Source organism: Colias eurytheme, chromosome 1 (genome assembly GCF_061535395.1).
Source record: "Colias eurytheme isolate Ceu_HAF_F1 chromosome 1, ilColEury1 Martin Lab GWU primary, whole genome shotgun sequence".
Taxonomy (NCBI): Eukaryota; Metazoa; Arthropoda; class Insecta; order Lepidoptera; family Pieridae; genus Colias; species Colias eurytheme.
Genome location: NC_142980.1, coordinates 11,985,695 through 12,242,413, shown reverse-complemented (window position 1 = coordinate 12,242,413; position 256,719 = coordinate 11,985,695). Strand labels below are relative to the sequence as shown.

The 256,719-nt window shown below is 34.2% G+C and overlaps 13 protein-coding genes and 2 long non-coding RNA genes across 21 annotated transcripts; 7 read left to right on the top strand and 8 right to left on the bottom strand.

Annotated features, from left to right (window-relative positions):
• Positions 1-9,731: 9,731 nt before the first annotated feature.
• Positions 9,732-11,146, bottom strand: LOC149911296 (uncharacterized). Its single transcript, XM_090115064.1, has one exon. The coding sequence runs from the start codon at positions 10,935-10,937 to the stop codon at positions 9,774-9,776; it is 1,164 nt and encodes a 387-aa protein (XP_089971190.1). The 5' UTR covers positions 10,938-11,146; the 3' UTR covers positions 9,732-9,773.
• Positions 11,147-38,120: 26,974 nt separating this feature from the next.
• LOC149911295 (uncharacterized) lies at positions 38,121-51,685 on the bottom strand. Its single transcript, XM_090114953.1, has 7 exons — positions 47,325-51,685; positions 47,090-47,249; positions 46,820-46,998; positions 46,288-46,479; positions 45,394-45,515; positions 44,927-45,068; positions 38,121-38,297 (listed from the first exon to the last, which is right to left on the bottom strand). Exons 1-7 carry the CDS (start codon positions 51,680-51,682, stop codon positions 38,123-38,125), a joined length of 5,328 nt encoding a protein of 1,775 aa, XP_089971079.1. The 5' UTR covers positions 51,683-51,685; the 3' UTR covers positions 38,121-38,122.
• A 1,018-nt stretch (positions 51,686-52,703) lies between these two features.
• LOC149911294 (lysophospholipase-like protein 1) lies at positions 52,704-54,308 on the bottom strand. Its single transcript, XM_090114845.1, has 4 exons — positions 54,047-54,308; positions 53,531-53,797; positions 53,102-53,239; positions 52,704-52,977 (listed from the first exon to the last, which is right to left on the bottom strand). Exons 1-4 carry the CDS (start codon positions 54,129-54,131, stop codon positions 52,781-52,783), a joined length of 687 nt encoding a protein of 228 aa, XP_089970971.1. The 5' UTR covers positions 54,132-54,308; the 3' UTR covers positions 52,704-52,780.
• Positions 54,309-56,007: 1,699 nt separating this feature from the next.
• On the bottom strand, positions 56,008-57,771 carry LOC149911293 (uncharacterized). Its single transcript, XM_090119772.1, has one exon. The coding sequence runs from the start codon at positions 57,769-57,771 to the stop codon at positions 56,008-56,010; it is 1,764 nt and encodes a 587-aa protein (XP_089975898.1).
• A 458-nt stretch (positions 57,772-58,229) lies between these two features.
• On the top strand, positions 58,230-118,767 carry S1P (membrane-bound transcription factor site-1 protease). Its single transcript, XM_090104946.1, has 20 exons — positions 58,230-58,655; positions 59,095-59,274; positions 60,060-60,152; positions 60,336-60,432; positions 60,817-61,037; positions 61,587-61,727; positions 61,954-62,112; positions 63,361-63,448; positions 65,178-65,359; positions 65,739-65,903; positions 66,366-66,515; positions 66,826-66,908; positions 68,712-68,917; positions 69,413-69,611; positions 69,684-69,747; positions 69,832-69,972; positions 112,768-112,902; positions 113,243-113,417; positions 115,058-115,243; positions 115,578-118,767. Exons 1-20 carry the CDS (start codon positions 58,422-58,424, stop codon positions 115,793-115,795), a joined length of 3,117 nt encoding a protein of 1,038 aa, XP_089961072.1. The 5' UTR covers positions 58,230-58,421; the 3' UTR covers positions 115,796-118,767.
• LOC149911292 (uncharacterized) lies at positions 77,083-94,644 on the top strand. Its single transcript, XR_016457035.1, has 3 exons — positions 77,083-77,185; positions 93,137-93,992; positions 94,380-94,644. It is a non-coding gene; the product is annotated as an uncharacterized LOC149911292 (long non-coding RNA).
• Positions 118,768-121,393: 2,626 nt separating the features above from the next.
• AcCoAS (acetyl coenzyme A synthase) lies at positions 121,394-141,176 on the top strand. The gene is made up of 9 exons (XM_090104928.1): positions 121,394-121,777; positions 127,516-127,711; positions 132,568-132,804; positions 133,055-133,170; positions 134,009-134,201; positions 136,650-136,783; positions 137,927-138,116; positions 138,366-138,555; positions 138,746-141,176. Exons 1-9 carry the CDS (start codon positions 121,476-121,478, stop codon positions 139,180-139,182), a joined length of 1,995 nt encoding a protein of 664 aa, XP_089961054.1. The 5' UTR covers positions 121,394-121,475; the 3' UTR covers positions 139,183-141,176.
• LOC149911289 (uncharacterized) lies at positions 141,108-148,583 on the bottom strand. Its single transcript, XM_090104938.1, has 8 exons — positions 148,448-148,583; positions 147,035-147,158; positions 146,717-146,887; positions 146,014-146,311; positions 144,775-144,975; positions 143,880-144,045; positions 142,659-142,786; positions 141,108-142,045 (listed from the first exon to the last, which is right to left on the bottom strand). Exons 1-8 carry the CDS (start codon positions 148,451-148,453, stop codon positions 141,910-141,912), a joined length of 1,230 nt encoding a protein of 409 aa, XP_089961064.1. The 5' UTR covers positions 148,454-148,583; the 3' UTR covers positions 141,108-141,909.
• A 929-nt stretch (positions 148,584-149,512) lies between these two features.
• On the top strand, positions 149,513-151,337 carry Surf1 (surfeit locus protein 1). Its single transcript, XM_090114765.1, has 5 exons — positions 149,513-149,832; positions 149,931-150,052; positions 150,145-150,342; positions 150,581-150,754; positions 151,053-151,337. Exons 1-5 carry the CDS (start codon positions 149,662-149,664, stop codon positions 151,267-151,269), a joined length of 882 nt encoding a protein of 293 aa, XP_089970891.1. The 5' UTR covers positions 149,513-149,661; the 3' UTR covers positions 151,270-151,337.
• A 196-nt stretch (positions 151,338-151,533) lies between these two features.
• Positions 151,534-171,649, bottom strand: LOC149911287 (uncharacterized). Of its 6 annotated transcripts, XM_090104868.1 has the most exons (17): positions 171,476-171,649; positions 171,208-171,364; positions 170,978-171,133; positions 169,607-169,864; positions 162,161-162,343; positions 161,521-161,704; positions 160,704-160,839; positions 160,188-160,398; positions 158,750-158,898; positions 157,945-158,085; positions 157,540-157,582; positions 156,858-156,926; positions 155,155-155,324; positions 154,827-155,011; positions 154,435-154,543; positions 153,881-154,042; positions 151,534-153,147 (listed from the first exon to the last, which is right to left on the bottom strand). In XM_090104868.1, the coding sequence occupies exons 2-17, from the start codon at positions 171,341-171,343 to the stop codon at positions 152,974-152,976; spliced, it is 2,466 nt and encodes an 821-aa protein (XP_089960994.1). In that variant the 5' UTR covers positions 171,344-171,364; positions 171,476-171,649; the 3' UTR covers positions 151,534-152,973. The 6 variants fall into 6 exon arrangements, with proteins under 6 accessions (XP_089960994.1, XP_089961001.1, XP_089961010.1 ...); XM_090104875.1 differs by lacking the exon at positions 156,858-156,926 and having other exon boundaries at positions 157,522-157,582; positions 171,476-171,648; XM_090104884.1 differs by lacking the exon at positions 156,858-156,926 and having other exon boundaries at positions 171,476-171,648.
• A 278-nt stretch (positions 171,650-171,927) lies between these two features.
• Positions 171,928-175,249, top strand: Su(P) (prostaglandin E synthase Su(P)). Its single transcript, XM_090104856.1, has 5 exons — positions 171,928-172,453; positions 172,557-172,766; positions 172,913-173,112; positions 173,376-173,588; positions 174,035-175,249. The coding sequence occupies exons 1-5, from the start codon at positions 172,178-172,180 to the stop codon at positions 174,300-174,302; spliced, it is 1,167 nt and encodes a 388-aa protein (XP_089960982.1). The 5' UTR covers positions 171,928-172,177; the 3' UTR covers positions 174,303-175,249.
• Positions 175,250-176,445: 1,196 nt separating this feature from the next.
• LOC149911285 (uncharacterized) lies at positions 176,446-179,836 on the bottom strand. The gene is made up of 7 exons (XM_090104846.1): positions 179,638-179,836; positions 179,238-179,390; positions 178,685-178,815; positions 178,121-178,376; positions 177,793-177,977; positions 177,259-177,460; positions 176,446-176,865 (listed from the first exon to the last, which is right to left on the bottom strand). The coding sequence occupies exons 1-7, from the start codon at positions 179,765-179,767 to the stop codon at positions 176,744-176,746; spliced, it is 1,179 nt and encodes a 392-aa protein (XP_089960972.1). The 5' UTR covers positions 179,768-179,836; the 3' UTR covers positions 176,446-176,743.
• A 1,133-nt stretch (positions 179,837-180,969) lies between these two features.
• LOC149911282 (uncharacterized) lies at positions 180,970-241,874 on the bottom strand. 2 transcript variants are annotated; one of them, XM_090104828.1, is made up of 8 exons: positions 241,688-241,874; positions 237,369-237,440; positions 187,563-188,003; positions 186,947-187,042; positions 185,982-186,141; positions 185,699-185,758; positions 185,240-185,478; positions 180,970-184,792 (listed from the first exon to the last, which is right to left on the bottom strand). In XM_090104828.1, the coding sequence occupies exons 1-7, from the start codon at positions 241,733-241,735 to the stop codon at positions 185,288-185,290; spliced, it is 1,068 nt and encodes a 355-aa protein (XP_089960954.1). In that variant the 5' UTR covers positions 241,736-241,874; the 3' UTR covers positions 180,970-184,792; positions 185,240-185,287. The 2 variants fall into 2 exon arrangements, with proteins under 2 accessions (XP_089960954.1, XP_089960962.1); XM_090104836.1 differs by having other exon boundaries at positions 241,555-241,695.
• Positions 217,945-219,708, top strand: LOC149911284 (sodium- and chloride-dependent glycine transporter 1-like). The gene has a single exon (XM_090106569.1). The coding sequence runs from the start codon at positions 217,945-217,947 to the stop codon at positions 219,706-219,708; it is 1,764 nt and encodes a 587-aa protein (XP_089962695.1).
• Positions 226,696-228,215, top strand: LOC149911283 (uncharacterized). The gene is made up of 3 exons (XR_016457019.1): positions 226,696-227,275; positions 227,402-227,463; positions 227,538-228,215. It is a non-coding gene; the product is annotated as an uncharacterized LOC149911283 (long non-coding RNA).
• Positions 241,875-256,719: the final 14,845 nt, after the last annotated feature.

Genomic DNA, 256,719 nt, shown 5'->3' with positions numbered 1-256,719 from the left:
ACAATGTACCTACCTACTTACATTTGACCACGCACAGCTACCTGTTAAAGGGACAAAAGAAAGTAATAAATTTAACACTATTTTATAATATTAAGTATGTATACCTACTGACTTTCCAGGTAAAAGGTAAATGTATTATTATGTAGTAACTAGTAAACTACCTTCGTCTATTTTTTTATAGAATAAAACGCATGTGTGAGAGGGAGAGGTACAAATGGCCCGGTGGTTAGACGCCATTTTAAATTTTTTGCTTCCGGCTGAAACCACTACCCTACCCTTTGAAATGACTTACGCTGTAGGGGTAAAATACAAATTAAACATAAATGGATGTAGGTACAATCTATTTCTCATCCATAATATTAGAATATGATTAAAAATATATTTATAGTTACTTTTATATGTATATGTATTTATGATTATTTTTTATTATCAAAATTAATAATAATATGTCATTTTGATACGAAATTTCGATAGGAGAAATATTTCTTTATAATTATTTTATTTTTGGCTATAGCGCCACCTATAATTTACACTAAGAACTGCATACTGTATTATCTAAATTGGTTGACGCCGCGACTGTTTCATCGTTCGACAGAATTAACCGAGTTTCAGACAGTAATTTGACAGAAGATGGCGCTATTTTAAATTATTAATACGAAACTTTTTTACGCTTACGTTGCATAGCACTGTTTTTAAGACCATTGCAGTAAAGTTTGTTTGTTTAAAAATTATCATAGCCATTGTCATTAGAATCGAAAAAAAATCAAATCTCATATTTTTTAATAAACAGGGTGTCCCACTATTGGTATATTATGCGCGAAGACACTTGCAGTTTAAGCATTAGCATACACTGATCACGTAAAAAATACTTAAGTATACATACAACAAAATTACGTCAAAAAATTTTTGCTTAATTTTTCCTGAAAATCCATGTTTTCTTCTCTAGCTTCGCGCAGCCGGCGTATACCTACCGCTTCGCTAATGTGAGTATTTTGTCTATGAAAAGATAATCCACGTGCTGCCTGCTGGTGGTAAAGTTGGGCGGGTTGCTTGTTATGGGTGTACACTGTACACATAGTTTTTTAAGAATTCATATATTTGAAAAAAAAAATGCGTTTGGAATTTTATAAGCATTTTTTACGAACTCAGCGTATGCAAAACTGTAACCTCCTTTGAGCTTAGTATACCAACAGTGGGACACCTGTATAGGAAGGTAACTAACCATACAATATGAATACTTACATATTTTTAATTAAATAGGTCATACGTAGATATTCATCTATTTGGGATTAGTGATTTCTTATAAAAATTACAATATTTAAATGCCTGATTTATTGGAATTATCTTGTTATCCTGAGGCACCACCTTCGTTCGCATCTCCCCAAGAAGATCGATAACATTTAATATTATGAGGGTGGGTGTCGGATTGCTTGTATCTGTATATTTGTGACCAAGTGTTAAAAGATAGCTTTACTTATAATTTAAAAAATATGTTAAAACTGTGTGTTTAAACTAAGTTAATGATTATGTAGTAAAATTTTCCGTTGACACCTAACCTAAAAAAAAGTGAAGACAAAAATGGGGTTATGGCCCACCATTTCTTTTTTTTATTTAGTATTCCTCTCACAATTACATAAACCACAAATCCCCAACATAAATCCATTTAGCTATTGTCGCTACTCGCTAGGGAGCCTACCAAACTTGACATCAGTACCTACTTATAGCAGGGATTATTAAAATATAGTTCTAAGTCCTATAGCACGCTACCTATAGGTACTTAGACAGTATAATAAATGTGAATGCAATTACATTCGTTTTGAGTATCCTCACTCAGACTTAAACCCTTTTGAGAAAATCCGACATACAGTAAAACACTGTGGTAAAACCCAGACTTAACAATTACAATAAGATGATTGTATTACCCGCTAAGTGCAGCCATTACGTGCTTAGATACCCTAGGCAGGTCGCACACATTTGCATACACATATACAGCATTGTAATTAGTCATTAAGGTGCAAAGGGACTAGGGCTAAAGGGGAAGGGAAGTCTAGGGCTAATTTGACGTAGGGGGAGTCCGGGAGACTTGCCCAGGTGGGAGAGTTGAACCATTTTGAATAACTTTTTAAATTAGGCGCCAAATTACGCCGAGTTGCAAACAAATGAATGCGCGTAACCCGCCAATCACAAGCAACTCGAAATTTTGAGTGATAACAGATGCGTTCGACCGTGAGTTACGAAAATGTGTTTTTATCGTCGCGGAGTGATTTTTTTTGGATTTGTTATTTTAATTGCTATGCACGCATTTATGAAGGTATGTATCAAATACCTACGTTATTGCATTACTAGATTATCATATTTTGTCGTACGTTTAGTGTTGTTCCTCAGTTGATAGTGGATTTGTTGGAAAAAATCATGATACGGCCTCGAGTCGGGTGTGGGAGAGTTGAACCAGTCTACAGTCGGGAGACTTGAACACTGTTCAAGTCTCCCTTTACAGTTTGTATCAGGTACTATTTATGTTAGTTTTTGTTTTGTTTCAGAAAGAAAATGTAATTTCAGTATAAGTCTAAGGAAGGTAATCGTCGCAGGAAACCATTTACTAAGTCTGAGATTGAAAGTGCAGTCAGAGAAATAAAGAGTGGCAAATCTATTCGTCTAATTGCAATCAAATATGGGATAGACAGAACCATTTTACGGTATTATCTGTTAGGTGAACAAAAGTTAACACCTTTGCAAGACAAATGCTCCTAGATTTTTAGTGTAAATGAACAGAAATGACTCGTTCTTTACTTATTGATCTGCAGTAAAATTCACTATGGTTTAACCAGAAAACAAGCAATGCAACTAGCTTTCGACTAAGCCAAATTCCTCCAAAGTGAAAGGATCATCCAAGAGGCAAATATTGAAGAAAATAACATATCAGAAGTCTGAGAGGAATCAGAAGAAGAAATCTTTAATTACCAAAAAATTTCTATTGACGAAGATTGGGAAAAAATAGGGATGAGTCGTGGTTTTGCTTCGTTTGTCAGTCTGATGAGATATTGGATATACGTTTTTGTGTTTCTTGTTGTAGGAGCGTCCATGAGATATGTCAGCCTCACAAAAATTACGTTGAGAATATTTGTCGCGATTGCACTAAAATGTAAAGAGTAACAAATTGAATTAAAGTTCCACTTATTAAACCTATTGTGATTATGCATGTGCCTCATTTTAATCTTTGAGACTGATAGAGCTAGTCTTAGTTAATAGTAAAAATGTCTTTAAATTAGTTTTGTAGATTTATGTAGCAGAAGATACCTCAAAACGAGTATTTAATAATAAAAAGAAGCGAATGTTATGTTAAGGAGTTTCTCTGAAAACATATGTTTAATTATTTTCACTAAATTGTTTAGAAGGTGATTATGAATATTCTAGTTATTGTTAAATATGTCTAAATAATACATAACTAATGTATAATATGCTTTATTTGCTTCATTTCCCCTCTCTAAAAGGTATGGGCAAGTGTCCTGCACCTTATGAGCAAGTGTCCCGCCGGTTGGGGAGACTTGAATCAAAACTCATTTTTCATTAAAACTTAATTTACTATCTTCTCCTTACAATTTTTATATCCAGAATAGTATAAAATCTTAGCCAGATAATAAGGCTTCCATACGGTGTAGATATTAAAGCTCTCAAGGTCACTGATCAGATTTTATAGAGCTTTTAGTAAAAAGCGGTTCAAGTCTCCCGGACTCCCCCTAATCACTGTGATTAGGAATCACAAATCACAGGAGGTTTGAAGTAAAGAGGTTTGAAGAAATCGTTTATGGGGGTTGTGAAATTGTCACAGCTGCCTACCTATATTATATGCATTTAGAACTGTATAAGAAAGAACAAATGAACGAAATACCACCAAAATACAAGAAAACCATGTTTACCAAGTCTAAAATTATAATAAATACCTAATTATAGAAATAAAGCACTGTCCAAAACTTTTTCAATTAATTGAAACGTAATGGGAAAAATTGTTGTGATAAGTTATGCAAGCAGAAGAGGAAGTTTAAGCAAAGTTTTAGCGCCTTCTTTTATAATTCGCGCATTTTCTGCAAAAGTGGCATTTTATTTCTATAGAACATTTTTCATTTTTCACAGAGATAGTTTCTTACCTGAAACTGTTTAATCATTTTCAGATGCATTGCTTTTATGACGCACTTCGTCTTGGCGTAGTTGAGGGCTGTTTTGCGATCTTAAGAATGTTGTCCTTCCAAATATGAGTAGGTACTAGGTAGTGGGTATTACTATGGTAAACACTCGATATTTCGCTTCTACAACTTCTATAAGGTACCTACCTACAACCTATCTAGCCATATCGAGGCTTTTTACGAAGTCCTACCAGAAAGAAACTCTCTCCCATATCGTTTATAAAAAGCTAAGAAAATAAGCTAATTTTTAAACTTATTATAGTAAATCCCGCAAGACAAATCTTGTGAATGATTCACAATGCTGTAACTTTATTTTGGCGTCTGGATCGCACCTGACCTATTGTCTCTTTATTTTTTGCATATATATTATATTATATATTATATTTTTTGCCCCTACATAAAGAATTATAAAGATGCTTGCATCAGAATAGCCTTTGTTGGGTAAACAATAGAAACAGAAATATCAATTAAAATTACCACCAATTCGTTGGTATCTCTTTTACGGCTAAGGTATCATGTAACGACTCATAACCAGAAATAAAAACAAGTTAAGTTTATCGAATAACCCATTCCTCCACCATAATTTTTGGATACCTTTGTTCGCTATCTTATCTTTAATAGGTTGAATGTGAAGTGATTTTGCAATTACTGCATTTCAAAAACGGTCTCCAAAGATCTGGAGAAACAGCTTAGAACTGTATCTAGGGGGAGCTTTTCGTGAATTAGGGTGCGTAATGCGTATCCCAGGCACAGAGATTAGGGCGGCACCAATTCATTATATTGTGTGGAGTAGACGCGAGACATAACCTTACCTATAGATAACAAATAACAATCCTATACATAGGATGTTTCCCTTAAAAAGGATCAGAAAAAATTGTCTGGGTTTTAAAAAAATCATGTATCTGTAGCAGTAAAATCTTCATTTCAATCACGAGAAAGAAGCTTTAGTAAAACCAAAATGAAGACAGGACGATTCACAAGTCGTGTAGAAAAGAAATAACCTTTTAATAAAACGGTCGATCATAAGCTTCTTGAATCATTTAAATTGAAGTGTGGGTGAGGCCAGGTAATTGCTTAGTTATATTGTGGCCTTTATAAAAGCTTTTGAGATATTGAGAAGATGGATCATAGAATTTATAGGAAAAATACTCTATTTCATCAGATATAGGTACCTATACCTACCTTCTAAATGTGTTTTTTACATAAATAGATAATATCTCTAACGAGTTTGGTATTGGTATAATAACTTATGGACTATACATATCTACTTAATAATTACCTACTTATAATTAAAAATTTTGGTCACATTTCCCGGATTCGTACAAATACTTCTTTCATGTCCATTTACGTTCTGTCTCTTTTCATCTTGCGTATAGCCCATGCACTTAGGTTTTCACCTATCTCGCTCATCGCGTGGGTGTAAGTCCATCGGCCGATGAACCCCACAGCTGTAGCTGAACGTCATATTGCATTGTTATTAAAAAAAAACTACTTAAAGAAATTGTAGACAAGACACTATTTAAACCTTCTATAAACGATACTTTTGTGCGCTAATTAGAAAGGGCAACTAGTAATAAATATACCCAAAATATATTGTTATGAATATAATTGATTTATAATTATTGTTGTTGTATATTTGTAATTTCTTTTTATCTAGCTCAAATAACTTTCAAGTCTAAAGGATATTTCATATTTCTTTACAAGTGGATTTGTAATGTAGGTAAGTAGGTACCTATTTCATTATTTTACATAAACATTTAAAAACTTTTAACACTTATCTATGTGTACAAGATGTGGAACTTAGTTCCTACATAGTTTCAACTTAACGAAATAAGCATCTTTTGGTAGTTTGGTACATAAGTACCTGTTAAATCTGCTTAAAGATCTGATAAAAAAATATCAGCTTGGTATTTTTTCTTAGCTACTAACAATACGAGCGCGATGCAATTATAACTACTTCAGCATCTATATCGGTTATTCTAAACCTAACATGTTAAATTAATGTATTTCTTCATAAAAATAATCTTTAGCTTGAGCGACCCATCGATATTTCAACTAATTATTAAACCTCGCACCCGCTTCCGGAATAACGTAGAAGAAAACACCTACTTATTACACATGAATCATTATTACTGCGTTTTTCTCAATCACTTGCGGATGGCACCAATTAATATGGCTGGCTATAGCTATGTCGGGTCCACAGTCTCCCCAGCTAGGGCTGCATCGATCGCAGGGACGCGACCCTCGCACGACGCACCCCCTACGTAAATCTGAGTTACGCTCGTAATAAAATGACGTAAAGGGACATTGACCGACATCACACGACTTTGAAAGTTTCCTTGTCTTCTGTTCAACCTGTTACTTGATCTTTGATGACACGTGATAAACCCTTTATGAACGCGTTTGGTGCCTTTTTCTATTATTTAGTCCTAATTTTTGTTCTGGAATCAACATCTAGGTAACTACATATATTCTAATCGGTATAGAAGCTAAATTATTACAATATCACTTTTCAAGAATAGATTGTCGAAAAGATTAAAATTAAAGTGCTCGATAACGCTAAATAATAAATAAATAAATAAATATTTCAGGACAATTTTCACACACGGCACGATCTGATCCCATACTAAGCTTTCGCTTGTATTATGGAAATCAGATGGCTGATAAACATCCATACTATATAATTTTAAATAAATACTTATAACGTAACGGCACCAGTTTTGTACAGATTAAGGAAAAAATTGAAGTTTTTTGCAAATTTCTCGTAGGTTTTTTAACTTTATTGGATATTGTTAAGTTATACCTTTAGTTCAATGTTAGTTTAACGTAACCAATGTTAGAAAAAAGATTACAATGCATAAATAATGAAGTTATTTATAAATTAAAAAACCACTTTTTTGCACCAGTGATGGACAGTGAAAATCTAATGATGGACACCCAGTTTTCGACAACATCCAGTTATGAACACCCATTTATGGACTGTACCTAATGTTTTTTTTCCAGTTATTTACACTTGGAGAAGACTTATAGTTATCAATAGAATCTTGAAAATGATGATTGGAATATAATAAATCGGGGATGTATTTATAAAAAATAGTACTTATTAATTATTTTGCATAGTTATAATATTAATATTAAATAAAACAGTCTTAATTTCCATTTTCTAGGCAAAGATTGGACAAATGCATCGTTAAATACGAGTTATGTCCGTTAAGAAACACCAATATGGTTTTTTTTTCTCAATAAGTCAGGGATGAAAAATATAACTAAAAAAAGTACTGCCATTCCATCCATTTTGGGACTTCTTCTTCTTCGTCATATCACTCTCGTCAGAGCGAACGTGGTCAACATGAGGTTTGGGGGGATAGATGTTACCCGCTTCACGATATTCCGCCATATCTCTCTGTTTCCTGGCATTCCGCTACACTCGTGAAGTGAATCGCCAATCTGAATCCGCCAACAGCCTTAATCTGATCGGTCCATCGATATGGATTCAAAATTGTAGCACGAGGCAAAAAGCTTTTTTTAAACTGTTGTCAAGATGGTGTGGATGAAATTTAAGCGTGTATGTGCTATATGGTGGTGGAATTTAGCAGCAGACAGCGATCCAAACAGTTCATCAGAGAACTCTCTATGATAGATGCGTTACAATACGCATAAGTATGCGACTTCTCTACGCAGTAATACAGAATGAAGCCGAGAACGAGTCGCACAGCACATAATGACCCATTGTTCTAAAATATATTCTTCATGGGTAGATAGATATTATGTTGTTGGACCCATTAGTGTAATTTTAACAAAAAATGTCAATGTCCATTATAGGAACCAAAGCAAATCCAGTCATGGACAATTGTTGTACAATATTGGAACCCTTTGTTTGAAATGGTCGTGATAGGTATATTATTAATCAGAATGAAAAGACAATACAGAAAAGGGCATGTAATTAATACCTTTAAAAAAAGTTTATTTTCGACATATGTCCATAAATGGATATATCCATAGAATTAAATCCAGTTATGGACACTGAAGAATTTTATTTAAACAACTTAACCTATCATGATACTAAATCGTGTAATATTTCGTACAATTAACTACTATAAATAAAAGTAATATCAAATTTTGCTAACATTTATACAAAAATTCTTATAACCAAAATTGTGTCTTCACTTCCTTAAGGATTTCCTTAGTAAAAACGGATTTCTTCGAAACGAGTCGCAGCAACTAAACATAACGTTCTGCCATCTTCAAACGTTTTGGCCGAATAAGATGAAGTGTCGTATTTTGATAGCTTATGAACCAAACTTTTATTTTAAGTATTGCCAAATTATATAACGTTAATTTTGGTCTTAATATTTAAATTTTATATTTATTTTGTCCATTACTGGATGCTTGTCCACCACTGGTGCCGTTACCTTATATATTACTAGCGGTCCGCCCCGGCTTCGCCCGTGGTACATATGAAAAATAGATGTTGGCCGATTCTCAGACTTACCCGATATGCACAGAAAATTTCATGAGAATCGGTCCACCCGTTTCGGAGGAGTATGCAGACTAACATTGTGACACGAGAATTTTATATATATATATATTATATAGGGATGTAACAATACATGATTTTGCCGATACGATACCGATACCGATATTTGTAATCAAATATCGGCGATACCGATACCGATATCGATGGCTTGGTAGAAAAATAAATAGTGAATAATTATACATTTAACAGAGACTCAACCTGAGCCTATAGTGCGATAGGTAGGTAAATCGTATCCTTTTCATTATAACAATGCCTAATCAAAAAAACAAGAAAACCATTTATTTTAGTATTATTATTTTGCAAAGTCAGTTAAACTTTAAGTTATACACATACAATCAGCTCCTAATAAAAGTTTACTATTGGTAGAGTTTTTTCAAAAAACAAAGTGCGCACGCGTGGGCAGCCTCCCGCATCGTTCATTGGGCGCGGTTCATTTAAGTGTTTGATGTCGGTATCGGTTGTTCTATAATCGGCGATACCGATATATCGGCTTGCCGATTATATCGGCCGATATATCGGTATCGGTATCAGTATCGTTACATCCCTACTTATATAGATACTAGTGGTCCGCCCCGGCTTCGCCCGTGGTACGTACATGTTTAAACTATCCTATCTCTCAAGTTGGATAGAACTGCACATGGTGTGCGAATTTTATTATAATCGGTTAAGTGGTTTAGGAGTCCATTGAGGACAAACATTGTGACACAAGATTTATATTTATTAAGATAGTAACCATATCATTTCTGAGCATATTAAAACTTGTTAAAGGTGCTTTTGTATATCTCATTCATATTGCTTCCAGTACGGGAATAAAAGCGATAGAAGCAAGAAACAAATAAAATTACCTAATTGAATAAAGCAACTCCAAGGAATGGGTTAACTAGTGTTATAAACATAAATATAAATTTATATGTATATAAATATAATTTCATAAATATAGTGTTATAAACAGGTAAATATAAAAAAAACACTTTGGGTAAGTTTTTTATTTATTATCATATGACATTAATGAAAAATGTTTAAAGTTTAAGTTAAGTTAAGTAATGAAAGTTAAATTAATATTGTGATATAACAACAACATGAGGTTCTGAATCATTGCCAAGTTTTTTAAATGTTACATAAAATTCATTTCCAAGCCGTAAAAGTTTATAACATTCAGAATCCCAAATTTGACTTTCAATGGCACAACAATATATGGCTATCGGGGGATATAGAAGACTCTCTGATGTGATTCGCTTCATATTCAGAATTGGCAAATTCATTGATTTTCCTAAATCAACAAAGTCAACTAGTGCCTTTTTTTCAGGATCGGTCACTTTCTTGATTAATCCTCGCTCAAAATTCACATGGTCTGGTGCTGCTAGAACCGGCATATTTTCTTTTAACTCTTCACTTGTTAAAGCATTTGAGTGCTTAGCAATTCTTGAGATTTCTTGTTTTTCTTTTAAATATTTTGCATAATCATTCTTTTCAGCAACAAAAAATTCTTGTAAAGTTTTCCCAGATTGAACTCTTACATGAAGTTTATCATCGACCTTCAGACTCCTTTGGGAATAATATATCTTCTTTGGTATAGGATTTGTTAGCCTGCTTGTAGATGGTCCCACATATCCAAATGTGGAATAGCCAGTTATTGCGAGCATTGTTGATATATCATCAGGGCATGAATTAATCAGTTCTACGGTCAGCTTATTGTTACTTTTTCCTTTTATTATAATCTTTGCTTTTTCGTTACCTACAAGATATTTCATTGCTTCAATAGTTTCGGTTTTCCATGTAGTGCTTTTGCATGGTTCACAGAGTTCCAACTTACAGCAAATCGATAATGGTGGGACTTGCAAGCAAGGGTTACTACTTATCCATATATTTTCGGATGTAATGTTACTGTCCGTGAAACCATAGTCTACTGCAAATATGCTGTATAAACAAGTACCTTCTTGTTCGACTATAGCAATTATTGTACCCCTTAAATAATGTTCACTTTGCCTCTTAGTATCCTTGTATACAACTAAATCTCCCGGGCTTATTTTATCAGGCTTCTTTAGTTCTCCGGCTAGATTAGTGCATATCTTCTCAGTCAAAAATTCACTTAGACGCATCAATCGTACGTAAAAGTTATGCGGGTCGATTATATGGGTTACATGAACCCAATGCATTGATCCTATACGAAAATTTGTAGGAGATAATTGACGAAAAACATCACTTAAGACTTCATCCATATTTCACTACAAAAATTAAGCAATTACTATCCTAATCTTAAAGTGATGAATGAATAAAACGTGTGCGTCCTGGGACAGAAGTGATATGTAGGTAACTTAGACAATCTAAAACAGAACAATTACACTAAGGGGAGATCTATATTAAAACCTTATGCAGTTAGGCGCGTGGAACGACGTCAAACTGATTACTGACTGAAACTCGGACTGAAAATTGATTGAGGAAAATTGAAATCAGAAATGTCCGCTGTCGCCACTCGCCTGTCATCGAAATTTTCATGTATTTGCAACTATTTGCAATTCGAATACTTGTCTATTGGCCACTTGAAGTCCAAAGGTAATAAAATTTCACTGTACATAATCTTCTTATATATAAAAATGAATCGCAAAATGTGTTGGTAAGCGCATAACTCGAGAACGGCTGAACCGATTTCGATAATTCTTTTTTTATTATATTCCTTGAAGTACGAGGATGGTTTTTATGTAGAGAAAACGTAAACATGTACCACGGGCGAAGCCGGGGCGGACCGCTAGTATATTATATTATTATATTAATAAGCAAATACTCCCGTTTTAATAATTTGAAGAAATACTTAGGTACTTTGATATAATTGACTCGGTGTCCCAGCAAAGGTTTTTCTGCCTTACTATTATTATTGGTCCGGGAGCCCTCTTACAATAAGAATACCTTACTTGTGACTCTTCAACCGTGTGAATATTGAAAATATTCTTATTATTATTCCACATAGATACATTTAAAATTAATCAACATACAAGAAGAAATTATAATTTAACCGCATTAGATCGATAGATTGCTGTAATGTATCTTACTTATTTTTTAATTTCTAATTAAAATATTGTTTGATGAAGGTAGTAAGTAACTAAAGTAATATAAATATTATGAATTATGTTTCTTAATAAATCCATTTATTATGGAATTCGATTTTTATCGGTTTTGTGGTTCGCCCAATAAAGTAGATCGTGTACCTATAGAGCACAGTATTACAATATAGGTAGGAAATATTGTAATATTGTGCTATAGAGCGTGTATACGTAAACCCGGATTATGATAAGTACAGATTCTTGACTCAATAGTTTCCTACTACACCTGATTACTATTTACCTGCTTATGTTAATAAGATGTACTTATGCAAATAAAAATTCTAGTTCTAGTTCTAATCAAGTTTATTGTTTTGAAATTTGCAGTGGCAGAGCTAAGTTTGGAACTAGATAGCATTTTTGTCTCGAAATCGGTACTTATCTATATATCGTCAAGGATAATGACAGAAGATATATATTACTTATAATAATAAAACTAGCGGTCCGCCCCGGCTTCGCCCGTGGCACCTACATGTTTAAAGTTTAAACTATCCTATCTCTCAAGTTGGATCGAGCTGCACATGGTGTGCGAATTTTATTATAATCGGTTAAGTCGTTTAGGAGTCCATTGAGGACAAACATTGTGACACAAGATTTATATATATTAAGATATATATATATATATATACATATATATATATATATATATATGTATATAGATAGATAGATATGTGACATGTATAAATACTTATATAAATATATTATAATTTATGTCTTCTTGAATACACGGGTTCCTTTGATGCGATATTTTAAATATTAAAGGAAAAGCGCCGCTGCTAAGGAAAGCATTCCACAAATTCCAATATTGTATGAATTCTTCTAGGACCTAGGTAAACAAATTGCGCAAATACTTAGAAAGCCCCGTCCTTATGAGTTATGAGTTTAAATTCTTCATGAGAATTCATTCATTTCATTCTTCATTTTTTGTTTGCTACATGCCAGCTATTATTACCTACTAGAGGTTCGCCCCGGCTTCGCCCGTGGTACATATTTCGCAATAAAAGGTAGCCTATGTCCTTTCTCGGGTATCAAAATATCTCCATACCAAATTTCATGCAAATTGGTTCAGTAGTTTAGGCGTGATTGAGTAACAGACAGACAGACAGAGTTACTTTCGCATTTATAATATAAGTATGGATATTAACATTTAACATGGCAGAATTAGCTATTTATGACTAAATCATGCTGAAAGCACTTACTCTTCACTTAGGAAGTTACGTACATTTAGCACTATGCTTTATTTATTTTCTTAGTTTTGCATGCAAATGAAAGGTTTGAGCTCGATTCACCTTAATTGTTTAAAAATGCACCTGTATATTTCTAAATTCTATTAAACACCTACACAGATATCAGCATATTATAAATGAAAAAATATCGAACTTGTAAGTTTAATTATCACATAAGTATTTGACGACTTTTTCTTATGTCAAGATGTTAATGAGGCGCAAAATCCTGAGAACGCGGAACTTCCTGGACATCTGGTTACCCTAATTAAAAACGTCTCTTTATTTCCTACTTGTTTATTTGTGACGTCACATATGTACCTACGTATGATGTACCTATAACCTAACTACCTACATACCTGCCTCAACATTCTTTAAAATGTTTTCGGCGAAAAAAAAATCGGCGATTTGTCGCAATTCAAGACTAGAAAGATTGGTAGTCGTTTTTTAACAATTTAACTCAAAAACATTCACGACATATTTTAAGCAGAGAAAGTAAAAGTTTTCCCGTATGACAGAGGCTAAAGGCCCAAGGCACGGTCCAAGGGCTAAACATTTCTCTCACAACTTAGTTGAATCATTATGATGAAGAATTTCTGGTGGTCATTATGTTGCCAACTGTGGTTGCAGAGCTGATAGTGCATAGTGAAAAGGAGGAAAAATAAAAAAGTAACATTGTTGATCAATTATTGTTGTTGAACAAATGTTTATCATGAATACGAATTATATTAAAACAAACCACAATACCGAATAAAGATTAAAAAATAACTCCATTGAAATACCGAGAACAATCCCATTAAAACAAGCGCTTTGCACAAAAAGGGAAAATTAGTTCAGAATAATAATAACATTGTAAAGAAATTCCACGGAAAGTAAAAGTTGTTTCAAATGAGTTCGCACGTAACAATTATTTTAACTGTTTCAACAAAGCTCACAAGGTTTGCAGCTCGTTTGACGGGTCTAAAGGCTAAAGCTATAAAGGAAGCGCCGCGCGCGACACTGCACCGCCAGCGACATGCTTGAGCGCTTCACTGCACAGCGCTCTCATGAGCTGACGAGTGACGTTATGTGACAATTTTATTCTCTGAGATATTATTTTTCAAATGAGCAACTCAGCATGGTGAGAAATTTTACCTTTAGTTCTTACTAAAGGATTGGATTGGATGAGTGATTGGCAATTTACCCTCGCAGTACCTACTTATTGATTTTGAATTTAATATCGAAACAATCTAGGTACATGTGTATCTAATTTGCCTTGTGAATTAGTAGGTAGTTACTCTAAATTACGCACTCGCAATGAATTTCTCAAAAGGCTGTCTCTCTCAAATAAAAGAATCGTCAAATTGAGCAATAAGTGAGGAAGTTCAGATATTGCCCTTTTTATAATCGCTAAATGTTATCTAGATCTTTACTCCCGTTTGTGTTTGAAAAGCACACGCAACAAATTTTTAGTTAAAACGATTTATGGGTCATTCACTTTAATTATTGCCGGCTCTTTTATTTTCTGGTGCTAAAAGGCTACTACAAATACGCTACGTCCACTAATATGCACAGCTAAATATGAAGCACTAATCCCCTTTGACAAACGGATATAAAGCAACAAAAGGAAACCTAAATGCCCCTTACATTCAGCGCCAGCTTTAATAACGACAGTTAGTGGTTAACCCTTGAATAATTAGTCAATGAGGCCAACTGACTGACCTGCTGTCTGAACCGAATCGTAATAACAATCTGACCAAAACTAAACGTAAACTTTGTCTTACGTAACACCGGTAAACTCAAACTATTTAACCTGGTTTTATTGAATGATAAATTGAAATGGAGTCGGTGTGAACTGAACGGTCGGTATACAGAAACCGTTTTGAGTTCGGCTAATGAATTAGTTATTAGACGAAGGGTTAATACGACTCATATTACGGCAATTTAAATTTGTCACTTTTAGGAATAGATATTAGATATACTGTTTGTTTTATTATTTTAATAGATTTCCGCCCGCGGCTTCGCCCGCGTTTTCAAAGGAAAACCCGCATAGTGCCCGTTCCCGTGGGATTACCGGGATAAAACCTATCCTATGTGTTAATCCAAGTTACCCTCTATATGTGTGCTAAATTTCATTGTAATCGGTTCAGTAGTTTTTACGTGAAAGAGTAACAAACATCCATACATCCATTCATCCCTACAAACTTTCGCCTTTATAATAATATATATTAGATTATTTACCGTTCTTTTAGATTTATTTGTTTCTTTACTTGTATACGTAACTAGTATATTATTATTAGTCTGTGCCAATATCAATTATCACCAGAAATCACCATATTGAAGAATTATTGAAGATTTGACATGATATCACACATTATGTCAGCTTTAATTTGGCTTTAATTTATAATTCTTCAAAGATAAGGTAACAATAAAAACATTTTTTGACCAGTTACAAAAACTAGACAGAGACAAGAAGAAAACTAAAAGCATGCATTGAAAAATGTTAGGAATTGAATTGGAAATTTCTCAAGCTATTTACAATATAATGATAAGACGGTTGTTATGTATGCCCGATTACATTCAGGATCAGACGTACTTACGTTGTGGGTAATTGGCATGCTGTAGTCTAAACGGCTGGATAGATTTTTAAGCTTGAGAGATCTTCGTCTCATATTATTGAAATAAGAGCCGAAGGCTTTATACTACTGTTACGGTTTTATTATATTTGATATTAACTGTTCTTTTAGGTTTATTTGTTTGTCTACTAATATCAAAATATCACGATCTGGTTTTTTTTTTGTGTGGTGTCTCTCAATGTTAGCCAGAAGGGCTTCTACATTTTAACGCGGACGCGGGGGTGAACTGAAGGTTCACCCTGGTAGCGACATGCACAAGGGCGTCCCCCCTTGACGGGGACCACGAACCTCGGCTTGAGCTGTCGCTTGAGTGGAGGAGGCCAGAGGGGCCCTAATCGGACGGGGCGATCTGGTTGAATGTGAAGTCCCGTGTCCCCTAGTGGGGTAAGGGGCAGATGCATTATTCATACATCTGTTTCACTGATCGATTTTCTTTAGGGACAAGTAGGTGATCAGCCTTCTGTGTCCTGCCAGACCGAGACATTTTTTTTCTTCTCCACCGGGAATCGAACCCAGGACCCCTGAATCTTAAATTTTTATTGTTTTCAATGCTCGGCTCGACTCCAGGATGGTTTTTCTGAGATAGAATAAAAAAAGTAGAATAATTATTAGTAAAATTATGTTGTCCAAGAAATTATTGAAACGGTGTAGAATTTGTTTAATTGACTCGCAACAAATATTTATCATAATATTAGATACACATGATTTATTATATTTCATCAAATAGAAAATGATAAGGGTGATTCATGTATGGGTCAATGGAATTTACCCAATAACTATATGCCCAATAACAGATATTAATTAATGTCTAATATAACAACTCCTTTTACGATTTCAATTGAAAACAAACACTTAAAAAATTAAAAGTGTATATTATTTGTATACGTAGTATATTATTATTAGTCTGTGATATTATGTTATAGAAAATTATGCAACAAATACAAAACAAAACACAATAAATCTCGTTATATTAATATCGCTTCAATAAAAGGTCCACTCGATATGAAGAGCAGAAATAATCTTGATCCTAAGTATAATAGATTAGATTGAGAATAAACCTTGTTCCACTAAAGCCTTACTGAGAATAGACGAGAAAACTGCATTTTCGTTGAAAAGCAATTCTTTTAAGATCTACAAAAAATGTTCCTTGCCTTTACGAACCGTTCTGTGTGTTTCCAAAGGAACTTTAGAGAGCTTGATTTAATAAATTATATTGATATTGAATTGAAAGCTTGGCTCTCTGGGAACACGCAAATGTAATTTTGATCTGTAATTGATAAATCTTATTAAAATGTTATTACTTTTATCAACGTTTAACCCGTTTAAATAATTTTACCAGTTAAACGATTCTTACTGATTCGTTCTTGAAGATTTAAAAAAAGGTTCCTATAGCATACTAGCTAATCAGGGATTTAGCATAAGGTGCTTACCATAAAAAGTGAAGTCCCATGTCCCCTAGTGGGGTAAGGGGCAGATGCATTATACATCTGTTTCACTGATCGATTTTCTTTAGGGACAAGTAGGTGATCAGCCTTCTGTGTCCTACAAGACCGAGATATTTTTTTTTCTTCGTCTCCACCGGGAATCGAACCCAGGACCCCTTGGTGTTAGGCTCACGCGTCAACCACTGTACCAAGGAGGCGGTCAACCCCGGAGGAAGGTCTTACCCACAGGTCTTACCATACCTTCTACATAATATACTTCTTCTCTATAAATTGATTTATCTACAAAATGTTTACCTACAGTGTTGCTGTAACTATTGCTATTATCGATATATCTATAACGTCAATAAAATATTTGTTTAAGTTTTATTTCAGAAGTAAGTTAGTAAGAGCTTTTATGAAAGTTTCCTTTATTACTTTAAAGTAGGAAACTCTTTTCATTTTATTATTAGTTAGGTACAATATCAATCCTTATTAATCGACAGACGACCTTTACTATAAATTATAGTAATTCAGAGATTTACTTTAATTAAATAGGTAATTGTTTTGTAGTAGGTTGACCGTAGGTACCAAAGTCCAAATATTTTTTCATTATTTATCGCATTAGCTGACCCATGCGCCCATCATTGGACTACAATTGTATAGATACGCAAAGAGGTGTAAATTACGTCAATCATTTCTTACAGGCTGAAAACACCTGATACCTTCTTACAATCAGCAGTTTTTTTTTATTTCTTCAAACTATACCCAGAATAGATTGCTGAAAAACAAATGTTACATACTTGGTGATACTTGTTAGGTCACTACTACTCAATCCACGAACGGAGCTGTTTCTGACAGAACCTATCAACCTAACCATGCTTAATGATACACCTGTCTGAACCATTGCACGAGTTATTAGCTCGGAAGATATTGATCATGAAATGTATTGCTGTCTCGGGAACTAATTGCATTATTTCTCATTATAACATAATATAATATATCACACCCACTAAACAGTCTCTCTGTCCCTATGTCCCTACTTCCCTGTGTATGCTTAAATATATAAAACTACGCAAGATTTTGATGCGAATTTTTTTAATAGATAGAGTGATTCAAGTGGAACGTTTTATTTATTATGTTTTAGACAAAGCGGGCGAAGCCACTGGCGGAAAGTTAATTATTAATAAAGCGTCCGAGAGGCTGCACTGAAGACAGTGAAGTATCTTGGATTTTAAAAGGAGATGCGGGGCTATAAATCTGACAGGAGTCAACTTATAAGAGGAAAAAAGATCCAACACAAATTGGGAGCTCAGATTACTACACAGATCACGGAGCACAAAATGATGAAGACAACTTATAACTACCGACACTCAAATTGAAATCCCAGGCTTTTTGCAGAGTACTGAGTCGTAGCTTCTGTAAATGGTCCGTCTACTTTAGGACTATTCTCAACTTGGAAAGCACCCCTTGCAATAAGCGAAACTTCTTCAAACGAAGAAGATGGCGTTCTATAAGCCGAATTTGTCCGCAACAGGCACACGAGTAAGGGGGAGCCGAAAAAGAAGAAAACCTGATTACTTTCAAATGATTTTATTAATGGGTAGTTACATACTTTCTATTTAAAACAAAAGTAGATTAACCTCGAAAGCCTGTCCCATATGAATACTGTCCACTTCATATTGTTAACAGATTTTCATGAAAAAGCCGAAACGATATCAAATTTTTTAAATCATATCAACGTCGCTTTTACGCGTGTGACATTCATGTCGATTTTTAGCGCTTTTACTTATCGGTGTTGGATTTTTTAAAGTCACAACGCGTTTTATTTTGTCACTTTTTATTAAGGAATATGGCACAACAGTAAGAGCTTTGGGCTGCATTTTTTATGATTATTATCTACATGTAACTAATTTGCATAAATATGTCATAACAGATAACTTCAAACAAAAATATTCTCTAACTAACTACCTAACTAACGGTTCATATTTAACTTCACATGTACAGATCGACGAGGACGATATTACGAATCTAAGGGATATAACCAAAACTCTGGCACTATTACCAGTGAATAGCAAAGTTAACAGAAATATGTGTCAGCTGTATCACCTCTATATATTCAAATAAACGTACCGATATAGGTACATTCAAAAAATCGATTCGCTGAGTGAGTCATCTCACCATACGAAACACAAACAGAGCGTTTTTAAAGGAAACTGGCACGAGTTGAAACAATGAGGTAAAAGAAAACTGATTCATTTGTAAATTTGTTTATCTCATGTTTTGGCGATAACAACCGCTTGAACGCTGATTTTATTCCAGAAAATGATCTGGATCCCTTTGTTCCCTTGACATAGATATCCTATTGAGTTTAACTTTTCTACAATATTTTTTTAAGTTTTCTATAAATTATTATCAATACATAGAAGTATTCCATCAATGATCAAGCAAGATCTTGAAGGCAACATAAGCATTGTCCACTGTCCAATAGGACTGCTCGTAGTGATATTTATTATTCTAAAGCGTTATATTATGTTAGATATCTAATATCACATTACCGTGACTTCACTCTTTATTCTTTCCGAGCTAAAAAATAAACGTCTGGGCGCTATTTTAGCTATGTATGTATCACAAAATTTTACTTTTTGCATCATGATGTGTTTATATTTTATAATTTTGCATAATCTTTTTGTACACCCTAATTTAATTATTTCAAATTGAAGATATTTTAAAGAAACGCTATAGCGTATTAAATAGGAATACCTATTTAATATTGATTTAACACTTTACATGTACCAATCCAATTATAACGGGTAGGTATTATCACAATTTGTAGATGTCTTGTTATGAAATATAATCATTTTGGTATCTAGGCATAACCCTTCGATGGAGGACATAAAAAAGATTCAGTAAAATTTTTAGTTATTTATTTTTGTTTGTCACTTATTTAGAAAATAGAAATATATATTCGTTTTAGCTTGTAGAAATTAGAGCAGAAAATATACCGTAGTCTTGTGTTTTTGTCACATTTCCGGTTTCTGTTAACTTGTGTTTAACTGATAATTATTACGATGATTTTCCTACGTAGGTTTAAACCTTAAAAATTGAATAATATTACAAAAACTTCTGAACATTAAAAAAAACAGTGTCCCGTGTACGAAATAACTAAAACTCATCAAAAACATCAAGACTGTTAAAGCTTTTAATTAACTAAATACTTGTAACTGAACGCTCGTACGTCAATTTTGGAGTGCTGAGACATTTAAAGTGTCCTTAATATTTTAAACTCTTTCTCTGGTAGTTTTTGTTCCTGGTCAATTAATAAAAATCAGACCATTTATAAGCTATTTTGTGGCCCTCAAAATACTTTAAAGTACTTTCAACTCTTTGCTCAACATCTTTATCGTTCTCGCGGATAAAAATGTCAAAACAGGAATTACCCATATTAAATTATACTATTCTAACTGTTTTTCAATTATAATTGTTTGTAGGTTTTCGTTTACACCCCTTTGTAATTGTTTAGGACCTCCTGATTTTTTTGATTTGATCTTGAAGATAGGTACCATTTCATCAGACATTAAAATTTAAAAATAGGTAGTCAAAGAGAATTAATTATTATGATATACTAGCGGTCCGCCCCGGCTTCGCCCGTGGTACATATTTACGTTTTCTCTACATAAAAACCATCCTCGTACTTCAAGGAATATAATAAAAAAAGAATTATCGAAATCGGTTCAGCCGTTCTCGAGTTATGCGCTTACCAACACATTTTGCGATTCATTTTTATATATAAGAAGATTTTAAAACTATCAAGTTATTCGTTAGAATACTCAATCATACTCTTTCCCATTTTGTATAAGATCTCCCATTAGCCATTTCTACTTGCAAATCTTAGATTTCTGGCTTTTGAAATCTATTAACTATTTAATGTATAGTTAGATAGTTAGTTACTTTTCATCGGCTTTTATTACTTATGTTGAACATATTCATAGAATATGCTATATTTCCCCCAGAAATTCGTAAATTGCTACAAATTGCTTCTTGTCTAGAATGTATGCTTTGATATGACTTTGAATTCAGGTCACATGTCATCTTGAGTGTAATAAACCAAGATTTAATGATGGAAATAAGTAATAAGTTAAATACGCACTTATTGCTTAGATTAGTTCAATGGTTTTATTTTTTTAATTTTAATACATTGTTCGAGCAGGAACTTACAAACATGATTATAATATTATGCGTATAGGAATGCAGAGCGAATCATTAACTATGAAGTATTAGTTAATTAATCCTCATCAAAGAATTAGGTATATTTTAACATCCTATTCTATAGCTGTATGATAATAATTAATTTCACACGGAAGTTAATAAATCACTAAGATACTAGTTTCTCAGAATCAATATTCTTAGCATGGTATGCATAATGAAATGAAACAAGCTCGTCTTACAAACTGACAAAAGAACTGACCGCATTTTTCTAAGAAGAGACAATGATAAACAACCCTCTTTAATATTTCGAAGAAATAAAAATAGATAACGCAAAATAAGTAGATACTGATTTAGTACCCAAGTACCTACTACCGATTTAAATAATTTTATTTATAAAAACTTTGATATCAATCAAAGTTTTCATATATTAGATGATTCTTCATCATTGCCATAATATGTAGTTGGTAATTAATAAAGATGTACACCTGGGAGAAAGGTGTAAGCTATTCAAGTGAAACCTTACGTAATTTGGCTGTATTTTACAAGCGTTCCATCTTTATAAAACCCATAAGCATTTAAAAATTATGATAAAATCTTAGCTTCTATGTTCATTTACATCTGGCAACAACGACAAAGGTTCTCAAGATTCCAAAAAATCTTTAAAATGTTGACAAAACTAAGGTTCAAACAGGATTAGTATGGACGAATCATTACAGACATAGCACGACTTTAGAGAGTTTAGTTGCCCAGGCGCGTATTTCGAACATATTTGGGTGTAACAAAAGAAGAGCAGGTAAAGGACCCATCCAATAAAAAACCCATATCTAGCCACTCACAAATTTCGGTAGTGTTCTACGATTTGGCAACGTCGCTATCACTTGTGGTCGGGGGAGATGAACGGCAACGTCGCCTGGGTCGGAATTCATCAAAGCTAGCCGGTTGCAATGTAATAATTTTTGTCGATAACGTACTGTGTAAATGGTTATGGCATAAGCATAAGGACGTTCAGTCCGGTTTTGTAGACTATACAGTAGGTAGGTGTCCCGTGTCAGTCATTCGCACGGTGTGATCGCAACTTCAACGCGTGTGTGTTTGTCCAGTAAATTTTTAAAATAAAGTTCTTTGGTTTAATTTTTTATGCTTTACACCAGGCCGCTGCCTTACGATAAGTGTTTGTGTAAATAAGAGTGCCGTGTTTTTTGTGCTTTAGTTATTCGTGTTGAGCAACACCTTCCTATTTAAAGTGACACAGTGTACTCAATAGTTTTAACTTCGGATAATGAATTTTAAACAATGGAAAAATCGTATTAAGTTTATCAGGCTCTCCTATTTCCCATAGTTTTAAAAATGACAGTTCCTAATTATTTCACATTCCCTTTTTAAATTTGATTTTTTGCATTAAGTAGGTACCTACATCTGTATCCCTATTTATCCAATTTTAGTTAATGTCTAGGACCTTGGTATCGTTATTATACTCGTGATTTTATTCTTTTAATCTAGTTTAGTTTTTTGGTTACCTACATCAGGTTTTGTATTTATATTTTAACTAATAAACTGTATTAAATTCTTCTTTCATTTTTCATTTATCCTTAGTTACACCTTTTTAACATAAAATTGTAAAAAGTAGAACACGTTTACTCAAATAATAATGGACACTGCCATTGTTTATAAAGTTTCCATTGAAGCTTTTCCGTGATACGGTGTGGTTTTCACTTTTAGTGAAATTTAAGAGCGCTTTTATATTTTAATTTTTAATGGAGGTTTACCTATCTGCCTGTCTACTATATTCTGCATTTGGTGAGTCCGTAATTGGCGGTTGTATTAAATTTCAGTAACGGATAATTAAATTAATAAAAACATAAACTGTATCTACGGATCTATTTTTAACATATTTATTGTATTAGTAATAATTAGTATTCCTCTTCGTTGCCTCTTGCCTCTAACCACGCCTCTACCCACCCTCTACCCAAATGTTGACAGCGGTCATCTGTCATAGATAACAAAATAGGTATATAATTAAAAATAGTTAAGCTTCTAATTTCAAATAAAGCTTGTTTATCTGTGACGTGTTCATAATTCTTTATGCCGTCGGATACCTTCCTATAAGACGCACGAGGTACCTACAGGATATTTATTGCTTGCTATTTCCAAGTTCCAACTAGGCTACATTTTTTTCTTCAGATAAAGAAGAATAACATTGTTATTTATCCATACTAATATTATAAATGCGAAAGTAACTCTGTCTGTCTGTCTGTTACTCAATCACGCCTAAACTACTAACCAATTTGCATAAAATTTGGTATGGAGATATGTATTTTGATACCCGAGAAAGGACATAGGCTACCTTTTATTGCGAAATATGTACCACGGGCGAAGCCGGGGCGGACCTCTAGTACTATATATAACTTGTATGATTGTTAATCATTAGGTAGACAGGTATTGACTTCGTACCAGCAACCTACCTATCCACCGTAAAATGGTAAAATGTAAGTTTTTGCTGAGATTATTTTATGAGAGATAAAAAATGATAAAATAAGTGGTCCTTTTGCTCCATCACATGTAATTGATAGAGCAAATCGAGAGCATTTTTTTGGAAAAATGTTTTTTATGAAAAGTGAATATTTTTAATTCTATAGGGAAATCAAGTTTTCAATATTTGATTTTTTTTTAATTAATTATAAATAAACTAATAATTATAGAAGTGGGGCAACTACTGATTCTGATGGAGCATTTAAGGAGCAATTTTTTGAGATATTAATAATTAAAAAAAAAAACTTTCCGCGCTAACTTCCTTCCGGTCTTATAATTCTAATTCGATTTTAATAAATATACCTAACTACATATTATAACAATAAGATATTTTGCTTTGTATAATATACAGTTACAATTTTAATGTGTTTTGTACTATATAGAATAGAATTCTTTTGAAATAGAATTCCTGCTCGTATTAAATTACCTGATACCTATTAACTAGTTCTCACCATCACTTAATTAATAATACAACTTTTTGTTGAGATCAAAGACAATTCACACATGCATGTGATGATGTGATGCAGGGTTAGTAGGTAGGTATACTAAAAACGAATTTTATTTTTTAAAGTTTAAACCATAACTCATCTGACTATGACGTAGACTCGTTATAGGAGTAACACTATTGTTACCGACCTACAAATATTTTGTGTGCACAATTTTTATAACACACTTTGATTTTATTCAGCCTAATAAGTAATACGTGTTATTAGTCGGTATTTTTCGAATTTTAACTCTTTCACTTGAAAACGGAAAACTGTAAAACCGAGAACTGCAATCAAACTTTTAACAGCTTATCTTCAAAGATCGAAGTGTTCTAAAATACAAACAATTTTTGTGCATCCAATATTTATCCAACCGTAGGTGTAGATACGTTTTATCTGTGCGGTTCCGACTATACATATTATAGTATAGTCTGTGGCGTGGTAACACCCGTGGCTAAAATCAATAAGCGGTCTCCATGCGCCCCTCATCTCTCATGCTGCTATGTGAGGCTGAGACACTTGGTTTCGAAGCATTGTGACCCTTGGCGACTTGGCAAAAATCAATAGAAACAAGAAGAATGTATGAATTAAAGAAATCATTCGAACTCGAATAGTCAGGTAAAGAGAAATTGGTACTCGTTAGTGTGCGACCTTACCTTTGCTTGAATTGTAAAAGGTTTGTAGTTATAATTACATAAGTATGTATTATGAAATGTAATTTTATTGTAAAGCTCTCATAGTCATAGTATCGATACCTAATTCAAACTGAGCAGTTAGACCGTAAAGTTACTAGATACTATTATTATATAGTGTTAAAATAAATATTTTGTTTATTTTTTATTAATTCACAACTTAGGTACCTACCTAGGTATTATGACTATAATATGATAGGTAGGACTTGTGTCAATTATCATCTTTTTCCACACATACCTACTTAAAGGAGGTGCCTAAACGTAGGCTTTCTTTTGTTATGTTTTCACTAGTCCTAATATGTAAGATTTGTAGAATTTTTGTCTAATAGGTAGATCGTCTGGCGTCTACCTTCTTATTCGTGACGGAAAAATATTATTATTCTTAGAAATGATAACTGTACTAAACAGGACAGGTGCTAAAAATTAAAGCAAAATTAAATTTTGACAAAAACTCAATTCATCCGACCCTCTTTTGTGAACCCTTTTTAAATCTCAGATCTCTCCTGTTGTAAGGGATGATAAAATAGAAAGGGCAAAATCGATGCTGTCGAACACCATATTTGAAGGTTTAATATTACACTAAGACTAGACTTAAATGCATGACCTTTTTTAGTAAGTTTTATAATGAGGAGAGGGTTAAGTAAGTAGTCATCGACCTAACAAACCTTACGTCTATGGTCTTTCTTTACGTCTATGGGATGGAAGACGTATATAACTACGAAAGTATATGATAATTTATGTACTTCGAAAACAATTTGTATTCAGAATCAGAAAAGGTATTTTATTCATGACGTACCCGACGACGTTGCAATTGATCTGTTCTTTAATGCCTCATCCAGGTTAAACCATGTTTTTAGTGTAAAAAGTGGTTGGAATGGCCTATTTTATACATGGCTTTGAATTATAATGAAGACTTATAAGAAAGCTGTATCGGAAAAACATTTTACCACGATAGTACAACACAGTATGTTAAATGTTTCCTTGAGTTGATTTAATTACGTCCGCGTCGCTCTTAAAGTCAAGCCCTCGACTCTTCACCATTGCCAAAAAGAAGTGATCAACCGGTGTATAAATGAATAGGCCCATTTTACCAATTACGAGACACAAAGGAGGCATGGAGGTCAGCTTGTCGCCATACGCGAGGAATTCGCGGATCGTATGACAAAAGTGCTAAATGAAGTCTAAATATAGTCCATGTGTGGGTGCTATTCAGTGCTATCAGTGCATGTGTGGGTAAGGCGCGATGATTCACGATTATTTTCTCGGCTTTACTTGTTAGCCCAGCACAGGACCTACACAGATCAATATTTATCTATTACAAAAAGTGCTTTATCATTGGTCTAGTGTGCCCAAGTAATTTGTAGCACGGCGTTACAGTATTAAGACGATGTTGTTGTCTATATTTAATAGTCCTTTATTATATTTTATTATTGGTTATTCTGCCCTCACTTCTTGGCTTTCGTGATGCTTATGGTATTTATGTTGAGTTGTACACAAAACGGTTTCGTAGAAATGGCATTGTGTATTCTAACATCACCTCCACTATTGGATTGATATTGTTAAACACAATTGTGTATACCTAAATCATATTTGTAAATATATAAATATTAGCGGTCCGCCCCGGCTTCGCCCGTGGTACCTACATGTTTAAACTAGGTATCCTATCTCTCAAGTTGGATCGAACTGCACATGGTGTGCAAATTTTATTATAATCGGTTAACTAAGTGGTTTAGGAGTCCATTGAGGACAAACATTGTGACACGAGATTTATATACATATATTGAGATGTTACCTAATATTGTAATTACAATTCAGGGAAAGGTTTATTTAACGTATTTATAGGTATTTATTTATTTGTCTTTGCCATCAGTTTGGGAATATGAACATACCTAGCTGCAGTAAGTAAAATGTTCAGTGATACTTGATAATATAGTACCTACTTTTAATCTTAATACAAAATAGATTATTTTACTAATTTATAATACCTAGGTTTAACTATATTTTTTATAAAACATACAAGCCTATATAAAATTGCCTGTCTTATTTTATACCTACTTATAATATACAGGGTGTCCCACTATTGGTATACTAAGCGCGAAGGAACTTGTAGTTTTACATACACTGATCACGTAAAAAATACTTTAACAACAAAATTACGTCAAAATTTTTTTTCTAAATTTCTCCTGAAAATCCATGTTTTCTTCTCTATCTTCGCGCAGCCGGCATATACCGCTTCTCTAATATGAGCACTTTGTCTGTGAAAACATAATCTTAAACGATAGCTCACTTGCTGGTGGCATAGTTGGGCGGGTTGCTTGTTATGGGTGTACACATAGAGTTTTAAGAATTCATCTATTTGAAAAAAAAATGCGTCTGGAATTTTATAAGTATTTTTTACGTACCCAGCGTATGCAAACCTATAACCTCCTTTGAGCTTAGTATACCAACAGTGGGACACCCTGTATACCTACATAAATGCATCATGCAACATCATCAATTCATCAGTATTCTTTCTTACAAACTAAACTGGCTTACAGAAATTATTTAATTTTGGATGGACAGATTTTTAGAGATTTTATTTGTATTACGGTTCATATTTAAAAGTGATTTAAAAATTTCTAATAAGTAAAGAAGTTTTGTTTAAAATGTAAAAATATTTACAGTAGAATCATATTATGTACATATTATGAAAATACCAATATTAAGGTTCACACCAAGAAATGTAACAAAGTTATAACTTATATATGTATGTATACGTCCAACTTCCAAGCAATATTTCAGGAGAATAAAATATTTTTTTAATTCGGCCATTCTGTTCATAATAAAAAAAAGAATATAGCCATTTAACACTTTCACGCGTAAAAGCTTCACACTTTTAATCGCAGCACGCAACGGCCATCAAGTGACGTAATATTTTTTATCATTTTTTTTTATCCGGGACCAAAATAATTGTAGGCGATGCCGGAGCCCGGAGCGAGCCGTTAGTCATATAAGTTTACTTTTACTTACTTATGTGTTTTAATTTTTTTAAAGTGTTTAAGTATGTATGTTTTGTTATCGCTAAATTTATATGTTTTTATAAGAGTTTAACTTTAAAGTTATTGCAGGTTAGTTTATTGGTTATGTATCTGACTTAATTATTATTATGTGTAAGTGTTCGATTTTTAGACTTACCTGATTTAATTTTAACGAAGGTATTCTACCCTCTATCAAAAATTATTGCATCGTTAAACTATTAACTCGTATTATTAAAGATAGGTTACCTACCTTTTGATTGTTATAGTGGGTACACACGTAGGCACATGCTCGATAAACTTGCTCGATCTCGAGCAAGTACGAACGTGTGTACCATGCAAGTCTCAAGACAAATGCTCGAAGCCAACCATTTCAATCCAACAACTTCGATTCGAGCAAGATTCAAACCTCCATAATTTTTGCTCGATGTTCGAAGCAATCTTGTTTGTACGCCTGCTGCGACTTCGAGCATGTCAGTCATGAGCGAGTGATTAATCGAAAAGGTTGTGCGTACGCAGCTGAAATGTCGGACTTTCAAGCGTTTACTCGTGATTTTGTGGAACAATTTATAAACATGTATCGAGAAGAAGAGTGTTATTGTAAATAGTTACGAAATAGTTACGAAATCCGTAAATAGTTACGAAACTCTTCAGGTTCTAGCTCTTTTATCAAATTAACATGATTGTGCCGTTCTCTTCTTTGTAACATTGGCCTTACCCAACGTCAACGCCTTTTTCGCGTCGGTTTTCCCCGAGAGTAAATGTAGCAGGCGATTCCCACCAAACACAACAACGTATCGTCCATTGCTCGAAGAGTTTCAACGCACACTGAACATGATCTTCGCGCAAGCTTTTACGTGTAGACGCGAGTTCAAGCATGTCTGTGCTATAGCTTTGTTCGAAGAGACTTGCTCGACTAGCAAGTACGTACGTGTGTACCCACCATTATCGATCACTGTGGGAGCAGCAATACAAGTAAACTAAATTATGAATGAACGATTGCGTTTATCGCCATGGCTTATGGCTAATAATATTTTCTTTTTTTAAAATGACTATCTCGGTAAATATAGGATTATTTGAGACATAACACGGTAAATTTAGCTTGACGAAACTCGGATACTACCTACTTACTTATTTCTTTCCAGATTATTTGGTAATAGGTACCTACCAGGTAACTTATTATCAGGATAAAGTAGTATTTTCAAGACTTCTATAGGTATATTCATTCCGAATAACTTTTGAAACGCCCATGGGAAAAGTGGGGAATTTTGAATTTTTATTTTTTATGATAATATGATAAAATAAAAATAATGATCTTCACCAAAAAGCTCTGTCAGAATTTTCGTTCTTTCAAAACTCTTTTTTAGGTCTAATTTGACTGGATTATAATTAGAACTAGCGACCCGCCCCGGCTTCGCACGGGTGCAATGCTGATACTAAATACACTACAGAAAAATTGTGAACGTTGTATAGGTATAAAAATATAGCGGCCCGCTCCGGCCTCCGGCATCGCACGGGTATAAAATACATAGCCGGGCGGCCGCAAACGCTACGTCCTGCAATTTTTAAATCTGTAATATCTTCGAAAATATTCACTTAAATCATACGGTGTAAAGGGCCATATAGGTCTATATTAAATGAACAATGGATGCCTTCAAAAAAAGAGCCTACGCGTCTCTCAAAGGCCGGCAAAACAATCGCAAAGTTACCTAACGTTGCAATTGTTCATGGGCGGCGGTGATTATTTCCATCAGTACACCGCCTGCTCCTTTGTCGGTAGTTGTATAAAAAAAAAAAAAAAAAAAATCCATGGTATTTAATTGGTTAAGGATTAATGCTGTATTGGTTAAAATCGCTTCGAAAATTAGCCATTATTTGTCGTAAAAAGTAAATGACAAAAAAAAGTTATTGTGGGTTATCCATAAGAGATAGACATATACCATCGCGGACTTTTCTGTAGACCTTTTCAATGTGTATAATACTTAGTACATTATTTTGATAAAACTCGTAGGGTTCAGCCTGCGTTTGCAATGTAAGCGGAATAAATGTAATTTTTTACGACATCACATTAGAAACCTCAAAAATAACAGTACTTCTCCACTACTTAATGGATCTTATTATACATATAAACCTTCCTCTTGAATCACTCTATCTATTAAAAAAAAACGCATCAAAATCCGTTGCGTAGTTTCAAAGATTTAAGCGTACAAAGGGACATAGGGACATAGGGACAGGGAAAGCGACTTTGTTTTATACTATGTAGTGATAGTGATAGTGATAATCACTCACAGATCACTCACTACTTAATTTAATAAAGGTTCCTACTGCCTTCTTATTTTCAATTTGCCAACAATAAAATATAAACGATGCAATAATTTTTGATAGAGGGTAGAATACCTTCGTATTATTAAAGGAATAGCGGACCTACGCTTTTATCGCGGCCGCGGGACAATAGTGATTCAAGTTTGGAATGTTATTCGCATTCGCGATGACCTATACAAACGTAATTCTATTGAAAAAGGCATACCTACCAATTCTAGCGTCTAGGTCTATGCTTAGTTCTAATTGGGAATTTGAAGGATATTCTTATTTAGTTTTAACTTTTAAGTGTAATAGAAGCGTTAGCTTTCCTACTAGGTTTTCGGACTTCGGATGTTACTAGGTACCTACCAGCAGTAAACAATAAATAAAAGGACCGATGAATGTTAAAGTGTTTTCGGCTTTAACTTTAAATTTCAGAATAAATGAAATGCAAATATTATTAAACCTATGGTTTTAATTGCCGCGTTGCCGCCACTAAAAACACAGTGAATTTTATTCGGTGGTCAACTGCTATTTGCCTTGTAGTGGGAGTCTGATAAAGGCCAGGACCCTAGTCTTTTAGGAAGCGAAGAAAAGGCAAAAAGAGTATGACAATTGACACAATCAACGGGGTTGGAATCAGATTGGCGTTCCTAAAGGAACTTACAAGAAGTCTCCATACAAAACGTATTGTAGGAAAATTTTATGTCCTTATAATATTTTTTTTTCTAACAAATTGCAATGCCTTTCCTTAAGTAATTATATTACAGACAGTAAACGAGAAGTTATCAAATATTAAAAAAGCCCAAGAAAAACGTTCCCATTGTTGTCCATATTATCATATTAACGTCATATCTATACCATCGATCGGTATCGGCTCACAAATCACAATCATTGAAATACCAATGAGCCAAAACTTCCATAACAGCGAAAACTATATCTAAAGGTAAAGTAACTACATGTGTATCTACCACGAAACCCAGAATACCTATGTGACATTTATGGAAAGACTTTTCTTTCTTTATTTTTGTCTGCCAATTAGAAACCCACAGATTACATGAAATTTAATAGGTACATTTATTTATTATTTGTTTGAATTTACACCTATAGCTATGGTATGATGGTATGGCGCACCGCGCAGAATCGATCCCATTGTTAGTTGAATGGCGAACTAACGGCGGTGATAGTACCTATCTACCTAATAGGCGGGTAATTTATGACAAAATCGTTTCTTAGTTAGCTGCAGGCCTTCTAACAAGAAATAATCATTATTTAGGAACCTAATCTGATTGTTAGCAAACACACTTTCGTATATATTTTTAGTAAGTATTACGGTAGGTCGTCGTCGTTTCAGCCGTGGGACGTCCACTGCTGGACAAAGGCCTCCCTCAGGGTTTTCCACCACGACCGGTCACCGGCGGCCTGCATCCAGCGGCTCCCTGCCATTACGGTAAATTAATTAATTACGGTAGGTATTACTAAAAAAAATAAAGAAGGTAAGTATAAGGAAATGGGAAAAATATTGAAATAAAGCAAGTCAATGCAACAACAAAACTAAATGCAAGACGTGATGATTTCATTCAGTCAATACATTGTGTTAGGTTCATAGGTCTCACCGGTTTTGTAAACATTCAAGACTATTAAATATTTATCATTAATGTATACGCATAAATGCATAATATTTCCTTGTTTCTGGTGTTTATAAATTTTATTGGGGTTGAAATTCTACAGATAATCTATTTATTTGATCTACAGATCTAATAAATTTTTACCATAGGTATATGTCATAGGTATATTATGTAGTAAAATAAATATATTAATATGGTCTTCAATAGATACTACCACAGACTAATAATAATATACTACGATACTACTATTGTCGCTATAATTAAATAATTAAGTATATGCCTGCAAAGTGAAAACTGCAAACATTCTGGAAACGTGACGAGTAGATGCATATACCTACTATTTCTTTTTTCTTTGACTGCCTATAACAGGCTGCAATAAATAATAATGTTACTTGTTTTAAATGCTTAAATACCTACTAAACCCCACAGAACATATAAAAGAGGTTTTTATATGTTCTGTGCTAAACCATCGTATAAGTGTGCTTTTAAAATTCAATAGCAAAATTTAGAATCAGTAATATCAATTTATGATACTAGTTAATTAAATATATAAATTTAAAAAGTAGCATTACTAGGGCAAGATTAGATATTCCAGGATATTCCGAAATCTGATAAGAATTTCCGAGTGATGTTATTAGGTATTTTGTAATACATAAATGCAAAGAATGCATATATATACGTTGATGATAATTTTTTACCTAGGTAACTAGGTATGTATATCTATAAAATAAAAAAAATTGAGTCTATTCTGCAATGAATATTATACCTATTTCTAAAGTCGGAAATAGGTACTACCTTAGGTACTACCTACTGAGGTTATGTTGAATTAATTTTTTTATGTAGATATATTTTAAGGATTGCAATGAAAGTGAGGAGCGCATGGACTGCAGCTGGTGGTTTGTAATAAATCATTATTTTATAATTGTGTCTAGGAATAATTACCAACATGCGATGTGGTAGATATATTTATTATATTCTCTCTTCAAATATTTTATTATACCTACTATTAGGTATTATAATTCAAAGGTGAGAGGGTAAATTAGGGAGGAGAGTAGGGACAAAGACTAGGGAAAGGAGAAAAAGGCTCTCAAGTAGGTATTTAAATAATTTTCAAAAGGAACAAATGGTCGAACATCAATGATTGGATCATGATTCTAAGAATAGGGTAAATACATCATGCAGGTCAAAAATAATAATTATTAAAATGTGCAAAGATTATAATAACGGCTTATTATAGGTACAATGTGAAAAAATAATTTGGAAAATCCAAAAGTGCACGCCTCATAATTTTTTTTTAATAAATATTTATTAATTATTATTTTTGTCTATTTAATAACAATTAAACCACATCGAATCAGACCCTGAAAAATGAAAGGGTTCTATTCCTGAGCATACTCAAGCGTAAGAGAAAAAAAAAGACTCGATTAGTAAAGTATTTCGGTCGCTATCGTGTTAACAAGAAAAAGGATCCGCACATACAGACACACGGACGTCCAAGACAGAACTTTTTAAAACTGTTTTTTAACTAGTTTAAATAACAAAAATGACATCAAAAATATCATGAACGTTAAAAATAGTGTTTTTTCTTAATATGTGTGTGTATGTATTATCTTACAAGTGCAATGTATGATACATAAAGACATTTAAAGTTTGAAAAATCAGATGTTTTGCGCGAAGTGACAGTAGTACCCACCTCAACGCTTCGCTTATGAGGCGTGCAAAAAGCTTATCAGTTATTTTATAAATAACTAAAAAGTTACCTTATTCTAATCCAAGCATATATTGAAATTGTGCGGGTGTTTCTAATTCACTTGTGCTTCAACTACCAACTTGTACCGTCAATGAAAAATTAGTCAAGGATACAAATGTAAAATAGCATCCTTGATATGAAACACGTGCTATATTTAGCCACGGTATCTTGCAATTCAAATGTTATCGCGTAAACACAAACTCACACATTTGACACACTGGATTCAATACGGTCAACGTAATGAAATTATAATTCATGAGCTGTCGTATGTAAGTGGTGGCCTGGCCGCTTGGGTGACCGCATCGAAACCAAATCTTTGTAGTTATATTGTAATGAGCGAGTTACATTGTTGTTCTAATAAGAGTCAGTATTGTAGGAAGGGTTTGGTTACAATAATTATACCTAAATAGAATAAATATGAGACTTATAAGAAAATTGTCGCTTGTTAAATAATGCTAATGAGAAAATCGTTTATAACATAGGTATTAATATTAATATTAGAATTTCAGACTTCGTAATTGTTAGATACTCAATTAAGTTGTTTTAAATATGTAGATTGTAGGTAGTATTAATTATATTGTAAACTTAAGCGTGGCATGGTTTTCATGCATGTCATTTAGTTAGTAAACATTTATTGTTGAAGCTTGAACGCAATTATACCAATGAGTGGAATAATAACAGCTTTTGTTTACCAACGATTTAATAAACAACACTGCATGCACATTGATAAAGGTCGCCCTCGCCACACACAGTGATCGCGTAATACCTCAAGTTCAATGACACCATTGACCGACTTGTAGGAAGGTATAACTAACGCCATCTCTTATCTCTGTATGAAAATGTTAATTACATTACGAGTTAGCTACTCACGTGAAATGACGTCCACCTGTCTAACTGACATTCGTGATATCCAAATAAATTGCACATGCACACACTACGATTATAGACTGTTGTTGACAAACAAACGACGACTCATGCAAATCGCGTCCACGACACAATCCTAAGCAAGGGCCCGGGCTGGACTGCCCGGGTATCGGAGCGGTCCTTTTCGTTCTTAGGGCCGATGCACGGCGCGCTCAGACATTGGTTGCTGCATGCGCCAATCGCGAGCCTCGCTCCGCTTCCTCGCCACTGGCTTAGCATCGCCGTGCGAAAAGCGGTGGGGAAATACGACTCACTAATTCGCCTTCATTTGCTAATAATATCTTCATGACAATAAAAAAACACTAAACGACAGAAATTTAGACATTTAATGGAAATTATATATTTGGATTCTGAATGTAACGCTGAATGTAAATATGTATCAAAATCAAGTTGCATAAATATATGAGTTGCGACCTTTTATAACGGAGCGTGAACGCTGCTCCCGCCATTCATTTCACACATAAATTGGCGTACGAGGCCACACCGCTCGAGGTAGACACCAATCGGCTTCAACCAATTTAATGCCTGATGATGTGATTTCTTCATAAAATGATGGAACTTTTATATTATTATTAAAAATGTTTCAAAAATTTATTTATTATTTATTTTTCTCTAAGATTTTTCTCATATTGATTTCATTTTGTATCAAATATTATTAGATGGTATATTTTAGTGTGCCCTTTTCTACGAGTACCGATCAATACGAGGTTACTTTTATCATTTCTAATTAGCTAGGTAAATAGTTAGATATAACCACACAAACAAACAAGCAAAAGCACTAAGTACCTAGGTATATCCCGCTATTCCAGGCCCTAATTGAAACTATGGGTACCTTAGGTTAAATATGTACTTATACTAAGTATAACTAGTAACTACTTACTCAATAAAGACACAAATATAGACCTTCCTACATATATTAGACAAAAAATTAATAACAAAATAAAGTTGTCTGACTTTGGTGCATTTACCCTATCTTTTAGCGATAATAATAATTTAATACCTAGGGGAGATGGGCCCAAAGGGGGCACCTTACGGGAAAATTAAAAAAAATGAAGTTTGAAAAGAAGTTAATCCATTTATTTTTTAGCCAAAAGTTCCATTAATAAATACTTTTGAATGCTAAGTGGTTAAATTTGTCAAAAGTTAAAGTATATAATAATTATTAACAGATTACTAAAAGCCTACGATTGCCCGCTTTGCCCGAAGGGGAGGCCTAAAGCGGGCTTTCGTTTAGGGCAAAACGGGCAGTAGTTGGGTAAAGCGGGCATGCCTGGATTTAAACAGTAGATTTCAAAATATACAGCCACAAATAATATATACAATAATAAATAGAGTAAAAGACACAAAAATATTTTATAAGTTATGTATTTCAAACAGTCATACAATTATTTTTAAATGAATATATGAAACAAACGAACTTCTTAGGAGCTTTAAACTTTTAGGTACAATATTTCCAGATATATCTGAAATAATATTTAAAAAAATAACGCCCTGTTTACAGTCTATCATTATTAAGTCTCTAATAAGCGATACAATTATTTCATATATATTTTTTTTTATAAATCCTAAAATAATGTAATAGGTAGGTATACAAGTTCCAAAAATTCTTGTTTAGACAGCCCGTAAAATAAAGAGTCCATGTGGAATACGTATTCCAAAAGCTCCATTTCTTGTTCCGTAGAAAAGACAGTAAGTAGTAAACCTACCAAGCTTTACATTACACGAACCCAATTTAAGATGTCTGCAATGTCGTTCTTTGAATCCCATATTTAGTTGTTACTTTTTTGACAGGTTTTCCTAACTCTTGCACTTCTCGTTTTGTTTGCTGCATAGTTGAGCGTTGCCATTAGGCTTGTGAAGTTTTACGCTTATATTTACGCCGGTCATAAGCGGTCATCTGAAAGGAAAAAGCAAATTAACAAAAGAATGTAACATTTTAGCGCACGGGGCAAAGCGGGCGCGTGCCCGCTTTACCCTGCCCGCTTTGCCTTTTTCGACATTTGAAAGGTTCAGACGAAATTCTACCTCAAAATTTTTAGACACGTGGATTTTTATGGAACCAAAATATGGCCAGATAGGCACTTGATAACTAACAAATTTTGGTTAAAGGATTGTAAACACCAAAATAAAAAGAACACATAATACATACCTTGCAATATTTTTCAAAAATCGTCGAAAAACATTTATTTGTTGCAGCTTGTAAATGCGTGCTCGCAAGCGAATCCAACGACTACCGCGAGGTGGGAGGGGTGTGGGGATCGTGCTCACGAGTCGCGCGCGCGCCATTATTTAAAATTCCGATACTATACTGAGTGCCCTCTTTAGGCTCTGTGCCCACTTTAGGCCCCTTTCCCCTAACTACTTCATTGATGATATTACGGGGTCGCCCAAAATAAAGGATAGGCTCATGGGGCTCTCTTATTGGTTTTAATTTAATTAGAAGTAGGTACAAACAGAAACCGACTTAATAAAATGGATAATATCGTTTATTTTGATGTTTGAGAGTTCCTTGAAGTCTGCAGACTACCCCATTCGAATTAAAAATGTTTAGCTGATATTAAAATGTTAATAGCTGATTCAATAGGATCTTTTGTTCTGCTCTCATTTCCAATGAAATTTTACTCATAATGCTGAGATCATATTAACTTTGTTGAGCGATATTTAAAACCATACTTAGTTTCACAACTAACCCATTGAACTGCTAATGAACTTTCATGCAGCGACGCAATTATGACTTCTTGCGGTATGAATGTGTACCTAATATATGTCGAGTAGGTACAAATATATTGATATACCTACCTACAGCTACATCATGTATCTATAGACATTGCACTAAGCTTATTGATAACCTACCCTAAAATACTACGAGCAACTTCAGAAGCAAATAAAATAAGTACCTACCTACCTACGGCCTACCTAATGAGCGTTAAATCGTTGAAATTGGTTGTAGTGTTTTGAATATTCCTTGTTATCTTACATACCTACCTACCAAAAGCCTACCAATTTCATAAGGTTACAGTACATTTTACAAATATAATCTTATATTGGGTCAAATTTTAAATTATTTCTCATAAACATTTAGGTAACTACTTAGTTACTGTTACTTATTTTTTCTTTGTTATTATAAATATCTAGGCTTGCAGAATGGTGCCTCCATGGTTACAGAAGAAAAATATGGGAAGAATAGGCTAATAATGCCATCAAATCACTTTTCTTCTACATAAATATCTAAGTAAGTACTTAAAGGTACTCCGGCTACTTATTAACACATATCTATCTGCATTGTAAGGTTACACTAAGATGATACTGATATGATTTAAAAGAGCATTTAAGGAGTTTCTTGCCGGTTCTTCTCCATAGATACTGCTTTCCGAATCGGTGGTAAATGTAAAAATATGTATTGACGTTTCAAAAGTGTTTCTCGAAGTCTAATTGAATAAAATGTTTGAGTTTGAGTTTGAGTTTAAGAAACTGATAAATGAAACAACAAAACACAATTTCACATTTATTCCCGTATTCTACATGTATGGCGTCGCTTCAGTAGCCACTTCTTCAGCAGGACAGGCGCATTTCATCTTCCTCCTCTCCGCCGTGGTGGCCGCTTCGCCAGCCGCATTGTTCATGTCCCACCAGATCGCACCGCCCAGAACGTTGCGAAAGTAAGGTGGTACACTGCCTTCGCGGAGCAGATACCTGTATACAAACATCAGTTATTCAGTCAATCTATTCTTATTACTTAATATGTATTATATAGTTGTAAAAGTTTGTTTGAACACTCTAATCTCAGGAACTACTGGTCCCATCTGAAAAATTCTTTCGGTGTTAGATAGCCCATTCAAGGAAGGCTATAGGCTATATAATAACATCATGCTAAGACCAACAGGAGCGAAGCCACGCGGTTGAAACCGCGGAGCGCAGCTAGTATTAAACATATTCACAAAAAGCCAGGGAAACTAGCTGGGTTTCGGAGATAATTTACAACACAGGCCAAGTGCAAAGTGATGTCGTAAAACTTTTCATTCTAAGTTAGGCTAGTTTTGTCAAGATATTTTGCGCAGTAACTAACAGTAATTTGCAGTTTTCCCCCACCACTTGAATATAAACAATAATGTTCAATAACAAAATAAGTATATATTTTTTTATCATTTGAATTCTTTGAATTTAAGGCTGCAGTCTAGCAAAATTGCGTTTTCAACAAGTTATTTGACAATTTTTTCCCGGCTAATGAAATGATAAACTGAATTTTTTTTTCTTGTTTATCAATTAGTGTTATATACGCAATGCGCGTGAATTTTTTCACATTTATAAAGTTACTTTATGTTACCTTAATCAGGCCTTCAAGATAAGTCTCTTTCCCCCAAAATCATTTCGAGCTAAGTTTGTGCACTCACTACGTTGCAACCGATTACAATTTACACAATCTGATCAGCGCATTATTATCCTTATATAGTCGTTATTAAAAACTGCTGAATACAATTGCCGAAAAACTTATGATTTTCTTAATTAGAACGTTATAAATTCATGAAATTTCCCATTTTTTGCCTTACAAAATCTATTGATAAATACTGCTAAAAGTTATTTTTTCCATTAATTTATTCGATTTGGTTGAAGACCAATGAGTATTAATCCTTTAAAAATATTTTTTTATTTTTTGATAATTCTTTAAATATTAAAAAAATATTTTAAAATAATTAGGAAAAATCCTAGCGAATTTCTTTAGTCGCGCTCCTTGGGCCGGAGCGTTCTGACGTGTGCTCTACGCTCGATTTTCCTTCATACCGAAGTGAAAGTTGCTCTACTTCATTAAATTTAATATTTTTGTTAATTGATTATTTTTATCTTAGTTTTGTGCAAATATTCGTATTTTTAAACATTTGATTTCGATATGGAAAATAAACGAAAAAAATACGCGTGTAACTACTAGAAAAAAAATTATCTTCGAACATAAAGTTAATGAAACCAAATAGATTGCAAAGGTGATTGGCAACAATTTCTTTATTTTACGGGGTGTCAGTAAAGGGATGTATATTTCTTTAAAACTAAAGTAAGCTCATAAATTTTCTTATAATATAATTTTTTTGAAGTTCCAAAAATGTTTATTTTTCATTTGAGAAATACGAAATATAATATAAACTTGTATTGAGAACTTGAACTTCCCAAGTTCATCCGGGAAAAATGATTTGTTTACTCCAAAATTGATCCGAGGTGTTTTAATTTTTTCTTCTAGTCATTTTCAACGTAGCGGCATGTTGTTTGATTATTAATTTTGTAACATAAATGCAGGATGTTGGTTTTATATTCTGATCTTACAGACGCGCTGACAAATTTAGTCCGCCATTTCTAGTTTAGTCTACCAACTCTAAGTACCAATATTAAAACGAATGGATTATCATCACATCATCAAAACTCAGATGTAATGGAAGATCACAATAACATAGAAAATTCAGTGGGTGTTGAGAACTAAACAAACAGAAGTAACAGAGACGCGAAGAATAAAAAAAGAGGACGAAAACGATAATTCGTTGATGCTTTCCCTTTTCGACATATTGTAAGGGTACATCATCAATCTGCAAAAAACAAAACTGATGATTCCCAATTGCTGATTAAAAATGAAAAACAAATAATTGACAACAGTGGTGAAAATTTGCTGATCACAATGAAACATCCTTCAGTGGTAGCAGATTTACTCATTTCAAATGTATCGGTGAACAGCGTAAAGGAGAGGAGGACAGGAAAACATTATGAATGTGGATGGTGGATTGTATACAGGGTGTAATCGATAAGTATGTGCAGGCGATTATGACGTTATTATTGCAGGTATCAAAAAACTTAAAACTGATATCGAAATTACTTTACCTAATGAGCAAAATGACAATAATAACTTTTTAAAAGTATAACGAGAAATATCTAAAAAATTTACTTTATACACTCCCATATCAAAAAGGGAAAATGGGACTAGTAGAAGTTAAATGTCTAATTCCGGCAAAAGACATGAATGCGGAAGATGCGGTTAAAAAAAAATTAATATTTGAAATACAATGCAAAAAATAACACTTTTGTCATAGATAAGAATCATGACTATTTTTTCTAAATTCAGGGACAACTAAACGTTGCAGAAGCAGAAGTCTGCTTATTTGCTGTTTGGACTGGAGTGAATAATTCGTTAAAAATAGAATATATAAAAAATTGTTGTCCTTGGTGACTTTAATGCTCATCATGCTGAATTTCTCAAGTCACGAACAACCGACCACGCAGGTAGATCTGTACACGACTTCGCTCTTGCCTATAACCTCACTCAATTGGTATCATCGCCCACGCGAATTCCCGATATTGAGGACCATACGCCTTCTTTGTTGGACCTTCTGCTGACTTCCCATCCGGAGGGCTACCAGGTAAATGTCGATGCTCCTATAGGCTCTTCCGACCACTGCCTAGTCCGGAGTTCAGTGCCAATCTTGCGCCTACCTCGGCCTCCACGTGCAGGCCACCGTCGCGTTTGGCACTATAAGTCTGCAGATTGGGATGGGATGCGTACTTTCTTCTCATCATATCCCTGGAGTCGAGTTTGTTTCTCCGCGAATGATCCTAGTGCGTGTGCTGACTCTGTCGCCGATGTGGTGCTTCAGGGAATGGAGCTCTTTGTTCCAAACTCCGTTGTTCCCGTGGGCGGCAAGTCCCAGCCTTGGTTTGGTCGCTCTTGCAAATCGGCATCTCGCCGTAAACAAGATTGCTACCAGGCCTGGGCCAATGCACTCGCATCTAGTGATCCAAACGCCCGTACATTGAAAAGAGAATTAACCTCGGCCTCTAGGTCCTTCAAGAAGGCTATTGCAAGAGCGAAGGCAGAGCACATTGCTAAGCTTGGCGAAAAACTTGCCCTACTTCCTTCGGGAACTCGAGCCTTTTGGGCCCTCGCTAAAGCTGTGCAAGGGAATTTTTGTCAGCCGTCCTTACCATCTCTGCGCATGGAGAATGACTCGTTAGCCCACACAGCAAAAGAGAAAGCCGACCTTCTTGGCTCTCTCTTCGTTGCTAATTCGACGTTGGACGACACAGGGTACTTACCACCTACCATTCCACGATGTGATGCATCTATGCCCGACATTCGTTTCAGTCAGAGAGCAGTGCGTAAAGCACTCCTTTCCCTGGACGTCCATAAGTCAAGTGGCCCTGACGGTATTCCTCCCATAGTGCTTAAGATGTGCGCACCTGAATTGGCTCCGGTTCTCACGCGACTTTTCCGGCACTCCTACTCTACTGGCGTTGTCCCGAACTCATGGAAGACAGCTTTAGTGCATCCTATCCCGAAAAAGGGCGATCGCTCAGACCCGTCCAATTATCGACCCATAGCTATCACTTCTTTGCTCTCCAAGATAATGGAATCCATTATCAATCGCCAGTTGCTCAAGTATCTGGAGGAGCACCAGCTGATCTGTGACCGTCAGTATGGATTCCGTCACGGACGATCGGCTGGTGATCTTCTAGTATATTTAACACATCGTTGGGCGGAGGCGATTGAGAGCAAGGGTGAAGCGTTGGCGGTCAGCTTGGACATAGCGAAAGCCTTTGATCGGGTCTGGCACAAAGCGCTTCTTTCGAAGCTTTCTTCCTGTGGGCTTCCCGAGAAATTTTGCCGATGGGTCACCAGTTTTCTCACTGAGCGTAGTATGACAGTCGTGGTCGACGGTTCATGCTCCGAACCTAAGCTCGTGAATGCTGGTGTACCTCAGGGCTGCGTTCTGTCTCCCACACTGTTTCTTCTGCATATCAATGATTTGCTGCGCGTTAGCAGCATTCATTGCTATGCAGACGACAGTACGTGTGATGCAGTTTATGCCGGCTGCAGCAATATTTCTCGGGATCGCGTCATTGAGTGCCGGAACGATCTTGTGTCCGTAATCGAAACTTCCTTAGATGAAGTCTCGAATTGGGGTCGAATTAACCTGGTCCAATTTAACCCCAATAAGACACAAGTCTGCGCATTTACCGCTAAGAAGAATCCCTTTATCGCGACTCCCGTTTTTCAAAGTACTCCTCTAAAAGCCACAGCCAGTATCGGAATTCTTGGACTCGAAATCTCGAGTGATGTGCAGTTCTCTTGTCATCTGGAAGGTAAAGCTAAGTTAGCTTCGCAGAAACTAGGTGTACTCTGTAGAGCGGGGCAGTATTTCACTCCGAGCCATCGCCTTAACCTTTATAAGGCGCAAGTCAGGCCGCATATGGAATACTGCTCCCATCTCTGGGCCGGTGCACCTCAACAGTATCTCCTTCCATTTGACCGAATTCAACGGAGAGCTGTGCGACTCGTTGGCGAGCCAAGTCTAACCGATCGGCTTGATTCTTTGGCATTGCGTAGAGAAGTCGCTTCCTTATGCGTCTTCTACCGCATTTATCATGGGGAGTGCTCTGAAGAACTGTTTGGTGCACTGCCTGCTGCTGAATTCCACCATCGTACGGCACGTCATAAGCTGAAATTCCACCCATACCATCTGGACAGCTGGCGATCAACAACTGTTCGCTTTAGAAGAAGTTTTTCTCCTCGTGCTACCGAAATTTGGAATCAGCTCCCGCGGGCAGTGTTTCCAATGAGTTACGATTTGGGGACCTTTAAGAAAAGAGCGTACACCTACCTTAAAGGCCGGCAACACACTCGCCATACCCCTGGTATTGTGGGTGCAAGTGGGCGACGATGATCATTTACCATCAGATGACTCGTCTGCTCGTTTGCCTGCTCTTCACATAAAAAAAAAAAAAAAAAAAAAAAAAAAAAGTATGTAACGTTTAGGCAAAATAAAATGATGGACCATTATCAAGATTTTACATAAATTGCCTACTGTCAGAATTGATTGATTCGAGACTTCAGCATTCGATGCCCATCAAGGACCCATCCTATATCATTCAAGCGATTGAAAAAAAAGAGATAAATCCAGTGCAACCGATAAAGCATCAGAATGCTAGCAAAAGATTTATTAGGTTTATCAATATAAATCTATATATTACACATAATATAATAAATCTGTAGAAGACGCGAAGACTGACATCCGCGCGGACGGAGTCGCGGGCGGAAGCTAGTCAGAAATAAATATTTTTTGTTTTCATTTAACACAAACATTACATTTTTTTTATTATATACAAAATTTGTTTATCCGTTTTATTAGTTAAACTGAACAACTTTCACTAAGAAACTTAGGTCGAAAAAAATGTATAGAGTTCTGCATTTTGTATGGAAAGCTTATTTTTTTTTATATTTCGTCCAAATTTCTTTGTAAAAGTTGATCAGTTATATAAACATGAAGTTGAAGATATCAATAGAAAGTATTCGCAAATTTTGTGTACTGATAAAAAAAATCACCCGGTGTAATTTTCACGAAAATTGTTTCAAATTGTCATTTTTGGTACTTATTACGAATATTAAATTATGCATACGAATGATTTAATTTTTAAAAATTAAGTGGAGCAACTTTCCCTTAGTACATTTGTATTATTTACATATAGGATGACAGGATGCATTTGTTTGCACTACTAGACCAAGCCCTTAATCACGACAAAAATATCGTCTAATAAACGTCTGCAGCGGTTTACAAATTTTTATGAGCAGGTATATTATATAAAATGGCCTGTACGTGCCATTGCTTTTTTATTGGTATTATTTATTACCTACTAGAGGTCCGCCCCGGCTTCGCCCGTGGTACATATTTCGCAATAAAAGGTAGCCTATGTCCTTTCTCGGGTATCAAAATATCTCCATACCAAATTTCATGCAAATTGGTTCAGTAGTTTAGGCGTGATTGAGTAACAGACAGACAGACTACTTTCGCATTTATAATATTAGTATGGTTTAGTCTCTGAGCCCAGGCACTTAGTAGTAGGTCTTACCTAGGTATTATTATATAGGTAGGTATTTAGTAGCGTTTGAACTGGAAGCTTAACTCGCATACCTTGATATTAATCCGGACTATAACAATCTGCTTTCAGTGAAATCGGTTGCATAGTTACTGGTTACTAGCAAGGTTAGTTACTACTACCATAGAGTTAGTTTCTGTGATCTGTGGTACCTACCTAGGTAATCGCCTTTTACGTGTAGGTACCTATTTAAATAATTGGATTTAATATTACAAGGTTATATGAATGGGTTATTAAACTAATTGACTACACGTACCTAGTACCTACCTATCTACTAAATAAATCCTATCTGATGGTAGTCGTAACCCGTAAATGTCACTTCTATTTCTCCAATCTTTTCATGAGTAAACAAATTCATTTTCTCTTAAGTTTCAGCATTTCTATTGCCCTTATGCCAAAGAAGCAGTGAATTTACTAACTTATAAAACTGTTCCTCCTTAAATTCCTCCCCTCGTCTCCGCCAGTACCTCTTCAAATTCGGACTCATCTCCTCGACAGCATTCACTTCTTGTAGCACACTTGACTCTTCACCGGTCGACGTTTTCAATTCTTCTGTTTCCTCTTTAAGATTATAAGTAATGTAAGGTATAATAAAATGCACTGTATCATGCCTTCTACCTTCATACCTAGTTAGTGCATAGAAATGTTCACTTAGTGTTTCTAGACTTAGATTAGCCGATTGAGTACCTACTTTTAGTAACGGCATCGCGGGTATTTTTTAAGATACATCTGCTACAAGTTTCTACCTACTGATATAAAATAAAGTAGAAGAACTATACCTACATTATTTTAATTCCCTTTACAACACTATCTACCAACGTCTTATTTACTAAAGTTCAACTTTTTATGCCCTAAATTTGTCGAAATTAAAATACGTGTATCTTACCATCCTCGATCTCCCCTTCAATAGAGATCTCATCAGGCAGTGGCACCGGCTTCGTGGTGATCGTGGCCTTTGCTCTGGATTGAACATCTTCAACCAATCTCATTTTCAAGTCTTCGTATGTCCTAATGATTTGATTTCTTTTGACTAACACGAAACACTTCACCTAGTTTTATTATTACCTATCTAAATGTCTAGGACGATACTCACAAGTCACAAGACGCAAGGCTAATAAATTTTCAAAACTTTGGAATCGTAGTCCATTGAATGAGTCCCTCCAAGGGGGGTCTAGAGTGCGTGAGTTAGTAACGTAAGATGTTTCTTCGGAAACATGTCAAGAGTCCCTAGGTAATAAACATACTAAAACCCCGGGACACTAGGAGGAGCTCCGGAGTGGGGGGAGGGGGGAAATGGGTCCATTTTTTCATTTTTCGCTTAAATCTCAAAAAAGGTACATGTTAGAGAAAAACTTTCAAGGAAAAGTTGAAAGGCCATAAAATTATCTACAAGTTGTACCTAAATCATTTTTTCCTCTATCCTACCGTTTCTGAGTTATACGCAGTAAAAAATGATTTTGGCTCAAACAATTTCCCCATACTACACATCAATCGATCAAAAAATATTTATTTCTTCCAAAAAACTCAAATGTGCAACTTGTGACCGGTACTGATAGTAGTCTTTAATTGGTAAAAATTCCTTAGTTTTTGCGGTGCGACTTACTACTTACTCATATTATTATGTAAATTTTAGAACTATTTAGGTAGGTAGGTAGGCAGATCTTAAAGTTTATTTATTATTATTAGTTTCAATTAATTCAGCAGGTTGGAAGTGATATTTTACCAATAAAAAGTTAAACCTTCTTCCTTTACTATGCAGCTAGAAATACGAAAATCTAACCTATGAGCGATAGCCTGTATTATACTATCCGTGCGTCTCTCGTCTTCCGGCCTCAAATCCATGATAGGAATATTGAGAATGGTTTCACTATCGCTTTCAATGACTTGACGATATCGAAGAATTGCACGCAAGAGCTCTTTACCACCTTTTAATTGTTCTCTTGTATTTTCGTTCCATTGCTGTTCTAATACTCTGAAAAACATTACTTTAGTATTATGAAAAGCTGAAGTTTCTTAATAAAACCGACAAGCAATGTAATTATGTAATATAAAAATAACTAAATCATATCTTTATAAATGTAGATGCACCGAATACTTCAATAATCTTTAGTAATCAATATACATATTAATATAAAACCCAAATAGGATTGGCATTCAGACGAAGTGAATAGAAAATGGATGCTGGATTCTTTAGCTTATTGCGCAAGACCCAAAAATATAATACCTACAATCTTTTGTTTTAATAATCTTCGTGACTTTATTATATATGCCTATCCTTCGTCCTCTAATTAATCGTGGTAAAAATAATTTACCTGAATATGTAAGCTCGTGGTAACCTATCGGGCAGGACATTATCAGGTTTCTTTGGTTTCGGTTCAAATCTGCCATACGGTCTCATCCAGTGATAAAAACCTTTGCCGGTATCTTTTTTCAGATCCTTATAAGTCAGAAACTTTGGCTTGTCCGCTAGTTTAGATTCCATTAGCCATTTCTATACGAGTTATAATAGTTTAAATTAAATTCAAATGGATATAATTTTCAACTTATCCAGGCAAATTTTTTCTACAACACGTATAAGGTACCTCGGCCTCCGTCCGATGTACAGGTGACAAAATTGATACAATACTTCGACTGTCTCCGAAAGTGTTATAACGGTTAATTGAACACCATGGTTGCCATCGGCACGCTTGCTTGTACTCTTCTATAATTGATCGGTGGACTAATTCTGAACACGTCAAATCACTAAAAAGAAAATTAGATTTAAACAAATTTTCTGACTGCTTAGTGCTTAGTACTTCAAAATTGTTTTTAACTAACCGTTTCAGGATGAAAAACCTCATATTTTTTGTTTCATACATCTGCTTACACTTCCCATGAGATAACATTGAGCTTTCTGATTTAATCGGGGGAATCTTCGTCTCAATATTATTAGCAGAACCTACGAGCTGACTCGTTTCTTCGCCAGGAATTATTTCTTCAGATGAAGTGTCATTGCAAATATTGATATTACCTTCATCATTTACGACAATTTTCTTGCAAAACGAATCTTCCATTTTTAACCAATTGCGATGAATTTGACTAACACTACACATATCTTCTGATTTAATCTTTACAGTGCAAGTAGTTTTACACTGACAATCTACACAAGCTTCATAGTTTATATTTAAATATTCACCATTAAAATCAGCGCTTGTTACATTATCTAGTAAGAATTCGCAATTGTTGTTTTTACATAAACTAATGCTAGTATTATTAGGAGAATCAATGGTTACTTTCCCATTCGATTTGTTGATTGTAATTGTTGTAAAATTTGGATGCTCTATAGTAAACATAAGTTGAATAGAAACATATCCGTCTGAACGTTCCTTTTTATCTCTTTTCTCCTCTTCTTCAATTTTCTTGGACATTCCACTTACATAGCTACTGCTACCTTCTTGTTCAACATTATAACTTTTCAGTGAATCAGAAGCTTTAGATTTTAAAGTATCTATTTCGGCAGTATCAGAATCTATCATTGCAAAATATTCCAATTCTTCTTCGTTCCACTCTGGGTAAACTTCGTCTTCAATGAAACACTCTGTAACAATGCGAGTATTGTTTGGAAAAGTAACAATTTGTACACCATCTTTATTTAACAAAACGTTTGTTCCATCCATTCTTCTTGAAAACACTTCTCCGAGGCAATAGTCTGTTGCTGTTCTTATAAGGAGTTTTTCTATAAATAATGATTTATCATTAATCCATTTTTCTTTTACACCATTTGTATCAATTGTTTCAAATTCTTCAATAATCAATTCGTACTCTAGGGGTTTCATATCCATGTGATCATCGTCAATTATAACGTTTTTAGATGACTTAGAAGATGCTTTACTAGGCTTTCCCTTCTCTTTGCTTTTATCTTTACCTTTCTTGGTTTTTTCAGAGCTGGTTTCACTTAAAAATTCGTCTAAATCGGTACAGACGGGTTGTTTTACACATTTTGTTATATTGATATAGGATCCATCCGGACGTAATACCTCTATATTACCACAAGCATTAAAGACAACTACTTCGCCATTTAAACTTACGCATCGGTTTTCTTCATTTAAATACGGTAATGGAGTAAGATAATGCTGCTTAATATGTGATATCTCATGAGAATTATTTTCGTGAACTGTTTCCGTAATCTGGCCATTAGGCCATGTCACAATAAGGGAATAAAAAGATTTCGTTTCAAAAAACTGAGGAACCGTCGCGCTTAATTTTGAAGACATATTTGGTGATTTAACTGTACTTTCCCTTGGTTTATGTGTTTCTATTGTAGAAACAGCTACCGTGGGAAGGGGCAGTTCATAATGCTGTTTTTTAACATAAATAATAACGTTATCTTTGCTGACAATTCTAAAAGATTCACAATCGTCAATAACATCGGAACTTATTAAATCCCCCAGCATTTTGTGCATCCAGAATTCATTGCACCCATTACCAGGAACTATTTTTAAACTTATATTTTCCACGTTTTTTGGTATAATCAAGGAATATGACGTAGATACCCGTGTACCGTCTTTTGAGAAAAATATTGAATCTTTACCAAATACCTCCACTCTTCTGTCACCTAAGTCGTAACCAGAGAAAGGCTTTTTTGGCATATCTTTAAGTAAAGCAGATTCTGTATGGAAGCTTTTTCTTGCATTCTTAGGAGTTGATGCAGCGGGTGATTTAGTTTTCTTACTACTTTTAGATTCTATATCACTCTCCGACGGCGTCTTTGCAGCTTTTTTCGAGACAGAGGTCTGGACAACACTTTCCTCGGGTGTAGCTTCTTCAGCTTCTAATAAATCTTTATGTTTAAGAGATCCTTCCATCAGAAGCTCCAATTGAACCTCAGAATTATCAACACAAGATTGTATTGCCATATCTCCATTTGATACTTTTAATTCTGACTGTGACTTTAACGCCATTCGTTCATCATAGATTTGTTCTTCCTTCTTAATCCATTCATATTGTTCTTCAAGCACAAAATCGAAAAAATCTTGTAGACATAATGGCGTAGGTAAGTGACATCGCCATTCGTCACGCGAAATACCATCTGGATCATGACTATTAAAGAACATCATGATAAAACAGTCTGTTACCTCACAATACTTGTAATCTACGCAATTAAACTTATTGAATGCATCGGACATCATTTGAAATGCGCATGTCCCAGAAAAATCTTCAAAATATTCAAAATCATCTAGTATATGATTTATGGGTTTCTGATTAGCTATTTCAGCAGCTGAAACTAATTCACTTATATCTGGACATTCAAATAGAAATTTAATACGATATATTTCATCATCGCTAATTTTCGTTTTCAGATTGCTCTCCGTGCTTTTAACCATGGATGGAAATGATGGACTCGTTGAGCTACATTCACGGTTAAAAGAAGGACACGTTAACAATGGTTCAGCAAGTATACTCCGCTTAAGGTACACCTTTTTAAATTCTGATATTGTACTAAGTGGTATATGCATCTTCTTTAAGGAACTTCTGTTGTTAAATAATTTACGACAAGCTAAAATATGCAAAAGTCTGTTCAACTCTGCGGTCTCCACGTCATTTCTTTCGAAACATGATAAGAGAACGTTAACATGAAATTGTATCTTAGCTTCTAATTCACCACTCGGATAATCGTGATATTGCCACAGTCTATTAGTAGGCAATCCGTATAACATACATCGAACTAAATTATCTAAATTGATATTTCCTAAATGAAATGTGTTATACTTAACGATGTCTCCAAAATTAATTACTACAGGATTTTTATGCGTTTCATACTCTTCTCCGTAAGTTATGCGATACGATTTATTCTTAGCATCGCTGTTACAAAGAACTTTAAAGACGTCGCTTACAAAATTTTCGGCACGTTTTACTTTAGTATCCTCTTTTGAATTATCATGAGGTTGATTCAAAGTTAAAGCAGTTGATAATGATGTTTGACTTGTGTTTTCATCAAAGTGTTCGCTTCTACAAACTGTTTTTAAAACATTATCTAATGTCGTGTAGATAGTGGTGCTCTCAAGAGGTATATCGTCGATTTGTTGAAAGTAATTATTTTCGAATCTTTTATCTTTATCATCATTAGGAACATTAATAATATCTATGTTATCCAAATAATGCAGATGTTGTCTCGTCAAATCTTGAATATCATACATAAGGAAGCACAATTCATCGTATATTTTTTCTGGTTCTCCTGATAAACTTTCGGCATCCCAGTAGGGAGGCGAGTATATTAGAAATGCTGTAGATTTAAAATAATTTCCTGATTCAGACTGTATTCTTAACTGTTGCAAATCGTCCCAAAATTTTAAAGACTTTTCTATTAAAACTTCGGTTTGACTTTGCCCTCGTTTTGTTGCTCGAAATAAGCTCGATGGTACTTTAACTGCAGTTGGATTAATTCTTATTTGGACTATAGCTCTCAGGGGTATTCCAATTTTTATAAGGCTTTCTGCAAGGTATGGTTCTGCAAAACCAGTCACTGCAACGTAAATATTTGGACCATCAGTAGGATAGTCATCAACATAAACTTTATCTCTCCATTCCTCTCCCCTTACCCGAAGTAATGTATTATATTTCTTTCCCTCGTCCAGTTCAGGTAGTTCAGGAACCTCTGGTTCTCCCTTTTTACCTTTTCCCTTTGCAGGCTCTGGAGGTGGCTCAGCAGGTTCTGGAGGTTTGACAATGACCGTGCCTCTTACTTCAGCCCTATTTATCATCGTCGTAGATTCTCTTTTCATTCCCTCTCTTACTTCTAATCTCTGACGTTTGATAAAAAGATACTCATCCTTCATTTTAAGAATAAGTTTCTTTATTATAAGCGCTAAAATGTCAGGTGGGATGTCTCTTTTTTCTTTTAGATAAGCTTGACCTTCTTCGAAGACTCGAAGGTTTTCATCTTTAACTTTTTTCTCGCCTCCAAGTTGGTTAACCATGAAAATAGTCTCAGTTTTACAAATGTTTTTGATAACAAACCTTCGTTCTTCAGCGGCAAAGACTTCAAACTTGTTTAAGTACAGTCGATCTTGATCACTACCTGCTGCTTCCATTATTATGACTTTTACTTTCCAATTATCGTCATCCAGTGGTGCTTCTTCAATTAAAGTTCTCCAATAGTTTTCATCATTGGTATCCTTACCTTTTTTAGGACCCATGCTTAAAAGTAGCTATACGAAGAATCACTCCTTTATTTGTCTTTCTCACACAATCTGAAATGTTGTATTTCAGATTTTGACATCTCACATTGGAATTGTTTAAAAAATTATAAAAGATGTTGTTTATGGCGCGTTTAATCGTACAAAAGAAGGATTTAGTTACAAGGCAATTAAAGTATATTCTTATATATAAAATTCTCGTGTCACAATGTTAGTCTGCATACTCCTCCGAAACGGGTGGACCGATTCTCATGAAATTTTCTGTGCATATCGGGTAAGTCTGAGAATCGGCCAACATCTATTTTTCATATGTACCACGGGCGAAGCCGGGGCGGACCGCTAGTTCTTATATATAAAATTCTCGTGTCACAATGTTAGTCTGCATACTCCTCCGAAACGGGTGGACCGATTCTCATGAAATTTTCTGTGCATATCGGGTAAGTCTGAGAATCGGCCAACATCTATTTTTCATATGTACCACGGGCGAAGCCGGGGCGGACCGCTAGTCTTATATATAAAATTCTCGTGTCACAATGTTAGTCTGCATACTCCTCCGAAACGGGTGGACCGATTCTCATGAAATTTTCTGTGCATATCGGGTAAGTCTGAGAATCGGCCAACATCTATTTTTCATATGTACCACGGGCGAAGCCGGGGCGGGCCGCTAGTACATATATATATACCAACCTTTTATAAAATTACCTATATAAAAAATTCACCATGCATGCTGAATGATTTTCATTACACTTAAACATAAGCAAAATTTCGCTAAACATTTGCTATGCATATTCGCTTAAGTCGAAATTGTAAATTCGCGCTTGGCTATATATGATGAATAATAATGCCAAATAAGCCATATTGATTGAATTATGAAAATATGTAATTACATAACATTTTGTTTTATAATTGAAACGATTCTTCTGTAAACTTCAGTTCTTTTCATAAACATAAATAGTACCTGAACAAGTTAAATAATCAATGTATAACAGTAATTAATATTGGGTATAATTAAAACAAAACATCCTGCTAACAACTATAAATCCATATTTATTATCATTGGCCTCAAACAAGTTTACAAGCACCATATCACTTATATTATTATATTTCAGGTAAATGTTTTTCTATCCATGATTTTATTATATTTAAGCCTCTTGAATTTAGAGAATGTCCCAATCTATCCATAATATGGAATTCTCCTTGAACACCGAGAGCTTTTAACTGATTAAATGTTGTTTGGCCCCATGACAAATCTACTAAGTCATCTACATTCCCATGTATTTGAAGAAGAGGTGGCACTGAAAACAAAATGGTGAAAAACATCCATTAAAATTGGTATAAATATAGTTTGGACTAATCAAAAATAATATTGTATCCAATAAAAATAGTAAATAAATACTGATTCATAGTAGCGACTATTACCTTTATCACTCTTTTTAATTTCTTGGTAAACAGCTGAGTTCTCATTGAGAAATGAGCTGAAAGCAAAGGCGCCTGCAACATTAGGTTCCCATCTGTATGCAGTGTGCAGAGCTAATGCACCACCCATTGAAAATCCACCTGAACATAATCAAAATTTCACTTTTTAAATGATGTTTTTCATAAATTTTTAATATAAGTACAATGCTTGAAAAATATGTATTATAACTAGAAATTTTCCATTTCACTATTGTTAAATTTTATTTCAATCATTCTAGACACAATTACTTCACTTATATAAAATAAAAGTTGAGATAAATATGTTACAATTATAGGTACAATTGTTCCTGTAATTTATCTAGTTAATGATTTCCAATGTAATTATATTAAGTGTTAGCAATAGATAGTAAAGAGCACATTCATTGTTATTACCTACAATAATTCTGTTAACAGGTATTCCAGATTCTGTTTCCTTCTTTATGAGATTCCGTACTTCTACTTCTATTTGTGCCAAAGAATTATCTACTTCGGGAACATTTGGGCTAATGTCCATCCGATCAAACCATACATTGCTCTTTTGACCACCAGCTGGCGTGTATGGTTGTAAAGGAGCAGTTGGGTATAGGATTTTTATTTGTGGAAATGAAAAATTTTTAGACAGTATTTGAACCCATTCCTTTATATGATCTCCCGTTGCACCTGAAAAGTTAAATTTAACATTGCACAACATCTGTAATATTCAGCGAATTAAGTAATTTTTTTTATAAGAATACATTTTAAAAATATGTTTCAATAATGCTCAATTTCATTTTGTCAATGTTTAAAGTATTTCATACAAGATGAAGCTGGAATCTGTTTAGATTACTGTTATCAAAAATATATTAAACGATTTTTCCATGTTAAGATAACCCCAATGCAAATGTACCCAAAAATAAGAGTGTACTTTACCTGATCCATGGAAAAATATGACAGTGCCAGTATGTTTGGTTCCAGAATTTTTTGTTAAATGGAGCGCTCCTAACCTAGACATCATTGAATGTGCTTTATTTCTGTTAGACTATTTACGAAAATATATCCAATTGTGAATAGTATGCAGTATAATAATTTGGTCAATGTATTTTTATGAATAATTAGAACGCTTGTTATAAGTTTTTTAAAAACTTAAGACAATAGTTTTTATTTTTTATCGCTAACACTACCACTACTACAGTCAGTTGTCAAAAATCAAAATATGTCAAATTTGTCAATGTCAATTGTTATTGACAGTTTGTTTATGATCATTCCTGCAAAACAATATTTCTTATCTGTTGAATACCCTGTGTGAATACTCCTGTGAGAACATACTATTGATGATTTTATTTCAACGTGATTTCAACATTATTATTCATTATTTATCGAAAATATATTATTACGTATTCTTTGGTAATTAGAAGTTACAAAATTATTAGGCGGTTTCCATATATTATGACAACAACACGAGATGCAGACGTGTGAGTATCTGAATGATATTTAGGGTGCTTATCCACGAGAGATGTGCTATGCAGTATAAGTTACGAAAATTTAATATAGATATGCTATGAAACTATTTCTATACTTATTATGACCGTTTCCACCAATGCTAAGCTATGTAGCGGTGCTAGTACGATGTACTATAAAGATGCGCAGCTAGCACGCATCCCCAGGTCGCATTCATAGAACATATATTAACCATAGCACGGATCCGAAGCACACAACCATAACACGCTAACCATGTTTTTAAGGAAGGATCCTTAAAAAAAATATTAACTTAAGACGTCGCATTGTTAACTCAAAACTTTAATTTTCACGAGTAAATATTTATTTTAACTGAGAAAACTTTTTGTCGTTTTGTTGCAGTTTCTATTGTTAATATGTCGTAGCTTATTTAAGCATTTTACCATATTTACTTGTAGCTTAGCCAGGCCGTAAATTAAATGGCGCCCTTTATCAAAGCTCTTGTAAGATAATGAAACACGGTTATTACATATTTTATAAACTGATAATAAACATAGTTTATTGACAAATGTTGCCTAATGAATACAAGGCTTAAAATGACTGATTATGCTAAACTTGGCTGTGACTTGTGAGATCCATTATAAGCTGTTATTCCGGTTTTTTATATATAATATTTTACGAAATTTAAATAATTTTCAATACTAAGTACATATTACCTACTACAATAACAATACAAAAGTAATAAATACTAAAGTCCGGTCGCGGAGCAGAAAGAATTTCGTACAATGACCTCTTTACCTACTGACAGTGGTCACAAACATTTTTGAATGAAGTGCAGTTTACATGAAATATTTGGAGGAGAAAATGTTTTTTACTAATTTATTAAATAATTATTCATTTACAATACTTATTAGTTAGTTACATTTTAACTTTTTCAATAACAACGATATACATATTATATAAAAAAAGTGTGCGTGTACACACATAAGAAGTGAAACTTCTTTATGACCTTATTTTTCAAAAAATAATTTACTATGTACAATATTACAGAAATACGTTAGTCTAACACGCGATTTCGACTTAGGCGGATTTTGATTGGACATAAAGAGTTTGAGGTTTATTCTTATAAATTTTGAATTCACAAAATCATAATTGAACACCTGACACCAATCAAGCAAACACAAATCTTACGCTCTCAGGTTAAAGGTTTACAATCCCTAAGGACGGCGGTCATTGCACCTGTGCGAGCAAGACACATTATTTTTACAAGGGAGTGACAGTGACAGGTAATAACAGGTTAATGTACGAAATTCTTCCTGCTCCGCGACCGGACTTTAGTTACATATTGAAATTCAAATCATTATAGCTGAGTTTCTTTAATATTTCTTGTCCCGAGAATTTATAAGACGTGAAGAATAATTATTATTATTAATAGCTTAACCCTCACCAAAACAACGTAGTGTCTTCTTATTTTCATGACCGAGGTGTTTTGCGTGAACATAGTTAGAACTTTTGCTGTCTGTTACATCAATAGTATTAAGCAGTGCTATCGATTCCCGCAATAAAACTTTTTCTTTCTCTTCGTTATTTAATGGTCTGGGTTTGCGAGTTGGTTGCCAATGAAATTTGTGTTTCTTCTCTAAATTTTCTTTTAGGTGTTGATTATGAGTATGTAAAATATTTTCAATTCCAATTACAACTTTATACTCATTTGGCGCTGGACTTTGTTGATAGTGGCTACGAAATCTTGGCGATCTAAATAACGGGCCACGGCTAACAGCTGGGTAACATTCAGGTGGAGTTAAATTATAATAAGCGGGTCCTGGAGTTTTCTCTTTCGCATGTATCGGAATCCAGTTATACCACGGAAGAAAACGGCCTTCAGAAGAGAAAAATGGAGCAGCTCTCTGTAGCTTCATAAACCTTTTTATTCTTATGTTTGGCGAAATTGTATTTACGGACTTAAGGCCAGCTTTTGTCAATGGTTTCATTCTTGGGACAACTGATTTGAATTGCCATGTGGGTGTTGGCTTTGGTTCTTGTTTTTTGTTTTTATCAATCAAAGATTCATTATCAATTACAACTTCATCATCAATATCTTCAGGTTCTTTTTCTTTAAATCTTTCTGTTGATATCAGAAATGGTGCTTTTGTGCAACGAATGAACTGACATGGTTTATAAACAGGATTGTAGGATGCAGGACTTGGACCTTCTTCTTTACGTGGTTTTAATCGAACGGCCTTAACACCAAAGGGTGCTGGAGCTGGCAAAATGGCTTGACATATTTTTTTAGGAGCTTCAGGTTTATCAAAGTCTCGCTTGACCCAATATTGAGCTGGTCCCGGACATATGTTAAACTGCGATGTCATAAACCGAGCAGCCTTTGGTCCAAGGAAACTTAAATCAGTACCTTTTGGTAGTGTTGGACTATAAGAACTCGGTCCTGGTAAATTTTCTAGTATATTTCTTCGCTGTACCATTTCTATAAAACGCAACTGCTTTGTAGTTTTTCGTTTAAATGCTCGTACTCTCTCAGCGCAGATTTCATTAAAGGAAGGTTCATGTTCTAATATGTAATGTGCAGGACCGGGTGTTGTGTCCGTACAGGTTTTAGATATTTTGGATGTCCAACGACTCCATTTGCATCCTCTATAAAAGGCTGTAGATTCATTTATATTAGTGTCATAAAAAGGAGGACATTCTTTATCGGGCATAATAAAAATTCGTTTTTTGGAACCATCCGGAAGGACGGCATAGCCAAGATCTCTCTTAGATGGAGCCGAAATACCATTTCCTAGCTGAGATCTAGGTGGGGCGCCTTTAAAAAGGACTCTTGGTTTTTTTGATTGACATAATACTTCTGGAGCATTTTTTTCTTCCTCTTCACATTCACATACATTTGGATCTTTACATTCACACAAAAGATCTTCTAACATGCTTGAATTGCTTTTTTCATAGGAAAATCTTGGAATTTTTGACATCATTGCAGTGCAATTGGGAATTTTAGGTTTTATATCACTAGAATATATAGCGTGGGTCCATATAACTGATCCAGATTTTATTTTCCTTTGGGAATTTGCTAGAAAAGGTGCTTTATTAGGTTTGATCATTGGTCTATTCATATTTTGATATGCCCCAGGATCAAGCAGTCTATAATATTGTGGTGCATCCGAAAATCTTTCTTTTGTATTGTAAGCCATTTTTGAGTATGTTTATAATGTATCAAAATAATAAAAAATAATAGAAATATAGGTATACTGTTAAACTTAACAAAACTTTGAAATATAACGAAAAATGACGGGATTTTGACGTGGCACATTGATTTTTTATCAAGTGGATAAAAAATCCACAATCCCTATTGTGCCACGTGAAAATGACCGTTGCAAGTTGTATGAAAGCATCATGAAAGTATCAGGTAATTAAGTTTTTTCAATATTCTATAAAAAATACATTATTGTATTGCTAATTTTTAAATGAGCTTTGTTAATCGGTGATATTTCGGTGCTTGATTTCTATAATCACACATTTTATTGCACACAACCACCACACAACAAAGCTAATACTAGTCTATGGTTATGTCAAGCATGTCAGTCGACACTCGACACTGTCGACTGTCGAGTCGACAGCTGACAGTGACAGTTACAACAATAATTTTATGTCTTCAGACTTCAGACTTCTATCTTTCGACGGCTTACGTCCGCTTTTTGCGATTTTTGTGCTAAGCTTCCATTGTAATAATGAGAAATGTGTTACTGTAAAATGCTTTTCACAAACAAAAATACAAAAAACGTCCCATAAATTTCATAGTTTTTACCAATGAGCAATGTGTTATGGTTAGAAGTTATTAGACATGGGTTTGACCCATTTTATGTATTTGTTTTTAGTAGGATGGATTACTTCAACATTATTTATCAAAGCAGAAAAACACGATGGAAATGTTTTATGTAATTCAACTACCGCGGAACGTGTGGAATATGAGTTTTCAACGGATGTAGTTCGGAGTGAGCACATAATAACTTTCAATGGATATTACACAAAAACATCGCGGGAAAACTACGTAGCTGCGGCATTAAGAAATGCTGGGGTAAGTACATGGTACAATGTGTGTCAACAACTTGTATTATTTTAGTCATTGTATTGTTGGCGGCTGATGTATCCATAGATATTTATATATATGACAAAATCATGTATATACACTTGCGAGAACATTGATTCGTGCTTCTGTAATTGGTTGCCAATGCTAAGTAAAAACATACACACACAACAACAATATTTTTTGAGCAAAGCGAAAGCAGGATATGAGTTACAAAGTCTTATGTAGATAGTATATTATATCTGTAACAAAAGTAGCTGTTTAGCAAAATGTATGTAAAAGTAAGAGCACTGCAATTTCTTTATTGAATACAGCTATCTGCGAATTATCATAAATTTTCATATAAATGACATTGATTCAACAATGTTTGATATAAGCATATTCTAAATTATAATTGTAGAGAGTATTTTTTTTATTAAATTTGTTTTAGATAACAAATTGGACAGTACAGCAACGTGAAAATGCAGCTAAGGAATATCCTAGTGACTTTGAGGTGGTTGTACTAAATGACCATGGAAGGGTTGCTCTTGATGCCCTCAAGGACCACCCTGCTGTTCGGAGAGTAACAGCTCAACGACAAGTGCAGCGCACTATAAAATATATTAAAGAGGTAAAATATACATAAAATAAATTATATTCAAAGAGTCATGAACACATGTTTTTTTGTACTTAATGATGAGATTTTTTGAAAATTAATGATTCATGCATATTTTATCATTGTTAATTTAGTCTAAAATTAAGTTTTACTGTGTTATCTTTATTGAAGGATATATTGGGATAAGAGTTAGTAATATTTGCATATTATCTATATGATGTTATATTTACCGGTCCAGGATGCTGTTATCTTTATTTTGTTTGCTTCATTTTATGATGAATTTTATTAAATTTGACTTGTGTGCTCCTAAATGAGTAAAATAAAAATAATTTTATTATATTTCATTTTTAAACACCCAGTACTGGAAGTATTTTATTAATAAACATTTACTTATTTCCATAAAGGTTATATGTTACAAAGTGTTGAAAGTTTTATTATTTTAAATTAAGTGCGCCTGCCTGGTCACAACTGCAAACTAATCCAGGGGCTAAAGCAACTTAGTTTTCCATCAGGCGAGATTGCGGTCAAGCGCTTCCCTATCTTAAGTAAAAAAAAAAAAAAAAAACTACTATCACAATTAAACCAATTACAATATAAGCAGAAAGATATTCAAAGACTATAAGCTCTCTGAGATTGGCATGTTCAAATGTATCTAATTAGCCAGATTTTACTTCATTTGTCACAGTAATTTCATGTCATCTTACTTTGATGTCTAATTGTGTGTGTTATTGTGCCGTTCTTGAACAAATGTTTGGTCAAATGTTGTGTTTGTAACCAATCTATCTTTATTATATTTGTAGGATGACTGTGACAATCCTGGTTGTCTGTATGGCGGCTGGAGGAATCACCGGCATCGCTCGCGCTCTTTACATTCCTCTAGAAAAACTAAAGATGTAAGGATAATGTTGACATTCCTTTTTTATAGCTTGCTGAATTAATTCTAATTCTATTACTGTAATATGTTAAGATTAGTATCTAACTAGTACAGGATAAGCAAAATGCAATTGATTATAGAAAAAAGTAACTTCTTTGTACCTATTAAATAAAGAAAATTAAAATTATAATGTATGTTTTAGAGTGATGGATATTCATCTCGCAAGCTGTTAAGGACTGTACCTCGTCAAATCACATCAGTTCTCAAAGCTGATGTACTATGGTCCCTTGGAGTTACAGGTATTGTGGATGTTATAACATTATTTAATATTTTAATTTACTATATTACTCTGTTTATCAATATATGTTCACGTTCATTTTATAAATTAATATGTTCACGCTTTTCAATATTACTTCATTGTTTTCTGAGGAAAATAACATAAGTAGGTATTTATATGTATTGTTTACATTGTGGCGCTGCCAACTATTCATGTACAAATAGATTGTAAATGTAACGGTCAAAAATCATTATTAAATATTATTTGTTTATTTGATATGGGATATTAAACTATTAAAGCCGATTGAATCAAAATTTTTAACACAACATACATGATAATTATTCTCTGTTTTTTTTTATTTATGATTTTATAGGGGATGTTTTATCAAAATATTTCTGTTTTCTAGGCGAAGGTATAAAAGTGGCGGTCTTCGACACGGGTCTGTCGCGCAACCACCCGCACTTTGGCCGTATCCGGGAACGGACGGATTGGACCGGTGAAAAGACGTTGGACGACGCGCTTGGACACGGGACATTTGTGGCCGGCGTGATTGCGTCCAAGGCGGACTGTTTGGGCTTTGCGCCGGACGCTGAACTACATATATTTAGGGTGTTTACTGATAATCAGGTGAGTTTAAAGGAATAAGAGTCGTGGAGTTGTTAAGATTGTAAGGAGATGCTGGACGACGCGCTCGGACACTAGACATTTGTGGCCGGTGTGATTGCGTCCAAGGCGGCCTGCTTGGGCTTCGCGCCGGACGCTGATCTGCATATATTTACAGTTTTTAAGGATAATCAGGTGCATTTTTAGCGATAAGTGTTCTGTGTATAAAGATATGTATACACTTTTATGCGGATAATGCGGTGGGTTTTATATGGGTAAGTGTTGCGAAGCTTGGTTCAGGGAGAGACTAAGATATACATTGACATTTAAATATTATATTCATAAGAAACTAGAGGTCCGCCCCGGCTTCGCCCGTGTTACATATTACGCAATAAAAGGTAGCCTGTGTCCTTTCTCGGGTATCAAAATATCTCCATACCAAATTTCATGCAAATTGGTTCTGAGGCGTGATTAAGTAACAGACGGACAGACAGAGTTACTTTCGCATTTATAATATTAGTATGGATTGGACTGAAGACTTGACGAAAATATTTATTTAATGCATATTTTCAGGTGTCATACACATCGTGGTTTTTGGACGCGTTCAACTACGCTATAATGAAAAAGATAGATGTACTTAATTTGAGCATCGGAGGACCTGACTTTATGGACCATCCGTTTGTAGATAAAGTGTGGGAACTTACTGCTAATAAGGTAAAGTATTTTTCTTCTAAAAGTGCAGTTGAATACATACTAATATCCAGTAGCTTATTTCCCTAATTGAAATGAAGTAATTCTTAAAGTTCTGCATTTTATAAGCCCAAATTTAGAGCTTCAAGCTTTATAGTTTTATTTATTTATCTCTTTATTTTCGAGGTTTTCCCAGTTTTGTCTGCATAAACGCAAAGTGAGTTTTCCACAATTATATTCATTTATTCAGGTGATAATGGTATCAGCCATTGGTAACGACGGTCCCCTCTACGGGACGCTCAACAACCCAGCGGACCAAATGGACGTCATCGGAGTAGGAGGTATCGGGTTCGATGATCGGATCGCGAAGTTCTCTTCTAGGGGCATGACTACCTGGGAACTGCCTCATGTGAGTTAAGGAATTTTGTAATTTATAGTATACGGTTATGAATGTACTTCATGTATATGAGAATGTACTTCGATGATCGGATAGTGAAGTCTAATATTTAAATAATGTTTGTATATAATATTATATCAGTAAAACTATTAGACGTAGGCATATCAATCGTAACATGCATTGACGACGCAGTTGGCGCAGTGGTAAAGTAACTGCCTACTGAGCCGACGGTCCCGGGTTCGATCCCCGATCAGGGAAAATATTTGTGTGATGAACTAAATTATTTGTTCTTGGGTCTGGGTGTTATTATCTATATATGTATTTATTAAATATTATATTTATAGTACCCACAACACAAGCCTTCATTGAGCTTACTGTGGGACTAGGTCGATTTGTGTAATAATGTCCTATAATATTTATTTAATATTTATTTATTTATTAATGATTAATTGTTATTATTTGATATCAAAGATTTGATTGTACTATATAATCTTGATAAAGAAAAATTGTTTGTAATGATTAAACTGATACTTACGGATTTTGAAAATTCTTTTACAAATAGAAAGTTGCAGGTGTTTACAATAAGTGCCTTAAAATGATTAGTTGTTCTACTTCTAAGCATAACAGCTAGGTACTCGCCTTTCGGGTATGTTTTTGTCATAAACCATTCACTAATTATATTTTAAGCTATACGACAGCCTTCATTAAGGATCTATATTATCTGTATCTACAAACATCTTTGTAATTCTACATTCTGCAAATAAAGCAATTTGAATTTGAATTCATACTGTGATTGACGCGTGAGCGTAGAACCGGGGGGTCCTGGTTTCGATTCCCGGTGTAGATGAAGAAAAAAAATATCTCGGTCTGGCAGGACACAGAAGGCTGATCTGATACATATGTTTACCGGTACTAGTACCTTTTTTTATTTTTTATAATGGGGGAATCTTCCAAAGATTCCCACGGCCCCCGGGAAGGAGCCGTAGGTTATGTCGGATTCTTACCGACTAAAACCCCACTGTGTTCCGTCGAGCCGCTTTAATGACGGGGCCGCGGGTATTGGTTAGAATTCTTCCGCGACCACTGTACTTGTACCTACTTTTCCTTAAATCATCAATATTTCGATCAGTGAAACAGATGTATAATGCATCTGCCCCTTACCCCGCTAGGGGACATAAGACTTAACAAAAAAAGCTAATAGGAGCGGCTAATCAGTTCTATAATATTTGAAATTGAAGATACATTGCTATTTATTTCCAGGGTTATGGGCGAATGAAGCCGGACATAGTAACGTATGGGAGTGGAGTAAGGGGCTCCAGTGTGAACGGCGGTTGTCGATCTCTAAGTGGTATGATTGTCATTTATATATGTTATTTATTCATTGCTTATCAACTTATCAACTATTAATAGAATTTTGTTTTTTGTCACTATTCGGCCTTTTATATTTGTCTTGTAATTCCCCTTTTCAAGTATCCTTATCGTACAGACCGTCATTAAAATGACAACATACATGGCCATGTTAAAAACTATCCAAGATTATCGTATTTCTTATGTGGTCTCAAGTCGGTAAAGCAAGCTTGACATGCATTTATGTGAATTTTCATGCTGCATGAGTGGCTAAAAAAATCAATTCGTATTTCGTTCGTTTTTATATCGCGTCTGGGCTGATTATAGTGCATGAATACACTAAGCTCTTGCATGAAAGCAACCGTTATCATTCTTCATGTCAGTTTTTGAAGTCCCGTACATTGGAGTAAGGGGTAGATGCAGCATACATAAGCATAAAGAAAGAAAGAAAAAATATTTATTGCCACATGTTAACTTAACAACTACTTATATTACGTCTTAAAAAAATATAATAATTTACATGGCAATCGGGTCAGACCCGGCCATGCTGTCGGGCTTTAATACCTGCACAGCGCTGATTTTCAGTCTGCCCGTAAGTAGGTATAGCCTTCTGTTGAAATTGTGAGAAAATATAAAAGTTCATCAATTAGCTACAAGCACTTAGTTTGCATGTCATTCATTTTAGGGCCGATTTTTCAATGCTTGGATAAAACTTATCCGTCCAATAAAGTATTACACGATAATATTAAAATGTCACGTATACTGTCAAATACGGGCAATTAGAATAGGTTTTTAAAATGGTAGTTTTATACATTATTCGACGAATAAGATTTATCCACGCATTGAAAAATCGGCCCTAAATCATTTAATTAAACCATCATTCTTGCATGACGCCACGTAACGCATGTCATGCTGCATTACCGTGTAGGGACGACTTTATAAACTGATATCTTTTTAAAATCTTCCAACATTATCTTATCAATCTCTTACATTAATAGATTACGACGTTTACAAGATTTTACAGGCGATGATTTTTATAGGCGACAAGCAATGAATCATAGCTATTTTTAATTAAGGTTAACAAAACACAATAATGGATGATATCACGTTTTTTATATAATCACTTTTTAAATCATGCTATTTTGAAACCAAAAAATATTTTAATTGTGCGTAAAACACAACAATAAAAAAGTAAGGACAAACTAAACTGAAAATTTTTTTAAATATGAAATTTCTTTATTGTAGTTTTAAGACATAATTCATCTTAATCACTTTCAATTAATCTCATTCTAAATAGAAAACAACTTTTTACACACAATATTTTAATATGATAAATGTTATCTTATTCCACACACCATAAAGCAATTTACAATTGTTTGAGTTTAGAACAATTAACATTTGAATAACTTAAAATAACTTGAATTTTAATATACGCCATCTTATGACTTATGGTACAAAGTATGTACACTTTTAGGGATGAAAAAATATATTTTCATTAACTATTTCCCTTACTAACACACTTATATTATACATGTATTTTGTTTATAATATTCGTATTTATAACGGACTCCTTTAGAATCATTTTGGCCCATTTCAAACGGTCGGATTTATTTCAAACTTTGTACATTTATCAAGTATCGGTCAATACAATAATTTTATGACTTTATCCTATTTTAAAGTGTGTTATTAACTATTCCCTAGTAAACTATAAGTATATATTTATTTGCCAGGCACATCAGTAGCCTCTCCTGTAGTGGCCGGTGCTATAGCGTTGCTAGCTAGTGGTGTCCCGCGGCAGAACTTGACACCCGCGTCTGTGAAACAGGCGCTCTGTATAACGGCCAGACGGTTGCAAGGGCCGAACATGTTCGAGCAGGGACACGGGAAATTGGACCTTATTAGCGCTTATCAGGTACGGCGTATGGAGAAATTGGCGTGTGTTTTGGACACTATCGGTTTCAATACAATCAAATTTTTGAATGACATAGATCTGACTGACAAGGCACTTCCCACAAAATAAAATAATATTCGTAAATCCCCACAAGTTTAAATTATCCCAAGAGTACTTCTTATTTCAGTTTAAAAAAATTCTTTAATTCTTGTTGAGTCTACACACTTCATATAAAAACGTTAAAATTTTTATTTTCTTTAATTTCTGTATATAAACCGTACTAACTCGTCATAATTAATATTTCTCTCTGTTGATTTGAACTACTTTACAATTTGGTTTTGTTACATTTTTCAATTTTATTGGAATCTTCGTTCGTAGTTACACTATCTTTTATTTCCAGTTCCTAAGGGAATACGTGCCACAAGCAAGTCTAAGCCCACCTTACATAGATCTCACAGAATGCCAATACATGTGGCCATATTGTACACAACCGTTGTACTATAGCGCTCAACCAACCATCGCTAACGTTACGATAATAAACGGACTCGGAGTAGCAGGGGATGTGGTATGTGGCATATAGTAATAGATAGCACATCCATATTTTGGTACCTCTTTGGATGAATCAGTTCATAAAATTTCTGCTGAGGCTATTTATGACAGAGCAATTTTAAAAAGAAATATAATTATAGTTAAGCAAGTATATATTTTGTTAATAAATTATACTATGAAAGGTCGATTTCACCATTACCACATAGCATATTTGACACTTTTGGGCATGTTTTATGCATTATTTGTCAATCTAACTACTACAAGCTAAGGCTGAATCCTACCCAAAATATAATTATTTAATTAAAACATTTAATTAAAACATATTTTATAGACTTATTATCGTATCTAATATATTGAATTTTAACACGAAAGTTCAGAAATTAGGTTGTAAATTCGTTTTTTTACCCTTAAGTTACTTGCAGAACAAGATTTATAGGGACACCTGTTAATAATCAATATAATTATGTACTTTTTTCAGACACAAGTAAGCTGGCATCCCCATTTGCCAAATGGACCAATGCTGTCAGTATCTGTGGACTATATTGATATAATATGGCCATACTCTGGCTGGTTGGCTCTGAGATTCAATGTGCTGGAGAGCGGCGCCGATTTTGATGGTGTTGTTGAGGTTGGTTGTAAAACTTGTAATTGTAAGAAATAAGAGGATAATAGACTGTTGGATGTAGGTACTATATTTGTATATAAGAAAACTATGAATTATACCAATATGAAATACCAAAAATACTTAAAGTATTCTACATGATACACAATACTAAAAGGATAGTTCCAATACCATAGTGCGCGTCCTAAATTAGTGTTGATGGTGATAATAGTCTTGAAATACAAAAAATATATGAAATAAGAATAATATTTCTGTATTTATTTGTAAGTTCGGAAATTTTGGTAAAAAAAGTAGCATAATTATTTTCTTTTTAAAGGGGCATGTCAACATAACTGTTGAGAGTTTCGACGAGACGTTCCGCCAAAAGACGAGGAACACAACACTAATGCTGCCTATACGGTATGTAAATAATCTATACTAATATTATAAAGCTGAAAAGATTGTTTGTTTGAACGCGCTAATCTCAGAAACTACTGGTCCGATTTGAAAAATTCTTTCGTTGTTAGATAGCCCATTTATCGAGGAAGGCTATGTATATTATTACGCTAAGACCAACAGGAGCAAAGCCATACGGGTGAAACCGCGAAGCGCAGCTAGTATATCGTATAATCATTTAAATGAGACGCTTCATACGTATGAGGAAGTGATCTTACTTTAAACAAGTAAAACTGTCACATCGACGAAAAATATTACAATTAATATTTAGCGGTCCGCCCCGGCTTCGCTCGTGGTACATGATTACGTTTACTCTCCATAAAGACCATACTCGTACTTCAAAAAATATTATAAAAAGTAATTTACGAAATCGGTTCAGCTGTTCTCAAAATTTGCGCTTAGCAACACATTTGGGTTCAGCTGTTCTCAAAATATGCGCTTAGCAACACCATTGGTTATTCATTTTTATTACTAATTATATATATAGACTAGCGGTCCGCCCCGGCTTCGCCCGTGGTACATATGAAAAATAGATGTTGGCCGATTCTCAGACTTACCCGATATGCACAGAAAATTTAATGAGAATCGGTCCACCCGTTTCGGAGGAGTATGCAGGCTAACATTGTGACACGAGAATTTTATATATAAGATTTATCAGGACATGCGATATCGACTACTATTTGTTTACATGACAGCACATCATCTCTACTATTTCACAATCTTTATCATTATATTCATCTTATGATAATAAGATCTTGTCTTTACATCTTCTGATAAGGAGATGTAAAAATCGGGTTTTCCCCATATCGAAATGTAAACCCTATCACTTATAATTTTGGCTTTGGCATAGCATTTGTCCCATGTCTAGATTAGTTATCAATCATGAAACTGTTATATTATCAACATATTAAGAATAGTTTGGCACATCCAAAAGCGCACGTGTCAAAGCGGTTATTGAATTTTGTTGTGAAATATTTATAGGCGCACGTAAAACTGATTTATGGCGTGTCGTAGCGACGTATCGCCACGCTATATTATGATGGTATATGTATACATAGTATACATGCAGTAGTGTTTTCAGTAATTCGTCGTACAAACTAATGGGAATAAATATTATGACCACCAGATAATACTAAGCTCTTATACCAAAAATACACACATCAATAAAGTCTCGGGATATTTGGTATTGCATCAAACATCTTAAAATCTATGGATTTTGTGATATTGTAAATGGAATAATTAAAGGTCATTTTAAGGTCTTTAAGTAATAAAAAATAAAACATTTCATGATTTTTTTTTAATCATCAAGGTGGAAACTTGAATAAGAAGGATCTTCGTTTATTGTCAGTAAACTATAAATTTGGCTAAAATTGGCCATTTTTTTGCTGTCAGCATTCACATTGTTTTACCGACAATGTCGGTAATTTTTACTTAACATTGAATTCGGATGTCTTATTGCGGCATGAGGTGCTGTGTTCTTTGGAAGTTTAAAAAAAAAGACTTGAATCTACCTAGAAAAGTACCATTTTAGCTAGTTATTAAAAAGCGAGTTCCAAATTATCACTATATAGTACATATAATACTATGTCCCTTTGTATGCTTAAATCTTTGAAACTACGCAACGGATTATGATGCGGTTTTTTAATAGATAGAGTGATTCAAGAGGAAGGTTTTAGTATATAATTTATTAGGTTTTAGTCAAAGCGGGCGAAGCCTCGGGTGGAAAGCTAGTTATTTATAATAGAAAATATATCGATATACCCACAGAGCCCGCATTATCCCCGTCCCGGTACGATCTCGCCGTCTACTCTGGGACCAGTTCCACAGCCTGCGCTACCCGGGAGGGTATTTCCCGCGCGACGATCTTCGCGCCAAGCACGACCCGCTCGACTGGCATGCGGACCACATACACACAAACTTCCGCGACATGTACCGACGGTTGCGAGAACACGGATATTATGTGGAAGTTATGGGTGAGTGGTTCTTGTATAGCTCTAGTAAGTGGAAAGTTTTGGGAGCTCGGGTAGGTAGTAGGTAGGAGGTCGGGTAGGAGCAGGGTAGTGGAGATTGTGGGTGGGTGTGTGATGTGGAAAGTCTAGAACGGCTACGGAAGATCGGGTACGAAGTGCAGGAGAGCGATCTTTGGAAATTATATTGCTTTTAGTCATCATGGTGGGCCCCACGGTCAGCTAAGGGAGTTCGGGTAATATGCTAATGCTAAGCTAAATACATGACGCAAACTAAATACGATAAGTCAATACGATAGGTAACTTGGTCCAATACAGAGATCGATCGATCCAGGTATATCTATCTGATCTAATCATAAAGAAAAGAAAAATACCTCTCGATTCAGTAAGGTGAGTAGGTAAATCTGCAGTTGAAAATGCAATTTTTAGTAAAAACTCCCGATATTATTTCAGTTTAACATATATATAATTAAGATCATTTTTTTCTTTGCCATTTCTCAGGTTCACCTTTAACTTGCATCAACACATCACTGTACGGCGCTCTCTTACTAGTTGATCCAGAAGACGAGTATTTCCCTGAAGAAATGGCCGCTCTGAAAAAGGCTGTGGATACGGGACTGTCTCTTATCGTTTTTGCTGATTGGTACAATGCGTCTTTACTGCGACACGTGAAGTTTTATGATGAGAACACGCGGCAATGGTGAGCAAACTTTTTTTTTCTTTATTTAAAATAATAGTCTGTTAGATGAAGTACATGTATTTTTTTTGTTAGGTGGATTCCTGAAACTGGTGGATCAAATGTACCAGCTTTGAACGACTTACTGAGCATTTTCCAGGTAATTATTTGTAGACCTTGAACTCTTCTAATTTAAAAGTACTTACATCATAGATCTTACTAATTCTTTGTTTATTCCAATCAGGTGGCACTAGGCGATCGCGTGTTTGAAGGCACGTTTAAACTAGGCGGGCATGCAATGTACTACGCGAGTGGCACGCATATACATAGCTTCCCTGAACATGGCGTTTTGGTGAACGCCAGGCTCGTGGACCAGGGGCAACAGGTGAGCAGTGGTGATGAGGATGATGATGATTGATGATGATGTAGAGAATTATGTTTGGGAAAGGTTTTGATAGGTTGAATAGAACAAACTGGGTGAGCATGCGAAGAACTACGCGTTTACACGCATTGTGTATATTCGAACTTTACCGAAGTCATGAGCCATAATAGTAATTATGATGTTGTGATGGTAATTATGATGTTGATGGTAATTGTTTCAGTAAATGGATTTATTTAAATTTTTAGGAGATAGTGTTGGAATGTAATTCCACCTTCAAAACCAAAAGGGAAAAGTGTATTATGTTGATTTTGGTCCACCAATCGTTCTCTATTATTATAATATATAAAGCTACACTACCACTCACTGACTGACTGATTGACATCGCTTTTCTCGGAAACTACGGGGAAAGTGGGGGGGATAACGACGTGATTGTGTAGAGGTGCGCCGAGTGACCAGAGGAAAAATATAGCGATCTCGATCATCTTCGAAAACCGAGTGGACCCCTGGAGGTGCGCAAAAACGGTGGTACCTGGAGGGGGGGTGTCTGAACAAAAAATGCTCGGAACTGGTGGCGATTACCAGGGGTGGTGGAAAAATGGGGATTTTCGCGAAAACAAGATGGCCGCCGTACTTTGCTAAAATCGCCGTTTATGAATCCTTACGTCTCAAATTTGGCACACGTGCTCTGCTCGAGCCGGGGAATCGATCGGTGCCCCGTTCGAGTGGCTCCGGGCCCCCGTTTCCAACTTCCATACAACGTAAAATCCAACGGCCCGCGGAAACGGTGCGAGTTGGGTGGGGGGTCCCGGAACTAAAAATGATCACCACCCTGGGACGCTACCAGGGAGCCGTAGTGGGACGCTCGATTTTGGAATTTTTCCATTTTTGGCGCAAACATAAAAACGTAAATTTAGACGAGGTGGCGCAACGGAGAAACACACCAATGATGCATTCATACTCGCCTAGCTCCCAGGATATCCAGAAAAATCCGAAATTTTGAACTTTCTCACAGCCCGCGGAGACGGTCAACGGCCCGCGCAAACGGTAGCAGCTGCATCTGGGGTGCTCGAACCAAACTTGGAGTAGACCTCGAGCAATTACCACAGATAGTGAAAAAAATTCAAAATGGCGGAAAAAATGGCCGCCGCCATACAAATGCTAAAATGGCCATCGCTGGTCTGATCGCGCTGAAACTTGGCACAGGGGCTTTAATCGAGCCGCACATTAAGTTGGCATACTCATAATCGAGTTTTCACCGCTGGTTTCCGAGTTTCATACAACGCGAAATTCGACGGCTCTCCGAAACGGCGCCAGATAGGTGGGGGGTGTAGAACTAAAAAATGATCAGGAAGATGGGGCGCTACCAGGGCAATGGAGAAATTTCAAATTGGACGCAATTTTTTTTTCAAAAATGGCCAATTTTTCAAAGCAAGATGGTGGCGCCGGTTACTTTACGATCAGTCTGAAAATTGACTTCTATGCTCTAATCGGCCAGATTTACAAAACTACATACTCAGAATTCCTCTCCAACCCCCGGTTTCCATTTTCCATACATCACGAAATTCAATGGTTCTCTGAACTGGTGGCAGGTAGGTCGGGGTCGCCGAAGTAAAAAATGCTTCAAAACCTGGTCCGCTTCCAGGCACATATTTTTTTTTGTTAAAAAGCGAAATTTTTTTTTTCGAAAATTTTGTATGGAAATTTCCATAGTAGGAAGGGAAATTGAATAGCAACGGCAAAAGACGGCGCCGCGGGCTGCTTGCTGCCCTCGCATCGCGCACCCTCGAAGGTCGACAGCCTCTCAGAGTAGAAAATATTTGAATAAGTAATTTTTAGGCAGTTCAAACTGACTGTGGAATCGCTGATGGCAGATCATAACAAATGGACAGGGAATTGTAATACATTTTCAAATGACTGAAGATTACTGCCCTGGGACGCGCCGTGGGCTGCTTGCTGCCCGCGCACCACGCATATTCGGTGGAAGACGACCTCCCGGAGTAGAAAAAAACTTGAATAGGGAATTTATAAGCATTCCAATTTCCGACTGACTATAGAATCGCTGTCAGCAGATAGTAACAAATGGACAGGAAATTCGAATACATTTTTTAAATGACTGAAGATTGCTGTCCTGGGACGCGCCGCGGGCTACTTGCTGCCCGCGCACCATGCAACCTCAAAGATGGAAAGCCTCTTGGAGTAGAAAAAATAGTAGAATGAGGAATTTATAGGCAGGATTTAATGGACAGGGAATTCTAATGCATTTTCAAATGACTGAAGATTTCTACCCTGGGTTGGGCCGAGGCCTGGGTCCTCACGTAGGGACCATGCTTCATATAAGCTTTTAATTTAATGTATGAATTTTAAAATAATATTGGAGAAAAAGACGCCAATAAGTAGGTAGTTAGATATCTACAAAGGCTATCTACAAATTCAATGCGACACAGAAACAATTCCAAATTTTGAACCAATTCGACCAAGGTAAGTTATAAACGGACTTCCTAAAAAAATTTAGCCTATTAGGTAAATTCTTTAAAGTTAATTTTTAGGCGTTACGTAAAGTACAAAATTTTACATAATTTTATCAATACATATATGTTCTAAACTTTTGCGCCTTACAATTTTTTAAAAACAAATTTCATGTTCTCCCGACCAAAATTTTACTAGCACAATCCCTCCTTTTGCCTATACTTGACTACGCCGATGTGAGTTTTGTCAATCTCTCCGTAGACCAGTTAAACAAGCTTGAACGTTTACAAAACCTCTGTATACGATTCATATTTGGTCTACGGAAATATGACCATGTATCTGAGTTTCGGTCTCAACTCAAATGGCTACCGATCCGATTTCGCCGGGATGCTCATGTGCTACATCTTCTTTATCAGGTACTGTTTTTCCCGAAAATGCCGAAATATCTCAAAGAAAAATTTGTGTTTAGAGGTAACAATGGTGAACCTGTTCGGTCAACTGAAATGCTAAGATTAATAATGCCACAACACAACACCAGCTTCTATGACACTTCATTTACCGTTCAGGCAATCAAATTGTGGAATGCTTTACCTGTACATATAAAAAATGCACAATCCTTATCAAGTTTTAAAGCATTGGTGCGTGATTATCATTTCTCTCGCTGTACTTAATATAATTTATTTATATTATATGTATGAATATTATACTATTGTTATGTAACATACTCTTATTTGTTTGTGAATATATATTGTATCTATTATAATATATTATATGGATATATCTTTACGCAGGTAATTTGTTTAGTCTTATATTTATTTGTTTTATTTCTTTTATAAATATATATTTATGCTCTACCCTTCACCTTTCCTCTAATTTAATTTCTCTCCGTACGTCCGGTTGTCTGGAAGAAATCGCTGCATAGCGATAAGACCGCCAATTGTTGTAATGTGTTCTTAGATTAAGTATTATTGTAATGATTCAGAGCAATAAAGTATTAATAAATAAATAAATAAATGTTCAGCATGTTTGATACATTTTCTGTAAGGTTTTTTTTCTTAATTAAAGACGTGTCGACCTAACCTGTGCTCTTCATTATAATTCCCAAATATACCTAAATACTCCTCTAAACCCGCTACAACATATATACACAATACAGACCTGCCTAACTACCTAAATTTTTACTTACATCAAAAGTTTTAATGAACCTTTAAAACACTTGAATGTGATTCGTGAATAGGTATATATTTTTTTACTAGCTTTCCGCACGCCAGCGGCTTCGCGAGCATAGTTGAAGAACCCGCATAGTTTTGAATAAAATAATAACATATGTAATGAACCGAGATGTAATTTCTATACTTAACTGATGTTATTAAAACAAGTGGTAAAAAATCGAGGTTAAACCATTTGACACAGTTAAACAGGACAAATAAATACTGACCATTGCTATGGGGTCTATAAAACCATCGTATATTTGCATAATAATTGTTCTTTTTCAAAAATATTTAATGTGTCGAAATGGACTGTTAACTTTTTTATTAAATAATATGTAAGTGGGTAAGGAGGTACATAGATTTAAATAGTAAAAATGATTCAAGTCCGAGTTGGACTCACAACACTAAAGTTTCCGTACAAGTATGAAACTTTAATAAAAGACCTTGCCAAGATTGCTTATCTACGGTTTTTATTATTTTTGTTGTCGAAGCGACATCGACATCATGATCTCTGAAATTTTCAAATGTATCACAGTTCATGAGATACAGCCTGGTTGCAGATGAACAGACATATAGCCAGTCAGTAATAGGGTCCCCTTTTTACCCTTTGAGTATAGATTCTTAAAAACAGAACATTTTCATTATTTATAAATTTTTAAATCATTAATATTCAAGATCTGTAGAACAAGTGTAGAACCTATACTATCCCATTAAATGTATAAAAGTGAAGTCCCGTGTCCCCGTAGTGGGGTAGGGGGCAGATGCATTATTCCTACATCTGTTTCACTGATCGATTTTTCTTTAGGGACAAGTAGGTGATCAGCCTTCTGTGTCCTGCCAGACCAAGACATTTTTTTTTTTCGTCTCCACCGGGAATCGAACCCAGGACCCCTCGGTTCTACGCTCACGCGTCAACCACTGTACCGAGGAGGCGGTCTAACTAAATCATTAAATGTATAGTAATAAGTATTTATCTATTAGTAATAAGTATTTATAATTTATCTATTAATAATAATTTATAATGATTTTTTATTTCATTTAGCTTTTACCAATGTTGTAATAGAAATTAAGTGTCAATAAAATGTACCTACCCACCCTCTTCAAATATTTAAGTATATGATTTCAAATCAAATTGGAATAATAAAATTTAATAATCAACAAGCATTCAATGAGAATTTTATAAATCAATAGTTACTTGCTTTAACATAATATGCTATATGCAAAGTTATCTAACATTAAAATATACTGAGAAAATATATTTTAAAAAATTGTATGAAAGCAATTTAAATTATTTGTATAGCAATATTAATCATTTATTTCTACTTTATGAATATTATTACTAAGAGACACTAGATTAATAAGAAAATGAAACACACTAAAAAGTTTCCATTATAATATATTTACACTGAAAACATAATATCCAAACCATGATATGTATTTATTTAATTTAATTATTATATAACTTGTTGTAGACTGTAGGTATAGGTACCATGTTTAAATCAATATTTTAATGATACAGTATGTACTTTTATTTCATATTTTTGTCAAGACTTTTGCAGATATCCCAAGTTATGTTGTTCTTGAAAGATATTTTTTGGATAGATATATTAAATTTATTATGTTTGGTGAATTAAAATTTATAAAAAGTACGGCCACATTTCTATCTATACTCGGTTCCTTTTTTTCTTATAGCAAACAATGTTGTTTAAAATGTAGACGGCTTTTACGTAGTTGGTATTTCCTTTAGGTATTTTATTATTAGTATACTAAGAAGTATAAAATATACAGTAACAATAGCTACCTATCAAGTTTTCAGAGATATCATGGTTATTCAAATTGAAATTTATACACTATTTTTTCATCTATATAATACCATCAATGGGTCAATCAGTCTGTGTTATTCTATATTAATAATACAATTAATTTTTTCTGGAATCTTCAATAAATGTAAAATGTGAACATCTGTAAATCATAAAACATTTCCTATATTGTTTGGTAAATTCAACTTTTGTTTTTCTTCATTTTCATACTCTCTGATCTTATTAGATTTCACTTGTTTTACACTTGGCATTGTAGTCTTCTTTCATCACAAAAATATATTATGTTTTAATTCATCCATTGTTCGATTTTTATTCAATGACATGAAAACTTCTTATCCACTTCTTTTGAAATGATAAATTGGCAAAACATATTTTTGTTATGCATAAATAACACATAATATTTTACATTATACACAAGAAGCCGTTTTCTTATTTGTTTTCGGAAAGTTGTTTGTTGACATAAAATTATTCATTTGACGTTTCAATGATCATTTAAAATTTGACATTAGTATCAATAGTAAAAAAGTGCATTAACAATTGAAAGACTTTAATTCATTAAATCTTTAAAAGAAATATAATGACGTAAAAATAAAACAGATTTAATGAAATAAAAAATTACGAGCACGTATAACTTTTTTCCAAGTGCATTTAAATTAAAACATTGCTATTATGACTAAAAAATATATAATGTTGGCAGCATTGGATATATTTTTCTCAAATCAGAATAAACTTGAATAAAATTTAATAACTTGCAATTTAATTATGACGATACGTTTTTTGTTTACTTTAAAATAATTTCATAAATATTTTAGTTGTATTTAATAATTATGAAAATATTGATTTCTTAGTTATGTTTATAAAAAGCATAATTTGACTTTTATATTTGAATTTTGAAAACAATAATACGTAATATTCAAGGTATTCATAGACACAGTCTTCTATAATTATTGTGTAATAATAAAAATAAATTAAACATTACATAGTTAGTTGTTATTATTATTAAAAAAATATATTTGTGTTTAATATATTCTATATATCATATTTTCGAAAAATAATTAAATATGAAAATAATAAAACATAATTACTAACAGTTGGATATTAATTTAATACTTACATATTATTATGTTTCTAAATTATTTTATCGTTATATCAATATATTTTTTAGATTAGATTACGTATTTTAAATATCGCTTATTAATTAAAATATATTTTAATTAAGAAAAAAAATAAAACTGTGAAATTGTCTATTCCCACTTTTTTCGTAATGTTTGCAATTATTTCAACTTCCGGTGGGAAAGAAACGCCCCGCGCCCGCGCCAATTCTCTTCCATTAACATTTCGTCTGTTCGCAGGGTAAGTCGATTTACATATTTTATTATTAAGTATTGGTCTCATATTGTACTTGGAGTGATAATGATTTGAGTTTTATTGTTGTCTTTATACATTTTTCTTACTAACAATTAAATTTATTACTTTAGGTAATTATAAAATATAAAAAGACTTCATTTCAATTTATGACGATTTATTCTTTTGTTTTTTTTCAATGGTTTAAGTAATAAAAACAAGTGATGTCTGATGTTTAAAGCTTTGTTTTTTTTAATATTCATTTATCGTTTTCAGTAACTTCGAGATTCTACGTGACTTCGTCCCTCAACATGTTCCAAGCATCATCTAGCAACAATGGCGGTAACGCAGCGGCAATGGCGTGCATCGCTACCGGTAAGCTTTATTCAATTTATTAGGTTTAAAGTCAATTAATATACCTACTTATATTTTCATAAGGCTCTGTTAGGTAGGTAATCAATCACTTTTATCTTTTTTTTGTGCAAATTGAAATGTTCTGAATAAGTTGATACCTACTTTTAATAACAAAGATTTTTTTTTTATAAAATTGGTATCTAATGTTTAACATCTTAATACCTACGTAATTACCGTTGTTGTCATGTGTGTCTTGTACCTTATAGGTTACAGAATAAAGTCATTTTCTTTAACATAAAAAAGAATAGAAGATAATATTTTAAATATAATAATATGTATAAATGGAGTAGGTAATAAGTCGGTAATATATTTTTAATTTTTTCCTAATTTGTTGTACCTACTTAAATCGAAATGCGCATTGCGCGGGAATCGCGAATAAACACGCGCGACGAGCGGGCGCGCCGCGCGCCGCGGGCGGCGTCGGTCGCCATTTTGTGTGATAGATATATATTTATTATAAAAATAAATTAGATATTAGGTAATTTATTTAAAATTTTAAATTTCCTTAAATAGTAAAAATATTAATTATTATAAATCATGAAATTGTCTCTGATCATTCAAACACATGTTAGGTAAATCAATGTTCTGTATTTTAACGTATGTTATAAGGATACATACCTACCTATTTTCTTTTCAATGAAAGCTTTCTGCCAGTGAGTAGTTAAAATAATTGATCGCTTAAAAGACGCTTTGAAAATTTGTATGTAATTGAACGTATATTATATATTTTATTTTATATTTATTTATTTTTAACTTATCTGTGGGTATAGATAAAGTATTGATATTTTCGGTTTAATTTCAATTAATTATTCACATTCTTCACATTATGTAGCGAAGTTAATTTACACTATTATATTAGAAAACTAGCGACCCCGGCCTACCGCCCGGGTACCGCCGCAAACGCTATGTCCCGCAATTTTTAAATCTGTAATATTTTCGAAAATATTCACTTAAATCATACGGTGTAAAGGGCCATATTAAATACCTTGAATATTATCAATGTATTCAAGGTATTTAATTGGTTAAGGATTAATGCTGTATTAGTTAAAATCGCTTCGAAAATTAACCATTATTTGTCGTAAAAAGTAAATGACAGAAAAAAGTTATTGTGGGTTATCCATAAGAGATAGACATATACATATTATATATAACCATCACGGACTTTTCTATAGACCTTTTCAATGTTTACAATACATACTTAGTATATTATATTGATAAAACTCGTAGGGTTCAGCCTGCGTTTGCAATGTAAGCGGAAAAAATGCGTTTGAAAAAATTATTTGCGACATCACATTAGAAACCTCAAAAATAACAGTACTTCTCCACTATTTAATGGATGTTATAATACATATAAACCTTCCTCTTGAATCACTCTTATCTACCTATTAAAAAAAACCGCATCAAAGTCCGTTGCGTAGTTTCAAAGATTTAAGCATACAAAGGGACATAAGGAAATAGGGACAGAGAAAGCGACTTTGTTTTATACTATGTAGTGATAGTGATGTAGGTAGGTACTTACTTTCAACATTAAAGCGAGATTTATAAACCAGGTTTTAGAATTACATAGGAGACGGAAGGACGACTAAGTTGTATCATATACCTACTAGAGTCTAGAATTTTACTTGGTAGGTAATGAGATTAATTTTGATATGATATTTGTATATAAGTTATATATGTATACCTACATGATTAATTAATAATTGCCAATAACAGTATGTAAACTATTTCCATAAAATACTAACATTCCATCATATTACGTAAGTACATAGTTTTGATAGGATTAAAATTAACATGATAAATAATTCTAGATATGTTTAATTATACGAGTATAATATTATACTGAAACGTAGATCGTCGCGAATATTTTTTTTATAGATTGCGGGGTAAGGTAGAATGACGCCACATTTTCTATTCGTATTTCGTAGCGAGCTTAGTATTTTTTTTAGAGTAGTTTCGACTCCTTTTTCATCTTGGATCTCATTCTCAACCCATATCTAATCGACTTAATATTTTTGTGTTACGAAATTTTAGAAATGAAGTAGTGATTTCACTAGGGATACTTTCTTTAACATATTTCATACGGATTTGTATTTTATTATCATAGGTACAACGCATTATTCTTTGTTTGGAACATTTCAATTTGCTTAACAAATTATAAATAAATTGTGCGGCATTATATAAATATTATGTTACTTCTAACCTGATAAAATCTCATTCTGTTTTTATTATTATTTTAATCGGTCAAATTATTATTAAAGGGTCAACGCATCAAGCCGATCCCCGGTTTAAGGGTAACAACGCACAATGTGTCGCGATGGCAACATGCGCGGCTGTTTACTCTTCTATTCTAAATAGAGCCGTATTTTCTCAGGAAAATATTGACACTATTTTAGACTTTGGTGACATGTTATACATTCAAGTAAGACCACTTGGGGTTGCGCATAATCATCCTCATTTATATCCCGAAGAATTGCCTTCTGATATACGTGTAGGGACCTATTTGGCTAAAATTAAATCGATGGCAGACAACGATAGTTGGATCGACAACGGACTGTTTCCCACATGTGACAGCGACATAGCCACTTACACTCTACAATTAAAATTAATCCTAAAAAATAAAATATTTCACACTGCACACAACGACTCCACACATAGCTACCTTTTCACCGGCGCTAATAATACGATATCTTTTTGGAGGTCAAATAATATATATTTTATCTTTAATAGCCATAAAGTAGACGCGAATAATAAATACGTCCATAACTCGCATACGGTAGGAGCTGCACGTCTCTTTCAGTGCAACAATTTAGATACTCTTGCAAAGTTTTTGTTTTGGAATCCGGCGTTTGGTAGTCAATATCAAATTCATAAAATTATTTTAGATCATTTTCATAGTGTCAATATTATTAATGAATTAGTTAGTGTAGACAACCAATTAGTTAATGTAGACGACCAATTAGTTATTGTAGACGATCCTAAATTGTCTAATTTAAAACCGATAGTTTTAGTTAATAAAGGTATACCCCCAAAATATGACCCTAAATTAAATTCCCTAAAACCAAAAGTTTTAATTCAAAATATTCGCGACCCTAAATTAACAACACTGACACCCGTTGTCTGCATAACAAAATTACCCGATGTTAGTAATGTAGGTAGGAAACGCGGTAGACCGGTTAAATACAATAAATCTAAAGCACACAAAGAAAACAATATAAACGTAGATTCGGATAGTTCATCAGTAAATTCAGTAGAAGCAGAACGTAAGAGGGGACGACCAGGTAGGCGATCTATAGATGCAAATTCTCATTTAAAAGCGGTCACAAAATATAATAAGAATCATCCCGAGATCCATAGGCAGGCGGTTCAAAAATATAACGAGAGCAATCCCGAGATTCATAGGAAAGCAGTTCAAAAATATAACGAGAGCAATCCCGAGGTTCATAGGCAGGCCAGTCAGAAGTTTAGTCAAAGTAATCCAGAAGTTAATAGGCAAGCCGTTCAAAAGTATAGTCAGTGTAATCCAGAAGTTAATAGGCAAGCAGTAGATAAGTACAATCAAGTTAATCGAAATTTAGACGTTGAATTACGGAATTCAAACAATTTAATAGGTACAAAGAGTGGCGACGGCTTAACTGTCGTCAAATTGTATAGTTTTAAAAACATTTCATTATTAGATAGGGAAGCGTTTTTGTGTAGGCACTGTAATGCTAGATTGTTCTTTGAGGAAAAGAATCGTATCAAGTGGTGCTGTGGGGCTGGCGCTTATAACGTTCAAACTTTCCCGCCTTTAAATGAACCATTTTATAGCTTTCCTTCTTTTTTGCATAAACCTAGGGCTTATAATAATTTATTTGCTTTTAGTGCTTTAGGCGTTTCACACGGATTTCAACATCCGACAACGGGGGTATCATTTTTAAAAATTCAAGGGAGGGTTTATCACAGAGTTTTCGATCTTGCGTACTCAGAAACTACTAATCCGGCTGGACTTTACATCTATGATAACAGTGAGCGAGAGAGCCTCGCTACAAATTTAAATTTAGATTTAACTGTCATTCGATCGATTACAAATTTCTTGCATAATCACAACCCTTATATAGAGTGCTTCAAGCGGCTGAGCCAAGAACCATCCGACCACGCACACCTCATTTTTGAGCACACCACACGACGCACACATGGCAACATTCTCGGTGATATGCCTTTAGGCAACGAGATTGCTGCCATTATAAGCAATGAGCAGGAGCGTTACATTCCTCGCGCCATTGCAATCTGGAAAATTGGAGACAAAAAGCCTCACACAGTAGATATAATGCATCCCCTATATGAAACTTTTCAATATCCATTATTGTATCCGCACGGTAACCCTGGATGGTTTCCTAACAAAACGGACAATAATGGAGCAAAACTAACCCAAAACAAATATGTTAGATGTCTCCTTCTGAGCGAATCCCGTTTCAACGATTTTAATCGTTTGTCCGAAGAGTGGTTAGTTGATATGCAATGTAGGATTTTAGAAGAAAGACTTCGTTACCTGTATAACATCCAAAAAGGTAACACGGATAATGCTCTCCGTTCTGCTCCATTAAGAGAAGTAGAGTCAGTTTTACAGCAGATCAGTGTAGATGAGACTATCCGAGGAGAGGGTGGGGTTGTGCCTGGTAGAGTCTATTTGCCAAGTAGTTACACGGGGGGGCCTAGATATATGAAGCAAAAGTATATGGATGCTATGGCAGTAGTTAACAGATTAGGATTGCCATCTTTTCTTTTAACTTTAACTTGCAATCCCAAATGGCCTGAAATACAAAATTCAACAACAGGTCATCATAATACGCCTTCAATTTGTGCTAGAGTTTTTAACATTAAATTGCAACAACTTTTGAGGGATCTACGCACAGGGGTTTGGTTTGGTAAAATTGTTTATATTTTATATGTAATAGAGTTCCAAAAACGGGGATTACCACACGCTCATATCTGTTTTGCAGTCGAGGGTGGTGGCCCCGTTCACGGTACTGATGTGGATAAATTTATTAGAGCAGATATTCCTGACGCTTCAGAAGTTGATGGAAAATTAAGAAAAGCTGTTTTAGATTACATGGTACATGGTCCATGCGGTCCGCCGCATAGGACAGATTTAAAATGTTGGGATAGTGAAAAAAAAAAATGTACAAGCTATTTCCCAAAACCAGAGACAGAAGTCACATATTGTAATGATAAAGGGTTTATTAACTTAAAGCGTAACAGTAAGAATACAGCCACTATTAAATACAGAGGGAGGGATGTAGAAATTAGTGATTTGTGGATAGTACCATACAACGCTGCACTTCTTCTTAGATATGATTGCCATTTAAATTTAGAATCAGTGTCCACTCGAACAGTCATTAAATATCTCTTTAAATATATGACTAAAGGTCCAGACGAGGCTCGAGTCGCCATTGTTCCAGATGAACTAAAAAATAACGAAATAGAACAGTACGTCACAAAACGATACATCGGTTCTGGTGAGGCTGCTTGGAGAGTTTTTGAGTTTGACGTCACGGGACGTGAGCCTACTGTAAAGATGTTAGACGTGCATTTAGAAAATCATCAATCAATTTTTTTTAAGGCGGGAAATGAAGCGCGTGCAGTTCAGAATTCTGATTCGGATCTCGTCACGTATTTTAATCGTCCCCTCGGTGAAGAATTCGATAGTTTAACATATTTAGATTTTTACGAGAGGTATATCGTTCATTCCAGCCGCCCCTCAACAAAAAATACAACCATTTATAATATGACCAACGGCAAATTTTTGACGAAAAGACAGAGGGGAGAAATAGTGACGCGTTTATTTTGGGTCGCGCCCAACAGAGGTGAACAATTTTATTTAAGATTACTGTTAGCTTTACACCCCTGCCGTAGTTACAGGGATCTTTATAACTTGGGTGGTCCAAATTGTAACACATTCCAGGAGGCCGCTAAAGCCGTTGGTATCGCCAACGATGAAGCCGAATACGAGATAGCTATGCAGGAAGCTTCATGTTTTTTGACCGGACCACGCCTGCGTAACTTTTTCGTATTATTGGCTGTTAACGGGGTAGCAGTAGCGACACTGTGGGAAAAATTTAAAAATGAGCTAGCTGAAGATATACTTAACCGCGTAAATAACGATCCGGATAGAGCGTACACCCAGGCCTTGGTTCAAATTGACCGTCTATTGCGAAAACATGGTTCGTGTTTGTTAGAGCAAGGTTTGCCTGACGCGCACGATGACACCACCGAACTAGGTCGTGAGAAGGCTCTACACGATGCAGACGGGTTACGCGAATTTGTGGATGTTTGGACGCCCAAGCTGTCTCATGACCAGCGGCAAGTGTTCGAATATGTGCAAAATTTGCTCACTGATCACGGTTTTCGCAATAGTAACGAAAGTGCTATTTATATAGACGGTCCGGCAGGCACTGGTAAAACGTTGCTATTAAATACGATAGCAGCGTACGTGAGGGGCGTACTCAACGGTGTAGTTTTATGCACAGCGAGTTCAGGTATTGCCGCGCAGAACTATGACGGCGGTATGACTGCGCACAGTATGTTTAAGTATCCGTTAAGCGCTATTGACGATTTAGGCTATTGGTATGTAACAAACGGAACCCAGAGAGCTGAACTCATACTACACTCCGATTTAATCATTTACGACGAAGCGCCGATGGTACACAAGTACCTCATTCATTTGTTAGATAGGTCTTTGCAAGACTTGACAAAGTCTAATAAAAGTTTCGGGGGAAAGGTTATCATTTTTGCCGGAGATTTTCGTCAGATTCCGCCCGTAGTTACGAACGCCAAGTGTCATTCTGATATATTTAATGCTTCAGTTAAATCATCGCCCTTATGGCAGAGTTTAAAGACGTTTTCACTAACTACACCTCAGAGGTGTAGTGAAGATAGTGTTTTTTCCGATTTTTTACTTAAAATAGGTTCAAATAATTTGCCTTTACATTCGGTAAAGGTCGGTAGATCTTGTCAAAATTTAATAGACCTTTCACTTTTATCATTTACTACTGATTTAAATGAGTTAATTAATTTTGTATTTTCGGATTTCCTTTTAGAAAACGAGCCAGAAGTTTGTATAGGTAGGGCCATTCTTTCGACACACAACTCCAATATTAGAGAAATAAATAGGACTGTATTAGACCGTTTGCCAGGCGACCTTTTACATTTCTATTCAGTAGATAAAACGGCTACGGATGACACTGACGAATTGTATTTAGGCGTTGACGTGTTGAATAGTATGCACCCTAAAGGTATACCAGAACACGATCTCACTTTAAAAGTAGGATGTATTTGTATAATAATTCGTAACCTTAGTTTTTCAGATCATTTAGTTAATGGTACAAAAGTTATAATCGAAGCGACTTCACCTCGATTAATAACAGTTCGCAAACCGGGAATAGCCGAATTGTTTTTTATACCGCGAATCATGTTTAAAGCCCCCATTGATCATAATAGTCCAATAGAAATGTGTCGATTGCAATTTCCCCTTCAGGTGTGTTATGCAATGACCATTCATAAGAGTCAAGGTCAAACTATTAATAGGGTCGGCATAGATTTAAGATCGGACGTATTTAGTCACGGACAGTTGTACGTGGCATTAGGTCGCGTACGGGATAGGAACGATTTAATGCTTCTTGTACATAGGGAAAAATTAATTAACGGTAAACCTTACGTAAATAACGTCGTCATTCCACAGTTACTTTAGGGATTTCCCACCATGCATTACACTATTCACTTTGCTTGGTAGATTGACGAGTTACACTTGCAAGCATTACACACTCGGCTTCCTGGAATGAAATTGTTCACCTCCGTTCTATATCAGAAATCAATTATTAAAATCAAATCATGTTGCCAACGTTTACATTGTGCGTATTTTTTTATGAACTCTTATCATCACGACGCTAACATTAAAAAACGAATTGATTCTACGTTAAAGTTGAAACACTGTGTAACAAATTATTTGTATTAAAGTAAAATGCGAGAGCGAATTTGTATAAGTTTGTTATTGGTTTTAAGGTTGTATGCGCATTGTCGAGTATTTATATGTCAGTGACGGTGACAGTAATTTATAAAATTGACTGAACTTTTCTTATATATAATAATGTTATGGATATGTAAAGTCATAGCAGCTGCTTGGTTCATAGGAATTTAAATGGATTTGAATGGACCTTATCGGCTCGGTGACAGGTGGAAATGCGTGTCGAGAGTCCTCTGCAAGGCGGTAGGTCGTGAGTTCCGGAGCCGGCGGTCGGCCGTGGGACGCGCAGGAGCGACTCTGTCGCAGAGGTGAGTGCGGTGCCCTAAGTCGCTTTGCATTGGCGCTGCGTCGCGCCTGCAGTGATGGCGGTGACTAGATGTAGACAGTGTCGAAACAATAGAATATTACGATTGATAATGCGGGGTTTTTCTCTCAAGTTGTATGTATTAATATTTATATTACATCTCATATAATATGTCATAATTGTGCTAACCTAACCAAAATATTTGCGTATTTGAAAAAAAATGGACAGATCACGGATACACAAAATAAAAACAATTTTATGTTCCTATAAATAATTGTTATTTATTCTAAGTATCAAATTTGATAAATGTTGAGTGAATGTTATCATTATCATGTAAACAAAATTTAAATGGATATGATTATTAATATTATTTTATTAATATACCGAGAAATATTCACAAAACGAAAGATGTCGTTTACTTTAAAAGTCAAAGCAGTATCAGGAAAGGTCGGAAACCTTCAGAGGCTGGGAAATGTTACCCAGGCATTTTTTTTTTCTTTTTCATATAAATCGCATTTTACTTTTCCAAAAAGCTGGTACATCTCAGTAAGATGAGCATTCTTTCGATTTCTTTTGCTGCAAAGATTTCGTAGTGGGATTATGTTGTAGGCAATAAAAAGACAAAAAAAGCAAAACAGAATATCGTTCATTGACTATTAAATAAAAATAATCATACTTTTACATTTAAGTTGTGCTTTAAATTCAGTGATTTAACTTTATTTATGGTTATTTCCGAGATACCAAATTAGGCTTATTTTTCCGAAATTAACCGAATAGAAATAATATTTATTAACTATCAAATTATGTGGTAATATAAAATGTGCTAACCCTAAGCTTCTTTTGATGCTGAGCAATGTTGTAAAATATAGATCGCTACATTATTAGGTAATTTTGCCCATCATTGTAACTTTTGTTTAAAACAACCTTCAGTGGTAGTTATAATATTTCAAACGTTATTTAATGACATATTATGAGTAAAAGAAACCTGTGTTTTCGCCATCATGCACAAACTATCAACTTGAATTTTCACCATTTTTTTTTTTTCCCGCGAAATGACACATGATATTCAATGAGTTACAACAAGTTGCTGATTTAAATTAGCGACACACACAATAGGCAGTGTTGACAGACAAATTAACCAACTATTTTACACCAAATACTTTGAATGTTGCCAAAGTATGAAGGTATTTTAACAATTTAAAAATTTGCATGAAGTGTTCTTCAAAGCAAAGCTGATGACCCATTGTACGCCAATCATCACATTTTCAGTACCCAATCACTTTATTAATTTATCTATGAATATTTTATTCGTATTATTATTTATCAAAATAAAACTCGATGCCATAAAGCATTGGTAGCACATCTCGTCTCTCTTTGCTTGAAGTGTTCTTCAAAGCAAAGCTGATGACCCATTGTACGCCAATCATCACATTTTCAGTACCCAACCACTATATTAATTTACCTATGAATATTTTTTTAGTATTAATTTATTATTTATCAAAATACACTCGATACCATAAAGCATTGGTAGCACATCTTGTCTCTCTTTGCTTGAAGTGTTCTTCAAAGCAAAGCTGATGACCCATTGTACGCCAATCATCACATTTTCAGTACCCAATCACTTTATTAATTTATCTATGAATATTTTATTCGTATTATTATTTATCAAAATACAAACTCGATGCCATAAAGCATTGGTAGCACATCTCGTCTCTCTTTGCTTGAAGTGTTCTTCAAAGCAAAGCTGATGACCCATTGTACGCCAATCATCACATTTTCAGTACCCAACCACTATATTAATTTACCTATGAATATTTTTTTAGTATTAATTTATTATTTATCAAAATACACTCGATACCATAAAGCATTGGTTGCACATCTTGTCTCTCTTTGCTTGAAGTGTTGTTCAAAGCAAAGCTGATGACCCCCTGTACGCCAATCATCACATTTTCAGTACCCAACCACTATATTAATTTATCTATGAATATTTTATTAGTATTAATTTATTATTTATCTACTGAATGAACTATATACTGAAGCCCTATGCTTCTTGAGGAGATAAAGGAACAATCATCAACATTATTTTATTATAAGTATCGAAATATAAACTCAGCACCATAAAACATAAGAGGTACATCTTGTCTCCTCTTTTCTATTCAAAGCAAAGCTTATGATTGGGTATTATAATATACAACATTTTCAGTACTTAAATTGTAAATTATACCCGAATCCTCATAAATTGAAACTTTGATTACAGATTATATATTATAATAATCACACCTGCGCAAAGCATGCATATGCATTTACGAGTATTTTATGTAAAAAATATTGTAACAAGAATATGGTTATTCATCACATCGAATAAATTCAAGCGTTTGTTACTAACGTAAATAATATAAAGGGTGGAATTTTTACTTCTTAGATTATTTCGTATGCCTTTAATTTTCATAAATTAAAATGTATTTTTAATTATTCTATTTAAAACGGCAAATTGTTTAATAGCTACCAAAAAAATATCAGAAAAAATATCAGAAAAAAGAAATATACAAAAAAAAAACACACAAAAAAGAACAAAAACAAAAAAAAAATATCAGAAAAAAAAAATATACAAAAAAAAACACTAAAAAGAACAAAAAAAAATAACAAAAAAAAATAATGATAGAACATCAAGAATATATTTGCCGCATCAACGAAACAAGAAACAAATACTGGAATTACATACGTTATTTAATTAAAATAGCCATTTTACTATTATAATAAACAGTCATAGCCATTTTACTATTATAGAAAGCAATGAAAACATTGGTCAGACGCAATAGCCAAACAAACATGAGTGACATGATGACTTTTTCTCACTCCAAAAATGTCTCGAAGCTGACAAAAGAAATTTTCTGTTCACCAAAGGAAACGTCGTAAGTGGACAAAATCCTTGATAAAAGCCAAAGAAAATTGACTATCACAGTGAAAGTTCACGGTAAATATAATATATGTAATTAAAAAAAATGGCATTATGATCCAGTTGCCGTCGTATGTGAGGTCACAAAGTTTTGGAACTAAACTGAAGTGCAAATTATAACCGAACGAACATGAAACTAAAATCCTAATATTAACGACATCAAATACAACACTGAAGGCTATGCTTTTATGATTGATTTGTATGATAATATTTTCTGAAACGACATCCAAACAAGAACATGAATTCTATCCGGTTGCTGATCGCACTCGCTGGGCTTCCCAAAAGGGTCTCACCCGGTGGGGTTGATCGCACGGATCCTGCAAGCAAGTGGAGTTAATGAATTTTAATTTACCTACATAAAAATACTTGACTGTATTCAGTATTGAAGTATGGTGGAATAGTTCGATATATATGTGAATAGCGTTTATTTAGTAATTCCAGTATTTTGAATCACCTCAATCAGGCAAGATCAAGATTTATTTTATAATTTAGTATAAAAAAATGTATTCGTATAAATTTATTCTTTCATCTCGTTTTAAATGGAACTAAAGTTTAAAACAAATGTTGGTTGTCGATTATTATGTACTTATGAAAAAAAAAAATATTTACATACACGTTACGTTGTCAACAGTTATTTTAAAATAAATTAAAGTTATAATATTGTAATTCGTATTGCAAAAATAAAAACTTTCTTCCTTACTTTTACTCTGCCTTCTCTTCTTCGAGAGAAACTTTATTGAATTAAAGTATCAGGCAACCCTTCTATTTTTTCGCTATACCTTCTTATGTAACTCGCCCTTTTCGTTTCGTGTTATTTAATTACACCACTGTGCCTATTCTTCTTTCTCTTCTTTATATCTTCTCTAAATTCTTCTTAATACGTTATAGTTTATACTATGTGTAATTTAAAAAAAAGTCAACGTTAACCTGTAATATTAAGAACTCATTGTATATAAAGTACATACTATCATTATGTAAAATACATTTTATCTTAATGTACCTAATGTTGGAATACAGCTGGTCGACTGGTTATTTATTTTGTAAATTGAAACATTTCATTGCTTGCTTGCTTAAAATAATTAAAGTGACTATGTAGTAAGTACGGTTATCGTACAAACTCCAAACCTATCGAGAACTGAAGAATTGTTATACTAACTAAGTACAATCAATTGCTTTTTTCACATGCATATAATATATCTATAAAATATAATTTTAGTTTTTATTAGATACATAAGTAGAACATTTATGTTTACGTATCACCTATAAGTTTTTGTTATTTACAATATTTTATTAAGACAATGTAAAATGTATGAAATACTACATCTTTTGTTAGTATGATAACCATATTCTTGAATATTTTCCAACGCAAAAAAAAACTACATTATCAAAAACAATTAATCAATATCATAATTACTTCGAAAATGCATAGTGTCTTATTGTGATTTTTTTACCAAGGATATCTTTGCCCGAAGATCAATTCATAAGTCACTTTTTAAATTGCAAAAATACCTTCATACTTTGGCAACATTCAAAGTATTTGGTGTAAAATAGTTGGTTAATTTGTCTGTCAACACTGCCTATTGTGTGTGTCGCTAATTTAAATCAGCGACTTGTTGTAACTCATTGAATATCATGTGTCATTTCGCGGGAAAAAAAAAATGGTGAAAATTCAAGTTGATAGTTTGTGCATGATGGCGAAAACACAGGTTTCTTTTACTCATAATATGTCATTAAATAACGTTTGAAATATTATAACTACCACTGAAGGTTGTTTTAAACAAAAGTTACAATGATGGGCAAAATTACCTAATAATGTAGCGATCTATATTTTACAACATTGCTCAGCATCAAAAGAAGCTTAGGGTTAGCACATTTTATATTACCACATAATTTGATAGTTAATAAATATTATTTCTATTCGGTTAATTTCGGAAAAATAAGCCTAATTTGGTATCTCGGAAATAACCATAAATAAAGTTAAATCACTGAATTTAAAGCACAACTTAAATGTAAAAGTATGATTATTTTTATTTAATAGTCAATGAACAATAGGTATTCTGTTTTGCTTTTTTTGTCTTTTTATTGCCTACAACATAATCCCACTACGAAATCTTTGCAGCAAAAGAAATCGAAAGAATGCTCATTTTACTGAGATGTACCAGCTTTTTGGAAAAGTAAAATGCGATTTATATGAAAAAGAGAAAAAAAAATGCCTGGGTAACATTTCCCAGCATCTGAAGGTTCCCGACCTTTCATGATACTGCTTTGACTTTTAAAGTAAACGACATCTTTCGTTTTGTGAATATTTCACGGTATATTAATAAAATAATATTAATAAACATGTCCATTTAAATTTTGTTTACATGATAGTGATAACATTCACTCAACAATTACGTTTTACATCTCACTACTACAACATATTGGCTGCATCATATCGATCGCTTGGCTTCATCCTACGGTGCTCCAAAGAATTCAAGGATCCTAAAACAGCGCTTGTACTTTACAACAACTTCGTTCGTAGTCGTCTGGAGTATTGTTGTACAGTCTGGAACCCATCTTATCAAACGCATATAATTCGGATCGAGCGTTTACAAAAATTACTGGTCCGTTGTCTAGCATTCAGAACTGGAATTGGTAAAACCTGCACAAGTTATCTGGACAGACTCAATAACTTCAAGATGTTGAGCTTAAAATCTCGACGTACAATGTTAGATATATTTTTCTTATATAAAATAATTAATAATTGTATTGATTCTTCTGAATTATTGGGCAGAATATGTATTAATGTCCCCGCCAGGATCCCTCGATATCCCTGCGCTATACTCAGAACTCCTCCATTTCGAACAAACTTAAGGAAGCATTCCCCGATAGTTAGACTTACTCATGAGTACAACGTTGTTGCAGCAAAGTCGCGTGAAATTGATATATTTCACAATTCACTTGCGGTATTCAAGCGTATTCTTAATAAACATTTCAATGAAACATGTCGATAAGCACCATACTATTTACAAATAATAGTAGTCAGCATTAGTTTTTTAATTAGTAATTAGTAATATTAGTAAAAACGATATTATTGCAAATTTGTTTTGGATCTACTTTGGTAAATTATTATTTGTTTGTTTGTATTTCCTGCATCAGAAATTGTATTTCATTTTTTCATTAAACTAACATGATATTGCTATCCGTTTAAATATACGATTGTTGTAATTTCCTATAAGTAAAGAAACATATATTGTTATTATACGATAAGCTATTTTAGTATTAATTACGAGTTTATAAATTATGTTTTCTTTGTTGGAAATTCTTAATAAAAATAAAAAAATAAAAACATTTATCAAATTTGATACTTAAAATAAATAACAATTATTTATAGGAACATAAAATTGTTTTTATTTTGTGTATCCGTGATCTGTCCATTTTTTTTTTTCAAATACGCAAATATTTTGGTTAGGTTAGCACAATTATGACATATTATAATATGAGATGTAATATAAATATTAATACATATAACTTGAGAGAAACGCCCCGCATTATCAATCGTAATATTCTATTGTTTCGACACTGTCTACATCTAGCCACCGCCATCACTGCAGGCGCGACGCAGCGCCAATGCAAAGCGACTTAGGGCACCGCACTCGCCTCTGCGACAGAGCCGCTGCTGCGCCCGCCGCGGCGCGCGCCGGCCCGGCCACGTCTCGCCGCCGAGCGAGGCCGCTCGCGCGCAGCTCCGCCCGACACCGGCCCGGTACCGTCCGCGGATCCATTCCTTCCGTTGGACTAAAAGCGCCCGCTATCGTCTTTCATGATCCATCGTTATTCTATATTCGAAGGGCTATCATTTCATTTTTATAAATTGCATCACGTCCGACGTATATTTACAGTACAACGCGCTACATCATTACTTCTAATATCGTACTTTTACATTCGCTGAGCGCATTTTACAGTAATATTTAAATATTTTGTCTCGCTATGCTTCAATTTTCTATGTAGATCAATCAATTTTGTTTTTTAACATAAACTTACATGCACAACACAAACTATATTTTTGTGTACATAAAATCAATTAAGTTTAGTTTATAGGTATATAGACTAGAGTAAACTAGAGTAAATTAATTTAGATCGTGTAAATTATTGATGTAGAATGTAGATATTTTATTCATACATTTTATTTACGTGTATACCTAAGTATGTATTTTTGATAGAATCATGGTTATATTTATTTAATTTTATTTTATTACACGCATAACGCTTTACTTAAACACGTGTCAATCATATACACACTTTACAATTTTTATTTCTTTTATAGTTAAGTATAATAGTAGTAATTAGTGTATATCGAGTACTTAGACGGTAGTTAGGTAACTCCGCCTGTGTTTGAGGGTGAATAGAATAAATTTTATGAGATTATTTTATTCTACCTCATCGCAGCCAGTCCCAAGCCTGGATAAAGGAGGAGGTGGTAGTTTTGCATTAATACAGAAAGTTTCAGATTTAATTTGCTCAGTAAAATGTGAAACACCTCGCTGCCAGTCAAAAAAATTGAAAACAGTGTTCCTTTCTGCGGATATTTGTCATAGGTTTATATTATCTTTTATAATCTTCTTATTATCTTTCTAAATTTATGATACAACTTATATATTTCATATTTTCCAGATCGCAGAAGACGGACAAACAACACAAAATAATAGGTTTAATATGACAACATTAAATCACAAGTTAAGTATATTATATTTGTTTGGCATAATTCCCTGTTTGTCTAAAAAGGAGCATTAAAAAAACATAAAATCTTGATTAAGTTTAGATAACAAAAGTATGGATGCAAAACTCTCAATAAATTTAAAAAAAAGTGTATTAAAACGTTTAAAATTATTGCCAGTGATAAAAAATGAGGATAATCAAATATTTTATAAATGTTTTTTTTTTTTTTTCAGAAACGCCACAATTGATTCCCAGTAGAAATAGGAAAATATAAAAGACCAGTTTCATCCATAGGAAGAAAGATACTACTTATTTTACCAATAAAAGGACTTGAGGGCAAAATATTTTACATTACATATAAAGTTTTGATGAGAAAAAATATCAAGTTAAGTAAATAATATATTTATTGACCTAATTCCTGTTTGTGAAACATTTAAACTGCATAAATGTAATAAATAACACATCATGATTAAATTTACATTTTAATCGACTTCGAAATTGGACTTATTCTCTTTTTCGCGTTGTTACATCATAATTTTTCACTGAGAAAACCGATTTTGAGAATTCTTTTTTTTATTTGAAAGCTGCCTGCAATGTGGTGGTCCCAATTATTTGATTTAGTTTTGACAAATTGAAGGTTTTCATTAAATGTGGATTTTTTTTTCAGAAATGCCATAAATTACTCTATAACATAAAGACAGTTTCATCAGGAGGAGGAATGACACAACCAATAAAAGGAATAATTGAAGTCAAAATATTGTACATATATAAAACAGGCTTTGTATCAGTACAAAATGGAATCACCAGTTAAGTATGTTAATTATATTTTTGGCCTAATTTTTGTTTATGAAACGATCAAACTACATAAAGTATTGATCAAAAATAGTTTCCTCAATGCAACCTCTGTTACTATTAGAACAAAATATATTTTTTTATAAATTTATACTATTAACTATATTTGTTGTAAAATACATTAAAATCTCTATAAAACTCTCGTCACAAACAATAAGTTTTATAATAAACATCGCTGTTAAAAACCAAAGTTGTGACTTTCAAGAATTCATATATATATCTATTCATAAATTGAATTTCAATCTAATCTTTATTATGGACTATTCTTGATTTTTGATTGATACTCATACTCATGCATGTGAAAAAGGATAACAAAAATATGTATTAATATTTTAAACAATTTCAGCCAGACGCGCCAGGTGCTCAAAGCAGCGTCACTAAGAAGAAACACGTGAAAGCACGAAACAGACCACCATCGTGCTCCGTGGAAGATCCGCATTGTTACGCTCCTATTGGTCTTAGCAAGATGTTATATTATATGTTTAGCCTTTAATATGTTGATCCGACCTGTTTTTATAATATTTATTCAAAATTTTAAGTTTATCCATGCACTACTGTTTACGTCTAGCCCGGGGTAGCATATTTTTTGCTTCGATTATTATTTTGTAAATCGCACCCAAAAAATATTCAAGTGTATTTTCCTACGTTTTTTTTATGTATAGATTTTATTTAAGTTGTATGAAAAAATGTACTACTGTTACCATTAGTTGAATAATATAGTCATGTTAATAAAACCATTTTAGTTTCAATTATTGTTGTTTTATTCGCAATTCAAAAATAATTATTATTATTGATTTTATGAAACTAAATTTTGATATAATATGTAAATAATCTATGAAGATAGCTGTTTTATTATTTAAATAATTAAAGTTTTGATTAGATAAATTGCCTATCATCTATATCACACAAGACAATGTTTAGTACTTATTACCTACTTAAAATTAGCTTTTTCTTATGCCATTTACTTAATGATCTAAGTATGCCATAGAAACACATAGAAATGAACTACTAAAATCATTATTCACATGTTCGATTCAATAAACAGTGTATGAAGAACTTAACAAATTAATCATTGCAAACCGACAGATGGAACTGATATAAATAACTATATTTTTTAGGGTTCCGTAGCCAAAATGGCAAAAACGGAACCCTTATAGTTTCGTCATGTCCGTCTGTCCGTCTGTCCGTCTGTCCGTCTGTCACAGCTGATTTACTCGGAAACTATAAGTACTACAGTGATGAAATTTGATGGGAATATGTGTTGTATGAACCGCTACAAAAATATGACACTAAATAGTAAAAAAAAGAATTGGGGGTGGGGCCCCCCATACATGTAACTGAGGGATGAAATTTTTTTTTTCGATGTACATACCCGTGTGGGGTATCAATGGAAAGGTCTTTTAAAATGATATAAAGTTTTCTAAAAAACATTTTTCTTAAAGTGAACGGTTTTTGAGATATCAGCTCTCAAAGTCGTAAAAAGTATGTCCCCCCCCCTCTATTTTTATAACTACGGGGTATAAAATTCTAAAAAAAATAGAGGTGATGCATGCTAATTAACTCTTTCAACGATTTTTGGTTTGATCAAAGTATCTCTTATAGTTTTTGAGATAGGTTGATTTAACTGTAATTTATTATATTTGCTGCTACGGAACCCTTTGTGCGCGAGCCCGACTCGCACTTGGCCGGTTATATTTTTTTATAATAAACTTAGGTATATCTTCCTAACACCTAATTCAGTAGGTACATTAATTAAAAAAGGCACTACGAGGATTATAAAATGATAGAATTAAAAAACACTGATAAATGATAGAACATACAATATAACACTGATGAATGATATTGACAAATGAAAATTTTAAGATTTTTAACTAAGTTATATTAATGGTCCTAACTACTATTTAAAGTATTGGCTTGCAGCTAAATTACTAAAATATCTAAGGGACTAGAAATATTGAGAATACAACTTCAATTAAAAATCAACAAAGTCAATTTAATGTAACTAGATAAGAAAAAATAACGATAAACTATTATTTCGAGGTTTTACATAACGAACTACCTACCTACTTAACATTTAATTTTAATATCAGCTACACTCCACAGGAGTACCTACTTGTTTATATAATTCAGTTTTTTGTTAGTTTTTAAACAAGACAAGAGGTAATCATTATTTGTAGGTATATGAATATGTTCAATGAAATTAAAACACATTATTTAGGTATCTAATTTTGTATTGTATCTTTTAAAAACACGTTCTGCCGAGATCACTTTTTCATTAAATAATTTCAATCTTCTATTTTCATTATTTCAAAACTGAAAGAGAAATTAGTGATGTTTAAATTTTGTATTATAATGTTTAATATATTTAAAGACTAGGCTGCTCGAAAACTGAACATTGATTTATTTATTTTTTCTTATATTTCGCTTTTTTATACTTTTAATTGTATATATATATATATATATATATATATATGTATATGTATATGTATATAACCAAGAAGCGCAACTCAGGGTCCCAAGACACAAGTATTTCACTTAGTTTGGGACCCACTGTCGTACATTAATTGTAAATCATATAATGGACAAATAAATTTATTTCATTATTTTCATTTCAATTAAATAAGAAAAATAGGGTAGTACATAGTACATATATGATTAATGAATATCACAGATGAATATCGATCAAATTATGAAGTATGGTGGTGTAAGATTTTTAAACATTATTTTTTCAATTATTATTCTTCAATATATAATATATCATAATAACAATATTAAAGATTGATGTAACACAGTATAAATATACAGGTATTACATATATTTAAGTTAAAAAATGTGTCAGTTTGCTATTTTCTTTTTAGTTGGTACAACTATAAGTATGTACATACAACAAAAATACACAAATTACATTGCCAATTACATTTTGTTGTTGAAACATGTATAATTGTATAATGATTATAATAGAAAAAACATACAATTTCGGTGTATTTTTTTTACATCAATGATCTCTTAGCGTTTTTTGTCATAATATATTATACCCTATATAGTTATATATTTTTTTTATGATTATGAAACGATGAATTGCGATTAAGTACTTGTTTGTTTAATTGAGTAAGTGTTGTCTTGGACTTTTTTTTCTGACAAAATAAAAATTAGAAATTATATTGCTATAGTCCAAGAGCTGATGATAGCTAGAATAATTATAGATAAAAAAAACAACATCGTTTGTTAAAACTCTTGGAGCACACGGAAGCTCGCGGGCTGCTTGCAGCCCGCGCACAACGCACCAGCTAGTTATAATATATAAAGCTACACTACCACTCACTCACTCACTGACATCGCTTTTCTCGGAAACTACGCGGAAAGTGGGGGGGATAACGACGTGATCGTGTAGAGGTGCGCCGAGCGACCAGAGGAAAAATATAGCGATCTCGATCACCTTCGAAAACCGAGTGGACCCCTGGAGGTGCGCAGAAACGGTGCCACCTGGAGGAGGGGTGTCTGAACAAAAAATGCTCGGAACTGGTGGCGATTACCAGGGGTGGTGGAAAAATGGCGATTTTCGCGAAAACAAGATGGCCGCCGTACTTTGCCAAAATCGCCGTTTATGAATCCTTACGTCTCAAAATTGGCACACGTGCTCTGTTTGAGCCAGCGAATCGATCGGCGCCCCGTTCGAGTGGCTCCGGGCCCCAGTTTCCAACTTTCATACATTGGAAAATCCAACGGCCCGCGGAAACGGTGCGAGTTGGGTGGGGGGTCCCTGAACTAAAAATGATCACCACCCTGGGACGCTACCAGGGAGCCGTAGTAGGACGCTCGATTTTGGAATTTTTCCATTTTTGGCGCAAACATAAAAACGTAAATTTAGACGAGGTGGCGCAACGGAGAAATACACTAATGATGCATTCGTACTCGCCCAGCTCCCAGGATATCCAGAAAAATACGAAATCTTAAACTTTCCCTCATCTCTCGAAGACGGTCAACGGCCCGCGCAAACGGTAGCAGCTACATCTGGGGTGCTCAAACTAAACTTGGAGTAGACCTCGAGCAATTACCACAGATAGTGAAAAAAATTCAAAATGGCGGAAAAAATGGCCGCCGCCATACAAATGCTAAAATGGCCATCGCTGGTCCGATCGCGCTGAAACTTGGCACAGGGGCTTTAATCGAGCCGCACATTAAGTTGGCATACTCATAATCGAGTTTTCACCGCTGGTTTCCGAGTTTCATACAACGCGAAATTCGACGGCTCTCCGAAACGGCGCGAGATAGGTGGGGGGTGTAGAACTAAAAAATGATCAAGGAGATGGGGCGCTACCAAGGCAATCGATAAATTTCAAATTGGACGCCATTTTTTTTTCAAAAATGGCCAATTTTTCAAAGCAAGATGGTGGCGCCGGTTACTTTACGATCGGTCTGAAAATTGACTTCTGTGCTCTCATCGGCCATATTTACAAAACTGCATACTCAGAATTTCTCTCCGACCCCTGGTTTCCATTTTCCATACATCACGAAATTCAACGGCTCTCTGAACCGGTGGCACTTAGGTCGGGGTCGCCGAAGTAAAAAATGCTTCAAAACCTGGTCCGCTTCCAGGCACATAAAAATTTTTGGTAAAAAGCGAATTTTTTTTTTTCGAAAATTTTGTATGGAAATTTCCATAGTAGGAAGGGAAATTGAATAGCAACGGCAAAAGATGGCGCCGCGGGCTGCTTGCTGCCCGCGCACGGCGCAACCGCGAAGGTCGACAGCCTCCCGGAGTAGAAAATATTAATTAACTTTTGAACTACCGCACGAGCCAAGCGAGCGAAGCGAGCGAATCACGGCAGAGGCTGGCGTAAATATTCAAATAGGTAGCGAGGAGCGAAGCGACGAGCGAGTTAGGTAAACTTTTGAACTACCGCACTAGCCAAGCGAGCGAAGCGAGCCAGTCACGTCAGCGGCCGGCGTAAATATTCAAAGAAGTAGCGAGGAGCGAAGCGACGAGCGAATTAGGTTAACTTTTAAACTATTGCACTAGCCAAGCGAGCGAAGCGAGCAAGTCACGTCCGCGGCCGGCGTAAATATTCAAAGAAGTAGCGAGGAGCGAAGCGACGAGCGAGTTAGGTTAACTTTTGAACTACCGCACTAGCCAAGCGAGCGAAGCGAGCCAGTCACGTCATCGGCCGGCGTAAATATTCAAAGAAGTAGCGAGGAGCGAAGCGACGAGCGAGTTAGGTTAACTTTTGAACTACCGCACTAGCCAAGCGAGCGAAGCGAGCCAGTCACGTCATCGGCTGGCGTAAATATTCAAAGAAGTAGCGAGGAGCGAAGCGACGAGCGAGTTAGGTTAACTTTTGAACTACCGCACTAGCCAAGCGAGCGAAGCGAGCCAGTCACGTCATCGGCTGGCGTAAATATTCAAAGAAGTAGCGAGGAGCGAAGCGACGAGCGTGTTAAGTAAACTCTTTAACAGTTTATTATGAAAAGTCACAAAGCCCGCTATCGATTAGACACCTCAAAATGATGAAACAGTTTCGACTGACTGTAGAATCGCTGTTAGCAGATGTAACAAATGGACAGGAAATTCAAATGCATTTTCAAATGACTGAAGATTTCTGCCCTGGGATGAGCCGCGAGCTGCTTGCAGCTCGCGCACCACGCACCCTCGAAGGTAGACAGCCCCCCGGAATAGAAAATATTTGAATGGGAAATTTATAAGCACTTCCGATTGACTGTGGAATCGCTGTTAGCAGATATTAACAAATTGACGGGGAATTTTTATGCATTTTCAACTGACTGAAGATTTCTGCCCTGGGATGCTTCGCGGGCTGCTTGCAGCCCGCGCACCACGCACCCTCGAAGGTGGACAGTCTCCCGGAATAGAAAATATTATAATGGGGAATTTATAAGCACTTCCGATTGACTGTGGAATCGCAGTTAGCAAATTGCAAATTGGCTGGTAATTTTAATGCATTTTCAATTGAGTGAAGATTCTTGTCCCTGGGATGTACCGCGGGCTGCTTGCAGCCCGCGCACCACGCGCCCTCGAAGGTCGACAGCATTTCAGAATAGAAAATATTTGAATGGGGAATTTATAAGCACTTCCGATTGACTGTGGAATCGCGGTTAGCAGAAAATTACAAATGGACTTGGAATTCTAACACATTTTCTAATGACTGCCCTATTGCTTCAACCCAGGGGCAAAAGGGGCTCGCGGGCTGCTTGCAGCCCGCGCACAACGCACCAGCTAGTTATAATATATAAAGCTACACTACCACTCACTCACTCACTGACATCGCTTTTCTCGGAAACTACGCGGAAAGTGGGGGGGATAACGACGTGAACGTGTAGAGGTTCGCCGAGCGACCAGAGGAAAAATATAGCGATCTCGATCATCTTCGAAAACCGAGTGGACCCCTGGAGGTGCGCAGAAACGGTGACACCTGGAGGGGGGGTGTCTGAACAAAAAATGCTCAGAACTGGTGGCGATTACCAGGGGGGGTGGAAAAATGGGGATTTTCGCGAAAACAAGATGGCCGCCGTACTTTGCCAAAATCGCCGTTTATGAATCCTTACGTCTCAAATTTGGCACACGTGCTCTGTTCGAGCCGGCGAATCGATCGGTGCCCCGTTCGAGTGGCTCCGGGCCCCAGTTTCCAACTTTCATACAACGCAAAATCCAACGGCCCGCGGAAACGGTGCGAGTTGGGTGGGGGGTCCCGGAACTAAAAATGATCACCACCCTGGGACGCTACCAGGGAGCCGTAGTGGGTCGCTCGATTTTGGAATTTTTCCATTTTTGGCGCAAACATAAAAACGTAAATTTAGACGAGGTGGCGCAACGGAGAAATACACCAATGATGCATTCGTACTCGCCCAGCTCCCAGGATATCCAGAAAAATACGAAATCTTAAACTTTCCCTCATCTCTCGAAGACGGTCAACGGCCCGCGCAAACGGTAGCAGCTACATCTGGGGTGCTCAAACTAAACTTGTAGTAGACCTCGAGCAATTACCACAGATAGTGAAAAAAATTCAAAATGGCGGAAAAAATGGCCGCCGCCATACAAATGCTAAAACGGCCATTGCTGGGCCGATCGCGCTGAAACTTGGCACAGGGGCTTTAATCAAGCCGCACATTAAAGTGGGATACTCATAATTGAATTCCCACCGCTGGTTTCCGAGTTCCATACAACGCAAAATTCGACGGCTCTCCGAAACGGCGCGAGATAGGTGGGGGGTGTAGAACTATAAAATGATCAGAAAGATGGGGCGCTACCAGGGCAATTGAGAAATTTCAAATTGGACGACATTTTTTTTTCAAAAACGGCCAATTTTTCAAAGCAAGATGGTGGCGCCGGTTACTTTACGATGGGTCTAAAAATTGACTTTTGTGCTTTTATCGGCCATATTTATAAAACTGCATACTCAGAATCTCTTTCCGACCCCTGGTTTCCATTTTCCATATATCACGAAATTCAATGGCTCTCTAAACCGGTGGCACTTAGGTCGGGGTCGCCGAAGTAAAAAATGCTTCAAAACCTGGTCCGCTTCCAGGCATATAAATTTTTTTGTTAAAAAGCGAAATTTTTTTTTTCGAAAATTTTGTATGGAAATTTTCACAGTAGGAAGGGTAATTGAATAGCAACGGCAAAAGACGGCGCCGCGGGCTGCTTGCTGCCCGCGCACCGCGCAACCTCGAAGGTCGACAGCCTCCCGGAGTAGAAAATATTTATTAACTTTTGAACTACCGCACGAGCCAAGCGAGCGAAGCGAGCGAATCACGGCAGCGGCTGGCGTAAATATTCAAATTGGTAGCGAGGAGCGAAGCGACGAGCGAGTTAGGTTAACTTTTGAACTACCGCACTAGCCAAGCGAGCGAAGCGAGCCAGTCACGTCAGCGGCCGGCGTAAATATTCAAAGAAGTAGCGAGGAGCGAAGCGACGAGCGAGTTAGGTTAACTTTTGAACTACCGCACTAGCCAAGCGAGCGAAGCGAGCCAATCACGTCAGCGGCCGGCGTAAATATTCAAAGAAGTAGCGAGGAGCGAAGCGACGAGCGAGTTAGGTTAACTTTTGAACTACCGCACTAGCCAAGCGAGCGAAGCGAGCAATTCACGTCAGCGGCCGGCGTAAATATTCAAATAGGTAGCGAGGAGCGAAGCGACGAGCGTGTTAAGTAAACTCTTGAACAGAAGCGACTTTAGAGCGATTCCCAGTCAAACAAAAAAACTACGTAGGTTAAAAACTATTAAGACTACATTAAAAAAACCGACTTCAAAAACGGAAAAGTAGGTTCTTATTTTTAGTGCCGAAAGCATACTGAATTTGATTTTAAACGAAGCTACTAATGAAGTTTTCAATACGTAATACACATCTTCACACATTTATTGAGTGAATGAGATGATTTATAAGCGTAGGACTTACACCAAGAGTAGTGTAGTTTTTATATCGAAAATAGCCAATGTTGCGAATAATGTAATTGAATTGCAAGTAGGTAGTTCTTGTATCGAAATAATCGTAGTTCTTGTATCAAAAAATAGCGTAGTTTAATAAGTGCTTAGTGATTGGCACCGACTTCAAACCTATATAGTGAATAACACAACTAAATAATATTATGTAGTAATTAATTATTTTTACTTTTCCGTTTTTGAAGTCGGTTTTTCTAAAGTAGTTATTTTTATAGTGTAACGATATCTTATTCGATACACCCTTTTACTGTAGTCCTATGGCCTTGCATTTAGATATTTTTAGTGCCGAAAGCATAATGAATTTGATTTTGAACGACGCTACTAAAAAGACTTGAAGTTTTCAATATGTTTTATACATCTTCACACATTTATTGTCTTGAACAGTTTATTATGAAAAGTCACCGCTATTGATAAGACACCTCAAATAAATGAAATTCGGGATCACGTTTCAAAAATTTAACCAATATTTGAATAAGTAATTTATAAGCAGTTTCGACTGACTGTAGAATCGCTGTTAGCAGATGTAACAAATGGACAGGAAATTCGAATGCATTTTCAAATGACTGAAGATTTCTGCCCTTGGATGAGCCGCGAGCTGCTTGCAGCTCGCGCACCACGTACCCTCGAGGGTGGACAGCCCCCCGGAATAGAAAATATTTGAATAGGAAATTTATAAGCACATTCCTATTGACTGTGGAATCGCTGTTAGCAGATAATAACAAATTGACGGGGAATTTTAATGCATTTTCAAATGACTGAAGATTTCTGCCCTGGGATGCTTCCGCACCACGCTCCCTCGAAGGTGGAAAGCCTCCCGGAGTGGAAAATACTTGAATGGGGAATTTATAAGCATTACCGACTGACTGTAGATTCGCTGTTAGCAGATGTAACAAATGGACAGAAAATTCGAATGCATTTTCAAATGACTGCCCTATTGCTTCAACCCAGGGGCAAAAGGGCTCGCGGGCTGCTTGCAGCCCGCGCACAACGCACCAGCTAGTTATAATATATAAAGCTACACTACCACTCACTCACTCACTGACATCGCTTTTCTCGGAAACTACGCGGAAAGTGGGGGGGATAACGACGTGAACGTGTAGAGGTTCGCCGAGCGACCAGAGGAAAAATATAGCGATCTCGATCATCTTCGAAAACCGAGTGGACCCCTGGAGGTGCGCAGAAACGGTGACACCTGGAGGGGGGGTGTCTGAACAAAAAATGCTCAGAACTGGTGGCGATTACCAGGGGGGGTGGAAAAATGGGGATTTTCGCGAAAACAAGATGGCCGCCGTACTTTGCCAAAATCGCCGTTTATGAATCCTTACGTCTCAAATTTGGCACACGTGCTCTGTTCGAGCCGGCGAATCGATCGGTGCCCCGTTCGAGTGGCTCCGGGCCCCAGTTTCCAACTTTCATACAACGCAAAATCCAACGGCCCGCGGAAACGGTGCGAGTTGGGTGGGGGGTCCCGGAACTAAAAATGATCACCACCCTGGGACGCTACCAGGGAGCCGTAGTGGGTCGCTCGATTTTGGAATTTTTCCATTTTTGGCGCAAACATAAAAACGTAAATTTAGACGAGGTGGCGCAACGGAGAAATACACCAATGATGCATTCGTACTCGCCCAGCTCCCAGGATATCCAGAAAAATACGAAATCTTAAACTTTCCCTCATCTCTCGAAGACGGTCAACGGCCCGCGCAAACGGTAGCAGCTACATCTGGGGTGCTCAAACTAAACTTGTAGTAGACCTCGAGCAATTACCACAGATAGTGAAAAAAATTCAAAATGGCGGAAAAAATGGCCGCCGCCATACAAATGCTAAAACGGCCATTGCTGGGCCGATCGCGCTGAAACTTGGCACAGGGGCTTTAATCAAGCCGCACATTAAAGTGGGATACTCATAATTGAATTCCCACCGCTGGTTTCCGAGTTCCATACAACGCAAAATTCGACGGCTCTCCGAAACGGCGCGAGATAGGTGGGGGGTGTAGAACTATAAAATGATCAGAAAGATGGGGCGCTACCAGGGCAATTGAGAAATTTCAAATTGGACGACATTTTTTTTTCAAAAACGGCCAATTTTTCAAAGCAAGATGGTGGCGCCGGTTACTTTACGATGGGTCTAAAAATTGACTTTTGTGCTTTTATCGGCCATATTTATAAAACTGCATACTCAGAATCTCTTTCCGACCCCTGGTTTCCATTTTCCATATATCACGAAATTCAATGGCTCTCTAAACCGGTGGCACTTAGGTCGGGGTCGCCGAAGTAAAAAATGCTTCAAAACCTGGTCCGCTTCCAGGCATATAAATTTTTTTGTTAAAAAGCGAAATTTTTTTTTTCGAAAATTTTGTATGGAAATTTTCACAGTAGGAAGGGTAATTGAATAGCAACGGCAAAAGACGGCGCCGCGGGCTGCTTGCTGCCCGCGCACCGCGCAACCTCGAAGGTCGACAGCCTCCCGGAGTAGAAAATATTTATTAACTTTTGAACTACCGCACGAGCCAAGCGAGCGAAGCGAGCGAATCACGGCAGCGGCTGGCGTAAATATTCAAATTGGTAGCGAGGAGCGAAGCGACGAGCGAGTTAGGTTAACTTTTGAACTACCGCACTAGCCAAGCGAGCGAAGCGAGCCAGTCACGTCAGCGGCCGGCGTAAATATTCAAAGAAGTAGCGAGGAGCGAAGCGACGAGCGAGTTAGGTTAACTTTTGAACTACCGCACTAGCCAAGCGAGCGAAGCGAGCCAATCACGTCAGCGGCCGGCGTAAATATTCAAAGAAGTAGCGAGGAGCGAAGCGACGAGCGAGTTAGGTTAACTTTTGAACTACCGCACTAGCCAAGCGAGCGAAGCGAGCAATTCACGTCAGCGGCCGGCGTAAATATTCAAATAGGTAGCGAGGAGCGAAGCGACGAGCGTGTTAAGTAAACTCTTGAACAGAAGCGACTTTAGAGCGATTCCCAGTCAAACAAAAAAACTACGTAGGTTAAAAACTATTAAGACTACATTAAAAAAACCGACTTCAAAAACGGAAAAGTAGGTTCTTATTTTTAGTGCCGAAAGCATACTGAATTTGATTTTAAACGAAGCTACTAATGAAGTTTTCAATACGTAATACACATCTTCACACATTTATTGAGTGAATGAGATGATTTATAAGCGTAGGACTTACACCAAGAGTAGTGTAGTTTTTATATCGAAAATAGCCAATGTTGCGAATAATGTAATTGAATTGCAAGTAGGTAGTTCTTGTATCGAAATAATCGTAGTTCTTGTATCAAAAAATAGCGTAGTTTAATAAGTGCTTAGTGATTGGCACCGACTTCAAACCTATATAGTGAATAACACAACTAAATAATATTATGTAGTAATTAATTATTTTTACTTTTCCGTTTTTGAAGTCGGTTTTTCTAAAGTAGTTATTTTTATAGTGTAACGATATCTTATTCGATACACCCTTTTACTGTAGTCCTATGGCCTTGCATTTAGATATTTTTAGTGCCGAAAGCATAATGAATTTGATTTTGAACGACGCTACTAAAAAGACTTGAAGTTTTCAATATGTTTTATACATCTTCACACATTTATTGTCTTGAACAGTTTATTATGAAAAGTCACCGCTATTGATAAGACACCTCAAATAAATGAAATTCGGGATCACGTTTCAAAAATTTAACCAATATTTGAATAAGTAATTTATAAGCAGTTTCGACTGACTGTAGAATCGCTGTTAGCAGATGTAACAAATGGACAGGAAATTCGAATGCATTTTCAAATGACTGAAGATTTCTGCCCTTGGATGAGCCGCGAGCTGCTTGCAGCTCGCGCACCACGTACCCTCGAGGGTGGACAGCCCCCCGGAATAGAAAATATTTGAATAGGAAATTTATAAGCACATTCCTATTGACTGTGGAATCGCTGTTAGCAGATAATAACAAATTGACGGGGAATTTTAATGCATTTTCAAATGACTGAAGATTTCTGCCCTGGGATGCTTCCGCACCACGCTCCCTCGAAGGTGGAAAGCCTCCCGGAGTGGAAAATACTTGAATGGGGAATTTATAAGCATTACCGACTGACTGTAGATTCGCTGTTAGCAGATGTAACAAATGGACAGAAAATTCGAATGCATTTTCAAATGACTGCCCTATTGCTTCAACCCAGGGGCAAAAGGGCTCGCGGGCTGCTTGCAGCCCGCGCACAACGCACCAGCTAGTCATATATATATAAAGCTACACTACCACTGACTCACTGACTGACATCGGTTTTCTCGGAAACTACGGGGAAAGTGGGGGGGATAACGACGTGATCGTGTAGCGGTGCGCCGAGTGACCAGAGGAAAAATATAGCGATCTCGATCACCTTCGAAAACCGAGTGGACCCCTGGAGGTGCGCAAAAACGGTGATACCTGGAGGGGGGATGTCTGAACAAAAAATGCTCGGAACTGGTGGCGATTACCAGGGGAGGTGGAAAAATGGGGATTTTCGCGAAAACAAGATGGCCGCCGTACTTTGCCAAAATCGCCGTTTATGAATCCTTACGTCTCAAATTTGGCACACGTGCTCTGTTTGAGCCGGCGAATCGATCGGTGCCCCGTTCGAGTGGCTCCGGGCTCCCGTTTCCGACTTCCATACAACGTAAAATCCAACGGCCCGCGGAAACGGTGCGAGTTGAGTGGGGGGTCTCGGAACTAAAAATGATCACCACCCTGGGACGCTACCAGGGAGCCATAGTGGGTCGCTCGATTTTGGAATTTTTCCATTTTTGGCGCAAACATAAAAACGTAAATTTAGACGAGTTGGCGCAACGGAGAAATACACCAGTGATGCATTCGTACTCGCCCAGCTCCCAGGATATCCAGAAAAATACGAAATCTTAAACTTTCTCACAGCCCGCGGAGACGGTCAACGGCCCGCGCAAACGGTAGCAGCTACATCTGGGGTGCTCCAACTAAACTTGGAGTAGACTTCGAGCAATTACCACAGATAGTAAAAAAAATTCAAAATGGCGGAAAAAATGGCCGCCGCCATACAAATTCTAAAACGGCCATCGCTGGTCCGATTGCGCTGAAACTTGGCACAGGGGCTTTAATCGAGCCGCACATTAAGGTGGGATACTCATAATTGAATTTCCACCGCTGGTTTCCGAGTTCCATACAACGCGAAATTCGACGGCTCTCCGAAACGGCGCGAGATAGGTGGGGGGTGTAGAACTATAAAATGATCAGGAAGATGGGGCGCTACCAGGGCAATGGAGAAATTTCAAATTGGACGCCATTTTTTTTTCAAAAACGGCTAATTTTTCAAAGCAAGATGGTGGCGCCGGTTACTTTACGATGGGTCTAAAAATTGACTTTTGTGCTCTTATCGGCCATATTTACAAAACTGCATACTCAGAATTTCTCTCCGACCCCCGGTTTCCATTTTCCATACATCACGTAATTCAACGGCTCTCTGAACCGGTGGCAGGTAGGTCGGGGTCGCCGAAGTAAAAAATGCTTCAAAACCTGGTCCGCTTCCAGGCATATAAAAATTTTTGGTAAAAAGCGAAATTTTTTTTTCGAAAATTTTGTATGGAAATTTCCATAGTAGGAAGGGTAATTGAATAGCAACGGCAAAAGACGGCGCCGCGGGCTGCTTGCTGCCCGCGCACCGCGCAACCTCGAAGGTCGACAGCCTCCCGCAGTAGAAAATATTTATTAACTTTTGAACTACCACACGAGCCAAGCGAGCGAAGCGAGCGAATCACGGCAGCGGCTGGCGTAAATATTCAAATAGGTAGCGAGGAGCAAAGCGACGAGCGAGTTAGGTTAACTTTTGAACTACCGCACTAGCCAAGCGAGCGAAGCGAGCAAGTCACGTCAGCGGCCGGCGTAAATACTCAAAGAAGTAGCGAGGAGCAAAGCGACGAGCGAGTTAGGTTACTTTTGAACTACCGCACTAGCCAAGCGAGCGAAGCGAGCAAGTCACGTCAGCGGCCTGCGTAAATATTCAAAGAAGTAGCGAGGAGCGAAGCGACGAGCGAGTTAGGTTAACTTTTGAACTACCGCACTAGCCAAGCGAGCGAAGCGAGCAAGTCACGTCAGCGGCCTGCGTAAATATTCAAAGAAGTAGCGAGGAGCGAAGCGACGAGTGAGTTAGGTTACTTTTGAACTACCGCACTAGCCAAGCGAGCGAAGCGAGCAAGTCACGTCAGCGGCCGGCGTAAATACTCAAAGAAGTAGCGAGGAGCGAAGCGACGAGCGAGTTAGGTTACTTTTGAACTACCGCACTAGCCAAGCGAGCGAAGCGAGCAAGTCACGTCAGTGGCCGGCGTAAATATTCAAATAGGTAGCGAGGAGCGAAGCGACGAGCGTGTTAAGTAAACTCTTTAACAGTTTATTATGAAAAGTCACTGCCCACTATCGATTAGACACCTCAAAATGATGAAATTCGGGGATCACGTTTCAAGAATTTAACCAATATTTGAATAAGTAATTTATAAACAGTTTCGACTGACTGTAGAATCGCTGTTAGCAGATGTAACAAATGGACAGGAAATTCAAATGCATTTTCAAATGACTGAAGATTCCTGCCCTGGGATGAGCCGCGAGCTGCTTGCAGCTCGCGCACCACGCACCCTCGAAGGTATACAGCCCCCCGGAATAGAAAATATTTGAATGGGAAATTTATAAGCACTTCCGATTGACTGTGGAATCGCTGTTAGCAGATATTAACAAATTGACGGGGAATTTTTATGCATTTTCAACTGACTGAAGATTTCTGCCCTGGGATGCTTCGCGGGCTGCTTGCAGCCCGCGCACCACGCACCCTCGAAGGTGGGCAGCCTCCCGAAGTGGAAAATACTTGAATGGAGAATTTATAAGCATTACCGACTGACTGTAGAATCGCTGTTAGCAGATGTAACAAATGGACAGGAAATTCGAATGCATTTTCAAATGACTTTCCTATTGCTTCAACCCAGAGGCAAAAGAGGCTCGCGGGCTGCTTGCAGCCCGCGCACCACCTACCCTCGAAGGTCGACAGCATTTCAAAATAGAAAATATTTGAATTGGGAATTTATAAGCACTTCCGATTGACTGTGGAATCGCTGTTGGCAAATAATAACAAATTGACGGGGGATTTTGATGCATTTTCAAATGACTGCCCTATTGCTTCAACCCAGGGGCAAAAGGGGCTCGCGGGCTGCTTGCAGCCCGCGCACAACGCACCAGCTAGTTATAATATATAAAGCTACACTACCACTCACTCACTGACTGACTGACATCGCTTTTCTCGGAAACTACGCGGAAAGTGGGGGGGATAACGACGTGATCGTGTAGAGGTGCGCTGAGCGACCAGAGGAAAAATATAGCGATCTCGATCATCTTCGAAAACCGAGTGGACCCCTGGAGGTGCGCAAAAACGGTGATACCTGGAGGGGGGGTGTCTGAACAAAAAATGCTCAGAACTGGTGGCGATTACCAGGGGTGGTGGAAAAATGGGGATTTTCGCGAAAACAAGATGGCCGCCGTACTTTGCCAAAATTGCCGTTTATGAATCCTTACGTCTCAAATTTGGCACACGTGCTCTGTTCGAGCCGGCGAATCGATCGGTGCCCCGTTCGAGTGGCTCCGGGCCCCAGTTTCCGACTTCCATACAACGTAAAATCCAACGGCCCGCGGAAACGGTGCGAGTTGGGTGGGGGGTCCCGGAACTAAAAATGATCACCACCCTGGGACGCTACCAGGGAGCCATAGTGGGTCGCCCGATTTTGGAATTTTTCCATTTTTGGCGCAAACATAAAAACGTAAATTTAGACGAGGTGGCGCAACGGAGAAATACACCAATGATGCATTCATACTCGCCCAGCTCCCAGGATATCCAGAAAAATACGAAATCTTAAACTTTCCCTCATCTCTCGAAGACGGTCAACGGCCTGCGCAAACGGTAGCAGCTGCATCTGGGGTGCTCGAACTAAACTTGGAGTAGACCTCGAGCAATTACCACAGATAGTGAAAAAAAATCAAAATGGCGGAAAAAATGGCCGCCGCCATACAAATGCTAAAATGGCCATCGCTGGTCCGATCGCGCTCAAACTTGGCACAGGGGCTTTAATCGAGCCGCACATTAAGTTGGCATACTCATAATCGAGTTTTCACCGCTGGTTTCCGAGTTTCATACAACGTGAAATTCGACGGCTCTCCGAAACGGCGCCAGATAGGTGGGGGGTGTAGAACTAAAAAATGATCAGAAACATGGGGCACTACCAGGGCAATCGAGAAATTTCAAATTGGACGCAATTTTTTTTTCAAAAATGGCCAATTTTTCAAAGCAAGATGGTGGCGCCGGTTACTTTACGATCGGTCTGAAAATTGACTTCTGTGCTCTAATCGGCCAGATTTACAATACTGTATACTCAGAATTTCTCTCCGACCCTCGGTTTCCATTTTCCATACATCACGAAATTCAACGGCTCTCTGAACCAGTGGCAGGTAGGTCGGGGTCGCCGAAGTAAAAAATGTTTCAAAACCTGGTCCGCTTCCAGGCATATAAAAATTTTTGGTAAAAAGCGAAATTTTTTTTTTAGAAAATTTTGTATGGAAATTTCCATAGTAGGAAGGGTAATTGAATAGCAACGGCAAAAGACGGCGCCGCGGGCTGCTTGCTGCCCGCGCACCGCGCAACCACGAAGGTCGACAGCCTCCCGGAGTAGAAAATATTTATTAACTTTTGAACTACCGCACGAGCCAAGCGAGCGAAGCGAGCGAATCACGGCAGCGGCTGGCGTAAATATTCAAAGAAGTAGCGATGAGCGAAGCGACGAGCGAGTTAGGTAAACTTTTGAACTACTGCACTAGCCAAGCGAGCGAAGCGAGCAAGTCACGTCAGCGGCCGGCGTAAATATTCAAAGAAGTAGCGAGGAGCGAAGCGACGAGCGAGTTAGGTTAACTTTTGAACTACCGCACTAGCCAAGCGAGCGAAGCGAGCAAGTCACGTCAGCGGCCTGCGTAAATATTCAAAGAAGTAGCGAGGAGCGAAGCGACGAGCGAGTTAGGTTACTTTTGAACTACCGCACTAGCCAAGCGAGCGAAGCGAGCAAGTCACGTCAGCGGCCGCCGTAAATATTCAAAGAAGTAGCGAGGAGCGAAGCGACGAGCCAGTTAGGTTAACTTTTGAACTACCGCACTAGCCAAGCGAGCGAAGCGAGCAAGTCACGTCAGCGGCCGGCGTAAATACTCAAAGAAGTAGCGAGGAGCGAAGCGACGAGCGAGTTAGGTTACTTTTGAACTACCGCACTAGCCAAGCGAGCGAAGCGAGCAAATCACGTCAGAGGCCAGCGTAAATATTCAAATAGGTAGCGAGGAGCGAAGCGACGAGCGTGTTAAGTAAACTCTTTAACAGTTTATTATGAAAAGTCACTGCCCGCTATCGATTAGACACCTCAAAATGATGAAATTCGGGGATCACGTTTCAAGAATTTAACCAATATTTGAATAAGTAATTTATAAACAGTTTCGATTGACTGTAGAATCGCTGTTAGTAGATGTAACAAATGGACAGGAAATTCAAATGCATTTTCAAATGACTGAAGATTTCTGTCCTGGGATGAGCCGCGAGCTGCAAGCAGCTCGCGCACCACGCACCCTCGAAGGTATACAGCCCCCCGGAATAGAAAATATTTGAATGGGAAATTTATAAGCACTTCCGATTGACTGTGGAATCGCTGTTAGCAGATATTAATAAATTGACGGGGAATTTTTATGCATTTTCAACTGACTGAAGATTTCTTCCCTGGGATGCTTCGCGGGCTGCTTGCAGCCCGCGCACCACGCACCCTCGAAGGTGGACAGCCTCCCGGAGTGGAAAATACTTGAATGGGGAATTTATAAGCATTACCGACTGACTGTAGAATCGCTGTTAGCAGATGTAACAAATGGACAGGAAATTCGAATGCATTTGCAAATGACTGCCCTATTGCTTCAACCCAGGGGCAAAAGGGGCTCGCGGGCTGCTTGCAGCCCGCGCACCACGCACTCTCGAAGGTGGACAGCCTCCCGGAGTGGAAAATACTTGAATGGGGAATTTATAAGCATTACCGACTGACTGTAGAATCGCTGTTAGCAGATGTAACAAATGGACAGGAAATTCGAATGCATTTGCAAATGACTGCCCTATTGCTTCAACCCAGGGGCAAAAGGGGCTCGCGGGCTGCTTGCAGCCCGCGCACAACGCACCAGCTAGTTTGAATTCTATAATTCTTTAACTTAATTTTTTATAGTACATAATTATTTTCCCCAGATAATGTCTGGAGGCAAAGCGAGCGGGCACACGGGGTCTAACGTGCCGACAGTTGATGTGCCGATCCTGGGCCTGTTGCAAACGGACGGTGAAACTAAAGACTACAATAATGACACTATGGATAAAATACCCAAAGTGAGTCACATTAATACTATTCTTAGATTGTTAATGTTTCTATGGAAATATATTTTGGTATAAAGAACGTAGATGTCACCTCTAAACACTTCATAATTTTGTGGGCCAACCAAGTTCAGGATCAATCTTGAAATAAAGATACCTTCATTGTAGAGTTCTAATTGTCCCTTCAAAAAGCTTTCGACAATCGAATCGAATCGAATGCTTTTTGAAGGGACATATAAGAGCTGGGGTGTTTTCAGTTTAATACTGCTTCTCCAATATAAGTGCCACGATCACGAGTCGTGGATATATTTTAACGTTGTATCTTGTACTATTATTAACATTTATTAACCAACAGGCGGGTCGACTAGTAGTATACGGTGACTCCTCTTGCCTCGAGAGCGGGTCAGCCCGACCTTGCCACTGGTTGCTACTAGCGGCCCTACAATACGCCCTCGGAGGGCATATTCCCTCCTCACTGCAAGATGCTGCCGCGTCGAGACAGCATCGAGACGTCCATATTATACCCTCGGGTGAGAATACGATCCGTTTTATCAATGTTTTAATTCATTTTTTCACGAATGTTTCTTGTTTTGTTTATGTTAAAATCTTTCTCCATACTTATTACTTATAATATTATAAATGCGAAAGTAACTCTGTCTGTCTGTCTGTTACTCAATCACGCCTAAACTACTGGACCAATTTTCATGTTATTTGGTATGGAGATATTTTGATACCCGAGAAAGGACATAGGCTACTTTTTATCCCGGGAAAATGACGAAATCCCGGAAATCCCACAGGATCGGGAACTATCTGGGATTTTCTTTGTAAACGTGAGTGAAGCTGCGGTCGGAAATCTATAGTGACAATCGACATCGTCATCACACTAACATTTGACAGTCGACACTAACATGTGTATTATTATTTGGCTGGCCAGTTGGCTTAGTAGGTAGTAATCCTGCCTTCCAAGTCAGAGGCAGAGGCGGCTCGTGACAAAATTTTATGGGTGTTCACTTGAAATAAAACACTGAAAATACATGGTGTAAAGCAGTACATTTATCAAAAAAATTACTTATAAAGGTATTAATACATACGTCTTTATTTTTGGTGTGCAAAAATATCTATAACTTAAAGCGACAAGACATTCGTAAATGTCTGTTGTTGCTTTCATCACAACTACACAACCACGGTGTTTTCACATAATATTGTTCGGATTTAAGCACACGCGTAGGTATATGTTTTCGTTTTTGTCGTACATTTTTGCGTAAGGTCAAGTTCAGGCCGTGGCAGTCCCTTAGCTTTCAATTCAAGCCGAATTTGTAACGTTTTTAATGAACGCCACATTATAATTGTTCATTTTCACACTCACAATACTGATAACTAAAGACTATTTCAACACGTATCTTATGATTTTAATTAGAATATTCCCGAATTTGCATACGCACGCGCATTGAAGTTGACTCGAGAGTTGAGTGTTTGTTTATAATATAGAGAGTGGCAACGTCGCGCGTAATCGCTGTCCTGTGTACGGGCCGGGCGCCCAGGCGCGGGCGCGGCGGTAAAAACGAACCGGCAACGTTTGCGGGAGCGGCGCTCCGAATTTTGCTATTTTTCCATAGAAAATCTTCTGTTTCACGCACGCAGGGCACTGGCAAACCCTCTCTTTCACTCCTATTGGATTTCGTATTAGGAAATGTACTAAATATTTTTTCATTGGAGCGCAATCGTGAGCGCTCCGCTTCGCGCGTTACTGTATAATACAGTATTATTCAGGTGTATGGAATGATGGATATATTCATTGGTATTGACAGTAGTTTTTTATGATTACGATTGATTTTAAATAGTAATAATTAATATTAATAATGAAATTAAGGAGTATGATTTTATTATAATTATTTATGGGAGTTCACTGCACCAGCGCTCCTTAGGGCGAGCCGCCTCTGGTCAGAGGTCGTGGGTTTGATTCCCACCCAGGGCAAATATTTGTGTGATGAACATAGATATTTGCTCTGGGTCTGAGTGTTAATGATCTATATAAGTATTTATTTAAAATCGTATGTGTAATGTGTATCTTTATCAGTTATCTGGTTTCCATAAACCAAGCGAAAGCTTGGTATGCGTTCCGAGCATGCCGCGTGTGAAAATTGTTAAATTTATTTATTTTACTATCCAGAACTCCCACGGCGCTCTGAAGGCGGTCGCCTGCACGCGTACTCGCGCGTGCTGTCCGCGGACGGCGCCGCGCGGCCGCTGCCCGAGTGCGCGGCGCACCCCGCGCTGGCCGCCGCGCCGGTGCACGCGCCGCCCGCCGCGCGCACGCTGGCCCCGCGCCACCACCCCACCGACCCGCGCACTATCGGTACGTATTGTGTGCGCAGTAAGGGCGAGAGTCGCGCGGCCGCTGCCCAACGACGCCAGCACGTTACCCTGAAGGCGGAGTATACGTCGTCATCGGTTATACAGACACTCGTACCGAGATACCATCCAACCGACCTAGGGACTATTTGTATAACTGTGTATAATAATACACAGTTATACCAATATTAATTGGTCCTGGACAACAACGTAGACCTGGCGCTGCACGTGCACTAGTTGCTCACGATGCTGAACCACGCTAATTTACTTCAACATAAGACTTAAAAACTGCTTCTTTCTTTAAATCCTCATTCACAATATATTGTCCAATCCACCAGGTGCCCCAGAGACGGAAGGCACAGAGCCGGCGCCCCGCGCGTGGCGCGGCGCGGGCGTGGCCCCCAAGCCTCCCGGCCCCGACCACGAGGCGCCCACCTTCACCTCCAAGGCCCTCACCCTGCTCGCCATCATCGCCATCATCTACTGCATTGTTGTCTTCTGGAAACGATACGGCCGCAAGATGAAGCGACGCAAACTCATCTCGCTGGCCACATGAAACCGGCTCAAATGGAGACTCTCCATCTTCTACCGCATGAAGTGCAACAAGTATTGGTGATATTTGCGAAAAACCGACTAGCGCCGGTACTATGTGGAACGGTATGCGGAGTGCAAAAAATACAAATGAGTGATGTGGCTGTGCTTTATAAACTGTTCAGTGGGGCTAGACAAGTGGCTTTCTATTAGCGTAAAGTTTGATAGAATAGATTATGAATGTATGAGATTGACGTTTGATTACGACGACGACGACGATTGATTACGTCAATCTCATACATTCATAATCTATTCTATTGAACTTTACGCTAATAGAAAGCCACTTGTCTAGGGGGGCAGTGTATTTGAGGACAATATACGAAGGAAAGAACTTTAGAAAAGTATTTAATTCTCTTGGTACGTTGTTAGAACGTGGTAAATCGGCTGACTGATTCGGGATAAGTGAACGAAACAAACGCATTTTTGTTAAGCTGTTTGAATATTTATTGTGGACATGAACGGTGTATTGTTACTGAGGTAAATGCTAAATGGCGCACATTTATCTGTTGATACTGTATGAAATTTTATTAATTATAGTGTAAGATGTGATGTGCGTTCTTGAGACAATATTAGACGGTCTAATAAATAGTTTAAAATATATTTGTATAACATTGTAATTCGATGTCGTTTATGTAAAACAATGTGTCCAGTATACAGTTTCGTAAATTTTGAAATATATCGATGTTAAATTAATACATTTGTGTAAAACATTAGTATATTTAAGGAAATTACCTTAAGTAGCCAAATTTTTGAATGACAAAATTCGATGTTTACTATTACTAGACATTATTTTAGTAAGCGAATATATTATACACCAAGAATATTTAAAGTGTCTATACTAATAATATAATATTTGTATAAAAAATAAGAAGATACGGATACTACTTTTATTGTACAATCTGTATGGCATGGAAATTATTAAGAAGTTACTAACTACTATGACAACACGCATACAGCTATAGAAGAATGACTTGTTATAAACTTACCTCCAACGCGCGATCAATTTACTGATTCCTATAAAATCTTCCTTAATATAATTTAGTGGTAATGAGACCATTTTAGGGGCAATTCTGGTGGGAACTTAAAAAATTTAGGTCCTACAGATAAAATAAAATACGTAACCCAGTCCGTTAAAAGATTAGCATGTTAATTATTAATTCTGTGAGATAAAGGTCTTCTTATTAAAAGGTCACATGTGAAGATTCGTTAAATTGAAACTTATACGACAGATTACTAAATACTAAATAGTTCCTACGTAACATGTACTTATTTTAGAATCCCCATAAATTTTCTCGTATTCTTAAAAATAATCTTTTCATTTAGTTAATGATTGCTTCCATTATCCGATATTATATCCAATTTTATATTTTTTTACAATAATAAAATCCAGATATCACATAGAAAATACGGCAATTGATTAGTATTCGATATTGCCAATGTTTGAAGACATATTTTAGAAGATAGACTACTTTGGTATCGGAATTGATATGTCGTTATTATAGGTATTGTAGTTTAAATTCTTTGGTGTTTATCTATTTATTACTGTATTGGTACATCGAAGTTTGTATGTTTGTCACTAAATAAATTGGAATAACTACGCGGGGCTATTTATGAGACTGGCAACTTAGAATGATATTGGTGTAGTAGGTCTTATTATTTATATACCTAATATTTATTATTATACATTGTATTATAATAACTAAAATTATGTCAATTAAATATGCATGTGTTTATTGTAAAGACTGTATTAAAATTTTCGAAGATTGTTCTCGATAACAATTTTTCGCGAATTATCGTTAGGACTAATGAATTTCATATCAACACTTATGGAGTCAATGGATTCGTTTCAATAATTTCCAACGAGTATTTTATATTATCATTATGTTGTATACACTTGAATAATAGTGTACTGTTTGATACATAGTAGCTCGCTAAGAAAACAAATTGTTCTTGTATAATAATTTTATCTCTTAAATTATTATGCAAGCATTTTTAGGACATCCTGTTAATGAAGTAATATGTTCGCTTGATTCCTTCTCAGAGGTCTTAACTATTATTTGTGATTAATGTTTTGTTTTATAAACACCCTATTTTACAAGTTGAAAATGCTCAGGAAACGATACATATGAAAGATCATATACAACAATATTATGTTAGTGTAATATGGCTGTTATATCTAAAAATGGGATATAATCTGGAACAATCTCCACCATTATGTAAATATTTTCGCTCAAACGTAACATACGTGTTATTCATCAACGGTTTATATCGAACTATACTCTTCCATTTTTAGAGACATAATCGTTCCTCTTTTTGATATTATACAAAAATAATATGTATATACCTACTACAGATATTCTTTTCTTTTCAATAATTTAATATATCTTAAACCCGTGAAATGGTTCGACTACTGTATTATTAATTAAAAATGCCTTTACGTTTTAATTTGGGAGCGAATTTACGAGTAATACCTACTTCTAATAGAAGACTTGCAGTCGCGTTGTTTCACTAACTATGGTTTTTAAATTCGAACGATATTATGTTATCACTTGAAAATATTTCAGGTTCTCTGTCTTCGATATAATTGATCGTGAACAGAATATTTTTCTGAAATAAGTATTGGATATTTCATGTCGCGATACAGTCGGGGAAAACTACCAGTGCAATACAATGGTATACATATTTACCGATATTACTTGTGTGCATTTGGCGTACAACGGATGCAACACAACTGTTTATTAAAATGATATGCCAATTGTAGCTAATTTGAACTATTGTACATTGTATAGAAATGTTACTATACTGTTGTCGGACGCGGAACTCGTGTTTATATTAAAGACAACCGCGTAACATTGAACTATTCCAAATAAATGTTATAGATGTAAGGATAGGTACCTATATAAAATTAAAAAGAAATAAATCAAATCTATGTAACTATATGCTTGTTTTATTCATATCTATACATGGGCTTCCACGTTACTTGAATTTTTGAATTTAATTTCATGAAAAAGTGGATGATGAAATAACGTATTGCTAGATGTAATGTAAAAAAAGTCAACACAACGTTATCGAATTGTCACGCGGGTTCTTATATAATATTTTTTAAATTATTGCACAACCATTTTTAAGACATACTGTTTCGCTAAAATTTTCCTAGAAGTAAGATGTCTGTTAAGATCAAGCACCAGTAGCTGCGCGCAGCGCGATACATCGACAAAAATATCCACACAATTAAGAAAGGAAAAGGTTCCCCCTGTAGTAAGTAGTTCCTAAAGTATCGACCGTACAAAAAAAAATCTAGAATATAATAGAAAGGAAATTTTATGTAGAATATTTTCCTAGAAGTAACCGTGATGCTATACGCGACGCTTTGTGCAAGTTTTAGACTTATGAACAAAAATAAAAAGGGTCCTTTGAAACCCCCTACACCCTTAGCTCACCCCCGACCTTTGAGGAGTTTCGATATGATCATCTGGACATGTCAAGGAATAACTGTAGCGATTTTCAAAACTAAACGAATTATTTTTGCTGTAATAATTAATGCTCACGAAACACGAAGCTCACTAAACAAAAGCTAAACAAAACACAGAAAGTAGATAATATATTATGAACGATCATATCCAATAATGTATTAGTGCACTATGACTGTTTTATCTAGAAATGGGATGGGATATTAATTAAAACTCACTCAAACATTATGTTCGTGTTATTCATCGAAAATTTCTATCGGACTATTCCCTTCCATTTTTTAGAGACTAATCGTTTCCCTCTTCGATGTTATAACATCATCATCAATCCTATTGTATACAATAGGAAATATACTACAGACTTTTTTTTTCACTAATTTAATAAATTTTAAATCAGTGAAAGGTTCGACTCACAGGTTCGACTACAATATTGTTAACTAGCAAACCCGGCGAACTCTGTTTCGCCACCAGAGACACCTTTTCTTTGCTATAAACCTCACGGAGCCCGAAACCTTTCCAACGAATGCAAAACCGTGGAAATCGGTTCGTGCGTTCTGGAGTTATAGCGTCAGGAAGGAAAACCCGACTTATTTTTATATAAAGTAGATTCAAATTGCCTTGACATTTTAATTAGAAAACGCAGAAACGAGAAATGCCTAAATTTATAATGTTATCTACACTGTCTTCGATATTACAGATCTTATGCCGATGCTGGCTATTTTCTGAAATATTTGATATTTTATCCCGAAATACGGTTCTTCTGCATAGCTACTGCTTTCCGAATCGGTGGTAAATGTTTAAAATGTGTTATGACGATTTAAAAGTGCTTCCAGAAGAAGTCTAATTGAATAAATAATATATAAATATATATATATATATATATATATATATATATATATATATATATATATATATATATAAATAAATGTTTATGTTACCGATTTTATTTGTGTCGAACGCGGATCTCATGTTTTTATCAGACAACCTGAGACAACTATGATAAAACATGAATTATTCCAAATATGTTAGGTGTAATTGAATAGCTAGATATATAAAATAAAAAGAAATGAATTAAATCTCTTACTATAGGTATGCACATAACTGAGCTTGTACTAGTATTTGTTTGTGTAGCTAATTAATCAGAGCTTTTATCACATTTATTTCATTAAAAAGTGGATGGTGTAGGTAGGTAATAACTTAAAAAGATGTTAGTTAAATTATGATGAAATATTTTAAATCTTGAGTTAAAAAATAGTAAACAACCTTATCGAATGGTTACGTTATATTGTTTAATAATTATGTAATATTTTTTAAGTTTTTATTTATGTTTTTCGTTGTTTATTTCAATCAGTAGATTATAATATAAATGTGTATGCTTTGGATGTACCTACGCATATGTATATATGCTTTGAAAGCTCAGGTATTTATCACTTGTAGGTTTACCAATTTATATTTTTAATTAGAAAATTGAAGAGTAAAAAAATTAAACATGATGAGAAAATATAAAGATTTTATCTTTTTGATGATATTAAGTACCTATTATTTATTTCATTTTTAAGTTATCATAAGTTAAACGATTACAAAATTTAAAGCATCCATTAATTAAAATTTAAATTGACAAACAAAATACCATTATTGTTCACATTAGCATCGTTTTGTCACGGGAGGAAGATAGTGACCTCGCTTTGTTATCTCGCTATGCTCAATGTTTAGGCTCTTAAATAATTAAACTGTAATAAGAATGTGTTAGCCTTGTTTTAAACGTTTGTATAGTTACTTAGGATTGGATTTTGTTTAATAGCTTGAATTAAGATATCAAAGAAGTTAACAATCAGTGTTTGCATTATTTCTATCTAGTGGTATGGTACAGTTTGGTCTATCTTTGGTATCGTTCTGTACCGGTTAAAAGAGTAAAGTAAAAAGTAAAGAAATGGCAATGCCGGTTCTCAGTGAAGCAGTGGTTATGAGAGCGCTGTCCAAGGTTCGTCCTACCACGGCTGAATTCAGCACTTATTAACGCGCACGCGCGGTACATGCGTGCGTCATTCTATACGCAATCACCGTTTTTGCATAGACGGCCTAACCTAACGTCAAGCGGGCGACTTCATTCAGTAACCGCGAAGACGCCGTGAGATCAGCACCAGTATCAGTCGTCGCGCGATACACCAGCCAGCCGCAATGTCGCGCGTTTACCAACCTTCGGATCACGTAGTCGAAAAGTCCCGGATACCATCTTTCGACAAATACAAAGAGATGTACCAAAAATCGATCGACCACCCGGAGGAGTTCTGGTCAGAAATAGCCAAAGAATTCCATTGGCAGACGCCGTACCAGCCCGACAGATTCGTCTCGTACAATTTCGATATAACGAAAGGCGACATTTTCGTCAAATGGCTGGAAGGAGCGGTGACCAACATCTCCGTGAACCTGCTGGACAGAAACGTGGAGAAGGGCTACGGGGACAAAATCGCCTATTATTGGTGAGTTATTACATTTTTCCCATTGAAGAATCGATAGACAGCTGAGCGAATGCGGTGCACTGAGACGGCGCGCGACTTATTGATTTTCCGCAAATATATTGACTTTCCTGTTACCAAGGCTTATATAATTAAAATAAATTTTTACTTTGCAATTAACATTGTTACAACTTACAATCATGCTTTTAGCGAATTTATGTTTTTTTGCACATCTGTTTGTATTCTTATTTTACCTTTTTTCACTATTTAATTTTTAATTAGGTACGTCTACCTACTGAAGGATGAAATGGAATAATGAAAAAAAATTGCAACCTTAAATTTATTTTTATTGCTGAATGAACAAAGTCCAATAATAACTTATTTAGAAAATATATAAATTAAAAAACAACCCAAGAATTGGATGATATTTAAAATTCCTTAAATCTTGTGAATTAAAAAAGGTCACGATAACCATGCGTGTTTAATTTTATTCTCATTTAATTAATATTAATTATAGTGACTTGACATGCATGAACTTCTATCGATACAAACATTACAAAAAGCAAAGTACAGGTAAATTAGCTTGGAGAAATTTTTGCGTTTGTAGTAGTGTATGGTCAGCAAATAAAATAAAACAACATTTTATTTTTAGTTTTTATTTTATATATATATAAGGGATTTTAAATTAAACTATATGTGTTTCTCCTCTGAAAAAGATGAGACTTTATTTTAATATTTGCACATTTAACATACGTATAACTTTTACATTAACTAGACCGGGAGATATTGACACAAAATTTCGAGTCATTTGTAACAGGATGGCGGTTCTACAGGGGTCTTAGTACGCAATGACAAAAAGAAAAACGATGGTGTGAACGCTGGTACCGGCGGCTTAGTCACGTAGGCGTTAGTCGAACTCGTCGGAAAAATAGCGAAGTCAAACAATTTGTAACACAAAAATTTTAGAATTTACCGATAGCCCATAAAAAGAAGTAGGCGGTAGTGTCATGCCATACTTTTCCGGTGTGACTTACAGCCCGCCATACCGACGCGAATGTGTTGATTTAAAAAAAAACAATTCAACCATTTGTACCAGGCTAACTTTTGCACAGGTAACCATCGTCGTGCAGCCATTTACGAAAATCGCCATGCCATACTTTTCGGACGATTCCAAATGGTCGCCATACCGCCGAAAATCTGCAAATTTTTTTTTTCGCCGAACCATTTGTACCACCCTAAATTTTTTTTTCAACAACTCCTGAATGATTATAAATAGAAGTGTGATAATGCCATACCTGTGGGAGGTGGCGAATGTGTATAAGATTTTTTTTTATTGTAAGATTTTATTCGTATTTTGAACGATTAGTAACAGTATGGCACTAATTTTTCCTGTAAGTTTGAGGTTCAACGAATATAAATACAAAATTTCAAAGATCTAGGTGGTGGAAATCTTCACTTATATAAATTAATACTAAATTAATTTTTTAAGTATGGCAGCACTTTTTCCCCCTACTAGAAGTATGGTAAATATAATAATGGTCACATTTTATCAAATACTCTCCAAAAATCCAAATGCAATACTGGTACAAAAAGTTTGGCGAAAAAAAAAATTTTTGCAGATTTTCGGCGGTATGGCGACCATTTGGAATCGTCCGAAAAGTATGGCATGGCGATTTTCGTAAATAGCTGCACGACGATGGTTACCTGTGCAAAAGTTAGCCTGGTACAAATGGTTGAATTGTTTTTTTTTTTAATCAACACATTCGCGTCGGTATGGCGGGCTGTAAGTCACACCGGAAAAGTATGGCATGACACTACCGCCTACTTCTTTTTTATGGGCTATCGGTAAATTCTAAAATTTTTGTGTTACAAATCGTTTGACTTTCGCTATTTTTCCGACGAGTTCGACTAACGCCTACGCGACTAAGCCGCCGGTACCAGTGTTCACACCATCGTTTTGCACGCCTCATAAGCGAAGCGTTGAGGTGGGTACTACTGTCACTTCGCGCAAAACATCTGATTTTTCAAACTTAAAATGTCTTTATGTATCATACATTGCACTTGTAAGATAATACATACACACACATATTAAGAAAAAACACTATTTTTAACATTCATGATATTTTTGATGTCATTTTTGTTATTTAAACTAGTTAAAAAACAGTTTAAAAAAGTTCTGTCTTGGACGTCCGTGTGTCTGTATGTGCGGAGGATTTTCTTGTTAACACGATAGCGACCGAAATACTTTACTAATCGAGTCTTTTTTTTTCTCTTACGCTTGAGTATGCTCAGGAATAGAACCCTTTTATTTTTCAGGGTCTGATTCGATGTGGTTTAATTGTTATTAAATAAACAAAAATAATAATTAATAAATAATTATTAAAAAAAAATTATGAGGCGTGCACTTTTGGATTTTCCAAACTATTTCTTTTTGTCATTGCGTACTAAGACCACTGTAGAACCGCCATCCTGTTACAAATGACTCGAAATTTTGTGTCAATATCTCCCGGTCTATACGTAATAATTATAATTTTTGAATGAAATGTGTGCTTTATGTTCACGGTACCAAACGACTGCACGTGGCACCTGCGGACAGCGTAAACTGGTTTATTCTGGTTTTGTGCGTGTTTCCACTTTCCACTATCAAGTGACGATTTATTTATTTGTTTTGTTTCGTAATTATTATGGTCAAATATTAATTATGAAACAAATTATTATGGACACGATATTTTATTGTTTCACGGTAGTCGCCTTGTCGTTTGCTCAAGGACGTGAAATTGAATGATATATTTTTTTTTATAAAGTCAAAACCATTTTCTTTCAAATAAAAACTTGTTTTTATCGAAAACAAAAGTGTTGCTAGGAATAAGTATAAAATTAAATAGTAATGTTAGGATATCGAAACATTTTTGTATAGGCCAGAAGTCAGAACGATATAGTGGAAACGCGCTCTAAGATCTGAGTAATATACACACCACTACATATGCAAAAATTTCTCCAAGCTAATTTACCTGTAGGTATCTTTCACGAATGAATTTGTAAAATGTTTTATTGTTCTTTACATAATATTATCGTCTTTATGCGACCACCATGTTAGACATTAGATAATATTATATTATGTACAATGATATGCCGAGGTATATAATTACAAAACTAAGTAAAATTCATTTCTTCATTACTCAGCTAATTTTTGCTGCTGTAATTAAAGATAATAGTTTTTAATTTCGTATTTAAATAAATTCTAATGTATTCAAATAATTGTCTTGTCCATGTCTTGTCTAATTTTAGTTTAAGTATTTAGGAAAGGTTGTGTGGTAAAAATCTTAATTTACTATGTAATATAAAAATCAGAGGAACGGCAATGTCCAGTGCAATAAGAGAAAAATCAATTCCCTGCATATGTCGCAGTCTCGCAGAAGTTTACGTAAAGAAGATTTAAGTGCTTTAGTTATGTAACATAGTACACTTGGAAAACTGCCAAAAGGCTTTGAGGCCAGCTTTCGGGGTTACGTTCGTTAGTCTCCAGACTCCAGTAGCCACAATTTTTAAAGAGTTAAATGGTAACTTTGCTTAGAAGTTCGCTTACATCTTAGTTTTTTTTCATCTGCCTCTAATTAAAAAGCAAGGTACCTCGTTACTTATTAAAAGCAATTTAATAGAGAAAATATTTGCTATTATAACATTATAGATGTTATTCAGGTGATATTGCTGATATAGGCTGTGTGTATTGCCTTAAAATAATACAGTTTATTCCTTTTTTAACTAATTCTATGAAAATGGAAACAATTCGTGATATTTTATGTTTAGAGTTTAGACTGATTGTTCTAGTTAATGTCCGGTAACATCGGGTCGTTTCCTCTGATACTTCATACTACTTATAAAAGAATACGTACCTAGTTATTACGTCTGATTAATAATTCATGCTGATTGTACTATTAAAGTGAGTTTGATATAAATAGTACAGGTAATAGGTATTTATTAGTCCAGTAAGTACCTACCTACTCAACGAACACTAATTTTTTATGATTAGTATTTATGAGTTTTTAACTCGCTAAAAAACGTTAAAATTCTGTCAATTGTAAAACGTATTTTATACAAATTCATTCGGTGATACGAAACCTTTCAATATTAAAAAAAAATATTTTATGATTTTTTTATCATACAGTGCTATAAAAAAACCTACCTTATAGTTTTAATAGTCACGGCAGCGGAAGTACTTCTGCAGCGTTCGTGAGTGCAATAAAATTAAAAAGTTATTTTGTTCCTGAGCATTATTCATGGCATTCATCATTCACACTTCTGACATTTTAAACTTTTTACGTACTTAAACTTTAGGGTAACAAAATATTTTTCACATCGAATTTAAAGACTTTTGATGCTGTAACTAGTTACTTTATTAATTTTATTTTATAATAAAATAAAATAATTAATTAAAATTATTATAGTTACGAGTTAAATGCATTATAGCAAAAAAAAATATAATTTTTTATAGCTTGACTTTAAAATGACTAATTCATAAGGTCGATACCAACGCAACGTAACTACGATTGTAATGGTAACTGTCCTCTATTGGCCTACACCTTGGGTAAAAGTTATTATAAGACAGTTTGTTTCCCTTGACACAAAAACTTCAACTTGATGTAATATTCGATAAATTTATAAGTAATTGCGATTATAATATTGCTAGTTATTGAATAATATGATTACCTACATGATTTGTATGCAGGTAGGTACTTAATCGTATGGATAATCAAGTACCTTTGAAATAAATGTACCTAACTATTGACTATTTTTGCTGATTTTTTTCCCTTCGTTGATGACATTAATTTATATTTTGAATTTAGTTATCCTATCTTTCTTTCTCATACTTATGCAATGTCATATGTTTCTTTAAACACCAGGTACCTACAACGGCAATGAAATAACGAGAATTATTTACTATCTACTATCCTGCAAAATTCCGACACAATGTCAAGTGCATTTAAAGGCTATATTGGGCGTTAGAGTATTATATTCTATGATATTGGTCTGATTCGATCGTGTAGGTCCATTCGATTATAAAATTTTCATATTATATAGGCAAGTTGGCTTTAAGCTTTGAAAACTTTTTTGTTTAAGCTAACTGCCCATTTTAAACATTACTCAGAATAAAATTAGCTCTTCATATGCTGTTCTTAATTGAAAAATTAAAAAAAAAGTTCATCGTAAATGGTTCTAGATAACAAATCAATTAACTAGCATTGTTCGCGAGTTCACTATCCATCTTTTTTTCTGCAATGACACGCAACATTTACTAAGAGAATCCACGGGAATAATTAAGCGGCTATTTACATCATAGGGTTAAATGTTGCCACATTCATGTATATGCGATTAAATTAACATTTTTACGTTTTGTTTACACTTTTTGATGTAGTATTTAACAGGTAACCAATATTCATTTCAATTCATAAGATATCTATCGCTTTTTTACCACGTATATTGACATTGAGAGCTTACATAAGAGATGGGTCGATGACCAAAGTAAAGAATTTGAACAAAAACTTTAAGCTGGAACGACAAAAAATACTTATCAGCTGAAGGAGAAACTATGTAGCATTTATACAAATTCATGTAGGTAATCAGCTTTTCATGACAAAGTTTTACAATCCATATTCGTGGTAAACATTTGTTGAACTTTGTAGCACCACTGTTGATCAACTGTTGCCCAACAAATAAATGATTAATTTACCATGAACAAGGGCTTAAGTGAGCAATATTTTCAGGGAGGGAAACCACCCAGACGACTACAGCCGTATCACGTACAAGAAGCTGAAAGACCTCGTGTGTCAGTTCGCGAATGGCTTGCGGGACCGCGGCGTGCACAAGGGTGATAGGGTCGCGATCTACATGCCCATGATCTTGGAGACCGTCGTCTGCATGCTTGCCTGCGCGAGGATCGGCGCTATACATTCTGTCGTGGTATGAAGTTATTCTGTTAATTGTGAACGGGATATTTTATTAACTACATAATAATTATTATTAATTATGGTTTGGGCAGAGACAGTTTTCTATTCATTGAAGTGAAATGTTATTTCTTTTACCAAAAAAGTTCGCAGATTACATTTTAAGGTATTAAGTACTTATGTCAGTCTTAAGTAAATGAAGATTTTTAGTAGGTACTTGACAGTAGCACACAGTAGTATTAGAGTTAAGGTTTTGATATAAAATTGCAAAGCCATTTACCAATATCGATCTACTAGTAGTAAGTTCAGGGTCACATTCATATTTACTGGGTAGTTAATTTACTTTATTAATTGAATGTTTCCGTCGTAGCCTCTATCAATAAACTTTTATTGAAAAACAAACAGTTCATAATATATATAGTGCGTCTAGATATGTACTTCCTAATTTATTGCGTGGTCATTGACTCCGATCCAACCGTTTGTACCTAATGACTGATTTTAACAATACTCTCATGAGTCATGAATAAACTGGTACCAGGAGATAGAAACATACTGCTAAATATAGTTATCTATTATCAAACTCTCATCTCGTTTACTTCAACACTGTTATCTTTATAAGATGTAGTCAAAGGAAAAATCTAATCTGTATTGAATTTAGAACTGTTATTGCACAATAAGCGATGATGGAAATATTATCATAGTTATGCAAGTTCTTTATATTCGTAAAGTGTTTGAAATGTTTGTTAGCTAGGGAGGCGAATAGGGGAATACTCGAGCGAGGTATTTATTTATTTATTTATTTAATCATTTATTGTACCACACCATTTAATATTACAATGTACAGTATAATATATATCTGTTTGGATGCGAAGTACAAAAGGTGACCTTATCGCTTAAAAGCGATTTCTTCCAGGCCACCTAAGGTAGAGGATAGATATATAATACATATAATTAGTGGAACGCGGGTGGCTGAAAAAGTAAAAGAGAAAAGAAAAAAAAAATATATATATATTATTATGAGATAAAAATAAAATAGGAAGTAATATAATATATTACATATTATTATTATGTTATAGAGAAACCTGTATTAATCATAATAGAATACAATAAAGTAACTATAATATAAATAAATAAAATATATAATAAATAAATAAAGTATATAAATATAAATAAATAAAATAAATAGTTACAGTTAATATCCAGGAAATGCTATATTTAAAAAATGCTGGTGTAAAAGATTTTTAAAGGACTTAAGAGAGGAAGCCCGTCTTACAGCTAATGGCAAAGAATTCCAAAGTCTGACAGCGGTTACAGCAAAGGAATTTCCGAAGTAATTAGTTTGGTGGGAAGGAAAACTGTCCGTATTTAAGCAAAAAGGAACCACCCAGCAAAAACGCACTTCTGAGATATTAAAGGATTTACAAAAACATTTGCAGCTCTGTCAGATGAAGTAAAATTAAAATTTATTTTATTTAAATTCATTGATAAATTACTTATTTAAGTATGTGTATATAAATTTGCTCTGAATATTCTTAAACTTTCTAGATAATTAAGAAAATGTGCATGTGGTTCCTTTTAACATTTATCAATTGATAGGTTTTCTCTTATACAAAAAGGAACCACATCCCAGGGATTTAATGATATAAATGAAACTATGTATTTATAATATCGTAATTAAAGCTTTAATTAATAAAATATATAAAATAATACTTATATAGGACGTTTATTCGACGTTATCATCAAATTGGATTTCGAAATCCACCGTGTCTAGTCCATCTATGTGGTCTTCTATTGCATCATCACTAATGAGACCGTTATAAAAACTGTGCATCTTGTGGAATGAGATGTAATATGGACTGAATATCGCTAGAAGGTGAAGAAAGCTTCTCCAGAGGCAGCGACGTATAAGGTTCTTCGTTATCTTCTGTAATAAAAAGAAAAAAAGCTTTAAATCAAAACAATAAAGCCGCGTGGCTTTTATACGTAGGTATATGGCGACAGCAAAATATTATTAGTTCTTATAAAGCCGTGTCCCTACTAGACGACTAAGTATGTTGTATGTACATGCGCCATGTACAAAAAACTGGCTAAGTGCTAGTCGGACTCGCGCAACGAAGAGTTCCGTACCATTATCTATAAAAACGGCAAAAAAATCACGGCTTATTGTATGGGAGTTTCTTAAATATTTATTAAGCTATTGCATAGCTTCTATCGCGGGCCTTGAGCGCGGGGACTGAATCGAGAAATTCCGTAACGAAAAAACCTCACTCCGACGGGCTCGGAGGTGTGGCTTGAAGGCATGCTATGCAATAGCTTTACCACGGCAGTCCCCGAGTGCCACACGTCTTTTTTTATTCTTTTTTTTAGTATTTGTTGTTACAGCGGCATCAGAAATACATCTAAACGTATTTTACCAAAATAGTAGGTAGGTACCTAGATCATCGACAGTTATTTTTAAAACAGGGTTTAGACTTTAGTAGTTTCATCTCACAATGACAGATGAATCGTAACAAAATGATCTCTTAATTCGACTCGCCGCGCCTTCGTGAACAACGACATTGTCGTTAAAATACGTAAATCCACAGAGGATTCCTCTTGTACTTACTTAATGAACTATCTTCTTAAAATCACACCACAATCGGGAATGAATCAAAAGTGGATAAAGCGTACCTGCATCTCAGATTCAATAAGTACTTAAATGCATTAAATAAAACTACTTACCCGTTGTATCTTCATTATTATCTTCGGTGTTCGTCTCCAATGCTTTTCTTACCCATTGCTTGCTTATTTATTTATTACTAAACATTTTCACATTTAATTTTAAAGGTAATTAACAAAAACAATAGAACTTACTTCGCGGAGGAAAAAAACACCGTCACGTATTCGAACTACTTCGCTGAATGTCACCTATATTGACAGATGTTCGACGTTTTACTTTAAAAATTGGAGTTTTGCACTTTGAGCTATTTAAGTAATGAAATACGTTGTTTAAAGATGAGAAGCATTGTAACAAGTCAAGGCATTTGGTTCCATATAGCGATGATGGGTTTCAGAATGTTTTACAATATTTATTTATGTATAATAGAACCGAATGCTTGTGGTTTTATTTTGCAATAAAAAATTACAATTAAATTTTGTATTTATTTTACGCATAACCATACCACAGAAACCTGGTTCCATTTTGTGTATTAAAAATAATTGTTATTAATAGAAATATGTGTAATGTATAATGGTACCAAGTAGGTGTGGATCTGTTTTGTATAAAATGACATGATAGTAATATCGTTTATTTGTTTGAACAAAGCAGTCCCGTGGTGCTGTGGTTCGGTTTTGCTTAATATGGTATTATTCGTTGTTGCTGGTGGTTCCTTTCTGCTTTTAGTATACCTTGTTTCCAACGTAAAAATCATGTGGTTCTTGTTTGTATAAGAATTTAGACCCCTTTTGGATGAGTATTCTTCAATAAAAGCAAAAAACGAAATTTGTCGAGTGGTTCCATTTTGCATAAATACGGACAACTAAGGATTAGGTTATCAACAGAGCGAAGGGAGTAACTATCAGAATCAAGGAATTTGAACTGGGATTTTAAATAGGAAGGATATTTGGGATCGAAAAGGATAGAAAAAAGAAGCTTCAACGTATTTGCATTCCGGCGAAGTCTTATAGGAAGCCACTTGAGTTTTTTTCGAAATTGGGAAACGTGGTCGTATTTACGAAGACCGTAAACAAAACGTACACAGAAATTTTGGAGACGCTCAAGTGTATCTAATTGGTCTTCATTTAGATCAGTGGTACAAGCGTCAGCATAATCAAGGAGTGGGAGAAGAAGGGACTTAGCTAGCATAATTTGAGGTAGTTTAAGATATGAGAGATACCTTAGACCTAATAGAACAACCTTGCAAACTATTTATCTCTATATCTACATACTATAGAGCGTCTAGGATAGACGATCAGATTAGTAAAAAAATCGATAGTCTGAAATCAAAAATGACTCGAGCGCGTCAGATTAAGATATTGGGGGTTGATTTTAGTGTTTAAAGACTAAATTCAACTAATCTGACGATAAGTCCTTGACGCCTCTGAGCGACTGGTCTTCCGAATGCGTATGAAAATGTTGTGGTATCGCCGGATATTCTGGGCAACGAGAATGACACTAAGGACAGCAGTATAGCGTCTCGTACGCTTGATTCAGGTAAATTTTTGTACTTCTATAATATTCTCTCAACAAAATTACTACCCAATAACCTTTTTCGGTCACATGAAGAGAACCCACCAACATTTTTGTCAGATTAAGAAAATATGCTTTCAGGATACCGAGATAAACCTCCCCTATTTCAAAAAGACTTTTTTTGCATTTTAAAAAATTCATCGTAACTTATCGTCACGCCGAAATCGTCAGTTTTTTTTAAGGGGGCCTTCCTTGGGGCCTACTTAGCACCCCTTCCGAAAATCTGACGCGCTCGAGAATGCCCAAGTAACTGTTTCCCACCGCTAAAATGGTTTTTACCATACAAACTTTTCTTTTCGTAATTATTTTATCTTTCGATTCTCATAAGTCTCGACGGCGCCGTTGAATTACGCCATTTAGCTACCTCGCCTCCCTAACCATATATGACGCAAATGCTAATAATAGTTCTACCGAAAAATCAATATTGCTACATCGCTATTTGACTTAAATGTTTTCAGACATAAATATTTATGTATTGAATTTAATAGATATACCAAAGTTTAAGAAAAATAGGGATAGGTACTTTTTCGGATGTGCTAAATATTTTTGAAACTGGGCTGCTTTGTGGTAATCGATCACCACTGCCCATGAACCCTTGCAAAGGTACTAGCTGTGAAAGGGATAAAAAGCATTATTTTATACAGTTCGCAGGTTTTTCTTCGGACTCGCTGGCTGAGCGCATGTCGGATTGCAAGGCCAAGGTCCTGGTGACCGCGGACGGCGGGTGGCGCGGGGAGAAACTGCTAATCTTGAAAAATACGTGTGATGAAGCACTGAAGAAAGCTAGAACCAAGCACAACCATAGAGTGGAGATGTGTGTTGTGGTCTCGCACCTGTCTAAGGCCACGCCGTGTGGCAAACTGGACGATCTTCGAAGCATGGTTGGTTTAAATATTGATTCAAAATATATTCGAAATTACTCCATCTATTACCAGAACTGGCATAAGAACGAACTTGACGGTCAAGACTTTTGAGTTGAAATAAATTAGGATACAATTTGGCTCTACCTGTAGGCTGTATGCACACAAAGCCTCAAACAAACACATCGATAATATTTGATTAACTATCAGTTTTCCTTGAGTTTTATTAACTAACCCTAAATCTCTATTTGAATGTGGATCAATATTTCAGTATAAGTGGAACGATGACGTCGACGTCTGGTGGCACGATCTCATCGAAGATCAGTCTGACGTGTGTCCCCCCGAGTGGATGGGGTCAGAGGAGCCCCTCTTTATGCTCTATACGAGGTGTGTATTCATACTTATTTAGGTTGAATTTGATCCTGATGTGATATGACGGTATTCACAGTATAGGTGAACATTTTCGTCGGGTAAATTAAAAAGGTTATTGATCCTGAAAAATATTGAACATTAAAAATATTAAATTACATTTGCTGAAGTTGTTTATAATGTTAAAAGAAACAGTTGTTTGGACCAAATCGTGCGATTCTAGAAGTATATAATATATTAAATAGAAACAAATTATTAAGATTAAGATACCTATAGGATAATGAAGATGTGATAATGACGTTTATCTTTTGGATTTCTGGTTTATAAATAACATTCCCATCCTATCATCCTGTAAATCACTGGCTTTATCAGGAAGCAAGTCTTGACCTTATTGCATTTATGCGATAATAATTTGAGTCTATAAGTTTATAAGTAAATATTTAAAAATACAATTCACCGCTCGAAACTAACTAACTCATCCTAAAAGTTTCAAAGTTTTTTTTAAGTTACTCGTGATTTTTAACCTTCAGAAGGTATAAGTGAACAAGAAGTGATGAAATCCTCGGAACTCCTTTGATATTTTAACATACCCTAAGCGCCTAAGCCGTATGCTAGGTACATGACTTTGAATAGGTACCTAGTCTTTAATAAAACAACTTGTGTGTATCTAACTAAATTATAACAATTAACATCATAGAATATTGATATTATGATCTTTTATCATCTATATTAATAGTTGCTATAGTAAAACGTACTACGTAGGTACGTAACGTAGGTACCTACGGTTCTGTAAGCCTTACAAAACTTACAATAGCTGTTTAATATGTCAATGCTTACCTCCAATTTTCTCGCTTAGCGGATCTACGGGCAAGCCAAAAGGGGTGTTGCATACAACCGGGGGCTACTTACTGTACGCAGCTACAACCTTCCGCTACGTATTCGACTACATTCCGAGCGACATCTATTTCTGCACAGCCGATGTCGGCTGGATCACTGGACACACTTACGTCGTGTATGCGCCTTTGGCTAATTGCGCAACCTCTGTTATGGTTAGTATACTGACTTATGTCATATATAGAGTACATGCGTTTAAGGTATCCGAGGTTAATAAAGAAAGAGAACTTGTAGTTGTGCGAATGTAGTAGCAGATCTATATATTTTTCACAGTAGATGATACCATTTCCAAGTCAGTAGCCCTTCATAGAAGCTGATCCTGTCTCGCCCTTGAAGTACGTAGGCAAACGGAAACATTAGATGATAAACTCGTCGTTTAAAGATATAGAATATAAAAAGTTGCGGGTAATGTTGAAACTTATTGAAACTTTAAAATCATACAAATAATATTATTGGAGTATACTATGCCTGTGTTAGTCAAAAACTGTGTTACAGGCTGTCAAACATATTTATTTCTCAGAAGAAAGGAACACGATCATCTAGATCTTGTGGTACTGGTATCATCATCTTAATCATTCCATATATTGTACGTTCCCATTGCTGGAACACGGGCCACCTATGAGGGCTTGTTATCACTTAATGTTAATCACGTATTAGCCCGTGTAGGTATCACGTAGGTACATATATCAAACATATTGTAATGCCTATGCCTCATAACCTACAAGGGGCACGGAAATGCCTATACTTTGGCTTTTAACCTTTGAAATACGTTACGATAATCATAATCGATTAAGAATTGATAACCTCATTAGTTGGCTGATTTTACACAGACAGTTTAAAGACTTCTCCCGTTTTGCTTCTAAAATATTTTTTTATAGGTACTGGCAACTTTTTATAAGGTCTATTTAGTTAGAAATATATTTACTTAAATTAAATTTGAACGGAAATTAAGTTATCATTATTCAATTGACTATCCGTGATTCTGTGAGGCGAACACCGCGAACTTGATAAAGGTTTTGTTAATCTTGCATTGCCGATATTATTTCACGTGTGTGGCCCTTAACAGCTCTCGAACTTAATCTATCAATATCATCTCTGTGAATATCATACAATTTCTTCACAAATAATGTCATTGGCTGTCCACAAGTTCATCAGATCAAAAATCGTGTCAAGTGTGAATATCTCACAACTACTCGCGACTCCTTATCAGTATATGAATGTTCTTGAATTGATAGTTAGATAACAGACATTAGAAGAGATTTTCTCATGACTATTCTAACATATAAAGAGAATTAAAATAAATCACTTTAATTACATATTAATGAATTACTTACTAACAAAGTTGCCAAATTATTTTCGTCTCTCTAATGGTTAATTCTTGAACTAATTATCGACGAAATAATCTATTTTAGTTTTCAGTTGTAAAATTTTAACAATATTTTATATTACGATTGGTGAGACTCTCAAGAAGTAAAAACACGTAGAAATGAGATATCAAATTATTGTAAATTTAAATTAATGCCTAATCATTAAAACACAAAAATTTTTAAAGACCTTCGTAATGTACCTACTTACTTATCTTAAAATCATCCTAATCTATTTTAAAATAAAAATTCTCGTAGTTTGCGTAAAAACTGGATATCATTGAATATTATAAATTTATAACTTCCCTCATTGTAAATTCTAATTATTATCCGGAAATGATTGTTGTCTATAAAGTGAGTAAAAGACTAAGGTTTATATGTACAAATATCTACTTACATAAAACATTTTTTCGTTTCGTTCGTTTTGTAATTAAGTTTGCTTAATTTGGACTTTAAAATGTATTCGGCCTCAGTTTATTTAAATAAAAAATGTATCTATTTGTGTTTGCCGGAAAAGAACAGCGTGATTTTAAATAACTGTTATTTATAAAACTAGAGTAATTTCAAACTGAGGTTTTACTGTAAATTTTTGTGTGGTGAAATTCCTTTCTCTTCAGTTAGATATTTCGAGAAGCATGTTACTTAGAGCATGTCTTAAATGCTCTTACTTTTATCTTTACGTGTAATACTTTGTTAATGTTTCTGAAATCACAAAGATATAATAATTTGGCTATGTAGGTACCTAAATAAAGGAGTTAGTGGAAAATTTAAATTTCCAAGAGAAAGCTAAATAGAAATCTTATAATAATTACACAAAACAAATACTATAATTTCAACTTAAATTCAAGTAAAGAACTGCAGAGGGTATGAAATAAATTACAGTTTAATTTAATAAATACCTACAATTATTATTCGACTCATCTCAGATCCGGAGTTTCTGAAATCTGAAATTTTCTACAATTAAAAAAATCCGTTCATTCCTTTTTATAGTATCTACCTAGTAAACTATACACCGTAACATATTATAGGTACAGACTTTCGCTAATTATGGGAATCCCAAAATAACCGATCAAAATGTACCTAAGTAGATACTTAGGATATAAGTATGAATTTTACTAACCTCTCATTATCTTTTTGTAACCATTATTATAATTTAATTATTCCCATTTAAAGTCTTTTTAAACGTAAAAACGTATATGTACCTAATCAAGAGTCGTACAAAATTATTTCCTTTTATAGTTCGAAGGCACACCCTTCTATCCAGACAAGGACCGTTACTGGGCGGTGGTAGAGAAGTACAAGGTGACCCAGATGTACACAGCTCCTACTGCCATCAGGTCGCTTATGAAGTTCGGAGAGAACTATGTCACTAAGTAAGTAATTTTCTATATATTCTATGTAAATATAATGATATTCCTTAGAACCTTGAATAATGATTCGAGGTTACATATGGGAGATGAGACTCCTTGGTGCGTTGCGTTAATGCGTTATATCGTGAAATATTAACTTCAGGCTTAGAAGTTAGAAAATAATTGAATAATTAATAGTAATTTCCGGTTTCCCTATAAATTTAATATTTGTTAAGTAACAAAAATATATTAAAGAAATTGATGTGTAAATTAATGTTACTTACAACAATTACAATGTTTTCTTACTGAATTGTAAAGTGGTAATTTTAAACATGAAGGTCACCTAAATTTGAAGAATGTAATTGTTTTGGTTAAAGCATATTTAAATAGATAAGTCATCGACCAATGTTATGATCCAGATTTTGTGTACCATATTTTTATTTATTAACATCTAATTATATTTAAAAGTAAAAAGCATAAAAAATACCTATATAAATAGTATTTTGTAGTGTAGACTTGAAGTAAGTTTTTTGTTAAAAACCAATACGTCCACATAATTTCGACAAGAGAAATAGCTAATTCCTTGAATTATTTTAACTACATATTATAATTTTTTTTAAACATAATGAATGTTGCTTAATTATTTAAATGTGCATTTGAAAGAAGTATTAGTTGAAATGAATAAACATTTACCTTTGTTAATTGACTTCTTTCACCATCAGTTTACCATACGACCTACTGACATAAGTGATAAAACAATAAGGATATCCTAGTTTCGGTCCCTTAATTTAATTCATGATGGACTTGAAACAATTGGTGATAATAATTTAGAAGTATTGAAGCGTACGCGGATTGAAATATTTTAGAGCTAAACTGAATTTATTGTCACCTTACGTTTTCCGCACTGCATATGTTACAACGAAGATTACCTAATCCATAGTATAGGCCATATTAACTACAGAACTACTTTTATCTGTCGCCCAATAACTACTACAAATATTGCGTATGTTATTCTCTGTTAGGTTGTTCATTTTTATAATAAAGATCTAGTTAGGTGCTTAATAAATCGGGACTCGGGTAGATAGTAAATGTCATATTCTGCTTGAGGAAAAGATTTAAATATCTCATCAAAATTACGAGTTGCAAGACAAATCAATCTTCTTCTAGACACGACATGAAATCCCTTCGGGTACTGGGCAGTGTTGGAGAGCCAATAAACCCAGAAGCATGGCACTGGTACCATAAACTCGTGGGCGGTGGACGATGCTCCATTGTGGATACCTTCTGGCAGACGGAGACTGGTGGCCACGTCATCACCAGCCTGCCTGGAGCCACTCCCATGAAACCTGGAGCTGCTGTGAGTATTCTTGGGTTCGAGTTATTTTAAGTAAAGAGGCATTTCAAAGTATTGCTAAATAACTATTTAAAGCACAATATTTGTGATATACTCAGTACTCACGCAAACACTTTCCTTGTTTCTAACGCATTAGACCTGTTGTATATACCTACATATATGTAGGTTAACGATGTAGTCTTTTTATATTTAAAATATTTCAATTCCATTCAGAAGAGAGTTTGAGCCTAATTTATTTACTAAACTCTCCAGGGGTTCCCATTCTTTGGGGTCGCACCGAGTATCCTGGATGAGAACGGCAAAGTGATCGAAGGGCCTGGCGAGGGCTACCTGGTGTTCAACCGGCCCTGGCCCGGTGTGATGCGCACTCTGTTTGGGGACCACGAGCGCTACCAGAAGGTCTACTTCTCCAAGTTCCCGGGATACTATTGTACTGGTGATGGTATGTATGACGATTGACGATACCTAATACCTTTGTTTGTATATTTGAATCATGCATCCAATATTGAATTAATCAAAAATTTATTATTCATTTATTAAATTTAGCTTCAATTACAGCTTCATAGTCTAATATTTAGTTATAATATCTTCTATATTTTATACAAGTTTTCTCACTATCTGCCATCACACAGGCGCGCGACGTGATGAAGACGGCTTGATCTGGGTGACTGGTCGCATCGACGACATGCTGAACGTGTCCGGTCACTTGATGTCCACCGCCGAAGTGGAGAGCGTGCTCACAGAGGACTCCCACGTGTCTGAAGCAGCCGTGGTCTCCCGCCCTCACCCGCAAAAGGGAGAATCGCTCTACTGCTTCGTGATCCTCAACGAAGGCGTCCAGTACGACCCCGCTATAACCGACGCACTTAAGAAACACGTCCGCAGCAGAATTGGCGCCTTCGCCGCTCCTGATGTCATTCACTTCGCCCCAGGCCTGCCCAAGACCAGGTCTGGTAAGATCATGAGAAGGATACTGCGCAAGATCGCTGTGGGTGACTCCGATATCGGAGACACTTCCACTCTCGCCGACCCCGCCATAGTCGAGGAGCTCTTCAAAAACAGGAATTAAACAGGTTATTTATTAGGTTCGTTCAGCCTATGTCATGTTATTATGGACGCATTTTAGGTATCAAACGCTCAATGTTATGCCGAATATCAAATGTGTAGTTAATTTTTGACAGTTCGCACTTTCGTTTATGCTTTACCTGAGGTTACCTGTGCCAAAGTTTTGTAACATCAATGGCATGTAAATTTTGTTTTATAATATTAAATATTATAATACTCGTATTGCTGATTAACTGTTGAGCGTATAATTTTTAGCGTTATTTATTTTAAGCCGTCCGAGTCTACAATTTTTAAGCCCGAATAATATACACATCGGCTTTATATATGAACTTTAAAAAAAATATTTACAAAAACTTAGTAAATCATAAAGCAAGAAAAACAAATAAACATTGAACCACAGGATTTTATTCAATACACAAGATGTTACAACAATGTCTAAGGTACAATATTGAATCTGTGGATACCACTTTCCCGCGCATTCCTATATCCGTCGAAAATGCGTTTTATTTTTTGTTACAGGCATTCCATTTAAATAAATTCATAAGTAGTGTTTAGATGTAGGTAAATTGGTTAGTATTATAATTCAACATTTATGTGTTGTACCAAGATTAAAATGGTCACATTTATGAAATGTAAATGGTAATATTAGAACAAAATGCACCCACTTCTAGAACAATTCATTCGTAAATAGGGGATTAATTGTTATTTATTTCACCAAAAAAGGGTATGGTTTATTGTAATAGAGATAAATGTATTAAAGAGGAACGTGTACACGTAAATTATTTGTGTGAAACATTATCCGTGTAATTTTGATTAATTTATAACAGTATTTTGAAAATAATCTATACCTAACAAGCGCACGTGTGATTGTAACCGTAGACTTATTATTATGCATCAAAGCACTGTTTTGTGATGCACGATATATTTGCAAATATAATTATACATTATATTACAATGTGTTCTTTGTGTAAATGTGTGTTGTATTCGAGCCACAAGCGCCGGCCGCCGATGTAGCTAAATGTATCACCGCATATCATTCCCAAAAAACTGTTGGATATTAAAATTTAAAAGCTATATTGTGCGATACTTAATCAATTCTAGATTCCTTCCCCACCCTGTTCTTCATATTATTTAGCTAAAACCCTTTAACATTTAAATGTTTAATTAATGGGACCTTGAGAAGTTGAAATACTATATATACCCAATGTTATTTCGGCTTGAACATTCTACATTAAAAATAATTTCACTGGACATTAATTATACCTTCTATACCTATTCATTGTAAAATACCACGTGTGGTAAAATTTTTCAAAAATTTTAAGTCAGTCTACTAGCAAATCTACTGCAAGTATAATGTGCAAACTACCCACTTTATGAATTGCAATAAAATTCTTATTTTGGTGTCGTACATAATCGCTGTTGTTACTTGTTGTTGTCTATAATATATATATATAGAATTATAAAATATAGTTATGCTATGCACCATAGTATGTTCAATCGATCACAAATATACGCAAACTTAACGTCCAATCAAATTGGATATTACTTTTCGATGATTTTGTATTTTGTGTGATATTTTATAATATATTAAGTTGAGTACATGTGAGAATGTAGTAGATAATTTTTAGTTATTAATTCTATACGTTTTCATAAACGCACAGTTTCTTTTTGATATTATACCTATAACTTAAAAGAATTGTTATATTGTATTAATTATATCACGAGCCTGAACAAAGAAATATTATCATGAATTTTTGTTGAAATATTTGATATTAATAAAGCTATGTTATTGTTACTTAAACACAATTTCAACTAATGTGTAATTCGGGAATCGAACTTAGTCTAATTGATTGAAACAAACACGTATAATTAAAATAATTTATTATAAATATAAAAATCTGTTGAAATTAAATATTATTTGTTATATTTCAGTTTATCTGTTCGCTTAAGAAAAGGCAAATACAACATACCTATATGAATTAAAAGCTTAAATTTAAACAGTTTGTTGTATTATTTAGCCACTTGAAATCCTATACTACGAAATAGTTCTAGTTGCATTTAAAAATCACTTTCACAATATTTACTGTCGATGTCAGCATAATAAATTTAGAATTGTAGAAGAATTAAATGTATAATCATTTAAAGTGTGTTATACATAGAGCACAATCTGTCGTGCAGAACTATTTAATAGTTGTTAAGATTTAAGAAAGATTGTGATCGTGTAATGAAACGGACATATCATTAAACGTGATATTATTCCAGTTGGTTTATTGATTTCATCCCTTTGCCATTATGGTTTGTACTTTTAAGTTAGAGCATGACAATGTACCGTATAAAAAATATAGAATTAGTCAAAATTTATAATATTTAATAAACTAGGCACTTGATGTTAAAGTAAATTATAAAATAAAATAAAAATATTCATAATAATCAAGCTCACTTTTACATATTTAACGAATTCATCCACGAAATGTTTCATTGTTATTTTTTAATTATAAAATTATGAAAGAAAGTTTTATGAAATAATAATAGTTGTGGTTATAGTAACACTGGAGAAAATAAATGGTAAAATAAAAAAGTCATTAATTTTTTTATCATATAGTGAGCACGCACTTTTGTAAGCGAAAATTCATATTTCCGCTTACGTAGAGCGAATGAACTAGAACTTTTAACACGTCGACTGACAGAAAACTTTGACTTATTATTAACATTGACATTTACCAATATGGCATTAGTTTACTTTCTTTTTATTACGAACAACTTTTGCCGCGGCCACGGGTTCTAGGGTTTTGAAATATATTCCGCGGAAGATTGCAAAAGCAAATACTAAAATTGCAGTTAGGACGGTGATGTACTCCGCTCGGTTTCTGAAAAATAATAAAATTCGATTAAATACATGAAAATAAACTTTTACGCAGAAACAAGGAGGAGCATAGTATTATTATGCCCAAAAAAAACGGGAATAATTCTACGTTGAGATCTAAATTGTAAAATAAAAAAATACATCCAAAAACATTTTTTTTTTGTTAGATAGGAAAGCGCTTGACCACGATCTCGCGGCTCGCCTGAAGGAAAATGATATTGTGGCCTAAGAATCCTTGATCCGATCAACTAATAAACTGAAAAAAATAAGTTTTTTTTTGTTGATCTGAGGCCGAAGGTAGAAAGCTTTATAGTAAAAGAATTATTTTGACAAAAACCCATTAGTTCTTATCATCCAACACTTTTTCTGCATTTTTGGCATAAAAGGTAAAAATACTAAGAACCTATATTATTCGTACAAGGTATGCTCACATATAATAATGAAAAGTGTGTGCCGAGCACACGCGTCAAAAGTGAAACTTCTTGGGCAAGTTTCATACCAAAATCGTCGCTTTACTCCATAACGTGACCGTATTGCTACGACGCGACCTTGAAATATTTTCGCACCTAAAGAAGTTTCACTTCAAAAACATATAAATAATTTACAAAGTCACTCACTCAAAAGGTGTTCCACAAATGGTGTACCAATTGGACCCGTTCTGAGGCAGTTTGCCCCCAACGCAGTGGAAGTCGAAGTATTTCTCGTCGTAATTCGTGGGGCACAGGAACGTCTTCTTGGACAGTTTCTGGAGACAGTTTAATTAATATTTATTTTTGTTGTATTGGACAACATAATTTTTTGTGTAGGCACTTGTTTATTTAAAATTTTTACATACGTTAATGATGATATTATTTTGGTAGGTATCTAACTATGTATTTTAATAATGGGTAGAAATAATAATAAACATTCGCACAATTCTAAAATATTTTTCGCATAGCAATAATGTGGTAATGTAATATAAAACACAAAGCTAATAATAAATAAATGTTTGTAAAACATTTTTTATATTTTTAAACATTATTTAAATAATAAATAAATATTTTTTTTGTTTCCGCTCTAGTAAAAAAAGATGAAGTTAAAAAAAACCTACAATTATACTAAATTGTACCTGTTACTTAATGAATTCTAGATAAATTTCCTTATATAACTAGTTTTTACTGTAGGTATGCTTTTTTTGAGAGTCGTCAAATAACAACGTTGTTAGAAAACTTGTAGTGGAAAAAAATCTTAATGGAAGATAGAAATCGACCGGAGATCACTTTCATTTTGCTAATGCAGAATTTTCTTCGTAAGTATACCTATTTATATACAACATGTCTCACTTGACAGAAAAAGTATTACATACTGTACCTAGGTACTTACTACATATTGTGTTCTTATACCTAACTAGTAACTACTTATTTTTATTGTTAAAAAAATACAAGGTTCCCAAATATTTTTTTAAACGAATTTTATTTATGACATACTTTCGCATTCATTTTCAGTCACAAAAAATATCGCATGCTTAACTAGTAACTACATACTACTTATATGTATCAAAATTCGCCACAATTATTAAACATAAGAATAATATTCAAAGAGGTAGTAACGTAATACTAACATACATATACATATATATAGGTACCTACTAGCTTTCCGCCCGCGGCCGCGGGATTTCATATTTCGTGGGATAAAACCTATCCTAGTGTTAATCCAAGTTACCCTCTATATGTGTGCTAAATTCATTGTAATCGGTTCAGTAACATTTGCGTGAATGAGTAACAAACATACATACACACATCCATCCTCACAAACTTTCGCATTTTTTAAATTAGTTTAGTAGGAATAGTAGGACTAACCTGACCAAATGGAGATGTGAAATGTGTGACGTCATCACAGGGTCCAATCGGCTGATGGAAACCTACAGATACTTCATCCTCCGGGTTCAGGAATACGACGAAACTCCAGTATATTATGTAGTGGAGAGCCAATTGTAGTATAAGTACGTAATCGAACTTTGTTAGCCTGGAAGAAGATTTTTTTTATTTTTGTCAATATTTGTAGACATAAAAATAAAATAAAAGTGGCGATTTAAATGCATCCTTACATTCTTGAAATACAATCCATTGAGATTCAATATAATGTTATAGGTACATTTTACCTATGAAGAAATAGTATTTAAACAACAAACGTTTGTCTATAATAATTTATTTTAATGTAACTATGCTGTACAAATATAAAATAATATTGAAAAGACGATTAACGAACTGTATTCGTTTTGTTTTCACAGCTGCGAGGTCTTGACCCAAGACAATACATTGACGTTATCTTCACATTATTTCATAATCGTTGATCAATTTCATACACAAATAAAAATTGGTACGTAATATTATAAAATATTCCGATAGGACGGTTAAATTTAGTTGTTGATAGGTCACAAAGAAAGTTCTCGTTTCTAGCCTCTCGTCAATATTTTCAGTTATTTTTTCAAATTATAGCCTGTTATACTCAGGAACAATGTATTTTTGTACTGATAAAAAATAATTACAGTCTGTTCATAATTTCAAAAACTGCTAAACTTCGCCAACTCTTATTTAACGAACTTGACCACTTTCAATAGTATTAGTTAGTACATTAGTAACTATTGCCTAGTATTAATTAAACACCTACCTTTACCTAGGTTTCGTATCAAACACCAACTATTACTTTATAAATAATTATTAATTATTAATAAGCAATAAATAAATGAATTACCTGTCCTGACATTTGTCCCTCTCGCTCAGTAGACCAACCAGAACAATCGCCAGGAATATAGAAGCAAGGAAGAAGAACGTCACTTCTGAATGTATGTTGAATAAATCGTGTAGTGGATGGTAAATCGGTATGAACATAACTACGCCACCCGGCATTCCGAGGAGAGAGGCCAGAATTAAGGAGGATATTTCCACGTATTTCCTGCAAATTATTGTGTCAATATTATATTTATTTCGTTATAGTATAAATGATATACATGAATGTCTCTGAAAGAATGTTAAACAGATCGTCAAAAATCTAGTGGGTGATAGATCGGTATGAACATCACCACGATACCCGGCATTCCGAGGAGAGAGGCCAGAATTAGGGAGGATATTTCCACATATTTCCTTGAAATGATTGTGTTCATATTATATTTATTTCGTTATAGCATTAATGATATACATTAATGTCTTTGAAAGAATGTTGAAATATAATAATAATATATAATATAATGGTGTAGTCACTACACTGTAGTGGATGGTATATGGGTATGAACATAACCAGTAACCACGCTGCCCGGCATTACGAGTAAAGAGATCAAAATTAGGGACTAGATACCTACTATTAGTTTGAAATCAATACATAACTGTTGCATTTATAAGTATAGGCACTAAGTTATACCACGTTATACACTGATTACATTAAATAGTTTTATATATGAGATTGGCAAGTAAGATAACATATTGGCCACGCTTTAGGTAGAATTTACACACATTAACGATAACGTAAGCTCGATAGTTATTAAATTTTATATCAGCATTATAACTTGCTTTGAGAAGCATTTTTTATCAAAATAGTATTGACTGTATAATGTTTAAACTTTATGTTGAAATGAATTATTTTCTGCCTTATCTTTAAATGCAACTGATCAAAGTATAAATAACCATTAATTTCACAACCGTTACAAAATAAATAAGTTTATTTAGCTGTAGATTGTGAATATATTTAGTAGAGGTCATAAATTTCACATTTAAATAAATATTAGGTAGGTATGCATTGCTAATTGCTATTCATCAAAATAAAACCTCTCAATTATCTATATATCTGTGTGAAAAATAAAGGGCTCGACAAATTCGGCTAATGTTTTAAACGTTTTGTTATAGCGAGGAAGGTTTTTAATGAGCGAAATAGGCCAGAACAATGTCTGCCAGGACAGCTAGTTACAATTAGAAAATAGTAAGTGCTTAAAGTACTTACCCCGCAGAAGCCCATTGTGACACCTTTGGCGCATACCAGTTCCTGAACGAGTGGAAGAAGAAATAGAAACTCGCGGCAAAAGTTGCATGGAAGTAATAGGAATTCCAAGGTACCCAATAGTGGCGGTCGAATATATTCGGGTCAGTATCGTGCCACATCCAATGTACGAATTTAACAGCCACTATATCGTATGGAATGTCTATCAGAACGGTCAATAGACCAACGGCGAATGGTTCTGCGTATCTGGGCAGGTTTAGGCGCGAGACCGCGTACGCCGCGTGGTAAATGAACGCGGGATCTAGAAGATATTTAACCCTGATTAATTACACGAGTTATGAAATTCAAAAAGAACAATAGGTGGCTTTTAATCCATACTAATATTATAAATGCGAAAGTAACTCTGTCTGTCTGTCTGTTACTCAATCACGCCTAAACTACTGAACCAATTTGCATGAAATTTGGTATGGAGATATTTTGATACCCGAGAAAGGACATAGGCTACCTTTTATTGTGAAATATGTACCACGGGCGAAGCCGGGGCGGACTACTAGTAAGATATAAATGTGAATGTACAACAAATAAAATACATCGTTAAAAAATATACAAAATTATTAAAGCTATAAAAATTGTTTCTTTTATTGAAACCCTTCGAGTAACAAATAAAAAAAGACATAACTAATATCTAAGTAAAGAGAAATCTTACACAGCAAAATAATGTGAAGAGGCAATCTTCCTCCCAAGAAAATTAAGGGTGTTTGTGAATGCCAAAAGTTGTCGAACTGTGGCACTGCGATGGCCCAAAAGTTATCCGTGAATACGCCATGGAGGACTGTGGCCAGCCAGAAGTATGGCCACCTGCCACCCTTACTGATTGCTGAAAGAAAAAATATAATACTATCATATACATCTATAGAAAAACCACACATAAGTAATAGTCCTTTTGCGATGGCGGTTTCTTTTGGTTTAAATGCATTTGTTCCTATAAAAGTTTCATCAGTAAGGATGGAAAAGTGGGACTCACCGTGTAATAAGGTTAGGATACCAGCAAATATATACACAGCTTGGGATATTATATATGTGGGCTGGTTGGCCCACAGCTGGTATACGTCGTTGGTACGAACGAACCAGCTGTCGTACGCCGGCATCTAAAATATGATTCTTTATTAGATGGAAACAAGGAAGGTAGGTAAATTACCTACATTGTGTTCTATTCTAATATTAGGTATAACTTTTTTTTTTCACTAAAGTCGCATTCAATTCGTAGCAGTACCTAGTTAGGTGCTTATATGAAGGACTAGCTTTCCGCGTGCGGCTTCGCCCGCGTTTTCAAAGAAAAATCCGCATAGTTTCGTTCCAGTGGGATTCCGGGATGAAACCTATCTTATGTGTAAATCTAAGTTACCCTCTATAATACCTATGTATATGCTAAATAGCATGAAAGAGTCACAAACATACATAACTATAGGTACACATACATGATACACATAGTTACATCCATCCTCACAAACTTTCGCATTTATAATACAAGAAGGATAGGAGCGTTCTATAAACTTTTAATAGGATCTAACCTAACTTACTAGGTATTTGTTATTGTTTTATAATCAGAAAATATTGCAATTAAGCAGAATGCTATTACACATAAACTTCTCTCATTACTTAACACAGTACCTACTAAGTACTATCACGCAAATAATAATCCGACTAAGTAATATAAAAAATAAGCGTCTGTCTTCAATTTTATTTACTAAATACTATGTTCGAGTAACTACTAGCAATAAACGGTTACGGCTGGACCAAATTTGATCGATTTTTATTGGATGATACAGTGAATTATTGTACTCCAATCGGATAAATGAATTATTAATCACAAAAATAATCGATCACAAAAGCCGCATACGAAAAGCTACCTATAGAAATACATAAATTATTTGTAACTAGCATCTAGCATATTAACACATTAATAAACCGGTGATAATTATTTGTTATACCTATCAATAGTTTTGAACATCGCGATTCGCACTTTAGTCTAGCAAATTATGTGGGTGTACAGGATGGTGGGCTATTGACCTTCAAAATATCATAAATTAATAAAAATAATAGCACATAAAAAAACAGAGCACGCGTGGTAAGCTGCCATCCGGCTATGTTATTTTTTAATTTGAAATATTATTCATTATAATAATTTTATACAGTTAGTTAACTACCTACTAATAAAAATATTATAATAGACAGTTTCGCACACGCACATTTTAGTCATCAATACCAAGTCAATACCAATATTGTGTAGCCGGCAAAATAATTGAATTAAATATTAAATGGACGTTATAAATATGTATTATTATTACATATTATTTGTATTAGGTACATTAATATATACTAAAAGTTATAAATGCCTATTTTTATCTCATATTTCTATCTAATTTTTCGTACTTACAGACATGTTGGTAACTTTATTTATGCTTCCACGTAAGTCGGCCACGAATCACGATTTCAAATGACTTATCAACGCCACAACGCTCCTCAACTGTACCGTACAAATAGCACCGGATCGCGCCAATCATATTAAAAACAGTGATGCTCCATTACACGTTTAAAAAGAATGAAAACAATAGAGATCATACAGATTTTTAAATGTTAATTACGTGCTTTTGCTATTACTTGTATATGCGATTTATACTATATTATATATTCAAATTATTTAATATAGCATAATATTCAAATTAATCTGTAAAAAATAGTTAATTTATGAAAGTCGTCCCATTGTCTATTATAAATCAATAACGGCTGAACCGATTTTGATGATTTTTGGTTCGTTGGTTCATTTCCGCTTGGATTATTACTAACTATCATCTAAAGAAACTAACCGGGTGGAGCCGGGGCAAACAGAAACACCCGTTAAGTAACTACAACTATAAAAGTAAGTATAAAAGAAATTGCAACTTAAAATGTTCATCAATTAAAACTCAAGATTGGCTCTATATGGATCTTTGTCTCGTTTTTGTTTTTGGATTTCTTGGAATTCTTCTCTTTGGGATCTTGGGGATAACCATCAGAAGAACTATAAAAATCGCAGTGTACACAATGATGCGTGGCGTCGGTACAAACAAAATTTATCATTTCCAAGTACAATAGATACTCAATTTTTTGTAAATTATTTGTCAAATTTTTCATAGTTATTATCCGAATTCAAGCGGCGAACATAGATTCAGTTAGAATTTAGAAACAAAGCATCGTTAAAATCTGTTCAGCCGTTCTTGAGCTATACGTTTGTTTGTTGTTGTTATATGTTTGAACAAATATAATGCTTACGAAGGTATCGATTGTAATTTTCTATATTCCCAGACGAAGTGCAGTGCAGCTTTATTCTAGCTCAACGATGATTTAAAAAATATTTCTTGTACATATTGAAATTGTTGAACCTGTGGGTGAATGCTCAGGGTGAATGTCAATTCTTAAAAAATGACATTTGACATTTTATGTCACAAGACACAACTCGCGATCCACGGGCCCCACCGCCCCAGTGGCCCCAACCAATAACCGATTTGTTGTGATTAAAAATGAATAGGTACCTAATTATTATTTAGTCTCACATTTCTCGACACTAATAAATAATAATTGGTATTTTATAATTTATCGAAAAAATTCAAAATGATAGGTGTTCTAAGTAAATTGAGCCGGACTTTTCTCCAAAATAATAGCTCTAAAAGAGCTACAATTAACACCGTGAGATCAAACACGAACTTTAATCGTGGACAATCAATAAAATTGCAGAAAATAAGAGACAAGGAGCCTGGTGAAATATTTAAGTGGATTCTTATGGTATGTAATAAATAAATAATAAATATGTTTCTTTATTATATACCTAGGTCCATTTATTTTAGATACATTTACATATTAATTTTTATTATTCCTTGTAGGTAATACCAGTTGGTTCCTTTGGTTTAGGCTGTTGGCAAGTATATCGTCTGCAATGGAAACTAGAACTTATAGATGCCATGCAATCAAAAACGAATGCGTCACCAGTGGACATGCCCCTTGAGTGAGTATTAGCCTATCTTTCTTCTAAGTAATCTGACTATATAGTATACACTAACCCCTACAAACCATTCTTTAATCTTCTGTTCCTTTCAGTTTTGAAGAACTTAAAAAAATGGAATACCGACCTGTTAAGGTCAGAGGGGAATTTCTTCATGACAAAGAAATCTTAATAGGGCCAAGGGCCTTAATTGAAAATGAAAGTCATATGCAAAGAACTGGCTCTCTTGTATCAGATCCTAAGAAGAATCAAGGTTGGCTTGTAGTCACACCATTCAAATTGGCTGAAACTGGGTAAACATAATTTATTATATTACATAACTTGCTTATTGCTTTTATAAAATTTTTTGATGAATTTTGTGACAGAATTTCAGTATTCCTCTGGGTCTAAACAAATTTAATCATAAGTCTGTTTTGTACTGCAGAAACACAAGTATAATAATATCAATTAAATTGAAATAAATATTTATTTTATGAAGCTTCATGTCTGCGGCTTTATTGGCTGTTTATTAAAGTTCTAATATTTTTACAGAGAGGTTATATTAATAAACAGAGGTTGGATACCACAACACATGCGCCCCAAAGAAAAGAGGCAGCCATCAATGGTAACAGGTGAAATAGAACTCACTGGTACAGTAAGACTTACTGAAACTCGAGGACCTTTTATGCCTAAAAATAATCCAATGAAGGGTTCATGGTTTTACAGGTAAGAGCTGAAATGATAAATAATCATCATGAAATGAACATTGTAGTCATGATAATATTATTATTTAAAGACTAAAAGTGATTCAATGGTTTAATTTTTGTGTCTGGAAATAGTTATTAGCAAAGGCTATTTTATGGGCAAAGGCTATTTTGTATTAGTGAAAAATCTGTTTATTATGCGAATTTTCTTTGACAATGCGGGCGTTGCGAGAAGAAAACTTCTTTTGTATGAATGAATTACTTGTATGTTTGAATTGCAAAAATTGTTCTGGTGTTCATACAATTTCAATGTTCAATAGGGACTTACACCAGATGAGTGCATACTTGGATTGCGCTCCCGTGTGGTTGGACGCTAAAGGAATCCCAGACCCACCAGAAGGCTGGCCGTTACCAAACCAGACGAGGGTCAACCTTCGGAACGAGCACATGTCGTATTTAATTACTTGGTATATGTTATCTGCATTTACTGCCGTGATGTGGCATCGCTACTTTATAAGGAAACTCCCTCTTTTGTAATCTATTGTTTGTTGTAAATGTTTATAAAGTATTGTTTTGTTAAATTATAGAAATATAGGCACAATGAATGAGACTTTTATTTAAACATGCAAAATTTTTGATAAGTATATTATGAAATATGGTCAATCAGAAAAGAACATTAGTTTTTCGCATTTAACTCACTTTAAATAAAATAATCTTACAGATTTAATATTTATTTCTTTGCTATGTAATCAGTGTGGATGAGACTTGGCCGAGGAAGGGATGTTTAAGAAAAGACAATATAAGTTTCATATTATTTTAATAAAAGTTGAAATGAACTCATAATACAAACCCATTTAATTGTAAAATATTTCATGATTGCTTAAAAATATAAAAATCACAGAGAAAGTATATTTATACTTAAATTAATACATTAAAATTAAAATAATATAGATCAAAGATATCGACATTATTGAGAGTAATTATGTCCTTTCCAATACATACATTTAAACTTCACATCATTTTAAACTGTTCATCAGAAAGATTACATACATAATACGATTCAAAACATGCATTTGTTTAAATAACACTAGACAAATATTTTTAATTTTAAATTATAATGCTAAAAATATTATTGACGACTCTGTTAGTATCATAAATAAAAAAATATCTAAAATTATAAGTACAACAATTAAAATTAAACGAAATAAATACTCTCAAGTGAATGCTGAATGAATTTCATTACTTTTAAAATACATATATAACTAGCATATGTTATCATAATAAATATTTAACTACATGGAGAAATTAGTTATTAAGGGAATATGAATTAAAATACAAATCTCCCAAAATACTATGGTATCAGCTATTAGGAATATTGCAGTATTTTACGAGAAAATAAAGTTTATTTATAAACTAATTCATATTGAATGATATGATGTAATGGAGAGATCTTACGTAAGTGTATAAATATTACGCTTCAATGTGAAGTTAAAATTTAAATTCATCAAACAAATATACTACACAACAATTAAATAAAATATACTCTAGCCTAACTCACGAAGAATGAAGTAGCGTAATTAAAATAAAATGTTTACAAAATTTTATCCTAGTTATCATCTTTTTATTTTCAAAATGTTTTTCATATTTTTATATATACAGCTAAATTATATGTCTTTCTGAACTCATTAAAAATCAATACAATACTTGTTAATAAAATATACTTAAAATTGAATAAAATGTTAATTAAATAATGCGTGCAGAAAATACATGACAATAATTATTATAATGAAGTTGGTTAAAAAGTTTAAATTATTCAAACAATAAACGAACTTATAAAATGATGTTGATGGAGTGTATCGCAGAAGAACTGCGACTTGAGAAGTGGTCCCGAGGACCGAAGGGCTTTCAGGTCTGATTCTTACGATCAGACCAATAAAAATTAAATTTAGAGTGTGATTCATCTCGGTAACGCATGACTCGATACGATGAAGATGTTAAAAAACGAAAAGGCTTCAAGTCACCCGTCACCGAAATAAAATCGCAGGAGAGTCCTAAGAAAGGCTCGACGACGGTCGAGAAATATCGAATTTATATAAAATTCAATTTAGTAGCTCCGCTTGATTCGTATTACCAATTGGTGTTATAAAAATGGTAGATCTTTGAAATGGAAAATTTAGAGTATTTATGCCGGCACGCGAACGCGCTAGCCTTACATGAACTCAGGCAATATGAACTTAAAACTCAAGCGGGCAAATCAAAATTTGACACATGTATTTGTGGTACATGCTGGGGGTCGATCTTGGGCGTGTTCTTGTGGTCGCACAGCCCCAGCTCCTTGAGCTTCCACTCCCAGCCCATCATCTGCACCGCGTGCAGCGTCTCCGCCTCCGTGTGTTGACGCCGCAGCATGCCTTCCTGTTACACGATTATAACCATTGTCAATTCTCAATGTAAAGTAGATCAAGTCAAATTCGAGTTAAATGAAAATTTTAATAACCAATAAAAGAAATAGCTTACAACATAGTAATAACGTTGACATTGACATCTTTCACGATAATTTTTATAGTTTTAAAAATAAAATAGTAAATTTTATTCAGTGACTGTGTTGTATTTTTGATGTATTTGACATATTTTATTTTATGTGCTTTATGTGTTTTTATTAATTTTTATTTTATGTGTTTTAGCATGTTTTAGCCATGTTTTAATTGAATTTTATATATTTATATATTTTTTATTTCATGGATGTTTCAAATTTCAAAATTTTAATCATGTTATCATTGTAGTATTAATTTTATGTATTCTTGATAAATTTTTAATTATGTGATGAATTTTATGTTTTTTCGTCAATGGATGATAAATTTGATTATGTATTTTTAGACTTTTAAAACTGAAAAATTTTAAGACATTTTTTTTTATAATTGTTGTATACGCCTGCTTTATGGCCAATTCAGTTTATGAAATAATTATTCATGTATTTCTGTATATTGTATTAATTGAGTCATTATTGGTGTGTCTAATAAATAAATAAAAAAAAAAAAAAAAATGATCTATGATTATAGACCATCTGGACCCTACTCTATATTCTATGGTGGTCACAGCACGTTGTAACCAGCAGCGAAGGATCGAGCGGGTGGCCGCGAGTGTGTACCTTGATCTTCTCCCACTTGTCGTCCACCTCCTGCAGCCACGAGTTGATCTGGCGTCCGTTGCAGCGGGAGCGCTGCGCGTTGCGCTTCTCCTCCTGCTCCGGCGCGAGCACGTTGTACACCTCCTTGTCGCGGAGGATCGTGCACACGGAGAACGGGAGGGCCTGCCGAGTGGTCAATAACCATATTAAATGGAACACAACAACATCCTATAATACACAAGAAGAATCACGTCAGTCGGTTGGATCCAACGACGTAAAAAAAAAGACGGGTTGCACTCCGGGAGTGCCGGCTGAAGTGAAAACTTGATTATTAACGTTGAGCATGTTTGATATCCATCCGTCTTACGCTTTTTCGATCTGGTCACGTGTCCTGACGCGAGTTTAAGATTTTATACCCAACGCCGCTAAAGAAGTTTTCACTTCAAAAAAATCACTACAACTATATTGAGGACTTCCCTCGGTTTTTTTAACATTAGTTAAAAAATATAGTACTAGTCATAATCAGTCTTTTAAATAGCAGATTTACACATTCGTCAACCAAAATGTATACGTACTTGATTAGCCACAGCGCGTTCGGCGCGCCCGTGCACCCTCAATATCTCTTGTTCCACAGCAAGCACCAGTTTCTCCTTCTCCACTTGATGTTGTATCCGCAACCTCGTTCTGTTTTAGATCATTTATATGAAAGATAAAAGTTACACGGTGATTCACAAGAACTCAAAATTATAAAAACGATTAGAAAATTAGTAAAACTATTTTTTAAGGTAAAAAAAACGACATTGAAGAAGAAATTTCAGTATGAATAAATAGAAAATATTGAAGGCTAATAGAACTAAAACGAATTGATTTAATCCTTTTTTGATAAAATACAAATAATGCATTATTATAACTTTGTTCTGGTGTCAAGGCCAACCTGTGCCTTCGAGTCAGCGCTTTATCTTATTACCTTTCTCTCTCCTGAGACATAAACTCTTTAACCATTTGTTGTGGTAGGTTAATGGGTATATCCACTTGCGGCTCAGGATTCACGTTGTTCTGTAGCGTGTACGTACATCGATTCATCAGGTACTTATTGAAATCTTTCGGTGGCTTTGGCTTGACTGGAAACAAGGTTTTCTGTCTTCGCTCGATCTGAACATAGGAAAACCATAATCAATATTCATTAACTTACATTTTTATTTACTAATACAGAATGGTAAAAAACAAATTGTGTAGACATTGAAAACATTTTTCAAGAAAACAAAAAGGGAAAGGAGTACGGGATATGACTATACCTGTTTCCTCTTGTGTATGTACATCTGGTAGGGGTTGGAGTGCGTGACATTATGCGTAACGATAGAGTTTTCCGAATGCTCGCTCTTCGACTGCTCCCGCGAGTGGCTCTCCCTGGACGCTTTGATCTTCCGCTTCCTTGGATGCAACTCCACGGAAGGCCCCGCAGCGGCTGTACACATACAAACCGAACGTCATCACCCACTCTTGCAAGAAAACGGCGAACACCAACAACGAAAGATAGATAAAATAACACCAATAACGGAAAGGGCATTCACTAAACATATAGGATGTACGAACATGAGACGGCTCCCGTCCCCCGATGTTTCGAGATGGCTATAATGACATTTCTACGTACAACTGATTCAAGCCTGAAAGCTACAAACAGCGTTTGTAACTATTAATAAACATTGATCATCTGCCACAGGTAAACAAACATTGTCGATTTAACATTTTCTTTTTCATTGTTCAAGGCAATGGACAAGGCAATCAACAAGGACATCAAATTGGATACTCGAAATACTGCTTTAATGGTATTTAAATACAGAATTATTGTCAAATATTAGCGAAATATTTGGAAAAAATGGTAAATCGACTGGTAAAGGTTTAAAGGCTGAAGCCAGGGGGCTCTCTAGGGTAATGCTAATTGGCTAATACTGAATAATGCTCATTGTAGAAACGTCATTATAAAGTTTACATTGCATCTCAAAAATTACTGTTCAGGGTCCGGTAGCCATTTGGTGATAACATTCAGGTCCTCCAAGGACATGCATAATATGGTGGAATGCGTTTAGAATCTGATTTTTGATACAGTACATTTATATTTTTTTCTGTCTTTGAAACACATAAGAAAAGGAACAGTAGAAGTACAGAAAAATATTATTTTAATAAATTACAAGAGTGTCCTCTTTTCCTTTTCGACTTTAAGGGAGGAGAGCGGCGGCCTCTGCCCCCCGGTCCGTCTTCATATGTGCGTGCACATATCAAGTAAGATTGCATTAAAAATATGTCAAATGAGCTAATTAGGGCTACCAGCTCTAATTTTTTTGCCAGTTGGCGCCCCGAACACCGATAGGATTTTTAAACCGTTATATGTTTACTTCGTGTAATTCGATAGTACAGGGGGCAGAGAAATTCAGTAACATAACTGTGAATAATATCCGGGCGTTAATAAGTTAAATAAATTATATCGAGACTTAATATCGTCTAATACTATCGAGATATGGACTTTAAAAAGAATTAATTAATTTACAAGCGATTTAAACGGACGGCAACACATTTCACTCAATTTGATCCAAGACAAGCTACACGAGAAATTATATAAGGTTTTTATAGATTATCAAAATATTGGAACTTTATTTTATGTGCAAGTTTCAACTTATTGCAAAGATTTCCGAATAATTAAGTAGCGCCTTCTGGCATTAGCCAAACGGTAGCCCTTATTAGTAAAATATTCAATATCAAACAGCTTATCAATATAAAATAAAAAATAAAACACGAAAAATAGCTAAAGAAATCTTTACAGAAGACGAAAATAATAATCGACAATTGCATCAAATCTAACAATCAAATTGTTATCCTTGTGAGATGTGATACAAATTCCACAGAATTTTAACAAAACAAAATAATCATCTTTAAGCTACTGAACATTTTAAAGAAAATAAATAATGGAAGAACAGAGAAATATTATATAATAATGAATTACAAGATTGTCGTGTGCTCTTGGGAGACTTTAAGGGAGAATGATAGCGCCGGCCTCTGCTTCCTGGTCCGTCTTCGCATATGTGCGTGCACATATTAATTAAGATGATGTTAAACATAAGAATACATTGTACTTTTCATTAGTAAGATTTTTCATATATATAAGATCCCCTCAATAGAAAAACATGTTATAGTATCAAGCTACTTGCATTATTATTGAATCGCTTTAAAATCTTAACGCAATTACAAAAAACTTCAATATATCTATTAATTAAAATGCTAATATTGTTTGTTATAAAATTCAATCACAATTTTAAATATTAACACAAGCACATGACTTCATAATTAATTGCATACCAACCTGATTGTAGATTACAGTCACTATGATATGAACTCAATATGAGCGTTCCAAAATAGCTAAATTCCTAATTAGGTCAATGATTAGATTAAAAAAGCAATATTATCATAATATTTCTAATATACTATATTAAACTGTTTCAAATCATATTAATGCTGCTTAAAAAATAAATCTTCTATGTTCTATTTAGAAAACCTAAATAATATGCAATGCTTATTGAACTCTAAAGTTGTGTACCTTTAAAATGTATCAACTAGGGTCCTACAAAGTGTCGTGGATGCTTTTCTATTTAGGGGGTCTATGTAATTACCTGATTCATTTCTCCCACCTGTGCCAGCAGATGACGTAGACGGAGCATGATCGTCCTGACCCTGAAAACTCTTAGCATTTGATTTACTGTGGCCATCATCGTGTAACCGACTTCTCCGTCTCTAAAACCATCGTAAATTAGCTCAACATTAAGTAAAAATAAAGAACATTCAATAGCAAAATTCAACTGATCAACATTTATGGGATTGACAATACTTGAAACAAAATAAAAATAAATTAAATTCGACATGCAGACAAACAATAAAATTGCGCAGATAGACGAAGGGAAACTTAGGACATGAAAGGCTCTTTTGGTTCACAGAATAAAATCAAAATTCAGGGGTATAAACATCGATAAGTATTGAATATTTGATACCTTCGCGTTCTTGTTGCGTCTAGCTCTAAACATTGAATTACTACTTACTGAGCTGGGAGGAGGACTTTTATTTGAACTCAAAGCTTGGTTAGATCCTGATCGGTTCTCAGAGCCAGTTTGAGGCGAAGTTCGCTCTTTATCTTTCTCGCCGTCATTCGTTCTATGCGAACGCAGAACTCTTTGCCCGCCCTATAAGACAAACTCCACATAAACGTACCGAAACCAAAGTACGTATACGACATTAACTCGATTCTAATCTACGTCGATCTTATCAAATGTTCTTTTACTTTTGCTTTGTCTTTATATTTTTCTAATCGGTATCATAATTCCAATTTATATTTTCGTTAAGGGTTATATATGTTAACTTGAAATTACTAAAGATTTAAACATGCATTTTTTTGGAACAGAAAGAGTTATCTCTCGCGGCGTTTCATACAACCGAATCAAACTCATCCAACAGTTAGAGCCAGACACATATTGCTGAGGGAGTTTAATTTGTCTAAGTGCTTAGCCGAGAGAGACTAGACTAAACACGTGAATAAGACCAAGAATACCCTAAATTTCACAGGGTGTTATGGGTGCAATAATTATCGTGAGATAAGACTACTAGTCCGATTTTCGAGTATCATGTGAACGGCGTTTGCTTTTGAATTTTTTTATATTATAAAGAGCTATATTTCTGAATGGCTAAATTGCTTTTAAAGGGACCCGATTTTCAATTAAAAAAGGTGTAGAGTAGAGAAAGAACGGACAAGTAGTTTCGGAGTTGTAACTTGGTCTCACGCAGGCACAGCTCGCTACAGGAAGGACGACCTATAAGGGTTAGAAGGGTCTATATAAAATGGTCACCCACCTTGCCCCCCTCCCCCAGGCGCTTGTCGTCACAGTTGCCATCTGAGCTATCAGATGTTTGTCCCGTGTCTGCGCTCGTGCACGGGATCACGTACGGCAATGTGGACGCATTGCCGCGACCTTTTCCACCACCGCGTTGCCCTGTCCCACCTGATGCGGACGTTTTTTTATCAATTCTCTCCTTATATACCAACTGGCACATGACATATAGTCAAAAGAAAATGTACGCCTAGTAACCGAAATGTTAATAAAATCCGTCAATGATTCGATTAGAAAGTGCAAACAAATGAAACGCAGTATATTTCACTTTCCAAATGTTTTATGAAACGCTTATTACGGTTTTACGTGCGCTCAAAGCCTCATACGAACATGACAATGACGATGTAGTTGCATAAACCGTCTTTGTTATTTTCATTTTTAATACATAGTCACGTGAATTGATTATTAAGAAAACATGCTAAAAAATTCCTGAAGTACGCGACATTCGATAATAAATAAATAATTAATCAGTGCTAACTATTACTCAAAAAAAAAAGACGGGTTGCACTCGTCATTGCAGAAGTGAAAACTTGATTATTAACGTTGAGCATGTTTGATATTTTGGAATGGTATCCGTCTTACGCTTTTTCGATCAGGTCACGTGTCCTGACGCGAGTTTAAGATTTTATACCCATTACAGAAAAAGTGCTCAACGCCGCTAAAGAAGTTTTCACTTCAAAATTGTTCATTTTAAAACAAACATTGTTAGTAATGAAAATTCAATTCAAACAATGATAAGTGCGGACAATGAAATACCTATATCTATATACACAAACACAGGTACAGAGAGACGGCAGCGTCATAACAACAAAGATTGATTAGCGTGACGTAGCGTGGTTATGTGAGGTGCCCGTGTATCGATCGGATGGGGACCGTGTGCACCACCCCAAGGGTGCGTTGAAAGCGTGTTATGCATGTATAAGTAATTTTCGTTGCTAGCCGCTTTAATAACGGTCATGTTTCACTTGTTAGACTGATATTTTGAATTCAGCGTTTGAACGTTAGTTAAACATGTAATTGTAGGCGAAAAAACGTTATTTCTTTTTTAGTGTCATAGACTTGTATGTAAAATATGATTAGTTATTTATAAACATGAAATTTTTGTTAGTATAACCTTACGTTTAATAATAATTAATATTCACATTTTCGCTATCTGAATATTTAACTTAAAATAAATGTTTAGTGTAATTTTGTAATAAATATATAAATCCCAGCTAAAATTATAACAGATGTTTAAAACTTTATATTATGATACAAATATTCGAAATTCCTCGACTTCAGAAAAATTAAATAACACTAGAATAAATTTATTACACTCCTGAATATAATACAAAGAACTACATTTTTAGAAGTGGTTTTCGTCACATGATACAATTTATAAGACAACTGGGCCATCTTACCTTCTTCTTGTTCATTTCGACTGCCAGAGCCACCCGCACCCCCTGGTATAACAATCTTCAACGGTGGAACCTTTGGTGCTGTGGTCTCCGGTGGCTTCTGGTCTTCAGACTCTTCATCTTTTCCTTGTGAAGACTTTGGACTGGGCACTGGACTCCGTCTTTCTTGCTTGATGGCTTGTGAGCCTGCTCCCTTTCCGGAGCCCGATTTGTTCTATAGAGAAGGGTATTGTTGAATCAGAGAAAGACAAAAAGAGTGCAATTTGTGGTACAGATATTGTTTTGTCATAGACATTTTAATTTTTGAAATAAGAAAATTAGAATTAATTAGCTTTGTGACAGTCATGAACATTCTCACAAAAAGCTGCAAAAATCTGAACTTTACTGATAACATTATTAAAATCATGTACCACAAACGCTTTTCAGGTGGCGTACAAAACACAAAAACGAAACAAATAAACGGTCCACAAAAAAAGTCTGCTTCGTTCATTATTATACCTGTGTACTTTGAACATTTACTTTGGTTCCTTGTGCTTTGCCCGTGGCCTGCAGTTTGCCGGTGGACGATGAGACCGCTCCCTTGTTCACGTTTGGTGAGGCCCCGCCCTTGTTGAGCGGCGAAGCGCCCGTCTTGCTCGCCGGTCCCGGGGGCTTGCTGCCGGTAAAAGACATGGGACTTCACTTACTCTATCTTTCTCTACTTATCTATACTTAAGTAAGGGCCGATTTTTCAATGATTGGATAAAACTTACCCGTCCAATAAAGTATTACACGATAACGAAACGAAATACGGACAATTAGAATATGTTTTTAAAATGGTAGTTTTATACATTATTCGACGAATAAGTTTTAGCCAAGCATTGAAAAATCGGCCCTAAGTGAAGTCTGTCCTAGTGGGGTAAGACATCACTTACTTAAGTATAGATTAATAGAGAACGATCTTCACTGGGAATCGAGCCCAACACCCCTCTATTCAATGCTCATGTATTAACCACTGTTAAGTACTCTTTTACAGATATTGAGTCTGTAAAAGAGTACTACATTGATTTAAAGTTTGTTACCTTGGAGAAAAGTTCAAAAGTCACTGATAAGAAAGTTAATCACCTACTTTTATATTGGGAAGTGGGAAGGATTCAATAAGGGACAATTATATGAAAGATTGTATACTATAAATAAATATAATTAAAAAAAAAAAACAACATAAGTATGTGCTATGTAGGGGTTGTGAATAGTTTATAAAAAATAAATAAAATGGGCAATTATATTAAAAAAAACTCTTAAGGGTTGACCTTAGTTGCAGCTTCATTCAATATATTATAATATTTATACTTATTACCGGCCAGGACCAGATCTAGCGACAGGAGGGGGCTTCGCCATAGGTTCCTTGTCATCGTTCTCTTTTCTCTTTTTTCGCTTAGAAACGTCATCCTCTGATGATTCCTCTTCATCATAACACTTCTTCGTCACGTTGGTGTCATCCTGTGTGGATGACACCACGCCGCTACTCAACTGTGCGCATTCTATAAATAATTAATGGAATAAGGGCTGATTTTTCAATCCTTGGTTAAAAATTATTCGTCGAATAATGTATAAAACTACCATTTTAAAAACGTATTCTAATTGCCCGTATTTGACAGTTTATGTGACATTTTAATATTATCGTGTAATACTATATTGAACGGATAAGTTTTATCCAAGCATTGAAAAATCGGCCGTTAATCAATTTATTCATCGGTAATTATTGTTATACAATATTAATTTCAATTGGATATGATAATGAGTTATTTATTGGTTGGTGGAAACTTCAAGTTCCTTGACCTGCTTCTATCTTAAATAAATGTTGGGTGTGTTAATTTTGTACTTTTTTTAAAAAGTGTTTGATAACACTAAATTTAAAAGTGTAATTATGAGTGTATTTTAATTAATATAATAAAAGGCACACTAAATACAATTGTACAATATGTAGATTTGCAAACCTTCTTTGTTTTCCGCACTGCTCCCTTTCTCTTGTGCGGCGGCCTCCTTGCCCTCAAATTCTCCCTGTGCTAGGCTCTCCATGTTGGTTCTTTTACTGCCTTCACTGTTTGTACTTGCATTGCCACTTTTTTTGTTGCTGTCATCCCTTGTCCTTCCGATATGTGCAGCTCTTGTATTATTATCTGAAGAACAGGAACTTGTTCCAAATAATTGCTTTTTTGTTATGTTTCTTATGCATTAATAAAATGTTTTACAATATTAGCTTAGCTCATACTTTAGACTATTTTATACATATAATAGAACTAAATATATTATATTAATTATTATAAGTATGATAGATATTTAATGTGGTATTACACAAATAGTAAGACTTAAATATACATTAAAATAATTTCATTTATTAATATTTTTTATTATAACATAACAGAAAATATTTTAAGAACAAAAAATAAATAACATGGGAGAAAACAAGACAACTCATAGGATATTATAGGTTATAAATACTTAATGATTAGAAAATATGACAAGCTTGATGTGCTATTTATTAATTACTATTCATTTAAGATTGATTAATTAAATACTGTTATCTTGCATTTTAATGTGATCATCATTAACTTTATTAATGTAACCAAAACGAATGTCAACATTTACTTAAAGAAGTACTGTTGCATGTCTACATATTAGAAATCAACAAATAAAACTGTTAAAAAAATAAAGAGAACAAGTAATAATACTAACCAAAAAGTTTCTAAAATAAACAAAACTTCTTATTTCACCACAAATATAATTATATCTATAGGTTATAAGTAAATTACATTACATTGTAAGACACAAGACGTATACTAGAAGTTCACTCTTTATTATAAATTATCATTTAAAACACACGATAACTATTCAATTAGTTCTTGTACCGATCCGTAATGCTAATTATTTTTAGTTTGCAACTTGTAAGCAGGACGTAATTAGTGTTGCGGATTCCATTGCAGAAGCAACCATTTCACAAATTTTGTCCAAACTTAAAACTCTTTTTCCAACTTATTCGTTTGGATTATAATTTTAATACGTCAGATAGGTCATTGTTATTAACAGATTACACGAGAGTCGGAAAATTTAACTAAGTATACAGCGTGCACTAATATTTTTAAAACTTGACACTAATATGATGAAAACTATCGACTCCCCTTTGTTGTGCGAGAGCGCTCTCCTTTGCATTTCACGTTGGCGGACACTTTGAATAGTTATCGCCGGCCGTAGACAATAATTTCACATCAATTTTGCCTAATCAGTCTTATAAATCCACCACCACGAAGTTGACGTTACTAAGCGGCCATAACGACAGACCGACAGTTTTAGCAACACGCCCCAACGCGTTCCGATCAAAGCAGATGCGTTCACGATTGACATAGATGTCATATTTTGAAATCACATTATAATATATTTTGGGAATGAAGATACCTCTTATATTACTAGTAGAGTCTGTGTTTATAATTTAATTAGATATTTTTTTCGAATCACGATAAATTACAGTGTATTAATAAAATATTAGAAAATTACAAATGACAAATCAAACAGACTGACATTCATCTCATTTTAAGATCTGTCAAAGTGACATTACACGAGATAATGACCCGCAATCACAGATCTAAAATTTGTTATACCCGCAATCAAGATAACGAACGTGAAAATCAAAAAGCCATTCACATCAGGAATCAGGACATTGGTAACTATTGGAACTGCTTTCATAAATTAAAGTATTGATTTGCGATCACATATTTTTTTAACTAGGTATAATATCTTTGATTTGTTTTACTTTTCTATCTAGGTAATTTTATTTTCTGAAATAAATGTATAATATTGAAATAAATATAGGTCAAATATTAAAAATTTTAGATCTAATAATTATTTCCATACATTTTTTTACATTTGTATTCAAAATGGACAATAAGTCATATGTAAATCATTTCACCACTCGCAGTTACAATACCGACTTAATTCAAATAATGACTTACCAAACCCAGTAATATTTAAAAAAATCATAGTTATTGCAGGTAAAACCAGCCATCTACATTAGCAAAGTCTGTTAATTTATAATTCAGTTGAAACATACGTAAATAGACCAACACTTGTTTACTCACTGGCAACCCATAGATGGCAGCAGTTTTTCAAGTTTTCATTACGCCTTTCTGATACGAGATTACGAATGAAGGATTTTTTTAATATAAAATTACGTTGGATTAACTTTTCAAAATTTGTATGTGTGATTTTCATTCAAATAGATTTTTTTTTTTACTAAAAAATAATTTAACCAATGTTTGCCAATTATATTATATAAGATTAGGTATCCTTTAAAAAAAACGGTTTTACACTTAACTACAGATTCGACACTTCCAGTTGTCGCTGCATTTTAATTTTGAACACAGGAGGAAAAGTGGAAAGCTTGTACCTAGATAAGAATCTTAGGTATCTAATACAATAGGGTTTTTGGAAATAAAAGTATTATTTTTTTGTGGAATCATCATTAAAAATACATAGTCAATTGCAAATAAAATGTTAAAAATTATATTAAAAAAAACTTTATAGGCATTGGTAGCGTTGTAAATATTGGCACATTACACAATTACATAACGTAACTAACTTTATTGATTACGTAACATAACTGATGATATCAGCTGTATTTTTTTATAAAATAATATGCACTATGAAGGGGTTCTCTCAGCTCCCAGAATTTCCGATAATGTCATCATCAGGTATTAGTTGATACCATCATCAATATAGAGGTGGTGTGATCAATGTAATAATAACATGGTACCTACGGGCAAGGAACGTGGCAGCGGATTACAAAAATATTTTTTATGTTAAGTTAAAGGATCTTGTTATTTGGGATATTGGACATCTACAAAAAAAAAAAAACAACATCATTTGCCATGCTTTTTGGTAACTACAAATGAAGAATTATTTCCACGTGATTTCTGGCATTAACATTATTAATCGTTACCATTTCTTAAACTCACTCTTTTCTAAGTATTTTATACGAAATAATTACAATACCTTTAATTTACTTTATTACTTAAAAAATAGAAATATCTTCAAAATATTAGCATTTTAAATGAGAGATTTAAAAATAAAATATCAATCGTTTTATTAACCGTATGTATGTATTCATGTACCCCATTATCAATTCATTACACCACACCCTGTATAAGGGACCACTGGAAACCTGAAAAAAAAAACATAAACGGTATTATTAAATATAAAAACAATGCATAGCTTAAAAAAAGCGCAAAATATAATAACATTTGATATTTTAATATAAAATAGCTATATACATATCTATTTTTTTACAATTTCATTAATTTTCCAATATATATTAGATAAAATACATAAAAGCATAATTTATTAATACATAACTGATTGAAAAAACTTGCTACTTACCTTTTTTAAACATTATCATCTGATAAGTTCATTGTTCTTTTCAAAAAAACCAAAACACTGTCAATTACGATATAATTTTGCATTGGTAAATTGTTAAATAAATGGACAATAAATGTAGCCCAGCCATTTAACCCAATGCAATATACTTAATTGATTCTTGTTCAGAAAATTCTAAAGTGTCTACAAACAAATATACCAACTTGCAGTTAATAAACGTATATTCATACTTGTCGGGATTTGAATTAATAAACTCTCTCTCGACTTGCCATTACAACATCAAAAATTAATAAACCCATAAACAAAATAACAAAAAAACTCGCTCCAGTAACAGTGTAAAAATTGATGCATGATTTTTAGCCTATTATGAATAAGGGATAGTTTACATAAATACTAAATAGACTTCGAGATTCAATTAAAGGAATTAAGTAATTGAGTAATTTAAGCAGAATTCTGACTTTAGATATGCATTAAATAAAGTAAAAAATATGTACTCCTACTGTAATTATAGTGGCACTGACATCATTTTGATGATGCATTTAAATTAACAACAATACCGTTAACTTGTCTGTTTGTTTATTGACAAAGAAAAAGAAATAATGTAAAAAGCAATAATAATGTAATAATGTAGAAAGTTCTTATTATTTTATAATTTAACTCCGACATATTATTTTCTAATAGGTCTTCTCATCTGGTTTGCTTTCATTTCTAATTTTGGGAAAAATCTTTATCCTTTATAGTCTACGGTCGAGTAATAAATAATACTTTTTAATTTCTGTACAATTGAACATGATTGACAATCTATAACAATATAGAAATACTATACTGTACTGTATGCAAGTGCTTGTCTTATTAGCAATTATCTTCCCGCTTCTAGTGATATAACAGTATCCTATACATAGTGCCTAGAAGTTAAAGCTTCTATGCATTATTAAACAGAATTCATTTTTGTTTAAAAAAAAAGGACGCTGATTCTGCATTATAATTTATTAATCGAAACATAAATGATTTTGTTTATTTTTTGTGAAACATTTAACGCAACAACGTCGATTCCTTCTTTCAACAAGGTATTATAACGATCTTTAAAAACAATCATATTGTATTGTCACAAAAAGACTCCCTCATCGAGCAAAATGGAGTAAAATCGATAACAATATACTTCCCTGTAACGTTTTTAACTCAGGGTCGCTAATAATTTCTATAAATTTTTAAGTAGCGTCCACTATCGATTTTCACAGCTTGCATTAGTTGCAAGGTATGGAACACCTGGCCATTCCCACTGGCTATTTTCATATCGACGTTTTACCCTTTCTTTCATTCCCTCTATCCATCGACGCTCTTTATTTCGTTGTTTTTTTTAAATACATGATTACATAATTAGGAAATTGTGAAACATATGGTATTTAAAATTTGATCGAGTATACATTTTTTCACACTTATGCCTAGATCTGTCATCAAATACAAGATTTCCACAGTTTTGTTTATCGTAGTATAGTTATGGATCATAGTAGGCGCAATAATATTAAATATGTATGAATACAACCTACAGACCTTCTTTTACGCAGTACCATATAATACTGTACATTCCATTAAGGACAATATAATAACATAGAACAGGAATATGAAATATCTTTTTAGTCATCATTATAGTAAGACAAATTGCCATAAATGCATTAAAGCTGCCCGAAACCCTTAAATAACTAATTTAAATATTACACTCTGAAATTATTAAATTACTTTGCCATTTACTTAACTTCAGTTATAATATTCGTCATACTACCCAATTCAAATGTACCTATAGAGTAAGATTCTGTTATACATACATATAATTTTTTGGAACATTTTGAGGAAACGTAAGAATGTAACTTTTATGTACAGATGAATTGAGAGGTGTATTTGTGTTTTAGAGAATTTTACTGTAGGTACAGGTAGCAAAATGTGCTTTTAAAATTTTATGATTGTGTGTATTTGTTATACACATCCATACTATAATATGTATTATAAATGCGAAAGTAATTCTGTCTGTCTCTCTGTTACTCAATCACGCCTTAACTACTGAACCAATTTGCATGAAATTTGGTGTAGAGATATCTTGATACCCGAGGCTACTTTTTACCCATAGGCTACTTTTTACCCCGGGACATAGGATAAGGTTTATCCCGGAATTCCCACGGGAACGGAAACTATGCGGGTTTTTCTTTAAAAACGCGGGTGAAGCCGCGGGCGGAAAGCTAGTTTTGAATAAATGCTGCACTCAGTGATCGAAAGTGATCAATAAAATGAAGATAGTAATTGATTAATTTGAGTAAAAAAAATAGTGTTATATTTTTTTTTTTTACTCTACAGTAGATGAATTAATTAAAATGTAAATATTTTTTAACATTTTTTTAGAACATACTAAGTAGTCAGTTTATTTAGAATTGCTAAAAAATTGTAAACTTGGGGATAAATATTATACTGAACCATCTGTTTCACAATTACCATTGACTACAATCAAATTAAATGTAATTATTTTATATAAGACATAATAGGCTGGGAGATACTGACACAAAATTTTGGGTCATTTGTAAAAGTATGGCGGTTCTACAGGGGTCTTAGTACCAGGCTAATTTTTGTACAGTTAATCATCGTCCTGCAGCCATAAATTAAAATCGCCATGCCATACTTTTCAGACAGTTCCAAATGGTCACCATACCGCCGAAAATCAGCAATTATTTTTTTTCGCGAAACGATTTGTAATTTATCCGACCAGTTCGACTAACGCCCACGCGACTGGGCCCCCGGTAACAGCGTTCTGACTTCTGACCATAATTTTTCTTTTTGTCATTGCGTACTACCCCTGTAGAACCGGCATACTGTTACAAATGACCCAAAATTTTGTGTCAGTATCTCCCGGCCTATTATTATTTGTCACAATAGTCGCAAAAATGTGAATTCTTTTGATGCACTATGCATGTGAATATAATAATACTAAAAATAGTATCTATTTTATTGTTGTATTACAAAAGAATGAGATCTAGCAAGATAAAAGGTCAGATTGTGACAGCAGATCATCATTTAAATTTAAACCTATATCCTATATAAAAATATAGTTAGTATATGCATAATAACAATTGTGTTTATGTATAATATCAATAGTATGATTATATGTATTTTTATATACTTTGTTCAATAATACACATACTATATTATACATGGTAGTACATATCATAGAAAAAAAATGAAATCAATGAATAGAAAATCTATTGTGTCTCGGCCCGATCGGGCCGCTCGGTGGTCAATGGGTTAAACAAGCAATTCTTGTATACCTACATATACATATTATAATACATATATTAACTCTATTCAGAAGTGACTCTTCGTTTCATGAATTTTTGTACGCAGGGGGTTTTGATGATGTTAAAAAAATCTAGCTATTGGGAATATGTCAAATAATAATACAGAGCAAAGGTTAACCCAACTCTGTGTCATAATGTTTATGCTATGTATAAGACTTGTAATAAGTAGAGCTCTTTTTCTGGCCCATGAACACTTTATTTTCATTGGAGACCCCCTTTATATTATGTTGATTTTTATACAAAGCAAACATTTGATCCTCTAATTTAAATCAGGGAAATGTATCAGGACCCCGTGTTGGAAGTAACTAAATCTCACACAATTATGAGTATTAGTATTCACTATTTTTGTAATTTATGATAACATGTGCAAATGGGAGGTAGTTGCCTTTATAAAACAGGTTCCCATGAGGTCCACAGAAGCTATAAAAAATCCAGCATGATGTGTGATGTATTTTTGACAGATCATAACATCTAATATGTATTAAAATAACATTAAATAAGTAATAAACAAAATATATGCAAGCACCACATCAAACCACACAAAAAGGTAAATTGCATAATCATAAAACAAGTACAGCATTGTGTTGTTTGCAAAATGTGATAATGTGAGAGAGTAATAAAAAAACTATGGCATTATTAAAAAGCTAGATGAAATTGTTCACAATGAAACCAGCTTACCTTTCAGTGACTGCAAATATTCATAAATATGCGGGGCTGCATAGTCTAATGGTGCTTTTCCTTTTGTATTCTTAACAAATGGCTCGGCACCATGCTCTATAAGAAACTTGACCATCTTCAGGTTCCCCGATGTAGCAGCGTCATGGAGCGGAGTGTCATCATCTAATCCCTTTGCATTCACATTAGCACCACCATTTACAAGAACCATTACTACTTGTAACCAACCATAACTACATGCTTCGTGTAATGGGGTCCAACCTTAAATTAGGGGATAAAAAAACAAATACAACAAAAAAAAGGTAAACAAAAAAAAATAAAAAGGAAAACTAAAATTATAACTGAAAGCCCAATCAATTTAGTATTTTTGAATGGGTATCTTTTTATGTTGAGACTATTCAAAGCTAGCATTATTAAAAAAATAATACATTTGTTAAAGTCTGTAGACCTTAGGCTTTCAGTGCTTGATAAATGTAATTGAACTTAAATAAAAAATAAATCAAAAAAGGTAAACAATGATTGCACAATAAGTATAAACAATAAAAGGTGTTGACATTAACTTTGCTGCTTTAAAATTTCTACTACTAAGAGGCAAACAATAATAATTGAATTGTAGCACAAGAGAATGGTGTGATGAAAGTATTAAAGCTGCAACTACTTTGCTTTCAACCATGATTTCATGAAGTGGTTCATGGAAACCCGTAAACTCATACTGAAGTTATACTTCATGTACCTATTCAAATATATTTCAAATGTTGATTTCTACATACAAATTATTGATTAAAGCATGTAGTATGTGTGAATTGTATTATTTGATTGGAATACATAATAAATAGATAAGGTAATTGTTATAGTTAATTTTATCAAAATAATATTAGGTGAAAGTAATTTTTCATTGAAGAATGTTAATCAAATGTTTGTGGTATTTACAAGAATGTAACATGGATAAAGTAAATGATACCATCCTACATATTATAATTGGTAAATAGGTTGAAAACTAACACTGCATGAAATTCAATACAATCGCTGAAGTCGAGCAATTTACTAGTGTAAACTAAAAGTTGATACATTTCAATTTGTTTTTATTTATGAATATGATTTCTTTTAAAACAAAAGTTTAATAGAAGCATTATCAGTTGTAAATAAGAATTCAACTACCTATTTTATGTTACATCTTTGGAATAAAATCTGCAAGCTGTGTATTTAAATTTAGGGCTTTTTCTTGCATTATATCAATGTTAGGAATTTGAACGCTAATATAATTTTGTTTTCAGGATACTAAAAAGTTTACTTCTTCGAGTTAATAATTAGATATGCCATAAGAATAAAGTTAAATTACTACATGCTAAGAGTTGTAAATAATAATATGCATACCAGCGAAATCTGTGACATCGGGGTCTTGTCCTTGGTCAATAAGTTTTTTTACTTGTTCATGATCTCCTCTGATGGCTGCTACATGCAGAGGTGTTTCGCCACGTTCATTTCGCTGTTGTCTACTCCGTTTACGTTCTTCAGCAGGGGTCGGAGCGGCTAGACGAAAATGGCGGGAAGTGAGTTGAATCCAGTGCAAAATTGTTGTTTGGTTAAAAGTTATGAATGCTCACCTGGAGGGGCATCTTGTGATGATATTTGCATCACAAGAGCCAACTGCTGCCGCTCCGACATGGGCGCTATGACCTGCGTCCGTGGCGCGCCGTCGGGCCCGCGGCCTGAGCCCCGCGACCGCGAGGTCGACGGCATTCTTCGAGCATAACCACCCGCCTATACACAATTGAATTGCTTAGGGATATCGTGTTGTAAAATCTAACAACGCACACCATTAACGCGCCAATAATGAAAATCACGATGGAAACTCTAAGATCGAGTACCAACCTTTCTTCTAACGCCAACCAGAATTAATTTAGTCTATAACAATAACACAAATAGTACAACTTAATATTTTTGTGCAAATTAACACAGCTTATTGCAAAACATTTTTAACTCCCAAAAAAATTATAACGTATCAGTCACAGGCATAGCGATGTACAACGACAATAAAATAAAGACATTTCTGATTTCTCTCGATTCGACAAGTAGTTAGTGTTGTGAAAAATTCATTTGTCTATGGTGCTCGAGCAACTTATCGATTTTTCGTTTGAAAATAATTTTAGCTTCGTATAAGTTTTAATATTAACTGAAACTGTCTATTTGTTTAACATTTTTTATATGTAAAAAAATAATACAATCATTAATTTGTATTTTCCAACTTAATCAACTCAACCACAGAACTCAACTCAAGATTAAAAAACGGAATCCCATGACATCCCTATTAGATCACAAAAATTTTGAGCTGTCAATCCGGTATCCTAGTATTTCTAGAAATAAGAATTTACTGTGATTTTGTCCTACAAATTACAATAATCTGTGCCGGCATCTGGATTGTCAAATGATAGAGGTCAGATTACAAAGTATTTTTTTCGCCTGATTTTTTAATGTATCGGTTTTATTACAAATAAGTACCTACAGCAAAAGGTGATATTATACATTCGATTCAGTAATTGAAATTGTGTATGAGAGTACTTCTTTCCTGAAGGAATGTGGCGACCCACGTTAACTATTTTCCGTAAGGTGATCCTACCGTCACTAAAAGAAAATGTAACTTTGTCAAAAGTTCTTTATTCAACCAAGTCCCGTTTACCCAAATCAACTGCAAAATTGACCTTGGTCAGCGCCAGCGTGGGCATATTAGTCGGTGCAGGATATGGAGGTTATACGCATTACAAAGTAAACATTAAAAACAAAAATAAATCCATAGAAAACGATGAATATGCATTCTTAAAAGAAGCTCCTGAATACAAAGCTCACTATAAGGTATGTAAGTTTTATAATCGAAAGTTTATAACATATACTATGTGACGTAATTAAAAAGAAAAACGATTTTATTTCGATATCAATTATCTCTGCTATCACACAGGTGCTCAATGAAGCTGATACAAGCAATTTGCAATTAGTCCTCTTTCAATATAGAACATGTCCATTCTGCTGCAAAGTTAGAGCATACTTGGACGCAAAAGGCATCAGCTATGAAGTAGTTGAAGTGGATGCTGTTCTGAGGCAAGCGATCAAATGGTCTGGATATAAGAAAGTACCAATAGTATTAGCTAAAGTTGAAAATGGATATCAGGTAAATATGAATTATATAACCTTTGTCTAATCCACTTTAAAACATACATAAATAAATTTACAACAAATATATGTCAAAAAGTATATGTCATGCTTATTCACTTAGATATTACAATTTCATGATAAGATAAATGTGTATATTTTCAGCAATTATTAGACAGTACAGCAATCATATCTGTACTAGAAACATACCTTAGAGACAAGGCCTTGCAATTGCGTGAAATTATCAAGTACTATCCCGCTACTCATTATGTGAACGATGATGGCAAGGGAACAACTGATATAACTAATAAATATTTTGTTATGCACAATGCTGGGATAAGTGACAAACATAGAGATGCTGAAATGTATGTATTTTTTGTATAAATATTTAGAAAATTGGGCTTTGTAAGACTTAAGTTTGTTGCTCATTTAAAAAATTTCAAACAATGTAACACTGTTTTAAAAAGCCCTTTTTTAACATGGCTTCAAATTTAAAACAATATTAATTTCCACATTACACTCATAAACTTGAATTATCAAATTAAACGCCAGGAAAGTTACACTAATTTATTGATTTACACAACTTCAATTAACAAAATAAAAAAATAAATAAATTTGTATTTATCAGAGAGGAGCGAGAATGGCGTAAATGGGCAGATAGTGTACTAGTACACACATTATCACCCAATGTGTATCGAACAACTGGTGAAGCTATAGAGACATTCAAGTGGTTTGAGGATGTTGGGGGTTGGAGACAGTCGTTCCCTGCATGGGAGTGTGCTCTTATGGTGTATGGTGGAGCAGCTGCCATGTGGATTATATCTAAACGGTTAAAAAAGAGGTAAAGGTGTTGTATTTAGGGCCGATTTTTCAATACTTGGATAAAACTTATCCGTCCAATAAAGTATTACATGGTAATATTAAAATGCCACGTAAACGGTCAAATACGGGCAATTAGAATACGTTTTTAAAATGGTAGTTTTTTAAAACATTATTCGACAAATAAGTTTTATCCAAGCTTTGAAATGTCGGCCCTTAGTAGAGATGAATTTATGAGTGACTTGACTAACTGTGATTTTGAGAAATTTCCATAACTTTGGTTGATTGATTGAAATATTTATTTATTTAATCACACATATTATGCAATACCATCTCATCTCAACTCATATTTCTTTTTTGAATTGGATTAGGATTTGAAATACAATATCTCTGAAATTATATTAACTAAACAAAATCATAAAAGGCATCTAGTTTACTCAATAATGAAATTATAATTATTTTTTTCAGGCATCAAATAAAGGAAGACGAACGGCAATCTCTATATGATGCGGCAAATGCTTGGATGAAAGCTGTCAAGAAGAAGGGATCCTCATTCCTCGGTGGCGATAAACCAAATCTCGCTGATATCAGTGTATTTGGCGTTCTGAGTAGTATTGAAGGCTGTCGCGCCTTCCAAGACTTGAGAGAGAACACCAGTATTGGCAATTGGTTTGATAGAATGAAGACACATTTGGAAAGTACTAAAGGCAGAGTGATCCCGCTTAATCAAGCATGATTTAATTTAGCTTGACTGATGGAGATGCACATAATATTTATTAAAATTTATTGAAAAATACTGGACTCGTAGTTGAGAAAATCCTATTGGAACTAAACAGATGAAAAAATTATGTTGTAGGCTAGAATAGTTGCTCAGATCTATTGCGAGATGACCTCAAGGCTACTCAATAATGTTGACTAGAAATGCACTCAATTACAACTTTGAGAGTTAATACAGCAATAACGTCAAATGAAGCAAGATACATATTAAAAATTATATATATTTTTTGGCTTATAGACTTTTCTATATAATATTATTCAGTGATACCATATTTCAAATTATAGCACATTAAATAGTATCATACTTACCTTGTACCTTGTTCTATAGTGTTGTATTGTATCACTTCTTTCTACAAGTGTTTCTGTAAATAGCAATAATAATATTTACATAGCTGATAAATTTCAAAACATATTTTTTTATTAGTGTCATATACAAAAACAGTATTTACTGTGTTAACAAATATACTATTGAAAATAAAAGCCATTATATTGTTGGCCAGTAAATGTATATTCTAAATAAGTTTTTTTCGTACGATTATGAATTACTATTGACTGCATGTTTCTATTCCGTCTAAAATATTACACTGTATTATAATCATGGTTGCATTGCAATATTTTGCCTCACGCCTGCCTTTTTGATGCGAATTTATTTTTTTTTTCATGATAAATACTTTCATCCTCTAAATGCGTTTGTTAATTCGTTTTAAAATTAGTAAGTTAACTATGAATAATGAATGGTAATAATTAATATTATTATTTACTCGACTTATATTAAAACCTTTACAAGCGAGATTGCGATTTTAAAACTTATTTTTTTAGTATGTATTTTAAATTATCACAATGTTCCTTGGAAATGAATTGTATTGGAAATTATATTAAGGTTGTTAAACATTTCTTTATTTATAATTGTTAGCTTTTGGGATAAATGCTCTGGATAATATGCAATTCCTTTTGTTGCCAAAAATTTATATAAATTTGAGAGTAGACTGCTCCACGTAAGATTTGAATTTATTAGATTAACTTGTACAATGCATAACATTTTAATAAAGCGAATGTTTGCGTTATTACAACTAAGCTTGCGAAAACCGAAAACTAAAATAGCATAAACTATTTTTTCTATGCTATTGCTGGCCCGGCAAAAGTTGTTGTGCCAAGACACCCATATCATTTAGAGCTATAAAAAAATTTGTTCGATTCACAAGCCTACCGTTGGTATATGTTATTTAATGGTAGTTTTCTAAAATAATGAACTTAAAAAAAATCAACTCAAAATAGGTTTGATCGGAGGCCTCGGGGCGCGAGTTCGATTCGCACTTGGCCGGTTTTTATTCGTCATTCAATTTAGTGCAGCTGGACTTGCACAAATAAACAACTAATGGCCTTTTTTATATTATATCTTACGTGGAAGACAGTCTCAGAATATGTTTAATGGAGTATTTATTATATTAGTATACGAATTTGTAGCATTTCAACAAGGGAATATTATTAATTTCTAAATAACATGAATTACATTTTCAACAAACGATTCATATTGAAACTGTACACTTCTTGAAATATTTAGTATTGTTATGTAATTTAGGAATTATTAGATATTCTAGGCGCTTTTTTAATTTATTTGAAGTACGTAAATTGCAACAATAACATTTATGGAAAAAGTAACTCTTAATTATGTTAAAAAGGATCACTCTATTCATTTTATTGTATAGAATCTGTAAAGAAAACTTCGTTAGATATGAATAATAGAATGGTTTTACCAAGATATAGCCAAAAATCTAGTATTCATACATTCATATATATGGATAGTGGATCAGGATACCTACCAATCAATTCACAATAAGAAACTCGAATCGTTGATATGTGGTTTTCTAAAATAATTATTGACATCTGAAAGCATTTGGACCTAACGAGGGTTTTCTTTACATTGTACCTAAATAAATCTATTTTTATCCAGAAATAATTGTTAAGTTACAACGATTACGTAGTTATTTTAGTTGTAGTTTTAATAATAATATAGTACAAGCGTTGGTAAATAGATAATGAGTATTATTTTTTGCATAATATGTAAACGTGAAATGGTTGAAATAAAAAACATAAAAATTACTTAATTTTTTATTGTATATTAACATCGTCTAGTCAAAAAAGAAATTAGTTTGAATGCGATTTTTCTAAAACATAATCTCTTTTTTAAGTGTCTTCTTAATCCACTTTAATATATGAATATACATAATACATATACTACTCAAGCACTATTTTCATTGATGAATATATATTTTGTTATCCTGTCAACTTTTGTGTAAATAATAAGTTTGCGATTTCCATGCGGTTTCTAGGTTATGTACATATAAATAAGTCCCAGTTTTTTTAGAAATCCGGAACTATCATTGCTCATTTTGTAGTGAACTAGCATGCAATTTGTGAATAAGCGAGCGAAAATCCCCTGTTAGCGACATCTGGTGGTGTAGTGGCCGTGGCTCCTTCGTTGGCGTTCGTCACCACGTAGACGACGAACGGCTTTAATGAAGCTGTGGAAGTGTTGTTTGGTTAGAAAGAAGTTGGTACAAATTGGAGCTTTTAACCCCTAAACTTCGACAAAAATCGGAACAGGATGAGGTTTAAAATATGTTTGTATGGCAAAAATGCTGTTGTATCAGAAGTACTCGTCATGATTTTGCACGCCTCATTAGTAGTCGGTAGGTAGTGCTCTACTCTCGCCTTACAGATTTTTTTGTTACGTTGAAAGGAACTACTTTGATCCCAAAGAAAAATTCCAAAAATAGTTTCGGATATTACGAACTTTTGTTGCCCTAAATTTACTTTTATTTAACATTTTACATTTCATCCATATAAAAACCGTTAAATAAATTAGAAAAAAAAAAATACATTCGTATAAATTCGTATAAAATACAAAATCTTACTCGACACAGTAGTAAATCCAAGTCCGCAGAATCGATCAGCACCGACCGCTACATTGGTAGCCACAACTATCGGGTTCGGTATTATAACAAAGTCAGTGGTACAGGCGGCTCCGTTTATGGACCCTACGGTAGTACCGAGCACGGTACCGTCTGCACCTTCCACGTCACCGGTTACGGTGAAAGAAAATTGGTCTCCAGCTGCCTGAAATATCGTAAAGGTCACCTTATAAACATGGTTAGAATATTATTATGATATTTTAAGAATTCAAACTTATTTTAACGCTTAAGAAGCGCTTCTACGTACTTCTGTTCATCTGTTGGCAATAATTTTTCTTTTAGGCCTATATTAGACGTGTATAGGTACTAGAAGATTTGTTTAATCGATCTTTACAAAAAATATTTGCTCTCTTAATTAAAAGGGATAATAGAACCATAATTTTTGCTCTTCTTGTTCTTCAAATTTAGAGTAACTGTAAATAGTAGTTTTAGGTTGAATTTGTGAGGTTCATGATAGCTAAGTTTTGATCTTCTTACCTGAGAGTACTGGATACCACAGTAACCGGCCTCCATTCTAATACAAATTCCGTAGTTCAAATTAGCTAATTGTCTCGTTCCTGTCACTAAAGATGCACTCAGTACCGAGTTGGCTGCGGATCCGTAATTGAAACTGCTGATTGTACCAGTGGTACCCGTGTAATACTGGAGACAACCGTTTGGCGCTAAAAATTGAAACATGGATTAATACTATACGTAATTAACAGGGTATTGTCCATTCCTTTATTAAAGCAATATGAAGAAGGAGCATCGGAAAAGCTTTAAGAATTCATATGCTACCATTTAACAGAAAAATTTAATCAATTACCTAATCCAGGACAATCGCAACCCAACTGTGTGAGTCTAATATTCCAACGCCTCGAGAAAGTTGTAGATAACGTTGCAGCTATAGTAATAGTTATAGCTGCGTCACCATTGAAGTCTACGAATATCGTTTGGCCAGTGTTATCGCCACAAAGTACTGGGACAATTGTGTTCCCTCCAGTTATAGTGAGGGAGTCGGTTGAACAGACGCCGTCTCCGTCTGGTTGGGCGAGAACTAGGTCCAGGAAGTCTAAGCGGAGCTATTGGATTAAAAAAAAACACTATTAACTCCTAATTTTCTATTCGGGTTAAGATATTATAAGGAAAAGACTTCTATAAAGAAACATAGCATAGGTAAGTAGATTAGTGATTCAGATATGCATCTGTTGTAAAATAATCTAATATGTACTAAAGAGTCAGAAATACATAAATTGTTTAAGAAATACTTTGCAAAGTGGCAGTGAAAAGAAAGTAGAAACAATCTACTAGAAAATATTGGCAAGTCACTAGAACTTACTCCTATGTACATTTTGTGTAATATAATGGAATAAATAAAGAATGTAAATACCTGGCAAATATTGGAGTTACAACGGTTGACGATGATGTTGCAAGCCTGTCCCCCGGCGTACGCAGACGGGTACCCCGGGCTGGTGAAGTATGTGTTGTTTACATTCGTGTTACTGCCGCAACTTCTGGATACTAACAACATAACGGTTTATTGTTATGAATTATAGAATGAATCTTGCTAAAATAGTCGTAAGTTCATGCCGTAATATTTTATTTTATGTTATAACTACAGTAGTACAGTCTAGACATCATAATTATAATAAGATTGCTAGTAAAATTATTAATTTGAAAGTTTTTGAGATTGTCTCCAATTTTGAAAACCTTTTCAATTTATCGATCGCTTTTATTTTGTATCCCCAGTTAATGTTCGAAATTATTTGTGAAAGTTTAAGGGCGAGTTCAATTACCATACATTCTAAATGAAAACTGGAATCTCCTATGAGTTGAGCAATTTTCTTGCTCTCCAATGATTATAACGAACCACTTGATAGCATGGATTATGGCATGGATTCAAGCATGAGTTACTCAAAGAAATCATCATCTTTCCAACTTACCAACGCAGCATCTGCCTCGTCTAGACGCGCACATTCCCGTGATAGTGCCGTTCAGGTTGTTACACTCTCGCCGAGCAAGACAGGTGCCATTCATAGTGTTCGTGCTGGAACAGTCCGTGTTCGCGAATCGCACTATACTAATGAAGGGGAACACTGGAACGAAAGTAGGACTTGGTAATACAAATATTATTTAGTACCCGGATTCTGGAGTTCAAGTTCAATCCATTTAAAGCCAATTTGCAGCAGGTAATAGATAAATCTATGTCAAACATTTTCTTAAACCTAATCGCGGCAAATAAATGAATGACAGAAAGAGAAATCGCAATTTATATTCGCTGCTGCATATGAATACCTTGATTTAATAATAACAATTAAAGCAGAGAGAAGAAACAGTACTTACAAACTTTGCCCTCTCTTTGACCAGCCTCTTCGAGATCATGGTCTTCATCACCTAGATCATCGTACACATGTAAAGCAGCGGAGAAAGCAATCAGTGACGCAACCGCCAACCACAATAATTTCTTGGTCATTTTGAACTGCGGTCAAAATCAACCCTAGAATCTTAAATGGAACGTAGGCACATCCCAAAAGCTATGAAATTTTGCGTGAAATGAGTGCTATGCCTATCTTCATACCTTTTATAAAGTGTGGAATAACGGTTCTGTATTTGTGCAAAGTGTTACCGTTCCTACCGTTTTTCATTTAGCACTTTAGTGACATAGGATAGCTATGTGTTACAGATGATTAGCAGTTAACTACGCGTCTCTGCATTCTATCTTCATACTGGTACTTTGTGTGCTATTGAGATTATCAATTCAATGGAACCAACAAAGAAACCGACAACTTTCTGGTGGTATGGCAGTGTAAAGTTAAAGTCAAAGTGGCTACACTCCTGTTGGTCGTAGCGTGATGATATAATATACCCTATAGTCTTCCTTGATAAATGAGCTATCTAATACCGAAAAAAAAATTTCAAATCGGACCAGTAGCTCCCGAGATTAGCGCGTTCAAACGAACAAACAAACTCTTCAGCTTTATAATATTAGTATAGATTTTAATTCCTAGAAAAAAGTCATCAAAGCTACAACATTAACAAATAAAACTTTGTCTATCAACGTAAAATAAGTACCGACATAGTAGTCGATAGAAGACCTTCTCTCAACCTAGTAAGACTATTACTCTATTTGTGACTCACTGAATGTGTGAAAATATATTTTGTGTGATTCACTTTGTTCTACTTCTTAACTTTGTATTTCGGTTTACTCGTACTTTCCCTTGACTTAACAATAAAAACCATGTTTGTACTTAATTATTAAAAATTTTTAATACAGATACTCCATGATTGCTCTATAGCGTGGACATCTACTCTTATTTATTAAAATTTAATTGTAAATTCTCCCGTAATTTTGTAGGTATATAGCATAACCAAATCGATTCAGTGTTTTGTCTTCTAGTTTATAAGCTACACACACCTTCTTATTAGATTTAAATATAATTTTAAAAGGATCTCTAAATTAATTAACATTCTTATTTATGTAATAATAAAAAATAAAAAAAATAAATGCAATACAGAAGATCTTCGAAAGATGTATGATGTAGTTATGTTATGAAATTACCTTCGATAAAGGAAAATTAAGGTGATGTAGAAACGTACCCTAGGTAGAGCTGTTCAAGAGAATTGAAAGATAATTATATATTCTTATATGAGGAAGGTAAATTAAACACCTTGTTATTTATGTGACTATATTTAATTTGTTTTGTGTAGTTGCATTTACTTTACAATATTGTTTTACATTTATGTAATTCTCGGTTTTTTATAAAATGAAGTCGCTTAGTATGTACTTACGCTTTTATACAGCATGACAAAATAGGCATTACTTGTTTGCAAATTACATTATGCATAGGCATCAGCTTAAACTAAATAAGTAATATATGCACCTTTGTATATACATTTTGTTCGTAAAATGGCATGATATTTTATAACTATCTAGGTAACTATCAGTAAAACTTAAGCCTTTTATTTTGAAAGCATACACCGGAGCTCAGCGATTTATAAACCAAAATATTTATTTAGGTATATTTATTAATTTATAGTACCTACGCAAATTTTGATTATTTGGGTGGTAATATAAATATCTTATGGCACGAAGATTATGTATTTATATGTTTGTTGTTAGAAAAATTAAATAGTTACTGTATGTATACTGTATTTACATACCTAGTATATATTTAATTATCTCAACACCATACATGTTTATGTTATAGTCATATTTTAATCGGAAGAGTAATATATGTATTACCAATTTTATCGGGTTGAAAATTATGCTTTATACAGTATTAAATAAATGTATTTTAAACTGACTTTAAAACAAAGAACAAACGAAAAATACACCTCGACCGACTCCATCTTATGAACACTATAAAATTAAGTACACTCATATAATATTATCAATATATTCAACTCTTACATTAACTACACAAAATATATAAAAAGAATTTAAAAACTTGTCATTGGTAATAAATTATTTTGTGACTTAGTCAACATACAAAACTATATTACTTAAAATATAATTATCTAAACATAAAAAATATAATTCTTATTTATAAAAAAAATAATTTTGAAACAAAAAATTAAGGTACGCAAATATTACAAACTCGTAAAAAACGAGTATGGAAAAGTTGAGGTACATCCGATTTATACAAAACGATAAACTCCTACATCTACATATACATTAACATTGGAACAAAAACATATAATCGCATAAATACAAATATAAACTTAATATAGAGCAGAACGACATGTTGCAGTTTTATTATTTATCATAAAGTAACTTATATCTTTTGTTATTCATAGAGCCATTGTCATACACAGTCATTGATTGATATAGACATATAAGCTTCTTGATATAGACGAAATTTGAATTTTTTAAGTAGATACACTGGTTTCAGATAGATCAAAATTTCAGAATAACAGAACAGAAACATACTAAAAGTCAATTCGGTTTCTGCTCTACATTATTTCTTTATCTGTAATTATTTGAATATAAACATTATACATCCCTACAAATATGGCATCACCTGATAATTATTATGGCAAACATGTTGGACTTCAGAAATAGGTATATTTATTACATACCGTATTATTTTAAACTTGTTTTCCATCGATATATTAATTGTTACAAGTACAAATTGTAATAAATAAAAGATAATTCGTAAACAGAACAGCGGTTGTACCTTATTCTTTAATTATTATTTTATTTAAAGAATGAAATTTCGATAGATCTAATAATATTATTTTTTCCTTAGTTCAATAGGTTTAAAACTTAATAGCATGTCAACTTGATGTCAATATATGTCTCAAGATATAAATATTGCATAGTGAAATGTTTGCGTACGGTGCAAAAAGACACATTATTAAACGATATAAGGAAATAGCAAGTTAATATGAATCTTATTTTAATTATACTACATAGTATTTTCTATTAGAATTTTGCGAATAGCTTATGTACCAAACTCCTAAACGTTTACTTTAAATCATTAACGTAACATTTTATGGCATAGCATGTCAAAAACTAGGCATTCTTAAAAAATCTATAAGTAAGATATTCCGATTTTATATTAATTATTATATACTAAATGCAAGAGAGATTGGCAAGATAAAAGATCGATAATAGTTTCAGTCAGATTGTGGTGTATCGTGCAAAGATAATAAACCAACTGATTACTGAAGCACTTTTAAGTTTTAAATACAATCCGCATGTTGGTTTCGCACGTAGGTTAATTTTTGAGAGGTGCACTAGGTTTTTGCATTTCTTACTTCTTAGTTAGTATTTTTAAAAGTTCAAAATTTGAAAGCTAAGTTTAGTGTATATATTACGCATTACATCCTCCAATTACGATATAGAGTTCGTCATAGTATAAAAACATTGTTATGATTTTTACGTCATTAGTTAGCTGAGCATGGTGTTCGCATTAGAATAATTAGCAGCTTCTCTAGAGAGTTTATCCATCAAAACCTAACCGTTAGTCTTATAAATAACGTGTCCATTTAGCTGATGTTATATACGCATTATAATAAGTACATATTAAGTCTACATAAAAGAAGGCATTTGCAAAGACACTGGATTTGTTGGACGGACGCAATAAGGCTGTCTGTTATAAATTTACTAAAATACTTAGCATTAATGTAATACATATTATATTAAAATACTTAAGTACAAGTATTCATTCAATTTTTATATGTGCGTGAAGTAAGCGTAAAATCTTTGTGGAAATCGAATGACAGTATCAAGAATGGGTCCTTAATTATCATTAATTTGAGATATGTAACTATTACAATATTAATAATTATATTTTCTGGATGAATATAAAAATCTGCATAATATCGAGACTAGAAAGTTTTTATTGGTGCCTCCGAATTTGGCTACCTAATGAAGATTATTTGGGTATTTCAATATTTGTTTAAGTTTTAAAGTAAACAGATAGAATGCAATATTGGAAAAGTCAATTAAAATATTTTGTATATAAAATATTCAAGTGATAATACAAATGATTTATTATTATTATAAAAATAGGTTTAAATTGAAGCAGATACTCAAATTCGAAGTCACCGTCGTACAATTGAAATGACTACACGCTAGTTGATAATAATTATGTAATTATTACTATTACTTATCGATATTGATAATATCTTGGATATTCAATGTTACTCTTAATTAACTCAATAAATTAATCATATCTAAAGAATACTAAATAATAACGATACATAGCGATCGTCGTCTTATTGTTACAGTGAGCAAATGTTACTTTTGTCATACGTATGTCAACGTAAGTGGGTATGTCTTTACTTATCTTACAAGACCATAATATAGGTACTTACTGATTTGAAACTAACAATCTTTTTAGGGCTAAGTTTCGTTTTGTTTAAAACGAACAGTTATACTCAATAAGGCACTATAACGTTGTAAAGATATTGTTTATATGAGTCAAAAATTAACTCAACTTTTGATAAAATGGTAAATCTTAAACTTAGTAGTTCTAGTTATAACATATAAGTGGTTAAATATTTCACAATAAGGTTACGATCGCTACACACCGTTCACATAATTGTCATTTTTCAATACATAAATATCTATCAAGTACTTAGGTATCTATAACGTAAAATAAGTTGTTTTATAGATGACTTCAATAGCTCTAACAATTTACAATATAATTAGGTATGTAGATATGTAAAGCGATTTCCTTGGTAATGATTGTACCTATTGGGCCTTTTAATGATATATAGTAGTTTGTTGATGCCCCACGGGGCGTTTGATACGAATTCAGGGCTTCATAAATATAGTATAATGACTTAAAATCTGTTGTCTTTCTTATAAGGTACGTATTGAAACACAGTGCTATCTTGTAGCCGCTTTACCGAACGGTATCTGATCTCCCAGTCTCGTGCCGCTGTCCCGTCACAACGAGCAGACAGACAGTCACGGCACTCCGTAGAATGTGTCCATCAGGCTAGAGTCCAGGTCACATTCTAGAAATATATTTTCACTACATTCCTCCTGAAACAATAATTTAAACATTAGCCATAGTTGATATCGATTTATTTCAAGTATGTGTTTAATTATTATTATGGAAAAATAAATATGTAACTGATAGATATCTACAGCTTAATATTTAAATAGGTACGGAATTACGAATGTGGCTGTACGAGGCTAATATCTTGTTTCGGACGCAGTCATATTGATATTATACATTATCTTTTGATACTTACGACTTTTATGTCCAAAATAATCTCTATTTATTGTAGGTATGATATGCAATTTTTTAGCAAGTGTGAATGTGTTTTGTTTTATAAATTAAGATGTTACGAATTCCGCATTGGTATATTAAGTATGTTGTAATGTGTGTGATTATGTGTGTGTCATCGTTGAGTAACTTATTTCAGTCACTGATAAATCATAAAAGCCACAGAGCCACATAGTAACGTCAAACTGGTAGTAAATTACCTGAGAGATTTGAGGCGCAGGCATTTGGTCTGCGCCTCGTCTCGCGTGTCATTTAGAGGTTTTGGGCAAATGCCTCTTCATGTGCAGCGCGAGGTGGTCGGACCTGGCGAAGGAGCGCTCGCACACGGCGCACTTGAAGGGTTTTGCGCCCGTGTGCTTGCGGTAGTGGCGCGTCAGCTCGTCTGACCGCGCGAACCTCCACTCGCACTCAGGCCATTGGCAAGTATAGGGCTTTTCTCCTGTTGCAATGAAGATTGTTAATCACGTTAATAATATGGAAAGTATGGGATCAGTATAAACATAGTTATACTGTGGTATAGGACAGTATGTGAACATACAGCGTGTTCTATTTCGCATTGCAAGCAGTTTACACAAAATAAATAAATAGTAATATCGCTTTGCTTTGATTCGCAGGGCAGTATATTTAGTGTAGTTAAAAATAAACGTAAAGAGGTTTACCTGTATGAATCCTTTGATGTGCTTTTAGGTGCGAACTTTTTGTGTAAACCTTCGTGCAACCTGAAAATGTTATTGAGAATTATTGTATCAAGGATAGACTAGTTTCCAAATTTTTATAAATTTTAGATGTTGGTGAGACGGAATGAGTAACTACTATATTATCCATCTAAGACGATTTTTTATTATGGTTTTCATTACCATTTGCTATTGTATAAACGTAGTGTTCTAGATTATATATTTTACGGTTTTGTATGGCCTAACTATGATAACAATAACGAATTACCAAGGAAATCGCAATGGTGAACTCTTCTTTTCTCCAGTTCTGGATTGTTCCGTCTGTTGTATTTGACGGAGGATGGTGGGGCCAGTCTTGAGTGGGGCATGGGGACGTGCCCCAGCGGGGGTGGTGGTGGCTGCGGCGCCATTTGCATTTGGGGCATAGGCTGGAATAAATTCGTGGAGTTTTTAGTCTTGCGTCCTAACCTGTGCTAAATAGTAAATGTTATAGGGGGTTTTTTTGTTTCTTACGATTCTCTTATTATTACAAATACAACTAGACCAATTCTTTTTCTAGTAGAAAGCTCTATATTTTTGTAAAGTAGATACGTTATGATACGATAGTAGGTACATACACTACCTAAAAATAATCTATTTTTGTTTTTTGTTGCTTAGTTCGGACAAGTGGCTAATAATATTATAAATGAAAAGATATAATATTACTATCCACTATGAATACGAAATTAAAATTTTAATACAGAGAGATTTTGGAAAAGTACTAAATTTTAAATTAGTGTAACTCGCGAGTACCTATTGCCACAGGCTGATACTTAACAATGGTGTTTATTTCCCTTTCTTCGGAGCAGATGTTTTTCACATCTGTTTACTGTTCGATTTAGAATCAATTAAAGGGCAACCCGTGATGTTTAGTTAGTAGTTAATTGAGTGGATAATTAATCAAAAACAATTAGGCGCTGGTTGTTACTTGTTATCATATAAAAAAATAATATGAACATCATTTGCTCTACATTAGCAATAAGTACATTAGTAGGTACAGTAGCATTACTAGGATATATCCTTACCCTCATTTTAACAGTAGTAAGTAGTTACTACTGTTAAAATAAGGGTAGTATTTAAACGAGTGACTCTAAAATAAAGTTAAAATATAATGAATATAGAATTGGAAATTTCTCTTTTTGAAGGTAGAAAATGGTATATAATTTAAATAAAAGAGACTTATATGTATCTCACCGGCGGATGATGCTGATGCTGCGGCTGGTGCTGCACGAGCGGCGCGCGCAGCAGCGGCGGCGGGTGGTACGGCGGCGGCGGCGTTCGGCGCGCACACTGTAACATACCCACGTCTCCTGTGTTTCACTCTTTGACGGCCCATAATTTAGGTCAAATAACCTTTTGATAAATAGAATAGGAGAATCTTTACCAATACTATCTACTTTTAAGTCCATTTGTAAATTGCAAAGGAAGTGTAATAAAAAAATGTGTAAGTAGGTACATATTATTCATTTACAAAATCATTAACCAAAATAACTTTTACTTTATTATAATAGCAGTAGTAAAATTCAACAAATCAAGATTTTTCTTCTTCAAAAACGATCATTTGATAAACAAATTGGATTAAAGTAGCACAGAAAAAATTTATGGAGGACGGCTTACCTACATACCCGTTTCGATTTGTTTAACATTAATATTTTACGTCCCGATGACCTGTTTTCGTGCAGTGACGTTGCTAAATTTACAATACATACATACAAATGGTACATGACAATCGCTTTGCATAGATGGTACCATCTGTCGCTTCGTCGCTAGCAATCGCAAGGAATTGGGCCAGTAGGGTAAGTAGAGTTACCTGCATGGAATTGCCTGGGCTGCCCTGGTCGGAACCGGGCGGCGTCAGAGGAGACATGTAGACGAGTCTCGAAGGTGGGTATTTTGAGAACGACGTCGCTGGCTGCTGCTGGAGCTGGTGCTGCGCCGGCTGAGGGTGGGCGTACGTCGGAGGCGCGCCCAATCTCTCCGTCTTGATTTCCAATGGACTAAGGAGTGGAGTGGCGCATTCTTCGAGTAATGCGTCTTCTGTTTCGAGTTTAACGTGAGTGGCTCCCAGCGGAGCGAGCATATTCGCATTTTCAGGATCGATGTTCCTGATAGAAGAGGCGATGTCCTCCCACAGGGCGGGGCGGAGGAAGGCATCATCGCGCGAAGAAGTCCCCCCGTCGAAGAGGTCCATGTGGCCGGGCGCGATAGCGGCGCCCCCTTGCTTGCACAGAAGCGACTCGAGTTCAGATGTCTGAAACGGTTGAAACCATAGTTGAAACATTGACACTAAGTTCGCACTGTTATCTATGTAAAAAAAATGATCTTTATGCAATTAATAAATTAATTATTAATATGACCAGCGTCTACGGGGAATCAAGATCAAAGTGATACGAATGTCGAATAGTTCGCACTAGTCCTACTTTACTTTTCTACATTGATGAAATATGATGATTGTAACGAGAGAATCGTATGCGTTAGAATGGTTTCATATTAGCGCAAGGCATAATTTATTTACGTTGTAATGAACCCAATAAAATTTGATCATCGCTTGAGTTGCATCCTAATTCGTACATTATCGAATTGCTGCTTAGTTTAAACTAGATTAAGCCGTTTATATGTCCGGGAATATTACGAAGTATTTTTCGAACAATACCAATCTGTAAGCATTATGAAAATCTTATTCAAATGTAAACTTTCCTATATTTACAACGTGATTTATTCTATGAAATACCACAAGAAATTTATTATGCAAATCCTTTGATCACAAAGACCAATCCCACGGGGCAGTGTATTTCAAACAGACATAGCTGCGGCTTTTGAGCAAAATCTGCTGCTAGAGATCGTTAAGAGAGATATTGTTTCGATTGAAAATCTGTCGTAAGCTGTCTTTAACGTTGTTGTTAATTTTAGTATCAATTCTGTATATGCTTATGTATTAAATATAATAATAAAGCTGAAGAGTATGTTTGCTTGAACGCGCAAATCTCAGGTATAATCTATTTACCGGAGACGACTCGGTATAGATAGAGCATCAAAATATTGTTGAAAGTGAAAAATATTGGAAAAGCGAGAAAAATATTCCTTTTGCAGTTGCATGGTTCAGTTATTAAAAAAAACAGTCAACAGGCTCATTATAATGTGCATCTACTTCTAAAGTCCTGAGGGATGAGGTTTTGTTTATAAAGACTTCTAACTTGTAAAATGGCTGTGGTGACTTTAATTTAAAAACCAAATATTTATTGTCATATTTATCATTTTAGCTCATTTACAGTTGCATAATAACAACAAGACACCTGTTATGGCATGGTTAAAATGCACATCATGTTCATTATAACATTGTCCGATTAATAGTTATTATTATAGGTACGACTTTACCGGGCAATATCACTTGATAAAATTCAAGATTTTAAGTACCTTTATATATGGTATAATTTAGTTTTTTTCTAGCCGGGTAATATAATTTAATTCTCATTGAATTCTAGTATGTGTAAATCAATCCGATAGCTATAATATGTATCGTTATGTGTATCGTTTTAAATACATACTGTACAAGTACAACCACGTGTACCTATATTCTGTATATTTACGTGTACCTATTTTCGATACACGAGCACGTCTAAGTAGGTACTCGATGCAGTAATTACACGTAATTAAAGCGACATATCATAATCGGATCGGAAAAATGCTGTTGATGATAGTGGTGTCATGTTTGCTATTTCCAATTTCTCCGAGCGAGCTTAGCATTAGCATACAATGGGTCGGCCCACGCCGCGGCGCAAGCGCAGGTGACGCGTCATTACCGACTGCCTTTATAAACCAATGTTGAAAGGGATTAGCGTTAACATTTTATGTATTCAGGTTTTTTGTAATTTTCGCGGTTGAAATATTTAGTCATATCGGTGATTGTCAATAAGCTTTTAAATTTTTCGCTTTGCTCCCATTCTATAGGTTTTTATTTTGCTTAGTTGCCTAATAGAGCAAGGAATACAGTATCTATATTGGCCACTAATAGGCCAAACGCATTATCCAAATTTAGAAAATCAATTTTGACAACAAAATGTAGATTACAGCAATTTAATAAACACAAGCGTAGTGAAGCAATGCCGTAATCACACACGTAAAATATCGGCCAAGTTAATACAAAGTAAATTGCCGATAGAAACAGTGCAACCTGCTAACTCGCTCGCAAGAGATCGGTAACCCTTCGGTGCCGAATGGAACCTCTTTGCTGCGAGTGGTGTCGCAAGACTACCGGACCGCGCGCGAATTCCTCGCCTGACCTTTGCGAATGGATTGCGCCAGCGTCTCCTCCACCGCGGCTAGACGAGCTTAGGCAATTGCAGCACAGATTAAACCATGTTACAGATCAACCAGGGGTCCACAGATAAGCGAATAATCGTTTTGGGAGAGGTCACGGTGCTTTTCAAAAAGGTATTAGAAAAATGTTTATGAGGGTCCAATTTGTAATACCTATAGCTTCTTTCAGTTCTTTTTTCCGAAGTTTAACAGTATTTAACAAAAAGCCGGAAAACTAAAAAAGCTTATTTTTTATTTTAATTTGCTAAATTACAATTAAAGCATGTTTAATTAAGATAACATAAATAAAAATCATAAACCGATTGTTAATCATTCATAGTTTTAAGATTCCATAAAAGCTTGCACTTGCGTTTCTACTCAATTGTGGTTATTAAAGTTAAATATATGTAACTGGTTTCTCAAAGGTAGAGTTAAACGAGGTCCAATGTTTATGCCAGCAATAATTAGGATAGATAATAATGAGACAGGGTGTAACTGCACTGCCCGTAATTTTATGTTTAACAAGAAACTGAAGTAACTCTCACCAGAAAGCTTTTGAATAAATGTAGCAACAAATAGGATCGCGTAAACTTTCATTATTTTCGTTCTTTAACTGGCACAATAGCGCCTCGATGTTGTGCTGGATAAGTTAATAAGTTATACATTTTATTAGTGAATTTAAAGCTGTTTCTATACCGATACGTAATCTATATAATATACAGGGTGTCCCAAAAAGTAGTGATATACTGAAGCTGGGAGGTAGAGGACTTACGAGTGCTATCCGAATCACCCCCATGTGTGTTATGCGATTTTTCGTATTTTCGGAGTTATTACATTTTTTTCAATTTTTCATCTATCGCCGAGTACGATGAGATTTTTATTTATGGTGACGTGAATTATTGCGCTAGATGCTTGATTTTTTTTTGTGTGCTAAGCTGAAAGATAGGCCAATTCAGTATGGTAACATTTACTATCGTTAAATCTTCGAATAGAATAAAAAAAAGAATTAAATGCCAAGAAAGATAAAATTACCCAGTATGTTCATAACTTCAAGGGCCCATAAAAAATAAAATCACATAAAAAAGGTTTTCCATTTGGCTTTTCAAAACTTGCTCTATCGATCAGGTAGCTACCCTAAAAATTTCATTTTATTATTCTGAAGGCTTCAATCGAAAAATTGAAATCTAAATGTGGTAAGTGGAAAATTTTTATTAACATGATGATCATTAAAACCAATAAATAGGTGTTAAATTACCAGAATTTTTTTAAAATAGCCCCGCTGTTGCTCAATGCAAGTGCGACATCACCGTAAAAAGTTGTTTTTTTAATGTCTGAATGCTCTTTTATCATTTTAAATGGTTTCTTCTGCAACTATGAATTTCCGGGTTATTTCGTCCAAATTGTGGCAGTCTCTCGTCTTTGTAGTATTCCCACGGAAAAAATTCAGTAGGGTTTATGTCCGGAGATCGTGGAGGCCAGGCTAAAGGGCAAAAATACTCTGAAAGATGGATTGGTCGTTGCAGCCTGCGCATGCGCCGGTGATGCCTGCTTTAAAGCCTGGCCTCCACGGTCCCTCGACCTAAACCCCATTGATTTGTTTTAATGGGGATACTAAAAAGACCTTGGCCACTTGAGAGAATGCCACAATTTGGACGAAATAACCCGAAATTCATAGTTGCAGAAGAAACCATTAAAAATGATAAAAGAGCATTCAGACATTAAAAAGACAACTTTTTACGGTGATGTCGCACTTGCATTGAGCAACAGCGGGGCTATTTTAAAAAAATTCTGGTAATTTAACACCTATTTATTGGTTTTAATGATCATCATGTTAATAAAAATTTTCCACTTACCACATTTAGATTTCAATTTTTCGATTGAAGCCTTCAGAATAATAAAATGAAATTTTTAGGGTAGCTACCTGATCGATAGAGCAAGTTTTTAAAAGCCAAATGGAAAACCTTTTTTATGTGATTTTATTTTTTTATGGGCCCTTGAAGTTATGAACATACTGGGTAATTTTATCTTTCTTGGCATTTAATTCTTTTTTTTTTATTCCATTCGAAGATCTAACGATAGTAAATGTTACCATACTGAATTAGCCTATCTTTCAGCTTAGCACACAAAAAAAATCAAGCATCTAGCGCAATAATTCACGTCACCATAAATAAAAATCTCATCGTACTCGGCGATAGATGAAAAATTGAAAAAAATGTAATAACTCCGAAAATACGAAAAATCGCATAACACACATGGGGGTGATTCGGATAGCCCTCTTGGTCCTCTACCTTCCAGCTTTCGTTCATCACTACTTTTTGGGACACCCTGTATATATATAAAACTCAAAGGTGACTGATATAGTGATCTATCAACGCACAGCCCAAACCACTGGACGTATCGGGCTGAAATTTGGCATGCAGGTAGATGTCATAACGTAGGCGTCCCCTAAGAAAGGATTTTAGAAAATTCATCCCCTAAAGCGGTAAAATAGGGGATGAAAACTTATACCATGAAAATTAATCTTTTCCACGCAAGCGAAGCTGCGGGAAACAGCTAGTTAGTTATAGATAAACATGTTTATTAAAACTTTGTTTACCAAGCAAATGTACAAAACTAAATAGACACATTTGGTAACATTAAAGTCGTGTATTCTTTGGCTCAATGGTTGTTTAATTCGTTTCACTTTACCCTGTTTACGAAGTCATTGAATTGGTTCACGTACACAGCAGAAAGTTATGAAATGACAAGACCTCCCGCGGCACCGACAATTGTTGAAGATACCTTCAGAGATATGTCGGCAACTTTAACAAAATTTTAATTAAATACATGTTGTGTTTACCGCATAATGTAATAACCTCTTGTTATCGTTATTGAGAAAATGTTTTTTGTAAATTAGAATATTATCTACGTATACAATATGTTAAGTAAGTATTATATAAAGTGGCAATGTTTTTCGATAGGCATTTTAATCAATAAAGACAAAGATTTAAAAAAAAATTGGTCAATTAATGTATTCTTGTGAAAACATGAAAATTATTTAGAATATATATATTTCATGATGTAAGGCTTTGTATGTCGTGATATGATGTGATAAATACTAAATAGCGAAGCCTATGTTAAGAATTCCCATAATATCAATCTGAGTAAAGGTTGCTTCCATTTAAACAGACAGCTACCGTAATTTTACAAGTTGTATTCTGATAGCAGTTTATGAAGATGTTATATTATCTCGCCAACACGAAGCCAGCGCGCGTATTAATTGTCACAAGTTGTGCATTATTATGCGCTGTATAGGCTAATGGCTGAGAAGAGGTCAAACAGTAGCTTTATACCTGTCCGTGTCTATGTAATCTGAAACCTAGACTTAATCACTGTAAGCTCCAACCTAAGGCTCCAACCATATTGTCAAATAGCATCATATTTCAACGTCAACAAAAGCCTGTAAACAGTTAAATAAACAGTAATTATAATAAATATTGTCTTGAATCTATACGATGTCAATTAAATATTAATACGAGATATGGATGTTATTCTACTGATGTAGTATTTATAAACGTGTTTGAGTGTTTGGCATTTGCATAAACCACATGAATGATGAAGAGAGAAAAGGTTTCCAAATATTTTCCTTTAGGTAACATAGTCGTTAGCAAACAACATGTTAAAACTTCCTACCTATAATAACACTTGGAGTTTAGGTAGAAAATAATCATGGACCTAAAAATGATTAAAATATGCAAAATATACCTACTGAAATGTTTCCTGTGATTGGTAGTTTTATAGATAGCGAGTATGACGTGGCCATTAATCCATCACAGTGCGTAACCTTTCAGACCAATAGCAATCTGCTTCGTCATCTGACTCGTGATGCTAAATTAAATCTAGTTTATCTTCATATCACTGGCATATATTATTCACAGATAACAGAGAAAATAATCGAAGTTGTTTCGTGAAACGCATATTATGATAACGTTTTCTTTGTTTACAAATTCATATATCTAATGCTGCATAGCAACGCGCGAAATGTTAAAGCAATCCGTATATAAACTTTTATAACGAATGAAAAGCTTTCCACGTTTCCGATTCTATTTCCACATTTTTCTACCAATCACAGCGGGCTCGCGTGACAGCTCGCAATACATGAAAGCAATTTTCTCTTGCTTTTATGACTGCCAACTATAGCGATCCAACATCGAAATAGAGCCTAAGTAAAGTGGAACAATAACCATTGTTTATACACATTTTAAGACTGCTTTTCGTTTGAAATAGCTATAAGTACCTAGAAGGTCTTATCTATGACTGAGAATTCATTTTTAAAATTGAACAGTTTTATGTCCTATGAATATTCAGTACTCATGATTAAATAAATAATAATGGTATTTTACATTGATATATTTAGTTATATGTTTGCCAATAAGTACGTATAGACCTATTGATTTGTGATTATGTATGATATTGTTCTCATGGAATAAAATTGGTGTAGCATCCCGTTAAGGCATTGTTTGAACACTGCATTGGCCCGTGCCGACGCTCCATTTCCATAATTCAACTAAGCACCCACGCAGGCTCATTCTTCAGAGCTAACATTATGCACAATTGTAAACATTCATTTGTCGCTTATTACCGAGTCGTACAGTTGATTTTGCAAACGTCGCTCGCTGCACAAACATCAGTTTCCTTTGATGTAGGTAAGCCCATAATTCACCACATTAAATTTATAATTTTATAATCGCAGTGTACGTATAACGTCGAAACGTACTCGCTTAAACCTATGTGAAAGCTTCATTTTGTGGAGAAAATCTGATTGTAATCGGCACGATTAATGATCGGGGCTTTTACCAATGCTTCCCTTGCTTAGTATATCTTCGATTGTGAACACACGAAATGATATTCATTGTATCCACTGTCTATTCACAATTCCTATGATTTAATGATTATAACGTTGATGCAAATGTTTTAACACATAAAATAGTGGTAAGGCCTATAACTCAGCTTTCTTCTATCTGCATTCATGTAGGCATTCTCGAACTTGCGAGTTGTAATTTCTCACATTCCAAAAGACAACTTCTAGTCAATAAAATTAAAACACTCCAGTTTTTTTCATAGTAAACGTCTGTTAATTCATTTTGTTGTATAATTAAGTTGAATGTATATAAATATATATTAAACGTAAAGGTACATGCAATGTAATATTTTTAATACATTAAAAACATGAGAATGCCTTTCATATTATTTTTCTATGACATTTTTTGCAATTCAATAAAATATACGAAAACATCGTATTACTGTTTTAAGACTTGTGATAATCTTGATAAAATATATAAAGAGAGAAAGAGAGAGAATGAAAAAAAAACTAAAAAAAATTTAAACTAAAACAAAAACTGTATTTGTACATGATGTGTGCACGCGCCTATGTTCTACTATTTTCCGTTCCCAATAACACAACAATTCTCATAATTAAAATAAACAGCCGTCCAATATAATAACGTTGGCGTAATGTCCCATGGCTGTAGCTTACAGCAATAATATTTTACAAGGCAAAGGCACACATAGCGGCGAGTCATGGAAGCCATGGGTCTTGGGCGGTAGGGCGGGAGATCGATACAGGGAGCCGCCCACCGACCACCGTGGTACAGGCATTTGAATTTATTGTAATTGACGCAATCTTTATACATTTTTGTTGCTAGCGGCCTTTCGTGATTCCTGAATTTTTGTTGTTATGTAATAAGTACCTAAGTATAAAATACGATCATGAACTTTGAGCTTTTTTTATTAAAAGCATTTTCTGAATTTTTCTATTCTATGTTGATAATTTATTTGAATTTAACATTGAAGCAAATTCTATCTATTTGTTATATCTTTATATATATAAATCTCGTGTCACAATGTTTGTCCTCAATGGACTCCTAAACCACTTAACCGATTATAATAAAATTCGCACACCATGTGCAGTTCGATCCAACTTGAGAGATAGGATAGTTTAAACATGTAGGTACCACGGGCGAAGCCGGAGTGGACCACTAGTACTTACATAAGATACAACATATATGTTATAAAACAGATATCTAAAAACGCAAAATCTATTTCTTGTCCTTGTACTGCATGGTTACTAGGCACTGCGTCTGACAGTCATTAAATTGTATTATGTAGTTTATTACATAAATACACTTTAACAGTATCTAACTTCTTCCGCACTTCATTCTAAAGTAATGTTAATTTGAATGAGCTTATATAAAGCTTTATAAAGTTATGTTTTAACCCATTGAGCCCCGAGTGGCCCGATCGGTCCACGACACAATAGATTTTCTACTAAACGTTTAACGAAAAACAGCCCAACTTCTGACTCTATATAGGTTGTTACGAGTACATAGTTATATATTTATTTTAATATTTAATAATCTATAAGTATAGGTAGACACCGAATATTACTTGAACGTTGTTACAAAACGTCAAGAGCTTAATGAATCGAAACGCAAACAAACACGTCACATTAATAACATAATATTAACGTGGCGTCCCTCGGCGTCGGTCAGAAATAGGAGACGCAACAGTGCTAGTTTACTTTTCCCATAATTTTCGGTAAATATTCACAGGGGTTGCGAGCGTCGTTTGACACACAAAAAAATAAATCTACAAACATCCCAGTCTTCTATTTCATTGGGTAAACGCACAGTAAAAACAAAGGTTTTGAAAAAATGGAGGTGTAATCAATAATTTCAATTTATATATCGCCCATCACAGTACTTGCACATTTTATAATATTTTATGTTTAGGTACCTGTTAAATATGGCAATGTAATAAAGCGTTATATTTTCTGTGGTGGGGGCTCGTATTTCTTGTTTAAGAAAGTAGTAGATAGGTAATAGTGTAGTTTTTAAACGATGCAGCATTTCAAATCAAACGTATCTATAAATTGTTGAACATAACCCGACTTTATGCGTGTGCGTACGCGTATTGTATAAAAACTCAACGTAATCATAAAAATAATGTTTACGTGCGAATGTAATCTTTCCCTTCAGTAAGTTTAGAATGTGCAGAAGCAAAGTAATATCCACTATTACAAGTTTGAGAAGTAAGTATATGTACTGACTCAGGGTTTTATTGGAGCCGTAGAATGTTTCGTTGTTTTGCCGTCAGTTAGCGTTACAGTGTAATGCATGCTGACAATTATTTTGCAATATAATAATTTATATACGTTTATATCCACTTTATAATTTAAACTGCATTATCCGCGTAATGTCGTTATGTAAATGGTTTAAAATTGCGAGTTAGAGTAAATCTCTTTGATATTAGCGTGGAAGAGCGCTACGAGCTTTGAATGCGAATACTCATATCGAGATGTATGATTATATAATTCTCATTGTGATGAGGTTAAATTATTTTATTCGGGAATATTTTAATTGTATGATTTCTCATGTCTTTCTTTAGTTTCGTTTTATACCTCTATACTTCAGATAATGCAGGTAAAAAGTTGTATTTCAACAATATAAGAACCTGATAGATTAAGCTTTCCTTTTCGTATTAGGTATTTAAGTATGTACATTGTATATCCATACTATAGACGAAGGCCAGCTGTAAATAAACACAAGGCTTAGATAACATGAAGATAATTTTCCAACATTTGGGACCCAGCGTGGCTGACGCACATCCCCGATTAGTCACTTGTGCTTTCAACGATTTCACAGAGAAAACACTTGACTCATGTGATGAAAATATGTAGCACGATTTTGTGAAAGGCGCATGATTTATAAAATTTTTTAGTTATGTCATGAAAAAAATTAAAATTTTTACGCATGTTAAAGGAAAAGGAGGAAAATAAGTGTTGTCATTAACTTTTCACAGTCTAAAGCTTTATTATAAAGAATAAAGACTTATAAGAAATAAGGCACATCATTAGTTTTACTGGATAAAATAAAAAAGCTTAATCATTTAGTATCTTGATATAGGCTGCGCCAAGAATATCATTTAAGACTAGAATGATATTATAATTTCAAAACAATGTTACAAAAAGCGCTTAAGAAACAAGATAATGTATTCTAAAAAGCTTTTTCCTGTAGTGTTATTCGAACGTTTAACGATTCATTAAAAGGAATCTTAATAAAGGCGATAGCGTTACATCATAACTCTTGTAAAACGCTGTGAAAACAACTTTTCTATGCTTAATAGCTTTCATATAACGTATTAGATCCAATCATTTGTGCGGAACAAGGGTAAAAAACGATATTTACGATAAGAACTGTACAAACAGTAACCGCACAGCTAAACACCATAAATAAATCAAAGCATGAATATTCATGGCTCATCCCCACGTAGGATGCGATGGACTTTAATAATAAAAACATATTAGCCGCATTGCATGTCTGTCTTTCCGTGACCGGGCAGTTTTACACCTGGTCTGGGGTGGCAGGGGATGGGGCTTAGGACAGAGGTAGTGACCGGCCGCGGGCTATTAATGAAGGTGGCTATAATGTTTATTGAGACCGCTGAGCTGTTTTAGGTAATGCACGGAGCTCGTTTTATAAATTAACTGTTATGACGCGGCTATAACTTACAATTGCGTCTATCATTTGGAAACAGTCATGTTTTATGAACGGCCCAAATGATCATTGTTAATGATGGATTAGATGTGGATATATTTGCTTCATGGCCTGGCCAATTGAACAACAGTACAGGCTATCATAATCAGTAACACGCTTGTACGTAAATTATTATAGGATTAGTGAGAGGTTGAAGAAAGACACAGACATAAAAATGCGACACCAAATCTTCTTCAAGAAAGTCGTCAATGGAGTTTACTACTTTTCACAGCTACGGTGAGTTCATACTCTCTAATGCATATTTAGCGTAGGATCTGATGATACTGAGTTTAATTCCAATAATTATATAGCAAAGCAAGGGCAAAACATAGGTTCAAGTCCATCTTTTATTCCATTTGTTACAGAATTTCAAATGTACTCATTAACTAAACATGCATTTGATAGATTCATATTGACTATAATATCATTAGAAGTCGAAGCCAAAAAGTCGAAGTTCACGTGATGATGTTTAATTAAAACATACATGGCAAGTACACATTAACCTAGCTCTGTCACGGGGATCAACCGGCACGCGCCGTAATTTACACATTTGACTCCATTTTATTATAATAATAAAATAATTTGAACGGGGTCGCGTGCCGTACTCACCCCACCGCATTACTTCATTAGACAACGATGATACAACGGGGGTGAGATGGACTTTTTAATTTGGTGGCATCGCTTGCGGTCCGATATTTTTGAAGGTGTGATTTGGAACTGATTTGTATTTAAACACGTTTTTTATGGAAATTACTCGGTAATCTTTAATAATTATATGTAAAAATGGGTGTAGGACCTTTGGGCACAATTTTTTATGATGTTTTCGTATTTATTTTATATTTATTGATTTGAATAGCGGGCAATATACAGCGAGCCATATAAAGGAATTTGTTTCTGTTTCATAATACCTTCAAAATAGAAAAATTTTAGAAAATCATTATTCATACATATGGGAAAACAACGACAAAACTGCATTGCTGTATTTAGAACTAATTCAAAAACATTATGTATGATAAAACGATCAATTAGCAAGCAAAGACGTGGCGCGTAACAATCTGAAGAAGGGGGTTTGTTACTAATTAGTTAATGGATGGTCTCCCCATTTCGCTTGCTGGAGTAATGGATTGAGGCACGCTCAGACCGTCTCCGATTTCAGTCTACCAATTGCTAACCGTTGCTATCGAATACGTATTGATAGCTATGCTATCGCGTAATATTGGTAATATTATTCATTCAATTTTGTTGTTTGACATATTTTAAATATTATGACAAACGCTGAAACCGTGGTTTAAAAAAAAAGTGTATTTCTGTGTGTTTGTAGCATGGTAAATGGTAGCTCTCATAAGGATGGTTTGAATTGCATCCAATTTTTAATCAAAGGTCTTGTTTGACGATAGGATAGCAATCCCACGTCCTAATAGGTATATATTTATCTCTTTGCGAAGAGCTTTTGGAAGAAGATTTATATTTTTTATACATAATTTATAGAAACCGTAACTAGTATTTCTTTTATAATGTTCACGTTTTTTTACTGTTTGTGAAATAACATTATAACTCTACATTTTTCTTAATATATGCAGCATAATTTTCTTCTTGTGTTTATTACGAATGAGTTTTTATTCAAGTAGCGGTGTTTTAAGTGGATGCCTAGAAGGCATTGAATAACATTTTAATTTAGATTTAAATAGAATAGCATTCAGTACATAAATTGCATTCTAGGGATTTTTTTATTATATGTGGAATGTGATTTAATATAAAATTACAATGCTTTGCTCTGTAAACTCTCTGATGCAAAAGTTGATTTTCAATTTTATTTTATCCGAACCTTTTAACAAAGCACACACTAAAAACAAACTGTTAGCCAGACAGAGTTCTTTCGCATTTAATAATATTAGTTTGGATGGTTTTATTAAAAACAAAATATATCGTGTCTAGAATAATAAAACATTTGCATAATATTACTTAGGGCCGATTTTTCAATGCTTGGATAAAATTTATTGGTCGAATAATGTATAAAACTGCCATTTTAAAAACGTTTTCTAATTGCCCGTATTTGACAGTTTACGTGACATTTTTATATTATCGTGTAATACTTTATTGGACGGATAAGTTTTATCCAAGCATTGAAAAATCGGCCCTTAGCATGTTGAACATTCAATGCAAGATGCCTGCGTTATTAAATTATGATATAATAATTCTGCGAGATACATTTATTTCTGTCAATCATGGTAGTAGAAAGTCGACGACCTCGTGTACTTGTCACGCTGTTTATCAGATATCTTAGACTAAGCTGCAGGCATAGGTTTACTGCTTTGGGGATGGATATACTTAAATAAATGCTTCAAAATTATTTAAAACTATACAAATCTATATTTAGCCCAGCATATCATACATATTCTTGTCCCTGATTTCTAACCGACATTCAAGGCTATATATTATATATTTATAGTAATAAATTGGCATTTCAAATTTGCATGTAGAGCCTTCACAACAATAACGCGCGCGTTATACTTACTTATGATACCGTTTCGAAATAATTTTATAAAACATTTTGGATATAAAGGACGTCGGTTTCACACTTTAACCATATTGTTCGTAATGATACTTCATAATAATCGAGGCGTCAGTTTTATAGCAGACTGCAATAAAAAACGCATAACTCGTCCGGCGTAAATTGAATGGACTCGATCGGAGGGTAGTGTTGATAATAAGAAAAGGAAATTATCTTTATGGTCCCGGAAATAAAGAACAAAATCCAGTGAGAGCGGTCGGAGATCGTAAAGCAGTATGGGGTTGAGTGTTCGACATTGGGGAGAATATATATGATAGATCCACGTCATATGATCTAGATTAGATATTAATACACTAGTCACTGTGCGTTCGGCTAAATTGGAGATTTTATGTAGTTCTATGTTGTTGTTTTCTTTCGAGAGCTTACCGTTGATACTTTTTTTCTCTAGTATGACAAAATTAAAACATCACAGTAGGTAAAAAAACAATTCCATAGTACCTATAAATAACGTTTCATAATTTAGGTTTTTGTAAATGTCGTTGTTACTCTGAGTTTATACTTATTTACGTTTTTTTTTCAGAATTGAGAAAAAACGGTGCGCTTGTGCATGACTCGACGCATCATATTTAGTTTTAACTTTTAAATAAATAAATAGGAAAATGAGCACGTGCTTTATAATCTTTAAAATATAATAAATAATATATATAGCATATGTCCTAATTTAAGCAAATGGAAACTAAGTCATTATTCACAACATTAACAGAGAGCTGTCCTCAGTAAACTCAAATACAGAAATGATGATAAATATTAATACGATTTGAATTAATAAGATGAGTCACGAACACAACGAGACCTATAAATTATTTGGTATATTTTTTATAAAAGCTTTTTTTAACATATATATTATTTATAAGAATTTAATAATACATACAGTTACGTTAAATACGAGTAATTTTCCGACAGTGGGAAGAAGTAATTAAGTGAACAAGAAGAAAAGTTAATAAATCTAACCGTTCAATTAATTAATGTTTATGTTTAGATATAAATAACTTACAGAGCCAGATTAACGATACACTTGGTAAGACAGCTTTGTTTACTCTTATTAAAAGAAAGTGAGAAATACTTCATGTATTTCTCTAAAATTAATAATTCCCGTCATGAAACTTTGAAAAATCTAGTACCTGCTTCTAATGTATTCGTAATTTATACATTTTAAGAATGATCTACTTTTTAATTATACCTTTTCTTTTTTTAATTATACCTTTTTAAAATATGGTATAGGTTTCGCTTATATACCTATCTTTGCAAATTCTTACATAAAACTTTTGTAAGATAAAGCCTTCATGTAAAGGACTTCGTACGCTTTTGCAAGCTTTGTTTATAAAGAGTATTTTTCATTAGATTATTTAATTAAACGTAAAACTTAATAAATTAGGCACTAGGTCAATACTATAAATTAAAAAATATCCAATATTTCAAAACCAATAATTTGTGAAAACTCATTCGAAATTATAATTTAGCAGCGCAGTTTTGAAAGTAGTTTCATGACCTCATGTAAATGTGATGTGAATAGCGGGCACAATTCACTTCAAGCTAGTTATATATTACGTATATACTACTGCTTATTACCCCTGCTTTGTCCAATCACGGCACTGGGCGGTTGAGGGCGGGGGTGGAATGACATCGATGTCTGCGCGCGCACTTTACAAATAATTTTTATCAACTTGGTAGCATGATAATGTATCATTAGGGTTCCGAAAGGTTAAGTATATATAGCAGGTATTGAGTGACCTATTCAAAATGTTACATAGTGGAACACATTTGATCGTATTGCAGCTAATTGATTTGTATTAGTATTTTCTCAACATAGTCTCTTTATGTTAACGATGGGCGGAATATTTTCAACAAATTGGACCGAAGAAAAAGGGAAACTAATCTTTACTAAATATTCTATAGATGAATTGTGCTCTATTGTCTATACTAGCGGTATGCCGATTCGATTCTGATACTTTATAGGTTCAATAAGATGAACTTAGACACGTTTCTTCTTTAGGTAGAAGCTCTCAGTATTTTCCTCATTATTTTTGTTTATTATTCTTATATGTATTATATAAATATCTATCTATCCATTTCACCAAACAGTTTATAAAATTATATTTAATAGGTGCAATTCAATCACCCCCCAACGGTCCAGGCCTTGTCGTGGCGGAGGGGCTCAGTAGCTCAGAGTTGTGGCCCTCTGAGTGAAGCGAAATTGGACCAGCGAGGGGCTGAACGGCTGGTTTAGAGTCGGGGAGATTCGACCGGCCTGACGGCCAGGGCTAGGTGTGGCCCAGCGGCCGCTGTGTGCGGCGTGGGATGGCGACCAGAGGTCGTGGCATGGCGGACCCCGTGTCCACAAGGCAAAGGTGGCGCTGAACGGCACTTGGGGTTGGAAAGCCTCGACTGACCCGACGGCAGAGGTCCTGTTTGTGGGCCAGAGAGGAGCCGGCTTTTATGCGGCGGTGGATGGCGGCCAGAGGTCGCGGCGCGGCGGGCTCGCTGGTTTAGCAAGCCACGCCGTGCAGCGGAGGGCGGGATCCCGACGCGTCATTGTGATGACGCGCGGAGACTCCTGCAGAGAAGTGTGGGGCGGCGGCCGCTGTAAAACGGCCGTCTGCCAACTCGTAATCCGGTCCGTGGGGCCGGTCCGAGGGCCGCCACCTCTGGTGAGGTGGAGGCTGCGAGGTAATCTCTATAAAAGTGCGCCGGAGGGTCCCCCGACGTGTATTTCACACATCGGAGGACCTTCCGGCGTGCACCCTCCAGCCGGAAGGTGATGGGGCGGGGGTTCGGGGGAACGCGGATGATAGAGCGGGGAAAAATCCATTGTCTGCGCGTTGGTGGCGTAAGCCTTCGTTCCAGCAGCCACCCAGGTGGTAGTAGCAGTTCCAGGTGGGCCTGGAAACAGGCATCTGCTGGACGGGACACGCGGTAGAGTCGTAACCGTTCCCGCAGTTCCGTCCAAAGCAGCGCGATGGAACAGAGCGGGGTTTTAGTCGGTAGGAATCCGACATAACCACGGCTCCATCCCCGGGAGCCGGGGGTATCTAAGAAGATTTCCCCACTATAAAAAAAAGGTGCAATTCAATCAAGCCTCTATTTCAAAGATTAGGTGACACGTCTACTTTCATAAAACGAAATCTTATGATGGCCCACATTTTGTTAATTAATAATTTGGTTTGGTTTGGAAAAGTTAGAGCGCTTTTATGCGACTTACTAAAGAAGAAAAAGGCGTAATACGGTTGTATAATGTATATTTATAATCAGAAATATTGGTAAATTAATGTACTCATCAATTCTTCTCATAGCTTTGTTAGACTTGAAATTTTTGAGTACATATGAATGACTACGCAAAGGAATGCGGCGCACGCGACTCTCACGCACACATGTATACAATGTCGTTAACACGGCCAAATACATTGGCACGTGAAACTAGTTATTTGGTACACACATACAAATTTGAGCGTCTGCTTACACACACACTCATTTGCATGTACATATTTGGTATATTCGTAGACAAAAGCTTTAAAATTAATTAATTAATAGAATAGTTCTCGCTGCAATTCGGTATTATTTCATTGACAGAAAATATGTGAAGATTGGTGAAATAATTATGAAAATATAATGAAATAATGAACTTAACATGTTCATTAGCTTAGTTTTCAAGAAATGAAAATATGAATGAAAAATAGCTGCCCATTAATAATTAAATATGAATATATTAATTATTAAGATAAAAATTGATAAATGCACATCTCTATCCGACTGTACCAACTCTTTTGAATGGCGTCGCGCGTCGAGATTACTATTTGCCCGTTATTTGTCTCAATGAATGGTGTCTGGTACGTTCACCGTCACACGATATTTTAGAAAAATATATACAAGATGAAGATTATAGAGTTCGAAATCATGTGCGCATCGGCCGCGTAAAGTTTAAATTGAAAGCCTTAGAGCCTTCGCGCATGAGCCGTGGTATCGTGCGCAAAACGTAAGGTGATTGATGTTGTGTGTGTTTCGCGAGGTTTTTGTTCAAATTCACATATGAAAAGTGTATGGATACTTGATAATTAATAACTTTCGTAAAATATCAAAGTACATCTCCAAGCATTTCTACAAAAATATTCCAATCATTTTTACTATGGATTAAAATATATCTAACTTAAAAAATATTTCATTAGTTCTACCAACTGTAAAAGTATCATTATTCCGAGTCAACCTGGATAATCCAAGTTATAGGCTCGTGGTACTCATTCTCATTTCCCTGTAGGTTGCAAATAAAACTTCCACAATACGTACCTGAAAATCCACAACTCTAGATAGATCTGTGTTATCGCAAATCACAAGGTGCTCTTGACCCCGCGAGAGGAAGCTCTGCGCGTGCGAAGCGTTTTCCATTTTTCGGGTTAGGAAACTGAGCCGCCCACGCAGCGCCGGAAACAATCTCAAAGATCATATCACCCGCAGTAAGTACGAATGCCACTCACGACTTCGTCATTAGAAGGAATTGTGCATTTTTTACTCAACTAAAAAGGAAGTTGGAACACGATAAGGTCTCTCAAAATATGTTATCTAATAATTAGTATAATGAATTGAATGTAACGTTGTAGAGCTATACTGGCTCAAAGTGTTCCAGGAAAATGTTACTAGGTATTCCATATTTTTACACTTGACAGTTATTTATGACTCAGTGGAGTTTCTGTGAATTTAAACTCGTAAGTGCTGGAATAAAAAGTTTCTAGAAAATTACCTTTGATTTTCCTAGCTTTGGTTTTCGGACTAAAACTAAAGCAAAACAAAACATTAGATTTTTATTCTATAAAAATAAGATTATAATGTATGTAATTCATATTTAAAAGCCCATATCTATTGTAATAGCACAATAATTTATAAATTTCGTTTAATCTAGGAACGTCCGCGTCGAACTGTAAATTTCTAACTTCGCGGGATTACAAACTACTGAAGAAAATTTCTTAACAACTTTTGCGTAACAAGAACAAAGCCATTCGCTACCACATGCCAGAAGCTCAGTATAGAACCTATTTTGAGTGTAACATATGAGAATTAAAAGGGCCGGACGAGATCCAGCCTCGGTTAAGCTAACAATGAAACACTGGTCACGACTTCTGTTCAATTTGTATTATACATATCGTGTGACCTATGACGATTCCGATTCTAATGTACCTGACATAATTCTAATACAGGTACAGTGCAATGTCTGACCGAAGCATGAATAAATGCCCATTTAATATATGGTTGTATTCAATAGAGAAAATAGATAAAATAACTCTACATTCTGCATAGCGGTCAACAGAAGTTACATAATGTGATAAATAAATGAAATGATCTACAAATATAACTTATTTTTTATTTAACGTAAACTCAAATAGAAAACAATAGTAATAATTGATTCAATTTCATAACATAGTTCAAGCTTTCCATTATTCAAGATCGAATAGCAATGCTAAAATGAAAGTCGACAAGTCCCAAACAAAGCGTGTGCAGGCGCAGATGCACAAAATCGTAATTAGCGTAATTTTAATTTATCTCATTTATATGGCTCATAACTTTATATATCTCCGACTTTTATGAATGAGCGCTAGCCGCAAACGGGCCAGCTATTGATACCTAATTAGCATGCCTCGTAAATTACAGCGGTGAGCGGACCCAGGATGACAGGCTTCGCGGCTCAAATAACATCACTACATAGTATGAAACAAAGTCGCATTCTTCCTATGTATGCTTAAACCTTTCAAACTACACAACGGATTTAGATGCAGTTTTTCTGAATAGATAGAGTGATTCTCGAGGAAAGTTTGAGTATATCATTTATTGGGTTTAGACATAGCGGGCGAGCCCAGGGCGGTTGGCTAGTTATTTATAAACTGTGCAAAACAATGTACTACGAAATATTAAATTTGGCGTAGACGGTTCATTAAAATATTACCGTATTTGAGTAAACGGAGCGCTTGTGCAATGCTTAGAAGCAAGTTGAAATGTCTATGATTAGGTGATCGTTTATGATAAATTGGTTAAATAGCTAATTGTTTGAACGTAATTTCTCGTTTATCACGTTTATGTCTTGGTAGTAGTTCTAAATATGAACTCTAAAATTTTTTATGGGTACTGAAAATTACAAAAAAGCTCTGAGATAGAGACATGTGAAGAAATACAGTCTAAAAATTTTAACGCTTAGCCTAAAAAACTTCCAGTGATATCTCAAAATCAATAAATCTAGAAATGGATTATAGAAAAATAAATGTAAACGCAGAAACTCAGTCAGAATTTAGTATTAACGTGTTTGTGTGATGATGTCATCACTTGAAGTAACGGACAGTGTCTCCGCTCTGAGACTATTATGTAAATTACAACGAATACAACAAAATACTTTAATTTAATCAAATGGTTACACCGTTCTAATATTGTAATTAATTATTGGAAGTGTTAGTACGTTCCACTTTAATCTTTAAATCGGATTGTCCGTAGCTGCCAGATGGTCTGGTGGGGACTTGAGCCATTTTTGCGGCCAAATTTCATTCACTAATTTATTTGTCACATTCATAAAAAGTACTCATGATAAGGCATGTATACTATGAAGAATAAAGTAAACAAATAGTTAAATTGTTACTGACATGTTACATATAAGTAAGTACCAAAATCTTAACTTCAAATGGCTATCTTTAAGAATAACCACGATTACGAGCGGTAGAAAATAATTAGATACCTACTAACGTATGTAAATGATGCTTGAAATTTATTGAACATCCAAAAACAATAAGCAAATGTTAATAAAAATTAAAGACCGAGAACACAGTATGTCGCGGTCGCTATGTGACGGTGCTTTGCCAACAACACATAAAATTTAATTGCTCGTAATATTCTACTGTCAGGGGACCACCGAGACTTCGCCTACTATGGGACCTCATACCAACACGACAGTTTACATCTTAAAATTATGGTTTTTCGTACGTAATTTACGTAGTAAGCTTTCCACATAATTGTATATGTCTGCATTCTTCATTATTGTTTGTTTTAAAAGTAAAATTATAGATTGATGAGAAATAAATAAAAAGAAAACCTTATTAAATATGTTCTAGAGTTTAATATAGAGTTAGCTTTATTCATTTAGAAAAAGTAACCGAACATTATACTTTATCAATGCTCCTTGCCATATTGTGTTCGAAAGTAGGATTAAATAGTAAGTATAATTATTCTGTAATTTCCCGAAACTTTCTAATTTAGTCTCACGTATTATAATTTTCATACAGGTCCACTGAAAAACATGGTTACATTGTTACAAAATATAAATGTATTGTATATCTTGTATAACAAAATGTAAGCCTTCATTTAAGAATTACCGTATTATCTGAGCCGTAATATGTGGATAAACGAGTATTACATTAATTCTAGAGTCGTCAGTCTTCATATATTGGTATAACTGTTGGAGTGGCGGGAAAACTCACCGCCCACGCGTGCGCATGAGGTATAATCGCGCGCTAATGTCACCACATTTATAAACATATTTTTTTTTTATAATTTATAATTTAAGAGTGCTTTGTGTATAGACAAATTTGACAAATTGCTTAGATGAACGTTTTTGGCACTTGCGGGAATGAATATGGAATTTTTGATTAATTAATTGGGTGACTATAAATACATTTTTGTTGCCCTATTTGTATTTATGCAACTACAAATAGTTACATATAATATGTGTTTTTATTACATTCCAATGATATATTATATTTTATACATTAATAAAAAATACCGCTGATAATTTGACATCGGAGAAACTTTTTTTTATTGAGGACCGTCTTTTTATATTTTTTCTTGATTGTATCTGAATGACATCATCCGGGCTAGAACGAAAATTAATATTCCAATTTCTCGTTTCGTTATTTTTTATGTGTGTTTGTTTATTTATAGATACATATCTAGTATACACGCAACACTATCTACGATTATATTTATTAATTATAACATTTTATTGAGTAGTTTTACATAATTACGATTTTTATGTTAAAGAAAATATTTGCGAATTTAAATCGTTCTATTTTTGTGAAATTATTCGCTATAAACTAGGACATTAAATATTTATTACATTAAGTTAGCGTTAAGTTACAGTTGCATGAATCGATTTATTGTATTCATTAATTACTTAAGTTACGCATCGCGATTACACGTTGGCCACTGATTAGAAACGGGAATATATTATCAGGGCTGAGTTAATTACGCAACTGAAAATCATGTGTTTCTTATATTCGTGTAGCACGCACGTCACAAAGCCATGTACCATCTAGTTACCCTTTTACCAGAGTTAAAACATTCCATATTGGGACAGAACTAAATCCTTTTCGGTCACATTTAATGACGTTTATAGTCTACCTTGCAACCAGTTTGATGGATAGCAACTAGATCGTATCGACAGACGATATCTAGAGAGCACACTCGAAGGAGAAAACACGAAATAAACGTATTTAATTAAACGTATTTTCAATTTACTCAATTGTATTCGATAAAGATCTTTATAGGTTTTTATTACAGTCCATATCTCGTATTAGCAATTAATAGAAACTTATACATAATTAGATTTACGGCCGCCGGCTACAGAAAACTGTGTTATGACGAGTCTGTATTAATTTTTATTGCCGCTGATAATGTGTTGTATTGGGGAACATTTTTGACATAGTTTTTATGGAATTGGATGATACAGAAATATCTAATTCTATATTCGTTTCAGGAAATAAATTTAATATAACGTTTCTGTGGGAAACGTAATGCCGAATTTAAATTTAGAGTAGGAAAAAAGAACCTACAGCATACAATAAAAATGTAAAATATCATCATTTTAAAAGCAGGAACGTAAGTATATTTGATATCAGGCTTTAATTCAATGAAAATACATGAATTATAATAGTAGAAGGTATAAATTTTTTCGAGAGACCGCGTTTTCTATAACAAAAAATACTTTTGTATAACAACGGATATCCTACTTTGAAGTATAGCTATCTGTATCCCTATAGGCACAATCCATACTCAATATTATAAATGCGAAAGTAACTCTGTCTGTCTGTCTGTTACTCAATCACGCCTTAAGTACTGAACCAATTTGCATGAAATTTGGTATAGAGATATTTTGATACCCGAGAAAGGACATAGGCTACTTTTTACCCCGGGAAATAGGATAGGTTTTATCCCGGAAATCCCACGGAACCGTTCCCATTGAACCCGAACCCCCGAACTATGCGGGTTTTTCATTGACTGCGCGGACGAAGCTGCGGGTGGAAAGCTAGTAATTAATGTTTCGACAAATTAGTAAGTACCTATAATAAAGAATTACTCTTACCAGTTACCACAACATGTACCTAATATCATTGCAGTAGACAAACGATGATTCACAATTTAAGATTTGATAAAGCGCTTATTGTGAATATAATATTATGCATACAATAAAAATATCATAAAATATATTCATTCGATTGTTTATGACATTTCGATAGCCATTAACATTCAGAGGCGACAGAGTTGAGGCCGTGAATGACCGCCTAACAGTAAATTGGAAAAAAACGGTAATAATGAAGATTTACTGCCGACTGTGCAGGTGGGGAGATTGATTGGGAGATAATGTGCTTCTATTTATCGCTACTCATGACGATTTTTAGGTACAGAATAAACTCAAGTGTAGACAAATAATTTGCATGAATATAAATACATTTAGATATACAAAACGACAAATCTGTAACGATATTAAACCAATAGATTGATTGTACAAACGTTTTGTTAAAAAGATAATTTATGAACTAAAACTGGATCATGTTAAAAAATTAACCATTACAAACATAACTTTATTCGCATCGTATTTATTTGACAATCTTTTAAATTGAAATCATGTTTAGTGATTATAAAGATTTTTTATCGTCAAACCAGATTCCGGCATTAAACAAACCGAATTAAAGGATGCCAAAAAGATGCGATCTAAAGAGAATGGTGAGGTTAAAACAGTAAGATAATAAACACCGTTGACCGCGATTACCCTAGGCCAGTCCCGAGCGAGTGCGCCTCAGGCGAGGTTGCTTCCACTTTCTATACGACCACCACAATCGGTCTGGTATAATTTCACTCATTACACGTGCAAAATGTATTACTACGTCTTTGCTTTTTGTCTCTAATTGTAACATTGGAAACCGTATTCTTGTTAGAGTTTGACAAAAAAGAGGATTTGTAACAAAATGTTTGGGTACTATTTTTTGCAAAATGTACCTTCATAAGTTGCTAGGATTTTGCAATAAATTTTGTCAAAATATGACTTTGTAACTTTGTTTTACAAAGCAGAGTAAAAAAATTTACTTACAGAATATCTTTTTCTATTTGTTGGCTAATTCGGAAATTGCAAGTTGATAATAAAAGTAAAGTTGATTATATAAGGTTCGTGAAGAACAGGTGAATCGGAGTTAGGCGCGATTCTGCGAACGAAAAGTTACTTTTTTTATAGATGACTTTCTTCCAACTGAATACATTCAAAGTTTAAGCTCGACATTAAACAATACACGAAAAAGCTCTACCATCCTTTTCGGGAGGCCCGTGTCCACGCATTGGGAACAGAATGGGCTGATGATGAAGATGATTAAACAATAAAATATATAAATTTCAGAAGAAATGAATACCTATATAATAAATGAAGAAATCAATACACGAAAAAGCTCTACCTTATGGTAAAACATAATTTTCTTCATTTAATATATAGGTATTCATTTCTTCTGTAACCTATTTTGTAAGTCATAAACTTACAAAATAGGTCTAAGTAAGAATTTTAATTGCTTTAATTGATCCTTTTATTTCCAAAAGGATTTTATTTTAGGTGATATTTACGCAAATCAAAAGATTTGAGCCTATTCTGAAAGCACATGTAGAAGTTTTGAGCATTGCTTATTTTTTATTAATGCAAAAGGTACCCGAATGAAAAACAATACAACAAAATGGAAGTTTTCCTAATAAATTAAAATTTAAAAGCTAAATAATAAATCTATGTTGACTATGTATCGTGCATTACTATTAATTCATACAACATTTACTGCATCGAGTTTACTTCTTATTATCAGGCACAAGTTTTTATACCTTATATTTTAAAGTTTCCCTATTAGTCATATAGACCGGGAGATACTGACACAAAATTTCGAGTCATTTGTAACAAGGATGGCGGTTCTACATGGGTCTTAGTACGCAATGACAAAAAGAAAAATGATGGTATGAACGCTGGTACCGGTGGCTTAGTCGCGTGGGCGTTTGTCGAACTCGTCGGAAAAATAGCGAAAGTCAAACGATTTGTAACACAAAAATTTTAGAATTTACCGATAGCCCATAAAAAAGTAGTAGGCGGTAGTGTCATGCCATACTTTTCCGGTGTGACTTACAGCCCGCCATACCGACGCGAATGTGTTGATTTAAATAAAACAATCATTCAACCATTTGTACCAGGCTAACTTTTGCACAGGTAACTATCGTCGTGCAGCCATTTACGAAAATCGCCATGCCATACTTTTCGGACGATTCCAAATGGTCGCCATACCGCCGAAAATCTGCAAAAAATTTTTATTTCGCCGAACTTTTTGTACCAGTATTGCATTTGGATTTTTGGAGAGTATTTGATAAAATGTGACCATTATTATATTTGCCATACTTCTAGTAGGGGGAAAAAGTGCTGTCATACTTGAAAACTTAATTTATTATTAATTTATATAAGTGAAGATTTCCAACACATAGATATTTGAAATTTTGTATTTATATTTGTTGATCCTCAAACTTACAGGAAAAATAAGTGCCATACTGTTACAAATCGTTTGACTTTCGCTATTTTCCGACGAGTTCGACTAACGCCCACGCGACTAAGCCGCCGGTACCAGCGTTCACGCCATCGTTTTTCTTTTTGTCATTGCGTACTAAGACCCCTGTAGAATCGCCATCCTGTTACAAATGACTCGAAATTTTGTGTCAGTATCTCCCGGTCTAGACGTTTCAGATTTGAATTTATTTCTTTGTATACGTGAACACATAACTTTATTTGAATTTGCATCACGCGCGTTCCTCTTTCTATCGGCTCGATCTAAATCGGCTTAACCCTGCACTTAAAGATGTTACCATCTTCGAGTAGCGCGAATCGCTATGACACAATACAATGCTGTGATACATCGAGAGCTACTGCTTCATATCGTAATAAATGTAGCGATGGATACCTTGTTACGGCAAGTTTGCGAGAGAAGACCCGGTACTAAACGTCATTCAAGCCGCTCAGAGATTTAAGTCCATTTGTCATCAGAAAGATAACAGTCAATGTTCGTTGTATCGACAATGGGTCATATACACTTATTGTTTTGTTGTTTGGTTAAATTTTGTATGATATTTATTTTTGAGTTAGTGATAGAAGGAAGTTATCATTAAAATGATTTTTACTTTCAAAATTTTTGATTTTATAATCCATTTGGATTTCCTAGTTTGCGAATGAATTTGAATAAGTACGTGATGATATTGTGATCAGATACATATCTAAGCATTAATTTGTGGAAAATATAGGTTTTTAATAAAATTTGGCTGTTGATTTTTTAAACACGGCCTTTAACTACCTAATCTTGTAGCTAGCAGAATTTAGGTCTAGTAGTGTGGCTTAGCTTCCAGATTATTCGCTAGAAAATTTTATCTTAATCAAATAATAATTGGACATTTCCAATAGTAAATCCAAACATTTATGTTATTTAATTTTCATGAATTAAATCATAAAACACCTGAACGTAGAGCTGAATTATGTCGTCCAATTTGCACTAAACTCGAGAAATATGTGTAATTTGCTTTTTATAGGCTGTTTAAACTTGCAATATAATTGCTTCCACATAAATTTATGGAAGGCAATCGATTTAACCGCTCAGTTTCAACGATACGCAATAACCGTATGTCATTGTTATGGTGCGTAAAAAGTTCACTACCGGTGTTTATCCAGGCTATAAAATAAAACTTCAGAATTTGAATGTATTACATTTAAAACGAGATAACATTTTATTTGAATTGAAAGGACTACATCTACGTACCTACGTCAGCTAAAATTATTGTTGTAGAAGAAAGCAAACTTTTTACATCACCGTGTAGGTCCACATAGAGCCAAATAATCAAAATTCGACCCCCTGATCGTTCGAAGTTGTAATAAAGATAAGTACAAACAATTTATTAAGATAGCTATCTGGCAAAGGTTTTCAATATAATATTCAACGCGTCTGATGTAAACGATAGAACATTCCAAAGCATTTAGTCATTTTCAGATATTATACAATAAAATTTGCACATTACAATAAAAATAAAATTTACATCATCGGAAAATCATAAGTAGCACATGTCAAGTTGGTCAGCAACGACTCGTGCCATTATTGGCCATTAAGATCTCGCTACTCCACATAATTAATAGATTCACGAAACAAGCTGGTCACATTCACTAAAATCGATCCATTAGGTCAAGGGTCGCTAAAATGATAGACCGAGACGGCTATACTTTACGCTGTTACGCTGCGCAATTCTGTTTGAAATGGCGAATCACGCCTCCAGCGCTAGAGAAGGACAGCGAAATGTTAGCCATTCCTGAAGGTTTAATATAAATTAAACTATAATGACTAGACTCAAAGCTTATTCTCCGCGAGCCACATTATGGTCACGATTTCGATATTCTATATTTGGACTATAGTTATTTCAGTTCACAGTTGCTATTCATTAATATTAGCTACTTAATACTACCATCTAATAGATAAATAAAATATTAGCGTATGCGATGATGATTCTTATCTAAATAACTAATTAAGGCATCAACTAAGACGTCATAAAGGATCCGTAGCGGTCACGAGAGACTCTACGACGCCGTATTTAGTATTATTAATTATGTTTTTAGATATGAAGAAAATGTTACAATTTGGATACAATTGCGTAATATTTAGTTTATAAATATTTTTATCAAAGAATCCCGGTCACAAATTCAACAATGATAAAAATACCTGTTCACTCGGAGTTTATGAATATCGTGATATTGTCTGACGTTTTAAAGCTTTGGACTTTAGGTCAAGCTTTGTATCAGATTGTCTCAAATAGATTGTGTTAATGATTGTAATATACAAATGTAGCGAATTATTGTACTGAAATTACTATCAATTGCTTTGAAATACTTTGCATAACAATCAGTTATTTGATACTGTTTGTTTCTATATATGAGAAATAATAGGTAGATAACACAAAAAGTAGATATTAGTGATGGTAGAGCCATCATTTCGCTGTTTTAACTATGAACATTCTACATAATTCTTTGTAAGTTTTAAATTATTATAAAATTTCATACTTAGAACACAATGAAGTCGCTGCTTTAATTTACAGTTAAAGAGATACTTAAATAACTATTATTTCAGATATAGGATAGGTATTTTCGTAGATGAGTACAATATACGTAGGTATATACTTTTTGAAGATAACATAATCCCCTAAATTCTTCGCAATGATTGAATAGGTATGAATGATGCAATTATGAACCAACACGACGCAATGCCTCTTCTGTCTACATGTAAATTGTAAATCAATACTAGACTAGTCTAGAACACAGTCAAAAGCGGTTCGATATCCAATGGTACCAAATTTCACTTACCGCTCGTCTGCCCTTGAATGGTCAAGAAAAATGGACAGATTAAATAACGGGCACTCGTGTAATCAGTCAAAATCAATAGCTTGGTTAAGTCTGCGTTGTGTTTGTTCGAGATACTCTGATAACGAAGCGACTCAACTCACATATAAGGAGACTACGACAAATATTGGCTCACCATGGAAATTATTTGAGACTTTTTCATACGATACATTCGTTTTTGTAGCTACAAATATGTAACAATGAACTATGTAATGTTTTTAAGAATGTTAGTCAATTTTATAAATGGGAAATGCAGCTTATATTGTTAATACATAATTAGTTTATATTTTACGGTTAAGGTGGTCTGATAAAGACGATGGTGGATATAACGCGTTATCAGTTACACGCAGAGGTAGAAATTTTAATACCGTTAAATAACGAAGCGGCCATTAATTAAAGTATAATGGCTTTTATAAAGTTAGATTACAAACAATGTAGGTAACTAGTTGAGAGCTTTAATTTGAGATTAACTTTGTTATTAATACTAAAATAATAATTACTAAGATAGTTACAAATGTAATTTGACATCAGAATTTCTATTTTTTATTTTTTCCCCAATTTGTTCGCTGTGGATTCAAGGTAAAAAGCATCGATTGCTGGTTCCTAATATTTTGTAGAAACTTTTATTTTCCATACTATTTCATTCTACTAAAATATAAGCGGAACGACCACCCTGGTTAGTTAATAATTACTTTAAAATTTTATTCTCCCACTGCCCACACACAATAAATCTAAATTATACTCCACTAAGAGCTTTTACGATATATTTTCGTGTCAGAATCTTTAGGTAATTGGAAAAGTTCTTATAATTTCTAATTCATTTGTTTTTCTGTTGTTAAATGAGGATGAAGTGACCTTGCTAAAATGTTAGTAAATTATAAATCATTAGTACAAGAGGAGATCACTGACCAACGTTTCATATCTTCCATATAATTTCTGTCTACTTTCTGTTTCAAACCATGCAGCTAAACAAAAGTTAAACCATGCATGCCTATAACGTTTTAAATCTACACAATACTGACATAAAGTGCAAATTCGCATAAAGAATACCTCTTTAAAGATACAGCAGAATACAGAATAAATGTCATGTATGTAGAACACGCAATATCGGTTGTAAACGTATCGTTTCACACAGCAAAGATAAACTGATAAGCATTGCATTCACAAAAAGGCGATGACATCACAGCTACGCTTCTAGCCATTTATAGATACTAAATTCCTTACATCGTACTTGTATTGAAATACTTTCCACGGGTTGCGTTTTCATAATTGAACTAATGGAAATCAGTTGCTTGTGTCAATTTCTTCATTTGTCGTTCGAAATCCACATACTATCTAAATAAAATGCCTAATTTACATCGGTTGTTTCACTTTACAAATGATCATCCTTGCATTTTTCCTAAGATCAGTTACCTATGCCACTGCTAAATATCTCATGATATTTTTAACACCCGAAATCTATAATTTACATACATACTTATTACCAATACGTACTTATAAAACAAATTGATACCATCATATTACTCATATTTATGAGTGATATAATTTTGATAATATCATAATCACGTTTACAAACTAAAACACTAAATTGAAAAATTATTCTTTGATGCTCTCGTAAGAAATAGAACAGGTTAAATAAATCTAGTTGGAGTACTTAAAAATAATTACTAAATGTAAAATGGGTTAGCAAATAAAGGTGAGGTTTGCAAAATACCTAGTATATTTTTCAGACTTATCTATAGGTACGTTGCAGAAACATTGATTAGATAATACGTATAGATAAAAAATATTAAAGTAAATAAGAAATGCATATTTTCGTCGATATCGTTACCGAATACCTTATGGAGCACTTTTTACTGTCTTTACTGGTTATTGGGTTAATCCCTTTTTTATAATGTGGATAGAACCACAATATAATACTACATTATCTGTAGATTAATATATATCTACATTAAAGGTTTTCCATATTTATCAAAAAAAAAATAGGGGAAAAAAATAGGCAAAATCAGGATGGTTCCCAGTGTCCAAAACAATGTTAATACATCAAAATTATTTCCGTGCGATTGACACATCAATAATGATGCGTAAAAACACCAGCAACAAGAAACCTGGGCTATTTAATGTAATAATTTTACTTTGTCAGTGCATTGGCATCACAAACATAAGCACTATACCCAATGTGGCTTTTTCAGAAGGAGTAACGGGTTGTATGATATTCTTCTCATTAATCTATATTTTCCTTGGCATTCCACTTCTCTACATGGAAACTGTAGTCAGTCAATTCACGAGTCGCAATTGCATCGACGTCTGGAGGATCAGACCCTGCTTCTCTCATATCGGATACATGCTCATCTTATGGCAAATACTGCTTCTTATATACAACCATACTGTAACATCATTCCTCATGCACTATTTATTAATCAGCTTTGAAAACCCTTTACCATATTATACTTGTGGACCTTGGAGTAACCGACAATGCAACATTATAAATTTCAATTTTACCGTAAATAAAAATTGTGCAAAACGAGAAAAGGTATCTTCATATTGTGAAGGACTTTACACTTCTTTCCCTGAATATCAATACTGGCGGCAACACCTACTGAAATTGGACAAGAAGGTTTACATAACTTGGAAAGTTTGCCTGGCGTCAGCCGCTCTGTGTACAATTATATATCTGAGTTGTTTCAGAAGAGAAAGATCCATCAAATGGGCTGGATATTTTCTAGCAACATATCCCATAGCTGCATACGTGGTGTTGTTAACTGGATCTTTGGTCCAAAAAGGCGTATTATCTAAATACACAGATACTCTAGACTTCAATTTCAAGGATTTTTTAAAGAAATTCCGAATTACTAATATTATACAACGAGTTGTATTTAATTTAGGAGTGGGATCGGGAGTAACGTTTAATTTGTCCGCAAATTCTTCATTCCGAACACCTTGCCTTTCTAATACAGTCATTTGTGTATTAGTTTGTATGCTTTATTCTGTTTTAACAATAAACACGACAGCATTGATGACTTGTCCGTATGCTTATCATTTTCAAATTTATCCAGATATACTAATGAAAGCACGAATCACATTCCTCTATGAAAAAGTACCAAGAATGTTGTACCATTACGAAAATAAGTCGTTTTACCTGATTTTGACGTATAGTTGTTATACCGTCCTGGGTTTGTGCACAAATGTGGTGATATTTTATAATTTACTGGAACTGGCGATATCGAAGAGCAAAAAGATTGAAAAGTATCCGGGCCTAACAAGCTTTTGTGCAGCTTTAGTACTCTTTTTCGTCACTATTCCATTATTAAGTTATTTTGGAGTAAATATACTGACGGTGAGCTTCAGGCGACATGTCATAATATTCATGACATTTATCAGTATGCTCGAGTGCATTGCATTTTTGACTTGTTATGGAGTCCACCGTTTTTCCGAAGACGTACACTTTATGTTGGGTGTGCAGCCAAAGATTTACATTAAAGTTGCTTGGTTTTTATCAAGTATTGCGTTAGCGTATGCTTTCAGCGTTGAGTTGATGCATGATTTGAGGACTACCACTCAGTTTATATACGGCTCATACGGCATGTTAGCTATGGTGGTAATATTAATACTGATCTTCGTGATAAAGGTTATCGTGGCGTTGTGTAAGAAACAAGTATCAGATGTGTTCAGACTAGATCCCACTTGGGGTCCTAAGAGTGAGCTCCTGCAAAGGAGTAGAGCGATGTTTTCAGCACAGGCCATGACTAAAGAGTACATGTACAGACAGTATCACTTGCAAGCTGGGATATTGGCCCGACAGAGGCAATCCAATGTAAGAAATAGTGTCAATATGATTTAATACTCTACAAGGTTTTAGGACAAATCAACTCTTATTTCTTCTAGACGTTAGTGATTTTTTATTTCTGTCATTGTCCAGTATGAGTATACGAGTTATTTAACTAAGGGCCGATTTTTCAATGCTTGGATAAAACTTTTCCGTCCAATAAAGTATTACACGATAATATTAAAATGTCACGTAAACTGTCAAATAGGGGCAATTAGAATACGTTTTTAAAATGGTAGTTTTATACATTATTCGACGAATAAGTTTTAACCAAGGATTGAAAAATCAGCCCTAAATGAAACTACAAATTAAGAGTTATTGTAATGTTATTTGAATGGTAAAAAATCATGAGTGAAGAATAGCGTTTATTATTTACGACACCAGTGTTTACATCGCATAAGTAGTTATAATTCTTAGCTTTATGTTATACTTATGACTCATTCACAATGTATCTAATAGCTTATGTTATTAAATTAAACATGTATTAGTTATTACGTAATTGACAAAACCATATATGAGTCATCACCAAAAATATCGTTAAGTCTGCTTTTGTCCTTTTTAAATATGCAAAGTTATGTGTTTCTCAATTTATTCTTATTTTACATTTGCATCATTACATTTTTCATTACCTACATGTCGCACAATCTGACGACATTATACGTTTTATCATGCTGTAACGTAAATTTAGTAAAATATTTTTATATTTTGAGCGTTAAAAATTGATCATGTTATGTAAAGACAATTTTCAAATCCATTAAAGATATCTTATTAACTTTCTATTGGAACTTCATGCTTTGCTTCATAATTAATCACATTCAGAAAAACTAATTCAATATACTATACCTAGGTGTAAAATAAAAAAAAAAACGAAAATAATTCAGTTGCCTTTTAGCGAAATCACACTTAAAAATTTTGAAACATAATATCAACAACGGGCTTACACATAAATTCTTAACTTTTAGAAGTCTGACACGTACTCTCATCAAATTTATTACATTTTGAGAGGCCATAAAAAAGAAAGTCAACAGTTTCCGCCTTAGCATGCGCCCACGCATTCATTCGCGTTTTGTGAACAAAAAAATAGGTTTAGGTGAAAAAGTGACGCGCCAAGCAGTCTGCCAACCTTGATGTCGCAACGTAGCCGTTAACACGTTGGTATGCGAGCGCTTTTCGCGTAGCATCTTTGTTACAAGGATGCAAGATGTGTAGCGCTGCGAAACGTTTTCAATAACGAACTTTGAAGTTCGCGATCTTTTATAATATAATAATAACACACTTATAAAGAAAAACGTGTAGTCTATGAAGTCAGTTTTTATTATGGGTCATCAAGTAGGTAATGTAAATTAGTAAACTCTATCTATTCTGACTACTTTATATCTCACTGTTTCCATTATAAATTTTAATTTTTAATCATCTTCAGACACCAATTAATTTGAAAATCAAATATATACGCTATCACTTAGTATGAATATTAATAAATGCAGACGTATGTATATTTGCCCGTCTGTTTTTTTAAGTTTTCACGCCTGCGGAGTTACAATTGATGATGATTTTATTTTTATTCTTAACCGACTTCAAAAAAGGAGGAGGTTCTCAATTCGACAGTATTTTTTTTTTTGTATATTTGTTACGCGATTACTCCGGCAATTATAAACCGATTTGAATAATTCTTTTTTTATTTGCTAGGTCATACGTCAGAGGTGGTCCCATTGTCACCAGTTCAGGATCTGATGATGGGATCCCGGGAAAATCGAGGGAAACCCTCAAATTTTGTAGGCATATACAGTATACACTGTTTATCAGAAATTATTTAAATTTGTACATATAGGTAGTCGGTTTTTGTTTTTTTTCTAAAAAATTACTTTAAGTATAATGTTTTTGATTGCGGTAATATATTAAGCATAAACTATATCTTGTGATACAAAAGCATATGAAATTATCTAATAACTAATAATTTTTTCCTTTCATCAGGAATTATTAAATTGTTTCATGTCATATGCCAAGAACTCTTCGCAAAAGGTACAACGAAGCTTTTGAACCTGTAGATATTCAACGCAAATAACTATACGACTGCTCGTTTATATTAACTAGGTCAGGCTAGCATTGAACTTTAGTATTTATAAACTTTCTGAACATATCTCCTGTAAATTGTAATGATTTAGAGAAACAGTATTTAAATATAACGCTTCTTGAAAACTAACGTAACAATCACAACAAATACTTTACGAATAAAAAAGTAGCACAGACATTATGAATAGAAATCTTGATAAAAAATGAGTAATGCACTCAACAATATGTAACATGTCCATTCATATTTTTATGGCCGAAAGGCAGCCAAAGAGTGAATTGTCAAAAGTCGATTAACATAAGTCAGTAAGACGAGTGCAAATCCAGCTGGTTGGGCATTGCGTCATACATTAGAATGTTTGACCCGGCACGGCGCAGTCCGCTCTGCCACCGAACTCTGCGTGAATTCCTACTATTGTCACGACTGTCGCCCCACTAATTCCTATGAGACTCAGTAGCGGTGTAATGGGAGGTCGCTTTAACGTGGGTCCCCAGAACAGAGCCTCTGCTTGCCTCTGCTCTACAACACAACGCCTATTGAAATGTATGTTAGGATTTTTAACGCGGTTGTATTAGAAAAATGAATTTAAATTTATAAACAAGCCATTATGGAAATTTAGATGATATATAGTTAAACTTCTCATTGAAGACCTTTGATAACAGAATCCTTTAGAATGCTTTAGAAGTACAAATTATAAATTATACCTATTAAAAATAAAGTCGTATCCACTTGTACAACTGAGCGTTCAAACGACTAAGGCCGGGCCTCCGTTAGTGTCAGTCCGTCACTGAAAAACTTCAGAAGTAAAAGCAAAGCACTTGTTTGACACTATCTAGATATTACGAAGCGTTGCAACATAACGACTTCGTTTTACGCAGAGCACTTCGATTTCATATTTCGGACCCTTAATGACCCCGGTTATACAATGCGCTATCACCACGTATACGGTGTCATTATATACAGCGTAACTGGTAATTTACTTGTATTTTATGCTAATATTATCTTGACTCGATTGCATAAATAACTTTGTTAAATTGATCCAATACAGAAACTTCTCCGTAAATTAGTACTTAGGTTGGCTAACAAAATGTTGCCGATCGAAGGAATGCGTAAAGCATCGATGTACATTTACTTCGCTATTTGAAACGCGCATGTAAACTGAGCGTGAGAGTCTTTTTTAATTTATTGTGAAAAGTATTAGGTGTAAAGTGATGACGCGCGAAGGGACTGCGGCCGGGGCTTTTAAATTCCATCAACGTGCATTTGCTGTTATCTCGTCCGATACTTAGTGGAAACAATTGCACAATGTTTAGGCTTTTGGAAAAAGTGTCCATATCGGTGGTTTAAGTTATTGGGCAGCGGTGTCTAATAAGGCTTTAAGGCTTGAATGGCATTACGATCGAGTGTTTATCGAGCGCGTTAAGTTGTTCTTTGCGGTCTGCGGTCCGCTTGACCAACATCTGATCGCTCTATAGATGTGTGTACGCGCAGATGTGACACTTGTTTTATTTAGACTGTATGTAATTCTGTACTCCGTTATAAATTTAATGAATATCTCATTCGTTAAAATAGATATGAATTAAATTTGATATGTCCCATATTTGTTCCATTAATTTTATTTCTAATCAAAAACGATAATCCATTAAGTATTTATTTGAATTGAGTCCCATCCTTATTTAGTATTTTTTCTTCTAATTCACATATAAACAACTTATATCCTTACATAACATACACAAAAGAGAGTAATGTCATTTCTGTGAGTTGCACAGTCTACACAAATCACTTTCGTCGACGCGCGCGCAGGTGACCGCCCCCCGCGCCGTCCTACGCCGCTACCTAACGGTGTGTTTTGTTATACCTACAGAACTGCCTATAGGCTAAAGGTAACTGTGTTAAACGTGTTAAAATCAACCAATTTATATCTGTAAGACATGCATACTTAATATCGTTCGATCGAATGTCTTGTTATACGACTTAGTCTAAGCTTTCTTTAAACACAAAATATATCATACTTTAATGCACGCTGACTGCATGGTTATTATTTTATTAATTCATATTGTAATCATATTCTTCGAGATAATGTAATTAAGTATGATGTGGGGACCATATGTAGGTAATTGAAATTATAGACAATTAATTATTAAAAAGTTATTAGTTTAAAAAACGCTACTGGAAACGGAAAATTCGGTTTCCAATGCGAATTTTTTTTATTATAGATTGTATTTCTACTTGACATTCTATACTGCGAATAAATAAGGATTTATGACACATATCTACAAGGGTTTCTAGAAATTTCAAAATAATAATAATTATTGAGTCGAAGTTAAGGCAATAGCCCATGGTGTTCAAGTCTTGTGACCGATAAGTCGTTTGAATGTGTCAATAAGATAAGAAACGCAAATAATAGGAAAAGTATTTGTAGAACGTTTAAGTGGGATAAGGAAGATTTGGTCTACAAATTTTTGTAAAGACATTTAATTGTAGGTAAGTAACTCAATAATAATACGTTGATTTAAAACTTCATCCATTAAACCAAAAAAAAAAGAAATTGATACACGAGATAATCAATATTAGACTGGGGTAGAAGCCTTTGAAAATAATGAAAAGATAAAAAAAATCGCAGTCGGATGAAACCCATTAGAAAAGGAGGGGAATATGATAAAAATGTAAGGAAAAATAAATTACGGTCAATCCGAGTTCGGGAAGCGGGAGGGGGGAGCTTTTAAGAGAAAAAAATGGTTTCTCTCGATTTCCGACAAAACTACAAGTCCTATAGAAAAAAGTTCAATGGCAAAGTTGTAGGTAATTAAAAGTTCTACAACTTTTGTATTCACAATTTTTTCACATAACCTAAAAATTTAGGTGAAAAATTCAAAAAACCAAGTTTTTGGTCTTTTATTTCTATCTACTTCAAAATTTATTTATTTTCTACGAAATTTGGTGGAAACTTACTTTATTATGTCCCAAATACACTGTAATTTATTTGATTGAAAATATTTATTTTTTCGCCTTATTTTGAATTAATACCAAAAAAACAACCTAATTTTCAATCGAAAAGTCACCCGTCAAAATATCAGCTTTTTTCCAAAACTTGGGGTGCCTTTTATTCATTGAAATCTCTACTTTCATATGGTGTAAAAAAAAAAAAAAACACCACCATAGTAAATGTTCTCAGGAAATGCATACAAACAGTCTGAAAATTAGCTTTTACTAAATCAGGCACACTTCTTGAACTCTATATCTTCTCTTGTATCGGCTTTTCGGTAATATTTCAAAAGAAAAATAATTATCTGTTCTAAGTTTAATATTTTACAGCATATTCAAAAGCAAAATGATGTCGATAAAAACATTTCAGGTAGTTCGAGAAGTGTGCCTGATTTAGTAAAAGCTAATTTTCAGACTGTTTGTATGCATTTCCTGAGAACATTTACTATGGTGGTGTTTATTTTTTTTACACCATATGAAAGTAGAGATTTCAATGAATAAAAGGCACCCCAAGTTTTGGAAAAAAGCTGATATTTTGACGGGTGACTTTTCGATTGAAAATTAGGTTGTTTTTTTGGTATTAATTCAAAATAAGGCGAAAAAATAAATATTTTCAATCAAATAAATTACAGTGTATTTGGGACATAATAAAGTAAGTTTCCACCAAATTTCGTAGAAAATAAATAAATTTTGAAGTAGATAGAAATAAAAGACCAAAAACTTGGTTTTTTGAATTTTTCACCTAAATTTTTAGGTTATGTGAAAAAATTGTGAATACAAAAGTTGTAGAACTTTTAATTACCTACAACTTTGCCATTGAACTTTTTTCTATAGGACTTGTAGTTTTGTCGGAAATCGAGAGAAACCATTTTTTTCTCTTAAAAGCTCCCCCCTCCCGCTTCCCGAACTCGGATTGACCGTAATTTATTTTTCCTTACATTTTTATCATATTCCCCTCCTTTTCTAATGGGTTTCATCCGACTGCGATTTTTTTTTGTTTCAAAAATTATCTACTCTAGTCTATATTAGGTAGTTACTAAGTTAAAAAGTCCATATATTATTTTTATTGATAAAGTTGTGAGTTTTGGATCATCAAAAGCTTATGCATATCATACGGTTTAAAATTGAAATACCATATGATAAACATAAGATAACAGTAAGATAAAAGTTTCTTAATAATAGCAAAGTATCCTTTATGTACTTAACTGAAAAGTACACACTGTTACGCATTAACAAAATTTACAAGGAAATAAACAGCAAAGCCATAAATCGATCACACACGACGGATGCCCGTCTACCCTCAAGTTTTGATGTGTTCCCGTCGACTGTCAGCGACTGAATGTCACTGTTGTTCAAATCAGCAAGCGTGGCTTTCAAAATTGTTTTCGCAACATGTCGCCGTTCTGACAGTTCTACAGACAAGCAAACATGAAAGTATATAGTAGGAAAATAAGACATTACTGTATTGCGAATAACAAATTATATGAGCAGTAAATAACCATTGAAACAGGCGTATTTAGGCGCGCTAGTTATGTATGAATTAATCCTAAATTACTGAGGTCAAAAATTATAGATTTTCTATTAATTAAAAGGAATTTCTTCTTTTTTTATCGAAGTAGACAAACAAGAATATGTCAATTGATGGTAAACATAATACAGACGCACTTTGCCACCCATATTAGCAAGACTTGCCGAAGGCTATAACGTCGCAAATTAATTACTAGGTTTCCGCCTGCGGCTTCGCCCGCGCTGCAGTCATAGAAAAACCCCGCATAGTTCCCGTTCCCGTGGGATTTCTGGGATTGCGTCATTTTCCCGGGATAAAAAGTAGCCTATGTCCTTTCTCGGGTATCAAAATATTTCCATACCAAATTTCATGAAAATTGGTTCAGTAGTTTAGGCGTGATTGAGTAACAGACAGACAGACAGAGTTACTTTCGCATTTATAATATTAAGGTGATGAATTAATTTTTCTAACATTTACGGCCCTTTTTAAACCTTCGTAATTTTTATATTATTAAAGTTGTCGTGATGAAAATTCTTGACAAGAAAGTTCAATAGTAACACAATACGTCTACCGTTTTAGAAACATGATTCCATGATATTTTCTCGATAGAAAAAAAATACAAAGTTCTCATTGTTATTTTTTTTTAATCTCTGGCATCTTCAAAATAACAAACGTAAAGTTACGACTTTTTGGATATTGACTATAAAATATACAACCTATACGTCTACCGTGTTAGAATTTTGAAATATGCGATGGTTTTGAAATAAACAAGAAATACTTGAAATTAGCGCCTGACCAGCCAATATAGCGAGAGCCGCCCTGTACCTTCCTACCCCGATCGCTGCACGAGTCATTCCCGCTACGGCCGTCACACGGGGAACTTGTGTCGCTTGCGCAATCGTAAAAAAGGGTGACAACACGATAAGACAAAATGAGACAAACGGGGACAATAAAGAAAATAAGAAGAAGAAACATAAAGGATGGAGGAAAAAGAATGCTTACAATTGGAACAAATTAATGAAGTAAGTTGGTTTTATTTTAAATTTGATGATAATTGTATTATAGACGATGTTTGATATGTACCCCTGTTTTAAGTACATAACGAATGTGTAAGATTTTTTCATTTATAGCATAAATAATCTTTTCAGAAATCCGGAATCCAGAAGGAAAATAAACCCACTGATTGTTCACAATGTGAACCCACTCCTTCGTAAGTACCTTTATTCAGTCAAAAATGTATGTTATCAACGCTCTACTGGTTTTATCGCATGATTCCATTTTTAGCAAAAAGCAACAAAGTGCAAAGAAATAAAAAATCATGGTGAACTTAGTGGAAGTATGGTGGACGTAATATGGAATTATGGAACAGGAGCTCGTTGGAGTAGTATTATATTTTAAAAAAATACGAAAAAATTTCAAGAATTTCTTAGTAGGTGGTAGATAAGTATGTTGTATAAAGAATTTGATGTTGATATTTATTTCATTTATACTTACTACACCTGTGCGGGAAATTGCTTAGTACTAAAACCGGTTTATATTCATATTTACATAGTAATGTGAGTTTTCATTTCGAAAAATTTTGTGTAAGTATATTAAATTGAGTTCCTGGGTGATCTGGAAACACAATTGGGCCCGGAGGATGGCGCTGCAGTCAATCCTCCTAATCACATGAACCGATTTGGATGAATATTTGTGTGCACATTTCATTGTTGTGGGATGATTGGTTGATTCGTTTTCACATTAGCTAATATTATGTATTTTTGTTGTTAGAAAGTAAACTTAATTTAATGTTTATAATACATTATTATTGGTATAAATAAGCCAGTGTTCGTCTCACATTGCTGTACCTGCCTACCTATCCTACCAGGGCCTAACTTTGTTCTGGCTATTTTATTTTGATTATTTGTAATGAATAATTACAATTATAATAGAGTGCAAAAAATAAATACATGCGTCAATATATTTTGTGTTTTTTTTAAACAATTTTTTTATTTAAAAAATATCATTCCGACCGCGGCTTTGCCCGCGTGGAATTAGGTTATATCGTGAATCCTGTTTTATCCCACAGAAGTGTTCAGTTCGGATAAAAAATATCCTATGTGTAAATCCAGGCAATTAGCTATATTTTATCAAAATTGGTAATGTAGTCTTGACGTGATTAAGTAACAACTAACAAAAAAATATACAAATTAACATCCAAAGTTTCGCATCAGTTTTACTGTATTAGCGATATCTTCCACTCTTGACTTTGACTGAGAAGAATTAGGGTTTATAACTTCTTTCAGAAATAGTACCTTTCATTTCTGGGCATGATGTAATATCTACGTCAGCATCAAATTCTATCTAAATCAATTCAGTAGTCCGCGTAATTAGGTACCATTTCATTTTTTCAGAGTAACAATATTTTTTGTTATTTTAAAGATTATTTATAACCTGTATTATTTTGTAATAAAGTAAACATTACGAAATAATAATAATTAATAATTATTAATAATGTCTAAGTAGTTGTTAAAAAGAAGATAATTTTGTGTTTATAAGCAAGAAAATAAAACCAATAAATCAACAATTAAATATATGTATAACAATATTATAACTGTATGACGACTCCATACATGTTTGTCCCGAGTCGGCCAGCGGCAGCGCGGCGAGTATGCAAGAATGACTTCGCGCACACCCGCGTTCGCGATAGCGAGCTATTAGACTCCGCCCGCCAAGCAGTGGATTTTTTTTTGTGTATCGTCTTAAGTATGGATTGTAAGTTAGAGTATTTAAATACACTGTTAGTTTAACGTATCTAACTTCTAATATTAATTGCTGTATTAACTGAAAACAGGGACTTACAATATGTGTACCTAAATTATTTTTAAATGCATATTACATATATTATGCGATTCATAAGTACATAACTATATTCATACTAGTGGTCCGCCCCGGCTTCGCCCGTGGTACATATTTAGTATCCTATGTCCTACTCCTGGCTTTAAACTACCTCCCTGCCAATTTTCAGCTTGCCTGCCGTTCTTGAGTTATAAGTGGAGTAACTAACACGACTTTCTTTTATATATATACAGATAACTGAATAAAAATAACATCGTTTACCTACATAAGCGAAAAGTAAGAATAAATGAATTCAATAAAAAGAACATCGCTTGTCGAACCAAATTTATTGGACACAGTTTTTTAGCAGATGTATTTATGACTCCATTTTCCTCTCATTTCAGCGGATCAAGTGCTTTATATGGCGAATAATTAGATGGGTCGCGACTTCGAGATGTCAGTAGCTGGCGAAGGAATGCATTGCGTGGACAGCGCCGCGGGGTAGAAAGCAGCTTGAGTTAATACGTCTTACATTGCGTAAATGGGAGAGCCCTTTGATTTGAACATAATTGAATTGAGACGCATCCTCGGAGGAATGATGGTTTTATTGGATTGGAAGTGAGAACACTCGCGGTTTTTAACGCGAAATAATTTGCTATTTGCTGATTGGATAGTTTACCTTAATATATAGCAAACAAGTTTCCCTGTACCATACTTATGGCCTACATTTTAGGGTAAGTACTTAAGCAAAAAAGGCGACCTTCTGGATAAAATATGCAAGAAAATTTAATTTATCCCATATTATTTTCATTGTTCCGCTTTTTGGAATATAAAACATCGCTCTACAATTATTTACTTCATTTTAAATTTCTTTCCCTATACGTTTGTTCTCAATCCCTACTACATTCGTCTGACACCACGAAAAAAGTGAACACGTGTGACACGGGACGAGTACGAACGAAAAATCAGCGGTTTCCAAAAAAATCTCGGCGAACGGTTCGCAATGTAAAGGCAGAGCTTTCCATTGAATGGAAAAATGCAGCGTGGAGCCGGTTTGCTTGTACCTTCCGGATTCCCAACCTGTTACTCTAGGTCATTCGCGCCGTCTCACTCGCACCGGCGTTCTGCGAGATTTGGGGTCGCGTCGCCCTAACCTACATTCTGAGCTTGAACATTTTATGGTGAACGAATTAATTACAACTACATAGGCATATTATATTGCATGCTCGTTGTATCATAGACTTATATGCGGAGGCGCGGTTGTCGACTATTGAACGTGTGTTTAGGGAATATTTGGTACGTGCAATGTACCTACTAGTGGAAAATAGGTATCAAAGGAGCAATATTATTTTGAAAAGCTAATTCAAATGAAAATCCGAAAGTGCCTTAATTGGATTCCTATATCTGAATTTGCTCAAAATTTTCTATAAATGATACTCAAATACTTTCATGAAACATTTTTAATAAATGGAAAGTGTAAAAAATGTTGATTAAAATATTTTATTTAGGTTCTCAGATAATTGAATAAATTAATTAGTTACGCAGCGATTAAATATAATGAGCGATTTTCAATGTTTAAATACTGAATTTCTAGGAAGAGCATAAAAAGTAAGAATAAAATTAACTTGATTTAAAAAGGTAATTTTAGATTTTGTACTCTATAGTTTATAATAAAGATTCGATCATGCTTGCGTACCCGGCCCATATAAAATTCATAAACAGTCGTAAAAATGAAATATTGCACGTGTAACTTGTCTTTAGGAAACATTAGTAGTTTTTTAAATGCGCCTTGGGTCAATGATGTTTGAAACACTAATAAAGAAACAAAATGAGCCCTCGTTAGTCGGCCATTAAACGTATGTCTACAAACTATTTTTTTCTTCTATTAGAAATGTTTTTTTCGACTTAATTGAAATTATAAATTAATGGTGAATGCCGGAATTCATTTTGTATGATTTAATAATAACATGTACCGCTTCGAATAGGCTAGATGTCTAATATTGTCCCATATTTGGATCAAAACTTGCACACAGAAGGGTTAAGAGGTGAAAGGCTAATAGGTGAATGGTAATAGGCCATACTCTGTTAAAGCTGATGTCAGTCTTAAAGCTGTAACCAGACCTTTTTAGTTTGCGTGTTCTGAAGCACGTATCATATAAATTACATGGAGACAAATGCCACTTTCGCCATGCAAGTTTCGTGTCTAACGATAAAAGATAATCAGACTAACTGAAAATAAATAAAAAGCACCATAGAAATACCCATTACTCAGATATTCATCCGCTCAGTCAGATTTATTTTAAAAGGAATTACGGTAATCAGAATTAATTATGGATTCGAATTGATAACGATTATGGCCTAATCGGTCACAATTAAACCAATCTACTTCTATTCAATTTCATTATGAATATACCTAATTCCAATAACATTGTAACACTAGTTGTAAGTTAGATACATACAACTGTACTATATTCCTATGAATAATGTAACAATTTTTTCTATGAATTCTTACTCATGTTTCTAAAAACATTTACGTAATTGGTTTATCGTTGCTTAAAATCACACATATTTCAGTTTACACAACGATATAATATTACCTATATATTCTAAATAACGAGGTTATATTTACTTATGATAAATGCGCCGATATTGGCAAGTGCTTACGTGCTGGCCACGGACAATTCGCTATAGCGAAAATTCGCGCGGCGCGACTGGCGGCGCGTCTTGCGAATGAATCAAATGTATGGAAATGTACTGGGCATGCCACGCGCAGCGGCGACCAGCGAGACGACCGGCGAATTTCCCCGAGCGAATCGCGCGGCACGACTAGCGATCGAAACAAATGTATGAGTTATTACGGCGCAGGCCACGGAGTCGAGCGGCAGACGCGGCGACTACTCCCGGAGCGAACTTAATTTAAAATAGTTTGTTTTTTTTTCGCGAAAATGGAGACGGAAGCTTTTATTGCAGAAATTCTAGCTAGACCAGCTATTTGGAAGTCTAGCCACCCGCTACATAATTTTTCATCATGCCTATATTTTTCATATTTTTGGTGGAATTCTCCGTCTGTAACACGATTTCTATTTAATTCGTGTACTCCACTATATCTTCCAAACATTAAATCTTGAGCAAAAAAGCTGCTACTCTCCAAACAACGTCGAGCTAACTTTGATAAAGCCATCTCGTCTCCTCGTCTACACTGGTCGCGGCGGCGAACGCAACTGCCCGTGGCGTGCTTACCGCGCCGCGCGAATTGCCGCGCCGCCGGTCGCGCCGCCGGTCGCGCCGCCGGTGTCCGTGGCCAAGGTGTTACAACTCGTAAATCCTTTAAACACGCCAACTGATATTATATGTTCGCGGTTTTTATTATCAACTGACACTAATGTATTATTACTTTTTAAACTACTTACTGCAATGTACCAATTGATTCATAGTATGTATTAGATTTTATAGACACTAGGAGCTATATACTCTGTTTCCTAATATTACGAAATACGTGTGCCGAGATGATCCGATAAGTGATGGATTTTTTTAGTGACATTAGCTTTATATCCCTGTTCAAATGTTAAAAATTATACTTATTGCGTTTCAACTTATTATAATCATGTAATTAAATAAAGGGGATAATAAATAAAACAGAATTAAAGTTTACTCAGACAAATTACTGGTTAGATAATGTAATAAACATTGTATAGTTATTTCAATGTATATCTTGTTTTTATTTTGATCTAGTTTTCTAGATGGAGGCATTCTGCGCCTTAATTGTTGAAATACTTGCATTTTTCTTGTTCTTCATTTGATGACTTACATTTTTAACAAAAAGCACATATGTAATTCATTAGATAATGATAATAATTCAAAGATAAATCATGTATGAGAATAAACGTATTTTATCATTTTAGTATTTCGAAATCCTATGATTTATAAGTATGCGTATCTACTTACTCTTAAATATTGTTTGAAGAAAGCAGCTGGAGTAGGTAAACGAACAAATTGAACACAAATAATTTTTAATAACTGCGGCCGGTCCATCTAATTGTACGCATCATTTCATGACAGTTTCTGTAATAGATACGGCTATTAAAAATAATGTATGTGTACAGTAATCCAATATAATTATATCCGTTACGGTTATCGAGAATACAAAGCGGAATTTTTACGATTTTGTTCCATCGTTTGCCGGTACATTATACCACATGACCGTATACATTGCTATAAAGGCATAATCGATCAAGTATTGAGCGCGATCATTGTATTCACCAGGTGAACCGTGAATCCTGTCACTATTGCCATCCCCCCTTCCCCCTTCCCCCATTTATATGAATCCCATTTACGTCGGCGCTTACGCAACTTAGTAAATCCATTCGAGTGTGAAAAGTTAATTGATACGAACAGTAGTTTTAGCTTTTCAACTGCGATTACTGATTAGGTAAATGATAGGGTAATGTTTTTCAGATAAGCGAATAATAGCGCTTGATTTATTAAACAAACTGTTTCATCCGAGGTTTGATCTTCAATCAAAAGTTAATTAAAACAGTCACTATTGACAGTGTTTAAATATGTAGTATTAATGAGAAAAAGGAAGCAATAATTACAATAGGTGGTCAATAATTTGAGTAATTATTGTTACTTTATGTGTTTTTTTTTTATTTCTACGTTTCCTTTAGAGATAATGAATCAATTAGTGCTTTTTAATTGGTACAAGTGGTTGTTTATAAGTGATTACTGCTTTATAGTCTATATGCAAGTATATTGTTTACTTGTTTTTAAAAAAGAAAAATAGCTTTTTTCGCAGTTCTACGAAGAAGCGTTCCACGTTGGTACGATACAATATTTTTTTCTCTATAGTCTATTAGTGGTATTATTTACCTTGTTAACATTGGCTTTCATGTCAAATCAATTTACCATATCATTAGGTATATTTTTTTAGGAAAAGCCGAAACCTTTAACTTACCGAAATGATACCAAATAAATCTATAAGGGGGCATCCACAAATTACATGTGGTATTTTTTTCAATGAGATGAGATTTGACTCGACCCTCTCCCCTCCTTAAACACCTCAAGTTATTTATGAACGCCCCCTAATCTATACTTTTAATACAAAATAAAATAAAGAACGTATCTAGGAACAAGAACAATGGCCGATGTTACAGTGTGCGAAGCTCTAATGGGGCGTTTAATGTCATTTTAAACGAGGCCTTCTAATATTACGGCACAATTATGTGACGCTTCAGAACATGTCTATAATATTACGTTTAAAGCTCTACAGGGTGATTGGAAATTCGACGTGATCCTCCAAAGGGGTACTAGAGGTCATTTGTAACAAATTAAATCCAGTTAACCAGGGGTCAAAAATGGATGGTTATAGTCACCCTGTATATGAGCTTAAAAATAAGTATTCGTTCAAATTAATGGACAGTAAACTTTCCCAGTACAAAAAGTATTTCAAATGAATAAACTTTTAGAAAAACCATAATATTATGTTCTTTCAATAAAGCGGCTTTGTTGCTTTATTTTGATAAACTTTCTAATTAATTTCTTATAATTCTTACCAAACATTTACACAATATACCTACTAGAGTGTGAATATTAAATATTCTAATACGTGTTAAGTGTAGTATACTATTCCAATTACTCATTTATGGAGAATATGAAATATTCATTCATATTGTGCATAAATTGAAATATTACACCTTTCAATCAACTATACTTTTTTTCTTGTAAAAAACGCTCGAAGCTTTTCAATGCGATATTTTCTTGCGTATAAAACCGTACAGCCCACACAGGCGCATTATTATAACCGCTCGAATAATGTTATACTTTTACATAGTATAATCCTTAGAGTATGTTTTAGCAAGGTATAATCTATACTAATAATATAAAGCTGAAGAGTTTGTTTGTTTGAACGCGCTAATCTCAGGAACTAGGGAAAAATTCTTAGATAGCCCATTTTCCGAAGAAGTCTATAGGCTATATATTATATCATCACGCTAAGACAGGATCCAAGCCACGCGAGTGAAACCGCGGCGCACAGCTAGTAATGTTATACTTTTACATAGTATAATGTGATTATATTGTGATATTCTGCCGCGTGTATTGTACGGGGGCCGCACATGAATGAACACTGCCCATAATAAATACAGAACTTGTGACTTCCTTTACGTGCTTCAATGGTTATGCGCATTAACTGTTCGACTGATCAACGTATCGGTATTTCAAATCTTGTGAAATCATTTTTGGTGCTTTTATGCGTGAATCACGTGGGAGCTTTAAATTTGTATGATTAGGGGTAAATTTTTTGACGTATGGGGCTCATAGATATGTCATGATTGTAAATTAAAATGGTACCTATAATAGATACCTAATAAATAAATAAATAAATAATAATGTCATTAATTTATTTAACTCTTGTTTTTAGTGAAAATTTAATTTTTTTATCTTAAAAAATCCAGACAATGATTTACTGTAGATCGTTAGTAGATGTAACATCTTTATTGTATCACTTGTATTCAGTATTGATATTTTGTTACATTTTCCTGATCCAGAAGTGTTGATAACAGCTCGTTATACCATTATAATTATTTAAATTAATGAATCATTACACGGGTTAGACGAAGAGCAGCGATGCGTGTACGCACCCCTCGCGTGTCTGCTGATAGCAAAAAGCATTTTTTCAACTCACACAAGGTCTTCTTGCTTTATCAAATTATTCCTCGGAAATTATGCATTTTGTTACGAAAATGATTCATTTATCAATATTCATGTTGAAATAGCATTTAATTTTCGGAAATCAAAAATTATACGCGTACTGTGTAAACGTTTTGTTGACGTGAGTTATAATTAAATGAATTATACCATCATTGTGCGCGAAACTTGGTTAACACTACATTTTAATTAGGCAAAATTAGTTTTAGAGGCTAGACGTTGATATAAAAATTATTAGATAAGGTAATAAGGCGATAATTCGAGTTGAAACCGCACGTATAAAACGTAGGCAGAAAATTATTTCGTGTGTAATTATTTGGACCACTCATCAATATATTTTGATGTAAAGGATATAAAAGAAAGTTTGGGTTTTACATTTAGGATATTCTGGGTGATTATAGGCAATTCCCATGCGCGACACGGTGCATGATCACCGTCAGTCGCACTTACCAACCGTGTAAATTGTGCCCACACAATTTGTTCCATATTTATCTACTAATGCCCTCATGGGTAGCATTCCAACTGGAAAATTAATCAATTAGCAATGATTACTTAACATCCTTTTTAAAATAAAAGGATTTTATCTATATTTACGCAATAGTTTTGGGAGACCTTAATAAATTGTTTAACAATAAAAATTATTATGTATATTGGTATTGAATTTATCTTTTGAGATCCTAAATGCATATTTTACGATTTTAATTTAAACCAATTTTAAATAATGAGATCAATTGATTGTGGATATTCAATTAGTTTCATCCAATATACCTAAACTTCCTCGCGTTGTTTATTAAATCGGTATTTAATTATCATACCAACCGCCTTTTTGCCGTTTGCTGATTGTTAACATAAAACATTAATTGTAATATTAAAGTATCACTTTTTACCGCGGTTTGCGAAGGCAGGACGTAACTATTCTTATGTTGTATCCTGGTAATAGTTTAAAATCATTAATTATATTTTGTAACCGCTAAGTTATTCGAATTGTTGAGAAGTTCAGAATTATTCGCGTTAAATTAATTTCTAATTGAGTAAAGATTTGATGCTCCTCTTTTTTACATATGCAAGTATATAGATACCTATTTTTCTATTAATAATTTCCGCCGCCCAGGTCGTTCGGTACTATGAATATTTTACAGTTATTAAATTTGTTTACCTCATTGTATTGTATTATCATAAAAAAAATCTTTTCCTTATGGAAACTACCTGAAACAATTCTCTGGTATACTTAGGTAGTAATGGCACTAGGCACAAATATACACACATATAGAAAATCGCCTAAAAAGATGTGATACGTATTTAATTGATTGTTATTATTTATTATATTCACTAACTAGTTTATAAGTCACATACTAACATTAATAGATCAATGTCATCTAATTGTTTAAAAACATAAGTTCCTCGCCGAGTTACGAGTAGGTACAATATGGGGATCTTCAAACGCAGAGTGAACGGGTAGGTACCCATTACGGAAGCGCACACCATCTTAGACATCTAAGCTATACATCAGGCGAGATTGTGGTCAAGCGCTTCCCTATCTACAATAAAAATAAATAAATAAATTACCCCAAAGAGACAAGGGAATCCACAAACCTGCATCTGAAACCAGGAGTCGAGTAGACCGTTGGCGTGAGGAGCGCCCCAGCGGCCGCCGCCAGGGACAATCTGAAATATTTCATAATTTTCATGATCCGCTGTTTATAGACTACTAGATTTCCGCCCGCTTCTTCACCCGCGTTTTCAAAGAAAAACCCGCATAGTTCCCGTTTCCGTGGAATTTCCGGGATAAAACCTAACCTATGTGTTAATCCAAGGTACCCTCTATATGTGTGCTTTTCGTTGTTAATCGGTTCAGTAGTATAATTGCGTGAAAGGTAATAAAGTAAGAATAGAAAGATATTTAAATGAGAATAAAAATGTAGAGTTTTGTAAATGCTTATATATTTCAGTTTAAAATAGATATATATCACCTATATAACAATTTTTTAATTAATTTTGTACAATTGTTCAATATTTAATGACTTATACTTAATTTATTTTTAAATTATGAACATTTTTAGCGCAAAATTGTAGAAATAAAATATTTTTAGAGTACTATCTAATAAATTACAACAATACAAGGATTAAATTCCAAAGCGGTCAAGAGTTTTATTTTGTCTAAAAAAAGTACTTGGTAGTAAATAAATTCACATTATAATACAACCAAAATAAACAAGAAAACTAAATTGTAACATATTACATGTGGATTAGAAATATTGAATATATTGCGTCTTTAGTATAAAAATATAAATAATTAAAAAATTTACATGTTACAAATGCTTTTATTATTGAAAAGTTTATTAATAAAATATTTATGTAAATAAGCCAAATGGTAATTAAATTTTCAATTTCTTTTGTAGCATTTATCTCATAATACAGTAGAACCTCGATAAGTTAAAGTCCAAGGGAAACACAAAATATTTTAAGTTATAGAGGTTTTAAGTTATCAAGGGTCTATCCATTTTTCACTGCTTCTATAGCTTTTAATTTATCAGCGTAGGTGAGTGTTGTTAGTTTTCTTTTTGGAATAATTTTAAGCCAGTTTTATCACACAGTAAGTAAAGTGATGTTTCCAGGACAACGATCAAAAACTTATGATGCAAGTAAGTCGTTGTCATAAAGCTAAACGCCGCAAAGCTTTGAAGAATTTCGATAAAGCAAACAATAGGTAATGTATTGTTTACGTTAACAATACATAGTAAACACGTGCAGGCAATAAATACCGAAACCTTTTGTTTTGACACTCTTTCAAAATGACTCATTGACAAAAAATTTTATGTAATAGAGGTTGTGGAAACATTTTTTTAAGTTATTGAGGGCCAATACAGAGATTATTTATTTAAGTTATAGAGGTTGCGTATTTTAAGTTAAAGAGGTTTTGGGCTCTGATGGGAAGGGAACATATTATTTTGTGAAGTTACAGAGGTTTTTATGTTATCGAGGTTTAAGTTATCAAGGTTCAACTGTATAATCAAATTTGTATATATAACACTAGCTTAATCCCATCCGCGGCTTCGCCGACTTTGTCTAAAACCTAATAAATTATATACTAAAACCTTCCTCTTGAATCATCTATTAAAATAAACTGAATCAAAAATCAAAATCCGTTGCGTAGTTTTAAAGATTTAAGCATACAAAGGTATATATAGGGACAGAGAAAGCGACTTTGTTTTATACAATGTAATATGATATACGCTCCGATCCAAACAATTATTAATTATTTATTCCAACTCAAACACAAATAGTTTATAAGTATAAGTATAGAACTATAATTTTATTTTTATATTAGTTGCAAGAAACTCTTTTAATATCAATAACTACAATTATATTAAAAAATAATGATCATGTAAACACCTACACAGATGAAAATTGTTTTACATAGTGGAATAAACTTGGTGCATATAAATACAATGTTTTAATAGTGGATAAGTTCGCGTCTGTTTTAAAAAGACAAGATGGTAGAGAAGGATAATGTATATTTCTTCAATATTCAACCATCAAAAAAAAGTCCATAGTTCATCTCTCCTTGATGGTTTTCCGCTAATGTTGAGATAATATTTATTTTCATGCAACTAGGTAGAGAATAAACAATAATAAGCTTTCATTTATATGCTTTGTTTTTCACAGATGTAATAACATATAGTTTCTTGTTTAACATATATTTTATGAAATACCATTTTAATTAAGCATCAAGACATATTTTCTTCTAATATATCACAGAATAAATATATCACATTATGTGTCAAAACACTTAATTCCAAGTTAATTCTTATAACTCACAACGAAAATTATTTATGAATATAATATTTAAAAAATAAAGGTTATAAGAATAAAGCTTCCATTAATTATAAACGTTTACAGTTATTCCATTCTCAATTAATAACACAGCGATAAACCTAACATAATTATAAATCATCCCATAATGGCTTCATATTATAAAACGAAACTGAATAACGTATGCTTATTAGGCTGTATTGCCAAAGCATCCTACAACAATACACAAAGTCAATCAATATAGAAAATATGCCGACAACAATCGAATTTATAATCAACTAATTTACATCTCTCCGACATCAACAGTCACTCGCTGAGAGCGACATCCAACACATTCTCAAGTTGTATGCTAATTTGGGGAATTGGACATTATTGTAGACACGATTACCGAACTTTCTTGTACACTTTATTTGTTATTGACGCTCATTCTATTTTCAACTTTAAACCACTCATATTGAAAAGTTTTGATTTTCGTTAAATACAAATTACTCTTGATCGTGGCGCGGGCGATGTACATATCCAATATTACACGATTCTTAATTATCATAAAAGTATTTAAAAATGTGTAACATTATAATTTATTTATACTTTGTCTATATAAATATTTATTCCTCCATAATGCGCATTAAAATCACCAACAACATCAAAAAGTTTTTAACCAAAAAGCGCCAATGACAAAAGAATAAATTAAAACGGTGAACAGCAAATCTTACCAAACTATGATAACTATTAACAATAAATCAAATACTAATCGAATATTAAAATTATTTTATTGTCTCTGAATAAAGCTTGATTTTGTAACGGAACGTGGTTTACAACTATTATTAATAACTTTTGTTTTATAGAACTTATACCTACTATTGTGTCTACTAAAGTTTTACGAATTACAGCCTTGTGTCAGTCACTACATCTTATATTATTTATAGCAAAGGTCAATGAATATTCATTAATATTTAATCATTTAGTTTCCTGGCTTAAACGAGTAAATCTATTATTTGTCTTACTTAAAATATTTATAAATATTGTCACGTGTGATTTGTTGAATTTATTATTGGATACGCTTCACTTCGAGGAAGATGTTTAATTTGGTATCGATACTAAAATATTTTGCATATAATTGAAAGATAATATGATTAGTTTGAAAAGTGTTAAATATTAATTAATTACAGACACGAAGGCACACCATTATATAGTTCCTGGGAAATGCGTGAGCTGCCGTCGGTCGGTGGGCGTTGATGTCTTTTTTACGCGCACACTTCATTCGCTTTAATTGATCTTAAATACACAATTTAATGTAAAGCATAAATTGTAATAGAAATGCGCAAGTATTCCTAGAAAATCCAACAAGAATTAGATTATACAGACGCGGCTGTAAACAAAAAGTTCGCGTTGATAAAATTACAGCGTTTTTATTCAGACCATGCTGTTAATATATTTTAATCAATAACAATGTTTATCATGATACGCAGACTTTTCTCGCGCCGTTTCTTACTATTTTAATTGAATATTTATCAATCGGCCGTGAGGACGAAAATAATTAAGACGCGTTGAATATTCAGAAAAAAGGTCTCTATGACTCTATCGATATAGTTTGTTTAAATTCTATTTGCATTTGGACTGTGAATGTTAGTTGCATATTATGATAACAAAGTAATTGCGTCTTTAAATTGTTTAAACGGCGTGCGTTTTCCCTACTTCATCTACAATCGAGTAGGAATGAGGCACGGCGAAAACTGTGCCGGCGGAAAGCAGTTCCAATATAACTGTTGTATTGAATGATAAAATTATCATTTTAAATTTTAAAATTTTGGAAAATTTAGAGGAAAATTTATTTCTTTAATTTCTTTAAAGCGTACTCCTTATCACGCTTCAGCAAAGGCAAAAATAACGACGCAACATCTAAAGAAAGCAATACACATGTAAAGCAAAAAGTTCATGTGGAAATGGGTTTCCATCGAAAGTTTACCTTTAACTTTTACAAGTTTTGTTTACGATACCAATACATGCAGGCCGCCGCTAAAATTTCGTAGAGACGCACTGAGAGCGCGCGAACGGTCACGTCGTGCAAACTACAACACTGTCACGGGTGTCACTCATACCTGGTCGCCCACAAGGTCCTCGGCAGCTGTAATCGTGCAGGCCTCCATTCCCGGCTGCGGCCGGGACACGAACACGCTTCGAGCGCTCAACGTGCGCGGAGTCAGCGCACGCCTGCGCGCACCCACTGCGCGAGACGGACTGCGTGCGCCCGCTGCCGGCCGCAAGAGCGTGCGTGATAGCGAGCGACCTCCTTCGCGGGGTTGCAATGAAAGTGATTAGCCTCTTGCACGACTGATAACGACGCTGCCGCACTATCGTATTGTCCCCGTGTACCTTAATTGAAAATTGTCCAGGAAACGCTCGCCCGGCCGCAGCCGACTCCGCTCACGGTGTTTATTACGCACCCAGATTTATATGTAAACTGCTGAATTACGTCTTTATCGGTAACATTTTAATAAATCGCAATTAAATCCAGTATCAATATTTTCTGAAATCGAGCTTAGAATCTATAATACAGGAATAACTCGAAGCTCTACAACCGACCGATTTATCACTGTTCCTTAAAGGTTTTGAAAAAACTTACATTACTGGTCTACCGCCAGTCGGTCTATAAAACATAAGGAATGTATTTATTAACACATAATTGTCGTGTTTTGCATACATTTATCATTTTCATTCTTTGACATTTTAACACAATGATTTCGAATACAAGTGAGTTAATTGCAATACAAACAGTGTTCGGTTAGCGTAATTATTTTTAAATTCGGTGTAGAATTGAGATCCTGAATACAATCATTTGTATTGGTCGAAACGTGCAAAGCGAAACTAGATGCATTTTCTCGTGCAATCTGTTAAGCGACGATAGTTTCTTATCAGAGGACCCGTTTGAGGTACCTACTGCGGTACCTACGTGCCTACGTACCTACACAGCACTCGTCCATAGTACTAGCAGTCAGCTTTCACTGATCGCCGATGTCTTGGCTAGTGCAGTTTTTCTGGGCCCATGTTTGCATCACTCGAATGTTGCGGATATTACTTATCAATATTTAAACATTTCGTGTTAAACTAGATCGTTGGCTATCTAGTTTAATTTTCAGTTTTATAGTGGTTTAGTTCTATGAGAAAAATGTTGAGAAAATATTTTAAGTATTCGCAGCAGGTGACTCATTAATTAGTGCTCTATTTTTGTATTAAATATACCTTGTACTTTCTGATAGCAATATTGGATAACAGCCTCTTTATTTTCCCTGTATGTTCTTATTGTCCTCGTTTCATTATATTTAATAAACTGTTGTGAATCTTCTGAATATTCAAGTGTATATTAATTCTTAATGAACAGTTGACTAGTTACTTATTTTAAAATGTAAAGAAATCTATAATTTTATTTACATTGCTGAGTACATATGGCATGTCAAACAACACGCACTAGGACTTTCTAATTGATGGTACAATGTACGTGGCGCGTGTATTTGTATTTTAAATTATATTTTAATGAACCTGAAAGCTACTGTAGGTGAAACTAATAATCTGCAGATGCTTAACTATTAAACCCACTTATTTATATATTGCAAATTTCAGGTTTGCAGAGCCGGTGTATAGTATATATAAATACTCATAAACGATCAAATGAACTCAACCAAGACCAAGAGGGAGAAATCCTTTTTGTTTTTGTATACATTATAATCTGACGACTGTGCTGACGTTAAATGTTTAATTAATGATATTCTTCGATACCTTATGCGTTCAGATCATGATCACATAATATTGTAATTGATATTTTAACAGTAGGTATCAACTAAAATAAAACCTTCACCACGTTCAGTATTGGAAAGAATTTATTTCTGGATTCTGGAATCAGGATTCTTTCCATGCACGAGGAAATCTGGAACCAACTTCCTCATACAGGGTTCCAGAATGGTTACCACATAGAATATATCTGGAAAGAGCATATTCTTATCTCATAGCTAGGACGTAGGTATGAGTGAAATTGATCAGTTACTTCTTCTCTTGGTGACAGGCTGCCGAATAATAAAATCACCTGTCAAGATTAAGATGTCTTGGAATATATTTTTTTTCAAATTAGCCTAGTGAAACTAATGATATATAAGACCAATGCAAGCTTTTGGACATTTAAAACTCAGAAAGCTTCGTGAAAGTGTTGCGTTTTATTCATTATTTTTCTTATATTTTTATCATACTTGAATGCATAATTCAATAGTTGCTGTATATTTAAAATTAGCTGTTTCTGAAAACAAATTTTAAATACAAATCTAAAATTTTACTTGTACCTATACCAATATTTTCGGTAAATGTTGAATTGTGATAATTACGAAATAATAAATTAACAGCTTGCATAAACTAGCAAATAATTTCATTACATTTCAATCATTAATAAAATACTCAGTGACTAGTCATGCTAATAAAATAGACTAAAATAATTAATATTGCAAATAAACCAAATATTTAATTAACTGAAAGTGATAAATAGTCATTTTGATGTTCTAAATTCTAATATTTATGCGATACCAAAATAAATGTATAATGTAAACAAATAAACAAGAAACATATTTTTATATTAAAAAATAATAAGTAGGTATATTTTTTTGTAGTAATTTGCTGCCATATTTACATCACTACATACCTAGTATAAAGTCGCTTCCCGTGTCTATCTTTGTATATATCTTTAAAACTACTTAATGGATTTTGATGAAGTTTTTTCTTTGATAGACTGATTCAAGAGGAAGATTTTAGTATACAATTTTTTAGAGTTTGGACAAAGCGGGCAAAGCTTCGGGCGGAAGCTAGTTTCTAATATGGGGTAAGTACCGACCGATTATTCTGGCTGCAAGATGACCCAGGATGGTAAATAATTACATAATTATTTACCATCCTGGTCTGGTCCCCCTAGTTGTGCCACGCGGACACGGAGTCTTGTGGACGAACCCGCGGGCAAAAACAAGTATGTATCTCTATAGCTTTGTTATTCTAGCACCTAAGCAATAGATACTTTCAAGTATCATTAAAATCAGTTCAGTGGTTTTCGCATGAAACTGTAACAAACATACGTCCATAGGTACATTATACATAGTTATAAACTTTCATGTGTATAATATAAGAAGGACTTATAGCAGGATGTTTTCTAAGTCAACGGTGCTTTTACATCAAACGAACATAGAGCTAGACGCTAGAGCAAGAGCATTCTTATGTGATATTTTAGTGTAAACGAAAACTGGTATTGAGTGTTAGTCAGTATTAGAACATTGTATATCATTTGGAACGCACGAACAATGGTGTTTACACTAAAAGAATTTGACAGAGGTTTAGAATGAGCATTCGTTCGTTTGATGGAAATGCACCGTAAGAGGTAGCTTTCTCATGGTGGAATTTAGTAGATTTTTATATCGGTTTAGTAGATTTTGAGAAACATCAAAAAAAGTTATATAAAATCTTTCCTCTTTATTATCTAACGGTTGCATTCGCGATCAAACCCTGGTAAAAGGTCATGAAATTTAACTATGTATATATCTTTTAAAGCATAACTTTCAGATTTAATAGATAATTATACATATAGCTCAAATGGCTTCCCATCCGTCTTCGCCGAAATACTCATATCCTTCACCTCCTGTACTGTGTTCTGTTTGATCCGAGAACTCCGCTATACTTAAAAGAGAGATTTGAGTTCCTTGTGTCTAACGTCAACCCGACGCGTTCCTCTAATAAACACCGTCTAGCAATGCCACCGCATGTTAATCATGTTTATAACTCTTCGTTCACTGTGCGTGCCATTAGACTTTGGAATGCTTTACCCTTAGACATAAGAGCAGCTCAATCTCTATCTACGTTCAAAAACTTACTGAAGCAATTTTATTTATCCAATTAGTCGGTAATTTTATTGTTTATTTTATTAGTCAATTGTGTTGGTGTGCGTTTTCTATTTTATGTATGTGTAAATATATATGTATGTTTTTTTTCCTATTATAATATATGTATATGTTTGTATCTATTTATGTAGTTATATATGTGTATGTTTATGTATATTTATAAGCTTATATTATTATCTATTTATATAATATGTATTTTTATTTATTTTTAATTTATTTATTTTATTTTATTTTTCTGTTCTTAGTGCACTTTGCCCTGTTTTTAATTACTTTTGCACTGCGTCTCCTTGTCCACCAGGTTGTCTGGAAGAGATCGCTGTCTGAGCGATAAGACCGCCTGTTGTGCTCTTTTATTAAGTAATGTATTTTGTCCTTATTTGTACTTTTCTCTGTGGTGCACAATAAAGTATTTTTGTTTGTTTGTTTGTTATACATATAAAATAAATAAATAAAAAACACTTTATTTGCACACACAAAACATAACAAAATCAAACAATAATTATATACACTGGAGCGGTACAAATAGGCGTCCTTATCGCTTTTTAGCGATATCTTCCAGGCAACCTTACATAGTACGTTTGCTTACATAGACACATAGTACGTTTTATAATATTGTGTATAAATGTACATTTGAAGTACCGAAACTCCATCCATTTAATTTGGATTTTGCAAAGTCTTTAAGAACAATCAAAGTTTTAATGTACAGTGTGCTAAGTAGGTATATATTTATAAAAATTTACCTTGAAAAGTAATTAGTAGTAGGTATGTCTTATTCTTCTTCTCTTTGTTGAAACAAACAAAAGCTATCATTGGTTTATCGTTGCCAGCTAAACAGTCGGACATACAAATTCTTTGGGACGTTAAGGTACAAGTACATTTTAGAACCTTTTAATAATTTACTTATGACTTACTATACTTTAATATACATTCTTAAACAGACTATTCTCTTAGTGCTTAAAAGATTCGTATGGTAGAAATAATAGATACCTACCTCTAAAAGAACTATTTACGAATTTTATTCTCTAAGTTACCTGATACCTCGTCCGAGTAGACTTTGAATATCGATTTTTCTGCTGATGTTATAATTGCGATGGTAATTATGAATGTGTTTATATTTACTATTTCGGTAATAATACTCCGAAAGCATTCATTAAAAAAAAGCGCCTGTCAATGAAAAGACGGCAGTTTGTAGGTCATGTGAAATTAAAAAAAACATTTGTTGTAGGCGAAACAATTTATCTTATCCCACATTTTATTTCACTGTATCATTAAATTTTGATTTTTAACACAATTAACGTATCCACATCACAATGAGTAGATACAATATGTCTATTAGGTATATTTTAGTAAAAAAAAATATCCAACCTATTGAATAACTGACTGGCCAACTCGTCTGCGCATTTATCATTTTTATTCTTGCTCTTTCTTCTAAAATTTTAAACTCATTTTTATAAAAATAGTACACTGTTGAATATAAGACAAAATCATTTTAAAATAACTAGTATATTAATATAAATTGTGTACAAATTGTTTACATCGTGTAAATTATATCCGCTTTTCATAGCATAATATGTATCTACTTACATATATCAATGATAATAATAATAATCAAAATTCCCAGAAATAATCGCAATCTTTAAAAGTATCTCAATTTAGACAATGCTTACCTACTAGTGCGCATTTTATTTTACGAATGTAAAATTACGGCAATTTTACAAAAAAAGCACAATCACGATTAATATGCGAATTTTAAGTAACACCAAAATCAACAAAAGTTGCGGTACGCCGTACGAACATTATTCTATTTGGTTTTAGATATAGAGTCTATTCAAAAATTCCCCGCCATGTTTATTTTATTTTAGGCGCGGGTCAAACACAAGCGGCGCAGGCGCGGGCGTGCCTCTTCAATCTGTTTTGCACCACGTCCTTCTTCTACATTTTGCATGAAAGAACTTAAATAGCCAATTAAATTAAAAATAAATAGCCAATAGCCTATGCACGCCGGCAGTGCGCCCGATGCGCGCCGCGCCGCTTGTGTCTAGGTTTCTGACAATGGGATGGACGATTTAATGTTGCCTATTTAATAATTACTATAATTCAACTTATTCAACATTTGACACTCTTTTAACATAATATAACCTTTATTTGTTAATTTCTGATAGCCTCAATTGATGGTAAACAGAACTCATCATATAAAGAAAGGTAGAGAACCTAGGAAAAATCACAAATTATGAACTTACGTCGTAATCTGAATTCAGTTAAAATATTTCTCTACCAGTATTAGATCAACATATTTATAAAATATATGGGTACCTCTTAAAATCACAGACCACACTTGGAAACAATAATTTATTTTTTCTATTAGGACTTTACCTACCAATTTGTACTTAGGTATGCTTCTCATATCTACCTATAATTTGAATTTCTATAATAGAATATGCAGAAGATATTTAGATATTTCTATTACCTATAATTGTTATTTATAAGTTGCATGAATTTCTCATCAGATGTATCTATCTATAATCAAACAATGTGTACTTGATGTAGCGTTATTGTGCCATATCTATTGTTTTATCTAGTAGTTAATCAATCATTGTATAGAAATGGATATCTTTTTTATTCTGTCCTGTCCTACGGTTACACGATCCTCGCAGTCATTATCTTCACAGGATTTTTATTAAAGTTTTAATAATTTCAAATTCAAATTTCATTTATTGTATTTAAATAGTAAGAGCTTGAAACTACATATTTAGTAATCAGTGCCACTTGGTCCGGCATTGTCGGCGATCTGGGATAAAAATTTAATCTGATACTTACAAACGGCTTCAGTAGATCCTTAGATATCCCTCTACAACCTCATACACTCGAAAAAGTGACCTTTTTATAATATAGTTCTGTATAAAATGGATAATATCAAAGGCATGCAGGTAATTCCGTACTATTTCAGTAGGTACCTAATAGAAACACAATTTCATAATTGTATATGACTTCCCAAATGATATCTCATGGCGGATGACTGTGTTTTATAGGTTGCTTATATTATTTGGACATTTCTGTTTTTCGTCGCACATATAATTAGGTAAGACCTTGTTTTAGGTGTCTTGTCACGTTTTTGTTATCGAATTATTTTATGTTTTAAAGATAAATAAACTATGTTTTTTTCAGAGAACCGCTAACTTTCTTCCTCTGCTTTCATATATATTTAATTTAAATGGCCACCTACAAAATAATATGAATTTTTACTAAGTGTAGAGTTCATGCAACTTCTAAAAATATAATTTACATTGAAATTGAAAGGAATCTGTCATTTAATATTTGAATGTTCTACAAAAAGTCGGATTGGAAACTGAAAAATAAATTTCATCCAAATCAGCTGTGCCCCTTATCGCATTAATTTGAGGTAGGTATTATTGGCCATAACCTGCTGCCTGATGTTATATAATCTTCATCAAAAATTTATTATTCAACTCAATAATTCAATTGGATCCAAAAGTATCTGAACTTAGCGCGTTAAATTAAATTAAAAACTTTATTTTTAAGTTGTATAGATATAACAAATAAAGAGACAGTGAACGTAAAAAAAAAACGTTACGATTAACTACAAGAATTGCTCAGAAAAATTTAGTCCAATTTAGTATCGATGAAAAAGTCGCAGTCGTATCATCTTCCTTAATCATCATATAAATGATAAAGACGTGCAAATCTAAGATAAACTTATTTAATAATTATTCCATAAAGGGATTGTAAAAGTTTTAGTTCATATCTTGTCTACACTAACAAGGAAATACCGATAATTACATATTGTTAGATTGTAGGTAATATTTGTAATTTCGGCACGCGTTTAGTTAATAATTCATTTATTTATTAATATTATTACGTAAATTAATAACATTAATTTACTTAAATAAACCATTTTATTTGCTCAATCAATTAAATATAAATTTTAATACGATTCATAAAATATACTTACCGACATCATTATAATATTGTTCAACGGAAAACCACAACCAATTGAAAATTTCATTACTTTTATAACCCTTGACTAAAAGGCTTGAATTACAGTTTTATCCTGTCCTAGTTTGAAAATTATTTCACATTTCGTTTAAATTTATAGACATTATTTTCTCTCACCTTTTTATTTTAAATACTGAAATCTTAAAACGACGTACCTATAATGAATCATACCTCAATTTGTCGTGGTATCATATTATCTACCTCCTATGATAACATACAATAATTATATCATAGAAGGTTTTCCATTTGCTCTCTGGGTATGTTATATTATCCGCTCCGCCCAGGTTAATCCGGGATAAAAACGTCATTAAATATAGCCAATGTTCATCAGGGATTCTAATGGTAAAATAATTCTTTAAATCGGTCCAGTTGTTTCGGAGCCTATTCAATTCAAACAAACAATCAAATATTTCCTCTTTAAACTATTAGTGTAGATACAGTCTATACAACTATAAATTTTGTCATATAAATTATAATCACATGGCGCGGCACAGCTTCATTTCGATTAGGAAATAAACAAGACCTCATTGACGCTATTGCTTATAATAAAGTATTCAAGGTTCTTATCGTTTGTGTGACATTGATAATAATAATTTTTAGGGATGTAACGATACCGATACCGATACCGATATATCGGCCGATATATCGGCAAGCCGATATATCGGTATCGCCGATAATAAATCAACCGATACCGATATTTTTTTATTAAATTCTTTCTTTTCTTTTATGTTTTTGCATTGTATTCATTCATATTGTTTTATTTCTGTTTCTATAATAGTGTTAAGGAAGAGCGGAACCTCCTGACACAAACATTTTATTTGCTTACTAGGAGTGTTCCAATCACAAATTTGTTTATGTAAAGGAAAGAAATAAATAATTTTTAATTGAACGCCTCATAAGCGAAGCGTTGAGGTGGGTACTCCTGTCACTTCGCGCAAAACATCTGATTTTTCAAACTTAAAATGTCTTTATGTATCATACATTGCACTTGTAAGATAATAAATACACACACATATTAAGTAAAAACACTATTTTTAACATTCATGATATTTTTGATGTCATTTTTGTTATTTAAACTAGTTAAAAAACAGTTTAAAAAAGTTCTGTCTTGGACGTCCGTGTGTCTGTAATCTGTATGTGCGGAGGATTTTCTTGTTAACACGATAGCGACCGAAATACTTTACTAATCGAGTCTTTTCTCTTACGCTTGAGTATGCTCAGGAATAGAACCCTTTCATTTTTCAGGGTCTGATTCGATGTGGTTTAACTGTTATTAAATAAACAAAAATAATAATTAATAAATAATTATTAAAAAAAAATTATGAGGCGTGCATTTTTGGATTTTCCAAATTATTTTTAATTTTTAACGTGATAACGTTTTTAAAATCGTTTTAGTCGGGTGACATGTTCATAAACTTGTGTCACACCAAAACCTCACGAGCGCGATCGCAGGTATAACGAGAGAGAGACGAACCGATCTCCCGTTTCATCTCGAGCGCTGCCACTGCATTATGTTATAACGTAAACATCTCGATCGTAAACCTACTTTACAAACAACCAATTTTTTTGATATTAAATAATTCAAAAACCCGCGCCCAATGAACGATGCGGGAGGCCGCCCGCGCGTGCGTACTTTGTTTTCAGAAAAAACTCTACCAATAGTAAACTTTTATTAGGTACTGATTGTATGTGTATTACTTAAAGTTTAACTGACTTCGTAAAATAATAATACTAAAATAAATGGTTTTGTTGTTTTTTGATTTGGCATTTTTATTTAAAAGAATACGATTAACAGTTGTCTCTGTTAAATGTTGGTAACTTTTTATGCATAATTCACTATTTATTTTTCTACCAAGCCATCGATATCGGTATCGGTATCGGTATCGCCGATACATTACTACAAATATCGGTATCGGTATCGTATCGGCAAAATCATGTATCGTTACATCCCTAATAATTTTATTCGAACAGCCATTTCATCGTGTCATTATGTGGACCATTTCTTTTCTTTCGTTGTTTCTGAAAATTATATAATTTGTAGAAAGGAAAATTAATTTGTAGAAATTAATTAAGAATTATTTCAAAATCACTGTTGTTCCCGGGTAGGTAATTGAATAAGAATTAAAAAGATTTGATGTCTCTGTAAATTGAAGGTAGGATTAATAAAATAAACGCGTCCCAAAATATATATTAACTCGACAAGTCGTCATTTGAAAATATTTTTAAGTCATCGCCAACATTTTGAGTTTCGTGTGAAAAGCAAACTCAGTGATAAATAAAGATATAACTTACTTGTTGATCTACATTAATGATGTTACGTCATCCTGAAAGTACTCGTACCAAACAAATCGATGCACAATTTTGTAGCTCCAAAGTCCAAGCATAATCTACTATTATTTTATTCTCTTTAAACAATTATAACTATAAGGTAATTGTTTGAAAACTAAGGTTAGATAGTTTGATTCTGTTTGAGTACATATAGTTACTCTTTATACTTCAATAGATTCGGGCTGATTATTAATACGTATTTATTTTATAATCTTACTGCCTATAGATATTACCTCTATATGAAAATGAAAAATTTCTTTATTAGTTTCAAAAAATGTTACATAATATGTACATAGTTACATATGCTGCATTGAACCCCACACTAGGATCCCCTGTGTTGTGAGGCTCAATCTCTTTCATCGTATTACATAAAAAATATTTCAAACTTTACTTGCCATTTTAAGTATTAAGTGTGTGTATATATGCATGTGTGTATGCGTGCGTGTATATGTGTGTGTGTATGTGTTGATGTTGTATGAGTGTTTATTTTAATAGTAAGTAATATCATAATTAACCATTGGCATTGCTAGTTATTGCGATCAATAAAATATGAATTTGCCAGTCAGTAAACTGTCTGGAAATAAGCGGTCATAATACGGCCACTGCAGTAAGAGTAGGTAAAGTAAAATATGGGTTTAGCAACTCAAATAATTACGTTTCTATTCTTGATTTTTCTATCCCCGTTTGAGTCAAGTCAATATACTGCAGTATAAAGGTACCTACAAATTACAATCCACTTAAATCTAGATACTAATATTATAAAGTTCAAGAGTTTCTTTGATTGAACGCGCTAATCTCAGGAACTACTGGTCCGATTTGGAAAATTCTTTCCGTGTTAGATAGCTCATTTATTGAGGAAGGCTTAAGGCTACATATACCTATATATATCATCACGCTAAGATCAACAGAAGTAGAGCCACGCGGGTAAAACCGCGGAGCGCAGTTAGTATGAAATACCTACCATCCATGATACATCTTGTCATTGAAATGAGTGACAAGTATATATAAACTGTTTCTATATTTTTATTATTGCTGAAGACTCAATCAATCGGTATCAATCATCATCAATATCAATGAACACAATAATAAAAACATAATATTCATATTCTAGCATTCCTAAAAGCTACACAAACGATAACGAGATCTTCATACTTTAAATAATATTTGGTAAGCATTTCATGAAAATTAAATTTAAAATATAGCATAATTGAATATGAGTTAGGCATAGATTACTTAACATAACATATTCAAAATAACATAATATATTCAATCATAAACATTTGTTGTTAGTATATTTTATCCCTACTTAGGTAACCCAGATAAAGCAGACGCAAAAGCGAGCGATTATTTGATATAATATATATAATATGTATGTATAAATGTGTTTTTAAGTTTATAATTATGAGCAACTATATTGGTACCTACATATCACTGTAACATATTGTGCATGATTTGTAATGAACTAAATCGAAATCTTCTTTTTAAAAATTGCGATTTATTAAAGTCTATCCGTTGCCCGTAGCTTCTACCTCGTGAACATTATAAAATTTATATTTAAAGTACGTTTTATAAATCTTTAATCCCCTATTTTATCCCATTGCAGCATTGGGGGTAAAGTTTATCAAAATCATTTCAACAATGTAGACTGTACCATACTTATATTATTATGTTGCATACAACATGCATAGCCTTCATATTGTTTCAATTTCAAATAAGTACCTATTTTCAAAACATTTTCTTTGAGTTGGATGCATGTTTTAACATCAAGTAAATTTGCTGATAAAATTGTAGATATAACTATTAACTAACTAGATACAAACAAATAAAATTGTACAAAACTTTCTTTTTTATTCAACTCGATTTAACTTTATTTAATTTATTTATTGTGATGTATTATATTATTGTAGGTGTTAATGTTATGTATGTACCTAAGCATTTTTCGAAACACTACATATAATATATTTTACACTAAATAATAAATTGTAAATTGTTGTGCGACCATTCTCTCATGATATCATTATAAAGAACTGTACATATTATATATATGTAGAAGTTCTACAAAAAATGTGATAGAACAAACTATCTTCCGTATGATTTAAGTAAATCGCAAACTGATTCGTCTGCATTATATAGTATCGGAGAAAAAAAGATTTTAGCGCGATTCAGATTGCTCATAGTGTCACCTGCTGCCATCTGTTATTGCTTCATGTAAATTATTTCCAATCCTCCTATCACTCTCAAACATTTATTTATTCAATTTGACTTCTTCTAAAAGCACTTTTGAATCGTTTTAACATAGTTCTATCATTAACCACCGGTTCGTTAAGCAGTTTCGACTAAGAGAAGAGCTGGAAATAATCCATAATAATACATATTATAAATGCGAAAGTAACTCTGTCTGTCTGTCTGTTACTCAATCACGCCTAACTACTGAACCAATTTGCATGAAATTTGGTATGGTGATATTTTGATACCCGAGAAAGGACATAGGCTACCTTTTATTGCGAAATATGTACCACGGGCGAATCCGGGGCGGACCTCTAGTGTACATATATAGAAAGAAATGTTGCTGTTTTAAAATTATGTAAATTTTACATGATATATTATTACTTATGTATTATGTTATACGTACTAATAATTATACCAAAGAACTGTACATTAAGGATACCAAAATAGATATCTTATTCAGTAGCCAGTACCTACCAAGTACCATCATTATCAGGAACCCGAACATAACAATTAACATGTACCTAGGTACATTGTACAAGTCTCCCAAAAAATAAGAAAAGGATCCGATCCTTTAAGTATACAACTCATACTGTAGAATTAATATGCAGTGTCAAGGACGGGGTTTTATTTATTAGTATTATGTATATTGCTTAGACTTAATTATTTCTATATCGTCATTTACGAGGTAAAGTCGGCGCCATCTGTGTTTTCTAAGTGGAAATTTTAGTCTTCTGTCATACCAATGCCCGGAAACGTACCTAAAGCATGTTCTGTACAAGACGTGTCACATAAATCCATACTGCCATACTAATATTATAAATGCGAAAGTAACTCTGTCTGTCTGTTACTCAATCACGCCTAAACTACTGAACCAATTTGCATGAAATTTGGTATAAGATATTTTGATATCCGAGAAGAGATTTTTATCCCGGGAAATAGGAAAGGTTTTATCCCGGAAATCCCACGGGAACGGGAACTATGCGGGTTTTTCTTTGACTGCGCGGGCGAAGCTGCGGGTGGAAAGCTAGTTGCTAAATAAATATATCGTGTCTAGTGTCCCACACGGTTTTTTGAGGAATGAGCGCCATCTATATTTATGAAAATATTTTTTAAGGTTCAGGGAAGGTAAAACGTTTTATGCATTCCTTTGATATGGAAATTTTTTTCAATGTTTATAATAACATTAGATATGTATGCCCACGTGGTCAATAGGTATAAGTTTTCATGGGTAGGGAACGCTTACATAAAAACAGTTTATTTAAAACATATTTATTAGAATTTTTCACACCAACATTTAACTAACTCATTGTCAAATTGCAAGTTTTAAGACAAAAAATTAAGGACTTTTACACAATCTGTCGGCAGCTCTAGACACCCTAAATGCAGCCCTATTGCAAAATGATTCCTCCGCGCGTGTCTAGTGGCAACAAAATAACTTCTAACCAAATGTAACCTTTATATAAAATACATTAAAACATGGCATATAATAAAAGTTACCTAACTACTTGCATCGAATTGCAATAACGACTTGCTGATTAGACAAATTGAGTCTTCTATGATAGATACACTTTGTTTTGTGTACACATTTTTGTACGTACGTAGGTATTTGACATTTTAAGTGAAAGATATTTAAAGTTAATCAGAACCTTTACAGATGTATGATAGTGGCTCGAATAGTTATTTAAATTATGAGTGGTTTAAAAATCAGAATGTGCAGAACGATCCAAATTATAATTGATTTTATAAATCTAATATTAGTAAATCAACTTAAAAATTACAAAATTTAGAAAACATGAATGGACAAATTACGTGATCATTGCGTAGATTCAAGATTGTGGCTTAGTTAATCACAATACTGTTTGCTCGGTATAAAGAGAATGTGAATTTTACAACGTTGTTTTCATGCTACAAGTTTATTGAAGTTTTTTTACTATTTTTTAAACCAAATGTTTCTCCCGTTCGATTAATATTATTTAGTACCTATTTACTATAATAGTCCTTAAGCCAGGAGAAATAGAAGACGTTATTGCATCACAGTATTGTTTAACATCAAATACCTAGATGCAATTTTAATTTATCCATTTAAAGTAAGGCTTGTAAATTCATACTTTTGGTTGAGCTTACATTCAAATTGTTGTAGGACACTGGACAGGTAACATAATACTATTCGTATATACCTACCAATAGTGTATGATTATGTCAATATTATGAGAAGTGTGCCTGATTTAGTAAAAGCTCATTTTCACACTGTTTGTATGCATTTCCTGAGAACATTTACTATGGTGGTGTTTATTTTTTTTTACACCATATGAAAGTAGAGATTTCAATGAATAAAAGGCTCCCCAAGTTTTTGAAAAAAGCTGATATTTTGACGGGTGACTTTTCGATTGAAAATTAGGTTGTTTTTTTGGTATTAATTCAAAATAGGGCGAAAAAATAAATATTTTCAATCAAATAAATTACAGTGTATTTAAGATATAATAAAGTAAGTTTCCACCAAATTTCGTAGAAAAAAAATAAATTTTGAAGTAGATAAAAATAAAAAACCAAAAACTTGGTTTTTTTGAATTTTTCACCTAAATTTTGAGGTTATGTGAAAAAATTGTGAATACAAAAGTTGTAGAACTTTTTATTACCTA

Excerpts from the sequence above, each read along its gene's own strand:
- LOC149911296 (XM_090115064.1), bottom strand. The coding sequence starts at position 10,937 with ATGGATGAAGTCTTAAGTGATGTTTTTCGTCAATTATCTCCTACAAAT.
- LOC149911295 (XM_090114953.1), bottom strand. The coding sequence starts at position 51,682 with ATGGGTCCTAAAAAAGGTAAGGATACCAATGATGAAAACTATTGGAGA. Across the intron at positions 46,999-47,089 it reads TACATCGGACGGAGGCCGAG|AAATGGCTAATGGAATCTAA; the intron begins GTACCTTATACG and ends TAACTCGTATAG. Across the intron at positions 38,298-44,926 it reads AAGGAGGAACAGTTTTATAA|GTATCTGCTCCGCGAAGGCA; the intron begins GTTAGTAAATTC and ends GTTTGTATACAG.
- LOC149911294 (XM_090114845.1), bottom strand. The coding sequence starts at position 54,131 with ATGATGTCTAGGTTAGGAGCGCTCCATTTAACAAAAAATTCTGGAACC. Across the intron at positions 53,240-53,530 it reads TGTTAACAGAATTATTGTAG|GTGGATTTTCAATGGGTGGT; the intron begins GTAATAACAATG and ends GATTATGTTCAG. Across the intron at positions 52,978-53,101 it reads AATTAAAAAGAGTGATAAAG|TGCCACCTCTTCTTCAAATA; the intron begins GTAATAGTCGCT and ends TTTTGTTTTCAG.
- LOC149911293 (XM_090119772.1), bottom strand. The coding sequence starts at position 57,771 with ATGGCTTACAATACAAAAGAAAGATTTTCGGATGCACCACAATATTAT.
- S1P (XM_090104946.1), top strand. The coding sequence starts at position 58,422 with ATGGGTTTGACCCATTTTATGTATTTGTTTTTAGTAGGATGGATTACT. Across the intron at positions 61,038-61,586 it reads GGGTGTTTACTGATAATCAG|GTGTCATACACATCGTGGTT; the intron begins GTGAGTTTAAAG and ends GCATATTTTCAG. Across the intron at positions 69,748-69,831 it reads ACTTACTGAGCATTTTCCAG|GTGGCACTAGGCGATCGCGT; the intron begins GTAATTATTTGT and ends TATTCCAATCAG.
- AcCoAS (XM_090104928.1), top strand. The coding sequence starts at position 121,476 with ATGTCGCGCGTTTACCAACCTTCGGATCACGTAGTCGAAAAGTCCCGG. Across the intron at positions 121,778-127,515 it reads GACAAAATCGCCTATTATTG|GGAGGGAAACCACCCAGACG; the intron begins GTGAGTTATTAC and ends CAATATTTTCAG. Across the intron at positions 127,712-132,567 it reads GCGCTATACATTCTGTCGTG|TTCGCAGGTTTTTCTTCGGA; the intron begins GTATGAAGTTAT and ends TATTTTATACAG.
- LOC149911289 (XM_090104938.1), bottom strand. Across the intron at positions 146,312-146,716 it reads TCTTCACATTATTTTGCTGT|ATCCCGCGTTCATTTACCAC; the intron begins GTAAGATTTCTC and ends AATATCTTCTAG. Across the intron at positions 144,046-144,774 it reads AGGGACAAATGTCAGGACAG|GCTAACAAAGTTCGATTACG; the intron begins GTAATTCATTTA and ends ATCTTCTTCCAG.
- Surf1 (XM_090114765.1), top strand. The coding sequence starts at position 149,662 with ATGATAGGTGTTCTAAGTAAATTGAGCCGGACTTTTCTCCAAAATAAT. Across the intron at positions 149,833-149,930 it reads TATTTAAGTGGATTCTTATG|GTAATACCAGTTGGTTCCTT; the intron begins GTATGTAATAAA and ends TATTCCTTGTAG. Across the intron at positions 150,053-150,144 it reads CCAGTGGACATGCCCCTTGA|TTTTGAAGAACTTAAAAAAA; the intron begins GTGAGTATTAGC and ends TGTTCCTTTCAG.
- LOC149911287 (XM_090104868.1), bottom strand. The coding sequence starts at position 171,343 with ATGCCGTCGACCTCGCGGTCGCGGGGCTCAGGCCGCGGGCCCGACGGC. Across the intron at positions 161,705-162,160 it reads CAGTGCGGAAAACAAAGAAG|AATGCGCACAGTTGAGTAGC; the intron begins GTTTGCAAATCT and ends AATTATTTATAG. Across the intron at positions 160,840-161,520 it reads GCTAGATCTGGTCCTGGCCG|CAAGCCCCCGGGACCGGCGA; the intron begins GTAATAAGTATA and ends TTTTACCGGCAG.
- LOC149911285 (XM_090104846.1), bottom strand. The coding sequence starts at position 179,767 with ATGACCAAGAAATTATTGTGGTTGGCGGTTGCGTCACTGATTGCTTTC. Across the intron at positions 179,391-179,637 it reads TCAAAGAGAGGGCAAAGTTT|TGTTCCCCTTCATTAGTATA; the intron begins GTAAGTACTGTT and ends CTTTCGTTCCAG. Across the intron at positions 177,461-177,792 it reads GTGGTATCCAGTACTCTCAG|GCAGCTGGAGACCAATTTTC; the intron begins GTAAGAAGATCA and ends ACGATATTTCAG.
- LOC149911284 (XM_090106569.1), top strand. The coding sequence starts at position 217,945 with ATGATGCGTAAAAACACCAGCAACAAGAAACCTGGGCTATTTAATGTA.
- LOC149911282 (XM_090104828.1), bottom strand. The coding sequence starts at position 241,735 with ATGGAGGCCTGCACGATTACAGCTGCCGAGGACCTTGTGGGCGACCAG. Across the intron at positions 187,043-187,562 it reads GCCCAGGCAATTCCATGCAG|TGTGCGCGCCGAACGCCGCC; the intron begins GTAACTCTACTT and ends GGTATGTTACAG. Across the intron at positions 186,142-186,946 it reads AGCATCAGCATCATCCGCCG|CCTATGCCCCAAATGCAAAT; the intron begins GTGAGATACATA and ends AATTTATTCCAG.